This window comes from Dreissena polymorpha, chromosome 9, assembly GCF_020536995.1.
Source record: "Dreissena polymorpha isolate Duluth1 chromosome 9, UMN_Dpol_1.0, whole genome shotgun sequence".
NCBI classification, from domain to species: domain Eukaryota; kingdom Metazoa; phylum Mollusca; class Bivalvia; order Myida; family Dreissenidae; genus Dreissena; species Dreissena polymorpha.
The window spans coordinates 67,956,749-68,245,106 of NC_068363.1; the positions used below are offsets into that span (position 1 = coordinate 67,956,749).

Below are 288,358 nucleotides of genomic sequence, written 5' to 3' on the forward strand. Positions count from 1 at the left end.
TGGCACTAATTGACATATGTGATTAAATCTGCAAACTGTTAATTTGACGACGTCACGTAAAAAAAGGGAACAATCGTTGATGTACAGTTTAAATTCCGTGCTTGATTTAAAAAGTATTATTACCCAAACACTTATCAAGAAAACAACATATTGTATTACCTAGCATATCTCAATCAAATATCTCTGATAACCGAAAACAATAGAGAATGTTGGCAATGACATTCGGAAAGGACTGATTTTGGATTAAAAATGTAAAAATAATCGTTGGTACTTGAATTCGTGGTTCAGCGGAACAACAAAATCCACGAAAATTCGTACCACACGAAATTTAATGGTTTTACAGTATTCGCAGGCTGTTTAGGTTTTATGCTGTTTGCATATTGCCATTTTCACGTTGCTTCTCAGTGGGAAAGGGTTAAGAACTGTTGAAAAGGGCTACAACTTAACTAAGCAGATGACTTCAATCATACAAATGAGCACATACAAGTAAGCTGGTTCCCTCAGTGCTAAGGTGGTTAAGTAATCAACAATAGGGCCATGATGGCCGTTAAGCGCTTACCTGTGTTCAAGGAACATTTGTTGAAGACTTCACCAGGTGACCAGGATTTGACCTAACTAGGCCCAGATTCAAACTTCTGATTGAAACTCAGACACAATCAAGATAAACATTATTCTAGCCGGTTCCCCGCGTGTGTTGCAGGCAGGTGTCTATGGACATGCAGCACGAGACCCAGCGTAGACAGCAGGAGGAAGAAGCCTGGTACCGGCAACAGAAACTGCTCCTGGAGGCGGAGGACAAACGACGCAAGATGATCCACGATGAGGAGCAGAAACTCACAGACCAGAGGAAACGGTACGAGTTCTAGGCCCGTATTCACTCAAGTCTAAGAATAAAGAATATTCTTTAATTTGGAATATTCAAGAATTTCTGTTGGCAACCACTGCTTCCTCCTACCTCCTTCTATTATAGAAACTTTATTAATAACCTGTTTACAAGTGAAAGCCTGCATATATTCAAACACTGGACACATTTTTGTTTGTTTTGAAGCACATTCTTTATTCTTAAGTCTAGAAATGTATTGGGATATATGGGCCCTGTTTCTACAACTGAATTGATCAGATGAAAACCCATGAATGGAATGATAAACATATATCCAGTGCTCACCTTGTATTTTTAGCTCGGCTGTTTTCGGAGAAAACCCGAGCTATTGTCATAGTCCGCCGTAGGCGTCGTGCTAAAACCTTAACATTGGCTCTAAAATCAAAGTGCTTCAACCTACAACTTTGAACCTTCATATGTAGATGCACCTTGATGAGTTCTACATGCAACACCCATTTTTGGGTCACTAGGTCAAAGGTCAAGGTCACTGTGACCTCTAATATAAAACTTTAACATAGGCTCTAAAGTCAAAGTGATTCCACCTACAACTTTGAAACGTCATATGTAGATGCACCTTGATGAGTTCTACACGCCACACCCATTTTTGGGTCACTAGGTCAAAGGTCAAGGTCACTGTGACCTCTAATATAAAACTTTAACATAGGCTCTAAAATCAAAGTTCATATGTAGATGCACCTTGATGAGTTCTACACACCACACCCATTTTTGGGTCACTCGGTCAAAGGTCAAGGTCACTGTGACCTCTAAAAAAAATAAAAAAATAAAAATTCTGACAAGCTTTTGCAGCTTAGCGTGGCACCCGTTATGCGGTGCTCTTGTAAATCAAGTGATTGATGATATATAAAGTTGTGTTTTTTGTTCTTTTTTTAACTCAACATCTTTAAAACCTCGGTGTTGCGGCCCTCGTGTAAAGAAGGATTTGTAGAGCTCCTGAAAAATTAATAATCTGAGACCATTGAATCTGTAAGAATTAAAAACTGAAATATCAATTTAAAAAAATTAATAATTATATTTGATGCCAAAAGAAATTTAAATGTTTCTTAAACGTCTATTCAAATTTGCTAAAAAATTTGCCACCAGGCATAAGGGAAGTTTTCCTTTAAATGTTATATAGAAAACTTATTCTCTTCAGGTTGAATGCCCTGAACCGTGAGGTGAAGTTTAAGGAGCTACAGTTGCTGGACGCAGCTCGCAGGAAGTTCCTGCACTTCCAGAAGTCCCAGAGGGAGGCGGAGCTTAAACGCCTTGATGACGAGGTCCAGAGGAAGGTACGGCTATAGGGCTCTAATATATTTGAGCATCACTTTGGGAAAACGGGGAAAATGTCCCAAATTAGCCCAGGCTATGGTATTTTTTGTTTAAAGAAAATCACTCCTTAAAGAAAATCCAGTTAATCTGCAATGACATTTAACTGGGTTTTCCCAATGACACTCAAACCACAAACATTTAACTAGGTTTACCCAGAGCCAGGCACATCTGTTTGTAGTATGATCCACCATCATGTTATGGCAGGAAGACATTAGTGGTAGAATTTCAAAACTTTAATTGGAGTATACAGTATGGTGATGGGTATAGGACACTCAAATATGGATATACATACTGTTTAGTTTTGTTTTGCCTACATCTATGGGCTGATGCAATAGACCTTTGGAACCAGGGAGATATTAAAACGAGTTCGATTAAAAAGGTTTTACACTTGATAAACGTTACAATTTTATATTGAAAATTAAATACAAAGCCTAATACGTGTATAATGAATATGAAACCCTTTCTTTTGATTGCAGGCGTTAATGAGGGATCAAGAGACGGAGCAGGCCATTGAGGAGGCTGAGATACGCAACATGGAGCTCCAACTCAAGAAGAAGATGTTTGAACAGGTATCCACTATACGCAGTCATCACAATCAACATAACGGCACAGTATCATGAACATTGTTTTAACTCTACTAAGAAAATAGCATTTGCGTTTCCACTCAGCTGAGTATTGAAAATTCTAGTAAGCTCACAAGAATCTAAAGCTCAGAAATAAGAATATGCACATATTTTTCATCAAACTCCGGTTTAAGTGAGATTGTAAATTGGAAAATACTCTGTTAACACCAAATTTAGCATAATGGTCTAAATCATTTTAAAAATTAGATTCTTTTTTTAGCTCACCTGAGCACAACGCGCTCATGGTGAGCTTTTGTGATCGCCTTTTGTCCATCGTCCGTCGTGCGTCGTCAACATTTTGCCTTGTGAACACTCTAGAGGCCACATTTATTGTCCGATCTTCATGAAACTTGGTCAGAACATTTGTCCCATTGATACCTCGACTGAGTTCGAAACTGGGTCATGATGGGACAAAAACTAGGTCACTAGGTCAAAAAAAAGAAAAACCTTGTGAACATTGTTAAAGTCACATTTGTTGCCAAATCTTCATGTAACTTCGTCAAAATGTTTGTCTAAATGATATGTTGGTTGAGTTTTAAAATGGTTCTGGTCTATGAAAAACATGGCCGCCAGGGGGCGGGGCAGTATTCCTGATATGGCTATAGAGAAACCTTGTGAACACTCTAGAAGTCACAATTTTTGCCCAATCATGAAACTTGGTGGAAACATTGCTTTCATTAATATCGGGGACAAGTTCGAAAATGGTCCAGATCGGTGAAAAAACATGGCTGCCAGGGGGCTGGGCAGTTTTCTTTATATGTATATAGAGGAAACATGTGAACATTCTAGAAGTCACATTTTTGGTCCAATCTTCATGAAATTTAGTCAGAACATGTGTTTTCTGGATATGATGGTTGAGTTTTAAAATGGTTACGTTTGCTTGAAAAACATGGCTGCCAAGGGACGGGGCATTTTTCCTTATATGGCTATATATGGCTATAGTAATATCTTGTTAACACTCTAGAGGACAAATTTATTGTCCAATCTTTTTGAAACTTGGTCAGAAGATTCATCCCAATAATATCTTGGATGAGTTTGAAAATTATGCAGGTTGGTTGAAAAACATGGCTGCCAGGGGGCAGGGCATTTTTCCTTATATGGCTATAGTAAAACCTTGTTAACACTCTATTGTCCACATTTATTTTCCGATTTATGAAACTTGCTCAGAAGATTTTTCCCAATGATATCTTGGATGAGTTCAAAAATGGTAACCCTTGCTTTAAAAACATGGCTACCAAGGGGCAGGGCATTTTTCCTTATATGGCTATATATGGCTTTAGTAAAATCTTGCTAACACTCTGGAGCCCACATTTATTGTCCAATCTTCATGAAACTTGGTTAGAAGATTCATCCCAATAATATCTTGGAAGAGTTCGAAAATGATGCCGTTTGGTTGAAAAACATGGCCGCTAGGGGGCGGGGCATTTTTCCTTATATCGCTGTAGTAAAACCTTGTTAACACGCTAGAGGCCACATTTATTTTCCGATCTTCATGAAACTTGGTCAGAAGATTTGTCTCAATGATATCTTGAATGAGTTTGAAAATGGTAATCTTTGCTTGAAGAACATGGCTCTCAAGGGGCGGGGCATTTTTCATATATGGCTATATATGGCCATAGTAAAATCTTGTTAACACTCTAGAGGCCACATTTATTGTCCAATCTTCATGAAACTTGGTCAGAAGATTTATCCCAATAATATCTTGGAAGAGTTAAAAAATGATGCTCTTTGGTTGAAAAACATGGCCGCCAGGGGGCGGGGCATTTTTCCTAATATGGCTATAGTAAAACCTTGTTAACACTCTAGAGGCCACATTTATTGTCCAATCTTCATGAAATTTGGTCAGAAGATTGGTCTCAATGAAATCTTGGATGAGTTCGAAAATAATTTTGTTTGCTTGAAAAACATGGCTTCCAAGGGGCGGTCTTCATAAAACTTGGTCAGAAGATTTGTCCCAATAATATCTTGTTATCTCAGGTGAGCGACTTTGGGCCTTTCAGGCCCTCTTGTTTTAAGTTGAGACAGAATATTTACTTAATTATAGGCCCTGGGCTGAAAGAGTCTGTTATCTTATAAATAAAAAAAAAATGAAGAGGCAAGAACATTCAGTTGATAATAGTTTACCACATATGTTCACCAAAATCACCTCTTAAAAGGTCAAAGGTCAAACATAGGGCAGCTTTTGACAGACTTACAAGCGTTATGTACAACTCCACACATTACCATCAGGAATCAGTGATGCAGTGATCTCTATGTATGAGATGTGCTTACAAGAAAGAAATGCCAGTTACTGATAAATACTTCATACATTATTAAACTTAAAATCGCAGGAGTTGTTCCGTGAGTATGCGACGTCATCTCACCACCTTCGGACGGAGCAGGACATGCACCGCAAGCAGGCTGAGCTAGAGGACCGCATACAGCAGCGACTGAAGGACGCGGAACGAGAACGAGAGATGGAGGCCAGAAAGGTAGATGAAACCTTCCTGCTCAGAAGCAAAGTGAAAATGGCTCCATAACCAGCATAAAACCTGACCAGCCTGCAAATTACCTGCAGTCTGTTCAGGTCTAATGCTGTTTGCTGCATATCAATATGTAAATATTGGAGATGAGGCCTTGACAATTTAAATCTAGCAAGAAAGGTTTATAATTTAATCTGATTTTTTTAAGCACTTTTAAAGTGTCAGAATGCGTATCTGAGTCTTAAAGGGTTAAAACATCTCTTTGAAAATAGAGCGTTATGAAATGAGCCTTGCATGTGTAAAGTGTCTTCCCTGATTAGCCAGTTTAGTTCACACAGGCGAACTGCACATGCTAATCTGGAACGACTCTTTACTCACTTGCATTAAGCCCGGTTTTCCCAGAATGGGGCTCAAATAATATAAATATAAATACAAATGATTTCAAGTTTCTATTCATAGGAATTAAACCATGAAGGGGTCAGCACGAGTTGTTAAGTAGCTATTGTGTGGTTTATTTTCCAGTATGCACAAAAATGGTTTGGATTCCAGCGTCGTCTTGTTTATATGTTTATCAATAGGAATGAGATCTGTATTTAACTGTGTAACGTTTAGCACCTTGACTGTTTAGCTCACATGATTGCTCAGGTGAGCTTTTGTGACCGGTCTTTTTAAGTCGTCCGTCCATCTGTTAACATTTGTTCGTAAACACTCTAGAGGGCACATTTCCTTTCCGATCTTCATGAAACTTGGTCAGAAGCTTTGTCCCAATGATATCTCGGTCGAGTTCGAAACTGGGTCATGCCGGGTCAAAAACTAGGTCACTAGGTCAAACATAAGAAAAACCTTGTAAACACTGTAGAAGTCACATTTCATGCCCAATCTTCATGAAACTTTGTCAAAATGTTTGTCTTAATGATATGTTGGTTGAGTTCAACAGTGGTTCTGGTCCGTTGAAAAACATGGCCGCCAGTGGGCGGGGCAGTTTTCCTTATTTGGCTATAGAGAAACCTTGTAAATACACTAGAAGTCACAATTTTTGCCCAATCATCATGAAACTTGGTCAAAACATTGGTTTTATTAGCTCACCTGATTGCTCAGGTGAGCTTTTGTGAACGGTCTTTGTCCGTAGTCCGTCCATCCACATTTTTTCGTAAACACTCTAGAGGCCACATTAATTGTCTGATCTTCTTGAAACTTGGTCAGAAGACTTGTCCCAATGATATCTCGATCGAGTTCGAAACTGGGTCATGCTGGGTAAAAAACTAGGTCACTAGGTCAAAAAAAAGAAAACCGTTGTAAACACTGTAGAAGTCACATTTCATGCCCAATCTTCATGTAACTGTGCGAAAATGTTTGCCTTAATGATATGTTGGTTGAGTTCAAAAGTGGTTCTGATCCGTTGAAAAACATGGCCGCCAGTGGGCGTGGCAGTTTTCCTTATTATGCTGTAGAGAAACCTTGTAAACACTCTAGAAGTCACAATTTTTGCCCAATCATCATGAAAGTTTGTCAAAACATTGGTTTTATTGATATCTCAGACGAGTTTGAAAATGGTCCAGATCGGTGAAAAAAAATGGCTCCCAGTGGGTGGGGCATTTTTCTCTATATGTATATAGTGAAAACATGTGAACACTATAAGTCACATTTTTGGCCCAATTTTCATGAAAGTTGGTCAAAACATTTGTTTCGTTGATACAAGAGTTGGCTTTGAAAATGGTTCCAGTCAGTTGAATAACATGGCTGCCTGGGGGGGGGGGGGGGGGCAGTTTTCTTATATTTATATACCGTATTTTACCATGTATAGCGCGCTCCCATGTATAACGCGCATGCGATTTTTTAAAGCCAAAATGGAGAAAAAAAAGAATTCAAGATCAAAAACCTGAAAATTGGGCCGAAAATGGCCACCATTCTTATATTGCGCAATCATTTAATCTGAGTTTTTCGGGTGCTTAATGTTTTGTTTTAAAGTAGGGAGCGTTTATACGATCAGGAGCATGGGTTGCAAAGCACTATATTTTCGACAATTTTTAAGATTATTCTCTCGAGAACACCGTATATGTCCTTATTGTCGCGCACTGCGCGTGTTTTTTCAAGACCCCTGCGCGTTAAATTCGAACCACTATTACCTATTCCTCACATTTGAACAGCGTAACATTTGCATTACCTGCCGCTCACAACATTGTATGACATAGTCTTCTGCAGACCCGCAACATCGCAATGTCCAATTTTACGCAAATCGTCCGTGGATCCCATTTTATTTTTCATCGACTTAAATATTTCCCCATTAAGAGATGCTCCCCATTTAATCCAGTTTGACCCGGTATTTCGCGCCGTCACTGCGTCTAGTTGATCGGTATTTATAGTGAGACAAACAATACACCCGAACGCTCAATTCCATACAGTTGGTGTTATCGGCGTAAAGCCATTAGCCAAATATCATGTGTTTGTCTCTATTGAAAGAAACTAAAATGAGTCTATATCTCTATTGTTGGTTTGTAACCTACGTAGTATACTCGCACGGTAGCATATTAATGCAGAGATCGGAAAATCATTGATAAATGTATCCGTCGTTTCAATGCTTAGGGCCGAGAAATGTTGGCAAATCGGAACTCAACTAACGTATAACACTTGCTCAATTAACCGTTTAACTCCACCTCCGTTCTCTGCAAAAGGTTCAAAGGCGGAGCTTTGCACGTGCTATTATTTAATTGGACGATTGCCATTGAGGAACAAACACACGATTAGTTCGGCATGTTGATTGCTAGACAAAGGAAGCCAATTTTGTCGGCGAGAAACTTGTCTCTTTATTGCTTCAGACAGGAAGCGGCTTTCCTTTGATGACGTCAAACTGTCAATTCACATAGAGTGCAAATTTTCGGAATTGCTAACAGTAAAATTTGGATTAAATTATCAAAATAAAGCAAAAGCGAAGTTGAGAAATATGATTGAAATAATTAGCGTCAGTTCAAATAAGACGTTTTGCGTTGTAAATCAACGAGTTTTCATGACAACAAAATCTTAAACAAACAATACCGCGACGACGCGGGGATTGATATACCTCGATTTTTTTTAATGAACAATCAATGAAGAAGTGTGAAAACACCAACAATGACATTTTTTCATCTTTTAATTTTTGTAAAAACTGTTACTACCCCGTTCATGCCTACCCTTTCCCGCTTTTTGTTGTTTCGACAACGGCCCCTTCAGTCTATAACATTATAGGGTGTAGTTTTCTACAATAAAAAAAATGGTGGCAATTGTGAAGATTTACGATTACGAAATGGATTTTTTGCAATTTAGCAACCAGGAAAGCGTTGTGTCAATGTATTACGCGCACTGAATTTTTATTTTGAAATTTGAAGGTAAAAAACTGCGCGCTATGCATGGTAAAATACGGTAGTAGAAAAAGCTTGTTAACACTAGAACGCACATTATTTGCCCAATCATCATGAAACTTGGTGAAAAGATTGGTTTTATATATATCTCAGATGAGTTCGCAAATGGTCTTGATCGATAAAAGAACATGGCCGCCAGGGGGGGTGGGGCAGTTTTCCTTATGTGACTATTGCGAAACCTTGTGATCGAACACTACAAAGTGTATTGAAGTCACATTTTTTGCCTTATCATCGTGAAACTACATTGGTTTTAATGATTTCTCGGACAAGTTGGAAAATGGCTCAGATCGGTGAAACACATTTTTAAGCTCACCTTATTGCTCAGGTGAGGTTTAAGGATTGGTCTTTGTCCGCCATCGGTCTGTCCACATTTGGTTTGTAAACACTCTAGCATTCACACTTCTCAAGCATTCTTTATGAAAGTTTCTGAAAGATCTCAGTCAAGTTTGATAATGAGCAAAATCACATAATTAATGCCATAATTATTGCCCTTATATTGTCCAAATTTTCATTATATTATACAAACTCCTTGTAAACACTCTAGAGGTCACAATTTTGTTTCAGATTTTATGAATCTTGGTCAAAATATTCATTTTTGTAAGCAAAGTTTGATGTTTGGTAAGGGGGGTCAACTCAAAATATAGGTCACCAGGTCAAATCTTACAAAAACAAAAACACTCAGAGTTTTGGTTCAATAATGATGAAACTTGACCAGGATGTTTGTCTGGACAATATCTAGGTCAAGTTTGATGTTAGGTAAAGATTGAATGAACCAACTCCTCTCAGGTGAGCGAACTAGGGCCATCTTGGCCCTCTTGTTTTAGTATTGTTTTGCTGTTAGTTTAATAAACTGCAATTTTGTTCTTATGAGAAACATGAGTGAGTATCATTTTAGGATTACTGTTAACAGGTATGATGATTTGCGGCTGTTAGTTTACATGCTGGGTTTAACCCTTTCCCCACAAAATGATAGTGAAAATGGCTAAAGGCAACAAGCATAAAACCAGAACAGCCTGAGACTGAGAATAACTGGCAGGCTGTTCAGGTTTTATGCTGTTTGCTGCTCATCAGTATTTAAGGCTTGGAACTAAAGGCTTTCAAAATTGAATCTAGTATGACAGGTCTTAAATTTAGATTGGTTCTGTTTGAGAGTACAAACACGCAAAGTGCATATCTGATTGGAACATGTTAAAGCCTGAATGCATTAATTGTGAAACGTAACAATGTTTTGTTCCGATATTTGTACAGATTTTACATATTGTTACAATGTTTTGTGCCAATATTTATACAGATTTTACATAGTGTTACAATGTTTTGTGCCTGTGTTAATACAGATTTTACAGTGTTACAATGTTTTATGCCAATGTTTATACAGATTTTACATAGTGTTACAATGTGTTATGCCGATGTTTATACAGATTTTGCATAGTGTTACATTGTTTCGTGCCAGTGATAATACAGATTTTACATAGTGTTACAATGTTTTGTGCCAATGTTTTTTACAGATTTTGCACAGTGTTACAATGTTTTGTGCTGATGTTTATACAGATTTTGCATAGTGTTACAATGTGTTTTGTGATGTTTCGCAGACAATGGAGGAGAATCTAGCGCGTGCCTCTCAGAAGAACGTGGATGTGTGGGCGGGCAACGAGGTGGAGTACAGACACAGACTGGAGGACCTGCAGCGAGACGTCAGGAATGTCCAGGTATGTGTACACGACTTATGGCTATGGAGGAGTCAGGGCTCCCTCTTGCTCAAAATTTGCCATAGCCAAATTTACCGTTTTTTTTATGTCTGAATTATTGTGTATATTGTTAGTGTGATTATGAACAAAACCTTGTAGCCAAATAGAAATTATTTCAGCCGAATGTCCTTATTTGTAGCCATTGGCTAATTTGGCAAACGTCAGAGTTGGCTCTGGTATTCACAAAAATTCACTCAATTGAACATTTCATGAAATAGTTTATTCATTGTAGGAAGTGCAGATACGCAATGACATTGATTGGTTGGGTACCACAAAGTTGTTCATCTTTCAGCATCTAATTTAACATTTCAATCTTATCCATGATTTTATCTGGCAAAATGGAAGGTTAGGGTAAGCCCAAGAGGGTATTCACAACATTGCAGTTAACATTATCACATCAAGGTTTCCGTGACAAAAGCGATAACAGATTGCGTTACTGTACACAAGTATTTGTAAAACATGTTGGCTAAATTAAATACTAAGACCTATTAAATGTGAAACAAACTGTACACTATTTTACAGAATTCGAGTAAGTTTCATTTAATTTTACCTCGGAAGCATGCAATTTAGGGTTCGTTTACACATTTCTTTTGCCTTGTTTATGGTTACATTTCAAGAATTCATCACTTTAAATCAGATCATATAAATAACTTAAGTTGGCTACTAATGCAGTGTAGCGTGTGATGTATATGTTCCAGTTGGCCAGAATCAGTGCAGAAAACAGGTCTTTGGAACACGAGGTCCACGGACTGATGAAGAAGTGTCAAGAGCAACGGGTATGTGTGCTTGGTCTTCTTTAATCAGATCTACCTTAGCCGATCTATCAAGCTAAAACAAGTTTAGACTTGATTGGAATACCATGAGCAATTTATCTCGCTCTAAATTGATACCTAAACATGCTTGTATATGTAAATAGAATTAAACATCAAGTATAAACACAACTGTTTAGTATAAAAATCATATTTTGTTCAAGGACTCTTTAAGTACATGAGTTGACCTGGGTAGACCCGGCTTGATGCAAGTCCAAGTTCCTTTAGGTCAGCAAGCTTTGCACTGAGTTAAACTTGGCTTAACCCTTTGCATGCTGGGAAATTTGTCGTCTGCTAAAATGTCGTCTGTTGAATTTCTAAAATTAGCATTTTCTTCGAATTTTTTTTCAAAGAATACTATCAGAATAGCAAACAGTTTGGATCCAGATGAGACGCCACGTTCTGTGGCGTCTCATCTGGATCCAAACTGTTTGCAAAGGCCTTTAAAATTCAGCTCCAGCGCTTTAAGGCTTAATGCAGTCTCCCGGAGTAGCCTGTGCAGTCTGCATTTGGGGTGGCACTTAAGGCACATGTATTAAGCCCAATTTAAGCCCATTTTTTCCTGAACAAAGCTCAAATGATTGACCAAAACACAATGACTTCTAGTTCCTTTTTGTCATATTTAAATCATTCATGGGTCAGCATGAGTTTTTTTAGCACATGCATTACCGGTAAACCAGGTTTCCCAGATGGCAGCTCATGTATTCGAATTCATATGAGCCTTGTTCTGAGAAAACTGGGCATTATGCATGTGGGTAAAGTGTCAGCTCAGATTAATCAAGTACGACACTTCGCTTATATGGTATTTGGTGAAAAGTCAAGGTCAAGGTCATCCTTCATGGTCAAATGTCAAATGTATGGCGTCTGTCCGTCCGTACGAAAAAACTTTAACATTGGCCATAATTTTTTCAATATTGAAGATAGCAACTTGATATTTGGCATGCATGTGTATCTCATGGAGCTGAACATTTTGAGTGGTGGCAGTTTAAGGTCAAGGTCATCCTTCAAGGTCAAAGGTCAAAAATAATAATTTCATAGCGGTTTTCTCATGAAGCTGCACATTTTGAGTGGTGGAAGTTCAAGGTCAAGGTCATCCTTCAAGGTCAAAGGTCCAAAAAAAACAGTTTTTCAAAGCGGCTCAATAGGGGGCATTGTGTTTCGGAAGAACTCATCTCTTGTTCGTTAAAAGGAAGTCTCTTCTATAGAAAGTCCAGTTATGGCGGAAAGTGTCGTCCCTAATAAGCCTGTGCGGACTGCACATTCTAATCTGGGACGACACTTTACGCACATGCATTAAGCCCAGTTTGCTCAGAACGAGGCTCACATAACAAACTGCTATGGCCCCTAACAGTTGGATGAGAAGGATGGAGGGGAGGAGGAGCTAGCTGAGCAGCGCAGGGAGGCAACGGAGGCTCATGGGCGCAGACTGGACTTTGTGGCTGCCGAGGCTGAGCGAGGTCAGGCACACGGTCGTGATCTCACTGAGGACGCCATCGACTCCACATACAGTAGGGAAATAGAGAATGTTTTCCCTTGCTTTAGATTTTTAACCAGGTTTTCCGAAGGAAAATTAACCAGGTTTTCCGAAGGAAAAAACTGGTTATTAGATTGGCGAATGCGGGCGGGCTGGCTGGCTGGCTGGCGGGCTGGCTAGCGGGCTGGCGGAACAAGCTTGTCTGGGCCATAACTATGTCGTTCATTGTCAGATTTTAAAATCATTTGGCACATTTGTTCACCATCATTGGAAGGTGTGTCGCGCGAAATAATTACGTCGATATCTCCAAGGTCAAGGTCACACTTTGAGTTCAAAGGTCAAAAATGGCCATAAATGAGCTTGTCCTGACCATAACTATGTCATTCATTGTGAGATTTTAAAATCATTTGGCACATTTGTTCACCATCATGGGACGGTGTGTCGCACGAAAGAATCACGTCAATATCTCCAATGTCAAGGTCGCCACGACTAAAAATAGCTTTTTTTTAAAACAAACTTACAAAGGGGGTTAATTTTGTTTGTTCATTTCAAAAGTTCAGTTTGAGTTTTCTCCCTTTATCAGATTTTTTTTCACAATGAAAACCTGGTTTTGTGACAATTTTGTCCCTTGTTTCAAATGTTTTATTCACATATATTATTTCATTACCACTGTAATTTAATTTCCATTCCAAAATAGTTAGTAGTATCTTATAATAATATGTAAAAATCTACATTTTGGATGGGTCATGTTTTTGATACACATAAGATTGCCCATTGGTTCTGTATATCCTATGTTTTTGAAAGGTTTATTCTTACCTGTGTATTGTACATATACAAACAGTTGATAACATTTACATGCTTTGAAGTTATGTACATACTTATTCATAATGACATTAAACAACATATTAATAGATTTCAAGAAATTTTCCTTGAATGGTTTGCAGGATCAAGACTGGGCCAGTCCTATCTGGATGGGACAACAAGATCTGAGCTATTGAAGTCATTTGAGTCATTGTCTACCAATGACACTGACGCTATGGCAACCTCAAGTATGTGCCACATGATCAAAAGGGGTCCTATGGCATATGTGGCCGTGATAGCTCCTGACTAGACTGTGCATTTGTGGTCTCTTTAGCACAGGGTAGCTTTTGACCAGTCTGCAGGGATTGGCAGGCTGGTCGGGAGCTATGCTGCCTGCATATGGCATAAGACCCATTTTTGCATGATGTTGGTCCTACAAGCCTGCATGTGTATTCTTTATGTACTTGAATGTTAAACTCTAACCATCGGCACCTTAAATGTAATTTGTATACATATACATGGCATGCCACCATTTTAACCCTTTGCATGCTGGGAAATTTGTCGTCTGCTAAAATGTCGTCTGCTGAATTTGTAAAATAAGCATTTTCTTCATTTTTTTTCAAAGAATACTATCAGAATAGCAAACATTTTGGATCCAGATGAGACGCCACGTTCTGTGGCGTCTCATCTGGATCCAAACTGTTTGCAAAGGCCTTTAAAATTCAGCTCCAGCGCTTTAAGGGTTAACAAGTGACCTCGCAAAGTCAAATCTTAGAAGAACCTTCTGACTACTCTCAATTCCACATTTATTTCTCAATCTCCATGAAATTTGTTCATATTCTTTATCATGGAAATGTTTTATTTGCAATATCTTCAATGAGTTTAAAACTGTCTGAATCTGGGTCATATGCATCTAAAAACTAGGTTATCAGGTCAATTCTTGCAAAACCTTGTACCCCTCTAGAGGCCACATTTATAATAAACCTGGATGAAATGTTATCTCAATGTTTATCTACACTATAGCTATGCCAAATTTAAATCTGGGTCATGTTTGTCCAAAAACTAGGTCACCAGGTCAAATCTTCGAAAATGTTACCAAGTATAAATATTATAAATAAACTATGTCACTGTATCAAATCTTAAAAACATTCTACCTTTCTACCAATTTCTTGGGGCAACATTTATGACTGAGGCTTGATGAAACTTGCTCAGAATGGTTTTCATGATAACATCAAGTCTAAGTTTGCATCAGTGTAAGGTGCAACCAAGAACTACATCACCAGGTCAAATCTTAAAAAAACGTGTTACTTCACTTAAGTCCTTATTTATGATTTGTCTCGATGAAACATAGTCTGAATAAATTTTGACAATATTTAGGCCAGTTTTGATTTTAAGGCAAGTAGGATCAAAGCCTAGATCACCTGGTCAAGTTTTCAACTGTTCGTGTCCATAGACTCATGTGAGCCCTTATGGGCCATCATGACCCTCTTGTTCGTATTTCAGGATGAATAATTTTTTGTTGTTGCTACATTTGATCATATCATCTAAATTGATTTGAACATAGCAATATATCATGTTGTAAACAGGTGTGTAGATATTTTCATTTAATTTTAAGCTCGACTATTATATATGAAATATATATAGTGGAGCTATCCTACTCACCCTGGCGTTTCCGTTTCCGTTAGCGTGCAAATGTTAAAGTTTTTGTACTACCCCAATTATTTTCATTGTCCCTTGACATATTGCTTTCATGTTTTGCATACTTGTTAACCAACATGACCCCAACCTCTAAATAAGAGCAGACAACTCTATCAAGCATTTTGTCATAATAATGGACCCTTTTCCACTTAGAATATGCAGCAAATGTTAAAGTTTTTGTTCTACCCCATTTATTTTCATTGTCCCTTGACATATTGCTTTCATATTTTGCATACCTATTTACCAACATCAGCCCAACCTATAAACAAGAGCAGACAACTCTATCAAGCATTTTGTCATAATTATTGCCCCTTTAATACTTAGAATATGCATATTATTGATAAATCTATGTTAAAAATTGCGTACTACCCCAAATATTTCCTATATCCTTTGAAATATTGCTTTTATGTGTTGCATACTTGTTTACCAACATAACCCCAACCTATAAACAAGAGCAGACCACTGTATCAAGCATTTTTACATAATTATGGCCCTTTTACACTTAGATAATTGAACATTTTGCTTAAATTGCCATAACTTCTTTATTTATGATCACATTTTATTATTACTTTGACAAAACAACACTTACCTGAATACCACAATGGATTCCACCCAACAATACCCCACTCCCATACCCAGAATTATTTTTTAAACACCATGTAATAAATTATCCCACCCCACATTATACCCCAACCTCCCCTCATTTTTTTTTTTTAAACATCATCTAATAAATTACCACACCCCACATTATACCCCTACAACCCCACCAAAAAAAATAAAAAAATCCTTTTTTTATTTATATATATATATATATATATATATATATATATATTTATATTTATATATAATAAATAACCACACCCTACATTATACCCCCCCCCCCCCCCCCCCAATTTTTTTTATTTTTGAAAGATCGCCTAATAAATTATTGAATATGAACAATTTCCCCGTGATGGCTTACGTCATAATGTCAAGCACTCGAATAGTCGAGCGCGCTGTCCTCTGACAGCTGTTGTTATTTAAGTGGGAAAATTTTACTCACCTACCTTCCCTATATATTTTGGATTATACTGTTTGTGCATATGTTTTTGAAGAAGAACTTCATAAACAAACACTAATATACAAATATAAAATAGCACATTGATTGGGCATGTTTCAGTATCTCTAGAAACAAAGAGACGTGGATTTGACGAGCGCGAGATCAGTCTTCTGAATGAAGTGAGACGACTGAGGCAGAAACTGGCAACAGAAGGCCGTAACAGAAAACCCCCTCCTGCCGTTAGCTGTGATGCATAAACATTATGAATTAACATTTAGTTTCAGGGGCATTTAATTAAGAAAACAAAGAAAAAACAGTCAATACCCTGGTATACTTGAATGTTGTCTTCAGGACTTAACACGATAATAAAATCTTGTGTTTCTTGATATCTTTTTATTGAACTGTTGTTTTCTCAGAGGAAATAGCTTATTAACTTATTTAAGCATTGTAAACTCATAAAAAATATCCAACTGATTGTATTCATTTTTTAGGCTTACTTGAATACTAGTAGATAGGGGCACTGACAAATGAAGAGGGATTATATATGGTTTTATAAGGTAGTGGCAATGATAAAAAGTGAGCTTGAAAAAACATTTTGACACTGCCGATTATTGGAAGTTCAGTGGTAGACATTTTATCTGTGATATTTCCCAAAATTGTTTTATTTGTCCCAGAGTATGTATTTTGCTACAGTGTAATTACAGTTGTTTGCATCTATAGATAGATGTAGATATGTGAGTTGTGTAGTTATTGTGAAAGTTATGTAGCAATCATGAAAGTTGTGTAGTGATTGTTATACATGTAGTTATGTAGCTATCATGAAAGTATGTAGTGATTGTTATAGTTATGTAGCAATCATGAAAGTATGTAGTGATTGTTTAAGTGATGTAGCAATCGTGAAAGATGTATAGTGATTGTTAGTTATGTAGCAATCATGAAAGTTGTGTAGTGATTGTTAAAGTTATGTAGCAATCATGAAAGTATGTAGTGATTGTTATAGTTATGTAGCAATCGTGAGAAAGTTTTGTAGTGGTAATGAGCGGGACAGGTTTACTTGTTTGCGTTATTTGATAATTTGTATTATTTATTTATATATGATTATGATTACTTTATTTTGTAGACATAATGTAATAAAGGTATGAAAATAGCTGTTTTAATGAAATCTGTGTTATTGTTTTTAAACCTATTTATTTTAGATTCACATCAAAAGTCTCATGCTTTTTAGAACCAGTCATTGGTGTCTTTGGTTGAGATCTAAAATTTGCTAACACAGTGGGGATTAAACCCATGACCTTCCAGTGGCTAGTAGGACATCATATCCACTACGCCATGTCCACCTCATAGTCTGTATGTTGGGACCATTGGCTAGTAGGACATCATATCCACTACGCCATGTCCACCTCATAGTCTGTATGTTGGGACCATTGGCTAGTAGGACATCATATCCACTACGCCATGTCCACCTCATAGTCTGTATGTTGGGACCATTGGCTAGTAGGACATCATATCCACTACGCCATGTCCACCTCATAGTCTGTATGTTGGGACCAGTGGCTAGTAGGACATCATATCCACTACGCCATGTCCACCTCATAGTCTGTATGTTGGGACCAGTGGCTAGTAGGACATCATATCCACTACGCCATGTCCACCTCATAGTCTGTATGTTGGGACCAGTGGCTAGTAGGACATCATATCCACTACGCCATGTCCACCTCATAGTCTGTATGTTGGGACCAGTGGCTAGTAGGACATCATATCCACTACGCCATGTCCACCTCATAGTCTGTATGTTGGGATCAGTGGCTAGTAGGACATCATATCCACTACGCCATGTCCACCTCATAGTCTGTATGTTGGGACCAGTGGCTAGTAGGACATCATATCCACTACGCCATGTCCACCTCATAGTCTGTATTTGGGACCAGTGGCTAGTAGGACATCATATCCACTACGCCATGTCCACCTCATTGTCTGTATGTTGGGACCAGTGGCTGGTAGGACATCATATCCACTACGCCATGTCCACCTCATAGTCTGTATGTTGGGACCAGTGGCTGGTAGGACATCATATCTACTACGCCATGTCCACCTCATAGTCTGTATGTTGGGACCAGTGGCTAGTAGGACATCATATCCACTACGCCATGTCCACCTCATAGTCTGTATGTTGGGACCAGTGGCTGGTAGGACATCATATCCACTACGCCATGTCCACCTCATAGTCTGTATGTTGGGACCAGTGGCTGGTAGGACATCATATCTACTACGCCATGTCCACCTCATAGTCTGTATGTTGGGACCAGTGGCTAGTAGGAAATCATATACACTACGCCATGACCACCTCATAGTCTGTATGTTGGGACCAGTGGCTAGTAGGACATCATATCCACTATGCCATGTCCACCTCATAGTCTGTATGTTGGGACCAGTGGCTAGTAGGACATCATATCCACTACGCCATGTCCACCTCATAGTCTGTATGTTGGGACCAGTGGCTAGTAGGACATCATATCCACTACGCCATGTCCACCTCATTGTATGTTGGGACCAGTGGCTAGTAGGACATCATATCCACTACGCCATGTCCACCTCATAGTCTGTATGTTGGGACCAGTGGCTAGAAGGACATCATATCCACTACGCCATGTCCACCTCATAGTCTGTATGTCGGGACCAGTGGCTAGTAGGACATCATATTCACTACGCCATGTCCACCTCATAGTCTGTATGTTGGGACCAGTGGCTAGTAGGACATCATATCCACTATGCCCTGTCCACCTCATAGTCTGTATGTAGGGACCAGTGGCTAGTAGGACATCATATCCACTACGCCATGTCCACCTCATAGTCTGTATGTTAGGACCAGTGGCTGGTAGGACATCATATCCACTACGCCATGTCCACCTCATAGTCTGTATGTTGGGACCAGTGGCTAGTAGGACATCATATCTACTACGCCATGTCCACCTCATAGTCTGTATGTTGGGACCAGTGGCTAGTTGGACATCATATCCACTACGCCATGTCCACCTCATAGTCTGTATGTTGGGACCAGTGGCTAGTAGGACATCATATCCACTACGCCATGTCCACCTCATAGTCTGTATGTTGGGACCAGTGGCTAGTAGGACATCATATCCACTACGCCATGTCCACCTCATAGTCTGTATGTTGGGACCAGTGGCTAGTAGGACATCATATCCACTACGCCATGTCCACCTCATAGTCTGTATGTTGGGACCAGTGGTTAGTAGGACATCATATCCACTACGCCATGTCCACCTTATCGTCTGTATGTTGGGAGACAGAGTAATCACAATATGAGATAGACATGTTAATGCCATGACAAATTCTGTTATTCAAACTCTCTATCCATTAGACTGTCGGTGTGACATTGATATTTTGGCTACGTTTATTGATTTAGCAAAAGGACACACATTGCAGATGAACAATTTCACTTTGATGACTTATCAATAAAATATCATACAATACTGATTTTTAAAATGTGTAATTCCTTTTATTTGTAAAAATGTGTTTCCACTACAAATTCTACTTGATTATATAAAAACTGCAGTAGCATATACAAATATTAACTAAAATACCAAGACACAGATGTTCATATGTATTAGTAAAAGTTCATCACTGTAGCGGTAATATTTTTAGCTGGACAATTATATATGAAATATATATAGTGGAGCCATCCTACCAACCCCTGCGTCTGCATGCGTATTGGAATGTTAAAGTTTGCGTACCACCTCAAATATTTTCTATGTCCTTTGACATATTGCTTTCATATTTTGCATACTTCTTTACCAAAAATTACCCCAATCTATAAACAAGAGCAGACAACTGTAACAAGCATTATGTAAGAATTTTGCCCTTTTTCCACTTAGAATATGCATATTATTGATAAATCTATGTTAAAGTTTGCGTACCACCTCAAATATTTTCTATGTACCTTGTCATATTGCTTTTATATTTTGCATACGTCTTTACCAACATAACCCCAATCCATAAACAAGAGCAGACAACTTTATCAAGTATTTTGTAAGAATGATGTTCCCTTTTTATACTATATAAAATTGAAAAGTTTTGTGTTTAGGTTCACTTCATTCCTAAAGTATCAAAGCGTTTGCTTTCAGACTTGGAAAACTCGCTAACTATCGTAAGTGGACTGTACAGGGCAAGTTGCATAACTCTGGTTGGCATTTTAAGGGAATTATGGCCCTTTTTTGTCTTAGTAACTTTGAATATTTTGTTAAATTGTGTGTTTAGATACACTAAACTTCTAAGCTATGAGGGCTATTGCTTTCAAAATTCATATACTTTCTTACTATCATAAGGGTACTACTGTACCTGGCAAGTTGAATTTGACCTCGATATTTGAATGACCTTGACTCTCAAGGTCAAATTAATAAATTTTCCTTAAATTGCCATAACTTCTTTATTTATGATCAGATTGAATCATACCACAATGGACTCCACCCAAACCATCTTTTTGCCTTTTTTTCCCCTTTTTTTTCTTTTTTTAGAAAGATCATCTGATAAATGACCACACCCCGACATTACACTCCCTTCTCCACCCCCACAAAAGATTTGTTTTTTTGAAACATGGTAAAAAAACAACAATTATTTATTAGTCCCCTACGGTTTTCACCGGAGGGGACTTATGGTTTGCGCTCAGTCTGTCAGTCCGTCCGTCCGCCACACTTTTCTGGATCCTGCGATAACTTTAAAAGGTCCGTGTTTAGGTTTCCAAATCTGCGTTTAGGTTTTGAAAAATGCTCATTATTTCTATGTCCCTTGAGATATAACCTTCATATTTGGTATGCATGTGTTTATGGACAAGGCCTTTCCATACGCACACAAATTTTGACCCCTGTGACCTTGACCTTGAACTAAGGGTCCGCATTTAGGTCTCGAAATCTGCGTTTAGGTTTCGAAAAAAGATCTTAGCTTCTATCAAGCGTTTACAGGGAGCATAAGTCATCCTATGGTGACAGCTCTTGTTTTCTAATGCATTGGGCTATAACACTGGTAATGCAGTAAAAGATTAAACCAAGTATGGAAGTGTACAAGTTCCAATGATGGTTTATATGCCTCTAAAGTTTTAGCAGCAATACTTTGTAACATGTGGAATAAAGAAAGCAACCAAATTTTGCTAAATATTTAGTCTTTACTAAAGTTTATGCAACATTTTATTTAAAATATAGAGGTTTTACAGTTTACATGTTAGTTAAAATGCTAACAAGGTTTCACCTCTAAAGCAGCATGTGTTTGACAGTAGATGTCAAAGAACTGGGGTTTTTTTGCCAAAAGAGGCCATTACTCTATGTATGTCATAACCATTCAAACCTGACTAATTTGTTTTTGTCACAAGAGCAGGATTAATGTATAAACATGCATTACCAAAAAATCCAACAGAAAGACGGACAGGCATGGTGGTCCAACCCCCTATGAAAGTGTGTCTGTAAAAAAAATCGAAAAAAGAATTAATACTAAAATTAATTTACACAAGTTTTTTTAAACAATGCAACCATTTATTTAAGTTATCGGGAATTCTCCAAATGAGAACCAACCACTATTTTGAAAGACGCCATTTTTAGAGTGTGTTGTGTTGCAAGCTTTAATAAATTCACGGCCACATATGTGAAAATAATATTTTTTGTTTTTCCCACTTGCCTGAAGTTTGACAGCAGTCACAGTGATGTAATGTATTTGCATGCATGCATGCATTACTCTGGCCTGGATTTGAAGGCTGTAAAAACTGTTTGTCATTCATCATGGAATTTTGAAATAACTTTCCATCAATTTTTACTAGAAGCCAAAATTGCTCATGTTACTCCTGACTAATTAATTCAAAGGTCACGGTCACAATTTGAGGTCAAAGATACAATTTGACTATTATATGGCGTGTCCAGAATGCAACTTCATCATCCATCATGGATTTTTTTATTAACTACCGCAAATGTTCACCATATGCAGATGGCTTGTCAACTGTACAACGAGTCATCTTTGCTCCAAGTTCAAACTTTTAAGGTCAAATGCCCAGACTGTAACGTCTTAATTCATCACGCAATTTTAAAATAACTAACTTCGAATGTTCACCATGTGGGGATGTGGTGTAATTAGCTAGTTCTGTGTCCCAAGGCAAAGGTCAGTTTCATACTAGAGGTCAAACAGTACATACAAATTTGACTTATTATTTATGGGCTGGAAATTTTGACTAGCCTATTGCATCTTTCAGCATGGTATGTACACTATACTCATCCAAAAACGTTCCCATTAAGTTCAGAATACTACTTAAACTGGAGCTTTGTCACAGACCTGACGTATACCACATGCTGCATTGATACAGAATATTTTGCACGCTGTCTTCACAAAACGAGAGAAGCTAATTTATGGCGATTTTTAAGAATTGACTTTGCCATTATCATTTATGGCCATTTTGACCTTTGTATGCTTGAATTTTTTTGCATGACTGTGAACCAAATTAATGTACAGTCATTTTAAAATCTCACAATGAATGACAGAGTTATGGCCCGGACAAGCTCATTTATGGCCATTTTTGACCTTTGAACTTAAAGTGTGACCTTGGGGATATCAACGTAATTCTTTTGCATGACACACCGCTAATGATGGTGAACAAATGTGCCAAATGATTTTAAAATCTCACCATGAACAACATATTTATGGCCTGGACAAGCTCATTTATGCCAATTTTTGACCATTGAAATCAAAGTGTGACCTTGACCTTGGAGATATTGATGTAATTCTTTCGCGCGACACACCATCCAATGATGGTGAGCAAATGTGCCAAATGATTTTAAAATCTCACAATGAACGACGGTTATGGCCCGGACAAGCTCTTTTATGGCCATTTTTTACCTTTAAACTCAGTGTGACCTTGACCTTGTAGATATTGACGCAACTCTTTCGCACGACACACCCTCCAATGATGGTGAACAAATGTGCCAAATGATTTTAAAATCTCACAATGAACGACGTAGTTATGGCCCGGACAAGCTCATTTATGGCCATATTTGACCTTTAAACTCAAAGTGTGACCATGACCTTGGAGATATCGCCGTAATTCTTTGCGCGACACGCTGTCTAATGATGGGGAAAAAATGTACCAAGTCATTTTAAAATCTAATTATAAATGACATAGTTATGATCCAGACTAACTTATGGCTTAAAACGCAATAAGTGACCTTGGACCTAGTTTTTGACCTGGCATGACCCATATTCAAACTTGACCTAGACATCATCTAGATACAACTTGTGACCAAGTTTGGTGAATATCGGATGCAATTTTAGGACAGACCGACAGACAGACCGACAAAGTGACTCCTATATAGTCCCCATTACCAATGGTAATGGGAGTATAAAAAGTATTACGACAGAAAGGCTGGTATACCATTTTATTTTACGACTGCAACGATAAAACAACACATTACTCCATTTAACTAGTTTAATGACCCGATTCCAAAATATTTTGCCTCCCAATAAACATCACAAAATGTAATAGATTGCACAAAGTATTACTAACAGATCTCTTTAATATTATACGAGTAAAAAGTGGGATATAAAAGGCCGCAGCGAAAAAACAGCCGGTGGTAACCACGAGCCCAACGAAAAATCGGCTACTCACTCGTGGAAACCTGTTACTTTGAAAACATACCTACCGGAGGTGGATGAGCACACGATAAAATTACAAAACGTGAAGTAACACCGTTATAGTAGCAACACCGTGTACCCAAAATAAAAAATGCTATTGCTCATCAAGCGACCGAACTAGGAAGAACCATATACTTTGCTGGGCTAAACCTAGTTCTACCAATCGCTTGACCATTGTATCCACTTTTACATGATAATCGCCATGACACTTTTAATGACACACTATAACTTTTACTTGATCACTACACTTGTGATCGCACTTTTTTCGCACTTGCGAATTACATACTTAATCGGACATTGATCACTACACTTGTGATCACACTTTTGCGCACTTGCGATAACACTTACTTGATCACTACACTTGTGATCTTTTACATACTTAATCGGACATTGATCACTACACTTGTGATCACACTTTTTGCGCACTTGCGTTAACACTTACTTGATCACTACACTTGTGATCCAATACTTTTACTTGTACCTTTTACATACTTAATCGGACATTGATCACTACACTTGTGATCACACTTTTTCGCACTTGCGATAATATACTTAATCGGACATTGATCACTACACTTGTGATCACACTTTTTCGCACTTGCGATAATACTTTTACTTGATCACTACACTTGTGATCACTTTTATCGCCACACTTGCGATAATATTACTTGTACCTTTTTACAATCTTAATCGGACATTAAAATACAACTTATCGTTCAGGCAGCGATTTGACACCTAAACGTTTTTTACCCTACGGTATTGCTACTATTTTTTATTCTGTTCAAGCAGCTTAAACTTTAATAACTTGGAATTACCCGAAAGGACAAGGATGATAAACTACGCAAGTAGTCACAGAGTCCATTCAGATAAATGTAAACTTGGAATTACCCGAAAGGACAAGGATGATAAACTACGCAAGTAGTCACAGAGTCCATTCAGATAAATGTATAAATGCGCATGCCCATCCGACCCCCGGCAAACAGAATGTTCCGGCACTGCGACAGGAAGGCAAATGCAACAAGCAATATATGACAATGAAATTACAAGACATAATAAAACATAAAAAGGCTCATATGACAATAAAAAACAGACAGAATATAAAAAACGACGCCAAAGTGAATGTTCGGATATGGAAGTGGCATCAAAAACTCCTGTGCACTTATATTAAACACGAGACAGTTCATTGTTCACCGGCAGAATGCATGTGCTCTATATAAACGTGCGACAGTGCGTTTGTCCATTGTAGCATTCGATGAAGACAGTCCAAGCGCCGAGTCACGCTGTCCGCTGGAAAGCGCCCCAGTTGTACAAGACCAAGTTTGGCACCATCTCGATCGACTGTAAGGGGTGTGGCCTGGCCCCGGCACCAAAATGGGTGTGAATGTCTGCTATCAGATTTTAGGATCCCGCCATGAGCCGGTGTACATGTACTGGAAATAGAGAACTTGCCGGCAGAATCGTATAGCTCAAATGTATAGTCCATTTATGTGCAAGATATGGTTTTAAATCGACTCTGAGCATCTTAAAATGTGGATGTCGGACCAGTCGAGATATTAATCAGGGTGCGGTGGGTGGGGTTTGTTGACGATCCGAACAAAAGCACAGGCAGTTTGCAAAAGGCGGAATGACGTAATATCACGTGGTACGGAAATGCGTAATTTCATTGTTTTAACGAACTCTACCGAAGCATTCCGTACATAACGTTACATCCGTAATCGTATCTATAGAAACCAGCAAACAACATTCGTTTCCGCGAAAATAAATATTATTAATTTATATTCAGAAATTAATAAGTCTTATTTTACGACTGCAACGATAAAACAACACATTACTCCATTTAACTAGTTTAATGACCCGATTCCAAAATATTTTGCCTCCCAATAAACATCACAAAATGTAATAGATTGCACAAAGTATTACTAACAGATCTCTTTAATATTATACGAGTAAAAAGTGGGATATAAAAGGCCGCAGCGAAAAAACAGCCGGTGGTAACCACGAGCCCAACGAAAAATCGGCTACTCACTCGTGGAAACCTGTTACTTTGAAAATATACCTACCGGAGGTGGATGAGCACACGATAAAATTACAAAACGTGAAGTAACACCGTTATAGTAGCAACACCGTGTACCCAAAATAAAAAATGCTATTGCTCATCAAGCGACCGAACTAGGAAGAACCATATACTTTGCTGGGCTAAACCTAGTTCTACCAATCGCTTGACCATTGTATCCACTTTTACATGATAATCGCCATGACACTTTTAATGACACACTATAACTTTTACTTGATCACTACACTTGTGATCGCACTTTTTTCGCACTTGCGAATTACATACTTAATCGGACATTGATCACTACACTTGTGATCACACTTTTGCGCACTTGCGATAACACTTACTTGATCACTACACTTGTGATCTTTTACATACTTAATCGGACATTGATCACTACACTTGTGATCACACTTTTTGCGCACTTGCGTTAACACTTACTTGATCACTACACTTGTGATCCAATACTTTTACTTGTACCTTTTACATACTTAATCGGACATTGATCACTACACTTGTGATCACACTTTTTCGCACTTGCGATAATATACTTAATCGGACATTGATCACTACACTTGTGATCACACTTTTTCGCACTTGCGATAATACTTTTACTTGATCACTACACTTGTGATCACTTTTATCGCCACACTTGCGATAATATTACTTGTACCTTTTTACAATCTTAATCGGACATTAAAATACAACTTATCGTTCAGGCAGCGATTTGACACCTAAACGTTTTTTACCCTACGGTATTGCTACTATTTTTTATTCTGTTCAAGCAGCTTAAACTTTAATAACTTGGAATTACCCGAAAGGACAAGGATGATAAACTACGCAAGTAGTCACAGAGTCCATTCAGATAAATGTAAACTTGGAATTACCCGAAAGGACAAGGATGATAAACTACGCAAGTAGTCACAGAGTCCATTCAGATAAATGTATAAATGCGCATGCCCATCCGACCCCCGGCAAACAGAATTTTCCGCCACAATAAATTTCACAAATTTATCCCCCACAAATTCTGGATTAGCCCTTTAACAGAACTTTAAGATGACGTCGCGAATGCAATCCAAATACGATTCGAGGCTAACATCCGACAGATGCACACCATCGCTCCGAAAAAACCCTGGCGTCGCGGAATCGATCGGCCCCAACACTATTTCGTGCTTGGTAAACTTTTTCGCGCGCGGCCGACCCCAGCGATTGATGTGCGATCACACTTTTACTTATCACACTTTTACTTGAGCGCTACACTTGCGCTCATACCACTTTTTATACCAATGGTCACTTGACCAATACACACTTGTTAACTCGGACATTTAGTACCAATGGTCACTTGACAATTACACGCTTTACCAATGGTCACTTGACCATTACACACTTTTGAACTCGGACATTAAATACCAATGGTAACTTTACCATTACACAATTTTTAACTCGGACATTTAATAACACGGACATTTAATACCAATGGTCACTTGACCATTACACACTTTTTAACTCGGACATAACTCGGACATTAAATATATCTCGGACATTTAATACCAATAAGCGCACTATTTCGTGCTTGGTAAACTTTTCAGCGCGCAGCCGACCCCAGCGATTGATCTGCGATCACACCTTTACTTATCACACTTTTACTTGATCGCTACACTTGAAATCATACCACTTTTTATACCAATGGTCACTTGACCATTACACACTTTTTAACTCGGACATTTAGTACCAATGGTCACTTGACCATTACACACTTTACCAATGGTCACTTGATCATTACGCACTTTTTAACTCGGACATTAAATACCAGTGGTCACTTGACCATTACACAATTTTTAACTCGGACATTTAATACCACGGACATGTACTACCAATGGTCACTTGACCATTACACACTTTTTAACTCGGACATAACTCGGACATTTAATACATCTCGGACATTTTATACCAATAAGCGCTATACAAGTTTTTTCCCTGCTGCATTGCTACTATTTTTAAAGCCTAACTTTTAAATTAGGTTGATATACTACGCCTGAAATCCAGAGTCCATTCAAGCCAATGTGTGGATTCATAGTCGCTAAGGTTATGGACCGACTTTATGGGGTCGTACTGCGAGGTAGTCTGTAAACGACCGAACTGGACACAACGCATACTCCGGCTCGTATGGGATCCTAATTGTGACCGGAATACCGCGCTGATTTGTTTTATGTTTCCTGAGTGTGACCATTATGGCGTGTTTATCCCCCGTGACCCTAACGTGGGCTATTTGCAACTGATAACTGTATGTTGCTGTTGCTACCAATTCACTGACTCGGAACGGACCGAAATAGGCCAGAGTAAACATAGCATTGAATAGTGAGCGCTCGAAGTCATTATAACACACCTTTGCTAATTGCGAGATAATAACCGTCAAGACCTTGCGAGTGATTGGTGCCCGCGTATCAACCGTTTGTCGCGAGCGAGAACAGTCCTCAAGCATTTTCTTCACTACTAAAAAATGTTACTTATATCGTACTAGCCCATGTATTTATGAATATAACTCAATCCAGAAATGTAGCTCCTGATAGATTTAGGTGATAGACCCTTTTCAAAACAATAGGCTACAAAGAGAACAACATGTTGTTGATCCGCGGGCCAATTGTTGTTTAGACTATATGCAGATCGAAAATTGTTGAAGATAATATTTTTTAAATCCTCGCCCAGAGAAACAGTGCAACTACAATTGGAAATAATTCGAGAAAAGTTATGTCACTAGTTACGCCCTTTTGTCGCCATAAATTAGGCCAACGAGCGTTACACCAGTGACCTTTAAAATAAATCCCAAAAACCCAAACCAGACCCGCCAGCACTATCTGTAAACAATCAGTGTCAACATTGAATATCCAGTATCGGTCATGGAAAAACGACACGCCGTTGTAATCGCGCAAAAATGTCAACCACATTTCGAGGTCTTGCCTAACAGCACGTGTTTATACGTATGCGGTGGAATGCTTTTGTTATGTCACAGGTGGTGTTAATTAATCAAAACGGGCGGCCGACTGGGATTGCCCTGCACACGAAGTTAAGAGACCTTATTAACGATTGCTTGTTTTAGGTTATTTTTTATTTTTATTTTTTTTTTGTTTCTGCACGATGGTGTGAATTCATTCCCGTAACTCAACGATTTTTATTTAAGAATGCGGACTACTAGTTCCGCCGAATCTTATTCTAAGCCTAAGAACACGATTATTTCCGTGGGCCCTTCTGTTTTCTCCGTACTAACGGCACGTTTAGCTCGTGCATGCAATTGATAAACGAATCCATCACCTTGCGGTAACCTAGCTCAGATTTATCGCCACCCAGAAAATCGTCTAAATAGTGTATAAGCTTGCCCGATGACATTTTACTCCTAACGCAGAATTCAAGGAATGAGGAAAAACTGTTCAAATGTTTTGCAACTGACTGAAGCTCCGAATGGTAATGCTTTTTCCACATAAAACATACCATTAAACTGTATGCCCAGTATTTCGAAATCTTCTCGCCGAACTGGCAGTAGGCGAGATGCAATCTTAAGATCCATTTTGAAAAGTTTACAGTGTTGCCCTAAATCTTGAACCATGTGAACCGCCTCATCGAAATTTGTGTACTGAGCGGATGAGTATTTTTTATCAATGAAGTCATTAACCGAGTTACCCTCTGGAAAAGAAAGGTGATGAATCATCCTAAATTCACATGGTGTCTTTCTTGGCACCAAGCCAACTGGGGAAACCATGAAATTAGAAAAAGGTTGTTCGCTGAAAGGCCCAGCCAACCTCCCCGCCAAAATCTCCTTATTTATCTTATCTTGAATTATGTCAGCATTTGCGATTGCAAGCTTTAATTTTTTACTAAATCTACTGGCTCTGGGTCCGTTATAATGCATTGAAAACCCATTTGTAAAAAACATTTAAAAGGTCATTTCGATCTGTAGAATTATACGATGTTAAATATTCACGTAATATTTTGCTATTCACCGGCGATGGTGCGAGATTAAGTAGGTCATTACAGGGAAAGTTAATGCAAAATCTCCAGCACTTTATCGCGTCGCGTGCTATGGTAGAGTGACGCATAAATCAAGAAAGCGTCCGACCACCGTTCGATGTTATGAATTTTATCCCTACACTCCTTAGGGCGCTGTTCAAGAGTGCCCTCTGCCGAAAGTTGCAAAACACTACCGTTACAAAAAGCGGATAATTCGAAGGCACCTTTTAACAGCCAAATGGACATATTCGCCTCTAGAAATTTGTTGTTTCAATGCGGCTGGCACGTGCGCAGCCAAGTCATCGTTTGATAAGCGCGTTAATTCCTGACAACTATATCATGTTTTGACCCTGATTAATAGCCGAAGCAAGAGATTGAACTTTTATTGTATTTTCGATTACCGGGAAACTTAAGAGTTGATTCCCCGCTAACACCGCACCCCTCAACTGTACGTGTATTAATAGGAGGAACGATTTTAGATGCCCTTAGATCTATTATCTTCTCAAAATCAATAAAGCCTCTACCTGGGTCCGGTTGTAAGAGCCGGGTATCGTCCTCTCCAACCTCTTCCACATTTTCCGGTAATTTCCGCTTTGTTCCACGCGGCATTATTTCAGATGATTCGAGATTTAATTTAAATAAAGTTTGTTGACGATCCGAACAAAAGCACAGGCAGTTTGCAAAAGGCGGAATGACGTAATATCACGTGGTACGGAAATGCGTAATTTCATTGTTTTAACGAACTCTACCGAAGCATTCCGTACATAACGTTACATCCGTAATCGTATCTATAGAAACCAGCAAACAACATTCGTTTCCGCGAAAATAAATATTATTAATTTATATTCAGAAATTAATAAGTCTTATTTACTTTTTATATTAACACCAATTGTTTTGTAGTTAACTATTGTTATTTCATTTCGTCAATTAATTGGAACATACATGTACTACACAGCAGTACTACAAAACTAGGCCCATTTTCACCACACAATTCTTCCTCCTCAGTCTAAGAAAAAAGAATATTATTTAAATTGGAATATTTAAGAATTGATTTTAATTTGAGTAAGACTTTGCATTGACCACCTTTAAAAACTGAATTCTTCATTTGGAACACTTGTTCATGACAAATACACCAGTGGTAGCCCAAAAAAATGCAAACCCTGAGATTTGTCTTGGGTCTAAGTCTCCTCTATATTCTTGAGTCTTGAGTTGGTGAATACAGGCCCAGGCAAAATATTAATATACAAACCACTTAAAATAAATAAATACATTAGATCAAACATTCACATTACATTTATTAGAATTTTGTCTGGCATTCCGAGTGCAACAACAATAAACTGAGATTTACTTTTATGTGAAGAAATTAATAAATTTACTAAAAATTGAAAAATTAAAATTGTGTATAGATTTCTAAAAAAATACTGAAAATCAATAAAATATTATGCACAAGCAATAAGAAAGCATTAATTTTTATATAAATACCTGGTTTGTAACAGACTTGTGATATCATGATATATTGAAATCAGTGACCCAAGAGTGACATCACTTAAAGAAATTCAATATTAAATTAACCAGACAGTGCAAGTCTGTGTCAGTCATGAAAATTAATAGCTGAACTTGTCAGAATAAGAACATTTTTAAGTACATACAATTAAAGTCTGTTCCATGCACATAAAATTCGCTAACAACAATACATTATACATTACAACTCACCCAGTAAATAAACATATGGATAAGAACAAATCTATTTGCTAAGAGAAAGGTATTATAAATAATGCATAAATACCATGCTACATATTATTGTGCAAGTGTTATGCACGTGAGATCATGTGTACCGGTACACACATTCCTTTGTAAACAAGTTGAAATAATCAATAACAAAGATGGGAAAACTCACACGATAATGAAGCGCAAATAGTGTTTTAGCTATTTCCAGTCAATAACATTACTCAAGACTAAGATCATGTATGTACAATTTTTAAATAAAATTGCACTCATTCAAATTTCATATAATCATAATTATATGTTAAATTCTGAAATTTCAATTCATCTAGATAAAAATATGTTCCTACATAGATAATTGCAAATAAATATATAAATAATTTAATTAGCCTTGTTCTGAGAAAACTGGGCTTAATGCATGTGCGTTGCAGTCCGCACAGGTTAATCAGGGACAACACTTTCCGCCTAAACTTGATTTTCAGTAACGAGGGATTTCCTAGAAACTAAAAATACCATAAGATCAGAAAGTGTTGTCCCTGATTAGCCTGTGCGAACTGCACAGGCTAATCTAGGACAACACTTTACGGACATGCATTTAGCCCAGTTTTCTCAGAACACAACTTAAATGTTTAAAAACAGAATACAATTCATTGCTGCAAATTTTAATGTCTTTCTCTACTTTATATTAAAGTTTACAGTGAGATCAATTATTCATCAAAGAACATAGTTTTTATCATTAGACAAAAACATCTCTATGGCTTTCTGGCATTCAGTGGAGTGCCACCTCTCTGCCAGTAGGTTACACTCATGATCATTCGCAAGGTCCAATTTGGTCCTCACTCTGGAGCGCACCAGGAGCTTTGTGGTTTCCAGCACCTAAAACAAACACATGTGCATATAACACAGGACACAAATGCCTCCACTTTTTATTTCAGGTTACATGCAAGACGTTTGCTTGATGCAGACACACCATAAACTCATAGACAGCGGTAAAAACTAAATGCCTCAAAAATACATTAAAAAAGAGGACCATGATGGCCGTAAAGAACTCATGGGAAATAATGGTACATCAATTGATAGACGTTGACCTGGTGATCTTGTTAATGGCCTTACATGAACCAAACATCTAATTGATATTGTAAAGATAAACATTTTGACCAAGTTTCATCGAGATTGAGTCATAAACATGATTTCTTGAGTAGGCATAAACATATGGTTTTTAAAGTGGTAAAACAATTTTTCTAAGATTTGACATGGTGACCTAGTTTGTGTATGTACATGTATGTTACCAGAATCAAACCAGGCCTTGATATTGTCAAGATGAACATTCTGAAGAATTTTCATCAACATCTAGTCATACCTCTAGTTTTTAAACTATTATACTTGGTGACCAAGTTAGTTTGAAAGAACATGAGCCAGATTTAAACAAGACTATTGTCAAGCAATATGGTCACCTACTGGTGAAACTCCACCAGTGTCAGATTATTTTTTTATGTATTTGTTGCCATAGCAACCAGAATTTTCGACGTAGGAACAAAATGAAATGACGTGTATAATCTCCATATTGCCATCTAACCATGTTTCAAGTTTCATGAAAAAATATTAAGAACTTTTAAAGTTATAGCAGGATCCAGAAAAGTGTGACGGACAGACTGACTGACTGACCGAATGACACACAGAGCCCAAACCATAAGTCCCTTCCGGTTTCACAGGTAGGGGACAACAAGGCCAAAATATTGTCAAGAAAACCATTCTGATCATGTTTTATCAAGATTGAGTCATTATGTGGCCTCCAGAGTGGTAACAAGGGCTTTGATTCGGGGGCATACAAATATCATAAAAGCGGAAAGTGTCGTGCCTGATAGCCTCTGTGGACTGCACAACCTTATCTGGGACGACACTTTGAATCAAACCCCCTTTCCACAGAGCAAGATCAATTTGTAAATCATACAAACCAGCCTGTATACCTAAATGTGTATCTTGATTTCTTGCAGATAAAGTATCACGTTTTGTATACGCACCTTCCCTGAGAGCAGTGCCATGTGTTGAATTCTGGGTATGACCTCCTGCATCATGCTGGTAGGCCAATACACCTGGGACACCAGGCCTAGCTGGCAGGCCTCGATAGCTGTAATCTTCCGTCCTCCAATCAGTAGCTCATTGGCCTAGAGTAACAGAAGGAAAGTTAGCACAATGTATAGCTGTAATCTTCCGTCCACCAGTCAGTAGCTCATTGGCCTAGAGTAACAGAAGGGAAGTTAGCACAATGTATAGCTGTAATCTTCCTACCACCAATCAGTAGCTCATTGGCCTAGAGTAACAGAAGGGAAGTTAGCACAATGTATAGCTGTAATCTTCCGTCCACCAATCAGTAGCTCATTGGCCTAGAGTAACAGAAGGGAAGTTAGCACAATGTATAGCTGTAATCTTCCGTCCACCAATCAGTAGCTCATTGGCCTAGAGTAACAGAAGTGAAGTTAGCACAATGTATAGCTGTAATCTTCCGTCCACCAATCAGTAGCTCATTGGCCTAGAGTAACAGAAGGGAAGTTAGCACAATGTATAGCTGTAATCTTCCGTCCACCAATCAGTAGCTCATTGGCCTAGAGTAACAGAAGGGAAGTTAGCACAATGTATAGCTGTAATCTTCCGTCCACCAATCAGTAGCTCATTGGCCTAGAGTAACAGAAGTGAAGTTAGCACAATGTATAGCTGTAATCTTCCGTCCACCAATCAGTAGCTCATTGGCCTAGAGTAACAGAAGGGAAGTTAGCACAATGTATAGCTGTAATCTTCCGTCCACCAATCAGTAGCTCATTGGCCTAGAGTAACAGAAGGGAAGTTAGCACAATGTTTAGCTGTAATCTTCCGTCCACCAATCAGTAACTCATTGGCCTAGAGTAACAGAAGGGAAGTTAGCACAATGTATAGCTGTAATCTTCCTTCCACCAATCAGTAGCTCATTGGCCTAGAGTAACAGAAGGAAAGTTAGCACAATGTATAGCTGTAATCTTCCTTCCACCAATCAGTAGCTCATTGGCCTAGAGTAACAGAAGGGAAGTTAGCACAATGTATAGCTGTAATCTTCCTTCCACCAATCAGTAGCTCATTGGCCTAGAGTAACAGAAGAGAAGTTAGCACAATGTATAGCTGTAATCTTCCTTCCACCAATCAGTAGCTCATTGGCCTAGAGTAACAGAAGGGAAGTTAGCACAATGTATAGCTGTAATCTTCCGTCCATCAATCAGTAGCTCATTGGCCTAGAGCAAAAGAAGGGATTTTAGCACAATGTATAGCTGTAATATTCCGTCCACCAATCAGTAGCTCATTGGCCTAGAGTAACAGAAGGGAAGTAAGCACAATGTATAGCTGTAATCTTCCGTCCACCAATCAGTAGCTCATTGGCCTAGAGTAACAGAAGGGAAGTTAGCACAATGTATAGCTGTAATCTTCCGTCCACCAATCAGTAGCTCATTGGCCTAGAGTAACAGAAGGGAAGTTAGCACAATGTATAGCTATAATCTTCCGTCCACCAATCAGTAGCTCATTGGCCTAGAGTAACAGAAGGGAAGTTAGCACAATGTATAGCTGTAATCTTCCGTCCACCAATCAGTAGCTCATTGGCCTAGAGTAACAGAAGGGAAGTTAGCACAATGTACAGCTGTAATCTTCCGTCCACCAATCAGTAGCTCATTGGCCTAGAGTAACAGAAGGGAAGTTAGCACAATGTATAGCTGTAATCTTCCTTCCACCAATCAGTAGCTCATTGGCCTAGAGTAACAGAAGGGAAGTTAGCACAATGTATATCTGTAATCTTCCCTCCACCAATCAGTAGCTCATTGGCCTAGAGTAACAGAAGGGAAGTTAGAACAATGTATAGCTGCAATCTTCCCTCCACCAATCAGTAGCTCATTGGCCTAGAGTAACAGAAGGGATGTTAGCACAATGTATAGCTGTAATCTTCCTTCCTCCAATCAGTAGCTTATTGGCCTAGAGTAACAGAAGGGAAGTTAGCACAATGTATAGCTGTAATCTTCCTTCCATCAATCAGTAGCTCATTGGCCTAGAGTAACAGAAGAGAAGTTAGCACAATGTATAGCTGTAATCTTCCTTCCACCAATCAGTAGCTCATTGGCCTAGAGCAACAGAAGGGAAAAAGATTGCACAATGTATAGCTGCAATCTTCCTTCCACCAATCAGTAGCTCATTGGCCTAGAGTAACAGAAGGGAAGTTAGCACAATGTATAGCTGCAATCTTCCTTCCACCAATCAGTAGCTCATTGGCCTAGAGTAACAGAAGGGAAGTTAACACAATGTATATCTGTAATCTTCCGTCCACCAATCAGTAGCTCATTGGCCTAGAGTAACAGAAGGGAAGTTAGCACAATGTATAGCTGTAATCTTCCGTCCACCAATCATTAGCTCATTGGCCTAGAGTAACAGAAGGGAAGTTAGCACAATGTATAGCTGTAATCTTCCGTCCATCAATCAGTAGCTCATTGGCCTAGAGTAACAGAAGGGAAGTTAGCACAATGTATAGCTGTAATCTTCCGTCCACCAATCAGTAGCTCATTGGCCTAGAGTAACAGAAGGGAAGTTAGCACAATGTATAGCTGTAATCTTCCATCCACCAATCAGTAGCTCATTGGCCTAGAGTAACACAAGGCAAGTTAGCAAATTTGTTAGGACTGTGTGCTAGAAATTGTATGCTCATCCTTGGCTTTCAGTATATTTGTTACTGGAATAGTTTGGATTACTCTGAATTTGCATAAGTAGTTAAATAACATCACATTAAATGCGCATGTATGTTTTATTATTCCTTTTTAAACAAGACCTGTGTTTGTGAAACACAATGTCCCTTACTGCACTTTGATGTCAAACGGCAACTACATTCAATAAAAAAAAACATGACAATGCAAAAGTCAATTGATATTTGACAAAATTACAGGCCTTGGACAATATGTGAAAGCGTTTTGGATAAAAATCTTTAATTGTTCTTTTAAAGAAAATTTAATGGCCAATAACTTCGCCTAAAATCAATGGACCCAAACGAACACTTAAACTTCATCTGTAAGTCATGTAGGCAGTGATAAACCAAAAATCAGGTAAATATCTGAAAGGGTTTTGTTAAAAACTCTGGAAAAAGATAATTAAAGAGAACATGTATAAGTCCAAGGCCCATAACTTCGCCAAAAAACAAAGGTCCAGAACGACACTTACACTTCATCCTTAAGTCATGTAGACTCACATACCACAAATCAGGTAAATATCTGAAAGCGTTTCATAAATGACCCCTGGAAAATGCAAAATGTCGAAGTCCAAGCCCGTAACTTAGCCAAAAATCAATTGACAGGAGCAAAACTCACACTTCATCTGCAAGTCATGTAGGTAGACATACATACAAACAAGAGCAACGCATAGCGGGTGCCAAAATTAGGTAGATATCAAAAAGTGTTTCTGAAAAAAAAGTCTGGAAAACAGAATTCCTGACGGACAGTCAGACAGACGGACGGATGGACAGACAGACTGCTTTATCCTACAGCTAAATGATTTTATAGAACATAAAGAAAAGATAAGGTCTATCCCACTTTATCCCACAGCTTTTTTTAGAACATGTACATAGGGACTACTTTTCTTGGCCTTTCACCCCTGGTTAAATGTCAAATGCAGTTAAGACTTGTAGATGATATAACTTGAAAAAGAAAAAAAAATGGATCCAATGGGGGATAGAACTAGGGTCTTTCGCGTGGTAGCCTGACACTCTAACCAAGAGGCTAAAGTGCTCACACGATTGCGTAACTATTTGAATTCACAAGACCATATTTTACGACACAGCTGACAAAATCACTTGATTGCGTCATTCAGGTCATTGCGGACGCACTCGTTTAACGAGTTAACGAGTGTGTGTGTTTACGATGGATTATTATAATATTATGAATGTGAATAAAAGTGTTGGGAAATAAAACTGGAATGAAACTGGCGAGACTGCATTTTCAATTTCATAAAATGTCGAATGTACTTGATAATGCGATGTTTTGTTGAAAAATTGATGGATTAAATTTAAGACAAGAGGGCCTGAAAGGCCTGAAGTCGCTCACCTCAGATAACAAGATATTATTAAGACAAATCTTCTGACCAAGTTTCACGAAGATCAGAAAATAAATGTGGCCTCTAGAGTGTAAACAAGGTTTTACTATAGCCATATATGGAAAAATGCCCCGCCCCCTGGCAGCCATGTTTTTCAACCAACCGGCATCATTTTTTAACTCTTCCAAGATTATATCGGGATGAATCTTCTGACCAAGTTTCATGAAGATTGAACAGTTAACGTGGCCTCTAGAGTGTTAACAAGATTTTACTATAGCCATATAAGGAAAAATGCCCCGCCCCTTGGAAGCCATTTTTTTCAAGCAAACATAATTATTTTCGAACTCATCCAAAATATCATTGAGACCAATCTTCTGACCAAATTTCATAAAGATTGGACAATAAATGTGGCCTCCATAGCAGGGATCATATTTTTTTTCGGTTTTGTCGGTCCTAGACCGATTGGGGTCATGAAAGACCGATTGAAAATCCCAAACAGTCGGTCCTATTCTGTTTGCTAAAATTCTCATGTCATGAAATCGATTACACAGTGAACATGCTAACACCCCCTATTTACATTCTTATTTCGATTAGGTGTGATATACCATTCGCTGCAGTCTCTAAACGGCTCAGGACCAGTTAATTGCATGTCAGCCGACTAGTATGACCCCAAGCAGCGAAGATTCGCGCGGTTGTGTATTAGTCATGCGTGAATAACCGGTGTCAATATCAATCCATATTTTCAATGGCTTATACCCAGCACACCAATTAATCGGTCCGTAATGTCTACTCGTCCACGATAAAATCGTTGAGACAGTTACTTCAGAGATGGAAATCTTGATGTTATCCTCGTGGAAATTGTGCATTTCATGCATGAAACAGTAAACTTTCATATAAACAAAGAAGAAAATCGGATATTCTGCAATAATTGTGGGCGGACCTTATACACTGAAAGCACGCACTGTAACTAAACAAATCATGCCGATACATTTTCCACCAGCGTAATAATCTGGCAATAAATGAATGAAAGTCGCGGATCTGATCGACAGAACAGCCAAAAGTTATTTTATGGTCTAAACTTTACAGAAGAAAAATAATATACATTGTATAAAGCTTTAGTAAAAATCGTGTTAGAATCGAAATAATTTGTGTACTTTATTGTTAGTTGTTGAATAACCACGAGCGGAAGTTTAGATGCGTGGTATCAAACCACACAGATTAATAATATTGACAACGATGAAAAAAGTCAGATAAAACAGCACACGAAACACGGAGCGTATATTGACTCATCTAGAGTCCGTGCACGAAGCAACAATGAAATAGCAAATGATAAAACCAAATGAGAAAACTCGTATTTACCGTTTAAAAAAATGCCTAAGGGAATTTAACTTGTACTTTTCATATACCACCTTCATGAATGGCAAAATCAATTGTATATATTTTAAAATATTTGTCATGATTTCGGATATAAAGTTTCGGACACATTTTCCCCAGTTAAATCAAGACTGATTGATGTTGCCGGAAAATATGATCCCTGCTCTAGAGTGTTAACAAGGTTTTACTATAGCCATATAAGGAAAAATGCCCCGCCCCTGGTGGCCATTTTTTTAAGCAACCAAACCCATTTTTGAACTCATCCAAGAAATCATTGGGACAAATCTTCTGACCAAGTTTCATGATGATCGGAAAATAAATGTGACCTCTAGAGTGTTAACAAGGTTTGACTATAGCCATATTAGGAAAATAGCCCGCCCCGTGATGGCCATGTTTTTCAACCAACAGGCATCATTTTTAAACTTGTCCAATATATTATTGGGATGAATCTTCTGACCAAGTTTTATGAAGATCTGACTATAAATGTGGCCTCTAGAGTGTTAATAAGATTTTACTATAGCCTTATAAAGCCATATAAGGAAAAATGCCCCGCCCCTTGGCGGCCATGTTTTTCAAGCAAACGTAACCATTTTCAAACTCATCCAAGATGTCATTAAGACAAATCTTCTGACCATATTTCATCAAGATTTGACAATAAATGTGGCCTCTAGAGTGTTAACAAGGTTTTACTATATATAGCCATATAAGGAAAAATGCCCCGCCCCTGGCGGCCATGTATTTAAACCAACCGGCATCATTTTCGAACTCATCCAAGATATAATTGGGATGAATCTTCTGACTAAGTTTCATGAAGATTGGACAATAAATGTGGCCTCTAGAGTGTTAACAAGATTTTACTATAGCCAAATATAGCCATATAAGGAAAAATGCCCCGCCCCTTGGCAGCCATGTCTTTCAAGCAAAGGTTACCATTTTTGAACTCATCCAAGATATCAGTGGGACCAATCTTCTGAGCAAGTTTCATGAAGATTGGAAAATAAATGTGGCCTCTAGAGAGTTAACAAGGTTTTACTATAGCCATATAAGGAAAAATGCCCCGCCCCCTGGCGGCCATGTTTTTCAACCAACCGGCATCATTTTCGAACTCATCCAAGATATTATTGGGATGAATCTTCTGACCAAGTTTTATGAAGATCAGACTATAAATGTGGCCTCTAGAGTGTTAACAAGATTTTACTATAGCCGTATATAGCCATTTAAGGAAAAATGCCCTGCCCCTTGGCAGCCATGTTTTTCAAGCAAACATAACCATTTTCGAACTCATCGAAGATATCATTGACACCAATCTTCTGACCAAATTTCATGAAGATTGGACAATAAATGTGGCCTCTAGAGAGTTAATAAGGCAAATGTTGACGCTGCACAACGCACAACGGACAAAAAGCGATCACAAAAGCTCACCATGAGCACGTTGTGCTCAGGTGAGCTTAAAAGTGTCAGTGAATTGTTCTTTAACTTTTCGAAAGGAAATCAATGTTGAATTAAAAGGGTAATTTCTTTGATGATTACGTCGTTTCTTTGTCAGTTGATCGAAGAATGTCTATCCACAAAGAATAGCCTGCTAGCATCCAATGCTTTAAAATGGAAAAGATGGATGGCGATGAAGAAATGTGTCCAGAATTTTAACTGGTCATGGAAGCAAATTAAACTTTTCAAACATAAACATGGTTATTACACAACTTCGGTGAGTAGAACAATAACCAGTAGATGTTTTATTTTTTCTGTGCAGTAAGTAAAAAGTGTGTTAAAAAAAAGTTGTTAATAGACTCAAGTTAACAATATCTGCAAGGAATAAATGCTGAATCATGCTTCACGTTGGTGTCAACATATTTTGTAAATTTCAAAATGGCAGCCATTTTTGTTTTTGGTATTTTACAGTGGTGAAAAAAGAACTGTACTTTGAACGAAACCGTCTGTGTTCTACTTGAGTGTGTAACATTTGGTACACTTATTAAATTTTAATCGAGGCGTATAGCGATATTTTGTCTTGTAACTCTTCTTTGCGTGGAATTCTTAAGGACTCTTTCGAGTTCGGTAAACGGGAAAGATCAAAATTAATATTACTACGCATTGATAGATTCAGTTAATTTTGTACTTTTGCTTTTATTATATCAATTTAAGACTACTATTTTGATTGCATCAGGAATAAATTAAACAAAAAAATACTGTAGGATAAATAGAATACTTTGTAAGTGTGACCTACTTAAATTTATCCCACTCGTCTCAGAAAGGCTTACAAGGCTCAGCAAGCCTCGCCATGTAAACCTTTCTTCACGCGTCGGATAAATTTAAGTACACAATCACAATAACATAGTATTCACTATATATCACAACCTGCCAGGGGCAAAAAAAAGGCAATTTAATTTTATTCACCAAGCAGTCATTGAACTTAAGGTAGTACAACTGTAATCATTTCCCGCGTTCTTTTGTAAGATCGGTTTACGTTGGCTAATGTCGGTAAATATCGTAACTGAAGTCGTGACATGTCCGTTTTGTTCGGTTTATTATTTACAAAGTATAAAGCTTAAATAAAAACATGTCTTATATAATTCAATAATAGATTGTATCGATGATATGCATATAATATGTAATATTATTACAATATATTACGACGTCAAAAAAGATTTTTCTTTTACATTGTGTAAAAAAAATATCCGAAAGTAATATATTTTTGCGACAATATAAAAAACAACAATCGTGAATCATAACCAAAAAGACGGTTAACGATTCAAAAAGAAGTAGCAAAAAAGAAAAAGATCTGTACGTAGAGTGCAGTAACATTGATTGCCAGTTGGTAAACACTGCAGCATATGGTAAAACCCGCAAAGTCAAAGACAATGGGAAACAAGGGACAAAATTGTCACAAAACCAGGTTTTCATTGTGAAAAAAAATCTGATTAAGGGAGACAACTCAAACTGAACTTTTGAAATGAACAAACAAAATTAACCCCCTTTGTAAGTTTGTTTCAAAATAAATCTATTTTAAGTTGTGGTGACCTTGACATTGGAGATATTGACGTGATTCTTTCGTGCGACACACCGTCCCATGATGGTGAACAAATGTGCCAAATAATTGTAAAATCTCACATTGAATGACATAGTTATGGCCCAGACAAAATCATTTATTGCCAATTTTGACCTTTGAACTCAAAGTGTGACCTTGACCTTGGAGATATCGACGTAATTATTTCGCGCGACACACCGTCCAATGATGGTGAACAAATGTGCCAAATGATTTTAAAATATGACAATGAACGACATAGTTATGGCCCGGACAAGCTTGTTCCGCCCGCCCGCCCGCCCGCCAGCCAGCCAGCCAGCCAGCCAGCCCGCCCGCATTCGCCAATCTAATAACCAGTTTTTTCCTTCGGAAAACCTGGTTAAAAATGGACTTGGAAAAGTGGAATACCTGCTTTGTTGTCAACACAAAATAATCTCCCTTTAAAGCTTATTACTTACCTTGGATTTGTATTTTTGACTTTAGACCTTGAAGGATGACCTTGACCTTTTACCACGATGTGTTTGTCAGAAACACAATGCCGCCTACTGCGCCGCTTTGATTTATTTAACAAAAATATATAATTTGGCAGGTCAGATAATTATGTCCATTTAAAGCTTATTACTTCCCTTGGATTTGTTTTTTCGACCCCGTGACCTAGTTTTTGACCCAGCATGACCCATATTCAAACTTGACCTAGATATTGTCTAGATACAACTTCTGACCTAGTTTTGTAAAGATCGGATGAAAACTATTTGAATTAGAGAGCGGACATGAAAAATGTGACAGACTGACAGACTAACAGACAGACTTACTGACAGACTGACGGACAGTGCGAAAACTATATACCCCCTTTTCTTCGAAAGGGGGCATAAAAAAGTATGTGTATTAATCAGATGTCAATAACTCCCTTGAAAATCATGGATGCGCTATGACCTGACCATATGGGTATGTCCATCCTATACAGCATAATTATGATGTCATCAAATTTGAATGTTAATTTCCTTAGATATCTTTCAGAAACATGTAACTTCAGTGGAAAATGTTTTATTATTATTAATTGCACGGAAAGATAAATTAAAAAATCTTGTAGTGTCAGTGAAATGGCAATAACTCTCTGAACAATCATTGGTGTATAATTACTTGACAATGTCCACCTTATTGTGATGCTGCATATAAAGTATTATCAAATTTGGATCATTAATGTTCAAGATCTAGTCTTGAAACAGATTATTCAAAGAAGCATTAAATACCTGAAAAGTCATGGAATGACATGAAAATACGCGCATGTTTACCCTGTTGGGATACTGCATATAAAGTTTAATGGAATTTTGATCATTATTTCCTATGGTCAGACACAGAAACGTAAAATTCGTGCTCCAATTTTGGGGAGCATTAAAATGGGACTTAATAAATAAAGATATATGTTGAAAAGCTTGGCTATCCTGAGTAGTCATTCAATGGATGGAGACAGTTCTTCAAATGAGCCCATTAAAAATGAAGTGCAGGTCTCAGTGGTGTAATGGATATGGTGTACGCCAAGCGACCGGGAGGTCACAGGTTCGATCCCCACTGTGGAAGCATTCTTTAGATTTCCCCCTAAAGACACCGAGTACTGGTTCTAGGCCCAGGAAACGGACTCGTGAGCGTTCATATTAGCCTTAGGCATTCGATGCAGTCGGGCTAAAATAAATAGATTTAAACTAAATTAACCTACCATAGCTGCCCCAACTGTGTCGGGCAGTGTGTAAGAGGCACATCCCTCTGGCGTTTGGGACAGCTGTGCGTACGGCATGTAGAAGGAGGCCTTGTCGCTGGCGTACACGATATCACAGAGTGGCAGGATGGCAGACCCCAGGCCTATAGCTGGCCCTGTCACCACAGCAACTATCAGCTTGGGAAAGCTGATGAATTTCCTGATTAAATCCCTGCAGAAGAAAGGTTAAACCGTGAGTGACAATTGAACTTAACCCGTACAAAAAATTGAATAGGAAATGTTATGAATATCCTGATTAAATCCCTGAAGAATGTGTACAACTTCAAACTGGTTCCATTTTTGCATTTGAAATATTTTAGTCAATCTCATTATCTGTTGAAAGCTGTTCAAATGTATTCCTTCTGAAATAAACTAGCAAGGCAGACAATATTTTTTGCATTGGTTTGAAGTTACATGGTAAGTCAAGATAGATTTCAAAAAAGAATTATTCTTAAACATAACTCTAAAACTAGGGCTGTTTGTAAAACATGCATGTACCCCATATGGGCTGTCAGTTGTAGTGGCAGCCATTGTGTGAATACGTTTTTTGTCACTGTTACCTTGACCTTTGACCCAGTGACCTGAAAATCAATAGGGGTCATCTGCAAGTCATGATCAATGTTCCTATGAAGTTTCATGATCCTAGGCGTAAGCATTCTTGAGTTATCATCCGGAAACCATTTTACTATTTCGAGTCACTGTGACCTTGACCTTTGACCTAGTGACCTGAAAATCAATAGGGGTCATCTGCAAGTCATGATCAATGTTCCTATGAAGTTTCATGTTCCTAGGCGTAAGCATTCTTGAGTTATTATCCGGAAACCATTGTACTATTTCGAGTCACTGTGACCTTGACCTCTGACCTAGTAACCTGAAAATCTACAGGGGTCATCTGCAAGTCATGATCAATGTACCTATGAAGTTTCATGATCCTAGGCCTAAGCATTCTTGAGTTATCATCCGGAAACCATTTTACTATTTCGAGTTACTGTGACCTTGACCTTTGACCTAGTGACCTAAAAATCATTAGGGGTCATCTGCCAGTCATGATCAATGTACCTATGAAGTTTCATGATCCTAGGCCTAAGCGTTCTTGAGTTATCATTCGGAAACCATCTGGTGGACGGACCTTCGGACGGACCGACCAACATGTGCAAAACAATATACCACCTCATCTTCGAATGGTGGCATAATAATACAATTTTAAGTATCCCATATAAACATAAACATATAAGTTAACTACACACAAAAGGGTGTCTCTACCTGAGAGAGTCTGCCATCTCCTTGGCTGCAACCTTCCTGTCGCCCGTGGTGAGGTAGTGAAGGTCGATCCCTGAGCAGAACACGTTACCAAGGCCACTGAGCATGACCACAGTGCTGTCGTCATACTTGGCTGCACTCAGGGCGGCCATGATCTCCTGCATCACCTGCAGGCACCACAAATGTAATAGCAAACAAGAGATGTGTTTTTTAGAAACACAATGCCCCCTATTGTGCCGCTTTGAAGCCATATATTTGACCTTTGACCTTGAAGGATGACCTTGACCTTTCACCACTCAAAACGTGCACCTCCTTGAGATACACATGCATGCCAAATATCAAGTTGCTATCTTCAATAATGCAAAAGTTATTGCAAAACTTTAACCAAGTATAAAGTTTTGAGTCACACACAATGAATGAATGAATGAATGACAGACAGACAGGCCAAAAACAATATGCCCCCGATCTTTCGATCCCATTCCTATACAATTCCACATGCGGTGAGAAAAACGCTGTGCTCATATTGCTCAATCCACACATAGAAAATACTTCATTCTTTATAAAAATTTATTACAAGTTCTTATGAAAGTCCATAAAAAATTAATCTAATACTGCAAAATAATTTAGATTTGTTATTATTATTGACATGTGTTAGTGAGAGGGGATATAATAAAACGCCAAAGACAATAGAGTTAAATTACCAATGGGTTCAAGGCATTTCTCATTTTGGTGTGAGTGTGAAGCCATATCTGGGAGTACTTCTGGCACTTCTTGATGAGGATCTCCTTGAATTTGAAGGCACATTCACTGGTCCGGATACTGACTCGACGTTCGATGTCCTCGGCATCGCTAGCCTCCCTTAACCGGCCACCCTTGCCGTTTTTCTTTGGATGCAATTGTTGAGGGAGGTTCTCTAACAGCACCTGGAATTTATCACAGATTTCCATGAAATCAGAATCCTGCTTTATGAATCAAGCATTTTGCAATTATGTCACTTTTGACTCCTTCAAAATTATCTGCCTTGCATCCCGTTAATTCAAATGTTACCATGAAACTTATGTAGACCAATCAACAAATATTAAGAAACAAAATATCTAGCCTTCAGTATTTTTAGCATTGAAAATTTCATTTGACCGTTGAAAATAGCTTCTGTTTTTCATAAGGTATTTTAATCCCTGATTTATTGTTATTTCCTGGTTAGAGTCTTATAGTCTTATTCCTGGCTTTATTTTTTTCCTGTATAAGCCATTTTAATAAACAAGAGGGCCATCAGGCCCTAAGGCGCTCACCTCAAAGCCAAAGGAACTAGACTATTCTGAAAAAAATGCAAGCTTATTCATGAAGATTATTTTGGACCAAAATAGTGACTTTTAACATGTTTTTTTTATATTTGACCTTGTGACCTTGTTTTTCAGCTCATATGACCCAGCTTCAATCTCTGGCGAAATTTAATTGGGACTAATGTTCTGACCAAGTTTCATGAAGATTGGCCAATAAATGTGGCTTATATAGAGTCAACAAGTTTTCACTAAAGCCATATAAGGACAACTGCCCCCCCCCCCCCCCCCTGGCGGCCATGTTTTTCAACAAACCATAACCATTTTCAAACTCACTCAAGCTATTGTTAGAACAAATGTTCAGATCAAGTTTCATAAAGATTGGATAATAAATGTGACTTCTTGAGTGTTAACAAGGTTTTGTAGTAAATAGCCATTTAAGGAAAAATGCCACGTCCCCTTGCGGCCATGTTTTTTAACTGATCTCAACCATTTTTGAACTTAGCCCAGATATAATTATTTCAAATATTCTGACCAAGTTTCATGAGCATTGGACCACAAATGTGACTTCTAGAGTGTTAACAAGGTTTTACCATACAGTAAAGCCATATAAGGAAAACTGCCCCGCCCCATGGCGGCCATGTTTATGATTCAACTGGAACCATGTTCGAACTCGTCCAAGATATTATTGGGACACATGTTTTGACCAAGTTTCATGAAGATTGGACTAAAAATGTGACTTCTAGAGTGTTAACAAGGTTTTACTATAGCCATATAAGGAAAACTGCCACGCCCCCTGGCGGCCATGTTTTTCAACCAACCGGAACCATTTTCGAACTCGTCCAAGATATTATTGGCACACATGTTCTGACAAAGTTTTATGAAGATTGGACTAAAAATGTGACTTCTAGAGTGTTAACAAGGTTTTACTATAGCCATATAAGGAAAACTTCTACGCCCCCTGGCGGCCATGTTTTTCAACCAACCAGAACCATTTTCGAACTCATCCAAGATATTATTGGGACACATGTTCTGACAAAGTTTCATGAAGATCGGACAATAAATGTGACTTCTAGAGTGTTAACAAGGTTTGCTATATATAAAACTGCCACGCACCCTGGCGGCCATCTTTTTCAATCAACCGGAGCCATTTTTATTATTGGGACACATGTTCTGAGTAAGTTTCATGAAGATTGGACAATAAATGTGGCCTCTACAGTGTTAACAAGGTAAATGTTGACGACACACAACGCACTACGGACAAAAGGTGATCACAATAGCTCACCATGAGCATGTGCTCAGGTGAGCTAAAAAAAAAAACAAGGTCAAAAACAGGACAAAAAGTCCCACTTAAAAACTCAACACAAGTGTTTTGACCATTCCTTAAAACCATGGCTGCAGATGAATGTACAGTAAATTTACTTTGTAATAATTGAAAGTATCACATTACCTGCATCTCATCCTCTTTAAAAATGAAGTTTCTTTAACAAATTTTTGCTTAAAACTAGCCAATTTTGAAAATTTTATTTTTTAGTGAAATAAATTTGCAAAAAATTCATATGTGCAACCTATTGAAGATTTACAAAGGTCATTGTGAGCCCAGAGGCAGTTCCTACTTTGAAGAAATCAGTACCAGCACCATATACTTAAATGACAAAAATGTAAACTGAAGTTCTACTGACCTTGTATGACATGGAAGCTGGACTGATGGGCAGGCAGGCCTGCTGGTCATGAGTGGGCGTGACACCATCGTCCCCCGGCATTAACCACTGGGGTCGAGCAATTAAGGACTGGGACCCAGAGTCACCTGTGTGCTTCATCGTTGTATACACTGGCGTAGGGGAGATGGGTCGGCCTAATAAATGAGCAGCGCATGTTTTACAATATATTTAATGTTGCATATTGATTAGTTTTTGCACTTGTTATATAACATAAGATTATAGCATTATTTAGGCACCTACATGTACCGGTATGTAACATTTATTTACTTTCTGTTAACCTTACTAAATTTCAAAATTTAAAAAGCAAAATTATTAATGTGTCTATTATATCGTCGCTGTCGTTCTCAAACCTCGTAGCTCCAAACTTTTCAAAATATTTTGTTCGTCTTTTCCGAAAATATGAAGTCTGGTGCGTGTTTTGTGTTATATCTCGTAGCTCTACGCCAATCAGAGCCCTTGAAAAAGCCGCATGACGTGACGAAATGTTGTAGAATGATTGTTGGCTTTTTTCCTGGCGAAAAGTCGTAGCAACGCCATTTCACCTACCCGTAGGTTTCCACGTATAGCGCGCAGTGTTTTACCTCCAAAATTCAAATTAAAAAGCTGGTGCGCGCTATACATTGATACAACGCCATCCTGGCTGCTAGATTGGTAAAAAATATGTTGTGTAATCGTAAATAATCAAAATAGCCGCCATGTTTTTTTCCAGAAAACTACCACCCTATAATCGTACAGACTGAGGGGCCATTGTCGAAACAACTGGTAGATATGAATGCGGTAGAAGAAGTTTTGGTAAAAAATAAATATGTTTGAATAAACTTGCGGACATTTCTTTGTTTGTGTTTACACTTCTTAATTGATGAATTCCGATGGGGATTGTTGTCGACATTCCGGAGAGCAGGCAAGGGTAGGTGCGAACGAATTCTTTTTTGCATGTACGGTAGGTGTGAAAGGGGGTCATTTTTCACCTCGTAATTGGCAGATGTTATTGAGTAATATGTGCCACGACTTGTTAAGACGCTAATTGACATTTGAGACACTAATTGACACTTGAGAACGTGAAGATATGCAAATGCATTTTGTGTGTATAAATATTGAATGTTGAACAGTGGTGTACCTCAACAACTGTATCCCCGTCTCCCATGCCACATTCAAATTTACCGGTAATGCCCATGCTTTCCCCGAGGAAAAATCACACAATGTACACTATTCTTATTTTCTCACGTTTTCACGAAATGCACATGGACTGTTAATCTTTTGCTAGAAAATTACAAAATTGTAAAAAAAAGTATAAGGCTATGCAACCCATGCTCCTAATCATAATGACGCTTCCTATTTTGAATGCTTAATTAAGCTTTCCAATGCCCCTGATTATTGGATTGTGCAATAGTAAAATGGCGGCCATTTTCAGTCCGATTAGGTGGTTTTATTGTCTTTAAATATTTTTTTTCTCCATTTTTGCATTTAAAAAACAGCCTGCGCGCTATACACGGGTGCGCGCTATACGTGGAAACCTACGGTAAAGGTACGTCGTTTCGTTTGGACAAATTTGACAAAACCGTTATAAAAAAAATTATTTGCAACTACGAGGTTCCCTAAAAAAAAAAGGGGCCGTTTTTTCTCTCTCCTGAAAAGTTGGCATTTTGTAGCTATGAAGTTTGAGAACGACAGCGACAATATATGACTATATGCAGGGACCGAATTTAACCTATTAAGGCACTTGCATTTTTTAGCAAGTTGATTTTTTTTCACTTGCAAAATGAAAAACTTTCTCACAATTGGGGATTTTTATATTTATTTCATATTTCGTTGTTCAAAGTATGAGATTTTTTCTAATGAAAGAACAGGGAGTCAATATTTTCATATGTGCTAATGAAATGAAAATATGTCAATTGTCTCCCTTTTTGTGATGATATTATCCTTATTGGTATTGCGATATAGAATAGTCTCAAAGTGTTTTGTTCAGGGTTTGAATGGGAACATTATACATTACTAAAGGCATTCTTTAGAGAACAAGTTGATTGATAACACTTAATACCATGATTATAAGGGGAAACAATGTCCCCCTATATGATGTTTGACAATGAAGGATGACCTTGAACTTGTGAAGGATGACCTTGACCTTTCACCACTCAAAATGTGCAGCTCCATGAGATACACATGCATGCCAAATATCAAGTTGCTATCTTCAATATTGCAAAAGTATTCATAAAATAAGCGATTTGGGCCACATATATTTGACCTCTGACCTTGAAGGATGACCTTGACCTTGACCTTTCATCACTCAAAATGTGCAGCTCCATGAGATGCACATGCATGCCAAATATCAAGTTGCTATCTTCAATATTGCAAAAGTATTTATAAAATTAGCGATTTTGGCCACATATATTTGACCTCTGACCTTGAATGATGACCTTGACCTTTCACCACTCAAAATGTGCAGCTCTATAAGATACACATGCATGCCAAATATCAAGTTGCTATCTTCAATATTGCAAAAGTATTCATAAAATGAGCGATTTTGACCCATATATTTGACCTTTGACCTTGAAGGATGACCTTGACCTTGACCTTTCACCACTCAAAATGTGCAGCTCCATGAGATACATATGCATGCCAAATATCAAGTTCCTATCTTCAATATTGCAAAAGTTATTGCAAATGTTAAAGTTGGCGCAAACCAACCAACCAACCAACCAACAGACCAACGGACAGGGCAAAAACAATATGTCCCCCACTACTATAGTGGGGGACATAAAAACATGCCTATGAGGTTACTGGTAAAGTCTGTAAAATCAAACACATGACAAAATGCCAAGATAAGATCAGATGGATGACCAGTTCACACAATAGGTCACCAATACCTAATGTTGTTTCTGTAAGACAACTTCCATATAAATACTTCTTAACTAATTAGATTTACAGAAAAATTTCTTTTTACTGTTTACCTTTTGTTTCGGGACTAAATGGAGGCATTTTAGAGTCCAATAGGCGAATTTTCATCTTCTTTGGACTAGTTAACTTACTACGACCATTGCCACTAGAAAATCCCTGTGATTTTTCTTTCCTAACATTTGCACAATGATCTGAATTAAAATTTTGCTCAGTTTTTTTCTCATTTTCTGTCAAAGATTTGCTTTGATTTATATTTTGGCTACAATTTCCTGACTCTTCTGGAAGGTAATAAAGAATGTCACTATCGTCATCAGACGACTCGGCGGCAACTTCAAGTGCTTTTTTTGTTTTCTTTGGTAACCCTTGTTTTTGAGATTTAACAGTTTTCTTGGTGCTTGATGTTTGATGGTTTATTGCTATAGGTGATTCTTCACTGACGGAATTATTCATATACTTCTTGTGATCTTTCCCTGATAAAGGTGCTTTGCTGAAAGTCACACTTGATTTGTTCTTCAATTCCTTTGCAGGTTTTAGTTGTTCCGTTTTGTGTGCTAAGTCTGACAGTTTTAAGTCATCTTCACTAGAAAATGAAATTTCATCATCAACCTGTTGCCAGACCTTTTTCTTTTCAAGTTCATTGGTGACAGTGGTTTCAATCCCATTGTCAATACCTGCAGTTTTACTATGCTTGGCATTTTTATCAGCTTTAACAACGGCGCTAAATGCACTTTTTATTGCAGGTTTAGACTCAACTTTATTCCCTGAACTTAACCCAAAAGACTTTGTTTTTGGACTAGATTTTTGTACTAAAACTTCCAATTTTTTGCTTAAGATTGTCTCCAATTTTTCATTTTGAGTATCAGAACTATTACTTTTGGGTGAACTTAACTTCAGCTTCTTTGGTTCGCTCATGGTGTGTTGAACTTTTAAAGACCGTTTATGTAAACTGTTAGGTACTGAAGCCTGTTTCATGCTTTCTGGTGTAAGCCCCTCCGAGCTTGCAGTCCCAAGTACCGCTATAAACACATCTTCTAGGCTTAAACTTGCACCTCCAACCATTTGTTTGGGGGTTAATGACTTCAGCGTTGTTGGACTATTGTTTTTTATCAACACATTTTTGTTCGCTTTCACATTTTTCTTTGCTTTAACAAGTTTACTTTTTCGGATCAACTTCTTAGCTTTGTGTTCTGTGGCCAATCTTTTCTTCATTCTATTTTTCTCAAAGGTCTTAATTTTACTTGCACAACTGTGTAGGTTTTCATTTGGTTCCCAGGTATCCCATTCGGATGTGAAACCTCGCCATCGAACCAAATATTCTATTCCTCCAGATTCTGCATTTATCCTTCTTTCAAGTAACTTTTCTACCTGAAATTAATAAGATTGTATAGCTACAGCAACTTATACATACAAAAATAACAATAACAGCTATGTGTAAGAGAACACATTCTGCATGTCTATTACAGTCAATACAAGTTCCTTGAGTCCAATCATCAAAATAATATCAGGGTTCCAAGCTTTTTGTATGAACAAAATTCGATGATTTTTCCCCGACTTTTCCCTGATGGAAAATAAAAATTCCAGGATCATTATTTCGACCTATTTCTTGTTTTAGACACTCTCATCTTGAACTGGAATCACAGCTGCTCTATAAACATAGAAAGAAAAAGAGAAAGAAGTAGGTATTTACTAATAGTACATTTTACAATGATTTTTCCCTGATTTCAAGAACTTTTCCAAAATACCCTGACATTTCCCTGACTGGAAAAAGTGAAAGTCTTTTTCCAATTAAGTTTTCCCTGATTTCCAGGTTGGCTGGGAGCCCTGAATATACAAAACGATAATTTTATTTCATGTTACATTATCAAGACTTAAGTGTTTTTTTTAAATGTCAAAAGACTGACATTTTAATATCATAAAGATTTTAACATATGAGGCAATGGTTCTTAGTTTATATTATAGTATATGTTAAATTAGTAACACTGTCAATATGTCTGTCTGTGATTCTGTGTGAAAATTACCGTCTCAGCCATAAAATAGACATACCAGGTATATTGATGGATGTTTAAATAACAATGCGTAAAACCTCAACCATCATAAGACCCCAAGTTGCATGTAACATCTGTTTCCTACCTCAAAGGTCAAGGTCACTCTTAGAGGTCGAGGTCAAAGATCTTATTAAGGCCAAGAACAGCTATAAAATTCTGGTCTACTTAATATCTTTGCTATATATATTAATGGATTTTAAACAGCAAGCATTTATAACTTAAGAAAACATGTTGCCAAGTAACATTTGTCTCCGTTCATCAAAAGTCAAGGTGACACTTAATAGTTCAAATGTCAAATTTTGGCAATAACACAGCATCTCTGGGCTGAAACTTTGTCATTAATCAAGCATTTTTTTAATAACTTTCCAAAAATGACTATACCGAGGAGACTGAGTGGACACGTGTCTTTTTAAAATTAAATTGAGAACTGTATTGCAAACAGCAACAAAAACTAGCGAATTACAAAAATAAAATACTAAAATTCCTATACATGGAAAGAAGAAACAGAGCTGATAAGAGGCTGAACACTATACTTTGCACATACGAGTCGCGTTCTGAGAAAACTGGGCTTAATGCATGTGTGTATTGTTATCCCAGATTAGCCTGTGCAGTCCGCACAGGCTAATCAGGAACAACACTTTCCAACTAAATTGGATTTGTGCTAAGAAGAGACTTCATTTAAACGAAAAATGTCATGAAAGCGGAAAGTGTCGTCCCTGATTAGCCTGTACCACGACTCATATGCATACATTATAAGTTGTTAACAAAAGGGCCATGAGAGCCCCTAAGCACTCATCTGAGTTCACAGACATCAATTGAAGAAGACTAGTTTTTGACGTATATAACCCAGATTCAAATGCAGCTTAGATATTGCCACAAAGACACCCCAGGAAACCCGATACCTTGCGAGTCGTGTAATACCATAGGGGACTGTGGTGTGCATTTCGGCACGAACATAAATAGGGTAAGTAAATTGGAAAAATTAAATTTTTAAAAGTACCAATTTGAAACAACTGTGTATTAACATTGATAACAAAGGTATTGGCCGACATGTAGAAAAAAATCCTGACAAATTTTCTTAAAAAATGAGCGAAATGTGGCTCCCTGAAGTAGAAGATCGGGCAAAACGGACCATGTTCAGGCATTTAGGGGAGAAATAACTGCTTTAATTTGCAAGCCACTGCAATAATTAAAGGATTTATATAAACTTTCACATGTCTGCCAGTAACCTCTCAGCAGGGTTTCTCCAGGAAACTATTTATTGTGGAGAAATTTGCGTTTTTAATGACCATGTTGGGAAAACATGGATACCATCTGGTGAAGACCAGGAAACCTTATGTGTGCAGTGACTTTATAATTCTTTTTCAGCCATTTTGTTACAATTTCTTTGCTTTGTAGATGCATACAGTAAGTTTATGTGGGCACATATGCATTCAGATGTACTTTTAATGCCTTATATATTATCAATAGTGCCTTTTCAACAGTCTCGAAGTTTTATTTCTTTTTACCAACACTATTTTGGAAAATATAAAGAAAGACTTGACTGCTTTGTCGCATTTATTAATTGGTTAGGCACATTAAAATGATGTGTTAATAAGTGTATATGGGGTTTATAATTGTATAATATTTATGTGGCGTGTTCTGAGACTTTTGGTGCTTATTCGACAAGTGTCATAATGAGGAAAACTCATTTGAAATGACGTCGCTAAACTTGCTCTTAATTTTGTTTAGATTGCCATAAGTTTTCTGTGATTTTACTGTTAAGAGTATTTAAGTAACATAAAATTCGTCACAGACTGTCCTTGGAAAGAATTGTCTATCAAACAACTAGTTTAACGTTTTCTATTAGAGGTGGAAGTGACATTGACATTTGACCTTGTAATCTGACATTGGATTTGACCTGTAAAACTCATAGAGGTGCATCAATATATGAATGGCTGTAGGTGGAAGCACTTCCATTATACAGTCTATGATAAAGTTTTCTGTAAGAGATCATAGTGACCTTGACCTATGACCTAGTGACCTAAAAGACGGCGGGTGTATATATAAAGCTAATAAGGTTTCATCAACATATGAAGTTTGAAGGTTGTATGTTCATTTGTTCAAAATGTATTTCATGAAAATAAATCGGGCGCACAAACTGGACAAAAAATCGGGGACGGACGTAACATACTGGAACAAGGACGGTCGGGACAAACTGATTCCTATATAGCCCCCGAAACAGACTTTGTGGCGGTTTAATAATGTGTGACCTGTGGGGGGGGGGGGGGGGGGGGGGGGGGGGGGGGGGGGCAACACTAGCATTGTGATACAATGTAATTTTAGCACAAACTGGCAAACGAGTTAGTTATTAAGATAAAACTATCATCTTTACATGTCTAAAGTGGACATTGAATAACCACATTATATATTAGACAAAGGAATCAAGTTTCTGAAATGATGTTGGATGAGAGCCAAATAATATCATTGAATGTATTAAAAAGCATTAAAAGTACATTTGTATGCATATGTGCCCACATACGCTTACTACAGGCCACTACAAAGCAAAGAAATTGCATTAAAATGGCTGAAAATTAGGTTTTTTGTCACAAAAAAGAATTATGAAGTCACTGCACACATATGGTTTCCTGGTCTTCACCAGATGGTATCCATGTTTTCCCAACATGGTCATTAAAAACGCAAATTTCTCCACAATAAATAGTTTTCTGGAGAAACCCTGCTGAGAGGTTATTGCAGACATGTGAAAGTTTGTATAAATCCTTTAATTATTGCAGTGGCTTGCAAATTAAAGCAGTTTTTTCTCCCCTAAATGCCTGAACATGGTCCGTTTTGCCCGATCTTCTACTTCAGGGAGCCACATTTCGCTCATTTTTTAAGAAAATTTGTCAGGATTTTTTCTACATGTCGGCCAATACCTTTGTTATCAATGTTAATACACAGTTGTTTCAAATTGGACTTTTAAAAATTTAATTTTTCCAATTTACTTACCCTATTTATGTTCGTGCCGAATTGCACACCACAGTCCCCTATGGTATTACACGACTCGCAAGGTATCGGGTTTCCTGGGGTGAAGATACGTTTTGTCAAGATTGAGTCATACATTTGGCCTCTTGAGAGGTAACAAGGTTTCCTAAGGTTTTACCTGGTGACAGTTATTTGAAACATGTGACCCATATTCAGTTTAACAAGTAAAAAATTGATAGACGCACACTGCACTCATGCGCTAAGGTAAGCTAAAACAAGAAACAACATTGAAATTTTGACATATTCCCAAATACATTGGCAAACAAAAATGATGCATTACCAACTAACACAAAAATTATTGGTTGTTCACATTGGTACAGACACCGTTCATTTAACATGCTGGTTTATCAGGTAAACTTTGGATGATATGCATGCTTTTGTTCTAAACATGCAGCTTTGGGATCAATAAAATCTTAAGTTTACTTTGCACATACAAATTATTTGCCTCTTAAAAGTGTATTTATCATTATTCTGTCAAATACAAATTTAATACAGCATCTAGTTCTTGGAAACAAGTAAACACCAAATAAGAGATGTTGATTTTACAATATCTTTAAGGCTATTTCATCTTAAGTTGCTTAATTTACTGCAGTAAAATGCCAGCATAAATTACAGACCTCCAGAAAGATAATAATACAATATTCAGCGATTTTTTTCTCCCCTATTGGGAAAAGTACCTGTACCATAACAATTGGGAAAATTAGCACGAACAAAACTGAAATTGGGAAAATTCGCATCGTGAATTGGGAATAATAGTTTTCTTAATTGCTTGGTATCAAAAGCAAAAATCAACTCAAATATTGATTTACAACCATTTTGGCTTGAAATGTTCAGTGTAAGTGCTCATTTTTTTGGCGAACTTGCAGATAATGTACTTTAGGAACAAAAGTGACGTACTTAGCCTTCTTTTTTCGGAGATTTTTAGACAGCGATTGGGAATTTTGTAGTTTTTCTTCCATTGGGAAAGTATCTTTTACGGGTACTTTATAAAGAAGGGAAAAAATCGCTGATATTAAATCTGAAAACATACAAAGGTGTCAAGGAATGAAATATTATTTACCAGACCATAAACACAGTTTTAGACACCATAAAAAAGCTGACAAACATTGAACCCAGATTCTAGGTGAGTATAGGGCAGTTCTACTCAAACTTCAAACTTTGCCTTCATTAGAATTTGTTGAACAATTCGGTTTTGAGCAGCCTTAATTATGATGCCTTTAATCTTTGACAGTCTGTTCTTAAAATTTTATTATTTTAGAGCACTTTGCCATAGTTGTTGTGGATCACAGGACGATTGGTGCATATATCTTCAGGGTTTTTTTTTACTAAGAAAGTGACGCCGATATTCGGCGTCTTCCCCTACCAGAATTTTTCCCCTCAAAATACAATTTCCCCACCCAAAATATCATTTTTCACCAAAATATAATATTTTCTCTCAAAGAAATGTTTATTTTTCCTTTGGGCATTCGACAATTATCCAATTTGCACCATGAACAACGATCTCGCTCTCTCTCTCCAGACGAACACAAAAAATTTGGGAATCCCAGTTATTGTAAATATAGCTCTTAAATTACATCATGTAAACTGGGCAACTAATCGTAATAATCATGTGACTATTTTACTGGATACCGGTCTTGCGCGAGAAGGGTGTTTCGTTAATTAATTACCGGAAACCAGTCGAATTTTCATCCGGGCTATGTGCAAGCCAAGATATAAACGTGAAAACAGAAAAAAATGCCTCACAATTGGCGTTCTTACACAAACAAAATAAAACGTTTGGACGAAGATACTGAACGCATCGAGGCATTTTTTAAGAAAGAATCATCGAAAACCGTTAAAACCCAGCAGGATTCTGAGGTAATCAACATCGAACATTGTGAAAGTGAAAGTAGAAAATCGGCAGCTGCCGCTCCTTTCCCTTCCAATACTGTAGCAGATCAAGATCGTCAACCCATTCATCATGAAATTGAAATCACAAAATTGACATCCCCCCTGGCCCCAGTACAGAAATATAGTTGAAAACATTTCCCATTATTAGATCTACACCTGCAACTATGTAAAGAACTTTGACTTTAATACGTGTTAAATGTGTTTAAAAACAAAAAGAACAAGACATGCCTTTTTTGATGAGTTATAGACATTGAAATGAACAATTTATATTTTTTTCCCCTAATATGTCTCTTTCGCACTCTTTTTTTTCCCCTTTCACCCAGCGTCCAGCGTCTTCCCCTTTCTCTAAAAAAAACCCTGATCTTAGGAAAAACTAATGGTTATGTTCCATTTAACAGACTAGTGTCAGCTTTTTACTTTTAGAGATAACAACTATAATGAGCTGGTCACTGGGAAAACAGTGCGTAATGCAGGTGCATTAAGTATTGTGCGCATACTGCACAGGCTTATTTGGGACAATACTTTGCACACATGCATTAAGACCAGTTTTTCCAGAGAGTGGCTCCAAACATACCGGTAATAGCTTTTGTACATGACAAAAAATACACAAACAACAACAATAATACCTTGTGAAGCCCTCCTGAAAATAAAAATAACCTCCATTTACAATTATCAAAAAAACTACGTAAACAAGAGCTGTCACCATAGGATGACTTATGCCCCCTATAAACGCTGGATAGAAGTTATGAACTTTTTTCGAAACCTAAACACAGATTTCGAAACCTGAACACGGACCCTTAGTTCAAGGTCAAGGTCACAGGGGTCAAAATGTGTGTGCGTATGGAAAGGCCTTGTCCATATACACATGCATGCCAAATATGAAATTGCTATCTGAAGCGACATAAAAGTTATGAGCATTTTTTTAAACCTAAGCGCAATGTGACGGACAAACAGACGGACAGTCAGATCACTATAATTATGCCCTCCTTCGGGGGCATAAAAAACCTTGGCATCAGACTAAATTTTCAAAATAAATGTTCTCAAGTAGAGCACATGTTGTTTGTGTTCTTTTTTGTTTTACATTTTCAATGCATTGATAATGCAGGTTATTCAAGCACAATGTCAAAGAATGAAATGGGTATCTCAGACTAGGCATAGACTTTAAGCAAACTTGACAATGTCTATGAAAAGGATAAGAAATTGAAAGCTCCATATAGAGTATTGAGTGCATGAAATAAGAACTGTCTGCCTACTTTTCAAGTTAAAATTCATCACAGACAGACGTCAGTGTTTTTAAGTTCATAAGACAAATCCAAACACAGATATGTTTTTCCATGATGCTGTTATAAAGCCTCGTTATGGAATAAAAGGGAAACACTTTTTTGCATTAAATATATGCTTAATTTTAAAATTTGCATTGGTATTTTGAATAAAAAATCATTATATTGCAAACAAAATCATTACAGGTACCAAATATTTAAATACCCTCTTCAGAAGATTAAATATTCAAAAGTGCTGATTTTAATTTCAATCGAGTGTATTAATGCCTTATAGCTTTAAGCTTTTATAAGTACGGGGGCTGGAACAGAGTTGGGATAGTATAATAGTGTGTTTTAATAAAAAATGCCAAAAATCAAAACCAAATATAATAATAGTAACAAGGTTTTCAAAATAGTCTCTTTTCTAACAGCCATCAATCAGAGTGACAGTTTAGTAACATTGCCATAAATTATAAAATAATACAAGTCACCAACTTGTGCATGTAGACGTTGCTAAGCCTAATGCATAGATCTTTCAATAAACAATAACACATTTTACCAAAAAGCAATGAAAATACTACTTTGAAGAACTTTAAAACACTCAAAAATTGTTTTTTTTATATAATTAGTCAACACCGCCAACACCTTTTGTACCAGAACTGAGGCAATATTAGTAAAAAATTCATTCACATAGGTACAAACTTTTACAATATCATGACAAATTCCATTATCTAAAGTAACAGATAAAACAATATTTTGACTATCTATTTTAGTATTGTTGTAACCAAGAGATTTCAAAACACTGCCAGAGTTTCTTTAGTTCATATTTATTATCTTCTATTTCACATTTAGTTGAGAAATATTTAGACTTAGCAGACTTTATGTTTCTTTGTACTAAGTATTTGTTTGAATACAGTCTAACCAATCTGTGCTTGGTTGTAGACTGCTCCTCTACCAACATCATCAGCATTGATGCCGCCGTCTTAGAATGTTTAGGCCATTTTAATTCCATGAATATTCTGATAGCGGTGGGCCCACAGTGATGATCAGTCACTGCGTGTTGGTTGATGGCCTCCAGCTCTTCTCCTCTCGTCTCAGCCACAGCCAGCTTGATGCCCGTTCAGCTGCTTGGCTCAGTCTCTGAATAGCCACTTGTCTCTCCCTGCCAGTAGTTCCTACTGCTGTCATCAGCCTGTGCACGGACTGCGAACAGAACCCTCTAACGCCAACTTCCACGGGAAATAGCCAAGTACGCCAGCCTTGTTGCTTGCACAGATCCATGAGTTCTGTGTACTTTGCCTTCTTCCGCTCGTAAGCCTCTTCACATTTTGCTTCCCATGGTACTGTCAGCTCTATGGTGACGAGCTTCTTTCCTGTCTCTGACCACAGTACAATATCTCGTCGTAGGGTCGTCTGAACCACGTTTGGGAAAACAAGCCTTCTACCAAGTTCAACTTCCATCTTCCAGTCTCTCGTGCCATCAAGAATTGATGCTTTTGTTGGTTTCTGTATCTTCATGGTCTCACCCGATTTGACGAAAGCGATGTGCCCATGGCAGGGGTAATTACCACGTTCCTTCTTTCGTTCCTTCTCTAGCCAGTAAGCCAACTCTCTGAGGACCAAGCCATGCCTCCATCTATATCTTCCCTGTGTCAGTGCTGTAGTACAAGATGACAGGGCATGCTCTAGGGTGCCTACTCTGTCACACAGGCTGCATTTTGGATCTTCTGCGAGTCCCCATTGGCACAAGTTCGCTGGGGATAGGAGTAGGTCAAAGACAGACCTGAAAAGAAAGGAAAACCCAAAAGGCTCATACTTCCAGATGTCTCCCAAGGGCAACTTCCTGTCTGCGGTTTCCCATGTGGTACATGCTCCCCGCGCTCCCATTTCTACAGCCCTTGCTTTTCTGGCATTTTCTTCTGCTCTCCTGACCTCAGACTGGATCATCGCACGCCTCTCTTTCTGGTCTGATCGGCTCCACAGTACCACCTTTCTCGCACCAATTCCTTCACGTCCAACAGCAGTCACTCCGACAATATCTTTGTGCTTGAGCGCGTTCTCTGCCTGGCTCACAGACTCTGTCGCTGACCATTACCTGCTCGTTCGGGTTTGGATCTCTGCCTCCCGGATGAGCTCATCCGGAGAGTCCCTCAAGGTAGTGTTTTTCCCAGGCCATTTTAGCGTGGCGAAAAGCCACGCCGCCCTCCCGGATCGCCACGCTGCCCTTTTCAAAGGCAAATTTCGCCACGCGCCCTTCTTTTCAAAGCCAAATTTTGCCACGCGCCCTCATCGATAACATCTTTATTGCCTTATGATCTAACTTGGTCTGCAAAATCAGCGTCCTTGATTGTCTGTGACGCTCGGACTGTGCTTAATTTACTCGAGAGGCGTCAACGTCTAATCGCCTATATTATTTGAGCAGATTAAATATATAACAGTGCTCGATTTATAGGTAGACTGCTCCAAAGCTGTGAATAAGTCATGCATGAATAAACCCTGTGTCAGTATCAATCGATAATGCCAGAGGCTATGTTATACCAAGCGCACTTTTTGGTCGGCAATGTGTACTCCTCCACGATAAAATCTTTACTTCGGAGACTTTTGAAGAAAAACTCGATGTTTTTCTCGTGGCAATTGTGCATTGCATGCATTATTCAGTTATATCAAAACATATATGTTTACGCATAATAACATTTAAAAACACAAACAAATTTATTCTTTATCGCTTTCGTCTTTAAGATAATTAGATCTAATTATTGAACTAATTACTGAGACGTATACTAATTTAACACAAGGGACAAAATTGTCACAAAACCAGGTTTTCATTGTGAAAAAAAATCTGATAAAGGGAGAAAACTCAAACTGAACTTTTGAAATGAACAAACAAAATTAACCCCCTTTGTAAGTTTTTTTTTTTTAAATCTATTTTTAGTCATGGCGACCTTGACATTGGAGATATTGACGTGATTCTTTCGTGCGATACACCGTCCCATGATGGTGAACAAATGTGCTAAATGATTTTAAAATCTCACAATGAATGACATAGTTATGGCCAGGACAAGCTCATTTATGGCCATTTTTGACCTTTGAACTCAAAGTGTGACCTTGACCTTGGAGATATCGACGTAATTATTTCGCGCGACACAACGTCCAATGATGGTGAACAAATGTGCCAAATGATTTTAAAATCTGACAATGAACGACATAGTTATGGCCCGGACAAGCTTGTTCCGCCAGCCCGCCAGCCAGCCAGCCCGCCAGCCCGCCCGCATTCGCCAATCTAATAACCAGTTTTTTCCTTCGAAAAACCTGGTTAAAAATGCGAATCGCGTATACGATTTAACGTTGCTATGCGCACCTGTCGCTTACATCATTTGACATTTGAACAACATGGCTGACTATACAGAATTAAATTGCGACTCGGCAAAAATGGCAAATAACGTCGTAAACGATCGAATTAACAATGGAGATTATACATTAAGAAAAAATAAATAAAATGTCTGTGATAATCAACGATGCATAAAAATGTTTCAGATAGCAACAACATTATTTATTTATTTGTAATCTACTTGGTGGATGTATGTCACGGAAACAAGTGTTTGCATATTGTTAGCAATCAATTTACTCGCAATGTTATTTTAAACATCTGGCAAGATTATTGTTAGAAAATGGGATAAGACAAACATGGTTTCATTTATATGTTAGTGGATCTTTTTATAATCAGATTCATATGCATATATTGCTTTATTATGTTTGTCGTGCTGTACAGTTTATTGAAACAGCATAAAACTTAAATGTACATTGCAAGGTAAATACATTAATATAAATCATAGTAAGTAAATACATCAATTACCATTAAATGTGCTTGTTTATTAGTTATTTTTTCCACAACTGCTTCAGATGCGATTACATGTTGCCCCGTAATTCAGGTATTCAGGGAACGTTTTTGCCCTTTTTTGCCTAAACTGCGCGCTAAAATGCCCTTTTTGAAAGTAATGCGCCATGCCCCTTTGCCCTCCTGGGAAAAACACTACAAGGTCAATACAAGTCTTGCTTTTGCTGTCTTGAACTCTTCTACCAGTGAAGATAGCGGGAGCTGTAACTTGTTGCTCCTCCCGTGGAGTCCAATACTGGTAAAGCTGGGTGGAACTCCAAGCCACTTCCTGAGGTGTCGACTAGTGGTTCTCTCCAGGGCTTCCACTGTTGTGCTGGGTACCTCATTAAGCATCAACGGCAAGATTAGTCTTGGGAGCAGTGCGTGCTTGTAGAGCCAAGCTTTGAACTTGCTGGGTAGTCCGCAGCGGTCTATCTTCTTGAGACCCTCCTCTACCTGTTCCTCTAACTTCTCGACATTGTGGCGATCTTGTAGGCTTGAATCAAACCACTTGCCCAGGCATTTAATTGGACTTGTCACTATAGAAGGAATCTCTTCGTTCTGTACGTAGAGTTTGAACCACTCTGTTGCCTGTCCTTTCTTTATGACGAGAGATCTGGATTTTGTGTATTTCAATAAACAGCTGCGCCATGAGCGCATGATACGCCCGTCGTTCGCCAATGAAGTAGTAAGGTAATAAATAACCCTTTGAATCATTTTTTTACTTCAGTTTATTTGTATTTGAATACATGGTTTATTTTATAAGTACATGAGCATGGAGCGCCGTCTCCTTGACATTCATACCATATCTTTTTTTGAGTATATGTATGCATTTCTTTAGAGGATATGGAGTTGAAGTAAACCTGTTATAGATATTTTGACCAATAATAAAAGAGAAATGTAGATGGGTAAGTGGTAGTGTACAATCGGAATAGAAAAAAGCTCACCTTGTTCAATTTTTCAGGGATACTAAAAAAAAATTAAAAAAAATCCATCGAAGGATATTTGAGGTACAGTAGGACATTCAATGAAATCACGAAATTTTGACGAACAAAGTCCCATAACTCTGGAACGACAATTCAGAATTCCGTCAAAAACGAAAGGGGATCAGGGTTTATCAATATTAAGATTGTGTTGAAATTTGAAAAAAATCCATCGAAGGATATTTGAGCTACAGTAGGACATTCAATGAAATCACGAAATTTTGACGAACAAAGTCCCATAACTCTGGAACGACAATTCAGAATTCCGTCAAAAACGAAAGGGGATCAGGGTTTATCAATATTAAGATTGTGTTGAAATTTGAAAAAAATCCATCGAAGGATATTTGAGCTACAGTAGGACATTCAATGAAATCACGAAATTTTGACGAACAAAGTCCCATAACTCTGGAACGACAATTCAGAATTCCGTCAAAAACGAAAGGGGATCAGGGTTTATCAATATTAAGATTGTGTTAAAATTTGAAGAAAATCTGTCAAAGGATATTTGACGTAGCGTACGACATTAACAGACGGACGGACAGACGGACGCGGGGTATACCATAATACGTCCCGTCATAGACGGGCGTATAAAAATTGCTTATAGTCATCCCTGTTACCAAACTTTTTTAATTTATGTAGGTAAGAATCACGTGACTTAATTTCAGGGCTCAACACTTACAGTGGTCCGTTGACCCGGGGTCAGTAAAAAATAGGGAGGACCAGTGAAACTAGAAATTTGGTTGATCCGTCTGACCAGTTAAAAATCCTGGCCAGCTTATTGTGATATACTGGTGGAAAGCCGTTTTCATCAATAAAACAACTTTATATGTTCATAATAAACCGATAATTTCATCATTATTTTATGGGCCGACTGGAGACCGGGATAAAAATAGCAACATATTGGAAATTTCAATATTTCTAGATGCCGGGAGACAAAAACCTGTTGTCGCATAAAAAAATCGATTTGCAATCAGCAAATGTCACCCGAAAATGTCTCCTGACTTCGCTGTGATCGATACACTAATTAACATAAAATTCTAATAGTTCGGATCGAGAAATGAACAAAATGGTATTTATTATGTTGAAAAAGCAGCAATAATCAGCATTTTATCGATCTTAATACCATCAGAATATACTTTGTTTACAGTAAGAATTTATACTGGAGGGCACCGAATAATGTTTTGATATTGCGGGACAGTAAACGTGCGTATTTTCAAGATAACATGTTTTCGCGATGTGAAATTTCATTCCGGGGGTGGTTGAACCTACGCCTCAAAAACCAAAAACTAATGAAGAGAAGCTTGAAGTTCAGCAAAAATATGAAAGGGATATTGAGATAGTTTAGTAGATAGTATATAATAGTTTTATTTTTATAAATGCACAATACATTGTGGATAGTCCGGAAAGTAAGTTGAAATTTAGGCAAAATAACAGAGAAATTGTAAGACCACTTGAAATCTTGAAGGACCAGTTATTTCTGAAAGCTGGTGGTCCTTTGGGTCAGTAGGTACCATCCTCTAAGATTTCTGAATTTAGCCATGGCTCAGACTTAGATTTTAAACGAACTTCCTTTACAGGTGCAACAGTATCTAAAATACTTAAAAAGATCTGTTTAAATTAGTTCCAAGAAGAATTTACACTTGTCTTTATAAGAGCTGTTTATTTTGTTTCTATACGATTTTTGATTTAACTAACAGTAAAAAAAACATAATGAGTGGGATTCTTACATGTAATGTATATTTTGTATTTAGGTTTTTAATAATGAAACCAACAATTATATTATTAATTATTTTATATTCATTTTTTATTTAAATTGATTTTTTGCTGACGATTTGAAGACGAGTGCAATATTTATTGGGACTCCTATTTTTGCCTTTTGGACTCATACTTTTTTCAAGTAAGGAGTCCGTGGACTCCTGTTTTAAAATTTCATACGCATGCGCTCACACGCACTTCGTCACCGTTTTTTGTGTACAAGTAATTTGTTTATGCCGACTTGCACGTTGCGGCAAATACAACGAAAATGCTTTTGTCCATGATAACTAAGAGAACAAGATAAGGAAACGTGGATTGTGGAGGATAGAATATACATCAAATATAATAAACAAGCTATACAATATCAATGTGCTCATCAGGCATTGAAGAATCCACTCGACCGCTCGCATATGCGAGTGAAATTGACAGTCGGGCGAGTAAAGTTTGTTAAATACTCGACCGACCAGGCGAGTGCTGTTTTTCAAGTTGAGAAATATCAATTCAGTTCCAGAACTCCTGCCACATTGATGCAAATTGCGAACAATTTTTCTAACGAACAAAAAATAGGTTAAGTACACAAAGAAATTGCACTTTTGTTTTGACAATGAAAACATGACGTCACAGGAACAGTAAAAATAATTCTCGAAATCGGCTGTACTCTTTTGGTATCTGACAGTGTTCTTAGCTAATCGATTAAAAGTGAGAAAAAAAAAAAGTTAAATTGGTCATTCCGTGAAGAATAAAATTTCATTTTAATGTTATTTACAGGGCCCTCAATCTATCAAATCTGCCGCCGAATTTCGGCTGCAGTCCCCCACCTGAAAAGTATATTTTTTCCCCAAAAAACTGATTTTTTCCCCCTCAAAAAATCCCCAACAAGAAATGTGGTTGTCAGAAACACTATGTCCACTTCTGCGCCGCTTTGATTTTTTTTTTTACCTTTGACCTTAAAGGATGACCTTGACCTTTCACCACTCAAAATGTGCGGCTCCACGAGATACACATGCATGCCAAATATCAAGTTGGTATCTTCAGTATTGCAAAAGTATTCATAAAATGAGCGATTTTGGCCACAAATATTTGACCTCTGACTTTGAAGGATGACCTTGACCTTTCTCCACTCAAAATGTGCGGCTCCATGAGATACCCATTCATGCCAAATATCAAGTTGCTATCTCCAATATTGCAAAAGTATTCATAAAATGAGCAATTTTGGCCACATATGTTTGACCTCTGACCTTGAAGGATGACCTTGACCTTTCACCACTCAAAATGTGCAGCTCCATGAAATACACATGCATGCCAAATATCAAGTTGCTATCTTGAATATTGAAATACTGCAAAAGTGTACATTAAATGAGCGATTTTGACCCATATATTTGACCCTTGACCTTGAAGGATGACCTTGACCTTTCACCACTCAAAATGTGCAGCTCCATGAGCAGTGATTTTTTTTGCTTTAATTTGTTACAGCCTGTGCCTTTTGAATTGGGAAAATTAGCGCGATAAACCGTGAAATTGGGAAAAATAGCGCGATAAACCATAAAATTGGGAAAAATGAAGCATTATAAATAGGATTATAAGTAACAGAAGTGATATTGTTTTTAAGTGCATGTTAAGGGAGTTTTCTAGAAAAGGAGTCTGGTCAAATTGGGGTTTTTTTAATCAATAAAAGTGGCAAGTTTGGGAATGATTTATGAACAAAAATGACTAAATTCAAGTTATATATTTTGTAAGATGTTTAAAAAATAAAGTTGACACCTAGATTTAAGAAATCATAATTAAGTTATATGAGACTTCTTTCTAAAAAAAAAAAAAAAAAAATTTTTTTTTTTTTTTGGAAGTTGGGCTTTTTTGTGAAATTTTGGTCAGAATTTTGGGGAAAAACGTGTATTTTTGCGATTGGGAAGCAGCCGAAATTTGGCTGTAAATTTGAGCAAAAAAATCACTGATGAGATACACATGCATGCCAAATATCAAGTTGCTATCTTCAATATTGCAAACGTACTCATAAAATGAGCGATTTTGGCCACATATATTTGACCTCTGACCTTGAAGGATGACCTTGACCTTGACCTTTCACCACTCAAAATGTGCAGCTCCATGAGATACACATGCCTGCCAAATATCAAGTTGCTATATTGAATATTGAAATACTGCAAAAGAGTACTTTAAATGAGCGATTTTGACCCATATATTTGACCTTAGACCTTGAAGGATGACCTTGACCTTGACCCATCACCACTCAAAATGTGCAGCTCCATGAGATACATATGCATGCTAAATATCAAGTTGCTATCTTCAATATAGCAATCAGTGCTCCAGCTAGGATTTGAAAAGGGCAGGGGGGCTTTTTTGTCGAAAGGGCACTTTCGACGCGCAGTATTTTGTCAAAAGGGCACTTTCGACAACAGTATTTTGTGAAAAGGGCACGTTCGAGCGCGCGGGTGTTTCTGGAATGCTTCCTATTGCATGTTAATTTATATGTTATAAATAATTGTATTATTCCCATTATTATTAAACCATTCAAATATAATGTCTACAATGAGGATTAAACTAATTACAATGTATTAAGAGATTTATGAATTATCATATGTAAAAAAAAAAAAAAAAAAAAAAAAATTTTTTTTTTTTTTTTTTAGGGGGGGAGGGGGGGGGGGCAGGGCGGAGGTTCGGGGGGGGCAGGGCGGAGGTTCGGGAGGGCAGGGCGCGGCGCCCTTCGATTTAGGCCTAGCTGGAGCACTGTAGCAATAGTTATTGCAAATGTTAAAGTTGGCGCACACCAATAGTGCTGCAACAATATACCGGTATATGAGTATATATCGCAATACGCAATCCGCATATTGTATTGCGATACGATTTTCATCATACCGGTACGAAAATTTTACAAAAATTCATACACATTCCGTCCAGAAGAGCCATCCGAAATAACGATATCAAGGTAAACAAAGCAAAGCGGTGTAAATAAATTTTTACGTAAAAATAGCATTCTAAAATGTGTATTATACCGAGTAGCTTTGTTACATGGGAGCCAGAGCTCCAGATAAGGGCCGTACAGCCGTACATACGGCTTTTTCATGAAGGTTTACGCATTTATTTTTATAAACTGTACGTACAATTACGACTTGAATATTCCTTTTACGCATTTACGAAAAAAATCTGGCCGTACCAATACGTTCGCGTCAGCGTGGCGTGATTTGTTGGTCTCTAACCTAACGGCGCCTTTACGTTTATTTAAATTACCGAAAAGTTGTATACTGGGTTCGTTTTTTATCATACCACCGCATTGATATCTGCCTGATATAACGTTGCCTGATATATTTTTTTATATCATGGTCAACAGGAAGTTTTAATATCAGTCAATGTTTGGAGTTACATGGGATTTGCAATAAAGTCAACAATTTCTATCAACATTAATTAGGTTCAACAAAACAAACAATTTGATACCAAGAACGCATATATTTTATTCTAGTTTAAAGTCATAAATCAAAAAAACGTTTATGTTTTTAAAAAATAACCACAACCCGCACTACAAAGTTAAATGACGTCATCAATGGGACAATAAGTATTAAATATCGATATAGTCATTGCACTCGCAAGTGTTGCACAGAAAGTCAAGGCAAATGATAACTGTATGCTAATCCTCAACGTTTTAACAAACGAATTAACACGCTTATGTCAATATTAACAACATCATCAAAATGTCAATTTCAATACACATCTCCAAAATGGCGTCTCCAAACTATTCGGTGAAGTGTGTTCTTCGATAAATGTGTCGCTGCAGTCCATTCCTGATCTCCAATTCAAGACGTTTATAATTAAAGCCGGTGTACTCTTCTCATTCGTAGTGCAAACAACTTTTTTCTCTATACGATGTTTAAAATAAGCGACTATTCGTGTCGTCTTTTCGAACGCCGTTGCGACATTTATGTCAACGTGTAAAAGCCGGATCAGCAAAATCAGCGGGAATCCGTACATTTTAAATATAAAAAATGGATTGTTTTGCAGATTTTTAGAAACATGTATGATAAACAGAAAAACAGATTACTGTCCCATTGTTTTGTAATATATCAGGCTCGACACGAATAAAATAATGGCTCGGCAAGCCAGGCCGTTATATTATTCTAAGCCTTGCCTGATATATTACAAAAAGCTGGGACAGTAACCTGTTATTCTCTTTATTGTCTATTCTGTCGCGTGATTTCTGGTTACTTGTTAACCCGTCAAAAAATATGTCTGCTCGCAAGGAGGGCCGGCTAAACCGAAATAATTTAATAAAACACACTTTGTTGTCCTACAATGGCTACATACGGTCGTCTTACCATCCTGACATTCAATCTGTAAACCCAGGAAAGACATTCTCGCCCCGATATTAAACAATTTGATTGCATCGGTGGCTAAAAATGTGGCTTTGACAGTTAACTGCGAAAGCAATTATTCTTTTGAGATGAGACAGTGACATTTGTGTTCATTAACTTAGCTTACTAGTTGGCTTGTGTTTTCTTGTAAAGAAAAATTATTTAAATGAAGAACTAGTATTTAGTCATGAGCTTTAATGTGTAGTTGTATTTGCATCATAATAATGAATGAACAACCTAATAAAGTAACTGTTTAAGAAGCTAAGTATATTAATTATAATTGCTGCAAATGTTTCTATAAAGGCAGTTATACACCCTCAGGGGACAAAAATTCCACTCGTCCGCTCGTATTGACGAGTGAAATCTTGAAAGGACGAGTGAATTTCCCTTAAGCTCTCGTCCTGCAGGACGAGTGAAAAAAACTGATGTTCAAATATGTATTTTCTGACCAGTAAGACTCTTTTTCATTCAAAAAAATCATTTTTTTTAAGCATTTATATTCCGAAAGTAGAACGCAAATGAACCGGAAATTGTAATTGTAAATCATACAGCAGGTGTGCGTTGTTATGCGAGACTGTGTCTCGAGTAAATATTGGCTTTTTGGTGTTAACTTGCGCTTCCATGTTGACAGGGAACCATCCGACTGCTTTCACTACATAAGTATTGATTTTTAAAGGATTATTTTACCGGAAAGAACGGTTTTAAACCAGTCTGAATTTCGTCTGAAAAAATGTCTGACATACGAGCGTTCTTTAAAGGGGGCGGGGACGATGTTCAAACGTCCGAAACGTTAAGCACGCGAGCATTAGAAAAAAGGAAATTTCAGCAGTCGGCGTAGCATAAGACCAAACTTTCGCGAACTGTCCAAAATGTGTGGTTTGATAAATATTCATGGGGCCTTTGAAATCTTTATTTCACACATATTTGAAGGACGAGTGTATGTGTTTGCAGGACGAGTAAAAATTTTAATGCACTGGTCCTGCAGGACGAGTGCAGTTAAGAAATATTTTTGTCCCCTGACCCTTCAATATTCAAGAACACGGATAGTACAGTACTACCTGTATTTTTGGATATGGTAGTACAAGTACTAATTGATTTTCAGCGTTACTCCTTGTCTTTTTGTCAGTGGCAGTACTGTTACTAATTTCACAAATCCTTATCTGGAGCTCTGATGGGAGCATTCGTTCGATGCTTTTGAACAGATTATCGTTAAATTAATTGCGCACAACTGTGAATGTTTCGTTCGATTCTGAATTGAGCATTTTTAATTTGTAATCCGAATTTCGGAAACACACTTCCAAATTTTAATGCTTACGCGACAATAAAAAAATATTGTCAAATAAAAAGTGCTTTATCCTTTGTCTCAATAAAAAACGCGCAAAAATAATGCAGACATGTAGGTCACATGGAAAGTATGGCTGTATTTTGTGTTGTATAAAAATGGGAACATCACATCAGGCGAATTACGCGTGTTCAGTGAAAACAAAAACGTCCCAGTAGGACGTTATTTCATCACATCTTTAAATAGTAACAAATGCCATAATGTTTTTGATACTTAAAAAAATTTGCAAATGTTTGTGTTTCTTGTTATTCTTGAGCACATTTATAGTAAATATTTACCAGAATTTGTTTTAAAACTGAAGTATACGGGATTATCGGGTAATTGGCGAGTTATAATTCTGGTACAAGTTAGCAATATATTGCGATACGGGTTTTTGTACTAACAATATATTGCAATACGTTATTTGGCGTATTGTTGCAGCACTACAAACCAACCAACAGACCAACCAACAGACAGGGCAAAAACAATATGTCCCCCTGTATATACTGGTGGACAAAAAAATCACTGATTTGTAGTTGAAAATAGACTCCCAATATATAACGGTCCGTTATATTGCTTTGTCCAATATGAGCTTGTTTCCGGTTACCCAACCGACCCTGTTTTTTAACCGCCGACTCAAAAACAATTTTTGTTATCCGCATCCGAATTTAATGTCCGAAATTTACGCAACTGCGGAAAGCGTCTGAATCGTTCAGAACTGTTATTTTTGTTAATGTTTTGTTTCATTTACATTTATTCTAATCAATAAATGCTTTATTCAAAAGGCAGTCTTTAGTGCTTTATTCAAAATGCGGTCTTTAGTTTTCAAAGAATATTTATTTGTACAGTAATTAACAGATAAAGACAAAAGCTTTTTCTGTTACATGTACAAAATCCGCGTCCGAATTTTATGTCCGTAATTTACGCAACTGCGGAAAGCGTCTGAATCGTTCAGAACTGTTATTTTTGTTAATGTTTTGTTTCATTTACATTTATTCTAATCAATAAATGCTTTATTCAAAATGCAGTCTTTAGTTTTCAAAAAATAATTATTTGTACAATAATTTACAGATAAAGACAATCTGGATCAAACATCTTCTTGTTAAGAACTATATTTGAAAGTTAGTACTAAGTCATCATGCATTTCACACTGCTGATTCCGGAAAATAATGACATTCTCATCGAGTTAAATATTCAATTTAGTGTTGTGGTAAGAAAAAAAAAGCCTACCTACCGACCCACATTTTAATTAGATTACAGTGTACTGTTATATAGATTGAGTTAAGTTAAAGTCCACTCATCTGTCCTATAGATAGTCCCATATATAGAAATATATGTTTATAACAATTAAACACAGTTGTTGTTTTTTTAAATAAAAATTCCCCCATTTACAAAAAATTCCTCCTCCTAAGGGCTGCGTACCCCTTCCCCCAAAGTAGTGTGAGGGCGCTGCTGTAAATATCAATAAAAAAAATACTACATAACTGGTTAATTTATAATACTTCTTATATTTAATTAAAAATAAACAGAAACAATAATTATTAATTAACATAATAATCAAGCGTGTCTTTCAGTAAAAGTTTGTATGACATATTAAAACTCAGCATCGAAAAGGGTTCTATTTTAAAATATCTGCAAGGTGGTTGAGACAGGGAACAGAAAGAAAGTTCATCAAAACGAGAAGCGGAAAGTGTTAAGAAAAGGAAATGGGTGCAGAAGCGTAAGGAAAGCAAATTAAAATCCATCAGATTATGTAGTTAATTTGTTTGCAGTTTAGTGTCACTATGTTACGTAGGTTAAAAAGGTTCTGGTTAATCATAACTATAAAGATAGATATATATATATTTTTTAATGCAGGGCAATAGATTAAAGGGATTGGATTGTCAGGCCTAATCGCCCTGCAGGGAGAGTGGCTCTGGACAAATTCTTCAATGCCTGCTCATCTTGTGATTTTTTCTTAATTTCTTAGTATAAATATCAATGTGCTCATCTTGTGATTTTTTTTATATTTATTATTGAAAAATAAACTTAAATATAGTTCTGTAAGAGATAAACTTAAATATAGTTCTGTAAGAGAAGAAACACACTTATCATAAATGAAAACAAATAAAGGGAGATCACTCCAATTCGTGTTTTATTTGTGACTTTTTTATTGTATTGATAATAAAAGAAAGCGTTATGGCTGATTATATAATATAAAATCCCATTCCACATTGTATTTCATTATATACTGATAGGGCACTTATCTACTTATTTGAGGCTACATTTTATTATTGGCTCACCTCGTAGAAAAGTTCTTCGTTGCCCGCCATTACAGGAAATTGCCGAAGCAACCGGCCTCTGCAAGGTGGCGCTGAGTTAAGATGGCTGCGCCCATGGTTTTTCGGTTGTCAAAGAGGTAATTTGGGGCCATGGTTTATTACGTTTGTTTACTTTTATTAAGAAAATGCTGGAATTCATTTATGCTTTACATAATCACTATTAACTGTAATAAAATAAAATTTTATCATGCAAGTTTATAACATTTTAAATTTTGCCCCTCCCACTGTCAACTGAGGACACAACTGTGAACTGATGCCAGATGATAACAAGGTTCAAAGATCACATTCACATGTTAAAAGCTTCTTTTTGACAATGCATTGTGATTATGTATCAACTTCAAATATTGTTATAACAATGCAACACAATTGGTAACAGTCTGATGTAAGAGAATTTTGCTTAAATTGGTAAGAGTTTAGCCTATTTAACTAATATAAATATTCTATTGATAATATTGATAGCAATAAGTTGCAGTGCTAGTTTATATCACAGGGACCTTTTACAAAAACACTCTATGTATAGTATAAATATATACAAGGCAGGGTTTTACAGGACGCGATATTCTGCGTCAAATACGCATAAAATGCCAGTCAGGACCCGTTATATTTGTTAATTTGCGTCACATGGGACACACACTCATTTTGACATATTTGTTCTCGTAATATCAACAAGACACTCTGAAGGACAACTGCATAACATAATTTTCTAGAAGGATGTACCAGTTGTCTCGCTTGTTGATTTATCGACCAATCTAGTTATCGAGCACCTGCTGTTGCTAGGTGCAAAGTCCCGAATTGAGATTACATTCCTTAAATGTGAGCTATTTATGTCGCTATGAAAGAAAAGCTCACTGAGGTTACGATAGCTTATTATCTGGCAAGCAAGATTAAACTATAAAAATAAATACAATCTTTAATGTTATAGGTGTGGGTTAAATGTTATAGGCGTGACTTTGACACAGTCAGCATATTTAGCATACATTCACTGCTTGTAACTCAAGTAACATTGGGACCCCCATTTGTATTGACAGGACCCCTGAAAATTATTATTAACTAGAGTCCTAGGGACCCCTAAAATTTGACATGAATGTAAAACCCTGACAAGGGATACAAATATACATACATGCCATAATTTTTTAGGTCCAAAGCGGGACATTCCATAAAATACTGTGAAACCATTTATTTTCGACAGCACAAAATTTCGTCATTTTTATAAAAATGACGATTTCGACAGCACTTAAATTCGCCGATTTCTGATTTTGAATTTTAAAAAAAATGCGTCAGTCAATATCCGATTTGTGTGTAATACGTATTCGCGATCAATCGCAGTTGCGAAAATTCGTGGTACGAATGCGGGAACACACTTGAGGAGGTGGGGCCTGTTTGTCACATGCCAATTAACTAGTCTTTTGTTATATAGGGACAGTAATGGACCCTCTTAATGTATGCCATTCACACGTTCATTGTTATGATTAGCGGACAAGTGGGATCGAATAACCGTTAACGAGTGTTTGTAACAGCAAAGCCACTTACCAATTAGTCTTATTCTATTATTATAATTGCCATACTGATAACAATTGTATGGGTATGTGTTCTAGTTGGTATGATTTTTATTAAAATGCTGTCAATACCGTTTTAAAACTGTTTGTGTTATACGAAAGAGGTTCCAGTTTGTTAAGTGTTGTTTTTTTTCTCAAATAAAAAGCTTTTTTTATTCTGATATCAACATTAAAATTATGAACTCTATGTGTGTGTTTGTTCATAAAAAGTAAACTACCGGTATATAAATCAATAATGTCGATAATTTAAAAATAAATAAATTGATACATATAAAATAGTAATAAGTGTGGTTTAACGCAAACAATCAAACAACAAACAGCAATTAAAATATTCTTTATTAATTTGTGATAAATACGCATGTTGATCACACATCGTCATCTTTTCATTTGGTTTATTGTCTTTTATCGGCATTCGCTGCGTGATGGCTAATATGCAACACCCCTGAAAAACACGATGCACCTAATGGGTAATAAAGTTATAAACAATTAGCGCTAATTCATTACCATTCTACATAAACGAAGTCAACGGATTCGATACAGCTGTACTGCACACGCGTTTTAAAGTAGTGTAACGTGTCAGTTAAGTACCTTGTGTAATCTACATCCCTTTGTGTCAAAACCGGATTAATCTTGATTACGAACCAGCAGTGAATGTGTGCATGGATTATGTTGGAATTTGATGCCTCATGTCTACGGTAAAGTTTTAAAATATTGTTCAACTTAGTGTTTGTTTTTGTTCAAACATAGAGCATGATTGTTCGTTAGGATCTTAAAATCGCCGATCGGTCGACTGACGAAATTTATGAAAATTAATGCCTGACGATTAATAATGGTTTCACAGTATTGTCGGGACATTTGACCCAAAAGCGGGACACCTAAAACGCTTTATCATTCCACCTTTACTGTAGTCAGTATAGTAATAACAAATACTCTTGATACTTTTATTCAAGACATAAAACATCTGATATGAAGCATGGAATCTAAAACATAACAATAACAGTTTTATAAAATAAGACAATAGAAAACAACGAGCATAATATTCATCTTTTTAGAGTACAAAATCTAGAACATTACGACAACAATACTCATTATATTAATTTCAATGACAAACATTAACGCAGGGGAGGCTATCCAGTACACTGAAAGTACGGGTTACAGTAAACTATCTACCGAACAGTTACATCAGTTACACACGAAATGCGCGGCCGTACACATTTCAGAGGTAGGTTTTTGGTGGAAGCAAACCGTCTTTGTGTTCATTTTAACTCTCAACAACGCCTCAACCGTTTTTACACCAACAAAAACAAAAGGACAAAAGAAGTCTATGGATGCTTTACTCGAATTATTTTTCTCTAATGTTAATAATCATATTTTGTTTTCTTCTTATATACACAGATTAAACTGAATTGTGAATTGTCAGGCGCTGTATTGGGGTAGTGTCAAACTGTCATGAATAACAACACGTTGTTTTTATTACAATAACACAAGACAAGATGGGTACCACTTTTACTGTTTGTTGCGATGTTTTTTAAGCATGTATCCATGCGCAGTTTGTTACTTGTCATTTGTCGCGGCTTTATTGGAGTAGGGTCAAACTGTCATGCATAGCACCTCGTGGTTTTTAGCTTAATTGGAGTAGGGTCAAACTGTCATGCATAGCACCTTGTTGTTTTTATTACAATTACACCCAATTACACTAGACAAGATGGGTATCACTTATTGGACTGTTTGTTGCGATTTGGGTATATTGCACATTCGGATTATCCCGCTATTTATGAACTAAACATTGAATGTAAAAGACTCATTAATGACGTAGAGTTAATTTTACAAAACAACTGTTTTGTAAACCGTTTCAAACAAATACAAAAATAAACACATTTTCAACATTTATTTCATTTTAATACAACTATCGATAGCAATAAGCGACCACTATCTTGAAGACCACCATGGTGTGAATGCCTGATGAAATCAATAATTAGCCGATAAATCGCTGATAAGGTGTCATAAACAACACTGGTACACACGATAAGTAGAATCGGATTGTTAATTGGGGGCAATAAAGGGATTAGCGGGGGTAAGTGTTAGCGAAACAGAGCTTGAATAGCGAATTTTATTGGGAACCTATAGACCTTACATCGTTTTATACGAATGTCGGGACAAATTGTCTCATATCGGGACAAAGAGCCCAAAAGCGGGACTGTCCCGCCGAGATCGGGACGTATGGCATGTATGCAAATATATACAAGGGATACCACCGTCCCATTAGTTCAGTGGTTGGTTCAAGGACTTCTTATTACAAATATCGTACAGTGCCCTTGTATCGTGCAGGTCCTCTTATCAATAATTTAGTAAACATAAAGAACAAGGCTCCCTTTATAACCTTACATGCATGCGCTCCGAGAATATTGCTTAACTAACATCACTAAGCTTGAAAGTAATTACAAATACAACCAAAATGAGGAAAAACAGGTTTCATTGCATTTCAAAATCTTACTTCGACTAAAATAATCCAAATGTATACCTATTCCATAAATTGCATTGGTTGTCTACCTTACATTTCCACTTAAAATGTAAAGTAAAAGCAGAAGACTGCCCTAATGTAAACACAACTCTTTTATTTATTTGATTTAATTCATAATATAAACTCTTTCACATTCTGGCAATTCTCAGAAAATTTGGAACTGTGCGTGCACACTGCACACTGTGTCAGATAATTTGCACTTGTTTAGTGGGAATACCCTGTCACAATTGGAAGTTTATTTCAGGGAATCTTAAAAGTCACATATATGCCATTTTTATTTGAAGAAATGTTGAACGTTTGTGTTCATGAAATTCTTGAGCACTTTTATGTGCCCATGTTGCTTAAAAGAAGAATAACTGATAGAACAGAAAATTGTTACATTGTAAATAGAAGTTTTTTTGACAGAAAATTGTTACATTGTTAATAGAAGTTATAAAAAAATTAATTACTGTTTAAGTTTATATGAATGTGTTAAGTAAATGAAGTTTTTAAGTTGACCAAATAACTATTGCAATAGAGTATACTCCTTTAACGCTGTGACATCTCAATAATGGTCAGTGGTCACCATGACAGTAGTGAATGTTATTGCAGTAGCATATAGAACTATCAGCTTTTGGTGGTTAAACAGGATATTAATAAACAAATTTGACATGGTTTTAACATACAAACCATGGCATTTACCTGGTCCTGGGCTCTTGGAGATACATAGTTTCCATGCCTGCTAAGGGCGCAATTAAGAGCTTATTTGGTGGTTACTATAAAAGACAGGTGGGTCTTTATTCAGGGTACCTCAGTTCCCCTTACAGTGCAAGACCACATCAAATTTGAAATAAATAGCTAGCCTAGAACTTGCAGCTATATTAAAAAATTGTCCCCAGACATTTAAACATTGCTTATATTTAGTTCTGAAGGAGATGTCTCCCTTGATAAAACAAATTAAGAAATAGGCTGACAATATGGAAGTTAAGGTTGCTTAAAAGAGACATTATAATGTTCTTCAGTGGTTAAAATCTTCAATGTTGTTTAATTTATCATTAAACAAGTTTCACAGCTGAAGTAACTTAATTTTGTTAAGTTGAACATATATTAAATTCTTACTTTTTTACATAATAATTATACATGTATTTAACAATCATACATAGCCCGTGCAAGATGTACATACTGATTTTGTAAATTTAAAAACTAAATCATTTTACATCATTATTGTATGTTTGTTTAAGTAAATTGAACTTGGCTTATTTAATTGAAGTTTGCATAAGTAATTAACCAAAGCACTTAGAAGGAAACTTGGGTACTAATGGGTCGAGTAAGTTGTAGAAATAAGACCAACCTTCCTAATATTCAAGTTCTTTGTAATAGAACTTTGTGCGCTACAAAAACAGGGAAAGTAATTATTGGTTTGCCATTTGCCCTGGCAAAATAGATTTAAGTCCTGGCAAGTCAATTTAAAAAAAAAAATGGCAGCCCAGCTGGGAAAGTAACTTTATTTTAAAGCTGAAAACAATTTCACACAAGTTTTCCTATCTTAAACAATTTCACACAAGTTTTCTTATCTCTATTGAAAATAAGCTAAAGCGTATACATGTAGATTCAATTGTTAAAGATTTAGGTCAATTTAATCAATTAATGAAATTCCATGGCATTAACCTGGTCCTGGGCTCATAGCTGTCTGGCTGGGCAACTAACATACTACATATTGTTGCAAATCTGGTCCGTCAAATGTCAGACGATGCTTTCTAACACAGAAAAATATTGTTGAACTGTTGTGTAAGACTAGAGATACAAACTGCTACATAATAGTTATACATGCTATTATATTATTGTTAAGGTGTGATCCAATTGTAGTTGTTTTTTACTGAGCAAGACCTTAGTGCAGCATTGATTTAGAAGATACTGTTACTTATTATTGTATTCTGCTGATAATGGTCCCCTTATTGTGACAACAGCAGGAGACCTTTACAAAGGAATTTAATATACCAGCGTTGGTGTTTTGTTTTAAACTTATAATAATTGATTGCGTAATGTTTGAAGAGCTTTTCAAGGATGCTACATGTAAAACAAAGGAATTGTGATAAAAATTCAGTACAAATATTATTCAGATTCAGCTACACCCCAAAGCTTATTCAGAGGACCCTACACACCAGTTACTCAGCCATGGGAGCATATGATGCTGAGTTCAGCAAGGCAAAAGAACGCCTCGGTGCTTTAAAAGAGGATCCTGGAAATGATGTGAAACTCAAAATATATGCACTCTTTAAACAGGTATATTCTGTATAGTAACTATTGATAAATTTGTTTAACCCTTTATCACTTAGATACGTATTTTTACTCAATTGTTGTCCCTAAGAAAGTTAAATATAATTAAAGACCTTTCTTACTGTATTCAAGTTTTTAAGGCTTTATTTCCAACCCTTACATACTGATAAGCAGCAAACAGCATAAAACCTGAACAGACTGCGAGTTACATGCAGGCTGTTCTGGTTTTATGCTGTTTGCATATAGCCATTTTCACTTTGCTTCTGAGTGGGAAAAGGTTAATTAATTATTAATAATTCAATACATTCAAGACTCCTTATTTCCAGCATTTTCAAACATTGTATACTTGCAATGTTGTATAGATTTTGTTTAGATTTATTATGGTCTTAAGTTATTTAAATCATCCTATATTTTTTTGACAGTGATCACAAATTAATTAATGTCATAATGTTTTTCATATTGTATTTTAAGGCGACAATTGGTAAATGCAATGCACCAAAGCCAGGGATGTTGGACATGGTAGGCAAATACAAATGGAATGCATGGAATGACCTGGGTAATATGTCTCAGGTAAAAACTGTTTGTGCTTAGAGAAACGTGAACAATCACATTTTCACACTTTTGGAATTGTGTTGCTTTAATGGTATAAAAAGTTTACTCCTATAAAGAAGCACACGTGTAACCTTATGGGTAAACACCATTGTTTAATCATTCGTATGTGAAATTTATTTTACATATTTCTTTTGATTGCCATTACTAAAAACACACATACATGAGTTAATGACTTTCGATTTTTTTGATTTTTAACCAGGTTTTCCGAAGGAAAAAACTGGTTATTAGATTGGCGAATGCGGGCGGGCTGGCTGGCTGGCTGGCGGGCTGGCTGGCTGGCGGGCTGGCGGAATAAGCTTGTCCGGGCCATAACTATGTCGTTCATTGTCAGATTTTAAAATCATTTGGCACATTTGTTCACCATCATTGGACGGTGTGTCGCGCGAAATAATTACGTCGATATCTCCAAGGTCAAGGTCACACTTTGAGTTCAAAGGTCAAAAATGGCCATAAATGAGCTTGTCCGAGCCATAACTATGTCGTTCATCGTCAGATTTTAAAATCATTTGGCACATTTGTTCACCATCATTGGACGGTGTGTCGCGCGAAATAATTACGTCAATATCTCCAAGGTCAAGGTCACACTTTGAGTTCAAAGGTCAAAAATGGCCATAAATGAGCTTGTCCTGGCCATAACTATGTCATTCATTGTGAGATTTTAAAATCATTTGGCACATTTGTTCACCATCATGGGACGGTGTGTCCCACGAAAGAATCACGTCAATATCTCCAATGTCAAGGTCGCCACGACTAAAAATAGATTTAAAAAAAAAAAAAAACTTACAAAGGGGGTTAATTTTTTTTGTTCATTTCAAAAGTTCAGTTTGAGTTTTCTCCCTTTATCAGATTTTTTTTTTCACAATGAAAACCTGGTTTTGTGACAATTTTGTCCCTTGTTATGGTATTGTCATAGCCTGCTCGTCGTCCGATGTCAGCGTCGTGCTAAAACCTTAACATTTTGTTTAGGTTTTGAACATTGGCTCTAAAATCAAATTGATTCCACACCTTTAGTTGACTGTGATTATGGACAACATGACTGGATAAACAATATTTTTAAAGAGTGTTTAATATACTTTGCAGGATGAGGCACAGAAGCAATACATACAACTGGTAGACTCCCTGGCTGGGACTGAACCTCAGCCAAGCACCGACTCCCAGTCAAGGGCAGACAACAAGTACAAGACCCTTCTCGTCACTAATACAGCAGGGGTATTCAGCATAACGCTCAACAGACCAGCCAAGAAAAATGCCTTAAATATTCAGGTAACATACACATTTTTGGGGCCAAGTGCCAATATGGACCATAAAAATTACATTGAAATTAGAAAGTTAACAATTAACTTCTTCATCTGATATTAAACAATGTGTTTTCTTAAACATTTCCCTAATGGTTTAAATATTTGTATAGACATGAAGGTTTGTACATAATACTGAAGAGATCTTAAAAATCAATAAACCCTGCAATTATTTGCTGATTTCTAGGGTGTTCACAAGCTTTTTTTTTACTACATAAATATAAGAAAACTGCCCCCCCCCCCCTCGGCAGCCATGTTAATTAACTGACCGAAACCATTTTCGAACTCAACTCTCATATCAAGGAAACAAATGTTCTGAACAAATTTCATGAAAATTGCCCACTGGCGGCCATGTTTTTTCACCGATCTGGACCGTTTTCGAACTTGCACGAGATATTAATAAAACCAATGTTTTGACCAACTTTCATGATGATTGGACAAAAATTGTGACTTCCAGAGTGTTTACAAGGTTTCTCTATAGCCAAATAAGGAAAACTGTCCCCCTCCCCCCCCCCCCCCCCCCCCGCCCCCCCAGCAGCCACGTTATTCAACTGACCGGAACCATTTTCGAACTCAACTCTCATATCAAGGCAACAAATGTTCTGACCAAATTTCATGAAAATTGGGCCAAAAATGTGAATTCTAGAGTGTTCACATGTTTTACTATATACATATAGAGAAAAATGCCCCGTCATCTGGTGGCCATGATTTTTCACCGATCAGGACCATTTTCGAACTCGTCAGAGATATCAATAAAACCAATGTTTTGACCAACTTTCATGATAATTGGGCAAAAATTGTGACTTCTAGAGTGTTTACAAGGTTTCTCTATAGCCAAATAAGAAAAACTGCCCCCCCCTGGCAGCCATGTTTTTCAACTGACCGGAACCATTTTCGAACTCAACTCTCATATCAAGGCAACAAATGTTCTGACCAAATTTCATGAAAATTTGGCCAAAAATGTGACTTCTAGAGTGTTCACATGTTTTCACTATATACATATAGAGAAAAATGCCCCGCCCACTGGCGGCCATGTTTTTTCATCGATCTGGACCATTTTCGAACTCTGCCGAGATATCAATAAAACCAATGTTTTGACCAACTTTCATAATGATTGGGCAAAAATTGTGACTTCTAGAGTGTTTACAAGGTTTCTCTATAGCCAAATAAGGAAAACTGCCCCCCCCGGCAGCCATGTTATTCAACTGACCGGAACCATTTTTGAATTCAACACTCATATCAAGGAAACAAATGTTCTGACCAAATTTCATGAAAATTTTGCCAAAATGTGACTTCTAGAGTGTTCACATGTTTTCACGATATACATATAGAGAAAAATGCCCCGCCCACTGGCGGCCATGTTTTTTCATCGATCTGGGACCATTTTCGAACTCTGCCGAGCTATCAATAAAACCAATGTTTTGACCAACTTTCATGATGATTGGGCAAAAATTGTGACTTCTAGAGTGTTTACAAGGTTTCTCTATAGCCAAATAAGGAAAACTGCCCCCCCCCCCGGCAGCCATGTTATTCAACTGACCGGAACCATTTTTGAATTCAACACTCATATCAAGGAAACAAATGTTCTGACCAAATTTAATGAAAATTGGGCCAAAAATGTGACCTCTAGAGTGTTCACATGTTTTCACTATATACAAATAGGGAAAATGCCCCGCCCACTGGCGGCCATGTTTTTTCACCGATCTGGACCATTTTCGAACTCGTCCGAGATATCAATAAAACCAATGTTTTGACCAACTTTCATGATAATTGGGCAAAGATTGTAACTTCTATAGTGTTTACAAGGTGCTCTATAGCAAAATAAGGAAAACTGCCCCCCCCCCACCCCCCCCCCCCCCCCCCGCCCTGGCAGCCATGTTTTTCAACTGACCAGAACCATTTACGAACTCAACTCTCATATCAAGGCAACAAATGTTCTGACCAAATTTCATGAAAATTGGGCCAAAAATGTGACTTCTAGAGTGTTAACATGTTTTCACGATATACATATAGAGAAAAATGCCCCGCCCACTGGCGGTCATGTTTTTTCACCGATCTGGACCGTTTTCGAACTTGTCCAAGATATCAATAAAACCAATGTTTTGACCAACTTTCATGATGATTGGGCAAAAATTGTGACTTCTAGAGTGTTTACAAGGTTTCTCTATAGCCAAATAAGGAAAACTGCCCCCCCCCCCCTGGCAGCCATGTTATTCAACTGACAGGAACCATTTTCAAACTCAACTCTCATATCAAGGAAACAAATGTTCTGACCAAATTTCATGAAAATTTTGCCAAAAATGTGACTTCTAGAGTGTTCACATGTTTTCACTATATACATATAGAGAAAAATGCCCCACCCACTGGTGGCAATGTTTTTTCACCGATCTGGACCATTTTCGAACTTGTCCGAGATATCAATATAACCAATGTTTTGAACAACTTTCATGATGATTGGACAAAAATTGTGACTTTTAGAGTGTTTGCAAGGTTTCTCTATAGCCAAATTAGGAAAACTGCCCCGCCCACTGGTGGCCATGTTTTTCAACTGACCGGAACCACTTTTGAACTCAACCAACATATCATTAAGGCAAACATTTTGACAAAGTTACATGAAGATTGGGCATGAAATGTGACTTCTACAGTGTTTACAAGAGCTTTCTTTTTTTTTACCTAGTGACCTAGTTATTGACCCGGCACACCCCAGTTTCGAACTCGGCCGAGATTTTATTGGGGCAAAGCTTTTGACCAAGTTTCATGAAGATGGGACAAGAAATGTGGCCTCTAGAGTGTTTATGAGCAAATGTTTACGGGTGGACGGACGGACATACGACGGACAAAGACCGGTCAGAAAAGCTCACCTGAGCAATCAGGTGAGCTAAAAAATAAGCTACAAGTCAGCACTGGATTTTTAACTACTGTGAAAATCTGTATCCTAAAACAATGACCTTGCTCCAATCTGCAGAACCTAAATTTGTTTAATGAAATCACAATGCTAGTACAACAAAATGCTTGCATTATTTTATTCAAGTTGATCTACATATATATGTAAAAAAAATGTTGCAAGTACCAGTAAACAAATTTGATGTAAGAAATCTAAAATTTTACTTTAAAAAAAAAATAAAGAAAATGTTGGAACTTTCACTATTTGAAACTACAATTTAAAAAAACAACCTTTTTTTGTTCTCTCAGATGTATGAAGAACTCATAGCTGCCCTGAAGGAAGCTAGTGTGGACAATTCGGTTGTCATAGCAACTCTGACAGGTAATTATCAACTCAATTAGAAAAACTAATTTTCTGCATATTGACAAATCATGAGCAAGGAGTTTTTTTTTGCAGCGTAAAGTAGCATCCATGTTTTTAATACTTCAAGCATAGGTCTTTTAAGAACCATCTTGAAAATATTAATTTTTTATAAAAATTTAAACAAGAATTTTAGTAAATCATTGAATGAATGAAGCTATGGTTTAATTGTATTTCTATATGAATAAGTTGATGATTAATGATTTGTTTTTCCTATTAAAAACAGGGGAAAATAATGCATGCGTAAAATTGGGAATAGGTCTATGAATGGAATGAACTCCGTTAATTCAAGATTTTTTTTAATGAAATTGTATTCTTAAGGCTCTTCATTTCATTAAGTTCTTTTCTTCCAATTTGTTGGGACCCAGGTGCTGGCGACTACTTCTGCAGTGGCAATGACCTCAGTAACTTCATGAACATTGACTCCAAGAACATAGAAGCCATGGCTGTGAAAGCGGGAGATTTATTGGAGTAAACACTGCTTTTGGATACATTTATGCAAAATATATGTTTGTTTTATTGGTTTAAATTATATACTTATCAATACTCTTAGATTTATACCTACCCTGCTTGCATGTATATCATACTGTAACAGTTACTGTAGTTATAGTAAAAAACCTGATGAAAAACAAAATCATCATGGTCACTTTAATGATATTTTTTCACCCTTTTCAGGCGTTTTGTATCCGCATTTATAGACTTCCCGAAGCCTCTGATTGCCTTGATTAATGGCCCAGCAGTGGGGGTGTCAGTCACGGTACTGGGACTCTTTGATGCAGTGTATGCAAGTGATCGGGTATGTTATGTGGTATATAGGCTGACACTTTCTGCTTTTATTATACCCCCACAAACTAAGTTTAGGGGGGTATATGGGAGTGAACTTGTTTGTCGGTCGGTCGGTCTGTCTGTCGGTCAGTATTAAGTGTCCGCTCTCTAATTCAAGTAGTTTTCATCCGATCTTCACCAAACTTGGTCAGAAGTTGTATCTACATGATGTCTAGGCCAAGTTCGAACATGGGCCTTGCCGGGTCAAAAACTAGGTCACGGGGTCACTTAGTGCGTTTTAAACATTCAGCATGTTGTCTGCTCTCTAACTCAAGTAGTTTTCATCCGATCTTCACCAAACTTTGTCAGAAGTTGTATCTAGATGATCTTAAGGCCAAGATCGAACATGGGCCTTGCTGGGTCAAAAACTAGGTCACGGGGTCACTTAGTGCGTTTTTAGCTCATCTATTTTTTGAAAAAAAAAATGAGCTACAGTGATGTGCCACAAGTGAACGTCAAAAAACTGAATGGCTGACGTCAACAATAAATGTGCTTAATAAAACAAAGCGGTTTAAACATATTAAACATCAACCATTTACCTTAATATTTGGTTATATAGCCTTTCGATTTTATTACACTCTGTATTCTCCTTGGTAAACTGGAATACAAGTTTCTAATATATTCAACAGGAATGTTTATGAAAACCTTATTGTCGGTCCCGATATCAACTTTGCACTCGTCACTGAAGATCACCCTTTTCCAGTAATGGCCTACAGTCCTCCTTCTGTTTGTTCTGCACCAGTTTACGCGATTCTTCCGGTTGATTTCTCGAATTCGAATCTGTTTTACAACTACACGCCTGTGATATCCTTCACTATACAATTTCCTCTGTACGGTTCGTCTGGAAACTGTGTCGTTCCTATTGTGATTGAAATATCCAGTTATGTCCGATAAACTTCTTTTCCTGTTTTGTTTTACGATCCGCAACAATGCCCGACTTTCACGTTCATTTATTTTTGTCGGGGCTCCTTTTCTCGGTAAGTTTTCAACACTATTCCGTGCGCAAAATCTATTTATAATCCCAGCTATTGTAGTCCGTGGTATGCCTAATCTTCGGGAAATTTCTGTTTGTCGAAGACCTGATTGAAACAATGAAACAACAGCCGTTTTCGTGTCAGGGGTGAGTTATTTCCTTTCACCTACCATGACTGTTTATAACACGATTTCGGCTGCAGATTACGTCATATTCTAGATATAAATACGTCATGATGATGTCACGAAGCATAGAAAAATAATTGATTATAGGAAGGGATATAACCCTTACATTTTTATTTCATTTGAACGTTGTATATTTACTGCCCTTACCAATGCAGCCATTACTCAAAACGTTATGACGTTCACTTATGGCACAAGTCTGTATTGTCATCACCTTGGTGTCGGTGTCCGATTAAGTTTTGCGTTTAGGTACACTTTTCTCATAAAGTATCAATGCTATTGCATTCAAACTTGGTACACTTATTTACTATCATGAGGTGACTGGGAAGGCAAAGTCAGATAATTCTGGCTTGCATTTTGACAGAATTATGTGCCCTTTTTATACTTAGAAAATTGAAAATTTTGGTTAAGTTTTGTGTTTAGGTCCATTTTATTCCGTAAGTATCAAAGCTTCATACTTGCAACACTTACTAACTATCATAAGGGGACTGTGCAGGCAAAGTTATGTAACTCTGACTGGCATTTCGACAGAATTATGTGCCCTTTTTATACTTAGAAAATTGAAAATTTGGTTAAGTTTCGTGTTTAGGTCAATTTTTTTCCTAAAGTATCAAAGCAATTTCTTTCATACTTGCAACACTTACTAACTATCATAAGGGGACTGTGCAGGCAAAGTTATGTAACTCTGACTGGCATTTTGACGGAATTATGTGCCCTTTTTATACTTAGAAAATTGAAAAATTTGGTTAAGTTTTGTGTTTAGGTCCACTTTTTTCCTAAAGCATCAAAGCCATTGCTTTCATACTTGCAACACTTACTAACTATCGTAAGGGGACTGTGCAGGCAAAGTTGTGTAACTCTGACTGGCATTTTGACAGAATTATGTGCCCTTTTTATACTTAGAAAATTGAAAATTTGGTTAAGTTTTGTGTTTAGGTCCACTTTTTTCCTAAAGTATCAAAGCCATTGCTTTCATACTTGCAACACTTACTAACTATCATAAGGGGACTGTGCAGGCAAAGTTATGTAACTTTGACTGGCATTTTGACGGAATTATGGGCCCTTTATACTTGAAAATTTGGTAAAGTTTTGTGTTTTGGTCCACTTTACCCCTAAAGTATCATAGATATTGCTTTCATACTTGGAACACTCGCAAACTATCATTAGGGGACAGTAAAGGACAAGTTGCATAACTCTGGTTGTCATTTTTACCAAAATATGGCCCTTTTTTGACTTAGTTACTTTGAATATATGGTTACATTTTGTGTTAAGATTCACTTTACTTCTAAAGTATCGAGGCTATTGCTTTTAAACTTTAAATACTTTCATGCTATCATGAGGGTACTGTACCTGGCAAATGAATTTTACCTTGACCTTTGAATGACCTTGACTCTCAAGGTCAAATTATTAAATTTTGATAAAATTGCCATTACTTCTTTATTTATGATTTGATTCGATTGATACTTTGACAAAAAACTCTTACCTGACATTCCACAATGGACTCCGTCCAAACCATCCTCCTCCCCCCCCCCCCCTCAATCCCCCCAATGATTTTTTTTTTATTAAAGATCATCTAATAAATGACCACCACACCCTTACACTATACCCACCCCCACCCCAAAATAATAATTATTATGCTCCCTGTAGGGTAGCATATAGCAGTTGAGCTGTCCGTCAGTATGTCAGTCCGAAAAAAGCTTTAACATTGGCCATTACTTTTTCACTTTTTAAGATAGCAACTTGATATTTGGCATGCATGTGTATCTCATGAAGCTGCACATTTTGAGTGGTGAAAGGTCAAGGTCATCCTTCAAGGTCAAATATATGGTGTCTGTCTGTCCGAAAACTTATACATTGGCCATAACTTTTTCAATATTGAAGATAGCAACTTTATATTTGGCATGCATGTGTATCTCATGGAGCTTACATTTTGAGTGGTGAAAGGTGAAGGTCATCCTTCAAGGTCAAATGTCAAATATATGGCCTCTGTCTGTCCGAAAACTTTAACATTGGCCATAACTTTTTTAATATTGAAGATAGCAACTTGATATTTGGCATGCATGTGTATCTCATGAAGCTGCACATTTTGAGTGTGGAAGTTTAAGGTCAAGGTTATCCTTCAAGGTCATCCTTCAAGGTCAAAAAAAAATAAAAATAAAAGCAGCGTTCTCATGAAGCTGCACATTTTGAGTGGTGGAAGTTCAAGGTCATCCTTCAATGTCAAGGTCATCCTTCAAGGTCAAAGGTCAAAAAACAAATATAAAATTTCAAAGCGGCATTATCATGAAGCTGCACATTTTGAGTGGTGAAAGGTCAAGGTCATCTTTCAAGGTCAAGGTCATCCTTCAAGGTCAAAGGTAAAAAAAAATCAAAGCGGCGTTATCATGAAGCTGCACATTTTGAGTGGTGTAGGGTCAAGGTCACCCTTGAAGGTCAAGGTCATCCTTCAAGGTCAAAGGTCAAACAAGATATTTAAAAAATCAAAGTGGCATTATCATGAAGCTGCACATTCTGAGTGGTGGAAGTTCAAGGTCAAGGTCATCCTTCAAGGTCAAAAAAATAAATACAAAATTTCAAAGCGGCGTTCTCATGAAGCTTCGCATTTTGAGTGGTGGAAGTTCAAGGTCAAGGTCATCCTTCAAGGTCAAGGTCATCTTTCAAGGTCAAAGGTAAAAAAAAACACAAAAAAACAAAGTGGCGTCTTCATGAAGCTGCACATTTTGAGTGGTGGAAGGTCAAGGTAATTCTTCAAGGTCAAGGTCATCCCTCAAGGTCAAAGGTAAACAAATAATAATCTTTAAGCGGCGTTATCATGAAGCTGCACATTTTGAGTGGTATAAGTTCAAGGTCATCCTTAAAGCTCAAGGTCATCCTTCAAGGTCAAATGTCAAAAAATAATATTTCAAAGCGGCCTTCTCATAAAGCTGCACATTTTGAGTGGTGGAAGTTTAAGGTCAAGGTCATCCTTCAAGGTCAAAGAGAAAAAAATAAATAAAATAATTTCAAAGCGGCGCAATAGGGGGCATTGTGTTTCTGATAAACACATCTCTTGTTTTTTTTCTAACATGGTTAAAAAACACAAATATTTATTTTTATTATTTTATTCTTGAAATACCGTCCAACCATCCCACACAAGAACCTCCCCCCCCCTAATTTTTTTTATTTTTTTGCATTTTCAGAAGATAATGTAATAAATGACCACAACCCCACACTATACACCCCTCTCCACTCCACCACTCTATCCTTTGTGATTGAAATTGAGATAGGTCCCTACACCTTTAAAAAGAAAAATAGATGAGCGGTCTGAACCCGCAAGGCGGTGCTCTTGTTTAACATACAGATGGTGTCCTCTCTCTTATTCAAGTAGTTTTCATCAGATCTTCACCAAACTTGTTCAGAAGTTTTAGCTAGACGATCTGAAGGCCAAGTTCGAACATGGGCCATGCCAGATCAAAAACTAGGTCACAGGGTCACTTAGTACGTTTTACACATTGAGCATGGTGTCTGCTCTCTATTTCAAGAAGTTTAAACTTTCTGCTTTTATGGTATTTTTAGTTTCAAGGAAGTCCCTCCTTACCGAAAATCAAGTTTAGGCGGAAAGTGTCGTCCCTGATTAGACTGTGCAGACACCACCACCAGCATGGATTACTTTTGTCTGTGTGCAATCTTATACAAATTCTTGTTAATATGGATTCTAATGCAGATGTTGTTGAATTTTGAGTTGTCTTTTAATTTCAATACAATTATTTGTAATGCTTACTAACACTATGTAATCAACGGCTTTCAAAACACATTTTAACATGGATTATGGTGCCTGCAATAAAGAAAGAAACAAAGAAAGGAAGCAATTCCGAAAGGCTGAATTTTTATGTCCCCCACCACCATAGTGGGGGACATATTGTTTTTTCCCTGTCTGTTGGTTGGTTGGTTTGTTTGTTTGTGCAAACTTTATTACATGTATTTGCCATAACTTTTGCAATATTGAAAAAAGCAACTTGATATTTGGCATGCATGTGTATCTCATGGAGCTGCACATTTTGAGTGGTGAAAGGTCAAGGTCATCCTTCAATGTCAAATGTCAAATAAATATGGGGACATAGTGTTTCACAAACACATCCCTTGTTTTATTCACTTCTTAACTGCTGTCTTAAAACATTTATATTAGTCACTACAATGTACCTGGAAAAATGGGCCTTTGTGCAGGTGGGTAAAGTGTCGTCCCAGATCAGGAACTACACTTTCTAACTGGATTTTAGCTAAGAAGAGACTTCCTTTTAAACAACAGGAAAATTTGTTTAATTGATAGTCCCACCTTCTTTTCATTCATATAGATCTATATGTATACTTCTCTGAAGTTTCATGTTGACATCTAATATAGTTTCTGAGATATAGCCCTAAAAAGTTTGTGACAGATGGACGGACTGGTGGACAGACTGTAAGACAGATGGACAACACCAAAACTATATCCCTCCACCTTTTGCAAGGGATAATAAATTGACCTGGCATGACCCATATTTAAACTTGACCTAGACATCATCTAGATACAACTTCTGACCAAGTTTGGTGATGATTGGATGAAAACTACTTGAATTAGAGAGTGGACAACATTGTGATGTTTAAAACGCACTAAGTGACCCTGTGACCTTGTTTTTGACCCGGCATGACCCATATTCAAACTGGCCCTAGACATTATCAAGATACAACTTCTGACCAATTTTGGTGAAGATTGGATAAAAACTACTTGAATTAGAGAGCGGATAACATGGTGAGGTTTAAAACACACTAAGTGACCCCGTGACCTAGTTTTTGACCCGGCATGGCCCATGTTCGAACTTGACCTACACATCATCTAGTTACAACTTCTGACCACGTGTGGTGAAGATCGGATTTAAAATTCTCAGTTTTCTCAGAACACAACACAAATAACAATAAAAACCTTATTTCCATACATGCTAATCCTTTCTAGCTCAGGAGCAAATCGCAAACAGCTTTATACAACCAGCATAAAACCAATACAACCTGTTCAGCTTAATACAACCAGCATAAAACCAATACAACCTGTTCAGCTTTATACAACCAGCATAAAACCAATACAACCTGTTCAGCTTTATACAACCAGCATAAAACCAATACAACCTGTTCAGCTTTATACAACCAGCATAAAACCAATACAACCTGTTCAGCTTTATACAACCAGCATAAAACCAATACAACCTGTTCAGCTTTATACAACCAGCATAAAACCAATACAACCTGTTCAGCTTTATACAACCAGCATAAACCAATACAACCTGTTCAGGTTTCATGTTGTTAGCAGCTCATCAGTATCTTGAGTTGGAAATGAAGCCTGTAAAATTTTAATCTTGTAACAAAGGTCTTTTTTTTAATTTGATTTTCTAAGGGACTACAACTGTGTCAAACTGCTTATGTGAGTGGTAAATAACTGTGCAACCAGCACAAAACCAGAACAGACTGCAAGTAACTCAGAGTTACTTGCAGTCTGTTAAGATTTTATGCTGTTTGGTGCTTGTTAGCATTTTCTTAGGGCTTACAAACGTCTGGAAGTGCTTAACTCAGTGGTAACAGTTAAATTTTCTTGTTTCACAGGCAACGTTCCACACACCTTTCTCCCAGCTGGGCCAGTCCCCTGAGGGTTGCTCCTCATACACGTTCCCGCGGCTAATGGGCCCAGCTAAGGCCAATGAGATGCTTCTCTTTAATAAGAAGATCTCTGCTGCAGAGGCCTTTAGCAGGAACCTTGTCACCTCTGTGATACCTGACGATGTGTTTGCCAAGGAAACTCAAGCAAAGATTGACACAATTTCCAAGCTGCCCAGGGAGGTAATTTATAGCTTAAATATTTAAGAGCCTTTATTAGTGTTGGGTGTTACTTATTTTTAAAAGTGCTCACTATGATTTGGAATTCAAATACATTTCTGAGCCATGTATAAGAATCCAATACATTTCTGAGCCATGTATTAGAATAAGTCGGGAGCATTTCCACTTTAGTGGTTCCAGGAAAAAAAAGTCATGTATTTTACTTTACTAAGGGCCTAGTGGCTATATAGAGAGCTAGTCACTGGTGTGGCAGTTATGAACAAGTTAGCTAAAATGCAATAAAAAAATGAAAATCATAATTTTTGTTGAAAGCTTAATATTTTGTAATACAGACACAAAATATTAGCCTAAATCTTTATATTTTGTGCAACTCACACTTATGAAATGGCACAATTTTTAATAATTGTTGGGAATGTTTCCTTCTGAACCAATCCTTCTCAATACCTTCTCTAATGATCAAAAGAATGATAAACCTTAACACTTCAACTAAAGTAATTATTTTTAATAAAAGATGATAAATGTACAGAGGAGTATATAGTAAACTGATTTCCTCAGCTGCCCATTTGCAAAGTGAAAGAAAAAGTCTTGTAGCTGTAAACCATGAAGCAAAAGTAATTGTTTATTAGCGTACTCAATTAATTGGTTGGAGCAGCCAGCACAACCCGCTTTATTTAAGTGTGGTTCTTTTTTAATGCTTTTTCTGTCATTTATATTCTATTTTAATAAACTTATTATGTTGCCTCCTCATTTTAGAGTATGAGCTACTCAAAGGTGTTGATCAGAAACGCGGAGAAGGCCACACTCCACTCTGTGAACAAGGAAGAGTGCCGTGTTCTGATTGGTCGTTGGCAGTCCCAGGAATGCATGAACGCCATTATGAGCTTCTTCTCCAGTAAAACAGCCAAGTTATAGTCATTTGAAATGGTGATCAGTGTTTGACAAAAACTTAGGGAAAGATCTTGGACCAAAAATGGTAAAAGGTGTTACTATATTAGTCTAGAGGGAATTCAGTTCAGTTTGTTTACATGCTTAAACAAAATTTGAAGATTTGCCAAGTTGTAGTCATGGGAACGCTAATCAGTATTTGAAACAAGCTTGGCAAAAGATCTTGGACTGAAAATGTTGCTAGTTGTGCCAAATGGGTCTGGATAATAAGTCAGTGCTTTAACGTGTTAAATGAAAGTTGGAGTATTTGCTTAAATTATATTAAATATCAAAATACATGATGTGGGCTGTTTTGTGAAAAGGGGGTGTAATGAATGTGCGTAAAGTGTCGTCCCAGATTAGCCTGTGCATATCGCAGTTCCGCTTTTATGGCATTTTTTGTTTACATAAATTCTCTTCTTTGCAAAAATCCAGTTAAGGTGAAAAGTGTGTTCCTGATTAGCCTGTGTGGACTGCCCAGGCTAATCTTGGATGAAACTAAATGCACATGCATTATACACCCTTTTCACAGAGCACTCCTCACGTGTATGTTTCCCTAGAGGAGAGCTGGAGGGACCAAAAAAGGGCCAGCACATGATTTTCCCTTCATAACTTTATGTTAATTACATGTTTTGTTTGTTAATAATGTTGTGTTATTGTAAATTTAAGATAATTGACAAAAATAATGTATGTTTATCTAGTTTTATAAATGCAGATGCAATTATGTGCATGTTTCGTTTCATTTGACGTTTACATAATTTTACCTAAAATGAACAGAACTAATGCAAAGATGTGAATATTGACCAAATAAGTGGGGGCTATATTGATTTGCATCTAAGGAAAGTTTCATCCCTCGTAACAGCAAAACTTTTTGAGTACGTTGGACTTTTTCGCTGTTTCAACAGCTTTTTTGTCACATGGTCCGTTTGTCATCTCACACTTTTCCGGGGATAGCTGGTTAACCAGTATTAAGTGCTCACACTTATTCCAGTAACTGACAATTTCCAAGCCTGCATTAGAGGTTGTAGAGAATGACCATTGTCCACACAAGTTGGCCGTGACGGAGATCGAAACCGCGATTACTGATGTGTGCACAAATGAATGAGTAGCATATCATTGGAATAAAAATGCCGAGATAAAACAAAGGGACTTGCTTTTTGACATACTAATTTAGAACATTGTGTGTGCTCCATTCCTAAAGATCTGGTTACTAAGCAAGCGTTTGGAAAAAGTATGATATTAGTCAATATAAAAACGATATGGCTGTTTCGCATTTATTTTATATTTTGATCGTAGATAATGTTTGGTACATCCAATAAGATTTTTTATGTAATGAAATTCATCCAACTATACTTGGGTTATTGATGTACGGACTAACGTGACGCCCGCCGGCATGCAGACGAAAGGCCATGCTTTTCACAAGATCTGCAAACGCGTGGTCGGACGCCACGTTGTGATTCTCGTCGGGGTCCGTCTGGTGGTCGTACAGTTCCGTGCCGTGATTTCTTGTCCAATCCGGCCTGTGGAGCTGGTAAGAGAATTCGACCCACTTCGTGTACCGGTAACGATCGAAGCGAGAAAGAACGGTCGGTTCGCGTATTTGCCACCCGTTGCAAAATTCTGCAGAGCACTTACTGCAGCCTTTGCGATTTTGTCATCTACAAGCGGGTCGTTCAAGAGCTGGGAATCGTTCAGGTACATCCAACTAATTTCGCTAACTTCATATCTCGACGCTCGCGGCATAATGTACGGATCCGTCCACGAAAACGGGGCATCATCGTGACTGTCACCTACAGGGTGGAATATTTTCCCAATACTGGCGGTAAGCCTGCCGTGTTTTTTGAAGTACTGCGGTATAGTCGTGAAGTTCCCGCTCACCTTGCGCCAGTACGTTTCCAGGTCGTAAACGTGCGTCGTATCCGGTCGACGTGACGTCAGGAAGGACGTGCGGCTCGGACTACAAAGCGCCTGCTGTACGTACGCCTTTTTCAGGAGGAGGCTTTTCCGCACCAAAGCGTCGATGTTTACGCGAATGTATCTGAGGGTCATCACGTGACGGGAACTCAGTACCTTGGTAACATCCTTAATCCGCTCTCATATCATCGATCGTAATAAACAGCATGTTGTTCGGTCCGGTTTGCGGTGCGGCACCAAAGAAGTGAATAAGCATACACCTGAAACGACATTCATCTGTGCTTGGTCTTGTAGCAATAGTATTACAGAATAGGAACGACCTACATGTGCCTTATAATCAATAGATAATAACGCAACGGCTACTATTAAAGATAATAGTCCTTGCAAATTAACCGTGTACTACGGTGACATAAACGTGACATGTTGTACTTTCTAATAAATTAATAAGTCGTGGGGACGAGAAAAAAAACTTGAGAAAACAAGCGTAAGGCTCAATTGCTCGTTGTCGGCTACCCTTAATTTACATTTAAAGGGGCCTTTTCACGTTTTGGTAAATTGACAAAATTTAAAAAAATAGTTTAAGATTCGCAAATTTTCGATTTATTAATGACAGTTGGGAGTTCACTAATACTGAACATTTACCATGTTCTAAAATATCCAATATATGCATCTTTTGACGATTTAAAAACCTGAAAATTATAAAGCGTTGCAACGCGAAACGATTGAATAATTTGGAGAGTACTGTTGTTGTTGTTATATTTTGTGATACTACGAGGATTGCTGTTATAAAGTATAAAATACATCATCTGTATGAACACGGATGGCCGCGTGGTCTAAGCGGGAGACTTTTACTCCAGGGCTCCAGGAGTCAGTGGGTCAAGCTCAGGTGAGGTTTACTTTTTTCTCTTTAATTTTATTCTTGTTTTTTTTTACTGGAGCATTTTAGATCCAATGTTTAAATTAATCAATATAAAAGCATTTAATGACAAACTTCAATAAATGCCAAAATCTGTGAAAAGGCCCGCCTTTAAGCATATGTTCTGTACCCCGGGTAATTTTGAGTATACTTAAGAGCTAGTTGCAATAATCAAACTCCCAGCTATTGACCCTCTGAGCTGTACGTATGTACCTATAAAAGCTCAGAGCATTCAAGAAGAACTAACTTAAGAGCATCCGGGATACTTTTAAATCGTACCAAAGCCGTCAATTACCAATCGAGCCAAAGTAAGTCATGGGAACAACATAGGTAAATCGCGGGAAGCATTAAGTTATTCGTGGGAACGGGATTGCTTATTCGTTGGCACTACATAGGTTTCTTGTATGAACGACTTGATTACGTGTGGTAACGACATTATCAGCCAATCAAAAATGCACGTGTGTTTATTGCATGTTTTAACAAGGCTGATACAATGCATTAGGGGGCTAACTCAATTTCGGACGTTTTAATCGGACGGAGTCGCGTTTTTTAAACAAATATTTTCAAACTGTGTTAAATTCTGATTTTTTTATTTAGCCGTTGCAACGAAGTAGTTATCTCGTTCCCAAAAGTTACATAGTCGGTCCCGCAAGTTACTTAAGTCGTTCCCACGAGTTACTAAGTCGTTCCCACGAGTGACTAAGTCGTTCCCACGAGTAAGCTTGATCGTTAGTTACCACGACCAACGCATTCGTTCTCACGACTTACTACTCGTTCCAAAGAATTAGTTATCTCGTTCCCTCGACTAACTAAGTCGTTCGAACGAGTGAACAAATAATATAACATGTATTTACATAAATAAAAACAAGTTTATGTTAAATATGTGCTACCATAGTGAATGAGCGTTCCTGAAGCAACGTCACCATTGGGTCAGCGAGTGCTAAAATGTGTCAACAAACGATCTTTCAGATCTTTATGATTATATAAAGATCTTTTGCCTTTATATCAACAAGTTGTGCCAATATATATTGAAATAATATTCGTTATCATTATTACATAACGATATATGTCCATATGTGTATAATACATTCGTATCTGTATATTTTTACATTTTATCTATATTTAAGAAAATTATATATATTCACAAATAAACGCCGCTGAAAAAGACCGAGAGGTCGAAAGCTACGACAAATTTAATAAAAGCGTTTTATTTTTTATAAACGGCTAAAAGCGACTTTATTATATGCAACAACGTGATGGCATATCCCGAAACGGAATATATTGAATTTGCGCGACTAAAGAAAGTTATTGGGAAAATTTGTCGATATGAAAGCCACAGACAGTTCCTGCTGGATTGTATAAATTCAGATCTTATTCCTACGGGGTTCGACATAAAATGGAAAATAGATCTTGAAACCAACAGGTATGAGGCCGCCAGTGTATCGGACATTTTACACAAAACATCGCTTTCTCTGATGTCCGAAAGTGTCGCCGTTTGTGACCGTGTTTTAAAAGAAACTCAACTAGTGAAAATGGGTTATGAAAGTAAGCTTTCATCAATTATCAGTAAGCCGCAATTTGACAAGAAACTGTGTGAACTTACAGACTTATCATTGAAAATGAAAATTGATCTCCTAAGAAATAAAAAGAGAAAACTCAAACTACTTCGAACTCGGAAGATAAGTGCAGATGACCAGAGTGTTCTTTTGATTGAAAAAGATGGAAACTGCTTTTTCCGGTGTATTGCGGCAGAAATATTCGATGATCCCGAGAACATGAACTTGTAAGAACTTCTGTAACTTATCACATGCTGGACAATGAATCCACTTATAAGAACTATATTGATGGTGATTACGGTGTACACATAAGCTGCATGAAACAAAGCGATGGCAACACTCGCTCTTGGGCTACAGAGGCGGAAATATTAGCGGCTTCAACATTATATGACGTAGACATATACGTGAAACAATACAACAATTAATTTGACTTCCGCTAAAGATGATATGCTTATTCACAAATAAACGCCGCTGAAAAAGACCAAGAGGTTGAAAGCTACGGCAAATTTAATAAAAGCGTTTTATTTTTTATAAACGGCTAAAAGCGACTTTATTTTATATATATATATATATAATGGTTACAGGCATTCATGCACAGTTAGATGACGTTATATCACATTTGGTTTTGGTATTATAAGACGTGAAGGCGTTCCATTAAAGGGATCTTTTCACGCTTTGGTAAATTGACAAAATTGAAAAAAGTTGTTTCAGATTCGCAAATTTTCGTTTTAGTTATGATATTTGTGAGGAAACAGTAATACTGAACATTTACCATGGTCTAATATAGCCATTATATGCATCTTTTGACGATTTTAAAACCTAAAAATTATAAAGCGTTGCAACGCGAAACGATTGAATAATTTGGAGAGTTCTGTTTTTGTCGTTAATTTTTGTGAAACTACGAAGATTGATTATATAAGGTATAAAATACGTCAAGTACATGTACTTGGCGGAATAGCTCAGTAGGCTAAAGCGTTTTTACTTCAGGACTCTGGCAGGACTCCAGGGGTCACTGGTTCGAAACCTGGTCCGGGCAATGTTCTTTTCCTTTTTTTAATTTTATTATTGATTTTTTACTGGAGCTTTTACGATCCAATGCTTACATTTTTCGATATAAAGCATTTAATGAATAAGTTAAAAAATGCCAAAATCTGTGAAAAGGCCCCTTTAAATTGGTAACTTTGAACTGCGATACACTCTATGTACTATTGTAAATGGTGAATTCACGATTTTAGAGACAGATGTGGTATCAGTCCGATCTGTTCGAATTCATGTACATGGTGCATGGTTTCCTTGCGTGTTCGCTATAAAAGCCTAAACAAAGGACAAATATCGGTAAGCGCATTCTTGGTCAGATATAAGCTTACCTTAGCACGAAGAACTTATGGTGTGTTTTTGTTATCAGTAAACGTCCGGTGTCGTGAGTTCTACGGTAACCATCGTAAACTTTTATGGGACGCATCGATACATGTATCATTGCACGTAAACAAGATGTGGTTGTCGAACTGATAATGGCGTGGCTGTCAAGCTGATGATGGCGTGGTTGTAAAGTGACGATGGTGTGGTTGTCAAGCTGATATTTGCGTGGTTGTCAATCTGAAGACGGCGTGGTTGTTAAGCTGAATATGGCATGGTTGTCAAGCTGAAAATGACGTGGTTATCAAGCTGTTGATGGCGTGGTTGTCAAGCTGAAGATGGCGTGGTTGTCAAGCTGAGGATGGCGTGGTTGTTAAGTTGATGATGACGTGGTTGTCAAGCTGATGATGTATATTTGCCGTCATTACGTGTTTATTCAAGCATCACACTATCAGATAGACTTCATTCATTGTTATACAAGTATCTATACGGAACAGTTAGCAGTTGTTAACACCTAGCAAAAAGTTGATATCCAAATAGTTTCATTCGCGCATGACGGAATGTGATTATATGTGCGCAGCGGCGTGTAACTCATGCTTTCTTTTTCTTTGCACACGTGCTGAACTTACACAGTGACTTAGCACATGTACATGTACCTATTGTAGTTATCCCTGCTTACGTTTTTTTTCACTGTATGGTGCGTGTTTGTGACAATATTTTGATATTTATAATATAATGATATGTATAATATGTACAATGAATGAGAATGTGTGTGTGCGGCGTGCTTGCATTCTTGTCTGCGTGTGTATTGTGCTTGCGTACGTGTACGTAAAGATCGCTCGTTAGCGATACATGCGTCATCCGTATTGCATAAGATACCCTGTTTACATTCACACTCTATGCCCTGCTTTTAAGTGATAATTGGTTACCACGATGGGTCTTCCTACGAACAAATTTTATTTCAAAAGTGTGTGGCATTTACATTTTTGTTTCCGATTAACTGTGCGATTGTGTGTTGTGCCTGCGTGCCCACTTATGCGTAGACATCGTTAGTATGCGATAAATACGTTGCATAAGCTAACCTTCTTGTACTTATACTTTGTGTCCCTCTCACTGAACAAGTATTGTATAAGCAAACCTTTTTGTACTTATACTTTGTGCGTGCCCACTTATGCGCAGACATTGTTAGTATGCGATAAATATGTTACCCGTATTGCATAAGCTAACCTTTTTTACTTATACTTTGTGTCCCTCTCACTGAACAAGTATTGTATAAGCTAACCTTTGTGCACTTATACTTTGTGCGTGCCTACTTACGCGTATATATCGTTAGTATGCGACAAATAAATTACCCGTTTTGCATAAGCTAGCTTTTTGAACTGATACTTTGTGTTCTTCTCACTAAACATGTATTATATCAGCAATCTTTTTTGTACTAATACTGTGTGTCCTTCCTGTTGAACAATTAAGTATTGTATAAGCCATAAGCTAGCATTTTTGTACTTATACTTTGTGTCCTTCCTGTTTAAGTATTGCACATGCCAACATGTTTATATTTAATATACTTTGTGTACTAGTTATTGAACAAGTATTAATTGGCTCTCTTACAACGAAATTAACTGCCGTGTCCAATTTTTTTACCATATCTTCTTAAATTAAAAACATTAATTTCTTACTAAACATGTATTATATCAGCAATCCTTTTTGTACTTATACTTTGTATCCTTCCTATTGAACACGTATTGTATAAGCCATAAGCTAGCATTTTTGTACTTATACTATGTGCCTATCTCACGGAACAAGTATTGTATAAGCAACCCTCTTTGTACTAATACTTTGTATCCTTCCTATTGATCAAGTTTTGTATAAGCCATAAGCTAGCATGTTTGTTCTTATACTTTGTGTCTTTCTTACTGAACAAGTATTGTACAAGCAACCTCTTTGTACTAATACTTTGTGTCCTTCCTGATAATAAGTAACAGTTGCCCGCTTATGAAATACTCATTCCGTTATCCACAAATAACGCGTCCTAAATGTTTATAAATTGTTTAACGGTAAAAATGGATTTCTTCTCGCCAACTAATTTAAAATAAAATTTCACTGCCTAACATTAATAAATATGTTCTTTATGTACTCAATGAGCATCCTATTCAGTTAGGTTTCCAGAACATGCCCTTATGAAACAACATTACTCTGAAACAACTCAAATAATCAACTACTGCATGCGCTTGTGTTAAATACATGTATATACATGTATTGTACACTCCTAATGTTTTTTTTTCAAATATTATCAATCATCAGTTACTTCATTTACTTCCTTTCTTTTTTCTCTCGTATGGCGGCTTATTATCTCTTGTCTCTTTTCGATAACATCATACTCATGCTGGCTCATCTCCTTCCCTACATCATCCCCAGTGTAGTAACATGAAACTAAGAAAAGTCAAAGCCAGCTTGAGTATCCCGAAATTTAACTTCAGATTTTTAACACTTTTTATGATCGCCATTCACTGTCATCAAGATCACCGGTCTGCCTTCTCTATATATCTTGTTGCTACCCAACATGCCCATATCAAGTTTAAGACAAATTCCAGGCGATCCCGATTCCCACCAAGTGAAGCCCAACTGAAAAACACTATGTTTACCAAGCGGTTGATTTGTACATGCTTGCTTACGAACTCACTGGTTGTTCTTCTTATCATGATGCTATCAGGCGATGTCCATCCAAATCCAGGCCCGCTATCGACGTTTCGGACATCGTCAATCTCCTCCGTCACTTCCTCTGTCGATTCCGACATTGACCTAAAACACAATTTCTCATTGTCCATTTCAATGTTCAGAGCCTACTTCCCAAGCTGGATATCCTTTATACTGAATTGAACGATTTCGACATTCTTGCCTTCACTGAAACGTGGATTAATGATGATATTCCGAGTACAGATCTTCTGATTAACTCTTTCGAAGTTCCCGAACGCAAAGACCGTCAAGATAGACATGGGGGTGTAGCGGTTTATATCAAAGGAACCCTTTTTCATATGCGGCGAGATTACTTAGAAATAATTGGTGTTGAATGTATTTGGATTGAAATTACTGTCTCGAAACGGCCTCTGCTGTTTGGAGCCTTTTACAGACCCCCAAATACCACACCCCAACAACATTCCGCTCTCACAGACTCAATACATCTAGCTTTCGATACTGGTATCCAAGACATTATTATAACTGGCGATTTTAACCTGAATGTCAATGTCACGACATCAGCATCTAAGCTTAAGTCCATATGTGATCAGCTCTCACTTAAACAAGTAATTTCTGAAAACACGCATTTTACAGAATCTTCGGCAAGCTTAATTGATCTAATATTAACATCAAACCCAAACATCATTCTTTCTAGTGGTGTTGCTGACCCATTTCTAAGTCAAACAACAAGATATTATTGTCCTTTTTATGCTCTATTAAAACTTCATAAAAATCGACAACGTACTTACTCAAGACACGTCTGGCTCTTTGACAAGGGCGATTTTTCTAAACTGCGTCATTATATTTCCAATTTTGATTGGGACTCATTACAAAAAGAAAATATTGACATCTATGCAAAAAACATAAGTGACAACATAATTAAATTATCCAGTCAATGTATACCTAACAGAGATGTCCTCATTCGTAATAATGACCCACCCTGGCTAGACAATAATGTACGGCGTTATATTCGGAAAAGAAAACGCGCTTATCGTAAAGCAAAAAATACTAATACACCATTTTTGTGGCAAAAATTTAGAACAATTAGAAACAAAACGACAGAATTTATAAAATGCTCGAAAGGAAATTATTTTAACAAACTTACCGAAACATTAAAATCAAGCAGCAAAAGTTCCACAAATTGGTGGACCACATTGAAATTCTTTATTTAATCCTCGGGATACTCCGATATACCACCAATCCAATATGGCAACAAAATAATTGATGATGCATTCGATTAAGCAAATACTTTAAACAAGTTTTTTACATTCCAGTCAAATATTGACCACTGTCAAATACCAACATTACCGAGAGTCACAAACAGAACCCAATCAAGCCTCAGTCAACTTATTCTTGAACCATATGAAGTAGAACTAGTTCTAAAGGGATTGCCTCTAGGAAAAGCTTCTGGTCCTTATGGACTAAATAATCGATTGCTCATTGAATTGTCCTTAGAATTGTCTGGTCCTTTGAGAACGCTCTTCAACTATTCCCTTCGCACGGGATCCTTCCCGTCAATTTGGACAGACGCAAATGTTTGTCCAATTTTTAAATCCGGCGACCCGAGTCTTGTAAATAACTACCGTCCAATATCGTTACTAAATACAATTGGAAAAGCCTTCGAAAAAATAGTTTTCAAGCATACGTTCAATTACTTGCATGACTACAATATCCTAACGCCGTATCAATCGGGGTTTTTACCTGGCGATTGCACAACAAACCAATTAACGTATCTTTATAATATGTTTACCAAAGCTGTTGATTCGAGGAAAGAGGTCAGAGTAGTCTTTTGCGACATATCAAAAGCTTTTGATAGAGTGTGACATGACGGCCTAAATTTTAAATTAAACGAAATTGGAATATCTAACATTATGCTTACCGTTACTTGTTTTATATCGTATCTTTCCAACCGTAGACAACGAGTAGTCCTACCAGGTTCCTGTTCTCAGTGGAATGTCGTACCTGCCGGTGTCCTCCAGGGCTCTATACTAGGTCCCTTGTAATTTCTTATCTACATCAATGACATTGTTAATGACATGTGTGCAAACATTAGATTATTTGCTGATGATACCTCACTCTCAATCATTTTCGAAAATCCAACTCTTGCCGCAAACACTCTGAACGAGGATCTACAAAAAATATCCGTCTGGGCGTCTAAATGGCTTGTAAATTTCAATCCGAACAAAACAGAATCTTTGCTTATATCTAGAAGCACACATGACCATGCTCACCCTCCACTCATTATGAATAACACTCCAATTAAAGAGGTTTCTTTTCACAAACACTTAGGTGTAATTCTGACAGAAAATTTAAATTGGTCAACCCATATTAATTATATAAAAGAAAAGTGTCGAAAACGAATTAACGTAATGAGAAAACTTAAATTCAAACTTGATAGACAATCCCTTGAAACTATAAACATCTCGTTTAGTCGTCCAATTCTCGAATACGGTGACATCCTATTCGACAATTGCACACAGGCCGAAATATATGAGCTCGAAAAAATTCAACACGAAGCAGCAAGAATTGCTACTGGCACAACACAACTAGTATCTATTGAAATACTTCAATCAGAAATCGGTTGGGAATCTTTAGAATCTAGGCGAAATAAACACAAACTCATTATGTTTTACAAAATGAAAAATTCGCATGTTCCTGATTACCTTGCTGACCTTGTCCCGCTTACAGTAGGTCAGTCTGTCCCGTACTCTTTAAGAAATAGAAGCGACATTCAAAACGTCAACTTCCGAACATCATTCTATTAGAACACATTTCTACCTTCAACCATCGCCAGTTTCAATTCCTTGCCAAGTCATATTTAAAATGCACCATCTATTGCCGCATTTAAAAATATGTTGAATACAAAAACTGAACCTTCCAGTAGTCCAAAACATTTTTACCATGGGCCGCGAAATCTTCAAATTTTACATAAACGTCTTCGCAACAATTGTAGTTCTCTTGCTGCCCATCTTTTTAGATAAAAAACATTAATGACTCGTTTAAGTGCAATTCTTCTGACGAAATTGAAGACTGCAACCACTTTTTCTTTCATTGTGCTAAGTTGAGTGTAGAACGAGCTCAGCTTATAAATAGTGTATCGCACATCACTATATGTTTTTCTGTTTGGTGATCCTTCGCTTTCTGTCGATGAAAATTGTATCATATTTGACCATGTTCAGCGCTTCATAAAATCAACCATGAGATTCTAGCCGCCATCCATTTTCTTCTCTCTGCCACTCTTCTTCTCCATAAATTTCTACATGACCGTTTACAACCTCGAAATAAATACTATTTTTCTGTCCCCCCCCCCCCCCACTTCAATTTCTATTTCTTTTCCCCTGTAAAATTGCTTGTGTTTCTTTCCATAAATGTAAGTGGACTTGTATATACGTTGCAGTCTGTATTATGTTTTTTTGGACTTGAAAGTTGCATTTTGCATCTTGTATTGACAATTTACCACGACGTCATGACAAAATGTCATGCGTAAATATATTATTTATCGGCAGAGGGCTCCAGTAAGGTTCGCCTTTCAGCCCAATCCTCTGTCAATGTCATGTAACTTGTGAATATGTTACTATGTCGTAATAAATAAGTTTAAACCAAGCTGATGATGGCGTGGTTGCAAAGCTGATGATGGCGTTTTCCATGTTGCTGACTTTTTTTTCGCTGCAATTAACATTGTATGTTCAAAGAGTGAGATGGAATGTTAACTTTTCAACATACTTATCCGATTTAGTAACATAAACAATTGAAATATAAAACACGGACATATCTCATTGATTGTACAATTGGTTATTTTGGTTTAAAGGCCCAGTCTAATTATGATGCCGGTAGAGCCCCAGTGCGTGATCCGGGATCTACCAGGATGAACCGGTGCTCTACCGGGATGAACCGGGACTCCACCGGGGACGACCGGGATTAACCGCGGACAACCGGGGCTCCACCGGGAAAGTATTAAAATGTTTAATCCTCCGGGATGAACCGGGGGTCACCGGGAAGGACCGGCAACGACCCGCATGGCACCGGGAACAACCGGGACGGCATCGGGAACTACCTGGACGGCACCGTAGCTCCACCGGGGCCCATACAGACCCCGACAGAGTAACGGCAACGCCCCGGTTGTCGCCGGTGGTGCCCAAGTGGAGCCCCGGTGAATGCCGACAGAGTCCCGTTATAGCTACGTTACATCGGTAAATCGGCGCTCTGCCGGGAGGCCACCGGCATTCATCAGTGCTCCGCCGGGGGCATAACCGGCGACGACCGGGGTCAAACCGGGGCGTTGCCGTAGCTCTGCCGGCGTCTGATGCCGGTATAGCCCCGGTGAGTGCCGGCGGAGTTACAGTATACCGGGGCTCTGCCGGGACGCTGCCGACTTTCACCGGGGCTCCATCGGGGCATTACCGGCGACAACCGGGGCTTCACCGGGATAACCGTAGCTAGTCCGGGGTTGACCGGGACTCTGCCGGGTTGTTGACCGACTTCAACCGGGGCGGCACCGGGAAAAGTGTGACCGCGTTTAACAATTTCTTCGAATCATCCCGGTTCTCGCCGGTCGACCGGCGTTAGCAAACCGGGATGGACCGGGGCTCTATCGGCAATAGTGAGACTTGAGCTTAATTATTTTGTCAGAAATTCAGTCTTGAGTAGTACTAGTAGTTTAAAAATAGGACATTCGCAGCCATTTTGTTTTAAATGGGCTTTTGGGACCAATATAGTCTTATGTATAGAGATTATTGAGGTGAAATATCATATAATATGAGTCGGTTGGGGTTTCGGCATGTTTTGTGGATCAGTGACGCTCTTATTTTCGCTGGAAAAGCGGACCGATTCGCGTGACCATGTTTGGCGGGCTCTAATTTTTACGGGAGTTGTGAAGTTATTTTTATAAACTTCGCTATGTTTTTATTATTATCGTGCATATGGTAAAGGGACGATTGTTGTTTACGGACGAGACGTTATCATTCTTTAAAGACGATAGATTTGTAAACGTGATATACCCAGTACTGAAAAATTGCACCGTCAACTAAAGTCATTGATGAGGAATGCGTTATTGCTTATAACTGCTTATAACTTTCGACTGCATTCGAATGTTTAAACCTGCTTTTTTACCTGCTTGGTAAATCTCGCGGAAATATTCACAGTTGCATAATCTTAATACAAAGATCGTCGTAAAAGTTTTGCTGCGACAAGTTAATGTCTTTTTTCTACTATAAAATATGAAGTCCCAAAATGTTTTGTTTAAATCTTCTCTTTAAATCTGGTTGCATCTCGCTAAAAATTGCCCCACGAAAAACTCCTTAATGTATAGTTTGTTGCAAAAAAAGGAATTTCTCTTTTGACGAGGGTTGGCAAAATAATGTCATTTTGTTTGTGGTTCATTATGGAATATGGAATCCCCTCCCCTTTTTTCAATTCATCCAATTCAATTGCTTGGCGGATGTGCTGAAACGTTTTGGCAGTTGTATGACAGATGTGTTCGTGTCCAAACATGTGTTGTGTGGGCATTAGTGTGTGTGACACATTTGTAGTTCTTTTGTGTGCACAAGTGAAGACTGCAACCAATTACATATCTGGAATCGCGTACTTAAACGCTATGTAAGTGGGCCGTGCTCTGTGAACGGATGTTTAATGTATGTGCGTACAGTGTCGTCCCAGATTAGCCTGTTAAGTCAGCACAGGCTAATCAGGGACGACACTTTTCATCGAAACTGGATTTTTTTGAAAAAGAGACTTTCTTTAAACCGAATATGTCACAAAAGCGGAAAGTGTCGTCCCTGATTAGCCTGTGTGGACTCCACATGCTATTACCCCTAATCTGGGACGTAAGTTTACGCACATGCATTAAACTCCCTTGCGTTAGAGCACGGCTCCAGTAGATACTACGTCAGACGTTAACTTGCGCACGTTTTTTTTTTCTCCGTGAAATTCAATACCACCGTTACATTGTGACCAATCTTAACACTCTCAAATGACAAAAGGAATAGTTGTAATTTCATAATTTATTAAATTGCGACATAATTCAGACAAAGTCAGCAGCATTATCAACAGTTAATATAGTATAACATATTCTAATATATTGCTTGTAAATAATGGGTCCTTAATACGGATTAAACAAACAACTTGCGAGTATTTTAAGATGTTCGTCCGCAAAAAAAGTGAAAACGGTCGATTGCACTACCACATGAGTAAAGGAGCGTTTTCCTTATATGCAATAAAACAAAGACAATCCAGAATGATAAGCATATCTTCAAACTCCTCCTTCTTCCTTAATATTCGACCAATCAGAAGTCGCAGAGTACCGGGGTCATTCAAGCCGAGTCTCTCGACGGTTTCCGGGTCAGGGGTGGTAACGAGCAGACCGTACTTATTCACCATTTCCCGCGTAAACTCGCCGTGATGTCGGATGTTGTACGAGAACGAGGCTAGGTCGCTTAGCAAGGCCTTCAGCTTATGGTGTAGCGAAGCCCCTAGAGCTCCTTCCTTTTGGAGTGCCTGGTCTTCCCGTTCGATGAGTTCGTTCACATTGGCAACGCTGTACCCGTAAAACCTGTAATGAGTGTTGTTTTAAAAAGTTATAGAACAACTCGCTATCCATAATATAAAAGAAAAACAAGTGTTTTGCTTCCATGAATCTTGAACCACAACGATGAAATATTAATATACTTCCTATTGTTGGACGGTTAAGAATATGGAAGATAAAAACGGGCGTCAAATAAAGGTCTAAACCAAGATCAACACGTGACAAAATTTAGTTGTATGGATAAACGACTTGCTTTTAGATTATAACATACGAACACATTAAATTACCTTGACCTTCCTCGTGCCGTATGCCCACTTGTAACGTCACTAAATACGTGCTCAAGGATTCGTCTGTCCAACTGGAACGCTACCTCCCCTATCAGTCGAGCGTGGTGACGTGACGAACACAGTATTGAAATCGAGTTCCTGACGTCATAGGTAATATGGGGCAAGTAGCCCGTAAGTTGGTCAACAGGTCGATTGAAGACATACTTTGCTGAAACAAATGCAATATATATGTTAGTTACAAGTTGGCGCAATCTGTACAAATGGTGATAATAAAATGTTTAAGTATTTGGTATAATTTGTTTTTGCTAAGCACATTACGCAGAGCTTAAATATCCCAAAATATCAAGTGGTCAGTTATAACTTTTGTTGAGTATACATGCATTGTGCAGCGGCGTGGTTTCAATGAGACATGACGAGGTCCCTGCCTGGGCTAAATTGGCAGAACAACATTAAATGCTTCAATAATTATTTTACCGAATAAAAGTTGACGCACAATCACAGAGATGAAGTCAACGTGAGGCACTTTTCGGTCGCAGAATTATTTAAAATTAAATACAGTTCAATATATGTATTCGTGTTCACCCGCACAGAGAGGCATTGTGCTTATTCCGATTCAGAATTTTGAGACATGGAGGGTCCCAGCAATGTTAATAAACGCCTTATACATATTTGAATTCCCACCTGCAGTGTACTTAATTGCGGTTTACCCATTTATGCCAAGCGTCTAGAAAAAAGGCCTTGGCAAACAGCGAAGACACAGATGAGACGCCGCATGACGCGGCGTCTCATCAGGGTGTGCGCTGTTTGCTTAAATAATTTCTCTAAAAAATATTCTAAATATAGAAATAAGTAAACTAGACATCCCTAATTTTGGAAATATATTGATCCAATGAAGAAGGATCGGAGAGTCCACTAGGCATAAATGGGTTAATTGCGATTAATATCTGATCGCGTGTGAAAACGGGTGCTTAGAGTCCCACGGTCGTCTTTGGAAGGGGCGTCTCCTGTACCTTACACTTTCTCACGTAACGCAAATAACACGTCGATTGAGTACGATGGCCGTGTGGGAAAGAGCCCCAGTGCTTTCGGGAAAAAATGCACACGTAAGCAATGCCACAAGCTGTATAATTGGGAACGAATATATGGCATTTATCAGTTAACTGTGTTTAAATATTATATCAGATTTCTCGATATTTACCCTTTTGTAGTTTTCTGCAATGTATAATTTTACAAAAGGTGTACATACATGTGTACATGTATGATAAAAAAACACATATTTTTTAATGGAGAGATCGCGAAATGTTTGTTAAAAGTCACGGTTACATGGTATTTTCGGATATACAATGATTTAATGTACTGCAAAAACACTGAACTAGCTTAAATGAGTCATTGGGTGCGCCACTGTTTTTCTATCATTATATATGCACCGTTTGATTTCAATTAGCAGCAACAGTGCTAAGCATGTTACAAACGCCTCAATTTCATATGACAACGCGGCTACGCATCATGCCTACCTTTCTCCAAAGAACCATCGCCCTTCAGCCCTAATATGTGCACTAGTGAGTCGTCCGTATGGTCTGAAACATAGAAGCGTCGCATGTAACACGAGCAGGCATACCAGAGCATATTATGACAAGTGATACGTACATATGGAACGCCAAAACATAAGCGCAGCATAATGTCAACTAAAAAGGACCCTTTTACAGATTTTGGCATGTATTGAAGTGTATATATAAAATACTTTACATTGATAACTGTAAACATTGCATCTAAAAAGCTCCAGTAAAAAAAAAAACAAGAATAAAACATAAGAAAAAAAGTAACCCGCAACTGGGCTCGAACTAATGACCCCTGGAGTACAGGTCTAACGCTTAGACCACTCGGCCAACCGTACTCATAAAATGAGTGATATATGATAAATGAGTATGTTTTATACTCTATATACCGTTAAGCAATCCTCGAAGAGTCACAAAATATAACGACGGGAAAGATCTCTAAAAATTCTTCAATCGTTTCTCGTTTGAACGCTTTTTAAATTCAGTTTTTTTAATCGCCAACAGATGCAGATTGTGGAATTTTAGAGCATGGCAAATGTTTAGTATTACTGTTTCCTCACAACTACAACGAAAATCTGCGTTTCTTTTTTTGGGGGCAAATTTCCAAAACGTGACACTCATTAAAACCCAGCCAACGAACATGGCCGGCCGCTATTAACTGATAAATAGTCATTCTAATTGTTCGTCTTACGGAATGTATTCACAAATCAATTCGTTTAAATAAAAGTTGCTTGTAAAAAATATATTTAAATTATATATAAGGTGTTGCTCAATGGCAAATAAGTAAAATATCTGACGTTCTGTCAGGTACCTTGTCTTCCGGAAGACTTTTTCGAGGAAGCGTGCGTGAAAAGACAGTCCACGGACAAATTGTCAGAGGATGAGCTTTTCCCTGTTACCGCTTCAATGACACTGCCCGTGCCCAAATATTGTGGGTTCGAACCGGACTTGAAGGTCACATTGTCAGCCACATGTTTATTCACTGGTTGACTGGAAGTCTGCACATCCTTCCCGACGGTCATATGGGCTCCACCCGCTGCAGTGAACACATGGACATTCTAACGAAGGTCTCTTAAACACATAACGCACGATTAATATTTAAAAGTGTATGTGACATGCAAACTATTTCCTAGATTTCCAAATGAAAAAAAGGAGAAAAACGAAAACAACAAGACTCTAAAGTGTTGTTGTTGTTACTGTTTTACCAAATAAGACTAGTTTCGAGAGCGTTTCATTAAACACAACAATTGTTCGAACCAATTGAAAATTGAATATAAATGTGTTTATCATCGCACGTCAATATGTTAGGTAACAATGATCTAACATTTTCTTGCGATTGTTGACGAAACATATTTTAATAACATCAAAATATTTAGCAGAAACGATAGCTTAACATTTAGTCCCTTTGTTTTGTTTTGTACATGTCAGTCAACCAGCACGCAAAGATTTGACTGGTTTTTATGGAACCCATACACATGTATTTTCCAAAGAAAAACTGACATGTTTGGTTAGTTGGCATTATGTTAGGTTTACTTGTCATTATGTTGGTTTAGTTAACATTGTGTTGGGTTAAATTGACATTGGGTTTAACCAATAATATGTTGGGTTTACGTAGCATTATGTTGGGTAAAGTTAACAATATTTTGCGCAAAAGTAACATTTTGTTTGGTTAGGTGTACATTATATCGGGGCAAGTTAACATTATATTGGGTTCAGTTGACCTTATGTTAAAGATACATTATGCTGGGTTTATTAACAGTATGTTTTGTTAAGTTGACGTTATATTGGGTTCAGTTGACATAATGCTGGGTTAAAGTGACATTAAGCTGGGTCGAATTTGCTTTACGTGTGGTTAAGTTTTTTTCAGTCGCATTCTGAGAAAAAAGGGCATAATGCATGTGCGTGACGTGTCAGGGACGACACTTTCCGCTTAAATTGGATTTTTGCTAAGAAGAGACTTCATTTAAAAAAAATGTCAGCCCTGTTTTCTTAGAACGCGACTCAATTATTATGTTGAGTCCAGTATTACTTCTGTTTGGTCAAGTCGGTAAGGTTTAATCACGTCAATGCAACATATCAACTTAACCGAACATAATTTTACCGTAACCCAACAAACTGTAATGATGCCAAACATTCTTACACTGAAAACACACAGGTATCTCAATAGTGTCGACCATAATTTTTTAAGTAGCACTAATTCTTCTTGTTCTAGACTTACCTATTTTTTATTCCCGCTTTTATCTTTTATCTTTTATCGCAGACGATATATACCGGTAAACAATCAAATTTTGTTTAGAAATCTAATTAGCGGTTTGTTTATTTTCAATAGTGAGAACACACTACAAACTGTTGATCGTTTCTTATTTGGAAGATTATAACTTGTGAGTACAGTGGTTTGGGCGTAAAAATGTATTTTGATTGCAAAAAAACCGACCGACAATAATTGTTTGTGCCAACCTTAAACTTTTTTGCTACATTCACTGAAACTATAAAATAAAATTCGATCATAATCTCTTAGTTAACATTCACGAAAATTTACACATGTTTTACACTTAAATATTTTGGAAGATTTCTGCACGCCTTTATTTCTTCTTATTAAAATGGTAATTATTAAAAAGTAAAAGACACACGAAAGTTTTCCTGACCTATCTACCGTGCGTACTTTTTAACCCTTTTATGCCTAGCGTCTAGAAAAAAGGCCTTGGCAAACAGCGTAGACCCAGATGAGACGCCGCATGATGCGGCGTCTCATCAGGGTCTGCGCTGTTTGCTTAAAGAAATTTCTGTAAAAAATATTTTAAATATAGAAATACATGTTTGTAGATATATGTACTAGACGTCCCTAACTTTGGAAATAAATGTATCTAATTTAGAAGGACGGAATAGTCCACTAGGCATAAATGGGTAAATTTAACTGGAAAACAACGATTTTTATGCCTTACAGCTAACAGAGAGGTTACCGCTCGAGAGGTTTGTAGTTAAGTACGACTCACCACTATTACCGCGATTACCCGGGGAGGGTACCGGCGTCGATGCGGCCTGTGGCATTCCCAGCGCTTGATGGCTTGCCGGCGTCAACACGGGGACGCGTCTGTCTTCTGGAACGGGCTCATTCAACTCTCTAACCTGGGTAAATTGTTTCGACATTGGATCCGTTTGGGAGCCGCGTGCCACTATTTGGTGATTACGTGCCGTCGAGTGCACTATGTTGCTGAAATCCATCTCTGGGAAAGATTGTCCGTAGCTCGGAGAACCCGACTGCACATGTCTGTTAGTTCCGCCCCTAGACATCGCCGGTGTTTGGTGATTACGTGCCGTCGAGTGCGCTATGTTGCTGAAATCCATCTCTGGGAAAGATTGTCCGAAGCTCGGAGAATCCGACTGTGCATGTCTGATGGTTCCGCCCATAGACGTCGCAGGTGTTTGGGTAGACTTCTGTATTGGACCTAATTGGGTACCATGCACTCCACTGTCATGTTGATCGTAGATCGGCTGCTGTTTGTTGTTTTCGGGTCTCTCGTTTCTTGATGAAGGGACGACAGTTCTGCCACTGTGAGCTGCTGCCGCAGTGTATGATGCGCTGGATAGAACATTGGCCTGAGCCGGAGAAGTCTCATCCGCCCATCGTATGGTATTTATAGCAAAACTATTTTCTAACGAGTCCTTCGTCATAGACAAATCGTTTTCTGCCATTCGTTTGCTGCCATATCCTACAATTTGCCTTGGCTCAGGGTCGTTTCCTATGTAATCCGAAACGGAAAAGTCGTGTTCATTAGCAGCGTTATCACCTAGCACGCCATCGTTGTCAACGCTGTTGGTATAAGACGTGTTGACAACAGTAGATAGCGTTTCATCCGCTTGTTGTGATGGGGCATCATCGAAACGCCAATTGAGTCTTTGAGGTGTCGATTGTTCTACAGCATAGGTGTCGTTTGTTTTAAATCCATTCGACGTTTTACACCGACAGGATGGCTTAAGGATTTCCTTGCAGCTAGCACAGTAATGCGTAACATCAGCTGAACCCCAGGGTACAATAACGTTCCTACGTGAATCCTGTATTGTTTGGTTCCCACCATTGAACGCATGCTGTCGAGAATTGTCGGCTGACCGCGGTCGTTGTTCGGTGCGCGCGCTGACCCTGCTTTGGAGCGGACTGGGGTTCAGACCAAATTTCATAGGCGGTTTTGCAGCGGATATTTGCGTGCGTTGGCGTTTGGTGTTGGAGATTGGTTCTTGTCGTGAAGCTTCCCATTGTGGTACGGAGTCGCTTAAACGGTCGTTTAAATCGCTAATATTGACACTTTGAAACGCCTTCCCGTAGCTAGGAGAATTGGGCGTTGGACTCAAACAAGTGTCACAACTGTTTCCGACGGTTGGCGACCCATTTGCTACTGCGAACGACCTTCTGTCGGCGATGTCGCTGTATGTCATCTCACGGAATGATTGCCCATAGCTTGGCGATTCAGGAAAAACAGTGCGGCGATTTATTTTCACTACAACAGGGGAGTCTGAGACCGATTCACGGTTAGACGTGGGTGACTGCGCCAAATCGCTGTAGTTTATCTCTTGAAACGATTTTCCATAACTCCGAGAATCAGAACCGGGCGACTTATGTTCAATCGTAACGACCAGCGGTGAGTTGGGAATGGATACGACCCTAGACGTATTGGAAGGTTCCGTGTCTCTGTAACTCATCTCCCGAAACGACGCCCCGTAACTAGGGGATACAGCATCCGGTTGGGAGCCTGGTAATAGTGTTTGGTTACGTGCCGTTGAGTGCGCTATGTCGTTGTAATCTATCTCTGGGAAAGATTGTCCGAAGCTGCGAGAACCCGCCCGCACATGTCGGTTAGTTCCGCCCACAGACTGCGCAGGTGTCGCAATAGACTTCCGTTTTGGACCTAACGGAATCTGCCCTCTGTTGCGTTTATTGCTTCCTGTCGATTTAACCGACGTGTGAGGAGAACTTTGTATGCTCTTTGGCTCTCCTTTCCTAACGGTCGTTTGACTATTTGTAAGAAGTTTACCTGCAAGAATATTATTACAAACCTGTATTTATTTTACTAGAAAATGTCCAAATACTTAGGTTTTGGAAGAACTATTAGTTGTTTTAGTAGCAATAATTTACAAATAGATACCGTTCATTATCAAAATACAGGTAGTATTTCATTTTTATTGCATCTCAGGTTACATATATTATTTGCTTTAATTCTGCACGTATATGTTCGATAAAATAATTTAAATATGTTTTAAATGCACACGTTGATGAGTGTAAGCAAACAACGGATACGGATGTTTTACACAAATATTTGTCAATGCCAAAAATCGGACAAAACTATATTTAAAAAGAAGGTATTTGATGACATTCAAATTATGCAAATATATTTTTAATATCATTGAACTTAAAAAAAAATCTGAACTGCTCATGCACCGATACAATACCGATTAAAAGCCCATAAACACCCATAATCAATGAATAATTTGTACACTATTTCGAAAAATCAACAAATAACCATCAATGTAAATGAAATATTACTTAAAATAAATGTAAGCCTTAAACTTTTGGCTATTTCTATCAAGAACACCGATTGTTACATTTATTTGAAATGCAACTGCATGTGTTTATAGTCTGATTACTATACTAGACCCATATTCAATCGACTTTGACATAGCCTCCGATCACTTTTACGTAATATTTCACGAAATATTCGTTGATTTTGAGTATTTATGCTTTAAACGTACTTTTTTCAGTTTATCTTTGAGTGCAGCTATGGAAAACAAATAGACATATACCTGTTACAAAGTAACGCAATTTGTCATCCAGAATTGAAAGCGCCGCCCCAAGAACATTGGCCGCCTTGAGGCTGCTGTTTTCCTGCATTAGCTGTAAGCATCTCCTCAACGCATTGTTCTCATCTTGAATCGCAAGCACAGTCTCTTGTAATTCCGCGCTATTGGCGTCTAAAACTTCTTTCCAAAAAGCGTTAGTTTTTTCAGAGGCATTCGGGTCTTTCCGCTCGCTTTGGCGCAATCCGATCCGTATATTGATTTCATCGCTAAGCGGTTCACCGTTGATTTGTCGTCCGCTTGCACTTGAATCTTTTATGCCTCCATTCCCGTTAAAATCGTTATTGGGAAGAAAGGCGTCGACGTTTGGATTTCTCCTCGTCGACATTTGAAACGTTTATGTTGACACGTTATCACATGTTGTTCGTTATTAAACGCATAGCTGAGAGTGTTAACTTGAAGAGTTAACGGTAGTCTAGTAACATAACATAGCGACGACGTCGTTAAAACATATATATGACGTCACTTATTCCGATGACGCTCCTCCTCAGAAGTAGCGTCATAATATTGAGTCTCATTCAGTCGGATATTTCAACAAGCCAACTAACTTATTAAATATCATACATACATATATGAAGCAAAACTAACAGAGATTCAATATAAAAAAATTCTTTACCACAAAACATTCGTAAGCGTTTCCTGTGTTTTTTATGTTATTGTTATGTGGCAGTGAAAAGCGTCCTTTAAACGACACAGCATCATGGCATTGTGTGAAATAGAACGTACTTTGTAGCATATTAGAACGTTTAGACAATACTTAAACCAAACTTGTGATATCAGGTAACTGATATTTGAACTGCTTTAAGCCATTTGACAATAGTTTCTGACAACATCTAGTTAAGCCATCCTGCCGAGCATGACGACAAACACAACTCTCAACAAGCAAATTCATTGAGTTTATATCCACCGCAAATATACTTCTGGACACAAAAGTGCTATATTTGACACTCAAAAAAGCATTTTTTCAAGATACAAAGGGCCATAACTCCCTTATTATCCGATGGCGTACAATGCCATTTGGCGTGCATCATCCTCTTATCCATATATATACTCATACCAAGTTTCAATGAAATCCACCAAAGCACTTCCAAGATATGGCTCCGGACACAAAAGTGCCGGACGGACGGACAGCCGGACGGACAACGCCAAAACAATATCCCTCCGCCTTTGGTGGGGGATAATAAGCGAGATTCGTGCCTGGATGACACATAATTCTAGTCCTAGATCATTCCGACGCGACCCGGTCTATGCTTCCAAAGAACACCGTCCACTAGGGGTATACGAGTTTGGTAGGTAATCACATTACCGGACATTATTTATGTAATAAACGTCATGTAAAACAAGATGCGTTTGTGAAACACAATGTCCCCCTATATGACGTTTGACCTTGTAGGATGACCTTGACCTTGACCACTCAAAATGTGCAGCTCCATGAGATACACATGCATTTCAAATATAAAATTGCTAGCTTCAATATTGCAGAAGTGACATTACATGAGCAATTTTGACCCATATATTTGACCTCGAAGGATGACCTTGACCTTTCACCACTAAAAATGTGCAGCTTCATGAGCTACACATGCATGCCAAATATCAAGTTGTTATCTTCAATATTGCAAAAGTATTCATAAAATTAGCGATTTGGGCCACATATATTTGACCTCTGACCTTGAAGGATGACCTTGACCTTTCACCACTCAAAATGTGCAGCTTCATGAGATACACATGCATGCCAAATATCAAGTTGCTATCTTCAATATTGCAAAAGTACTCATAAAATGAGCGATTTTGGCCACATATATTTGACATCAGACCTTGAAGGATGACCTTGACCTTGACCTTTCACCACTCAAAATGTGCAGCTCCATGAGATACACATGCATGCCAAATATCAAGTTGCTATCTTGAATATTGAAATACTGCAGAAGTGTACATTAAATGAGCGATTTTGACCCATATATTTGACCTTTGACCTTGAAGGATGACCTTGACCTTTCACCACTCAAAATGTGCAGCTCGATGAGATACATATGCATGCCAAATATCAAGTTGCTATCTTCAATATTGCAAAAGTTATTGCAAATGTTAAAGTTGGCGCAAACCAACCAACCAACCAACAGACCAACCAACAGACCAACCAACAGACCAACAGACAGGGCAAAAACAATATGTCCCCCACTACTATAGTGGGGGACATAAAAAGTCGCGTATGTATAGCCAGACCAGTTGCTTTCCTTTGAATTACCCTCAAAGCCCATCAACATTTAGGCTGGAAATGAAAGCTGTGGTTCACACTCAAAAAGCAGCGGTGTTTCGAAAACAGTGACACATTTCTAATTCTAACATACTGCAGCATAAAGGACTACATCAACTTTGACCATAAAAAGTATAATTCGATTTTTATTTCATATATTCATAACTTAACAGTAAAATAAAACAAAATATGCTCATATATTCAGGCATAGCTGCATATCAATCCCCATACTGCACACACTTATGTCAATGTGTGAGTGGGTGTATTAGTTAACTGAAAATTGACCTTTTTTGGTTTACAAAATCAAAATACCAAAAAAACACAAATGCATGCATACCAAACATTTACTTATGCTACATATCAAATACCGCCTTCAAATCATTAGATGGCGAAATTTTGAAGACGTACAAAAATCCAGCAACTGTTTGTTACTCCAAAAAGACCAATAACGGTACACATATCATGTACACAATACGTTCAATACAAAGGCTTATTCATCAATACATGATTATCAAGAGTGGGTGCTGCATGAACAAATGGTCATAGGCATCTTAACTATTCTACAGAATTAATAAAGTTGTCAATAAAAACACTTGCAATTAATCTGAGAAAAGGATCTATTAAATAATAAATACTTGTATAAATAGGAGTACCTATAAACAACTAATTATATAATAATAATGTAATTAACATGTGATGATTTATAATCAAAACCTGGCACAATTTTCTTGAATGCAAGTCCTTAATTGAAATCTGCATCCTCAAAACCTCACAACTGACCCTATATGCTTTAATCCTTTGTCACTAGGATCATGTACATGTGTTCATTGTGCATTAACTTCCTAAAATCCAGCATCCATTAATCAAGATTCAAACTAACATATAATTTTTTTTTCATTATTTAAAACTAAAATCGACCGTTATAATACACATTTCTCAACAGCACTTCACACTGTAATATTTTAAGCTTTAAAGTAAGCATGTATAGTATTCAAACATTAAATCCACTGCTAGAAATTTTAAAAACATCCAAACACAACCAAAAACCATCCACAAAACCCACTAAAACCATCCGACCCTCTTCTGCACTTGTTCCTCTTTCTCGTACTGCTCTTCAGTTTCAGCAAACACGTCACGATCATAGCCCTCCGCGATGTCGCCCTCTGAAGCACGGGCAACAAGAGACTGGGGCTGTTGAGGAAGGTTACGCATGGCTGCCTTCAGGGGGAGCACGTGCAGTTTATCATCCTGTTCACTAACGATGCCAAACTTTTTTAGGAGCATTATTGCTTCTGCTGAGTCCACTTCCACCTGTGTGCCTGTTACTTTATATATGTACTGTTCAACACGCTCTTCTAGTTGGAGTCTTGAGAGTCCACCTGTAATGGAAGTCACAGAGGTATTTAAACAAAAAAACTTTATTACCAGTATCTATATATACAAGTACACAATGAATGTTTCAAACAATGTTACTCAACAAAATCTAAGTATCTAAATAGCACAATAATTGTCTTATGACAACACTTGAAATTAAAAAGAAATAAAATCTTAGACAATAGAAATACTCCACTAGATTGAGGCTCATTAACTTATAAGACACTTTAACTGAACCCTTTACCACTTAGATAGGTATTTAACCCTTTACCACTTAGATAGGTATTTAACCCTTTACCACTTAGATAGGTATTTAACCCTTTACCACTTGAATAGGTATTTAACCCTTTACCACTTAGATAGGTATTTAACCCTTTACCACTTAGATACATATTTAACCCTTTACCACTTAGATACATATTTAACCCTTTACCACTTAGATACGTATCTAACCCTTTACCACTTAGATATGTATTTAACCCTTTACCACTTAGATACGTATTTAACCCTTTACCACTTAGATACGTATTTAACCTTTTACCACTTAGATAGGTATTTAACCTTTTACCACTTAGATACGTATTTAACCCTTTACCACTTAGATACGTATTTAACCCTTTACCACTTAGATACGTATTTAACCTTTTACCACTTAGATATGTATTTTGACGCATTTGATGTCCTTTAGAAAGTTACATTTAATTAAATACCTTTCTTACTAAATTCATGTTATAAAGTCTTCATTTTCAACCCTTAGTTACTGATGAGCAGCAAACAACATAAAACCTGAACAGACTGCGAGTTACTCGCAGGCTGTTCTGTTTTTATGCTGGTTGCAAAGGCCATTTTCACTTTGCTTCTTATAGGGGAAAGGGTTAAAGCCTATTGAGGTACTTGACTAAAACCTTTTAAGTCAGTTTAGCTCAACTCTGTTGAGACACTATTCTTTTATATCTTTTAAGACTTTAAATCTTTTAAGGAACTGAACTTAACCTTATTGAGAAAATTTTAATTAAACCTTTTGAAAAACTTTTAAGACACTTTAGCCTTACCCTAATAAGATTTTAACATAAACCCATCGTGACACTTAACATTAGTATGAAGTGAAAATACAAGTAAACCCTTTTGTGAAATTTAAAGTAAGTTTAACCAAAAACCTTACTGTAACACTTTTTGAAGTGCTCTTGCAAAACTGTATACCCTCAAAAAATCACAATTAGTTTAAACACAGCAATTTAAGTTAATATATTTTGAGCTATCAATTACTCATTTTATAGAATCATATTGATGGCAGATCAATATTATGAAAAATGATTTCAATTCAAAAGTGATCTGACAACAATTATGCAATTCAAACGCACAATATATTTTCCTACACTGTCCTTTGGTTTAAGACTTCTCTTTGTGTTGCTATGCAATAGTGTTACAATTATAATTTTGTCTACATGGAGACTGTCTAATGTTAAAAAAAGAGCCTACTTTTTTCTGTGTTTAAAACTGAGAGTATGAGTGAGTACATAGCTTCATAACAACATACCCAGCTCATTGGGTGACATCTCTAGACTTCTCTGGTCCAGCATGGATGCAGGTCGGTTGGCCAGTAGGAAGGTGTAGACTAGCAGGGCCTGTTTAAATGTCTCGTCCTCCGCTCTATCCACCAACAGTGCCAACAAACCGCGGTTGTTAGCCACATTCTTAAAGTACAAGAGACGGGAAAGATCCGCCAGATACTGGTTCCTTTTGTTTTTGTATGAAGTCCAACGTTGAGCCGCCAACAGACCTGTTACTCCGGTCATCATAAGTGTCCAGTCAACATTCATCGAGGCTAATACAGTCACTACCTTAGCAATAACACCCAATGTGGCCAACGTGACCGAGGCTGTGAAGATTCTTTTGTCAAATTTACCTATTTTTAATTTACCATCTGGAAGAATCATTTCCAACGAATTCACAGGAATTTCTTTAAAAGACTTGAGGATTAGTTTTTGGTCTCTTTTAAACCTAATGGCCACTACTATGCGTTTGTAATACAGTTTTGGTTTCACTGTCTTGGGTCTCTGGAACAAGGCTCTATACCATGGAAGTGTCACTGGGATTTTTTCCCTGCCTAACGCCCAGAATTTAAGTACGTCATATTTTGTAGTATCTACGGCCACCTGAAAAAATAATGGTAAATAAACAAATATTATACTTATTACTTATTATTAGTAACTACAGCTAATTATACTTTGATTTGCAGTTTTTACTTTTTTTAAAGTAGAAAATTACAGGGTGTTGGTTGCAACTAAGTATTTGAAAAATTTCATTAATTTTTTTTAGTATTAATTTGAAATCTGCCACAGTAAAATTTTTACAAGTTATGTGAAGATATCTGTCAGTATAAAAACCTGAAAGAGCGGAATAATTGAAATTGTCACCATTAATTTATTTGTAATATTTAAACATAGCATAGCATATCAGATCATGTATGAAACAGTGCAAATAGGAAAAGGTAGTAAATTAGACGTCAGTACAGCTTGATTGGTCATTGTCTGCTCAGGAACTATTTTAAAGTCTTGGGGCTTACTACAAAGTAACAGGTGTATGGAAATTAAAGAAAAACAGAACCCCTAAGTATGGCTGGATGCCTTTAAGTGTTTATTCCGTATCTGGGCAGAGCAACAGATAAGGTTCATTTTATAGCTTTTACGATTTGTACTTGACAGAAAACGAATTGAAATTAAAAATCAATCGTACAGAAAACGATTATGAAAATGGAAAACGAATTGAATTTTCGTCGTTTTAGCTGTTCCGTTTTCCGCCGTTCCACGTTTAATTATAATTAGTGTATTGTTACCTTTAGTGCAGCCATAATTTTTTCAGTTAGTTCATATAGACACCTTTTGGGCCGGTGTCAATATAAAAAGTTACTTCCTCCGAAATAAGTTCCGGAAAAGGTTCTCTGTTAAACGCGGTCGGGTTAAGAAACTTTCATAAACAACCCAAACCGTCAGGAAAAGACATTGTCAACAGTATACTATCACATTTTATAGCGCAGGTGGTGACAGATTCTGAAATATTCGGCTCAAAACACCTCTGCGATTCCATGTCTCAAAAGCTTACAACATCGCGATTTTCACTGGCTTGTCATTGATAGAGAGGGTTTGGCAATGTCAGTATGATCTTAGACTGAAAGGCAGGAGTGTTGAAACTGGTTTAAACAAAACGACTCCATCATCCATTTGTCAATATACAATTAGTACTAACATTTACAAACAACCTTTGTCACCGTGAATTGATAATGACTTAATTGTCATAAGAATTGCTGAGAATTATTATTATCCAAAAATGAAGCGCTAATCTGATCCAGAAGGGTACGTTTTGATCAAATTGTAAAAAAACTAATTGACAAATAGTTTTGAGGGAAAAAACTAATTGTTACAAAAAGCTTGCAGTGAAAGCTAATTGACCCAAAATCTTATCTGTTGCCCTGTCTGGGGTACATTAACGTATACTTAAAGAGATCCCTTTGTACTTTTAAGTATCCAAGCCAACAAAAAAACACATTTATTCGTGAGTTAAATCAACAAATGGACCGTACTCTCTGAAAAGGGGGTTTAATGCATGTGCGAAAAGTTTCATCCCAGATAAGCCTGTGAAGTTCACACAGGCTTATCAGGGAAAACACTTTCCGCTTTTATGATATTTCTCCTTTCAAGAAAGTCTCTTGTTAGCAGAAATCTAGTTTGGCGGAAAATGTCGTCCCTGATAAGCCTGCACAGGTAAATCTGGGACGACACTTTACACACATGCATTAAACCCCCCTTTTGAGCTTGGCTCAAATGTATCATACCCGTATGCCGTCCCCCACTTCATGCTCCTGCATGGCACGCTCCACTATGGGCTGGGGCAGCTCGTGAAAGTTGGCCTTCTCCATTAGGTCTTCTAGCCTCTGCAGCAGCCAGAACTCGCTGTCTTGTCGCTCTCGTGGATTCCACTTCCGCGTCTCAATAGTGTCCTTGTCAGGATTGATTGGGTCAAACAGATTCTGAAAGAGTGCATTTGTAGAGGGATGGAAAAATTTATGAAGCTGAAAACATGATCCATATTTGTAACGCTCTGGGAACACGCGTGTTACTACATGATGTGCTTTAAGTGTTGTCCCAGATTAGCATGTGCAGACTGCACAGTCTAATCAGGGAAGACAATTTCCGCCTTGACTGGATTTGCGTTTAGACTAGTCTCTCTTTAAATGAAAAATACAATCAAAGCAAAAAGTTTTGTTCCTGATAAGCCTATGTGGACTGCTCAGGCTAATCTGGAAGGAAACTTCACACAAATGCATTAAGCCCAGTTTTCCCAGACCGTCTCATATATAGGTACACTTGGCTATCCCTTGCTCAATATGTTCCTGACAAAAGTTTCAATGTCATACATTCTTTCATGTAATCTTTTCCAGGTCAATAAAGAACAAGAGCTGTCTCCATAGGATGACATATGCCTCCAATAAACGCTTTGATAGAAGTTATTGAAATGCACTAAGTGACCCCATGACCTAGTTTTTGACTCGGCATGACCCATATTCGAACTTGACCTAGATATTGTCTAGGTACAACTTCTGACCAAGTTTGGTAAAGAGCGGATGAAAACTACTTGAATTAGAGAGAGAATACGAAAAGTGTGACAGACTGACCGACGGACAGTGCGAAAACTATATACCCCCTTTTCTTTGAAAGGGGGCATAAAAACAGTAGAGATCATCTAATGTGTAGCCACTGTGTAATTTTGAAAACAATCAAATTCGTTGAATTGATATCCCCCGCCAATATGCTTCTGGACAAAAAAGTGTCATATTTGACACTCAAAAAAGCATTTTTTTCAAGATACAAAGGGCTATAACTCCGTTATTAACAGATGGTGTACAATGCCATTTGGGGTGCATCATCCTCTTATTGATATACATGCCCATACCAAGTTTCAATGAAATCCGCCATAGCACTTCCAAGATATGGCTCCGGACACACAAAAAAAGCATTTTTTCAAGATACAAAGGACCGTAACTCCTTTATTAACAGATGGTGTACAATGCCATTTGGCGTGCATCATTCTCTTATCCATATATATACTCATACCAAGTTTCAATGAAATCCGCCAAAGCACTTCCAAGATATGGCTCCGGACGGACGGATGGAAAGACGGAAGGACGGACGGAAGGACAAAGCCAAAACAATATCCCTCCGCCTATGGCGGGTGATAATAAAAGAGGTTTACCTGATATGAATTTTGTACATGCAAAAAGTGTGCAACAAAAGTTATGTTCTTTTTAGTTTTAAAGAAAAAATCAGAAATTTCATTGAACAAAAATACTGCATAAAATAGTAGCATAAATTGTAATTATTTTGACAATACTTGTCAAGGTGACTTTCTTTAGACATATTTAACACAATACGAAAAATTTCGAACATATCAAGATTGAACAGCTGATCTCAAGGTTAGGACTAACTGAGTAATATGTGTATGAAATTTAGAGGCATATTCAAGTCTAGGGGGAAAGTGTCATCCCAGATTAGCCTGTCCAGTCCATAATACGCACACACATGAAGCTCAATTTTCTTAGATTGAGGCTCTTTAAATTAACCCATTTATGCGTAGTGGACTCTCCCATCCTTCTAAGTTGGATCAATTTATTTCCAAAATAAGGGATGTCTAGTATATTGATTTCTATTAGAATATTACTTATTGAAATTCCTTTAAGCAAACAGCGTAGACCCAGATGAGACGCCGCATCATGTGGCGTCTCATCTGGGTTTACGCTGTTTGCAATGTCCTTTTTTTAGGACGCTAGGCATGAATGGGTTAAAAGCGTAAAAAAATACCTTAAGTTCTTGCAGGACACCGTTATACTTGTTGACTATTGCAGAGTCCAAGCTCAGGGTGAAATCTTCATAGTACTTCTTCTCTTCAGCTGTCAGGAAGTCCTCTTTTTGCATGAGTTGCCGGATGACAGACTTTCGGGTAAGAGGGATGTACCGTTCCCTGCATTCCCCAAATGCTACTTTGTTAGTACAAGGTTCTCTACTTCTAAACTTTGACAATACACAGTTTTGCAAACTATACTAAGACATTAGCAACAAAATACAAGCCTTAACCAACAAGGCTTGATTCCTATACAATTCTGAAATCAGTAATAAATGCACTAGATTTAGCTCACTGTGTTCATATAACAATAAAATAAGCATCAACAATGTTTAAAAACCTAATATATTTATTGTAAATATATATTGGTTTAAAATTCAGTTTAAAACCTTATTTTGACTGGTGAAGTCAGAAACTTAGATTGGAAGTTTTGAGAATTGGAGGCCTGGTAGATGTAACAAAAGCATGTCTCAAATTCTCAATTCAATCAATATTGAACTTCTAGGGAAAAAAAAACATCACAACAACTAAAGAACTTGGAATATGTTCACAAACTGAAGTTAACTACTTAACCCTTCACCACTTAGATACATATTTTCACACATTAGTAGTCCCATAGAAAGTTCAATTTAATTAAAGACCTTTCTTATTAGATTCAAATTTTAAAGGCTTCATTTGCAACCCTTAGATACTGATGAGCAACTAACAGCATAAAACCTGAACAGACTGCGGATGCCTCGCAGGCTGTTCTAGTATTATGCTGTTTGCACATAGCCATTTTTACACTGCCTCTGAGTGGGAAAAGGTTAAGAACAACCAATGAAAATGCACAACAATTACAACCTGAAATCATCCTCTTCCTCTGGGGCCGCTTCAGGGACCTGCCCCTCTGTAAGGGCCTCAGTTTGTCTGGTCACACTAAGGCCCGGGGCCACAGAGAGTAAACGCCGATTGAAAGACTCTTTCAAGGACTTCGTGTGAGGCTCAAGTTTTGCAGCAATCACTGAGGTGGTTCTTTAACATTAAAACAGCATATAAATCATATTCTTATTCAAATAATGTAAAGAAATAATAAAATTTGGAATCAATATATTGTTGGTATTATTGGCGATATTAAAACACACACTTATAGTAGAAATTAAGCTTATTGTATAAAGACTTCTTAGCATTATTGTATGCGTCTATATGCATATACAGTTTGTAAAACACCATGCCCTCTGGACATGTAGTGTTTTTTTTCAGTTATGGGTTTAAACCTTAACCACTTAGATACTTATTTTGACATATTTTTCTTCCCTTAGAAAGTTAAATGTAATTGAAGACCTTTCTTACTAGATTCAAGATTTAAAGGCTTCATATCCAACCCTTAATTACTGATGAGCAGTAAACAGCATAAAACCTGAACAGACTGCGAGTTTCTTGCAGGCTGTTCTGGTTTTATGCTGTTTGCACATAGTCATTTTCACTTTGCTTCTGAGTGGGAAAGGATGTAATCTAAAAGGCATCACAATTAAGTAATCTTATTTTAACTTATTGAAATAAAATAATATTTACAATAGCATATTTTAACAATAGCGATATACCAACAAGTATATTAACAAGAGGGCCAAGATGCCCCTAGTTCACTCACCTGAGAGGAGTCTGTTCATTCAATCTTTACCAAACGCCAAACTTGACCTAGATATTGTCCAGACAAACATCCTGGTCAAGTTTCATCATTATTGAACCAAAACTCTGGCATATGGAGTGTTTTTGTTTTTGTAAGATTTGACCTGGTGACCTATATTTTGAGTTGACCCCCCCCTTACCAAACATCAAACTTTGCTTACAAAAATAAATATTATGACCAAGATTCATAAAATCTGAAACAAAATTGTGACCTCTAGAGTGTTTACAAGGATTTTGTATACTAGAGTGTTCACAAGCTTTTTTTACTATATAAATATAAGAAAACTGCCCCCCCCCCCAGCAGCCATGTTATTCAACTGACCGGAACCATTTTGGAACTCAACTCTCATATCAAGGAAATAAATGTTCTGACCAAATTTCATGAAAATTGGGCCAAAAATGTGACTTCTAGAGTGTTCACATGTTTTCACTATATACATATAGAGAAAAATGCCCCGCCCACTCGCGGCCATGTTTTTTCACCTATCTGGACCATTTTCAAACTCGTCTGAGATATCAACAAGGGACAAAATTGTCACAAAACCAGGTTTTCATTGTGAAAAAAAATCTGATAAAGGGAGACAACTCAAACTGAACTTTTGAAATGAACAAACAAAATTAACCCCCTTTGTAAGTTTGTTTTAAAATAAATCTATTTTTAGTCGTGGCGACCTTGACATTGGAGATATTGACGTGATTCTTTCGTGCGACACACCGTCCCATGATGGTGAACAAATGTGCCAAATGATTTTAAAATCTCATAATGAATGACATAGTTATAGCCCAGACAAGCTCATTTATGGCTATTTTTTACCTTTGAACTCAAAGTGTGACCTTGACCTTGGAGATATTGACGTAATTTTTTCACGCGACACACCGTCTAATGATGGTTAACAAATGTGCCATATGATTTTAAAATCTCACAATGAACGACAAAGTTATGGCCCGGACAAGCTTGTTCCGCCCGCCAGCCAGCCCGCCAGCCAGCCAGCCAGCCCGCTCGCATTCGCCAATCTAATAACCAGTTTTTTCCTTCGGAAAACCTGGTTAATAAAAGCAATGTTTTGACCAACTTTCATGATGATTGGGCAAAAATTGTGACTCCTAGAGTGTTTACAAGGATTGTATATAGCCAAATAAGGAAAACTGCCCCCCCCCCCGGCAGCCATGTTATTCAACTGACCAGAACCATTTTGGAACTCAACTCTCATATCAAGGAAACAAATGTTCTGACCAAATTTCATGCAAATTGGGCCAAAATGTGACTTCTAGAGTGTTCACATGTTTTCACTATATACATATAGAGAAAAATGCCCCGCCCACTGGCGGCCATGTTTTTTCACCGATCTGAACCATTTTCGCACTCTTCCGAGATATCAATAAAACCAATGTTTTTTAAATTGTGACTTCTAGAGTGTTTACAAGGTTTGTCTATAGCCAAATAAGGAAAACTGCCCCCCCCCCCTCCCCCCGGCAGCCATGTTTTTTAACTTACCGAAACAATTTTCGAACTCAACTCTCATATCAAGAAAACAAATGTTCTGACCAAATTTCATGAAAATTGGGCCAAAAATGTGACTTCTAGAGTGTTCACATGTTTTCACTATATACATATAGAGAAAAATGCCCCACCCACTGGCGGCCATGTTTTTTCACCGATCTGGACCATTTTCAAACTCGTCCGAGATATCAATACAACCAATGTTTTGACCAACTTTCATGATGATTGGGCAAAAATTGTGACTTCTAAAGTGTTTACAAGGTTTCTCTATAGCCAAATTAGGAAAACTCCCCCCCCCCCCCGGCAGCCATGTTTTTTAAGTGACCGGAACCATTTTCGAACGCAACTCTCATATCAAGGAAACAAATGTTCTGACCAAATTTCATGAAAATTGGGCCAAAAATGTGACTTCTAGAGTGTTCACATGTTTTCACTATATACATTTAGAGAAAAATGCCCCGCCCACTGGCGGCCATGTTTTTTCACCGATCTGGACCATTTTCAAACTTGTCCGAGATATCAATAAAACCAATGTTTTGACCAACTTTCATGATGATTGGGCAAAAATTGTGACTTCTAGAGTGTTTACAAGGTTTCTCTATAGCCAAATGAGGAAAACTGCCCCCCCCCCCCCCTGGCAGCCATGTTATTCAACTGACCGGAACCATTTTCAAACTCAACTCTCCTATCAAGGACACAAATGTTCTGACCAAATTTCATGAAAATTGGGCCAAAACCCCACCCAGACGTTTGCATACAGTGTAAAACAAATGCTCATTGCATTAACAAATCATAATAACAGCATTAACTTACGCGTGTACATTGAATAATAGAGAATAATATCTTTTAAATTGATTTAATTTCATATTGTTAAATTAAACAATGACTTTATCAACGCTGGTTTAATTGTTTACTCATGCATCTCATTCATTTAGTAAATAAAGCTTTCATGTTCCGTTGACGTCACGTCCGTAAAAGTCTAAAAAGCGGATTCCGTGTCATAAACCGATAGTACGGTGTAATTGTACCGTTCTAATTCAAAGAAATAGCGGTCATTTAATTTAGCGATAATTACTTTCAACAAGTCATAAACTCTGATATATTTTCTTTTGAAGATACCCCCACAATTATCCCCGGAAAAGAAACCTTCTCAACACCTTATAATTTGTTTACTCACAGCGGGCCGCTTTTATAATATCATAGACAATTACCGCTTTCAGACGCTTTAAACGCAAAATAGACGGACAAATAATGTGCTGTGTTTTTAATTTTCGCGACTCGAGACGACTGACGCGTGACCGTTGATTTCAGGTCAAACATGAATTTCGGAGTGGAATATAGTGGCCGTTGGCCGTAATGGTCAGGTGGCCGTTAAATTCAAGTGTAATATAGAGTGTTTTTCGTCGGGGGGATTCCAGACTGACCGTTGTCTGCAGGTGACCAGTAAATTCAGGTGGCCGTTAGGTCAGTTGCGACTGTATACATATAGAGAAAAATGCCCTGCCCACTGGTGGCCATGTTTTTTCACCGATCTGGACCATTTTTGAACTTGTCCATGATATCAATAAAACCAATGTTTTGACCAAATTTCATGATGAGTGGGCAAAAATTGTGACTTCTAGAGAGTTTACAAGGTTTCTCTATAGCCAAATAAGGAAAACTGCCCCCCCCCCCCCGGCAGCCATGTTTTTTAAGTGACCGGAACCATTTTCGAACTCAACTCTCATATCAAGGAAAAATGTTCTGACCAAATTTCATGAAAATTGGGCCAAAAATGTGACTTCTAGAGTGTTCACATGTTTTCACTATATACATATAGAGAAAAATGCCCCGCCCACTGGCGGCCATGTTTTTTCACCGATCTGGACCATTTTTGAACTCATCCATGATATCAATAAAACCAATGTTTTGACCAAATTTCATGATGAGTGGGCAAAAATTGTGACTTCTAGAGTGTTTACAAGGTTTCGCTAAAGCCAAATAAGGAAAACTGCCCCGCCCACTGGCAGCCATGTTTTTCAACGGACCAGAACCACTTTTGAACTCGACCACCATATCATTAAGGCAAATATTTTGACAAAGTTACATGAATATTGGGCATGAAATGGGACATCTACAGTGTTTACAGGGTTTTTCTTTTTTTTTACCTATTGACCTAGTTTTTGACCCAGCACAACCCAGTTTCGAACTCGGCCGAGATTTTATTGGGGCAAAGCTTTTGACTAAGTTTCATGAAGATCCGACATGAAATGTGGCCTCTAAATGTGGAAAACGTTTACGAGCAAATGTTTACGGACATACGACGGACAAAGACCGGTCAGAAAAGCTCACCTGAGCAATCAGATGAGCTAAAAATCATTATTGCATGGAATGCATAACACAATATATACAGATATAATGAATATGTAATTCTTTCTAAAACAAGGGCTGTTTGTAAAACATGCATGCCCCCCATATGGGCTGTCAGTTGTAGTGGCAGCCATTGTGTGAATACATTTTTTGTCACTGTGACCTTGACCTTTGACCTAGTGACCTAAAAATCAATAGGGGTCATCTGCCAGTCATGATCAATGTACCTATAAAGTTTCATGATCCTAGGCCTAATTATTCTTGAGTTATCATTAGGAAACCATTTTACTGTTTCAAGTCACTGTGACCTTGACCTTTGATCTAGTGACCTGAAAATTAATAGGGGTCATTTGCCAGTCATGATCAATGTACCTATGAAGTTTCATGATCCTAGGCGTAAGCATTCTTGAGTAATCATCCAGAAGCCATTTTAATGTTTCGAGTCACTGTGACCTTGACCTTTGACCTAGTGACCTGAAAATCAATAGGGGGTCATCTGCCAGTCATTATCAATGTTCCTATGAAGTTTCATGATCCTAGGCGTAAGCATTCTTGAGTTATCATCTGGAAACCATTTTACTGTTTGGAGTCACTGTGACCTTTGACCTAGTGACCTGATAATTAATAGGGGTCATCTGCCAGTCATGATCAATGTACCTATGATGTTTCATGATCCTAGGCCTAAGCATTCTTGAGTTATCATCCTGAAACCATTTTACCATTTCGAGTCACTGTGACCTTGACCTAGTAACCTGAAAATCAATAGGGGTCATCTGCCAGTCATGATCAATGTACCTATGAAGTTTCATGATCCTAGGCCTAAGCGTTCTTGAGTTATCATCCGGAAACCATCTGGTGGACGGACTGACCGACTGACGGACGGACCGACAGACCGACATGTGCAAAACAATATACCCCCTCTTCTTCAAAGGGGGGCATAATAAATATACAATAAAAATCATTTCACAGAGCAAAAAAAATAACTGATACATCTCATATACCAGGTAATGTATTTATGATAATATTTGGTTGTTCAGAACTCTGAACACCACACATTTTTGTTGACCATAGAACGTTTAATAAGGTTTTTCTCCTGCTGGGACAGCTGAAAGTAAACATATGTGAATTTTTTGTTGACAAATACTTCCCATCATTATTGTCAAGTCATGGCTCTGTTTGTCATAAGTATTTGATAAATTGATTTATAATATGGGACAAAGTCATTGAGAATATGTTGTTTACCTGTATACATCAAATTTATTAGTTTTGATTAAAGGTTCAAGTTAAAGACACCAATGAGTCACAGTGGTGTAGTGGATATGGAGTCCGACTAGCGATCGGGAGGTCATGAGTGTGATCCCCATTGTGGGAGCGTTCTTTAGATTTTCCAGATAGACACCATGTAATGGTTGTGGTCCTAGGAATAGGACTCGAGAGCGTTTCAAATAAGCCTTAGGCTTTCTATGCAATCAAGCTTAAATAAATAAGTTAAAACTAAAGACATCAAAATCAAATATAAATTTCAAAAAGTGTTCAGCAAATGGACATGCCGATTAAAAAGGAAGTTGTAACAGAACCCCTTGCACCAACTTACAGACTATCATACCTCTGTACATGAGGTCTGGCTGCATTGAGGAGATACCTGGACGAACGCTGCAGGGGCGGACCCAGTCGCTTAGCAACATACCTGGAGGTGTTCACTACCTGGGGTTTCACCTTCCGGTACACCGCCTTGTAGGTTGGGAGCACCTAGAATGGCCATAAAGATTTTTTTGTTTTATGTCTTGCCACAGTCTGGAGTATCGCTGCCAATCACCAGTGTCGCTGAATGGCAACAATTTTTTTAAAGTAGCAAATTTCTCTACTGAAAACATAATGTATTAAAAACAAGACCTGTCTCTATCGGAAGACATATGCCCCCGAAAAACGCTTTTTTCGAAACCTAAACACAGACTTCGAAACCTTAACGCGGACCCCAAGTTCAAGGTCAAGGGGTTCAAAATGTTTGTGCGTATGGAAAGGCCATGTCCATATACACATACATTCCAAATATGAAGGTTACATCTGAAGGGACATAGAAGTCATAAGCATTTTTTGAAACCTAAACGCAAAAGTGTGACGGACAGACAGAGTGACAGACAGACGGACGGACAGACGGACAAACAGTGTGACTGCAATATGCCACTCAACCGGGGCCATAAAATTCTGTTTTGGTACATTACAGGAGCAAATTAAGTCACATTGCGTAAAAACAGGCGCTAAGGGCATTGTTTGTTATCAGATGTACTGGTAGACAAGCATTGTCACGCTTAAAGGCTGGTCAAAATTACAGGATTTTTTAATGTTTGTAAAGAGTCTGAACATATGTACCGATTTATTTCAAGATCTGTAGGTTAATTAAGGTTAATTCTTATTGCTATTTTTATTAAGAGTAATTTTGACCCGAGTCGCAATCCCAGGGTGTATGAGGGTGGGGGTGGGAATAGGTGTTGGGAGAGAGGAGGTCTTAGTGAGGGTATCTACTAACTGAAGTCTGATAGCAGTATTTAAATTTTAATGTGTTATCTGCCTTTATAACTAATTAATTTCAAAGTGTAACAAGATGGCCTGAAAGGTCCAAAGTCGCTCACCTGAGATAACAAGATATTATTGGGACAAATCTTCTGACCGACTTTGATGAAGACCGCCCCTTGGGCAAACATAATTATTTTTGAACTCATCCAAGATATCATTGAGACCAATCTTCTGACCAAAATTTCATGAAGATTGGACAATACATGTGGCCTCTAGAGTGTTAACAAGGTTTTACTATAGCCATATAAGGAAAAATGCCCCGTCCCCTGGCGGCCATGTTTTTCAACCAAAGGGCATCATTTTTTAACTCCTCCAAGATATTATTGGGATAAATCTTCTGACCAAGTTTCATTAAGATTGGACAATAAATGTGTCCTCTAGAATGTTAACAAGATTTTACTCTAGCCATATAATGGCATATATAGCCATTTAAGGAAAAATGCCCGCCCCTTGACAGCCATGTTTTTCAAGCAAAGAAAACCATTTTCAAACTCATCCAAGATATCATTGGGTCAAATCTTCTGACCAAGTTTCATGAAGATCGGAAAATAATTGTGGCCTCTAGAGTGTTAACAAGGTTTTACTATAGCCATATAAGGAAAAATGCCCCGCTCCCTGGTGGCCATGTTTTTCAACCAACCGGCATCATTTTTGAACTCTTCCAAGATGTTCTTGGGATGAATCTTCTGACCAAGTTTCATGAAGATTGGACAATAAATGTGGCCTCTAGAGTGTTAACAAGATTTTACTATAGCCACATATAGCCATATAAAGAAAAATGCCCCGCCCCTTGGCAGCCATGTTTTTCAAGCAAAGGTTACCATTTTTGAACTCATCCAAGATATCATTAGAAAAAATCTTCTGAGCAAGTTTCATGAATATCGGAAAATATATGTGGACTCCAGAGTGTTAACAAGGTTTTACTATTATAGCCATATAAGGAAAAATGCCCTGCCCCCTGGCAGCCATGTTTTTCAACCAACCGGCATCATTTTCAAACTTGTCCAAGATATTATTGAGATGAATCTTCTGACCAAGTTTCATGAATATCAGACAATAAATGTGGCCTCTAGAGTGTTAACAAGATTTTACTATAGCCATATATAGCCATATTAGGAAAAATGCCCTGCCCCTTGGCAGCCATGTTTTTCAAGCCAACGTAACCGTTTTCAAACTCAACCGTCATATCCAGAAAACACATGTTCTGACCAAATTTCATGAAGATTGGACCAAACATGTGACTTCTAGAGATTTCACATGTTTTCACTATATGCATATAGAGAAAACTGCCCCGCCCCTGGGGGCCATGTGTTTTCACAGATCTGGACCATTTTCGAACTCGTCCGAGATATCAATGAAACCAATGTTTCCACCAAGTTTCATGATGACTGGGCAAAAATTGTGACTTCCAGAGTGTTCACAAGGTTTCTCTATAGCCATATAAGGAATACCGCCCCGCCCCCTGTCGGCCATGTTTTTCAATGGACCGGAACCATTCTTAACTTACCCAACATATCATTTAGACAAACATTTTGACAAAGTTACATGAAGATTTGGCATCAAATGTGACTTCTACAGTGTTCATAAGGTTTTCCTTTATTATGACCTAGTGACCTAGTTTTTGACCCAGCATGACACAGTTTCGAACTCAGTCGAGGTATCAATGGGACAAATGTTCTGACCAAGTTTCGTGAGGATCCGACAATAAATGTGGTTTCTAGAGTGTTCACAAGGCAAAATGTTGACGACGCACGACGGACAATGGACAAAAGGAGATCACAAAAGCTCACCATGAGCACGTTGTGCTCAGGTGAGCTAAAATTGCAGTAAATTATGACAAATTTAAAACTAGAGTTACAAAACTTGGATAATTGGGTCATTTCAATACAGGGAATACATGTTATAGAATTAAAATATATTTCCTACAGAGCATTTCTAAGAAACTAGTTTACCCAAAAAACGTCTAAGCATAAAATGAAACCCTACTCATGATGATTATCATGATGTTAAGTTTGAAGAGCTGTAAACAGTTTGTATCTTTATTATGTAAAATTTCAAAGTGCAAAAAAGGCTGTTTGTTATGATAATCTTCAAACTAGAGTTACCAAACCCATAAGGCCATTTCAATTTGATCGCTACATGTGTAATGTTAATTTAATTAAATCCCTCAGGCCATTCCCAAGAAACTTGCTTATCCAAAAACTGAAAACCAACTTGGAAGCCCAGCCCAATGCCAGGGCAAGTAGAACAGCTTGCCGTATCTTTAAAAAGTCAAGCTTAAAAAGACTAATGATAAAAGAGTTGAAGTTGTCTTAGTACTTAAAAGTGTGTTTAATGTCAGTTTATGTAGATTTCTCAAATTATCTGATGGCTGTTGCTCAATGACAGAGTTTACAGAGCTTTCTGTGTTTGCTCATAGGTAAAAAGTATAATCAAATATTTCCAGAGATAATTGTAAATGCTTTAGAGTCACAATGCAAACAAGAAATGGCCCGGCCGCGGCAGATGCGTATCCCAACGGCTTTTGACCCAGTGGTCAGATCTAAATTCCAAATAGTGCACTGTCGCACAAATGCTCATAGCTACCATGTGTTTAAGTTTCAAGGTTCTAGTTCTAATAGTGTAGGAGGAGATAGTGGCCAGGACAGACAGCGGAGATAACCACATAATCCCCCCTGATCATTAAAAAAAGCCAGACAAGGCTGGCAGATCTTGAATTGCCATTTTTACAACACATTTAAACACAAGAAAAATCTGAAAAGATACAGATTCAGCATCTATAAGACTATTTTGAGCAAAAAATTGTTTCATGTCATTATGAGTCCGAACCGTAATTACTTGACACTCATATTCTTCATCGTGATTTGATTCACCTTTTTTCTAATCATGGCCTGGACATTAAATTTTTATGCTACTGTAAACTGAGTGGCAGAACCATTTGTAATAGTTAATATTCTACACGGTTACTGCAGTATGGATATGCTATGTTATATAACTCAGTGGAATGTAGTAAAATGAAATTGATTGATTTGTTTGATAATTGATTGAGTTCAAACCAATTTATTTTATCTCAATTGCATGGAAACCTCAGGCTTATTTCAACGCTTTCGAGTTTGTTTCCTGGGTCTAGAACCAGTACTTGGTGTCTTTATGGGAGATCATAAGAAAGCTCCCACAGTTGGGATTGAACCCATGACCTCCTGGTCGCAATGCTGACACCATATACATTACATTATTGCGACCCTTGACAATTGATTTATTTTATTGATGATTGATTGACAAAGAGTTGAGTGTGATGTACATGTTTTGTCAAATTATTTTTTGACTGTACATTGTGGGTGTGTGAGACTGATCTGAGATGGCATGGTTATGAATCTTATAGCGATCCATTGGAGAAAGAACTCATAGATACGTTGAAGATACCAGTTTTGGCTTTTACATGCCGATAGATGGCTTTCTAGTCCATTGCCTGTGTAGTAATTGGTGTCTTTGAGGGTGATATAAAAACATACTCCCACAGTGGGAATTAAACCCATGACCTCCAGTCGCTAGGCAGACACCATATCCACTATGTCATTGTGCACTTAACTTCTTAAGTGACACAATTTCATGTCATGAGATGTAAACAGTCGTTAAACTGCTGGACTACTGACATCCTCAGTCGAGAGCCACCGATCACTGAATGTTTGGACCCATTAATCTCAATACATTCTCCTGGTGGTGGGTCGGCAGGGGTTGATCAATCCCCTACGTGTCAGTAGACAGCTGCCAGCTCCTCTCTTCTCTCCTTAGCCAAAGCCATATTGATGCTCTCTCCGCTGCATCCCCAAGTCTGTTGACCCCTCGCTTTCTGTCTCTTCCTTTCAGGCCAAATGCAGTGAAAAGTCTCCAGAGAGACTTTTACGGAAAGCCTCGGACGACGACCTCCACTGGGAATAGCCACGTGTGCCACCCCTTCTCCTTGCATTCCCTCTGCAGATCAGCATATTTTGCCGTTTTCCTCTCCATCGCCTCATCACAGCGCGACTCCCAAGGAACTGTTAGCCCAACCATCACCAGACACTTGTCCTTTGCCGACCAGATCACCATGTCGGGGCGATGTGTTGTCTGTACTACACTTGGGAAAACCAGCCTTCGTTTCAGGTCAACAACTATCTCCCATGACTGCGCACGATCTAGGATCGATGCTGCTTGAGTCTGCTGCTTCTTGATGGTTTCCCCTTCCTTTACAAACTGCATCTTCCCGGTCTCTTTCACAGTCCTCTTCTTTCGCCTCTCCCTTTTTACTATCTCTGCCAGATCTTGGAGGACCTTGTCGTGTCTCCACCTGTATCTTCCTTGTGTAAGGGTCAGATTTAATAATTATGCACTGGAGTCTTGACATTTCATTTTGACATGACTTGTTTAACATAATTATTTTATTGCATAAAACATGTAATGGAGCTACGATGCTAATATAAGTGCAATTATCCTGTGTGAAATATAGTGTTAAATGTCGATTTAGATTTTATTGCACACCTTTTGAGAGAGTTCACCGGCTCTCCGAACAAAGCTCGCCATTTTGATTGTTGACCTTCGTCGTGCTTCTTCTTCCACCGATTATACCGATTAGAGTGGTTGTTGAAATAACTTACTTAGAGCGTTATGTTTTCATTTATTTTAAATAAAATACCTTTATTAACGTATATTCGAAATATATTATATTATAATGAAGTATATGGTATTTTGACTGTTGCAAACTAAGCGATAATCAAGTTGTGCTTTTACGACACATACATAAACGCTTATGAAATTGTGTTCGCGTTGAGTAACCCAAACGTTCAGATAACTAAGATCATAATACTACTTTATGGCAGTTTTTACCCCATGTTTAAAAGTAACAATTGAGAGGTTTATTTAATTTCTTAGTGTCAGAGACACTTTGAGAATGTCACACAAGCTTACATCTAATTTGATATTGAATCATATCCATAAAACATTAATTTGTAAACGATTGCTAATAAATCAACGTTTATCACGCCAATTTAGTTCAGGAAATGAAGACAATTCTGATGGTAAACTTGATTTTGGGAGCAAATTAGATAAAAACTCAAACAAACCTGATCTGAAAAGCACTTCTAAAAGTGAAGAGAAACTTGATTATATTCCCAATCGAATTAAAAGGCGTTTAGAACAGAAAGGTCTCTCATTAGAAGATGTTGAAATTTCCAGAGGTCCAAAGCAAATAGAAGATCTCTTGGAATCGCAAGTAGCTCCTGAGAATGTTAAACAAGTTCCCATTGACTTTTTGTCTGATCTTGATGCACAAAGACGATTTAACCGAAATCAAGAAAAGCATTCATTTAGACCCCCAAATGTTTCTCCAGAAGATACATCTATTCTAATGTTCCCTGGACAGGGAAGTCAGTTTGTTGGAATGGGCAAGAAGTTGCTCAGATACCCTGGCGTGGAAGACATTTATAACAGAGCATCGGAAATATTGGGATATGATTTATTAAATTTGTGTTTGAACGGCCCTGCAGAAAAACTACAAGAGACCATCTATTGTCAACCAGCTGTTGTTGTGACATCTTTAGCAGCTATGGAAAAATTAAAAGAAGAGCACCCAAATGTATGTTGTCCTTTTCAGGCAATGAGTCAAATAGTTGTACATCCATTTAAAGGGAAGTTTTTCATAGATTAACTACATGACAATAATTTGATTAATGAATTGATGGTATGACCCATTGGTTTGAATCCTGTGCTTAGTGATTATTTCTCATTATGAATAAAAAATATTAATTTTTATACCTTATAAATCTTTCAAAGAAATTGAATGGCACACATCAAAATATTTTTTTTTTTAAAGTTTGTATGAAAGATCCTTAAATAATATTTATTGTGATTCTCATCGAGAGTGTTACTGTACTTGGCCTTGCTGTATCCAATTTATACAGCAATTTTTTTGCCCTATGTGGAAAAGTACTGATAGGGAAAAATATGGGCAAATAACTCTGTAATTGGGAAAATGTGTGTTGTGAAGTCTTCATATTGGGAAATTGTTGTATTTGATTTTGCTCCCAAATACTTTTCAAATTGATATCTTAGTGTTGTCAAGTTTTCAATATTATATTTACTTAGTTTCAAGCCAAAGAGCTGCATAGGAAAACTAACAGAATGTTGCATTTTATTTATAGAAATTAAAAAAAATTTCTTTGTGTGGAAACCTGGCTTCAATTGGGATTGTTTTGACAGCAATTGGGAAATCTGTAGTTTTTTCCTAATTGGGAAAGTGCAGTTTTCCGGAACTTTATTCAGATCTCTGATAATAATTAATTTAAACTTTTAATTTGACTGGTAATTATATGATAAAAATGCATGGTTTTCATTTAGTTTTGTTTGTACATTCATTGAAGACAATCTAAGGAGCTATTTTTGAACAGTTAAATTAGAAGTGCCACTTGTCTCTATAATATTATTATACTTACATATGATGAAAACAGATATTTTAAGTTGGCGAAAAAAAATTTTTTTGTAATTTTATTTTTCTTTCAGTCTTTAAACCATGTTGTAGCAGTTGCAGGATTTAGTGTGGGAGAAATAACTGCTTTAGCTGTCACTGAAACCGTAACATTTGAAGAAGGTATTTTGTTTGTTAGCGAGGCTGTTTTCAGAGAAAACCCGAGCTATTGTCATAGCCAGCTTGTCATCCGCTTGCTAAAACCATAATGTTGGCCATAACTTTTTAAATATTGAAGATAGCACCTTGATATTTGGCATGCATGTGTATCTCAGGCATGGCGAAATTAGAAAAAATCTGCCGGTCATCCGGACAGGCATTTCAGAAAATGTGCCGGTCCGGAGAAAATTTAGCCGGACCGTAAAGCAACAACAACTTAACTAGAAAATTCAAAAATGGCAGCGATCACATCTTGATCTCTTTATTCAACCGGCCGTTAAATTGATTTTAATCGCTTAGAGGTTACACTGGCAGCTAATTGGTGTTAATCAGTTGTGTAATGTCAATCATGTTGTGAAAAATTCGCGTGTCAGTTTTTATTACATGTATTCCCTATTAGAACGGTTCGGTGCGATAATTTCAATAACGTATGTGCAAGCCGAATAATTATCAAATTAAAGTTATTCGAAACGATTTAAACATTCTTACTTTAATATGATTGCAGTTTGGAGCGGCTGTTAAAATATACTGCGCACAGTACAAAACACGTTACCTGACATTTAATGATTAAGGCATTTCATTTTTCAGAACGTTTACTAGTAATTAATTAAATAAAAAAGACGATTTATTTACATGCTAACGCAGTGTAATTGTTAACAGAGATTCATTTTCATTTTGACCAGTATCAGAAAGTCCCCGGGAAGCACGTTTTTTTTACATGGCACTGCATATGATGCAATAAAAACATTTCTTTGTACATGTATCGTATTGCATTCAATCTAAATTTAAATTCGCTCGTCCAATGAAAGCTCTGCCCCATAATGCACTGTACTCTTTACACTTATGAAAAATGGCGTATGCATATGGTTGTGTTGATCACGATACCATATTTTATTGTCCTTATCCTACTCGAAAAATATGTAAAAGCTATCAAGATCTTTTTTGTTAGAACGCAGTTGGCGATTTTGCAAACGAGTTTAAAGTAGGTGTTGTGTAACAAGTTGGATTTGCTAATTGTACGTAACAAACCTACAGCAAACATCAAAACAACGAGCGATTTCATTTTCATGATGTAGTAAGCGATTTGCTCTTCGAATTTTCAACTTGAAAAAAAAAGATTTGTTTGCAATCATTTCACATTTTGCCGGTCACCAGGACCGACATTCTTGTTAAACCTGCCGGACCAAATTGAAATCTGCCGGTCAGGACCGGCGGACCGGCAATTTCGCCAAGCCTGGTATCTCATGGAGCTGCACATTTTGAGTGGTAAAATTTCAAGGTGAACATCATCCTTCAAGGTCTAGGGTCGATAAAACAAAGTCAAGGGAAGTAATAAGCTTTAAATGGACATTATAAGTTATCTGACCTGCCCACGTATATATTTTTGTTAAATAAATCAAAGCGGCGCAGTAGGCGGCATTGTGTTTCTGACAAACACATTGTGGTAAAAGGTCAAGGTCAAGGTCATCCTTTACGGTCTATGGTAAAAAATACAAATTTAAGGGAAGTAATAAGCTTTAAAAAGGGAGAAAATTATTCAATATTGAACATAGCCACTTTATATATTTGGTATGCATGTGTATCTCATGGAGCTGCACATTTCAAGTGGTCAATCACAGTCACGGTAGTGGCTTTTAATTATTTGCTACTAAAAATAGAGATTTGTTAGAGAAAATTATTTTCAAGGGAAGTAATTTATATAATTATAAATCTCATATTATATATTTCCATACCAAGAATTGAAGTTCTTTTCACAGTTACTGTACAGATTTATTATTTTGATTATGTCCATAGATTCATGATCAACTCTGGCTATGATCTCTTTTAAACCACAGGCCTTGGTTGTCAGTGATGCCTGACATGGTCATAATTGACTGTGAAACCCTCCCCCCATTTAAGCTTTAAAGGGAAATGATTTCTATACCTGCCAAATGATAAATAGCAATTTTATTTCAAAGTGCAATAGGGGGCATTGTGTTTCTGACGAACACATCTCTTTATATAATTATCATTTCTTACCTGTTCTGATTTGTGAATACATGTCCATACGTACATGATGAACACTGGCTATGATCTCTTTGATAAACCACAGGCCTTGGTTGTCAGTGATGTCTGACTTGGAAATTTTTGACTGTCTACAGACCTTTAAAGGGAGATGATGTCTATACCTGCCAAATGATAACTAGACATTTTATTTCAAAGTGGCGCAGTAGGTGGCATTGTGTTTTTGACAAACATATCTCTTGTTGTTGGGTCACTAGCCGGTCAAAGGTCAAGGTCACTGTGACCTCTAAAAAAAATATTCTGACAAGCTTTCACAGCCGAGCGTGGCACCTGTTATGCGCGGCTCTTGTTTTATAAGGCCACCACAAACTGATAAGAGTTTTGTCAGATTGCGACAGTCACACCTAAGGCTTAAAATCTTAAAATGAAGATTATTTTTATGTTTTAATTGTGCCCGCAAATACCATTTTGCCACATCAGATTGTTTTTACCATAGAGCTATTCTAAAATTAATTTTTAGTTAGCCTAAATTTTTAGCTCGACTATTATATATGAAATATATATAGGGGAGTTATTCTACTCACCCCGGCGTCGGCGTTAGCGTGAGCGTTAGTGTGAGCGTGCAAATGTTAAAGTTTGCATACTACCCCAAATATTTCCTATTTTGACAGAATTATTGCCCTTATATACTTAAAATATGCATATTATTGATAAATCTATGTTAAAATGTGCGTACCACCCCAAATATTTCCTATGTCCTTTGACATATTGCTTTTATATTTTGCATACTTCTTTACCAACGTGACCCCAATCTATAAACAAGAGCAGACAACTGTATTAAGCATTTTGACAAAATTATGGCCCCTTATATACTTAGATAATTGAACATTTTGCTTAAATTGCCAGAACTTCTTTATTTATGATCACATTTGATTCATAATGGGTACTTAGACAAAACAACACTTACCTGACATACCACAATGCACTCCACCCAAACCATCCCCCATGCCCCACCCCAGAATCTCCCCCCCCCCAAAAAAAAAATAAAATTGTTTTCCTTATTTTTAAAGATCATCTATTAAATGACCACACACCCACATTATACCTCCCCCCCCCCCTCTCCATGATGGCTTAGCGTTATACTGTCAAGCACTCAAATAGTCGAGCGCGCTGTTCTCTGACAGCTCTTGTTTAAAAACAGACTTTTCATGCCCCCAGTAAGGTGGCATATTTCTGGCGGATTGTCTGTCTGTCGGCTTGTCTGGAATTCCGTTTTCCGGAGGTTTTTAACGCAACTCTTTCAGATATTGAATTATTTAACCCTTTCCCACTTATAAGCAAAGTGAAAATGACTATAGGCAAACAGCATAAAACCAGAACAGCCTGCTAGTAACTGGCAGTCTGTTCAGGTTTTATGCTGTTTGCTGCTCATCAGTATTTAAGGGTTGGAAATGAAGCCTTAAAAACTTTAATTAAGTAATAAAGGTCTTAAATGTGACTTTGTATGGCAGGGCCCTCAATCCATTTTAGGGGTAGCGGGTCGCTACTCTCATGAGGGTGAATTTTCGCGGCGTTTCCCTTTTGGGGGGATTTTTTTACTTACTCTCTCTTTATAACATTTGTACATGTTTGCACTTTATTCATTTCTTTTTTCATAATTTAGTATGTTTGACAAGATTTAATTGAAATAGAATTGAGATATAATAATCATGAGACACATCTTTCTATAAAAAGGGAAAAAAAGTATACTTTTCAGGGGTTTTTTTGGCCCGATTTTATAGCCGAAATTCGGCTATGTTCCCAATCCCAAAAAGTATACTTTTTTCCCAAAATGTGGCAAAAAATTCCCAATTGCCAAAAAAAAAAAAAAATTTTTTTTTTTTTTTTTTTTTAGAAAGAAGTCTTATGTGTTTGTTATCTTTTAATTTGAATGATTATAAAGAGTTAAATCAAATTTAGTATTTCCCTAATCAGTGGACTTTTCGTGTGGAAAAAAAGGCTAATGAATTTATTTTCCCAATTTCATGAAAATGCCGTTAAAATTCCCAATTCCAAAGCCATGGGCTATCTTCCCAAAAAGTGGAGAAAAAACCCTGCTTTTGAGGTGGGGGACTGCGGCCGATTTTTTGTTGTTGATAGATTGAGGGCCCTGTATGGGACTACAAATGCATCAAAATACGTATCTAAGCCAAGGGGTAAAGGATTAAATATGAAAAAAAAATATGACTGCAAAATCAATCTTCTTCATTGGGAAAACAACACAGTGTTCATGCTAGAGTCCATAATATACAAGTTACTTTTAAGCCATACAGATCATAAAGCATCGAGCGGCTGCCATGCAGAAGGCCTCCGAAGCCGCAGCTGGAGGCTTGCTGACGGTGATCTGTGACCATAAGACGCAGCTGCGAGTTGCCATGGTAGCGGCAAAGGAGTACTGCAGGACAGAGCTGCAGATGGAGGACCCAGAGTGCAGTATAGCCAACTTCCTGTGTACCGATGTGAAAGTCGTTGGTGGAGATGAGGCTGTAAGGTTTCCTTTATGGTTATGACAATGTTTATGTGGCTTTACATTGCACTCCTACATCCTACCCTAAGAATGTCATTTTGTATGTGCATGAAAACCAATGAGGGGATAACATTTACCTGATGTAACTGATTGTAAATTATAGTATGACATTTCATTTTGGATTGAAACTGTAAATTGTAAATTCTAAAAAGAAACAAAGGGGAATGTATCATAAAAGTGATAAATCTATTGAAACAAAAACCTTTTTACTAGACATGGTACAATTACTTGTTATCTTTTTATTATGCTCTTGGTGGGGTGGCATATAGCAGTTGCACTGTCAGTTTGTCTGTCTGTCCATCTGTCTGTCCGTCCAGCATTCAGTTTTCTGGATGTTTTTTTACGCAATGCTTTATAATATTGAGCTGATTTTTTGTATGTGAGTCTACCTACAGATGAATTGTAAAATTTGTTCCGGTCCGTTGATTTTTGAAAAAGATACGGGGCTTGGACTTGTTTGCCAAGGGAAGTAATAAGCTTTTAAGGGAGATAATTTATATTGTTTTATTTGGCAGGTACAATTTCTAATTTTGATAAGGGATTGGGAAGTCATACAAATTTAAAAGGATTTAATCCCAGGAAGAGGATCTGTTTATAGAAAGTAAAAGGCATGGAGATTTCAGACAAAAGTGGAATGAGGGGGCATTTGTGCCTTATGGACACATGTTCTTAATTAATTTCTTCATGCTTCAGAGCTATTTCAAGGTCAACAAGTGGATACATGTATCTGGAAGTTTAGGCACATGGTTACCCATGCATTAGATGACCTTGAGGCAAGGTCTGAAATTTAGATGTTTGACTTCCAAAGCTTGTACAAAGACATTTTATTCAATCTTAATAAAATAAAAATTAAACAGAGCATAATTTATGCCCCCATTAAGGGTTGCATAAAGAAATCGCACTGTCAATCCCTCTGTCTGTTTGTGCATCCGTCCGTTTGGAATTCCATTTTCCAGATGGGTTTTTATGCAACGCTTTCAGATATTAAGCTGATTTTATTAGTGAGACGACATGCACGACCTACAGATTAATTGTGAAATTAACATAATTACTCTTAAGTTTGGGGACACGTAAAAATAAATATTTTTTGTTTCTGAAAATTTAGAGACAAACATTAAGACATCCAAAAATTATAATCATATTGAGATAAAAGCATTAAATCAATGTTCACAAAGTTTTATTATACCCCCACAAACAAAGTGGGTCGGTCCGTATTAAGTGTCTGCTCTCTAATTCAAGCTGTTTTCATACGATCTTCACCAAACTTGGTCAGATGTTGTATCTAGATGATGTCTAGATCAAGTTCAAATATGGGTCATGCCGGGTCAAAAATTAGGTCACAGGGTCACTTAGTGCATTTTAAATATTGAGCATGGTGTCCGCTCTCTAATCCTAGTAGTTTTCCTCAGAGCTTCACCAAACTTGGTCGGAAGTTGTATCTAGATAATGTCTAGGCCAAGTTCGAACATGGGTCATGGCAGGTAAAAAACAAGGTCACAGTGTCACTTAGTGCTTTTTAAACATTCAAAATGGTGTTCGCTCTCTAATTCAAGTAGTTTTCATCCGATCTTCACCAAACTTGGTCAGATGTTGTATCTAGATGATGTCTAAATCAAGTTCGAATTTGGGTCATGCCGGGTCAAAAATTAGGTCACAGGGTCACTTAGTGCATTTTAAATATTGAGCATGGTGTCCGCTCTCTAATCCAAGTAGTTTTCCTCAGAGCTTCACCAAACTTGGTCAGAAGTTGTATCTAGATAATGTCTAGGCCAAGTTTGAACATAGGTCATGGCAGGTAAAAAAAAAGGTCACAGTGTCACTTAGTGCGTTTTAAACATTCAGAATGGTGTTCGCGCTCTAATTCAAGTAGTTTTCATCCGATCTTCACCAAACTTGGTCAGATGTTGTATCTAGATGATGTCTTGGTCAAGTTCGAATATGGGTAATTCCGGGTCAAAAACTAGGTCGTGGGGTCACTTAGTGCGTTTTAAACATTCAGAATGGTGATCGCTCTCTAATTCAAGTAGTTTTCATCCGATCTTCACCAAACTTGGTCAGATGTTGTATCTAGATGATGTCTTGGTCAAGTTCGAATATGGGTAATTCCGGGTCAAAAACTAGGTCGTGGGGTCACTTAGTGCGTTTTAAACATTGAACATGCTTTCCGCTCTCTAACTCAAGTAGTTTTCATCAGAGCTTCCACAAACTTGGTCGGAAATTGTATCTAGATAATGTCTAGGCCAAGTTCGAACATGGGTCATAGCAGGTCAAAAACTAGGTCACGGGGTCACTTATGGCATTTTAAACATTGAGAATGGTGTTCGCTCTTTAATTCAAGTAGTTTTCATCAGATCTTCACCAAACTTGTAACTAGATGATGTCCAGGTCAAGTTTGAATATGGGTCCTGCCGGGTCAAAAACTAGGTCACGGGGTCATTAGTGCGTTTTTAACATTGAGCATGGTGTCCGCTGTTTTTTGCGAAGACAACATGCAAAATATTTTGTGTCAATGCGGCATGTGGGGGTATTCGTCACGTCTGTGACAAAGCTCTAGTTGTGATTTACTTTTCTTTTCTGCTTAAAAAAATTATAACAACTTCAAAGCTTTGCTAACTCTTGCCAGAAATTATATAGAACAAAAAAGGTAAAAACATAAAACTATTTGCTTCCTTAATAGGAATAAACCGTTTCAAATGCTGTTGGATGAATTCATTGTTTTCTACTGGTAGCATGGGGATTTTACCCATTTATGCAAATGTAATGGTCAATGGCCCTCAGGCAAGCATCTGCCAGGTTTTATGACCTTAATCCGGATGTAAAAAACATGATAAAAGTGTCACAAGATAAGCGAAAACAGGTCTGAAGTATGTTTAATAGCTCGATAAAATATACTGTCAGAAAGTTTACAGACATTAATTATTGATGAAAACGCTTGTCTGAAAATTAAGAGTCACGAAAAATAATTATATTTGCTTAAAAAAGGGTGATCAAAAACTTTAGTGTCCGAAAACTTGAGTAATTACGGTAGTTCTGGACCATTGTTTTTCAGCGAAGTTATGGGCCTTGGACTTACACATGTTCTTTTAATAATCTTTTTCCAGAGTTTTTAACAAAACCATTTCAGATATTTACCTGATTTTTGGTTTATGAATACCTACATGACTTACAGATGAAATGTTAGTTTTTGTTCCAGTTCATTGATTTTTAGCTTGGCTGTTTTGTCATAGCAAGCTCGTCGTCCGACGTCCGCAGTAGGCGTCGTGCTAAAACCTTAACATTGGCTCTAAAATCAAAGTGCTTCCACCTACAACTTTGAAACTTCATATGTAGATGCCCCTTGATGAGTTCTACATGCCACATCCATTTTTGGGTCACTAGGTCAAAGATCAAGGTCACTGTGACCTCTAATATAAAACTTTAACATAGGCTCTAAAATCAAAGTGCTGACAAGCTTTCGCAGCCGAGTGTTGGCACCCGTTATGCGGTGCTCTTGTTGACAAAGTAATTGACCTTGGATTTAGAAATGTTTTCTTTAATTTTTATTTTCTCTATAATAACAGTTTTCTGGAGTTTTTGTATGCAATACTTTAAGATAATGAGCTGATTTATATGCCCCCGTCTGTCCATCACACTTTGCATTTAGGTTTCGAAAAATGCTCATAACTTCTATGTCGCTTCAGATGTAAACTTCATATTTGGTATGCATGTGTACATGGACAAGGCCTTTCCATGCCCACACAAACTTTGACCCCTTTGACCTTGACCTTGAACTTAGGGTCCGCATTTAGGTTTCAAAATCTGCGTTTTGGTTTGGAAAAATGCTCATAACTTTTATGTCGCCTCAGATGTAACCTTCATATTTGGTATGCATGTGTACATGTATATGGACAAGGCCTTTCCATACCCACACAAATTTTGACACCTTTGACCTTGACCTTGAACTTATAGGGTCTGCGTTTAGGTTTCAAAATCTGCGTTTAGGTTTCGAAAAATGCTAATTACTTCTATCAAAGCGTTTTTCGGGGGCATATTTCGTCCTATGGAGACAACTCTTGTTAGGATGTGAGTTTACCTACATGACTATAAGATGAAGTAAGAGTTTCGTTTTGGTCCAATGATTTTTTGCCAAGTTTAAGGCCTTGTTTTCTCTGAATTAGCTGCTGTGCGGCTTCAAAGCTCGGTAGGTGGCATTGTGTTTCACAAACGCAACTCTTGATCTTTTACATTTCAGGCTTTGCAGTTCTTGGAGAAGTACGGTGCTGAGTGGGGCATAAAACGAACCAAGCGTCTAGCTGTATCAGGGGCCTTCCACACCAACATGATGAGGGTAACTGGGAAAGAGGGCTGGAAGTTCCGAGAAATGCTGCAGACTGTGAACTTTAAAGAACCAAAATATCCACTTCATTTGAACTTGGATGGAAAGAGGTAGGGTTTATAATGGATTCTGATGCTAGTCATTAAAGGGACTTTTTTGAAAATTTTGGCATGTATTGCAGTTTGTCATTAAATGCTTTATATTGATAAATATAAACACAGGATCTAAAAAGTAAAAGTAAAAAACAAGAATAAAATTAAAGAAAGAAAAAAGAATAACCCTCAACTGGGCTCAAACCACTGATCCCTGGGGTAAAAGTCTATCGCTTGGACTTCTTGGCCATCCGTGCTCATACAATGAAAGAAGTATTTTATACTTTATGTAAGCAATCCTCGAAGGATCACAAAATTTAACCACATCAACAGAACTCTCCAAATTTATTCAATCGTTTCGCGTTGCAACGCTTTATGATTTTTAGGTTTTTAAATCATCAAAAAGGTGCATATAATGGGTATTTTAGAGCATGGTAAATGTTTAGTATTACTGTTTCCTCAAAAATATTATAACGATAACAAAAATTTGCGAATCTAAAACTTTTTTTGAGAAAAGGCCCCTTTAAGTATGGCACTGCTATGTAAAATTTTGGCCATGCAAGTTTCGCCAGATTTTTGTTGGAACTAGCAGTTATCAGGGGGTTTTCTGCCTATTTTGGGAAAAGGAGTCTGACCAAATTGGGATTTTTTTATCGACAAAATTGTCCATTTTGGGAATTTTTGCTTGGATGAAACGGCTCATTTTGGGAGAACCTTGTGAATTTATCATGCTTAAATAAGTCAGTGGTTTAACAAATAATTTTTTTATTATTTGTTATTCTGTCTTTTTTATATAAACACATGCAATATTTGGCATGTTAAACATTTAAATATTCAAGTACTGCAATTTTGTTATTATGCCCCCCTTCGAGGAAGAGGGGGTATATTGCTTTGCTATGTCGGTATGTCGGTCTGTTTTCGAAGGGGGGTATATTGCTTTGCTATGTCGGTATGTCGGTCTGTCTGTCGGTCGGTCAGTCCACCAGGTGGTTGTCAGACAATAACTCAAGAACCACCACCACCACCACCACCACCACCACCACCGCCACCGCCACCAGCCACCGCCACCGAACCACCACCACACCACCACCACCACCACCACCACCACCACCACCACCACCACCACCACCACCACCGAACATATTCACACATACTACACCCACCACCACCGAACATATTCACACATACTACAACTTATAGCCCATGCATGTTTTACAAACAGCCCTTGTTCAGTTACACTCTGAGATAAGAACTGTACAGTCAAAAACTTAGAGCAGATATTTTTTGACCAAACAAACACTGGTTAGTCGCACAAGTTACAGCATGATTTTTCTCTGCTTTCTGTTTTTGAAAGCATCACACAGCTCCTCCAATAATTATACCCCCACAAATGAAGTTTAGGCGGGTATATAGGAGTGAGATTGTCTGTCGGTCTGTCGGTCGGTCCGTATTAAGTGTCCGCTCTCTATTTCAAGTAGTTTTCATCCAATCTTCACCAAACTTGGTCAGAAGTTGTAACTACATGATGTCTAGGCCAAGTTCGAACATGGGCCTTGTGGGGTCAAAAACTAGGTCACTAAGTGCGTTTTAAACATTCAGCATGTTGTCCGCTCTCTATTTCAAGTAGTTTTCATCCGATCTTCACCAAACTTGGTCAGAAGTTGTATCTAGATGATCTTAAGGTCAAGTTTGAACATGGGCCTTGCCGGGTCAAAAACTAGGTCACGGGGTCACTAAGTGCGTTTTAAACATTCAGCATGTTGTCTGCTCTCTTATTATGCCCCCCTTCGAAGAAGAGGGGGTATATTGCTTTGCTCATGTCGGTCTGTCTGGCGGTCCGTCCACCTGGTGGTTGTCAGATGATAACTCAAGAACGCTTGGGCCTAGGATCATGAAACTTCATAGGTACATTGATCATGACTTGCAGATGACCCCTATTGATATTAAGGTCACTAAGTCAAAGGTCAAGGTCACGGTGACCCGAATAGTAAAATGGTTTTTGGATGATAACTCAAGAATGCATACGCGGCCAACAGGCGAACTCTGAACAATATAACTGAAGCAACTGGTCTGTAATCCTAAATCTATAATTATCAGTCCACTGAAACATCATCCTTTGAGTAAAATAAAGTGGATCAGTAAAACTATTATCAGAATATGATTTTTTTTGTATATTTTGTATATTAAATATTGTGTTTATGTTTTATTTTGTTAATAAATATAAATATAAGCAGGACAGGGGAGGTAATACACTATTGTATCTTTCTTATATACAGGGGAAACAAATGCAATAAGTTATAATTTCATGTTTAATGAATAGAGGATATCACCCCCCCATTTTTTTTTAAACATCAATCTAATAAATTACCACACCCCACATTCAACCCCCCTCTAACCCCCACCCCCGCTCTCACCCCCACCCCACCCCCCTACCCCCCACCCAAATACCCCCCCCCACCCCCAACCCCCCATTTTTTTTAAACATCTAATAAATAAACCCACCCCACATTATAACCCCCCTCTCACTCCCCCCTATCCCCAACCCCCAATTTTTTTTAAACATCTAACAAATTACCACACCCCACATTATACCCCCACTCTCACTCCCCCTACCCCCCTACCCACCCCAACCCCCCCCCCCCATTTTTTTTAAACATCTAATAAATAACCCACCCCACATTATAACCCCCCTCTCACTCCCCCTACCCCCCCCAACCCCCATTTTTTTTAAACATCTAATAAATTAACCACACCCCACATTATAACCCGCCCTCTCACTCCCCCCCCTACCCCCCCCCCAACCCCCCACCCCACCCCTCCCATTTTTTTTAACATGTAATAAATAACACATCCCACATTATTACCCCCTCTCACCCCCATCCCCTACCCCCTACCCCCCCACCCCCACCACCCCCAAAGATTTTTTTTAAACATCTATAAATTACCACAGCCCCACATTATACCCCCCTCTCACCCCTATCCCCCCCACCCCCACCCCCCCCCCAATTTTTTTTAAAACATTTAATAAATTACCAGACCCCACATTATTACCCCTCCCTCTCACCCACCCCACCCCCTACCCCACCACCCACCCACCCCCATCCCCCCAATTTTTTTTTAACATCTAATAAATAACCACACCCCACATTATACCCCCCTCTCACCCCCACCCCATACCCCACCCCACCTACCCCCCTTTCCCCCAGCCACCCCCTCAATTTTTTTTTAAACATCTAATAATTACCACACCCCACATTATACCCCCCTCTCACTCCCCCTACCCCCCTACCCCCCCATCCCCCCATTTTTTTTTAAACATCTAATAAATAACCACACCCCACATTATTACCCCCTCTCACCCCCTCCACCCCCCCTCCACCCCCCAATTTTTTTAAAAACATCTTATAAATTACCACACACCCACATTATACCCCCTCTCACCCCCCACCCCCCTACCCCCCACCCCTTAACCCCCCCACCCCCCAACCCCAAATTTTTTATTTGTTTTTAAACATCCAATACATTACCACACCCCACATTATTAGCCCCTCTCACCCCCCTACCCCCCACCCCCAATTTTTTTTTAAAAACATAAATTACCACACCCCACATTATTACCCCCTCTCACCCCCCTACCCCCACCCCCCACCCCCCATTTTTTTTAAACATCTTATAAATTACTACATCCCACATTATACCCCCTCTCATCCCCACCCCCCTACCCATCCACCCCCCTAACTCCCCCACCCCCACCCCCAATTTTTTTTTAAACATCTAATAAATTACCCCACCCCACATTATTACCCCCCCTCTCACCCCCCCCAATTTTTTTCTAAACATATTATAAATTACCCCACCCCACATTATAACCCCTCTCTCACCCCCCTCCCCTCCAACCCCCCCCCCCCCCCAATTTTTTTTTTAAAACATCTAATAAATTACCACACACCACATTTTACCCCCCTCTCACTCCCCCTACCTCCTCCCTACCCCCACCCCCCCCCCCCATTTTTTTTAAACATCTTATAAATTATCACACCCCACATTATACCCCCCTCTCACCCCCACCCAACCCCCCGCCCCCCCAATTTTTTTTTTTGCTCACCTGAGCGATAGCTCGGGGTGAGCTATTGTGATCACTCACCGTCCGGCGTCCGTCCGTCTGTCTGTCTGTCTGTAAACAATTTGTAAACATCTTCTTCTACTAAACCATTGAGCCAATTTCAACTAAATTTCATGTGGAGCATCCCTAGGTCATGGGACAAAAGAATTGTTAAAAAATGATCACATAACCAAGATGGCCGCCATGACCATATATGGTAAAAACCTTAAAAAATCTTCTTGTCAGAAACCGCCCATCAGATTTTCAAAAAATTTCACAGGGATGACCTTTGAAGGCTCCCCTGAAAAAGTTGTTCAAAGAAATTTGATTCGTCAAAAAACATGGCCGCAGGAGCTCGTTGAACTTTGCATGTTTATTCGTTTTTGCCTATTTTGTGAAAACTTTCAAAAATCTTCCACATTTTTTGTCCGATCCTTTCCAAATTTGCACAGTGTCTTTATATCAATGAGGACACGAACCCTACAAAAAATGAGCATTATTGGTCCATGAAGTACAGAATTACCTCCCCTTGAATTGAGAAAATGGTGTTTATGCAATAAAGTCCAAATTTTTCATCCAATTCTTTCCAAACTTGTAAGGATTTAGCATGGTTCAAACAAGGGAAACAACTACGGTTAATGCATGTTCTTTTTATTACAGATTTGCCTCCCTTTAATTCATTCAAAATCTCATTTTACAGCAGAGATTCCAAATCTGACCTGTAAATGAGCCCCATATTTACTGCCAGTGCTAGGTTACCTTTTCCCATTTGATCATTCTTAAGTATTGGTCTTGTAATGCTGCTACTGCTTCTGCTACTGCTACTGCTACTACTACTACTACTACTACTACTACTACTACTACTACTACTACTACTACTACTACTACTACTACTACTACTACTACTACTACTTCTACTACTACTACTACTACTACTTCTACTACTACTACCACTTCCACTACTACTACTACTACTACTACTACTACTACTACTACTTCTACTACTACTACTAGTACTGCTACTACTAGTACTACTACCACCACCACCACCACCACCACCACCACCACCACCACCACCACCACCACCACCACCACCACCACCCACCACCACCACCACCACCACCACCACCACCACCACCACCACCACCACCACCACCACTACTTCTACTACTACTGCCACTACTACTACTACTTTACCACTACTACTACTACTACTACTACTACTACTACCACTACTACTACTACTACTACTACTACTACTACTACTACTACTACTACTACTACTACTTACTACTACTACTACTACTACTACTACTACTACTACTACTACTACTACTACTACTACTACTTACTACTACTACTACTACTACTACTTCTACTACTACTACTACTTACTACTACTACTACTACTACTACTAACTACTACTACAACTACTATTACTACTACTACTACTACTACTTCTACTACTACTACTACTACTACACACACCACCACCACCACCACCACCACCACCACCACCATTCACAGTGACAAAAAACGTATTCACACAATGGCTGCTACTACAACTTATAGCCCATATAGGGGGGCATGCATGTTTTACAAACAGCCCTTGTTTCTATGGGATTTTAACCACAACTGTTCATGTTTATCTCCAACACATATTTTTAGGTCACCTGTCATGAAGTGACACGGTGAGCTTATGTGATCGTGTGATGTCCGGCGTCCGTTGTGCGTGCCTGCGTGTGTCCGTGCGTCCGTCCGTCAACAATTTGTTTGTGTAGACAGTAGAGGTCACAGTTTGCATCCAATCTTGATGAAATTTGGTCAAAATGTTTATCTTGATGAAATCCGGTTTGGGATTGTATTTGGGTCATCTGGGGTCAAAAACAAGGTCACTAGGTCAAATAATAGAACAACCTTCTGTAGACAATAGAGGTCACAGTTTTCATCCAATCTTTATGAAATTTGGTCAGAATGTTTATCTTGATGAAATCTGGGTTGGGATTTTATTTGGGTCATCTGGGGTCAAAAACTAGGTCACTAGGTCAAATAATAGAAAAACCTTGTGTAGACATTAGAGATCACAGTTTTCATCCAACCTTTATGAAATTTGGTCAGAATTATTGATGAAATCTGGGTGGGATTGTATTTGGGTCATCTGGGGTAAAAATCTAGGTCAAATAAATAGAAAAACCTTGTGTTGACAATAGAGGTCACAGTTTTCATCCAATATTTATGAACTGTGGTCAGAATGTTTATCTTGATGAAATCTGGATTGGGATTGTATTTGGGTCATCTAGAGTCAGGAACTAGGTCACTAGGTCAAATCATAGAAAAACATTGTGTAGACAATAGAGGTCATAGTTTTCATCTGATCTTAATGAGTCAGGCGAGCGATTCAGGGCCATCATGGCCCTCTTTTTTTTTTAAGCATCTTATAAATTACCACACCCCACAATATATCCCCCCCCCTCACTCCCCCCTTGATCATGACTGGCAGATGACCCCTATTGATTTTCAGGTCACTAGGTCAAAGGTCAAGGTCACAGTGACAAAAAACGTATTCACACAATGGCTGCCACTATAACTGACAGCCCATATGGGGGGCATGCATGTTTTACAAACAGCCCTTGCTCAAGTTGTTTTCATCCGATCTTCACCAAACTTGGTCAGAAGTTGTATCTAGATGATGTCTAGACCAAGTTCGAACATGGGCCTTGCCGGGTCGAAAACTAGGTCACGGGGTCACTTAGTGTGTTTTAAACCTCACCATGTTGTCCACTCTCTAATTCAAGTAGTTTTTATCCAATCTTCACCAAAATTGGTCAGAAGTTGTATCTTGATAATGTCTAGAGCAAGTTTGAATATGGGTCATGCCGGGTCAAAAACTAGGTCACGGGGTCACTTAGGGCGTTTTAAACACCACAATGTTGTCTGCTCTCTAATTCAAGTAGTTTTCATCCGATCTTCACCAAACTTGGTCAGAAGTTGTATCTAGATGATCTTAAGGCCAAGTTCGAACATGGGCCTTGCCTGGTCAAAAATTAGGTCATGGGGTCACTTTGTGCGTTTTAAACATTCAGCATGTTGCCCGCTCTCTAATTTAAGTAGTTTTCATCAGATCTTCACCAAACTTGGTCAGAAGTTGTATCTAGATGATCTTAAGGCCAAGTTCAAACATGGGCCTTGCCGGGTCAAAACTAGGTCACAGGATCACTTTGTACGTTTTACACATTGAGCATGCTGTCCTGCTCTCTATTTCAAGTAGTTTAAATCCAATCTTCACCACACTTGGTCAGAAGTTGTAACTAGATGATGTGTAGGTCAAGTTCGAACATGGGCCATGCTGGGTCAAAAACTAGGTCACGGGGTCACTTAGTTAAACCTCACCATGTTGTCCGCTCTCTAATTCAAGTAGTTTTTATCCAATCTTCACCAAAATAGGTAGATAGATAGATAGATTTATTTCAACATAAAATGCATAGATTTACATGGCAGCATGTTATATACACACAATAAGTAATAAAAAACAACCTGCATGTATAAACAAAGCCATGTCAATCAACATTATACGTTAAGGATTGCACAATAAAGGGTTTGCAATTAAACCCTTATTTCCATTGTGGTCCTTTAGTTATAATATTGTATGACATAGGAGACAACGTTTTATATCACAGTATATAGTAATATCACAGTGAATAATAATGAAAGACATGTAACATATTTAAGTTACACTAACCTAAATGCATAGAATATATTCTGATAAGTTCTAGACTAGACAATTATTAAGAAGTTATCACAATTTAAGTGTTTAAAAATTAACATAAAATTATTTGCCAAGCTAAAGAATAATCATACAGCAACTAGATAAGACACAATAAATCTATCTATATTGACATTCAAGTTAAATCAACAGTAAGAAATCTTAAAGAGATGCACCTTAAAAATCTATCTGGCTTAAAAAATGCTCCCTAACACTGTGTTTAAAAGATGGAATGCTTTTGGCATCTCTGATATGCTGAGGAAGAGAGTTCCAGAGAGTACACCCATTGAAAGCAAATGACTTTTTGCCAGAACCCTTGACCCTTGGAATGGCAAACCTATTGCAATCATGCATGTTTAGATCAGTATTAGGAGAGTCTGACTGTGTTCTAACTCTGAACCTAGTATTCTTATTGTGAATATTACTGACTGGAGTAAAATTATCTTCCATATATAGCGGAGCCAACGTAGAGCTTATTTTAAAAACATGACAAAGTGTGATCTGGTTTACTCGACTTTCAATAGGCAACCAGTTAAGTCTAGTAAAATGTTCTTTACCAATGTGAGACCTAGGATGTAAATTTAATATGAACCTGATAAGTTTATTTTGGGTGACCTGTAACTTGTTTTTTAACATTTGAGTTAAACCAGTGTACCAAACAGAGCAACTGAAGTCAAAGTGGCACTGAATTAAAGACATGACTAGAAGCCTTCTAGTATCTGTGGATAAAAATTCCTTTTTCGATATAAAAACTTTAACCTTGCAGTTGGCCTTCTTGATGACTGACTCTGCCATAGAAGTAAAAGACAAATTTTGATCAATTGTAACCCCTAAATACTTGACTGATGATGTAGATGAAATGGGTGTTCCATCACATGAAATATTTAGAAAGGATTGTAACCTGAGTTTCTGCCGTGAACCAAACAGAATTGATTCGGTCTTACCTAGGTGCAATGACAGTTTGTTGTCAATTAACCATTCACTGACTTGCTTTAGATCATCACTAAGCATCTTCTCAACCGTTGATATACTTTTATCCGAAACTAAAATGGCAGAATCATCAGCATACAAGAGTAATTTATGTTTAACAACAGCTGACATATCATTTACGTAGATTAAAAATAACAAGGGACCAAGAATGGAGCCCTGTGGGACACCACAGGAAATGTTTTCTGACGACGAAAAGGTGCCAGACACATCAACAAGCTGTTTCCTGTCAGACAAATATGACTGTAACCACATTGTTATATCATCTCCCAGACCAGAAGCACGGAGTTTCATTAAAAGTATCGAGTGGTCCACGGTATCAAAAGCCTTCTGTAAGTCTAAAAGAACCATGCCTACAACATTACCTTTATCATTTTCACCTCTAATGAAGTCAGATAAGTGAATAAGACATGTGTCGGTGGAATAACCCCTCCTAAACCCAGACTGATATTTATACAATAAGTCTTGATCTTGGAAATACTTTTCAACTTGGTCATACACAACACGTTCAAGTATCTTTGAAATGATATTTAAAATAGAGACAGGTCTGTAATTACCAACACAGAATTAATTACAACAGAAGTTGTATCTTGATAATGTCTAGAGCAAGTTTGAATATGGGTCATGCCGGGTAAAAAACTAGGTCACGGGGTCACCTAGGGCATTTTAAACATCACAATGTTGTCCACTCTCTAATTCAAGTTGTTTTCATCCATCTTCACCAAACTTGGTCAGAAGTTGTATCTAGATGATGTCTAGGTCAAGTTTGAATATGGGTCATGCCGGGTCAAAAACTAGGTCACGGGGTATCTTAATGCATTTTAAACCTCATATGTTGTCCGCTCTCTAATTCAAGTAGTTTTCATCCAATCCTCACCAAACTTGGTCACAAGTTTTATCTAAATGATCTCTAGGACAACTTTGAACATGGGCCATTCCGGGCCTAAAACAAGGTCATGGGGTCACAAAGTGCGTTTTTAAACATTCAGCATGGTGTCTGCTCTGTAATTCAAGTAGTTAACATCTGATCTTCACCAAACTTGGTCAGAAGTTTTATGGAGATGATCTTAAGGCCAAGTTAGAACATGGGCCTTTCTGGGTCAAAAACTAGGTCAAGGGGTCACTAAGTGCGTTTTAAAAATTGAGCATGGTGTCCGCTGTTTTTTGTGTAGACGACATGCAAAATATTATGTGTCAATGCGGCATGTGGGGGTATTCGTCACGTCTGTGACAAAGCTCTAGTTTGTCATTCAGGTCTAGACCTTCAATGCAGGTAAGCATCAGATGACTAAGTTTGGTTTGTGTGAATTTGCTGCGTAATGGGGAGCACAGCAGGTTCATGGAATCCTCAGCAGTGCTTGTTGGTTAGATACACATCAGAAGGACGAGTTGGAACATTGATAATTTAATAATCATAAGTCATAAGACACTTCTTTCTAAAACAAAAAACAATTTTATTTTTTTTGGAAATTGGGATTTTTTTTATATATTTCGGGTTGGGATTGGGTCCATTTGCTTTGGGAATGCCTCTGTTTTCCGGAGAGGCAGACATTGCTGAAAATTTGCTGGTTTTACTACACCAATTTGTTACCAACAATTGCACAATTGTTGCTATTGATTATACTCGGTCTCAAGTCATTTATATTCCATAAACTTAACCTTACAGTAATTCAAAGGGGCAAAAACATGGTTAACTAGATTTAACGCTCTCATTATAAGCATGTTACAGCATTATCTATCATGCATGGATACGTGTACAGATGCACCTTTGACAATGCCAAATCCACGCAACCTCATTTGACCTCAATAATTCAAATGGATGATTATTATTAGCAACTACCGGGTATACTTATTATGCTCCCCGAAAATTTTCTGGGGGGGGGGGGGGGTATAGTTGCCAGTTTGAAGTTCCTTACTTCCTTTCGGCACTTTTTTGTTACAGTTTCTCATAGCGCCTTCAATATTTTACCAATCTCTTACATATTTGGCACGTAGGTACCTTGCGTGGACCTCTACCTTTTCATGCGGTTTGAAGTCACTGGGGTCAAGGTCAAGGTCACCGAGGCAAATAATAGATTTTGATGTCACAATTTTGTTACAGTTTCTCATAGCACCTTCAATAATTTTCCCATCACTTACATATTTGGCATGAAGGTACCTTTCATGGACCTCTAACGTTTGATGAGGTTTTAGGTCACTGGGGTGAAGGTCAAGGTCACAGAGGCTAATAATAGATTTTTCCGTCACAATTTTGCGCCTAGAATATTTTACCGATCTCTTACATATTTGGCATGTAGGTACCTTGCATGGACCTCTACCGTTTGATGAGGTTTGAGGTCACTGGGGTGAAGGTCAAGGTCACAGAGGCTAATAATAGATTTTTCCGTCACAATTTTGCTCCTAGAATATTTTACCGATCTCTTACATATTTGGCATGTAGGTACCTTGCATGGACCTCTACCTTTTGATGAGGTTTGAGGTCACTTGGGTCAAGGTCAAGGTCACCAAGGCTAATAATATATTTTTTTATGCCCCCGGATCGAAAGATCGGGGGTGTATTGTTTTTGGCCTGTCTGTCATTGTATGTATGTGTGTGTGTGTATGTCCCAAAACTTAAACCAAAACTAACCTTTGTCATAACTTTTGCAATATTCAAGATAGCAACTTGATATTTGGCATGCATGTGTATCTCATGGAGCTGCACATTTAAGTGGTGAAAGGTCAAGGTCAAGGTCACCCTTCAAGGTCAAAGGTCAAAAAAAACAAATTCAAAAACTTGAACCAAAACTTTAACCTTCTTCATAAGTTTTGCAATATTGAAGATAGCAACTTGATGTTTGGCATGCACGTGTATCTCATGGAGCTGCATTTTTGGGTGGTGAAAGGTCAAGGTCATCCTTCAAGGTCAAAGGTCAAATTTATGGCTTCAAAGCGGCGCAATAGGGGTCATTGTGTTTCTGACAAACACATTCTTGTTTGAGGTGGTTATTAACACAAAGATTGACAAAGCGCATCATTGGGGAGCATCCAGCATCATCAGGGAGCATCCATGAGTTTCACTGATTTTCTTGTTTATGATATATTATAATTTGTATTATGCCTGGATATTGTGCAAACGTTAACATTAAAAGAACTCCAATGTTCATTCCATTGAACCTGGATGGAAAGAGGTCCGGTTAAATTATTTTGTTGTTGCAGTGAGAGGCCTGAGAACATTAATATTGCTCTTGGACTGCTATCATGTTAGATAATTATTTTTATGCCCCCAGTAGGGTGGCATATAGCAGTTGAACTGTCCGTCAGTCAATCCGTCCGTCCGTCCGAAAACATTAATGGCCATAACTTTTTCAATATTGAAGATAGCAACTTGATATTTGGCATGCATGTGCATCTCATGGAGCTGCACATTTTGGGTTGTGAAAGGTTAAGGTCAAGGTCATCCTTCAAGGTCAAATGTCAAATATATGGTGTCTGTCCGTCCGTTCCAAAAATTTAACATTGGCCATAACTTTTTCAATATTGAAGATAGCAACTTTATATTTGGCATGCATGTGTATCTCATGGAGCTGAACATTTTGAGTGGTGAAAGGTGAAGGTCAAGGTCATCCTTTAAGGTCAAATGTCAAATATATGGCGTCTGTCCAACTTTCCAAAAACTTTAACATTGGCCATAACTTGTTCAATATTGATGATAGCAACTTGATATGTGGTATACATGTGCATCTCATGGAGCTGCACATTTTGAGTGGTAAAAGGTCAAGGTCATCCTGTATGGTCAAGGTCAAAGGTCAAATTTTGCAATATTGAAGATAGCAACTTGATATTTGGCATTCATGCATATCTCATGGAGCTGCAAATTTTGAGTGGTGAAAGGTCAAGGTAATCCTTCAAGGTCAAAGGTCAAATTTTGCAATATTGGAGATAGTAACTTGATATTTGGCATGAATGTGTATCATATGGAGCTGCACATTTTGAGAGGTGAAAGGTCATCCTTCAAGGTCAAGGTTAAATTTTGCAATATTGAGGATAGCAACTCCATATTTGGCATGCTTGCGTATCTCATGGAGCTGCACATTTTGAGTGGTGAAAGGTCAAGGTCATCCTTCAAGGTCAAAGGTCAAATATATGGCTTCAAAGCGGCGCAGTAGGGGGCATTGTGTTTCATGAACACTGCTCTTGTTTAATTCAATATCAATAAAAAGATACATTATTCAAACACTTGTATATGCATGCAGTTTACACATATAAAACATGTGATAAAATAGTTGTATAATTTTTATACCCCCATTACCATTGGTAATGGGGGCTTTATAGGAGTCACTTTGTCAGTCGGTCTGTCTGTCTGTCCCGAAAGCTTGCCCGGGCCATAACTATGTTGTTCATTGAAAGATTTTAAAATCATTTGGCACATTTGTTCACAATCAATGGACGGTGTGTCAGCGCGAAAGAATTACGTCAGTATCTCAAAGGTCAAGGTCACACTTTGAGTTCAAAGGTTAAAAATGGCCATAAATGAGCTTGTCCGGGCCATAACTTTGTCATTTATTATGAGATTTTAAAATTATTTGGCACATTTGTTGACCATAATTGGAGGGTGTGTCTCGCGAAAGAATTACCTCGATATCTCCAAGGTTAAGGTCACACTTCGAGTTCAAAGGTCACAAATGTCCATACATGAGCTTGTCCGGGCAATAACTATGTATTTCATTGTGAGATTTTAAAATCATTTGGCGCATTTGTTTACCATCATTCGACAGTGTGTCGCGTGAAAGAATTACGTCAATATCTCCAAGTTCAAGGTCACGCTTTGAATTCAAAGGTCAAAAATGGCTATAAATGAGATTGTCTGGGCCATAACTATGTTGTTAATTGTAAGATTTTAAAATCATTTGGCACATTTGTTCACCATCACTGGATAGTGTGTCACGAGAAAGAATTACGTCGATATCTCCATGGTCTAGGTCACACTTTGAGTCTTAAGGTAAAAAATGGCAATAAATGAGCTTGTCAGGGCCATAACTATGTCATTCATTGTGAGATTTTCAAATCATTTGGCACATTTGTTCATCATCATTGGACGGTGTGTCGCGCTCAAAAAGGCGTTAATATTTCCAAGGTCAAGGTCACACTTTGAGTTCAAAGGTTAAAAATGGCCATAAATGAGCTTGTCCGGGCCATAACTATGTTGTTCATTGTGAGATTTTAAAATCATTTGTTCATAATCATTGGACAGTGTGCCGCACGAAAGAATTATGTCAATATCTCCAAGCTCAAGGTCACACTTTGAGTTCAAAGGTCAAAAATGGCGATAAATGAGCTTGTCAGGGCCATAACTATGTCATTCATTGCGAGATTTTCAAATCATTTGGCACATTTGTTCATCATCATTGGACGGTGTGTCGCGCGAAAGAATGACGTCGATATAACCAAGGTCAAGGTCACACTTTGAGTTCAAACGGCCGTAAATGAGCTAGTCCGGGCCATAACTATGTCGTTCATTGTGAGATTTTAAAATCATTTGTTCATTATCATTGGACAGTGTGTCGCACGAAAGAATTATGTCGATATCTCCAAGCTCAAGGTCACACTTTGAGCTCAAAGGTCAAAACTTGCCATAAATGATAATGGCATAATAATTCTTAAAAATCAACATAAATTAGATTCTCTTGTTTTGTGAAGACAGCATGCATAATAATCTGTGTCAATGCGGCAAGTGGGGGTATACGTCACGTCTGTGACAAAGCTCTAGTTAGGGGTTATTTTGTGTTCAATATCAAATGTTTTGTCAATTGTGAAATAAAGGGGTTTTGTCAGTTTTCCATTTCAGTGACTAAAATTTAAATATTGCTTGTTTCTCTTATCATGGCAGTTGCTAATAAATTGTGGGTTCGTAGGTTAGATAACTACTTTATTGTCCCCTACTGATTTTACGGGAGGGGACTTAAGGTTTTTGCTCTGTGTGTCTGTCTGTCTGTGAGTCTGTCTGTTACACTTTTCTGGATCCTGCGATAACTTTAAAAGTTCTTCATATTTTTCATGAAACTTGAAACATGGATAGATGGCAATATGGACATTATGCACGTCATTTCATTTTGTTCCTACATCAAAAATATTGGTTTGTATGGCAACAAATAGCAAAATCTGACAATGGTGGAGCGGTAGGGGACACATTGCTTGGCAATAGTCTTGTTTTTCCAGATTTGTTTATAAATGTAAGTTACCTTCTTTTTTTTCTTTTTGTTAATGTGCTTCAGATTTTATTCAGATTATACAAAATTATGCATACTAAACACAACTTTTCAATACACTTACATACATAAAACTGCTTTCCTATGTTATCGAGATTATGCATCATCCAGATTACTGGTCTTTATAATACATTTAAGTATATATGTTCCTCTTATCGAATCATGTTTACAGAACTACATGGTGCGGTAATTTTATTTATTTATTCCGTTTTTAGTACTTTAATCATTACATAATACATGTATATGCACATACACTCATTTTACACAGGAAAAAGTACACACATATATATATATATATGGAATACTTGAAAATGAAAATAAAAAAGGTGGTCTGTTTTGAACAATGAAGGACACAAACGTATACAAGTAGAAAAGAATATGAAGTAGATATATTAACATATTTATCTTCTTTTTTCCCTGAAATTTAAGAAAACAGAATTAAATCACAAAATTATTCCATTTCTGAGTATGTTTTTCAGTTATACACTTCCAGCTTGCGATAATCTTTTCGATTTTTATTTTGTATTTAAAATATTCCAAAAATCTTTCAAAAATTGGTGGACATCGTTGATGTTTGCATTTAAGTATAAAATATTTTCCTAGTAATACAATAAAATTGACACAGTTTGAGCAGTTCCTATTGTTGATAAAAGTATTACAAAGTGAAATACATTCATAAGACATTTGAAATCAGTACAAATGCTAAGTTGGGATTCTATATATGTCTCAATGTTGTTTCAAAAAATATGAACATCAGGACAATTCCAAAACAAATGCATATTATAAGTTTCAACAGATATTGAACATTATAATCACAGAGACTAGATTCTACAATGCCATATTTAAACAGATTTTCGTTGTTGGGAACAATGTTCATCAGATATTTATACTGGAACGTTCTTAAGGAGGAATCGAATTGTGATTTGAATATAATTTGTAAATATTGATTCCCAATGGAACTGTTTATTAAAAAGCATTTCCCATTTGTGTTCTTGTTTGTTGTTTTTTTTAAGTTACCTTCTTGTATATTTGTCCTATTGCCAATTTATAGTATTGAGTTTCATAATAATTACTCAGGTTTTATCTTTTAATGCTGATGCTTGATTTTATTGCATCCTGTTTTAAATATGCGCCCATCTGTAGCCATTTCATGGCAACAGGTTTATCTTTTGCCCATGCTATAGTAAAGCTGGAATGTTTGTGTTGGTTCATCACTTTGTCATACACGAAGGGATTTTAAAATAAACTAGAGCAATAAATCATCATGTAAAGATGCTGTTTTGCGTTCATAAACTGTGCTGTTAACACAAAGTGCAAGTTCTCAGAGGACACTTGAATCAGGTGCATATAGCTTTATTAGGCTAGATTGCACTTTACAGGTACGCAGCTGTTTACCACTATCGACTAAGCGGGTGTTTGGGGGTATTTTAAGTTTTGAAGAAAAAGGGAAGGTAGAAAATGGGTGTCTCCTAATCGTTTTTAAGTGCTTGATATGATTTCAACATTAATTATCACACATGATCATCATACTAATCGTGTTGTTTCTGGAAGAGTCAAGGTCGAAACGGACACTAAATTTTAGTTTACACTAAATTCAATTTCAAGGGGTCCCATGATAGAATGGTCTACTTTTAAGACATTTTTCTATTCTTTCCAAAATTTAAAGATGTGCAAGCCTAGTATCAACTGAAAGAATAATATGTTCTTTATCAAAAATTGGAATAAACAAATATATATGTCATTGTTCTTCTAAGAAAAATTAATGTCCTGAACTGCTAGAAACCTAAAAAAAACAGTGTTTCGACAGTGATCTTTTGACAAAATCCAAGCACCCCAAAGGTTTATCTTTCAATTTACTGTAAATACTCTAAGTTTGCAGACACTAAAAAATAATTACTTTTTTGATGTCCAAACATAAATTTACAAACAATATTTTTACAAATTTAGAGGCAATATAAAAAGATTGCATTTATGATCTGATACTGGTTTTGGGGTATGTCTAATGTCCATTGTATTAACAAATAATATCTTGAGAAGAATTTCTTCACACTTCAAATGAACATTTTATAAGTTCTGTACCCATCAATAAACAAGATGTATTTGGCGGGGACTATGATTCAACTAATATGCTTGTTTATCTATTAACATCAGGGTATGAAAGGACTGCATAGTATAATGCTCTATCGGTTGGCATTTACACAGCTGGCTGACTGATTTGACTTATTCATACTTCCTTGGCTATTAAACGAGTTCGCGTTCTGAGAAAACTGGGCACAATGCATGTGCGTAAAGTGTCGTCCCAGATTAGCCTGTGCAGTTCACACTGGCTAATCAGGGACGACACTTTCCGCTTTTATGGTATTTTTAGTTTCAAGGAAGTCCCTTCTTACTAAAAATCAAGTTAAGGCGGAAAGTTTTGTCCCTGATTAGCCTGTGTGCACTGCACAGGCTAATCTGGGACGACACTTTACGCACATGCATTAAGCCCACTTTTCTCTTAACAGGACTCAAATATGTTCCCCCCTAGTAATAGCACTGTTGTTAGAGAATGTCAGTACAGGCTTAGATAACACTAATCTGTGTTGATAATGTGACAGTAGTTTCCTTATGTGTTCCTGTAAGGCAGCTATAATAAGATCATTATTTAAACATTAAAGCATGTAGGATGCTCTGATAAAATAAGCAGGTATTCAAGTGTTCTTTAAATTCAGGTAATAAATAATTTAGCAACTAATTTTTTCCACATTTATCTATTTTTGGTTTGTTTGCATTTTCACCACTTTTCCACTGTCTTTATCGCTGATATTTATATAATTGTAATGAAAATGACATTTATCGCTCTACTTCTTTTATAGAAGCTTTTAATCTTATTTACCAATTAATTCCTGGTTGCCTAATACCGGTTTTAAGTAGAACAAAAATTGCCCTGTTATCAATTACAGACACACGGCAATATTTCCTTGATAAGTAAGCCAAAGTGCTGCTGTAGTTTGTTTATATATTACAATAGAAAACTGACAAGTGATGCAGTGTTTTAAAAATATTCTTTTATAACCATAGAACACTGACTTTGCTTGAGTCTGGTTGCAAAGAGTTTGTCTTTCATTTACCAACAGGTGTCAATTTTCAGATTAAATTTATTTTGTTAAATCAAGTTTTTTTGCTTTTAAAAAGAAAACAAAATTCATTTTAGCAAAAGGAACTTGTTTAAAACTGTTGAATGTAAACATAACTTACCATATTTTAAAATACTAGAGACTTGATATTTTTTATGAATTTAAGGGTTTTCATTGATATGTACTTAAAGAGAATCATGAATACTGGCCAATATTCAAACAATGGTATAGGCTATAAGTGGTATAAGTGAAAGTTAAGTTGAGCAAATGTGACTTTTCTTGTCAAATTTACTTTGCATGTAATATATATTTGCCATGCTCTGTGAAAAGGGGGTTTAATGCATATGCGTCAAGTGTTGTCCCAGATTAGCCTGTGCAGTCCGCACAGGTTAATCAGGGAAAACACTTTCTGCTTTAATAATATTTTTCGTTTAAAGAAAGTATTCTTTGCAAAAATCAAGTTTAGGCCAAAAGTGGCATCCCTGATTAGCCTGTGCAGACTGCACAAGCTAATCTGGGATGACACATTACGCCCGTGCATTAAATCCCCCTTTCTACAAAATACTAGTTAACAGTTATGATTGTTTCATACTCTAATTTGAACCCCAGGCTGGATTTAAAGTTGTGTTTTCTTTGATTTATTTAAACATTAGAAACTTGACACAGGCTGCTTCATATATTAAGGCACAGTGATTTGTTTGCTCAAATTAAGCTTTTGTGAAAGCAAATGGAGAAAATTAATTAGCTTTTGTTAAGAAAAGGATACATATTCAGGTCAAAGAGACTAGAAGCCAAAACTCAGGTATAAGACCTATAAGCCTAATCACTAAATGGAAGGGGCTTATCAGTGCTTGCTGATTTAATTTATGTTATAATTTGAATCTGTATTATACAAATAGGGAATTAATGCATGCAAAGATTCATAGTTACCTCTGTATTTACTCACAGATTTTCAATTGAAATACTGTACACATGTTTCTGGTTATTAATTAGAGGTCATTGAAAAAGGGCAATGACTCTGAACCACATTTTAATAGAATTAAAATTATTTTGTACTAGATAAATCTGGTTGAAGTTGACCTTCAATATCTCTTCATTTGCTATAGATATTCAATGAAAATTTCACATTTATGTTTGTTATATTTGTAAAAAATATTAACTGTTCAACACCATTGACTGTGACCAGCCTTTAAGCCAGATTATGCCACATTTGGGCTGTGCTGTGTGAAAAGAGGGTTTAATGCATGTGCGTAGTGTTTTCCCAGATAACCCTGTGCAGTGCACTAAGGCTAATCGAGGACGACACTTACCGCTTTTATGATATTTTTTTTGTTTACAGAAAGTCTCTTCTTAGCAAAATCCAGTTTAGGCGGAAAGTGTCGTCCCTGATTAGCCTGTGCGGACTTTAAAAAATTTGCCTGACATATTCTTTATCTTCAGTATAGTCATATTATTATACCCCAATTACCAATGGTAATGAGGGCTATATATGAGTCACTTTGTTGGCCTGTCTTTCCCAAAACATTTCTTCCGATCTTCGCCAAACTTGGTCCGAAGTTGTATCTAGATGATGTCTAGGTCAAGTTTGAATATGGGTCATGCCGGGTCAAAAGCTAGGTCACAGGTCACTTAGATTCATTAGATTTAAAAATGAATTGGTACATTTATTCACCATCATGGGACTGTGTGTCATGCCAAAGAGGTACGTCGATATCTCCAAATTCAAGGTCACACTTTGAGTTCAAAAGTTAAAAAAGGCCATAAATAAGCTTCCGCCCTCATTGGATTTTTGCTAAAAAGAGACTTCATTTGAACGAAAAATGTCTTAAAAGCGGAAAGTGTCGTCCCTGATAAGCCTGTGCATACTGCACAGGCTAATCTGGGACAACACTTTACACACATGCATTATGCCCAGTTTTCTAAGAACACGACTCTTATGCAGACTGCAGACCAAACGGGAGGGCCAGGAGCCGACCCTGCATTGGCTGATGAACACGCTGGCCAAGCAGATCAAGACGCCGGTGAAGTGGGAGCAGATGTTGCACATCCTGTACACCAGACCACCGGAAGATCCCTTCCCAAACACGTACGAAGTGGGGCCTGGAACTCAGCTGGGCGTGCTTTTAAAGAAAACGAACCTCAAGGCGCATAACTCCTACAAAAATATTGAAGTGTGATGATTGCAGGATATTAATCAGCTGTGGCTAAATCTTAAAATTATGATATATTAATGTCTTTTGAGTAGTAATGAGAGTAAAATAAAACAATTATGACTGGTTTGCTGTTTTCTCTGAAATGATTCCCCATAAAGGGTAGAGTCTGTTCTTGTTAACACTCTCCCTTAAGCGATAAAGTATGTTGTTGTAGAACCAATAGCTTATTTCTACTGGTCCTAACTGTAATTATATAGTTAATGTCGGCGATTTTTGCTTAGTCCATAAAATATTTGGGTACTATGAACACAACATTTTGCTATCTCAGATGAAGACACGCCCTATAACACTCTTTCCTATCTTATTGAAAAAAATGCAATTTTGCTAACATCAGTTACGATACCCTTTTTCTTTGAGATTTGCCCCTTTGAGATAAAGTATGCAATGAAAGTCTTTTTTTTTTATTTATTTATAATTAAATACTTTTGCTTAAAATGCGTTTTATCGTGTTCTAATGGAATTTTACGTTTTTTTGAAACAAAAATATGTCATGTTATTAAAGGGATCTTTTCACGGTTTGGTAAATTGACAAAATTGAAAAAAGTTGTTTCATATTCGCAAATTTTCGGTTTAGTTATGATATTTGTGAGAAAACAGTATTACTGAACATTTGCCATGGTCTAATATAGCCATTATATGCATCTTTTGACCATTTAAAAACCTAAAAATTATAAAGCGTTGCAACGTGAAACGATTGAATAATTTGGAGAGTTCTTTTGTTGTCGTTTAAATTTGTGAAACTACGAAGATTGCTTATATAACGTATAAAATACGCATCTTATGTATGCTTGGCAGTATAGCTCAGTTGGCTAATGCGTTTTTACTTCAGGATTCCGGGGGTCACTGGTTCGAGCCCTGTTGCGGGCTACTTTTTTTCCTTTTTTAATTTTTATTTTTGATTTTTTACTGGAGCTTTTAAATGTTTACATTTTTCAATATAAAGATTTTAATGACAAACTTCAAAACATGCCAAAATCTGTGAAAAGATAAAATATTAATTGGTATGCATAGTTATTGATTATAAGCATTGCAAATTTACTTGTGCTGATTTTCGTTCAATTTTCTTTGATAGAAAATTATCCTTTCCATGGGTAAAAAATCCAATGGGAAAACGAAAAACACACAGGAAAATTAAGAAATCTCATGGGAAAGGCTATTTTGAACAAAAAAATGATTAACGCAATGGAAATATTGTACAAAACCATCAATAAATGGCCAAAGAGAGGAATTTTATCGCAAACTCTATCAAAAATATGAATATCTTAAAGGAAAAATCAGAGACGTCTCTGGAAATATTTATTAATTTTGAGATATTTTGGTTTCGCAAAGTATTTCCCTTGGCGGTTTAAAGGTCTATAATAATCAATGTTTCGTTCTTGTTATACACTTGATAATATTTGAATAAAATACTAAGGACTTGCATTATGGTAATGTGTAATCCAGATAGCTCAACAATACAGTTGTAAATGATTACAGTGAAACTAATATCTGCTATCTGCGTATATAGCGGACCCTCCTGATATTTTTCAGCTTTGCATACTTCAAATAAAATGGGTGTCAAAACATTCATAGTTTGTTGTTTATTTTTAAAGAGGTTATTATGTATAATTATATAAAAGGTTATTTACCTTAAATTATCAATTAATTAAAATTATTTAAAGATTCTTGAAAATCCCGGCCGAAAAATATCAAGAGGGTCCACTATATACGCTGTCTCGTCATAAAATTAACACCCTTTCTGTGTAATAAACAAGAGCTGAAATCGTTACTTTATTAAGCTTCAGTAATAATTAGCTTTATTGATATGTTTCGTGAACAAAATATTTCAATATATTCCATAAAAAATATAATAATCATGACAAAGGAAAATTAAATGGCCGTTATCAAAACAAAAACATAATTGCCAAGACCGTAGCATCAGTTCTCTGCGTTAGGACCGTGTGATACTTTTGTATGCCTTCGTTCCTTACTTTCATTTTTTAACCATTTTTTTTCTATCGTATTCAGAATTCTATTCTCCTAAGCAAGATGTTATTTTTAGCGAGGCTGTTTTCGGAGAAAACCCGAGCTATTGTCATAGCCAGCTTGTCGTCCGACGTAGGCGTCGTGCTAAAACCTTAACATTGGCCATAACTTTTTAAATATTGAAGATAGCACCTTGATATTTGACATGCATGTGTATCTAATGGAGCTGCACATTTTGAGAGGTAAAATTTCAAGGTGAACATCATCCTTCAAGGTCTAGGGTCGAAAAAACAAAGTCAAGGGAAGTAATAAGCTTTAAATGGACATAGTTGTCTGACCTGCCCACGTATATATTTTTGTTAAATAAATCAAAGCGGCGCAGTAGGCTGCATTGTTTTTCCAGGTTGGGCTGCAAAGACCGCGTGAATAGGCTAGTAGGACCTGTAAATAAACTCTGATACAAACAAACGGCGGCATTGTTTTTCTGACAAACACATTGTGGTAAAAGGTCAAGGTCACCTTTACGGTCTACGGTAAAAATACAAATTTAAGGGAAGTAATAAGCTTTAAAAAGGGAGAAAATTATTCAATATTGAACATAGCCACTGTATATATTTGGCATGCATGTGTATCTCATGGAGTTGCACATTTCGAGTGGTCAATCACAGTCACGGTAGTGGCTTTAAATTATTTGCTACTAAAAATGGAGATTTTATAGAGACAATTATTTTCAAGGGAAGTAATTTATATTATTATAAATCTCATATTATATATTTTCTTACCAAGAATTTAAGTTCTTTTCACAGTAACTGTACAGATTTATTATTTTGATTATTTATAACTCAAATGATTGATTTGTCAAAGTTTTTTTAAAATGATATAATTATAATTTCTTTGATGATCATCATTACATAACTGTGGACTTATGCCCATAGATACATGATCAACTCTGGCTATGAAAAAGAAAAAAAAAACTCTGGCTATGATCTCTTTAAATCCACAGACCTTGGTTGTCAGTGATGCCTGATATGGTCATAATTGACTGTGAGACCCTCCCCCCCCCCTGCCCAGTTGGATTGGACAAAATTCAAGGGAAGTTATAAGCTTTAAAGGGAGATGATTTCTATACCTGACAAATGATAAATAGCAATTTTATTTCGAAGCGCAATAGGGGGCATTGTGTTTCTGACGAACACATCTCTTTATATAATTATCATTTCTTACCTGTTCTAATTTGTGAAGAAATGTCCATACATACATGATGAACACTGGCTATGAACTTTTTGATAAACCACAGGCCTTGGTTGTTAGTGATGTCTGACTTGGTCATTTTTGACTGTCTACAGACCCCCCCCCCCCCCCCCGGTTTGATTGGACAAAATCCAAGGGAAGTAATAAAGCTTTAAAGGGAGATGATGTCTATACCTGCCAAATGATAAATATAAATTTTATTTCAAAGTGGCGCAGTAGGGGGCATTGTGTTTCTGACATTGTGTTGAGTCACTAGGTCAAGGTCACTGTGACCTCTAAAAAGAATTCTGACAAGATTTCGCAGCCCAGCGTGGCACCCGTTATGCGGTGCTCTTGTTAAAACTGAACTCCAAATTTAAACGCTATAAATCGGTATAAAGTACGAACATGTCAACCGTAAATCTAGGTTCTAAAACAGTTTGATATTTGCAAACGTTAAGTTATAACTTACCGGGCTGCCAAAATCAGAAGAAAAACATAATACTATATTTATATATCTAAAAACTTAGTATAGTAGAAAAAGACGTGAGTAAGAACATCAAAATGTATAACCTCGGCGCTTTGATGTACGCTAATTATAAAAGATCGATAGTTACGGTTACGCGACTCAGTTTCGACAAGATATTTGCCGATACGGTCCTCATCTAGAGTTCGTGCTGCGACGATGAAACCATAAGCAGGCATTTAACTTTGTCATGTCTTCTTTTTTTTATGAACCCGTCTCCTTTGAAGGACATACTATGGCACTCCCTCTTATATACATTGGTGGTTCTGTGGGCGGATTTCTGTTCTCCAAGTTGTAAGTTTTTCATCAAATCTTCACCAAGCTTTCCGGAAAAGTGTTTTCGACATAAACTGAAGGCCAAGTTCATTAACCAGCCAATTGACATGAGGCACTAATGGATTAATGTCATTTATCTACAAACATATTCTGACTAGCCGGTTCGTAATAAAAAATGCTACATTCGCTCTCTCAGAGACGTACGTCTCTGGCTCTCTTAACACATTCACTTTTTAACAAATCCTCATATGTGGAACACATTTTACTACGGTCGTGAACTTCTGCCAATGACCTTGTTAATTTGTAAGTGAGTTTTTAGCTCACCTGAGCGATAGCTCGGGGTGAGCTATTGTGATCACTCACCGTCCGGCGTCCGTCCGTCTGTCTGTCTGTCTGTCTGTAAACAATTTGTAAACATCTTCTTCTACTAAACCATTGAGCCAATTTCAACTAAATTTCATGTGGAGCATCCCTAGGTCATGGGACAAAAGAATTGTTAAAAAAAATTTGATCACATAACCAAGATGGCCACCATGACCATATATGGTAAAAACCTTAAAAAATCTTCTTGTCAGAAACCGCTCATCAGATTTTCAAAAAATTTCACAGGGATGACCTTTGAAGGCTCCCCTGAAAAAGTTGTTCAAAGAAATTTGATTCGTCAAAAAACATGGCCGCAGGAGCTCGTTGAACTTTGCATGTTTATTCGTTTTTGCCTATTTTGTGAAAACTTGCAAAAATCTTCCACATTTTTTGTCCGATCCTTTCCAAATTTGCACAGTGTCTTTATATCAATGAGGACACGAACCCTACAAAAAATGAGCATTATTGGTCCATGAAGTACAGAATTACCTCCCCTTGAATTGAGAAAATGGTGTTTATGCAATAAAGTCCAAATTTTTCATCCAATTCTTTCCAAACTTGTAAGGATTTAGCATGGTTTAAACAAGGGAAACAACCACGGTTTATGCATGTTCTTTTTATTACAGATTTGCCTCCCTTTAATTCATTCAAAATCTCATTTTACAGCAGAGATTCCAAATCTGACCTGTAAATGAGCCCCATATTTACTGCCAGTGCTAGGTTACCTTTTCCCATTTGATCATTCTTAAATATTGGTCTTGTAATGCTGCTACTGCTTCTGCTACTGCTACTGCTACTACTGCTACTACTACTACTACTACTACGACTACACTACTACTACGACGAGACGACGTACTCGACTACGACGACGACACGACGACGACGACGACGACTACACAACAACAATAACGAACCACAGACTACAGACGACACTACGACGACAGACGACGACACGCGACGACACACTACGACGGCTACGACTACGACACGACTCGTCTACGACGACTACGACTACGACTAGAACTACGACTACTACTAACTACTACTACACTACAACAACAACGATTACTACTACTACTACAACAACACTACTACTACTACTACTACTACTACTACTACTAATACCTACTACACAACCACCACCATTCACAGTGACAAAAAACGTATGCCACAATGGCTGCTACTACCACTTATAGCCCATATAGGGGGGCATGCATGTTTTACAAACAGCCCTTGTTTCTATGGGGATTGTTTAAACCACAACTGTTCATGTTTTATCTCCGACACATATTTTTAGGTCACCTGTCATGAAGTGACACGGTGAGCTTATGTGATCGTGTGATGTCCGTTGTGCGTGCCTGCGTGTGTCCGTGCGTTCGTCCGTCAACAATTTGTTTGTGTAGACAGTAGAGGTAACAGTTTGCATCCAATCTTAATGAAATTTGGTCAAAATGTTTATCTTGATGAAATCCGGTTTGGGATTGTATTTGGGTCATCTGGGGTCAAAAAGAAGGTCACTAGGTCAAATAATAAAACAACCTTCTGTAGACAATAGAGGTCACAGTTTTCATCCAATCTTTATGAAATTTGGTCAGAATGTTTATCTTGATGAAATCTGGGTTGGGATTTTATTTGGGTCATCTGGGGTCAAAAACTAGGTCACTAGGTCAAATAATAGAAAAACCTTGTGTAGACATTAGAGATCACAGTTTTCATCCAACTTTTATGAAATTTGGTCAGAATTCTTGATGAAATCTGGGTGGGATTGTATTTGGGTCATCTGGGGTAAAAATCTAGGTCAAATAAATAGAAAAACCTTGTGTTGACAATAGAGGTCACAGTTTTCATCCAATATTTATGAACTGTGGTCAGAATGTTTATCTTGATGAAATCTGGATTGGGATTGTATTTGGGTCATCTAGAGTCAGGAACTAGGTCACTAGGTCAAATCATAGAAAAACATTGTGTAGACAATAGAGGTCATAGTTTTCATCTGATCTTAATGAGTCAGGTGAGCGATTCAGGGCCATCATGGCCCTCTTGTTTTCCTACTTAGGTCACAAATAATCATGGTAATTACAAAGTCTGAAGTCTTGTTCACGTGACCGATAAGACCGGACCACACTAGTCTAGACATTTAAGATGGAAAAGCTATTATTGTACAGCTCCTAAGCCGAATGTTTGTCCATACCTATAATTAGCAGCGTGTTAATATATCCATTTGTGTTTTTGCGACGAAACTAGTTTGTTGAAAACTTGCTAGTAGCATTCATTAGTCCAAATCTTGTCATACTTTCTGCCCTAACGAGTCTAATGATTTTTTCGCCACAACAAAAAATGCGGATGGCGGGCTTAAACTACCGTTTCGTATAGTTTTTGGAATATCGTTACGGAAAGGCGTTTGCATGCCTATGCTTTATATCTTTTTTATACTGCGGTACATAGGTTAATGTGATTTAAAAATGTCATGGACTGTATCCTGCAAGTGATATAATGCATCTGTTAATTACGTAAAACTTGACAATATGATGTGCTATCGAACTGCAATTACCCCCCCCCCCCCCGCCCCCATTAACACCCGTTATACTACCTACCACTTTTGTTATGACGATAACATTTATATAAATATACATTTAAAAATGTTTTATAGCGTACAGAACACACGACTAACTTCCATGGAAAAAGAATAATTAGTCGATATATTGCACGTATGGAATGCGCTTTTATCTATAACCAATGGTTCAAACAAAGCAAATTACAAATGTAAACAACTTTTAACAAAATAAACGGCTGTAAAGAGTCGTACTCAGAGAGCGTTCTAGTTATATGATTAAAAATCCCAGAGTCTCTTTTTAATTAGTTACTTATGCAAATATCCATCTTAAACGACTAGAGCACACGATTTAATTGCATTGCTAATCCTCACTTCAGATCTATTGAAAGTAAAGTTCATGGTGGTTATTTATGTATACTAGTAATTTGTATTCCATAACCCGATTAATTGCACCAACGAATACTTTTTTTTTGCATTTTAATTATGTGCGCTATTGGTAATTATAAATGTATACAATTTATTCCAAAACTCGATTTATTGCACCAATTAAAACATTTTTGTCGCAATTAAATTATGAGCCCGAGTCTTAAGATTACGTAAGAAGCTAAGTTCTACGGGGCCCTGATACTTTTTTGTTCAAAGCGGAGATAGACATGATAGTGTCTGAATAAGGTGAGGCCTACATGTTTTGTGTCACAAACGGATCTAACATCACTTCGAAAATTCAGGCGGTAGTTTCGTTTTAGTGTTTGCATGCACGTGTTCACATATTTAGGAGTTGAATTGCTTTGATACACTGAAAGTTTGAAACTAAATAGTTTAAGTTTAGTGATAACACAATATAAATTTATGAAAGAAGGAAAAGAGGACATAAGCTTCACCATGGTTCAAAACAAAATAAGAATATGATAGCCTTAACCCTTTGCCTGCTGGGAAATTTGTCGTCTGCTAAAATGTCGTCTGCTGCATTTCTAAAGTTAGCATTTGTCTTCGATTAAAAAAAACTAACAGAATAGCAAACAGTTTGGATCCTGATGAAACGCCACATTTGCAAGGGCCTTCAAAATTCGGTTCTTACACTGAAAGAGTTAACCTCTCAGCCATCCACAATATAACATTTTCATGATCGCGTCTTGTACTTGCGTCTTGTCAGAACCTTTGCAAGAACTACAAAGTAAAGAAACGTTCAAAATAAACGAGTCATTATGTAATTATGTATGCTTTTGTATTGCTTCAAAATCGTATCGATTCTAAATGATAATTACGCTGAAACAAAAAGGAATGTTTAATATTTATCTACATTCGTGGTGCTATCCTAACGCTCGTGTTCCTTTCTGGAATGACAAAAACGTAATAAGGTCAAACAGTGAACATGTCCTTTTAATGTTATACTGATTCTGGTGAGTAATTTTAATCATTATTTTGGTTCTGTATGCCATTCTGGATACAAAACATACCGAATAAAGGTCGGAACCGTCTTTTTTAGAACATTATGACTCCGCTATCCCTATCTTAAGTCGTCAGCTAACCGAACTTTTGATTTAAGAGAACATTCCAGACTTGGCTATCCCTATTTAAGAGTACATTCTCGACTTGGCTATCCCTATTTAAGAGTACATTCCAGACTTGGCTATTCCTATTTGAAGTAGTCGTCCTACACAGTTCAGGGCCCGTATTCACCAAACAATTCTTAGACTTAAGTCTAAGAATAAAGAAAATTCTTTAAATTAGAATATTCAATAATTCCTTTACTTTTGAATCAAACTCTGCAGTAAACATCTTTATCTATATTATTCTTCATATAGAACATTTTGTTAATGACATAATCACCAGTGGAGGCCTGTATATATTCAAACACTGAACAATTTTTTTTAAGTTCTAAGTCTATTCTTTATTCTTAAGTCTAAGAATCGGGTGGTGAATACGGGCCCTGGTGTTTCTTATGCGATTGCGTAGGAAGGGAGTGATGGATATTCTTTTTAATCTTCGATACAGTTCTTGAAAGCTTGTTAACGCGTAAGCTTAACCCATTTATGCCTAGTGGACTCTTCCACCCTTCTAATTGGATCAATTTATTTCCAAAATTAGGGATGTCTAGTATATTTATTTCTATCTTCATAATATTTCTTACAAAAATTCCTTTAAGCAAACAGCGCAGACCATCCATTCGTTAGCAAACGAAAAATACTTGCCAATAACCTAATATTGCAGCTGTCATACCGAGGATTCAGGTAAATAAAGGTCGGTTAGTTACACGACATCTTTAGTCACTAACTTGAATACACGTGTATGTGTATATCTTTTGCGTTCAGAAAACTGTGGAATAATGTGAAGAATAAAAAATGTGAGTACATTTGCCACAGGAAAAGTTGTATAATACCCAATAGTACTGAATTTCACCCAACAACATGACCTTCCGATTCAATTACAAGGTTAATAGTTTGTCTCAGTGTAGAAGAAATAGAACTCAAACCAACCAATCTCTTAACCTCGAGTGTAACGATAAAGTATCTTTATAAATGCTTTCAGACAAACAGATAAAACAATAATTTGCAAACACCATTCTATTTGTAAACGGATGTCTGCTGTCGGGTTCAATGATAACCCTATACATGCGACCCAAATCGCCGAATCTCCAAGGGTCCCCTAAACATCGAGAACATCTGAAGGGCGCGTAGCCGAAACCGTGGCATAACGACTCACTCACTCACAAAGCAGCCCGGCGATGTCTATGTTGATACAACCATCTGTTGCGAGTAATTGGTGTCAATGAGCAACTAACAAGGAATTAGTTGACGATTTGTCTTTATGTTGAAATAAAAACTACATGGTTGCAGTATCCAATCATTCATTTTTGGATAAAAAAACATGCAACGATGCAGAATGGCGGAGAAATTGAGTTACGCAATTGGTGGACTGAAATCATTTGCTCTGCTACAATGTCTTCATAATTGCTTTAAAGTTCGATACATATAATTTAAATGAATGTTTTCATTGACTTAAAGTCTTTTATATGATGGTTTGCTCAGTCTTCTAGAAGTCACTGTCGTGATTGTTTGGTAGTAGGTTTTCTTTCAATTATAATAGCATTGATAGATTGACCTACCGGTATGCACGGGTAATCAAGTCTAAAGAGAAAACTTTTACAGGTTGTATCGTGGTAATAGTATTGTATAATGCAACACGTGTAATTTTAAAAGAATTCGCAGCACTGTAGAGAGACAATTTTAGTTGAACATTGATAGTCAAATGGCATATGCATGAAATTGCCAGTCTTTATTTCTACTTACTTATATATTTTTCGATTTAGCTGTATAACCCATTGTTCACTTTAACTTGCATTTATCAACATCGTACACAATATTCGAAAAATTTCACTCCATCTGAATATTTAATTGGCTGATTTGAGGTAAATCACACAGAACATTGGCGACGTCACTGCGTCCTTTTGGAGATGAACGAGTACACAATGCATGATGTAACACGGTAAAAAGTATGGAAATCCGGACTATTTTCAACATGCTCATACCACACACAGACACAAATTTTGGCCCAGTTACAAGTGCGCATTAAATTCCATCTCGAAGAATTTCAGGATCAGACCTTGGTCAGTAAATCGTCAGGGAAAGTACGAATATACTAGCGATAAACGCTAAGTAATGATTACACAGCATGCTTTCAAGACATAAAATAACACGAATACTAGGGAAAGAAATTACTAGTAACGAAAATATATCGGTAAATGCCGCTTATTTGAATTGAGAGAAAAAATACCGAAATATTATAGTGGTATGATAACAGGATACTCGTTTGATTTTCTAACCTTATATGTGTGAAGCATATTTTCTTTAGTAAACAAGCAAAGGGACAAGATTCGTCTATAACATAACAAAAAAAAAAAAAAAAAAATATATATATATATATATATATATATATATATATATATATATATATATATATATATATATATATATATATATATATATATATATATATATATGTGTGTGTGTGTGTGTGTGCGTGTGAATGCATTGCAAGATGTACCATACTAAATCCGTTAAACTTTTTAAAAAGCTTAAGCAATACATTTTTTAAGTCAATTAAATATTTATTTACTACGGATACAAGTAATAACACGTGATGCATATTGAGCTTATTTATTTTTTGTTAAGCTGCATACAATAACGTAAATGGTCTTTTTTTAATTCTTATGTTTGCTACTAACGCCGAGTATCTCTTTAAAGATATTTCTTATTTAAAATGAGTTACTAGATGAGCAACTTACCAGCAAACTATGTTACCTCGTGAGTCCAGATACGCCCGTGCACGCTACAGGTACCCATCGGCAGCTGGTGTGCCGAGGACTGCTATATAAGACACATTCCACGGCCGCCGGGGACAATTTCAGGCATAGACAATGAATAGGATGCTACTGGTAGCCCTCGTGGCCCTCGGGGCCGCGCAGGGGGCCTTTGGAGCAGCCACCACCGCCGCGCCCGGTGAGTGGGTTTTATATAATAAACTTGTGCTTTTTATAATATAACATTATATTTATACAACCTTGTTTTAATATGGAAACTTTGTTAATTTTGAAATTCTCTACCGAAAACAATTTCAAACTGTTAACAATTGCCAGCTAAGAATTGCGTGTTTACATGTGCACTTCTATTTACCGCTGTTCCTGATGGAGATTTAATGCTGTTTTATTTATTTTGTATTATCAGAAACATTTGCATATTTTGAAATTCCAATCCTAAAAAATATTAACGATCGAACATGAAATCATTCATGGGTCGTCCGCCCGTTACCTGTTAAGTCTCAATGGACTCATTATTATTTGTTCGTTTTCTATAATATATGAAATGAAATAAGTTAAATACTTGAAGTTAATCAAGCAGACGCGCATTTAAGTTCTAAGTTACTTAAATTTGGCGTCCTAGCATTATACATTCATATAGATCTTGGTTGAAAAAGGTCGATAGTTGTGATTGACCAATGTTAAAAAATAATATGCGTTGCATTGAGGTTCTTGCTCATATATATTCAACCGCATGCCCATACGGAGGTCATTGTTTTACAATAAAGGTTGATGCCGACATACAAAGCTAGCGACACTTCGATTCAAACACGTTTATCACTTTTTATTTGTTTTTGTTATACGCTTATCGGACCAAAATGTTAATTGACAAATAGTCCATAGATTTCATTTGGCGACTAAAACATTTGTTCGCGTATGTCATTAGCAATTTTGTATAAATAGCACACGATAAGTACCGAAAAACAAATTCGATTATTTTGAGCGTTTCATTTTCAGACTGTGGTTCGAACCCCGCCGACATCGTATTCCTGCTGGATTCATCCGGTTCGGTAGGGTCCGTCGACTTCAAAAAGCAGCTAGATTTCGTGTCCCGGTTCGCGCAGACGTTCGATATCGGTCCCCGCAACGTGCAGATCGGCGTCGTAACGTTCGCCACGACCCCCCACAATGAGTTCAATCTGAACACACACCCGGATAAGAACGGGCTCGTCGCAGCGATTCAACATATAAAGTAAGGGTTTTGTGGGTGTGTTTGTACATATTTATATAATATTAGCTCAAGTTGTTGATACATATTATTTACATTTATTTTGAATATACATTCGAAAGTTTAAATACATACACATCATTATGACACTTTGTACTTTCAATATACATATTTAAAGGTGCCTTTCCCCTTATTGTGGCATATATTGAAGGTTGTCATTAAATGCATACTATTGATCAATGTAAACATTGGATATAAAAAAATCAAAAATAACATTTAAAAAAGGAAAAAAACACACCCTCAACAGGGCTCGAACCACTGACCCACTGGAGTCCAAAGGTTAAAGCCTACCACTTAGGTCACTCGGCCATCCGTGCTCATACAATGTAGGGTGTATTTTATACTTTATATAAGCAATCCTTGTAGTTTCACAAAATATAACGACAACAACAGAACTCTCCAAATTATTCAATCGTTTCGCGTTGCGACGCTTTATAGTTTTCAGGTTTTCAAAAGATGCATATAATGGCTATTTTAGAGCATGGTAAAAGTTCAGTATTACTGTTTTTTCACAAATGTCAAAACGAAAACGAAAATTTGCGAATCTGAAACAACTTTTGTTACTTTTGTCAATTTACCAAAACGTGAAAAGCCATCTTTAAGTCATGAAAATGCGACGCTCAGACCAAAAACAAACGAACACCCTATTTATATCATTGCTATGAACATACATTTCATAATGAATTCATGTACCGTCATTGTAATAAACAAATCACTACATCTAGTAGGATGATCTCCGCACACATGTAAACATTTATTGTCCTTATCTATAGCAAATCATTAATTCGTTTGTTCAAAATGTTTTATTTGAGCTAAATAGCATGGAAAGCCGTAGACTTAAATTGAGGTGCTTTCCAGTCCGTTTTCTGGGTTAAACCAGTACTCAGTGTATTTTAGGCGTTATTCAGAACTGTTTAGCATACTATGAAAGGTAAACGGATAGATATCGTAAAAACACAACAACACACACCTGCTACTTTAAGATTGAACTTTCCGGATTGAAAATAACGTACAGCACGTGAAAAATTGATAAACTATCTTGCCTCTAGCTACATATCGGGTGGCACGCGTACGGATACGGCACTGAAATACGTGAAGGATAACAGCTTCACCAAGCCGGCGGGTGACCGCGACAACGTCGCCAACATTCTCATCGTCATGACGGACGGACAGTCGAACGTACCCGCTGAAACGGTGAAGGAGGCCGCCGCTCTGCACAGCGGACTGAACGCTAAGGTATGAGGAACCGTCACAGCGCATGTTATAACAGACCTTTTATACCTCTAACTCAACTAATCCACAGGTTCGCATTCAACGTTTTTACCAATAAGAACTGATTCACATGAATGCTGTCTGACACATTGACAAAAGATTTATGACTTAAGTTTTAATTATGATAACACAAAATCACGTGGACGTTAGGTCATAATCATTTGTACGTCAATATGAAAATAAAGTGAAAGTTCAATTTTCATAGAGTTCTAATAAGAACTTTTTTCGTTTCAACTACAATGTGTATCGATCAAGAAACACAGTGTATTGCATCAAAGTTAGATTTAGAAAATGGGATGTAGGCGAAAGACGCTGAAAAATTTATATCGTAGCTTATGCTGGTAAATATTGTGGGACATATTGCATATATTAATAAGCATTGGAGAGCATACACATTCGTTAAATATATCCAAACGTTAACTGTTTTTTTATATGTTATATGAACCAACATATACGAGTTTTAAAAGAAATGGATGTTTTATGTCTTGTTAATGCATAAAACGTTAATTTAATGATTTTCAAACCGAAAAATTATCGGAACGTATCGGTAATATTCTCTACATTGTTTAAAAATATCGCAAAGAGACACACATAACATTAAATATATACATGAATAAAATAGTATAAAAATCATTAAATGCTGTTGCGCCTTTTTTTACTGTGCTATGTTCGATGTACTTCATGTAAAAAAGAACAGGGTTACCAATAACTCTACGTTGAAACACTCTTGAAGTTGTTCGTAATGTTTTTAAGATAATAACAAGGCAAATTCCTGATTATTAGATGCTAGCCTTTGTCAAAATTTGTGTGGGGCTTGGTTTTAATATAATAATGTGTCCTTCCCTCACGTTAAGCAGGATACGTTTTTGATACCTGCACTCATCTCTGCTATGACGGTTTGATCAGCTGCGTTTGGCCAGTTTTGTAAACAGGGAAACATGTTACTTTTAGACCACCCTTGATTATATAATGAAGAGAAACACTCTATGGTGAGGTGCGCTGTAATAGTCGAGAGGTTACATGATAAAAGAACATGTGTGACTGGCGAAAACTAGCTCGAAGTAATCCAACAAATTTGTGATAACAATTACAAAATGTTGGTCGTTTAGTCTGATTGGCTAAAGGGCAGCCAATCAGATGTTAAGGTTTTACATGTAAGCCAGTCAAAACGTTTGAGTATCCGTTTGAAGCGCACCATGCACGTCATTTGATATTTATCTTGTTTGTTCTGACACTATCTTTTGATAAATATTTGAACACACCTGATTAAATATTGAGGACCAGAGATAAACCATCTTGAAGCAACGAGTCCGTATTTTGAACGACCAAACATCCTGATGGGATATAACTACCTAAGAACATAATCGGTATTTTGACACCTACGTCAGGTGTTACCGTACGATATCAGAATAAAATTGCTTCAGATTTTACAAAATAAGCACTTTTAACACGTGCATCTTGAAAATACACACCCAAGAATCATGTTTGTTATTTTCCATTTATTTATTGCATCACTTGCGATATATCTCAATACAATTTAACTTTTATCCTAATTGTGAACTCGAGAATGACTAATCTGATTTTTGTCGATAAGCCCATTTCATCATAAAAAATGCGAAATTTTGGGTAACTGTCCATGTCGTTATTGAATTGGCTGCTTGAAAATTCCCAAGTCAGCGCATACGTTTCAAGCACCCAGTCTGATCTGGTCAAGATTACAAACATGGGCTGTTAGTTAAGTTGTTTGAATTATTCAGTTGGTTAATTTGTTACATAGGCGGGATAGAAGAAATGAAACATTGAGTGTCTTGGCGGAGGTCCTCATACAAGACTTACTTAAATGTGACGATCCGTTTGCATGACGGCTATAAATTTAACATGGGCCAAGTCGGATTGTTATTTTCATATCACAAAGTCGCAAGGACTAGTAACTGAAGTTTTTTTGTTTCACATTACATGGATTATTATCGGATTATTATCGGATTATTATACGGATGTACACTTTTGTATTCATGTCTATTAATCGATGTAAATGTATTTCTACGCTTCACTCGATGGACAATTCTGCTCCTTGTTACTGTATACGGCTCAAACGCTTGCAGGCAGTCATATCATAATATATTCATTCCATGTCTACAGTGCATGCATTTTATGGCTATTTGTATAGTTGAGTAAGCGTAGCTTACATATTTTTTTACCGAGTTTTGTTTCGTAACCTGATATGCGTCTCACGATCAGGTGTTTGCCATCGGTATCGGCGCTGGCGTGAGCACGAATGAGCTCAATATCATTGCCACCGACCATCAGCACGTGTTCTCAGTGAGCAGCTTCGACGCCTTAAGCACCCTACAGGCCGAACTGAAGAAGACTGCATGCACAGGTACGCATGTTCAGGGCTCTGGTACTTAAAACGAACTTATTCGCATCATTAACTATTAGACTATTTAAACTTTAGAACCATACCGAACATCCACAGTAAATTAAAATAAATAATTGATTGAATAATATGAAATGAAAAGGGTGTTGGGATCGTTCGTAATCTGAACGGACTGGACTGTTAGGCATATTTGCGTAACCAATAATGTTAGTGTCTTTGAAGCATTATTTTTCTTAAAATTAAATGCCGCAGCTAATTCAAAATGGATCTTATTGGACATGTATTATAAGTACTGATGAAAGCCAAAGTACACAACATTAAGTTTATATTTGCTCAGTTGATGGTGGCTGGACAGCTTTTGGTTCCTATTCCCCGTGCACGAAGACCTGCGGAGGTGGCACCCAGTTCCATGAACGCTCGTGCACCAACCCACCCCCGGCTAACGGCGGAGCGCAGTGCGTCGGCCAAGCCAGAGAGACCCAGAATTGTAACACCCAGGCCTGCCCAACCATCCCGCCACCAACAACCACGACGGCACCTAAGACCACCCCTATACCAACAACGCTGGCTTCAGGTAAGAGATATTTCAGCTTTACAGCCAGAGTATCATACATGCCAACTTTGTTTACTATACTGATACAATCTCTTGGCTTTCGTTAGACGGACTTGGTTTCCATGGAACAAATCCTTTGACCTTAGGCATAAGAGGTCAAAGATACGGGGTAATTGATGCTAAAAGCAGGGGCAGATAATTGATTATGGATAATGGGGATGGAATATTTAACAATTGTCAACTCTTAAACACATTTGCAGTAAATTAATGATGATTTTGTTAATGAAGTCCGAAAATGTCTAGCTAATTATAGGGTTAGCTAAGGGCCGAGAAAACTGTGGTCAGAAAAGTCCCGTAACGGATCATGTCAAATACTTTGCCTCATGTTTTGCAACTATTAATAACATCTCAACATGTGTCGTGTTCTGAGAAAACTGGGCATAATGCATGTGCGTAAAGTGTCGTTCCAGATTAGCCTGTGCAGTCCGCACAGACTAATCAGGGACGACACTTTCCGGCTAAACTTGATTTTCGGTAAAGAGGGACTTCCTTGAAACTAAAAATACCATAAAAGCGGAAAGTGTCGTCCCTGATTAGCCTGTGCGGAGTGCACAGGCTAATCTGGGACGACACTTAACGCACATGAATAATGCCCAGTTTTCTCAGAACGCGGCTCTTATGTTAATTCAGCGCGGATAGTCTTTGTAAAGACATAATTATGTTCATTTCAATCAACACGTTACAGGTTGCAACGGCACCGAACCGGCCGATATCGTGTTCATTCTGGACGCCTCGGGCAGTGTCGGCGCCCCAAGCTTCAACAAGATGCTCCAGTTCGTGAACAAGATGATTGACGGCTTTCCAATAGGCGCCGCGGATACGCACATAGGCGTGGTCACATTCGACACGAAGGTCTACAATCAGTTTCATCTGAACAAGTTCACGGACAAGGCCGCAATTCAGGCCGCGGTCACCGCTATAACGTGAGTTTGTTAAGAGACCTCGCATTCCATTTTGAATGTCAATTTTGTAAATGGAAAATGTGCTTAACCATCAATTTACGAAGACATTGCAAATGTATGTATCGGTTCATAAGTGCATGCAACATTGTTTATTAATTAATTAAACAAACACTTTTAACGATGGCACAATTGTTCTCCTAGGTACACGGGGCAGACGACACACACAGACGAGGCGATCAAGTACGCACGCGAGACCTCGTTCTCGGCAGCCAATGGGATGCGAGGAAACGCAGCTAAGATCGCCATCATCGTTACAGATGGTACGTGACCATTTAAAACGAATTGCAGACTATATACGCGATAAGCGAAGCCGTTGTCTCGTGGAAAAACACTGTATCCATAACTAAGGGGTCGCAGACTCGATCCTCCACTCACCATATCTTTCATAAAACGTCTTAAGCATACACAATACGTCAAATCAAGATGCGCTGTTTTATATGCTTAAAACATACTTTAAGAGCCAAACAACGGTGCGTCTCACGTCTTTATGTCCCGTACCCTAACCAACAAGTCTTCTTAGGGCGAGTGTCATAGGAAATAACCGGCACATTTTCATTCAATAAAAGTAACTACACACACATGCGATCATTTTGGTAATACAAATACCATAATCTGCCTGTTTAACGCAAAGCTATGATAATGATAAGACGTTCCGAAATTAAACAGAATAAATGCAATGGTTTTGAGACACATCTCTTGTCTTCTGATTGCTTTGGCGTTGAAGATGTGAATTCACCGAGTGCAAAGTCTTTGAAATACACTGAACACACAGTCAATTTTATTATCTATCAACAGGTCAATCAAATAACCCCGCCGCCACGGCATCCGAGGCCGCTCTCCTCCGACAACAAGGTGTCACAGTGTTTGCCATCGGTGTTGGCACAGGGATAGGTACGGCCGAGCTGAATGCCATGGCAACCGACCCGGACGCCAGTCACGTATTCCAAGTGGACAACTTTAGTAATCTGGACACGATTAAAGGAACGCTGTCCAAGAAGACGTGCGAAGGTATTAAATACATAACGTAGGTATTTCATAAACTTGTATAGTTTATACACATATTATTGGTACATGTAAGTCATTTCGTAACAGCATAACCCGAAACGGGGCTTAGCTATTCTTCAAAACAGGTAACAAACAACATGTTTATATGCTTTGCTCGGAACCAGTCATAACGGGAATGGGTTACTTGCACGAACCAGTATACAAATATTTCTGCAAATATGCCTTAGTGTTGACCTGAATGATGTTTAAACATATTTGAATGCCATTGTTAGCAGAAAAATATCGACCTTGGGCTCAACAGGATACAATATTGTTTGTTGTTTTACCAATACAAATAATTACAACTATTTCACGATTAATAAAAAAGGCAAGTGCGTACAGTGTCTACCCAGATTAGTATATACAGTCCGCATAGGGACGACACTTTCCGCTCAAACTGGATTCTCGTTAAAAATTATCTTCTAAACAAAAAAATCCATAAAAGCGGAACTCCTACTTCCCTAACTGTGTCATTTTTCCCCCGTAGTCAAGGCGACCACCATGCCCCCGACCACCCCGGCACCCAAGCCCGATTGCGAGGCCCAGGCCGACATCATGTTCCTCTTGGACTCGTCTGGCTCCGTGGGCTCCGCCAACTTCCAGAAGATGAAGACGTTCGTGCACGATATGATGACCAGCTTTAATATTGGGCCCAATGCAGTTCAGGTTTGTACTAAACTAAGTTAACTAGCATGATAGCCAGCTTGAATATTGGGCCCAATGCAGTTCAGGTTGGTACTAAATTAAGTTAACTGATATGGTGACCAGCTTTTATATTGGGCCCAATGCAGTTCAGGTAACAAAAAATCAGGTTTGTACTAAATAAAGTTAACTGATATGATGACCAGCTTTAATATTGGGCCCAATGCAGTTCATGTTTGTACTAAATTAAGTTAACTGGTATGATGGCCAGCTTTAATATTGGGCCCAATGCAGTTCAGGTTGGTACTAAATTAAGTTAACTGATATGATGACAAGCTTTAATATTGGGCCTAATGCAGTTCAGGTTGGTACTAAATTAAGTTAACTGATGTGATGACCAGCTTAAATATTGGACCCAATGCAGTTCAGGTTTGTACTTAATTAAATAAACTGATATGATGAAAAGCTTAAATATTAGGCCCAATGCAGTTCAGGTTTGTACCAAATTTAGTTAACTGATATAATGACCAGCTTTAATATTGGGCCCAATTCAGTTCAGGTTTGTACTAAATAAAGTTAACTGTTATGATGACCAGCCTTAATATTGGGCTCAATTCAGTTTAGGTGTGTACTAAATTAAGTTAACTGATATGATGAACAGCTTTGAAATTGGTGCCAATGCAGTTCAGTATTGTACTAAATTAAGTTTACTGATATGATGACCAGCTTTAATATTTGATCCAATGCAGTTCAGGTTTGTACTAAATTAAGTTAACTGATATGATGACCAGCCTTAATATTTGGCCCAATTCAGTTAAGGTTTGTACCAAATAAAGTTAACTCAAATGATGACCAGCTTTGAAATTGGGCCCCAATCAGTGCAGGTTTGTACTAAATTAAGTTAACTGATATGAAGACCAGCTTTAATATTGGATCCAATTAAATTCAGGTTTGTACTAAATTAAGGTAACTGATATGATGACCAGCTTTAATATTGGACCCAATGCAGTTCAGGTTTCTACTAAATTAAGTTTACTGATATGATGGGCCAGCTTTAATATTGTGCCAATGCAGTTCAGGTTTGTACGGGTACATGAATAATACATTTAGTTTGCTGTCGGGCTAACGCAGTGATTGGTTAAGTGCTTTTCACTTCGGTGACCCGCGGTTTAATTCCCATTCCGGACGCATGTGCGTTTCATTTGTGGTCACTTTACTGGACATGTTGTTTTTACTCCGGTTATATGAAAGACTTCACAGAATTTTTATTTTTTTAGAGACTACTTATTCGAGATTAAGTCAATCATTATTACTAATGTTTCGTAAAAAAAATGCGATCTCATACTATCTTATGATAATATATGTATCTTAAGCTAAAAACGTGTTATATAGTTTATGAATCGCGTCATCCGTGTCAAAAAATGTTTTCATGGTCGGTCAATTAAATGACATAAATGTTTTCATCCTATTGCAGCAAATATGACTCATATTTTAACTTAAAGAAAGGTATTTACCATTAAAAAGTGAACAACTATTGAATGTATTATAAGAGAGGCGCAAGTTTTAATTTTTTCTTCATAAGCCGCACATCACGTCAATATTTTAACTTTTATTTCACACACAATTTTTTTTCGTACATGTGTACAGAATTAACTATGGGGTGATTAATGTTCACATAGATGTTTTACTAAACGGTTAAACAGAAAGAAAAAGACATGTTTCTGGCATTAAATTATTGAGATATTTAACTTAAAAATAAAAAGAAATAAAGTTCATTTCACTAAACACTGTTTCGTTTGTAAGAATTAAATCAACCATGTTTCAAAATTAAATCAACTGTCCTTATCTTTAAGAGTAATATCGACGACCATTGGCTGATTGACGCAAGACAATTAACCTTCGTAGCCGTTTGTTCTAATCTGATTGGTTGATCCGCTTGGCAGGTGGGAGTGGACACATTCCACTCGACCGTGAAGACCGAGTTCCACATGAACCAGTACAACGATCGCCCCGGCGTTCAGGCGGCCATCAACAAGATCCCGTACACCACCGGGGGAACCAACACCGCCGAGGCCATCAAGTACATGGCCACCGACAGCTTCACCGCCGCACATGGTGAGCATGATTTATACGAGACTAGTTCTGGAAAAACTGGGCTTTATGAATGTGCGTAAAGATTAGTCACTGATTGGCTTGTGCAGCCTACACAGGCTAATCTGGAATGACACTATCTAAACAGCTTTTGCGAAAAGAAGAGGCTTCCTTTAAACGAAACATACCATTAACGCGGAAAATGTCGTCCCTGATTAGCCTATGCAGACTGCACCGACAAATCTTGGACGACAATTTACGCACATGCATTATGCCAAGCTTTCCCAGAACGAGGCTCATATATAATAGTGTTGCATATTTGTGGTTGTCCTTAAGCCATCATTAATCATTTTTCAATCAAGGATTTAGTTGACCAATTATGGATTAACCAATAAGTGATAAACACATGGATGTATAATGCAATCCATCTAATGCAACCCTTGTTAAAAACAACACAATTCAATTCAACCCCAAGAAAATCCAACCGGATTTGACTCAATCCTTGGGCACCCATCCGAATTTAATGAAACCCAAGGGAAACCAAGCAAATCAAATGAACACGCGTGGGCAACAAACCGAATTTACTGCCAACCGAATGTAATACAAACCCTTTCACAACAAAACAAAATCAATACAAATTTTAGAGAAACAATCAAATTGAAATCAACTCTCAATAACTACCGAATTTAAAGAAACTATTGGACAACCAACCACATGTAATTCAACCGTTGAAAAACAAATCGAAAATTCATGCAAACCCTTGGACAATCAGTCAAACGACGGAACGATTTTCCGTCTACCGGTTAAAGAACAGAAAACGAAAATATATAGCCCTGCCTTTCTGTATGTCCAATGCTGTTTGAGAGATAATTAGAAGTATTGGATTATGATTATTTATCACCGAAATAGAATAAACCCAATCCTTGCTTGATAAAGTATCCTCTGGTCGATTCCTTTTAAGTTTTGAATCTAGACTGACGAATTCCATAACATGAATAATTTAAGCTAAACGATTGCAGAGAAAGTAAGTGAAGTGTAATTACTTTAGATAAAACGCAATTACACCTTTCAAACATGGACTAAAGGTGACTGAGCCGATTTGTTAAGATGGCTTTTCTACGATTGCACAATATATTTATCACTTGTTGTTGAAATATTTTGTACCGTGTGTGTTATTATATATCCAGATTATATTACAAACTACATTATGTATTTGTATTTTTGGACTCGCGAAGTTTTTTTACAGTGCCACATGTTATTTCTCCTTTATATTAGGTGACCGACCGAATGTTCCAAATATAGCCATAGTAGTGACGGACGGACAGTCGGCAAATCCTACCCTGACCGCTGCGGAGGCCAAGAAAGCTCGTGACGCCGGCATAACGCTACTCGCCATCGGTGTCGGCAGTGGCATCGGGCGCACCGAACTGAACAACATAGCAACAGATCCCGACAGCACGCACGTGTACATGGCCGACAATTTCGACGCGCTCACTTCTCTAAAAGCAATGCTTTCCTCGAAAGCATGCGAAGGTAACTTCATTGGCCTTTCAGTAAATAATGTTCAACACAGAATATTACTATTCTGAACTGGACAAAGTTGCTAAACATATTGGAACTTATCATCAAGACATGACTCCTTGTCTTTATTGTTAACACTTTCAGCGTTGTGTTGTGAAGGACAAATAATTAACGCAAATACCGGTATGTTTATTTATACAAAGTATTACAACTTTGTCACACACAGTTTCGAAGCCAGTAGTAAACGAAACAAAAGAATGCTCGGCGAAAGCTGACATCCTCTTCATTCTCGACTCGTCTGGCAGCATCGGAGCTCCTGACTACCAGAAAATGCTCACGTTCGTTCGTGGCGTCGTTTCCAAATTCGACATCGGTGCGGATAAGGTGCGCATAGGCACGGAAATCTTCAGTGATCGAACCTACATCCAGTTCAACCTGAATCAGCACATGACTCAGCAGTCTGTGGACAACGCCATCGCCAACATTCCGTATATAGCGGGTACAACAAATACCGGACAGGCATTGAAGGTGCGTATTACGTTACATTGCGAGCTTTGCAGGAGTCACTTCAATGTCATATATGTTGGTTCGTTTGACGTCACAGGAAAATCTCTGCGGTACAGAAAAACGTCAAAATCAGAGATGCCGTGCAGGTTCATATGACATTACAATAAATATACCAAAGCATGTGCGTATGGCGTCAGTATGTACGCATTTCAGATTAGTATAAAGTTACTATGCAATCTTCCAAAGTTCATGCTTTGTAGGTGCGTATGACGTCACTTGACGGCACGCGTTTTTCCTTTAAAGGATTTTTAACAATTGCAAGTTATTGTTTTTGATATTATATTAATATATATTCTTGCTGCAGATTGTAGAAACAATAAAACAGTTATTAACATGTTCACATATGTCTTCTTCAATACCGTCATCTCAAAATAAAAATACTTTATACATGTAGACTCAGGTCCTCGTTTTGTATGCATGAACTGTATAAATTTTGCTTACGTACAGGACGCATACACTAAAATGTTCACGGCGGCGAACGGCGACCGCGCGGACGCTCCTAACATCGCCATCGTTGTAACCGACGGTCGCTCCGGCGACAGAGTTCTCACGACTTCAGAGGCCCAAAAGCTCCGGAACCAAGGTGTTCAGGTAACGATGCGATGTTTTTACATTATCTTTTTTTGTGAAAGTGGATAATTATGCCACTTCCCCTGTCAAACATGGCGGAGTGAATTGGTTTGCTAATCTCGGTGGGTCGGTTTGGCTATTTTATTATATATTAAGTTTCATTTCCATAGACAAACTACCTTAGAGAAGCAGGAAACGTACTTAGAGTTTACAACTTATCAATTTGCGATACGCTTCAAGATTTAGATCCACAACTTAATAGGAAGAGTGCGTAAAATACAATAAACAACGTATGCATCACACAATGAGCCGTGGCCCTCGTCGTTCCGATGCATGGTCACGTCATATCTCGTATACGTTTACTTATTTAAATTAAACTAAAATTGGTGCATAACATTGGTCAGCGTTGCATGTACTTACAAAACAAGATTTTCATCAAGATGCGGATAACACCTATTTATCACATGTATATTAATGTGTAATCCAGGTGTTCGCTGTGGGTGTCGGTCCCAACGTTGACACCACTGAGCTGAACGCTGTGGCCACTGACCCGGATAACACGCACGTGCTCACCGTACAAGATTTCAGTCAGCTCCAGCAGATCTCCGCCTCCCTCAACAGCAAAGCATGTGCCGGTGCGTAGATAAAATACTGCTCAGTAAATATATCCGATGAACCATATACGTCACGGATCAAATTCAAATATGTTACACGTGCGAGATATATTCAATTACCACCACGAATAAATGTGTCATCGTCATCATCGTGCTATCACACGTGTTAAATGTTCGGTCGAAGTTTTCACTCGATTTGCATCAGTCAATCCTTACCATATACAATTTAACACATTCACTGTCATTACTTATCAGCTCAGTCTATTACCGGTGATAGCTTATGTATGTGAGCAAATCATTTCTGACAGTCTAATAACGTCTTCTATTACTGTTCTTTGGGAAAGATGTGAGTCGCGTTCTGAGAAATCTGGGCATAATGCATGTGCGTAAAGTGTCGTCCCAGATCAGCCTGTGCAGTCCGCACATGCTAATCAGGGACGACACTTTCCGCCTAAATCGGACATTGCTAAGAAGAGACTCTATTATACAAAAAATGTCATAAAAGCGGAAAGTGTCGTCCCTGATTAGCAGGTGCAGACTGAACTTTACGCACAAGCATTATGCACAGTTTTCTCATAATGCGACTCATATGTTGATTATTCTATGCTTCGGACGATTCTGGCAGTTTTACAGACGGTATAAACGAAAAAAGATTATTAAAAAAAAGCGTTGAGATAGCAAAAATCCAATAACACAAGGTTACAGTCCATGTTTTAAACAGTTCGTGCTCAATTTCTTCATCATCATTAGCGGCATCATCGTCCTCATAAACAACAACATAAATTACAGCATTGTCAACTCGCCGTTTTATTTCTCGCACCAGCCATTCCGCCCACGGGCATGTCCCTGACGCCAGTTCCTGGCACCACGATCTCCGCTGAAACGTGTCAGGACCAGAACCCGAACTGCCGCGCCTACGACATTCCCGCTGTGTGCATTGACTATGCAGGCTGGGCCAAGGACAACTGTCAGAGGAGTTGCGGAATGTGCCGTAAGTGGAAACATGTGGGGTAGAAGGTTTACAATGTATTTAAGACATATACATGTATATACACCGCGGTTGGAGGGATACCACGAAATCAAAATATGTACGCCTTCCATACCACTCGCCGTGGTGGAAGAAATAAAAAGGCAGCAGTGGCAGTGGTGGTATTGTTCAGTAAAGAAGTGCGGTGCTGAATAAGTCATCTTCGTTGATAAGTTTTAACCGTAGGAATTTGTCGGAACAACTTTTTTTCAGGAATGCATAAACCAATTAAGAAAACAGGCAATTATATGTTAACATGAAATATAATTATACTTATTAATGTTTGCTTTCACAGAGTTTTATTTTTAGAATATTGGTGTTGTTGTATTTGTACTTACAGTTGTATAGTCCATGGACTGGTCAAAGTCAACTATGTGAATACATTAAAGATTGTTGATATAGCACTTTGTTTGCTAACTTCTACATGTATGTTTATATGATTAAACTATTCTATTTGTTCTTCACTTTCCCCATCACTATATGCCCCTTTCCCACTCAGAAGCAACGTGAAAATGACAATGTGCAAACAGCATAAAACCAGGTCAGCCTGCGAGTAACTCGCATTCTGTTCAGGTTTTATGCTGTTTGCTGCTCGCGAGTATCTTAGGGTTGAAAATGAAGCCTTTAAAACTTCAATTGAAAAAAAAAGATCTTAAATTAAATTTAGCTTTCTAAGGGAATACAAATGCGTCAAAATCGGTATCTAAGTGGTAAAGGGATGTTTGGTCTGTTTGCAGCCTCTCAGCAGGCCACGCCTCCCCCTCCCTGCAGGGATGATCTACCCAACTGCAACCAATACGCGCCTTCAGCGTGCACCGAGTACAAACCCTGGGCAATTGATAACTGTAGGCAGTTCTGTGGCTTCTGCAGTAAGTATTGCGAACTCGTGAAAGATCAAACGCAGTGGGGACACCATAATCCCATATTTGCGCGTAGCCGCTTTAAATAACGCGTTTGTGCCTTGCGTCTAGAAAAAAGGCCTTGGCAAACATCAGGGTCTGATCTGTTTGCTGAAAGAATGTTTTTGTAACAAAAATATGCTAAATATAGAAATAAATATACTAGACATCCCTAATTTTGGAAATAAATTGATCCAATTTCGAAGGATGGGAGAGTCCGCTAGGCATAAATGGGTTAACGCGTTTGCGATTGATTGTAAGGCGTATATGCGGCCGTAGATTGTGAGGCGTAAAATCTGCCTTATAGGGTAGCCTTGCCAAGGCGCAAATTTCTAAAGTTTTATTATGAAAATATTACTTAAGTTGAATTTATGAGATACATTCTGCGGTTTTTTTTACGAAAATCTATATGCTAAGTTATAAATTTCAACTATGATTTGAAAACAAAATTCAGGTCAAAACCGCAACTGTTTGACCCGCAAACACATGCATTGGCATAATTTCAAGCAATTTCCTGTTCTAATTTTTGGCTTAAATACAGTTTATCAAACAGAAAATGGGTCTCCCTTTTGTACCATTTTAGAATTTGTGTATTTCTTTTTATCATACGTGATATAAGCTTGTTATCGTATTTATACATTTAGTTCTTAATTTTAGTTGAGAGTTCTTCATTTTATTTCAACAGAATATTTATATAATGAGAACTGATATAACCGATATAGTGCTATTGTAAAATTGTTAAATATGTATGGCTTCATATGACGGATACTGACTTAATTAACACTCGTTTTTTTTTGTACCTATGGGGATGATTATGCCATTTTCTAATAAATTATTTCCATTTGAGACTCTCGTTGACTGTTAGCGTATCAGTACATTTAAACCTTGGTATTTGATATTTCTATGTGCCGACCCTCAATAAAACAGTGTTGTTTTGCTTCATTGTTATAGGTCTTGGAAACCAACAGCAAACTCTTACCGGCTATTGTAAGTATTTTGTATGGATGCATGAATAGTAATAATGAATATCAAGATAACGTTCACATTTGTTACACCATTTAGTATGACTATAGTGATTATAGTGTTAATCTGAGGCTGTGATTCTCAACGCAGTTTTAGACCACTATCATCAAAGACTTCAAAACATCAATGTTTCCATCATTTTTATCATTGACTATTGTTTACTGACTGCAGCTAGGTTCTAACAGTTACATTTATTGTATTTTTTTCAAATATAACATTACTAAAATTTTGAACTCATTTGCTAAAAAAATCAAACACACAATGTTTACCCGGACGTCACGTGGTTTCACGTTTGCAGTTGGCTCGTGCTACTACAACGGAAAGCAGTACAAACAGGGCGAGAAATGGGACGACGGCTGCTCGTACGAATGCACGTGTGACGACGCCTCCAGTGGACGATACAGCTGCTACAACAAGTGAGTACGAGTGCCAATGCATGTTGTGCACGTTTTTATAAAGTCGCTTTGAAAAGACACATTTTCTGTTAAACCACGCAAGCTAAGGTTCAGCACTCCGAATCATTGTTTTATGGTCAATAGAATGCAATAAATCTCTAATTTATAGTGCGCCCGTTTTTTAATGAGCCTTTTGAGTGTTGGCTGACTCTTTTGAAAAAACATGTTGATTTCGTATCATAGAACATCAGTGTACAAGAAACTGTCAGTTTTTCATTTACAGTGCAATTTAGATACAGAGTAATGCGTCATTCTTGCAATAACCTTTATTTTTATGGACGCTGTTAATTACCACATGTTTGTAAAAATAGTATTTCAAATCTTAATCTGTTTCAAACAGTGAAATATATCAGTAAAAAATATCGATACTTTTCACTGTTTTACAGTGAAATGACGTCATTATACCAGCGAAAATCTCCAGTTAAACGTTTTAAGAATGTAAATAAACGATGAAAAAAAAGCATAAAATAAAAGAAAATTTGTTGGATTCGGTGCGTACATATAATTTGTATTCATGATCACTCGTGAAATAAAATCGATATTCCACCGAATCCAACAAATATCCTCTATTTATACGACTACGTTCCTCTCTGCCAGGTGCCCGCTTTACTTCAACCTGCCTCCCCAGTGTACGCTCGTGAACAAGGGCGGTTGCTGCCTCGAGCCCGTATGCGACTTCAAGGGCACGCAATTGACCACAAACGGACAGCAGCCTGGAACATACAACGGCGTCAGTAAGTGGAGGCCTTTGCCAGGGTCATGCAGGGCAATTGTCTGGTTGTTTAACCCATTTATGCCTAGTGGACTCTCATCCTTCTAAATTGGATCAATTTATTTCCAAAATTAGGGATGTCTAGTATATTTATTTCTATATTTAGAATACTTCTTACATCATGCGGCGTTTCATATGGGTCTACGCTGTTTGTCAAGGCCTTTTTTCTAGACGCTAGGCATAAATGGGTTAATGTTGTTGAAGTAGGGAATTAATTCTAAGCGACGATGATTTTGATAAGCAATCGTTCGATTTGTTTTAGTATTAAATACAAAAGGGCATTCCATTACATTCTCTCATTTGTAAAATATATCTCTAAACTATGTTTAATTAATGCTGACATTTTTTAGTTCTACAACCTCTAATCATGCCACTGGTTAAGATTCTTTAAAAAGTTAAACTTATTATAAGACCCCGCAAAACGCCTTTTTCAGAAATACAGTTCTACTAAATATCTTAAAACATAAATTTTGAGCACAGGTGTATAATATATTTTTGTTCAAGTGCGCGTCCAGAAGGCCTGCATTCGATTACATATATTTTTACTTATACAAATATTCCCCAATATATTTTATGCATGAAAATAACGCCTCGGTCTCGAATCAGCCCCATTATTGTATTGCATCTGCAGAGGTATGCATGTACAAGAACACACCCTACTATCAGGGCCAGTCGTGGCAAGACGGTTGCGACAAGAGCTGCTTCTGCCAGGACGGATCGGTCGGCCTGTACACTTGCCAGTCCATGTAAGGCCGTTATGAAGACTTTCAATTCAGAGAGAACCTTTTAAAGGGTAGTCTTCAAACAATACACAGTTATGTTGCATTAACCAATAACTTACTTAATTGAATCGTTAAATTTTCATCATTTGTAAACATGTTACCTTAATATTGTAAAAAAGTTGCCAACGATACGCATGCAGGATGATAGTATGCTCAGATTTTGTTTAACTTTAATCTTAAATGCCCTGTCACACATGAATTGTGAGTTTAGCTCAATTTAAATTGCATATTGCAGAATGGATGTGCTCGTGATTTTCGCATTCTTTCATGTAATTAATTAATGTAAGTGTTAAAATTGTCCTATTAAATCCGCTCTTCTCCAAGTGCAGTTCGGCAATATAGCATTCATCACCAATTAGTACAGCATGGATATTCATGATTCTTGCTAACACAGAGCATTGTTGTCAATAAACCCATTCATTTAGCAACACCAAAGTACCGGTAATCCGAGTTCTCGCCGGAACAAAGCAAATTATACATTTGTAATTATTGCAGAAAGAGAACATGTGTTAGCTCATGTTGAGAGCAACAAAATTGCCGCATTATCGTTCGTTATAAACCAACTAACCAATTAACAACTTTGTCCTTTCGATTCTTGGCTGTTTATTTATCATTCGGGCCAACGTTCCTACACTAACTCGTTCAATACACGGTGCGGCCAAATCCGTTGCTTACTGGCAGGTAAACAACGATAAATTTTATTATATTCCTTTAAATCTCTCAGCTGTGCCCATTACGACAATCTGCCGACAGAGTGCCGACTGGAGCGTCCCGCCGGCAAGTGTTGTGAGGAGCCCGTGTGCGACTTCAACAAACAGTTCGGCCAGTTCACCGGAGCCGGCACGCTATCCGGACATGGAGCAGGTAATGATAGGTGATGATTATTTGTTCATTAATTGACTAAGCAAAACATATGCGTGTTAAATCATTTAAGGGTTTTCTCCGGGGACCCCGTTGCCTTTCCGTCCCAACAACAAAATCCCTCTAAATTGTTTGCGCAAAATGCTTATAAATGAAGCTATTAATCTATATTCTTACCCTATTTCGCAAGTCTCATTTTTTTTAAATAAAATGAAGTATCGAGAAACACCACGTGTTTTACCTAATGCAGCATGGGGATTTTAATTCATAACCTTTGAAACAAACTCGCAAATATACCACTAATCACCCATGACATTTTTTGCATACGTTTCTGCCGCAGGCTCTGCCGGTCCAACCACGATTGGCCCCTGCGTGGACAAGGACGCCAACTGCGCGCGCTATCCGCCGGGCACCTGCCAGGACCCTAACTACGTCGGCTGGGCTCACGAACAGTGCCAGAAAACATGCGGCTTCTGTCCATGTATGTAGGCTTTTCGAAAAGTATCGTTAGTAATGTGTAAGTTTTTGTACGCTGTTTGTTATGCTTTTTATTTTATTTAAAAAAGATACCAATTTAAAAGGAAACACTAATTGTATTGTCTTATTCTACTGAGATAATCAGTGCTTGTGCGTTTTATTACGAGCTGGACTTCCAAACAATGAACTAAATCAACGTCTTTATAAGAAACAATGTCGTCTTGTTCAATTTGCCCTATTGAAATAACTTTTCCAAAACAACATGGATACATTTATTTTTAATAAATTTCTATGTACTGAGTTTTTTTGTTATGACAATCACAATTAATAAACTTTAGAATTGTTATGGTTAAGTTATTTAAATGCACTTGAATTATTGTTCTACAAACGCAAATAAGGCTCCAATGTTTTAACTTATATGTATATCATGATAATAAACGCTGTTCAAATTTATATTTTTTTCTTTGCTTTCAGCTGGTTCTCCAACCCCTGGTCCGAATGGTAAAACATGTTTATTTTTTCATTTGTTTATGTGGTATGAATATTTCACTAATGATCCATAACGACAGTTTATATTACTAATATAGGTCTCAGTGGTGTAATGGATAAGGTGTCCGCCTAGCGACCGGGAGATCACAGGTTCGATCCTCACTGTGGGAGCTTTCTTTAGATCTCCCCCAAAGACACCAAGTACTGGTTCTAGGCCCAGGAAACGGACTCGAGAGCGTTTATATAAGCCTTAGGCTTTCGATGCAATCGAGCTAAAATAAATAGGTTTAAACTAAACTATATTACTAATGATAAGTAATTTCTGCTTATAATTTTTTGTGCGCTTGCTGCACGGCATAATTATATATATTCCAGTCTTAAATACACAAATTGACATGACGGACCAAAGTTAAGCTGCGATTACTTGAGCATATTGTAGATATACACAATACTCACAACGCTGCTGTTATTCGATGGTGTAGTTTTTCGGCAAATGAAGTTGCACTCTATGTTTCTATTATAGCATATATATATATATATATGTTTTCACTTAAAATAATCAGGAGAAGGTTTTTGCGCAGCCTTTATGTACCACTGTATCTTCTACAGATATATCAAACATGCAATTAGGTTCACTAACCAAATGAATGCTATACTATAACCATTAAACAAGTGTAATTTTGCACCATTTGTTCTATTAAGGTATGATCTGGTGTGCGTTTATATGTGTTTTAACTGCTTTAGATATGCATTTTTTTAAATATGTTTTCGTGGTAATAATGTAAGGCCAGCGACGGAAAATGTACATTTTATTATAAAAGTGGAAGAATGTTTGAGGAACCACTCTTTTTATATACATATGAGTCGCGTTCTGAGAAAACTGGGCGTAATGCATGTGCGTAAAGTTTCGTCCCAGATTATCCTGTTTAGTCCGCACAGGCTAATCTTGAACGATTCTTTCCGCTTTCATGTCATTTCGTTTAAATGAAGTCTCTTCTTGGCAAAAGTCCAATTTAGGCGGAAAGTGTCGTCACTGATTAGCCTGTGCACAGTCTAATCTGGGACGACACTTAATGCACATGCATTTGCCAAATTTTCTCAGAACACGACACATATGATTCTTTCAATTTTATTTGATTGCTTCATCAAAAATATTCCGTTAAATTCGTTTACGACAAAAATAGCCATAACGTATCGCTACAACAAATATAAGTGGTGTTTCTGCAGTTTCGCTACATGAACAATAGCGAGATTTCTGCTATATCTCTGGGACAACAAGATATTTGCGTTGTTTATCACGCGTGTCTATATGTCAGATGTGTGCGTCTACAACGGTGTGTCCTACCGCCAGGGACAGAGATGGGACGACGGATGCGACCTTGAATGCGTCTGCGAAAACGCGGCCTATGGTTTCTACAGATGCCAGAAGAAGTAAGAGCCCAGAATTGACTAAGCGGATTAAATACAGTTTTACTTTGATGCTTAAAGTGATTGTAAAGTGATCGGTAATTATCTTGAACATTCTGTTCGTACTTTAGCCCAGCACGCCTTTTTGTAAACTTATAACAATATTATGATTACACAAATGTGTCAGGCCGTGTATTACATGTGCACATTTTCGCATACTTTTAAACACTACACACATATGTTTTTTTTCGACAAAACTCTCATTTGGTGTAATTGCCAGGTGCGCGGATATCGTGAACCTGCCCCTCGGTTGCCAGCAGGTGAAGGGTGTCGGCGATTGCTGCGCCAAGATCCAGTGTACCGGAACCACCGGCACATTCACTGGCTCCCAGACGGTCGGGGGAACCATCGGAGGATACCCCGTGCCGCAGCCCATTCCAGGGGGCGGAACTGGTATGACAGGAGCCCCCCAGACCGGAAATGCAATTACTGGAAAACTTAGTGAGTCGTTCGTTATTTGGTTTTATTGAAATATACATCACATGAAGTTTCTTAACGCGTTGATTTTGCGTCAGTAATGAATACTTTTACCATCTTAAACAATTTAGTACGTGAAAGTACAATTTATATGTGTACTTAAATTAATTTCACGTTCATCAGGCAGAAAATACAACGGGTACCTTTCATGAATAAAGCTTTATTTTAGTCAGTACGTTTAAGTTATCGATGTAAACATAAAAAAAAACAACAAAGCTAACAACAACAACAAAACGAACAGAAACAACCCCGAAACGCAGCGTTATATCTCGCTTTCAGATGGATGTCTGTACAAGGGTACGTACTATGCGGCCGGACGTCGCTGGGATGATGGCTGCGACTTCACCTGCACATGTGAGGACCCATCCCAGGGCCTGTACAAGTGCACACCAAAGTACGTACCTCGTATAATATGGCATTGTGACATTTTTAGCTCGACTGTTTTCGGAGAAAACCCGAGGTATTGTCATAGCCAGCTCGTCGTCATGCGTCCGCCGTCCGGCGTCCGTCGTGCTAAAACCTTTACTTTGGCTGTAAAAGCAAAGTGCTCCCACCTACAACTTTGAAACTTCATATGTAGATGCACATTGATGAGTTCTACACGCATCACCCATTTTTGGGTCCCTAGGTCAAAGGTCAAGATAAAAAAATCTGACAAGCTTTCATTTATTCAAAACTGCACCCGCCGCCGAGCGTTGGCATCCGTTATGCAGTATCATTGAAAGTCACGGAAGTTGGCGCATATACAATTTCATAAAAAGCATGTCCAGACTGACGCTTCTATACCATCAGCCGACTGGATCTGATGACGACGCACAAGAGGTCACGTTCAACTGATTTTTCTATAACCAATCAAATCATTTCCCTCATATGTGTCTGTACATTTTTGTTTAACTCGGATGATTAAACCCAAACGTTTTATTTGATTGGTTGAAAATCGGACACGGAATGGTCAACTGAACGTGATGTCAGATCCTCACAGCGACAAACAATTAGGTGGATGTTAAGATTTTATCTTTTTTGTTTAACCAATATACACATGCAAATCGATCATTTTTTGTATATCCGTTCCAAATACGTGCACAATTTTAAATCGGTCTACGCAACAATATTGCACACGCATTCTTGTTAAATCCTCTTTTAAACCGTTGAATTGATCGAATTAAGTTCCTCTTTAACCTTTTTTATCAATCTAATTCTACTAGCAATTTATTACATGTTTTCTATTAGTTTTATAAAATTGTATTGTTCATGCCCGAGTGCTTTCAGAATCAATTCCCTATTTTAGATGCCCATCGTTTGGTTCACTGCCCACTGGCTGCACGATGCAGGACAACCCGAACGATGTTTGCTGCCAGCAACCAGTATGCGCGCCGGGTACCACTGGCACGGGCGGACAGCCAGTTGTACTGGTCCCCACTTACGGAAAGGGTTTCACAGGATTCGGCCCTGTAGTAATGCCACAGGTTGGCTCGGGTACCAGCGGTATGAACCCTACGCTGCCCCCAGGCGTGACTGGATCCATGATTACCGGCTCAGGACGTAAATATCTTACATGTTTTGTATAAAATGATAATATCTGCATTGATGTATTTTCAATTTAATTTTAAAAATTTTATATGAGTAACGGGAACATTACCAGTTCTGAATTCGTCGAAAGTGATTGTTGGACCTCGTGTAATGTACTCACTGTATAACAAAAGGCATTTAATGCGTGGAACTTACGTGTTTTTGCGATCGCTCCACAGGCGGCTGTGTGTACAATGGTCGTGTTTACGGTCAGGGTTCCACCTGGGATCAGGGCTGCCAGTACAAGTGCGAGTGTGTGGACGCCAACGCCGGCCAGTACAGATGCAATGAGAGGTAAGCGTACGAGTCTCTCTCATATAAACGGGGGACTCTGGATCAGCTAGCGGACTTTTTATGAGTCGCGTTCTGAGAAAACTCGACATAATGCATGTGCGTAAAGTGTCGTCCCAGATTAGCCTGTGTAGTCCGAAAAGGCTAATCAGGGACGACACTTGCCGCTTTTATGACATTTTTCGACATTTTTAGCAAAAATCCAATTTAGGCGGAAAGTGTGGTTCCTGATTAGCCTGTGCGGACTGCACAGGCTAATATGGGACGACACTTAATGCACATGCAATATGACCAGTTTTCTCAGAACGCGACTCATATTTTCTACATATTTGATAAGATCTTTTTAAAACCTATATAGCTGGTTTGAAATAAGCCGGCCTACATAACCTGGTTGTTGAAGTATGTACATTGACATCGGTTTAAACTTTATCTTTTATTTGGAAATTCATATAAATTTATTATATGTATTATTATACTTTGTGGAATTTCCTTCAAATTACGCTTTGTAAATCTATTCGTGGGTATTCCATTATTTAAGTTTCTGTCACTGACTGCTTTTCTTTGTAAACAAAATGTGCATACTGGTATTTTTTCTAATCCACTAATTGACCTTTCACATAATTAATGTGAAAATTCTGTATTTTAAGCCCACTACCAACACTACCCTGTTATCATAGTCTTTTTGGAATGGGTTGCTTAGCCGAATAACAGTGCATTGAAAAGCCCACGTCGGACCTTATAAGATCCTAGTGCCCTGACCTTCCTAACATATGTAACGCCCATGTCTCGTGAAGTCAGGGACGACGTATATTTTGGGAGAGATTCACCGGTGTACATGATGTTGAAAATGACATTTACAGACCGTCTCTTAAAGAGACTAAATTAGTGTACGCAGCAATGATTTAAATCAAGTTAACTGCCATAGCTTTATTAGACAATTGACCCACATGTAGTATTTGCTACATCTCGAGTTTCAACCTCTCCTCTCGTTACATGGCGCACACTAACAATCCACCATGGTATATGCTGCAAACGGAGTCAGGTCGACCTTATGACCTTTATTTCACTTTCATTATTGGCTAAATCTCGAGTGTCAACGCCTCCTCTCATTGCCAGGTGCACGGTGTACACCAACATCCCGCCCCAGTGTACGCTGCAGCCGGATCCTGCCGACAGCTGCTGCAAGAAAATCAATTGCGACTTCAACATGGTGGTCACCACTTTTGCTCCTATTTTTGCCCAGACGACACCAGTTGCCGGCGGAGGTGAGCATTCTGTATTGGTTTTCTTTGAACCCTTCTCTATTTCACGATAAGCATTGATTAAGTGAAGAATACCTGGAAATGATATCCTTATCATTTCGCTCTAGCGGGTGCCAATATTTTGTATCTTTAACAACATGTGAATTCCTTCATTGTGAGGGCAAAACATACATGCAAACACTAGAAATCAATAAAATACACATTTAAACGAAACAGATGCAGAATTAAGGGGTTCTTTTCCTAGTATAGCTGCGAGTCGTTTGTCATATGAACTCGTCGCTTCGCTCGTAAAAAAATCATATATGGCCGCTCATGAAATTTTAATAATATGATACATTGAAATAATAAATAATCGTCTATAACTTAATCATTTACGCAAGATGCGCGCGTACCAAATGGCCATTTGTTGCTGCGTTTTGGTTGAGTCACTCGATATTTTGGACATCGCTTTATATGAAGTAATAAATGCCATTAATGTTTGGGCCTCTGTCTTCTGCAAACGGATGCGTTATTTCAACGCACGTTGGTACACATGCTTTTTAATTATAAACATGAATTTAATGATCACATTTGATCGGTCTAACCAGAAATAAATATATGCATTTTATTAGGAAAAATATCGCCTATGTGGTGATAGCCAGTGGCAGTCGAAACAACTGCCACTGAAATATTATGAGGGGATTTCCTAAAACCATTCGCGGTCGACACACCAATATAATTTTCAATGGGTGTGCCATGTGCTATTTTCAGCTTTCTGCAAGTACCAGGGCTACTACCATCGCCAGGGTGAAGTGTGGAACGACGGTTGTGGGCTCACGTGCCGTTGTGAAGATGCGGCCAACCATTACTACCAATGTACCGACAGGTAATAACGATTCTGCTCGGATCTAATCGCAGCGGCAAAAAGTATAGTCTGTAGTTATTGTTTCTTAAGGTAGGACCTTAAATAATGTACTAACCAATGCTTGCACTGCATGTTCCAGTCGTTCAAAAAGCAATAATCTCTGGCATGTTTTGTTATTTATATTAATAAAACATTTATACATTAAAAGTTTCGTCACTGTGGCGAAGGGTATATATTGTTCGCCTGGGGACCGGGAGGTTACGGGTTCTATCAATACTATGGGAATGCTTTTTTTTATTTATTCCAAAGACAGAGTACTGGTTAAACCCAGGAAACGGACTTGGGAGCGTCTCAATAAGCCGAAGTCTTTCGATGCATTCGATCTAAAATAAATTGTTTAAATTTAAATGAAAGTTTGGTCCGATATGATTTTAGCTTGAAACCAATCAATGCTTCGCCGTAGTACTGATGCTTGCTATAGAATCGAAACCACACAAAGTGTGATCTAAATTGAATTAAAAAACTTATTTGATATTTCAACTCACTGAGAAAGAATAAGTCTTAAGTTCCAAACTATACCGTAGCGCCACCATGACAACGTGGCAATTGCGCTTGTCGTTTGTTTGTTTAGATGTCCAAAATACGACAACGTGCCGGCAACGTGCTCCTTCGTTGCCGATCCGAAAGATCCCCAGTGCTGCCGTGTACCCCAGTGTCAAAACGCTGGCGGGACAGTTGGAACAAGCGGCTTTTCCGGCAGCTTCATCGGATATGGCCGGCCGCAGAACATCCTTCCATCCCAACTGAACAACACTGGCTACTCTAGTAAGTTTTCCGTTTATATAACTTTTATTATGTAGTTATTTGTTTTTTAATTGATTTATGTTTACAAGCAGAAACCATAACAGCTGATAACGTTTTGCGTATGATCACATTGTAACGTGAAATCATGCTGTGACATGTGATCACGCTATGGCATGTGATCACGTTATGTCGTAGGATCACGTTATGGCGTGTGGTCACATTGTGGCGTGTGATCACGTTGTGGCATTTAATCACGTTGTGGCTTATGGTCACGTTGTGACGTGTGATCATGGTATGGCATGTAATCACGTTGTGGCTTATGGTCACGTTGTGACGTGTGATCACGTTGTGACGTATGATCAGATTGTGACGTGTGATCACGTTGTGGTTTTTGATCACGTTGTGGCATGTGCTCACGTTTTGGCGTGTGATCACGTTGTGGCGTGTGATCACGTTTCGCGTTTTATCGCGTTGTGGCGTGTGATCATGTTGTGACGTGTGATGACGTTGTGACGTGTGATCACGTTTTGGCGTGGAATCACGTTTTGGCGTGTCATCACGTTTTGGCGTGTGATCACGTTGTGGCGTGTGGTCACGTTGTGGCGTATGAACACGTTGTGGCGTATGGTCACGTTGTGGCGTATGGTCACCTTGTGGCGTATGAACATGCTGTGGCGTATGAACACGTTGTGGCGTATGAACACGTTGTCGCGTGTGATCACGTTGTCGCGTGTGATCACGTTGTCGCGTGTGATCACGTTTTGGCGTGTGTTCACGTTGTGGCGTGTGGTCACGTTGTGGCGTATGAACACGTTGTGGCGTATGAACACGTTGTGGTGTGTGGTCCAATGTGGCGTATGAACAAGTTGTGGCGTGTGGTCACGGTTTTGCGCGTGATCACGGTGTGGCGTGTGGTCAAGTTGAGGCGTATGAACACGTTGTGGCGTGTGGTCACGTTGTGGCGTATGAACACGGTGTGGCATATGGTCACGTTGTGGTGTATGGACACGTTGTGGCGTGTGGTCACGTTGTGGCATGTAGTCACGTTGTGGCATGTGATCACGTTGTGGCGTTTGATCACGTTGCGGCGTTTGATCACGTATCCACGCTGAAGCATTTGATTGAGATCAACAACGGTTAATTGCACTGCATAGATTATGGCGTCATAAAAATATCATATCGTTACGTTACGTGTATGTCGTGTTTGCAGATAAATGCCTGTACAAGGGGCAAATCTACGACCAAGGCCAGACCTGGCAAGACGGCTGTGACTTCGAATGCGAGTGCGTGGATGCCTCGAGGGGAATGTACAGATGCTCGGAAAGGTTCGTTTACTCTTACGTTATTTTGTGTGTTCTTAACCCATTTATGCCTAGTTGACTCCCCCATCCTTCTTAATTGGATCAATTTATTTCCAAAATTAGGGATGTTTAGTATATTTATTGCTATATTTAAAATATTTCTTACAGAAATTTCTTTAAGCAAACACCGCAGACCCTGATGAGACGCCGCATCATGCGGCGTCTCATCTGGCTTTGCGCTGTTTGCCAAGGCCTTTGTTTCTAGATGCTAGGCATAAATGGGTTAAATTGACCACACTAGACATATCTTGTTAATTTGTTTACCATATGTGTACACTCGATGCATGTTATTAGGAAACCGTTACTATCTTCAACACTCGCTTCTTGTATACGCTTAGGCATTGTTGTTCATCAGCTGGGTGTCTGTCCTGTTTGTTTTTGAATGGTGGTCATTACATCGATATCACATCGTCTACGTTTCACCCGCAGATGTCGCCGCATCGCTGCCGTGCCGAATGGCTGCACGTTCATCCAGGATCCCGCAGATGCTTGCTGCCAGACGCTCAAGTGCGACCCAAGCGCCCAGTTTGGTACATGCCGCGACGCCCTCAGCAATTGCGCGTCCTATGGCACTTACATCTGCGGCGCACAATACAAGGACTGGGCCACGCAAAACTGCCCGCAATACTGCGGTTACTGTGGAAACAGTATGTGTTCTGATTTTAGTTTGTTTTCTGATTCCATTTTTTATGTAATAAATCAAAACTGATGATCATGGGCAGTGATTTGATATGTTATTATATTGACATGTATTTCATTTAAAATTAGGACCATTCAATGGAGTGTTGCATATCATGTGCATAATGTTTTCATGATAAAATCAAGTGCATGGTTGTGTCTCAAGTTATAAGATCATATGAATATGTAAATTTTATACGGGTTTTATGAAACGACTGAGTTGATACATAAACATGATGATTAATTGAAACTTCATATGCAAACAAGAGTCTCAAATGACCACAGCACGTTTCCCGTTACATTTCCTAATGCGCGTCATCGAATAAAAATGTATTTTGAAACTTGTAACAAACTGCACAGGCTACAGCATGACATACTGACACACGTCTCTCTATGTACTCGGCAGACACCAATCCTTTGGCGGTGACGGCCGCCCCCGATGGCACGTGCAAGGACAACATCCCCAACTGTGTTGAATACGACCGAAGCGTCTGCTCTGACGCTATGTATCAATCGTGGGCCCTCGCTAGCTGCCGAAAGACGTGCAACCTCTGCTCAAGTAGTTTTCCCGACTTTCTCCTCCTATATAAAAGCTCAATTCACGCTTCAATTATAAAATGAATTTAACGTTGATATTATAGATACCTGTATTCGGTTTTACACATATTTCGCGCTTTAAAAAGATTTTATTTGAAATGTCGGATCTATTGTGTGAGAGTTTGGTCGTATTTTACATTGAATATACAGTATTTATTTATATGCGATAAATATTAAGAACAATACTGTTTTTAAATTTAATTTTTCAGTAATATTGTCATTTTACGGATACATTTCCCCTTTAGGCACCGGAGCAGGCACCGGCACCGGAACTATGGGAGGTAAGAACACGTGAGATATGTGTGCGCGTTATATGTCACTGCATTTTAGACACGGAACTTGAAGTACGTTTGTTGTTCGTAACGCTTGACGCTGACATAAACATGCAATGGATTTGTAGCAATGCTTTTGCACCCGGATTAATGCGTGTTGCTTTTTAAATTGAAACACTTACTGCGCAAACAGCATCACAAAAATGAAACATCCATAATACATCAAGAAATTTCGCGATAGTGCTCTTAGTATTTTTTCAGCTTTCATGCTTATTATCAAAGCTTTGTCAACTCTGTATATTTATACTGTTTTCTTTAACGCTTAATTCCACGTGTTTTATAATGAACCACGTGTGTAAGTACATGCATTTGATGCATCATGATGCTATCTTGAACAATAATACTGTTTGAAACATAATATTGTTCAACGACAAAACGTGACTTAATGACATAATGACTATTAACTAGTAATTAGGTGTTTGTGAATTTTATTTTTGTGTATGTCTTTTCAAACTCTATAGTCTAAAGATTCCATCATGTTTCTTTTTTTTCATTTTGACTTGACAACAAAAAGCGCTTACACTTTTAACAAAAAGGGACGTTAAAGTTGTATGACGTACCCATTGATTCCACTGTTTCAGTTTTGGTCATTAAACGGCTATTATATATTATAAATTTCAAAATTGTATCATGTATGTTTACTTCATTCATACATTGCTTTGTGACACATTGAACCATTGCCGCATCGTTCTGGAAAAACTGGGCTTAATGCATGTGCGTAAAGGGTCGTCCCAGATGAACATGTGCAGTCTACATGTAATGTACATGTATTTTGCTTTCAAATAAGGGTTTCTTAACAAAATGCAGGACTGCACAGGCTAATCTGGGATCACACTTTACGCACATGCATTAAGCCCAGTTTTCCCAACCCACAGCTCATATTTACGTATCTGCTTCACAGTCACTGGAGCAGTCGTCATAGGTTTGAACCAATTTGCTTTGCATAACACATTGTTTGATAAACTGGCTAAAGTTTTTCTGAAAGCTCCACTCCCTGCATGCTTAAAAAAATGACTCGTTGTTATTATTGAAATTTCGGACGAAAATCACACGAACACGAAAGCGCCGAATTAATTTTGGTATGTAATTACGATTTGGTAATTATTAATTGCATAGTTTCTTAACATATGACAGCCGGTCATTCTTCTACAGTCATCGAGTAAATGCATACGAAACATACAATACAGTTCAAGTTTATGCGCACCAACATGAGTTTCAAACATAAATAAGTGCTTTTCTTGCTATTGAAATATATTTCAGGAAATAATCGGCATTTACTTTTATGAGAAAGGATTTCCTTACACAAACATTATTTAGTTTCAGTGGACTGGAGCTTTTACTATACCTGCCAGATTACTAACGATACTAACTATAAAGGTGTATACCATTTCGTGACGCAAATTTAAAATAATACATCTTTTACTCACAAGAACATCAACAAATAAGGCAACGTTTCTGAAATTAATACTAATAATACTTATTATTCAATTTAGTTGTCAAAATTGACACAATTTCTTTCAAAACACAGGAACGAGTAATTTTGCAATTGGATGTAAAAGATAATTGATCAGAAGAGTGAGGAATACCGTTCCTGCCATCGTGGTTACAAATTAAAATACAGAGGGCGACAATGCGATGATACGATGGTGATAGTACGATATGACTATCGCATTATCGCCATCGGACTATCGCGTTGTCGCATTGTCGCCATCGTACTATCGCATTGTCGCCATCGTACGATCGCATTGTCGCCATCGGACTATCGCGTTTTCGTACTGTCGTCATCGTATTCTCGCATTGTCGCCATCGTACTATCGCATTGTCGCCATTGTACTATCGAATTGTCGCCCTCTGGATTTTAATGTGTAACCACGATGGCCCTAACGGTATTCCGTTGAAGAGTAATTTATGTGTAAGTATATCTGGTATAGTTAGTATCGACTGCATCATACAGTGTGCACGCGTGCTAGTTATTTTCTGTTTAGGGCACAGCTTTCAGTCTCTTATTGTAGATATATAGAGAATACATGGTTGGTGCCGAGATGGAGAAAGTTTATCCGATGAGGCTTAGAAAAAGAAATTTTTTTTTTTCTTTTTCGGGCCGAACCGGATAAACTTTCTCCATCTCGGCACCAACCATGTATTCGATTTATCCTGCTTCATGCCGTTGACACATTTTATCAAAGACAAAATATTAATTTACATAACAATATAATTATTCTTGTCGGGCCTCCTACATTCCTGACGACCGAATAACTACCGATTGTGTCACGCTAAAAATAGTTCCACATTAAACTGTTCCTTTTAATAAGAGAAGAAATAAAAAACGAATTGAGAATGTGATATTTTTCTTGGTAAAAAATGAAATCAAAATGCATCAGCAAAACAAAAACTAAATTTTATTTACCTTAATGACAACTTTAATCCATTGCTTATAACAATAAATGTACAACGATATACACATTCATTGTCTGTTCTTCCATCTCTTTGTCGGAATCCATTTTCTGTTTTTCCATCTCTATTATCGCAATGTATTTTAAACCACACTCTTTTTTGATAGCGTTTGTATCGAATGCTAATTATTCTGACCCAAAACCCGATCAACGAAACCGTAATCCTGTCGTAGAGAATTATTTTATTCCTATCGAAGTTAACACTTATGAATGACAAACACACACTCCGAAAATCGTTTATGATTCGTTCGATGCTTTAAAATATTAAAAAATACTGTTAAAACCACCACGTCAAAATTGTTGTCCCTAAAATCCTGAGAGAAACTAGATAGTATGTTTTGTCAGAGAAATGACGTCACACTAGATACGTCTTAAATTGCGTAATCAAGTAAATGAACATGATAAATACGGAAGTCTGGTTCGGTAATATATTTTTAAGAAGATAAAAATGATGATATATAATATTACGATAACTTTCATGATGCGTCCCAATAAATTTCAAAGGTCAAATATTAGAACATGTTAATCGGCGCGTATGAATACATACTTACGGTTAGATCACGGTCACGTGATGTACTGCCGGATATCAACTAGTTTATCCGACCCTGCTTTATTTGGTCAATGTTTGCAACTGAGGCAGGATAAAGACCTATCAGCAGCTAGATTATGTTGTTTCTTCCATCTTTATATTGTATTATTTTGCTGTACACATTTATATATCTTGTATCAGTATTCAAATTGTTCTCCATGGATCATAATTTATTATTTAAAAACAAAATACGTTTAATAATCATATTCACGGTAAAAATGTTTGTATTATCTACTCGTTGTTTAATATCGCGAAAATTATGCGTTTGGTCCTAAATTTGTATTTTTTTAAATGTGTATTTAGCTCATCTGAGCACGAAGTTCTTATTGTTGACTTTTATGTTTGACGAAGGTCACTTATTTTCCTGAAATGTTTGTGGTGAACACTTTCAAAATCTGCTCCTCTATATCAACAAGGTCTACATGTTTGGTATTTTGCATGTTACATTGTATAGTGGTGCTCTAGCAAGTTTTCAATCATGTCCGTGTGTACAACATTGGCCTTAAATTTATATAAGAGAAAAAAAAAATTGCTAACTATAAATCATCTGCATTAAAGCCTATCTATTTTGTCTTAAGAGGCATTTAGTGATGTTGTAAACTGTTTTAAATGTATGTCCCCTGCGATCAAAACTGACCATGTCAAAAGGAATCCCATAGTGTAGTTGACTTGAATAGACATTTTATATTTGCTTGCTCGCTTTAGTTTGTTATAACTGTTTGCTCGAAAATAATTACCGTATCAAGTGTTTGGGTTAAACGCCCATGACTGTTAATCATATATATTATGTAACCCCACGTATACTGTGTTCCACATTTCAGGTACAGGAACTGGCTCTGGCGGAACGATCTTTTGCAAATATTACATATAATTTTAATTTGTTATTTTAACTTTCACTTTTAAATACTGCAAAGGCATCAAGTTTTGTGTTACAACCTCCATAGGTGCCAATCATATGTAATATGTAAACCAACCAATGCTCTATTCCACAATTCAGGTACTGGAACAGGAACTGGTGGGTCGATGACAGGTTCGAACACTATTTAATATGCAAAACATGAATTAATCCATATCCGATAATGTTTGTCCCATTGTTTATTGAATTAATGCATATCCGATATTTTAAATCATGTTGTATAAGGAATGTATACATATCCGATAATTTATATCTCATTGTATAATGAATTTATACCCATCCAATAATTTATATCCCGTTGTATAATGAATTAATACCTATCCGATAATGTATATCCCATTAAAAAATAAAGTAATAGCTTTCCGATAATTTAATCACATAGTATAATGAATTCATTCCTATCCGATAATTTATTTCCTATTGTATAAGTTCACTCAGACAATTTTTATTATAAAGCTACATTAGCCTGTTATACTATATATATAGTTCTAAAATAAAAGGTTATCAGGGACTCGTTTAGATGAACAATTCAATACAAATCATATTTTATAGTAACATTTAATGTGTATAAGGGTACATGCCATTAAGTATTTTTACCGTATTTTTAGATTATTAAAGCCATAGACACAAGCCGTTAGAATTGACTACCAAATATGATAATTAGATTTTATGTTCGACATGTTCATTTGATGTATAACTATAAGAACATGTGAAATATACATGTGTGCTCACGAGTGAGTTTTCAAGTCTTTGATCAATAACACATTCATATTTATTTTTTGAAATACCCTTTAGCTGGGTTACCCGCCTTTGACCCAGTTATATATTATACATAATAATAGCTATTAGCAAACACCCAGCTGTTCATTGAAGTTTGTTTTGATACTTGCCTTCAGTAAATGAGTGGCCTTTTAATTGTTTTATTATTACTTGCTTGGCTCAATATTTTTGAGTATTCAATGAGCATAATTATACCAATTTCAGGAGGTGGAACTGGCACAGGTTCAGGCGGAACTATTATGACAGGAGGTAAGAACACACACAGCCTACAACAAATAATACATGCAAAGTTTGACCTATTACTTATGAAAATTTCAGATATAAATTATACCACATGCTTTGCCCTGTAAAAATAGTTCTGACAACAAACAACCATCCATCCATCAATCCATCCTCCATCCATCAATCCATCCATCCATCCATCCATCCATCCATCCATCCATCCATCCATCCATCCATCCATCCATCCATCCATCCATCCATCCATCCATCTATCCGTCCGTCCGTCCGTCCGTCCGTCCGTCCGTCCATCCATCCATCCATCCATCCATCCATTCATCCATCCATCCATCCATCCATCCATCCATCCATCCATCCATCCATCCATCTATCCATCCATCCATCCATCCATCCGTGCGTCCAACCGTACGTAAATTCGTCCAGCAACGTAATTTGTACCCACGTACGCTGATATATTAACTAGGTTCTTCTGGCACGTGCCAAGACAAGCTGACAAACTGTCAGGAATACACACAGGCGGCCTGCACGGGACTTTACGTTGACTGGGCCCGAGAGAACTGTGCGAGATTCTGCAATCTCTGTGGTGAGTTAGCATTGCAGCATTAACAACTTATATGTGCGAAATGAAATATTTGTTTAACTATCCATATTAATAAACGCAATTTATCAGCTTTACAATTTTCATTTTCATATGGGCCATGCTCTTTGAAAAGGGCGTTAATTAATGTGCGTCCGCACAGGCTAATCTGGGACGTCACTTTCCGCCTTAACTTGCTTTTTGCACAGAAGAGAATTCTTTTAACGAAAAATATCATTAAAGCGAAAATTGTCGTCCAAGATTAGCCTAAGCGAACTGCACAGGCTAATCTGGGACGACACTCTATGCACATGCATTAAACCCCCATTTCACAGAGCTTGGCTTATATGCTTTTGTTTTAATATTGTGTATTGTCCCAACCTTTTAAAGGATCTGGATCGGGAACAAGCGGAAACATGACTGGATTCCAGACAGTGGCTCCCGGCTCAGGGGGATTCACAGGATTCAGTATGTTTCAAATTAGGTCAATGCACTTAAAATAATGTCAACACTTCTGTTAATTGTGTCGTAATGATCTTTAAAATTATGCGTTTTTCTTGAAGCTCTCATATTCTTATAATCGTTTCCTTAAGTACATGTTTGACTGTTACTTGCATTTGCGTAAAGGGAGGTTTTTTCCTTAAAAAGATGTATTCGTATTTAAATCAGTTAAATGCTATTTGTGTGTCTTACGCGGAAAATACGACGATCTTGAAATCAAATGGCGTCATTACTGTTTACTGTTTGATTTCCAGGCGGGGGCTGCGTCTACAAGGGCAACTACTACGGAGCCGGGGACAAGTGGATGGACGGATGCGACTATAACTGCACGTGCGAGAACGGCCAGACCGGCTTCTATAGATGCTCTGAAAGGTTGTTATGCCGTACAGACAATAATACAGAGATGTTTTATAATGCATGTTTAACGAGAGGCATACCGACTATACGTTTAACGAAACAAACAATGTTACTCGAGATGGTTGACTGTTTGTGGGCTTGTATACAGACAAACTGCAAGCCTGAAACCAGTAATGTTCTCTCTGTTAATATTATGTCTAACTTGCCACCTTTGTCACCTTAAATACCATCCTCCCTCATTGATAAATAATGAGAACCGAAATATTTACCGACGACAGAGTATATATGCACTAAAACTGAAGTATATTTTCTTCTTTCTTAGCGGTTATTTGTTATGAAGTTTAACAAATCAGTTGTTGAACATGTTCCCTGTTTGGCATTGCGCGATTGTGAATGCTCTAACGTCGCTGCTATTAACGTCAATAGTTATTGAACATTGATTTTGTTCAGATGTCCAACCTACCAGCTGCAAGCCGGATGTGTTTTGCGCACCCAACCCGGCGAATGTTGCGGAGTACCAGACTGCACCGGAGGTGGCACAGGTACCGGAACCGGCTCAGGCACCGGAACCGGATCAGGTGGATCCATGACGGGTAGGTGATGTTCCGAGTGAGAGAGTGACGGGTGTTATTTCGTTCAAAAGTTAAACATTCCGTGTTGTTTTATACTAGTTATTTGTATACAAGCGATGTTAATAAAATATTTTTAAGTTTGTTATTAGTAAATAAACACAAAGATCTGTCATAATATGACACGTTGTATTTAAAAGGTCGCCGAAACGCTTAAATATCTATATAAGGTGACTTGATTAAGAGCTATTCAGACGAATTTAGTATTTAAATAATTTCAGGTAAAACGTGCATTTACGGATTTTAATTGATCACAAACTACATGAAAATACAATATTTTGTTTAATTGCGCAATTTTATAATTTACGGTCGCTTAAAGATTAGGCATGGATTTTGTTTGGTCTTACACAGGTATTAATATGAACCATTTGTTGTTTTACAATAAAAATGGGCCGTGCTCTGTGAAAAGTTTTTTATGTATGTCCGGAAAGTGTCGTCCCAGATTAGCCTGTGCAAACCGCACACGCTAATCAGGGACGACCCACGTTCATTTGACCCCTTTATCCCAGAGCTCATATATACTTCCCCTGTACGAGATTGCGCCAAGCGGCGTATATACATGTATACAAGTTGTTTCATTGTTACTGGTATCATGTACATATGTACTCATAGCATTTGTAGCGACACGTGACATCTATTATAATGAGCCTCATTTGCATTCAGGGACAGGAACCGGAACTGGCGGCATTAACACAGGTGCTATACAATCCTTAACAATTTTTACCATTTAACATGTCAACTTCAACGAATTTCGATCTTTTATCGAGTAAAACGTTCGAGTAGTATACAAGGTACACGTAAACACGTGCTTTAAAAAATACATTTTTTTAGGAAAAGATGGGGCTAGTGACAAAAGTATCAAAAAATATTAATTTTAGACTGCGGTTTATCAGCCGTGTGTGAAGTGGTGCTGCAATCACTTGTTTCACTTATAAACGGTCGATCAAGTTTCCCGCCTGACCTTATAAAACCATGAACACTTCCTCTTTGTTGGTATTCAAATTATGTGTGTGTCTTACCTGTAATTTGCTGATTCTGAAGAAAACAGAGCATACTATTCCGTAATATTAACTCTTTCAGTGCTGGAACAGGATTTTGAAGGCCTTTGCAAACAGTTTGGATTCAGATGAGACGCTACAAAACTATTTGATAGTATTCTTTGAAAAAAAATCTAAGAAAATGCTAATTTTAGAAATTCAGCAGACAAAATTTTAGCAGACGACAAATTTCCCAGCATGCAAAGGGTTAAAGATGATTAGCTGCGTAAAATTAATACAATTCCTATTCCAATTAACTTGTTTTCAATCATCTGTGAATTTATATAAGCAAATTCTGTGAAAAATATTATTTTTGGCTTCGCACAGTTTATTGTGTTATTTGTAGAACCTTTTGAAAGGAAATCGGGTTTAAATACATAAATACGATATCATAGTTCCTGAAGGTACATTTCATACCATTTTAGTCACAGAGAGTTATCATAGGTTGGCGGCATTCAATAAATGTTATACATGTACCAGCTCGGTAATTGGTGCACGTGGTACGCAATTAACATGAGCTATGCTCTGTGTAAAGAGGGTTTAAATCAAGTGCGTAAAGTCTCGTTCCAGATTAGCCTGTGCAGTGCGCACAGGCTAATCAGGGGCGACACTTTCCGCTTAAACAAGATTTTTGCTAAGAAGAGACTTTTTTTTAAACGAAATAATCATAAAAGCGGAAAGTGTCATCTCTGATTAGGCTGTGCGGACTGCACAGGCTAATCCTGGACGACATTCTACGCAAATGCATTAAACCTCCTTTTCACAGAGCACGGCCCAAATGCATGCAATAATGGATCTTCATTTTCATCCAATCATATCAAGATTGGTAATAGCATGCACCCAATAAATAAAACCCTTAAGCACGAAGAGCAGTGACTCAACGCATGCTATGTATGATAAATTGTATTTAAAACAGTGCCTTCAAATATAAAGTTAGCATATACGTGCATTAGGTCAATCACTTTAAGTGAAGTTATACGATCGTATTATCGTGAAGAGGTTTTCAATACTGAGGCATAAAACAGAAGTCATTATCGTCTTGTATGTTTTACAAAAAAACAAAAACACCATTGTGTGTGTGTGTGTGTGTACGCATTTAAGATTATATATATATATATATATATATATATATATATATATATATATATATATATATATATATATATATGTATATCAAATGCAGTAAGTTAATATATTGTGGCGGCCGTTCGTTGCAGGCTCTCAGACCGGATGTGTCTACAACAACACGCTGTACCAACAGGGCCAGCAGTGGAAGGACGGCTGCCAGTACAAGTGCACGTGCACGGATGCCTCTAGAGGCCAATACTCGTGTGCTGCGCTGTAAGTAACAACAGCGGAGTCTCTATGTTCAACATTTTTCGTACACGTTTCAAAATCATAAGGAGTCGCGCTCTGATATATCGGGGTTTAATGCATGTGCGTAAAGTGACGTCATAATCGTGCCTGCACTGTCCGCACAGGCTAATCAGAGACGACACTATCTGACTAAACTGTATTTTTGTTAAGAATAGCCTTCTTTTCAATCAAAATAAAATAACAGCTGAACTTTCGTCTATGATAAGCATGTGCGGAATGCACTGGCTAATCTGGAATGACACTTTACGTACATGCATAAAACACCCTTTTTTCAGAGTTAAGGGGTGTTGCTGCTGTTTTGCTGAATTTTTTTCCATCTAATAGATTTTGTCCAAAATTTACATTTAAGATATATATACAAATACCATATGAAAAATGAAATAAAAACATAGGGTCACCGGCCTTGTTTAGATTTTATTCCCATTATATAAAATGTACTTTTTCAATAAAACTGAAAAATCTCTAAATGCGTAAAAATAATTAATAACCTATAAAATTGGCAACATGTAGATATTATATAAGCAAAGATACATCATATACCATTTAATTAAACCACACACTACCAATTAAATGAAGTACACAAGTTAAATTTTAAGAAATGTATTTAATATAATTTGTATGTCACCAAAAAAAAGTCATTGTTTACTATTGTAACCACATAAATGGAATGAATTTTTTTTCTGTCTTATAGAATTCTGCGAAACTGCGTAAATATGTTCATCTACGTATTGTCATCATAAAACACAAATAAAAAAAGGGGGTCACCGCACTTCTAACAGATTTTTTTTTTGTTTTAACTGTCCCTACCGTCAACGTCAAATTTCATAAAATACAGCAATAAGGCAAAACCCAAGTAACTGTACATAGATTGTTAGAAATATGCATAAACATTAGAAATTGTTTACAATCTTAACTTGGATAACGACAGCTAACCAAAAGACATTAATAAAAGACGATATTTAATCAAAAACATAATACCATACACTATCAAACTCGACCTTAATCATTAATAACTTACATGTACTTGTTCACAGATTTAAACATGTTTTGAAGTTTGTGATTAAATGCTTTATGATAAATGTAAACAGCATGACTAAAGAGCCCCAGTATAAAACAAGAATGGAATTAAAGAAAGTAAAAAAAGTAATAAAAAAAGTTGACCCCACCATCGGATCGAACCAATGACAATTATATTATGAACCAACTCAGTCATTTCTGATGATTGTGATAACAAAAATATTGTGTTGTGATAATAGCATCATCGGTGTTGCTATAAATATATCCTCGGATATATAAACTGCCGCAACACCCCTTAATCTTAAATAAATCTATAATATTATGTCTGCAAAAACGAATGCATATGCACGCTCAGACATAGACATTTGCAAAGAGAGAACAGTTACCAACATATCTTATTTACTTTCTCTTTACGTATTGCATGCGTATTACGAGTTCTGCAATTTTGGTTCTTAATTTCTTTTGTTGTTTACTTACTTTTCATTTGACATGTTATGTTTGTAAGTCTTAATTTATATTTTACTGAATACTAATTACCAATTATTAAATATTACAATGAATAGTGTATGTCAACTTTTTACTTTAACCCGTTTTTGCCTAGCGTCTAGAAAAAGGCCTTTGCAAACAGCGTAGACCCAGATGAGACGCCGCATGATGCGGCTTCTCATCAGGGTCTGCGCTGTTTGCTTAAAGGAATTTCTGTAAGATATATTCAAAATAAAGAAATAAATATACTAGACATCCCAAATTTTGTAAATAAATTTATCCAATTTTGAAGGATGGGAGAGTTCACTAGGCATAAATGGGTTAATTTGCCGCAACGTGTGGTTGTCGATGCAACCGAAGGAAAAAACTGGTTATTAGATTGGCGAATGCGGGCGGGCTGGCTGGCTGGCTGGCTGGCTGGCGGGCTGGCTGGCGGGCTGGCGGGCGGGCGGAACAAGCTTGTCCGGGCCATAACTATGTCGTTCATTGTCAGATTTTAAAATCATTTGGCACATTCGTTCACCATCATTGGACGGTGTGTCGCGCGAAATAATTACGTCGATATCTCCAAGGTCAAGGTCACACTTTGAGTTCAAAGGTCAAAAATGGCCATAAATGAGCTTGTCCGAGCCATAACTATGTTGTTCATTGTCAGATTTTAAAATCATTTGGCACATTTGTTCACCATCATTGGACGGTGTGTCGCGCGAAATAATTACGTCGATATCTCCAAGGTCAAGGTCACACTTTGAGTTCAAAGGTCAAAAATGGCCATAAATGTCCCTTGAGATATAACCTTCATATTTGGTATGCATGTGTATATGGACAACGCCTTTCCATACGCACACAAATTTTGACCGTCCGTCCGTCCGTCCGTCCGTGTGTCCGTCCGAAAACTTTAACGTTGCTCATAACTTTTGCAATATTGAAGATAGCAACTTGATATTTGCCATGCATGTGTATCTTATGAAGCTGCACATTTTTAGTGGTGAAAGGTCAAGGTCATCCTTCATGGTCAAAGGTCAAAAAAAAAAAATTCATGTGCATATCTCCAATGTCAAGGTCGCCACGACTAAAAATAGATTTATTTTAAAACAAACTTACAAAGGGGGTTAATTTTCTTTGTTCATTTCAAAAGTTCAGTTTGAGTTGTCTCCCTTTATCAGATTTTTTTTCACAATGAAAACCTGGTTTTGTGACAATTTTGTCCCTTGTTTTATTTTTGTATGATAACAAAATGGCGATTTTCTGCGTTTACCTTAATCCTTGGTTTGATATGGTATTGATACTTTCAATGATAAATAATATTCTATCTTTTTCATTAGAGACAAAACTTAAATTAGTTTGCGTTAATGATGTATATGTCTTGACTAAACGTCATCTTTTTGTCTTCCAGGTGTCTAACGTGGAACCTGCCGCCGACATGTCACCTCGACCAGCCGGCACCGGGCAAGTGTTGCCAGACCCCCAACTGTCCCGCTAACGTGGTCCTCACCTACCCGCCAGGTTATGTCCCGGAGTAGACGCTCTGTTCCATAGCTCTCTGACCTGATGACTTGTCGACGCATGCGCGAGCATTATCAAGCTCATTTCTTGTCAGCAGACGACTTTTTTTTTCAAAGTGCGGACGCCATTTTGTGTGAAGCATCTGATGGAGCATATTTTGTATCCAGGAACTCTCTTGTTTGTTTTGTTAAACATGTTTGTTTTGTATTAATTTGTCTAATCATATATGGCAATAGTGTGTGCCTTCATTCGAGTTAAGAGCTGATGATTTGTGTTGGTTTTGTTTTGTACTTTGTGTAATAAAATACTTTGCAAATAATTTATCCATCGTGTTTTAAACAGATACAAAACCATTTCTGAGAATTTGAAGCCTAAAGGGAATAATAAAATTACACAAAACAATAAAATGGAGGAATGAACGGGATATATACAAAACAGCGTATGTTAATGTCGAATGTCTGACGGGCATTTCCCGAACAAACAACACGAGTAGGTAAATTAAAACAAAGTAATGTTCAATATAAAAAAGAAATGACATTTAATTGGACATCCGATGAAGCCACAACGTAAGGAATTACTTTCACAAATAATGAAAAGGATACAGTTCTAAAAACATACTACCTAAATTACAGAATTTTAAAAACTGCTTAAAATCATGGCATCATCGTAAACTTACACTAATCGGAAAAAACACAGTATTGAAAACGTTTGCACTTCCTAAATTAATATATGTATTATTAGTTCTCCCAAATCCACCAAATGATGTTATTAACGATATAAAATCAGCAATATTTAATTTCATATGGGACGGTAAGCCTGATATAATAATAAGAACTCAGTTAATTCAATCTGTAGAAAATGGAGGTATCCAATTAACGAACATTGACTCGTTCTTGAATGCAATCAAATGCAGCTGGGTTAAAAGATACCTAGATAATACCAATACGAGTAAATGGAAATTATTCTACCAGAAAATCCTAAAAAAATATGGTGACTCCTTACTCTTTGAATGTAACATCAGCAATACTATCTTACATGAAATTGCAAACGAAAACATATTTATGTCTGATGTTCTATCAGCGTGGAGTGATGTCACTCATAACTTAGAAACCCAAACCAGCAGTAAAACAATTTTTATGGAACAATAAAGACATAACTTCAAACAATAAGACGTTTTTCTATAAAGACTGGTTTGAACGAAGCATTTAATATGTCGACCAATTATATGACTACAGAATTAAGGATTTCTACTCTTTTGATAATATATGCTACATATACGGAATACCTTCAAATAGTTATCTGAAGTACTACACACTAATCAAAAGCATACCCATACATATTAAATCTGAAATCAATACAGATAATACACCATGTACTCAAACAACATTTGTAGAAAACATACTTGGAAGAAAAAACAAATAAAATATTTTACACACTACAAATTAAAAACCCTGCAGAAAACTCCAAAATCCAAAATAAATGGCAAGTCCTTTTTGGAGAAAATGAACTGAATTGGAAACACATATTTACCATGCCATATAAAGCAACTATTGAAAGCACATTGAGAAATTTTCAATATAAATACATCCAAAGAATTATAGCTACAAATAAATATCTCTTTAAATGCAAATTATCTGACTCAAATCTGTGTGACTTCTGCAGTGAAAACATTGAAACTATAGAACATCTTTTTTGGGAGTGCAAACACATCCAGCCTATTTGGAATCAATTAATATCTTTTCTTGAACAACATCAACTAAACGTTAAACAAACACATTCCATCTAATTTGATAATTCCATCTCGGTCGGAATATGTAAGTCGTTTACATAACTCCTCACAGGTTCGCTCCCCCCTGCTGAGCCAAAAACTGCAATATATTTAGCTTGACACGGCAAACCAAAGGTTAAGTGTTTCCGGACGTGTGCCACCTCGCTATTTGCCCGACCAAAAACTTGCCCTTCCTAATTGTCACCAATACTAGTCGTCTCATTCTCATTTAGCTCATGATCATAAGCGATCGTTTCTATAGAACTGTTGCAAATTTACTTTCCGCTGACATTTTTGTGTTTGATAATAGATACCTTATGGGCAGTCCAAATAATGAATGATGGACTATGAGTTTGTTCGTAAACTTCATTAATTAGTTGATTCATTACACAACGTAAACAAGAGCTGTCACCATAGGATGACATATGCCCCCTATAAACGCTTTGATAGAAGTTATGAGCATTTTTCGAAACCTAAACGCAGATTTCGAAACCTAAACGCGGACCCTAAGTTCAAGGTCAAGGTCACAGGGGTCAAAATTTTTGTGCGTATGGAAAGGCCTTGTCTATATACACATGCATACCAAATATGAAGGTTATATCTCAAGGGACATAGAAGTTATGAGCATTTTTCGAAACCTAAACGCAGATTTCGAAACCTAAACGCGGACCCTAAGTTAAAGGTCAAGGTCGCAGGGGTCAAAATTGTTGTGCGTATGTAAAAGTCGTGTCCATATACACATGCATATCAAATATGAAGGTTATATCTCAAGGGACATAGAAGTTATGAGAATTTTTAGAAACCTTAACGCAGATTTTGAAACCTAAACGCAGACCCTTAGTTCAAGGTCAAGATCACAGGGGTCAACATTTGTGTGCGTATGGAAAGGCCTTGTCCATATGCACATGCATATTAAATATGAACGTTATATCTCAAGGAACATATAAGTTATGAGCATTTTTCGAAACCTAAACGTAGATTTTGAAACCTTAACGCGGACCCTAAGTTCAACGTCAAGGTCACAGGGGTCAAAATTTTGTGTGCGTATGGAAAGGCCTTGTCAATATACACATGCAAACCACATATGAAGGTTATTTCTCAAAGAACATAAAAGTTATGAGCATTTTTCGAAACCTAAACACAGATTTCGAAACCTAAACGCGGACCCTAAGTTCAACGTCAAGGTCACAGGGGTCAACATTTTTGTGCGTATGGAAAGGCCTCGTCTATATACACATGCATACCAAATATGAAGGTTACATCTCAAGGGACATAAAAATTATGAGCATTTTTCGAAACCTAAACGCAAAGTGTGGCGGAAAGACGGACAGACGGACGGACGGACGGACGGACAGTCCGATCACTATATGCCCTCCTTCGGGGGCATACAAAACTGTTGACACATGATGCGAGGATTAGCTTAATGTTGAAAGGGTCATTGGTAAGGATGGAAAGTATGCTCGCTGGCATATGCACCGTCTCACACTGGTATTTTGTGAGCACTTCCTCACCAATCATCTTGATTTCCGTCCCGCCAAAAATGTAAGTCACTGCAAGGTCCTGCAATTCCGCGCGCGGTGTGTTTAACGTCATGGTCATAGTCCCAACGAAAGTACAGCCTTCGTCCGTAGTATACTTGACTTCCTTTTCAGTCGCGAAGATCTTCGGTTTTATCGTTTTCTGGTGAGGCGCGGTAGTGTGATAGAGGTAGTGTGATAGATGGTTTCCAGTTTGTAGCCTTGCTGCATTTCTTTCTCGCGCTCCAGGAACGGTTTGAAGACGTTATTGCCGCGCTTCCCGTCCTTGGTGCGCTTGCTTTCGTCGTGGATTTTCGGATCGAATGGCGGCGTTACCTCCGCCCCGTATGTGTAACGCAAAGCTCTGGAATTAAATTTTGATGTAGATTACAATATACTGTCATTGTATACCGCTACATACATAAAGTTTGCTTTAATTAACCAACGGAAGACTATCAAATATGTCTTTTTAAATATGTAATATACGATATGTATTATCTAATCGAAAATAGATTGTTAACTAAGCGTCTAAAGATTGAGCATTTAAATGGAAGTAGGTACGTAACTAAAGAACCAGAAGAACGCGGACTGGATCTGTTACTAAGCAACAAAATTTCACGTATACATGTATACTTAAAATAAGAAAAGTTGACACTAAGTGGCCAGGAGCATACACAACGATTCTCCATTTATGTTATTACAAACAGTTGACGACCGTTTCGATTTATTGTGCCGACCCGTCCGGATTTATGCTTACCTATGGAAAGCCAATCCTGCCATAATTTTGTATGGTACTGTTCTCTTAGTAAATGCAGGCAAATCAGAACAACTCGGTGTATCAAAGGGCAATACATTATGTTTCTAGTTCCGACCGATTATGACATCGCATTTGCAGTGCAACCTACAAAACCGTCAAAGTAACTTATAGCCTTCTAAGTGTTACATATGAGTCGTGTTCTGAGAAAACTGGGCTTAATGCATGTGTGTAAAGTGTCATCCCAGATTAGCCTGTGCAGTCCGCACAGGCTAATCAGGGACGACACTTTCCGCCTAAATTAAATTTTTGCTAAGAAGAGACTTCATTTAAACGAAAAATCAAGCGGAAAGTGTCGTCCCTGATAAGCCTGTACGGACTGCACAGGCTAATCTGGGACGACACTTTACGCACATGCTTTAAACTCAATTTTCACAGAACACGACTCATTTATACGATGAACCCTAACCTAGATGTGATATTTTCTGGTTTGCGACCAAATTAGCACGGAAAGCCCTGCCTCTTCCGGTATCAGCACGCGGAGTCCGTCCCGGTCGTCATACCTGAAATTGACATGACGCCTTATCTATGATCGCTCCGCCCACTAGAATTGATCCACCAATCAGCGATCGATTAATCGGGCGCACTCGTTAGCAACGACCTGTCCGCCATTTTCTAGGCAAGCTACATGTTTAGGTTCACTTTTATTCCTACGAGTTTCTTTTGTTTTCCTCTTTAAAAAAACTATTAAAAATGGTTAAACGGTGTCGATGGGGACTATGTAACTCGGGCAATCGATATCCTGAAAGATTAGTTGTTGACATTTAATTTATATCGTTTCCAAAGCCGAAAAGAGAACTTGAGAAGTGTAAGAGATGTATAAATGCATGCGGTCGTCACCACGAACAACTGAATGTCAACACTATCAAAGACAATTATACTATATTTTTATCGGATATACTAGCAGATTTTAATAGTTTATGTTATCGATCTGATTGTCACATAATATTTCACGTTTTTTAAAAATAGTTTTATCAGTTACTAGGTCATTAATATACAGAAGCGAGGTTCATCTGCATTACTTAAAGAGAAATAAAACCCAGCATGAAGCCTAATTTGTGCTGTGTTTTATCACTCTGATAGTAATGCACTTTATTGCCATTATACATGTTATTAGAAGGTGACACGTGATATATTATATTAAAAACGGTATCTACACATGTGCAGACTTGTGATGTCACCAATGAACGCTTTTAATCCACCTTTGAGATCGAATGCCTAGTTCTAATTTTTTTCAACGAGTTTCGTTTGATTTGTTCGAAAAAAAAGCGGAAATGAAATAAGGCAAAAACGGTGTGAATAGGTTTTATGTAACTCTGACATTCGATATCCATACGTTAGATTAATTAAATATATACCATTTCAAACGCGGAAATGCGGTCTTGACAAGAGCAAGTGGAAGCTTCAATGTGTAGAATTACCGAGATCACCCTTATGGAGCATTTATTTATTTAAAAAACTGGAAATGTTATGTTAGAAATAACCACGCATTTTTAAGTATGAATTATATCACGTGTGCTTGTAGTATAATAGAGAAGATTGGTACCAACTTTGCGTAACTTAACGACATCCCCGTTATAAATCGAGTTTTGTGTGTGTCAGAAACAAGTGAAAACGATAATATGTTTCTATTTTACTAGAATCGAATCGATAAATGCCACATAATAAGATTTATTATTACTGATATAACCAATAAATGCCGAACTTTGGAGAAGTCGGTAGCAGCGCCATCGTCTGATACAGGTAGCTTTACTGAATTCCCCTTCATACAGCGCTACTTTATATATGACAATGACCAAACTTATTGTGTTGTCTTGCACTTTCAATTATAGTGATTGATAAATGTCCCATAAGCAATGTTTAATATTATTAATATCACTTTTATACGCAATAACATGTGGGATTGAGGTACCCACCCGGCGTCAGAAAGCGCGTAAAACTTCACCGAATTCCCAGTTATAAAGCGCTATTTCGTGTCAAATACACGGGTAGGGGGGAATGTTTCGGTTATAATTTTGTTAATAACACGGGTAAATACCGGTGAAGTGTTAATTTATTGCAAATACCACCATTACACGTAATAATGGGTTCGATTTCGGTAAGCGCGCATGCGTTTGAGAGCGTGTTTAATGTACCGATTTACCCGTTATAAATAGCTGATGTTCTCTTTAATCGTACATTTTTTGCATTTGCAGAATAACTAAATGGCATCAACCCCTTTACAAGTGTAATATGGTGTTAAACAAGTCCATAAAATCATCCGGAATATCGCGTAAATCTATATGCCTTCTAAAGGCAAAGAAGCCATTTTGGTGTAAGCTTGTCTAGGTTTTCTTCCCGCTGAGCCACGTGATTAAGTGGGCGGAGCGATCACTGATAAGGCGTCATGTCAATTGGCCCAAAACGAACATTTTAAGTATAGAATTCGAAAATTAAATATAATTTTACAGGTGAATTTTATTAGTAAAGCAACAACGACAAAAGTGCAACTACAAAAGCAAGAACTCTAATGGGTACTCATACAATTTAAAGATGTTTACACAAAGTGTTATAAAAACAGTAACATGCAGTAGAGTATATTCGTTTATTTTAGTGTAAGATCGCAGTATCATTTCATGTGTGATCATATACAACATACTTTCACGAAAGGCCGAGTCATGAGTGACGATTTTTTATGCTATCGTACAAACAATATAAAAATATTTTTTTTTAATGAGATTTGCATCATTTTTAGTACGTATACGTCATGAATATGATGTCAACTACACACATGACGTTTTCGTTGATTTTGTTTTAAGATACTTTCATTTTTTTTCTTTTAATAATTAACATGTGCAATTTAACACACACGAGGAAGAAACTAACATATTTTAAAACAAAAATAAACAAATAGTAAAAAACACATTTGACACCAAGACAGAGTGACATGATGAAACCTTATCACTTCACCAAAGCTAGATAAGATTACAGTGAAATTATCACTCATTTACCACATATTATGAAATAAAACTTAACTAAGTATATATGATAAAACTCGACCAACCCGATACCCGCTCTTTCTTTCTTATTTCTACAATTCAGAACGTCTAGCCGTTCTTTAATGAACGATCCGCAACAATACATTTGCAATATTTATTAATTGAGCCGTGTTATGGGAAAACTGGGCTTAATGCATGTAAGTAAAGTATCGTCACAGATTAGCATGTGCAGTCCGCACAGGCTTATCATGGACGACACTTGACGCCAAAACTGGATTTTCGTTTAGAAGAGACTTCTTTAAACGAAAAATCTCATAACAGCCGAGAGAGTCGTCCCTGATTAACGCGAGCAGACTGCACAGGCTAATCTGGGACGGCACTTTAAGCACATGCAAAAATCTAAACAAAAACGCTCAGTTGTTAGACTAGTGGTGAATACTAAATCATACACTTTCATGTATCGTTTTAAAATGAGTCTGGTTCGGGGAAAAGTCAGCACAGAATAATCAAGCACGACATTTTTCACACATGCTGTATGTTTTGTTTAAAAGATTTTCTTGGCGAAAGTCCAGTTTGGGCGGAAAGTGTGGTCTCTGTTCAGCACGCATTAAGCCCAGTTTGCTTATAACGCGACTCAGGTACAACGTGAATTTGTCGCTACCTTTGCTGGACGCCCTTCTGCATATACTTGGACTCTGAGAAGCCCCCAACCATGAGGATGAGCGAGATCTTCGATGTGTCCGACTTCCGGCTCCCCACCGTCTAGATGCACTCGTCCAGCGTGGGAACCAACTTGTCGGCAACATGGGTCACGTGGCAGTGACTAGTTCTGAGGTCTAAACGTTCTTATGTTGTGGCGTATGGAACCGTGGGTCTGATAATATGGGATAATTGTAATGTTCATACTTCGTTGTTTTCCGACTTTGAAGAATAGTAATAAGTGTCATGAGTCTCATTTTATGTTATTATGAGGATGATATTTTAAATTTATGAATTACAGCTTACGTTATAAGTTTGTTTGTAATACTTTTCTATACTTCACGTTTGTACAGAGTGTATTTTGGGGTCCATAGCCATTATCTATATTATAAAGATGTGTTATTGTCTTAATTACTATTAAAGTTATGAATGTGGGTTGTGTGATTTATTTATTCGCATAATCAGCAATACATTCTTTCTTTTTCAAAATTAATCTTATCATAAAAACATATACATAGTTCGGCTTTACAGAAAATTATGGTATGTAATATTGATTATTATTATTCCACAAGTTAAGGAAAGTAAATCATTCATACAATTTATGTCGATAGGTGATACAAGTAAAACCAAAAAAAAGCTAAAGAAACAGGAACATGTCGTAACAAAATTACACAATTATATATAGTGTGAACGAATTTTAAACAACAAGAAAGCAACAGAAGAATCAATTACATATTTTCGTTTTAACATTACACAATAGATAAATTTGAATACTTAACGGGTACGTTTAATAGACTTTGTTGACATATTTTTTTTTCAAAATAAATCAATGTGTTATATGACAGTCTTATGTCGTATTTTGACTTAAGATCTCTATAAAATGGACAAATACATAGAAAATGACATTCAGATTCAATCATACCAGTAGTACACACTTTACACTTTCGATCATTGACGTTAATATTATAAAATCTTCCTCTTTCTACTTCTAACATATGCGAACAAAGTCGGAATCTACTCAATGCAATTCTATGTTTTTCATAAGGTTTCAAAACAAAATTCTTTCTTGAATATGTTATAATATTTAAGCTTACTTTGAGACTGTATACATTCCAACCAAGCTTGAATGTAAACATCACGTACTCTTTGTTTTATCATACAAATGTACCGGTAATCGATTTCGTGATTTTGATGCAACCATAAATTACAGAAACCAAGTGAATCAAGTGTGGTTTTAAAAGCATTTGTTCAACACAACAACAACATTATATATAATAATAATTATGTCTAAAAGTTCAACTGAGATAGTATCGATGTACTCACATTATATGCCGCATTGTATTTTCAAATCATAAGAAACATTCTAGTATTAAATCGTGCGACAAAGTATAGTATTTTACCCATTTATGCCTAGTGGACTCTCCCATCCTTCTAAATTGGATCAATTTATTTCCAAAATTAGGGGTATCTAGAATATTAATTTCTATAATTAGAATACTTTTCACAGAAATTTCTTTAAGCAAACATTTTAAACAACATGCGAAGCAAATGATAACTTTTGACCCAGGGGTCAGATCAAAATTCCAAATAGTGCACCGTCGCACATATGCTAATAGCTACCATGTGTGTAAGTTTCAGTGTTCTTGTGCTAATAGTGTAGGAGGAGAAAGAGGCCGATGGGGGTTGGGGTGGAGCACACAATTTTGTTTTAGCATAACTTCTGCAATTATTCACCAATTGACTTCCAATGTATACTGAACATCTTTTATGACAACACGGTCTATCTCGACCATCCATGTCCACATTACCCACCCCAGGGCCATTAATAAAGGTAAAGGCAGCTTAGTTCCCGTCCTCTTTCAAATTTATCGAGAGGTCTACGGGTACTATTTCCCGTACCCCAATTTTTTTTCGTACCCAATTTTTTTTCCTTCCCAATATTTTTTTTTCGTAATTTTTTTTCGATCCCAAATTTGTGTTCGTACCCCAATTTCCCCGTACCCCCAAATTTTGTTTCGTACCCAAAATTTTTTGTACCCAATTTTTGTTCGTACCATAATTATTTTTTTTACCTATTTTTTTTTTCGTACCCAAATTTTTTTTCGTACACAATTTTTTTTTTCGTACCCAATTTCTTTTCGTACCCAAATATTTTTTGTACCGAATTTTTTTTTCCTACCCAACTTTTTTTGTACCCATTTTTGTTCGTACCCAATTTTTTTTCGTACCCTATTTTTTTCGTACCCTAATTTTTTTGGCATATTTTTTTCGTACCCACAATTTTCGTACCCAATTTGTTTTCGTACCCACCTACACAATTGTGGTGATGTAGATAAACTTAAATTGATGCTTTTATTTCCATGCTCTTCAAAAGCATCGTCACACCAGTACTGTCAATACTTTGATCATTGATTATCCTCACGCTCCAAATCTGAGCGGGGGAATTATGTGGTTATCTCCGCCGTCTATCCGACCGTCCGTCTGTCCTGGACACCTTGTGTGTAAGTTTCAAGGATGTAGTGCTAATAGTGTAGGAGGAGATAGTTGACAACTACGCCCACCCAAAATTTTGTTTTAACATAACTTCTTCATTTATTCACCAATTGACTTCATATTAATACTGAACATCTCTTATGACAACACGGTCTATCTCGACCATTCATGTCCACATTACCCACCCAGGGCCATTGATAAAGGTAAAGGCAGCTTGGTTCCCGTCTTCTTTCAAATTTATCGAGAGGTCCACGGGTACTACTTCCCCGTACCCGCAATTTTTTTTTCTTACCCAAAATTTATGTTCCTACCCACATTTTTTTCGTACCCACATTTTTTTTTCGTACCCAATTTTTTATCGTATCCAATTTTTTTTTCGTACCCAATTTTGTTTCATACCCACATTTTTTTGTAGCCAACATTTTTTTTCGTACCCACATTTTTTTTGTACCCACTTATTTTTTCGTATCCAAATTGTTTGTACCCAATTTTTTTTTCGTACCCATTTTTTTTTCGTACTTATATTTTTTCGTACCCAAATTTTTTTCGTACCAATTTTTGTTTAATACCCAATTTTTTTTCGTACCTAAATTCTTTTCGTACCCAAATATTATTTCGTTTACATTTTTTTCGTACTCAAATTTTTGGTCGCACCCAATTTTTTTTTCGTTCCCAATTTTTTTTTTACCCACATTTTTTTGTAACCCAAATTTTTTTTTGTACCCCAATTTTTTTTTGTACCCAAATTATTTTTTGCAAAAAATGTTCGTACCCAAAATGTTCGTACCCAAATTTGTTTTGGTACCCAAAATTTTCTTTTTACATAACTTCATTTATTCACCAATTGACTTCAAATTAATACTGAACATCTCTTATGGCAACACGATCTATCTCGTTGATTATGTGTTAGCAACAGCTGAAAGTTTTAGATTTATAAACAACTTTAAAATTATAGAGGATGACCCACTGTATTCTGATGAACATAATGCTTTATCTTGGGAAATTGACCTGACTCTGCCCCATGTGTCAAAATCAGACTCACAAAAAACACCAAATCACCCCCCCCCCCCCCCCCCTTGGCAACTTGACCAATCAGCCCAATTCTTTAGCAACATTGACATGCCACGGCTTGGTGAAATATATTCTAGCCTTAACTTTTATTCAAATCAATTAACTATTGAGTCGATGACATGTTCTGTTCTGTTCCTAATCGATTAATAGTCTATGCGTCCCGAAGCGAGTTCGAGCCATCCGAACAAAAGAACGTGTGAAAATTGTGACCGGGACTGTGAAAACAGTTCGAGCCATCCGATAATTCGAGCATCGCGAATTCGCGCCTTCTGACACAATTTTATATGGATATATAGCAAAAATAAATAAATAGGTGCTTTGACGAGAATTCGAGCGAACCGGAAATTCGAGCCAAGCGAGTTCGAGCCATCGGGTTTCGACTGTATACTGTGTATACTATAGTATATGGTAGGAAATCGAGACTCGACCCTGTGGTACAATGCACATGTTGTGAGCCACGTTTACTATACAATAACGTGATTTCAAGCAAAGCAAAACTTAACATAGGTGTAATAATTGTTTTTCTAATTACAATATTTATAAACATCATGAAAACCCTGCTGCTGTTTAATCTACGTTAAAACATATTGTAAAACATCATTACAGTCTCCAATAACCTCCATTTAATCCGTCTCCTCTTGAACACATGCGCCCATAATCACTCATCCATGCAAACGGATTAGCCTACACAAAGCGTGTCTATCCGAAACGAGGCAGTAAAACCAAGTTTTTGCACACATTTTTTATGTCATTGTGATAATTATTCTTGTTTAGTATAAGTTATCTTCAATACCTTTGTTTTCATGCTAAATTAGTGCAGGGTAACCTTACACGCTTAGGCATCAGCCAATCATTGTATAGGTAAAAGTCATGTGATCTGTTAATCCAATCAGAATGCTTCCTAATTCTTTTCCAGTAACATTTCGGCATGTGCAGTTGCACCGCCAAGCTTACGCTTTAAAGCCACCACCTCCCCTACCTCCGCCTGCAACTGCACTACACAGGCGCGTACCCACAACTTTTTTCGCTGTTCTTTAATATATTGTGTTTTGCTTTGTTGTTGTTTGCTATGTCTTGTTTATTTTATTAGCCATAAGTTCATCCTATTTCATTATTTGTTATTTTCTTCAATATGTGACTCATATTTGAGCCCGAATGCCGATTCAATGTACTCGTTATTGTGTAATTCACTTATATTCTGTACAAGCCCTGAAAATGCTGTACTAATACATGTTTTCTAAATGACTTCCCCCTACCCCACTAACTTAACTAACCGATTAACATTCATAAAATCAATAAATTATTGTTTAATATTGAGACTGGAACCTTATATATGTCTTATTTATTAAATGTATTTGATAATATTTCCCCATGTTGTATCTATGTATACCTGGTAGTAATAAAGATCTGTTCTGTTCTATATAAGATCCAGAATTATTGAGAAATTTATTTGGCGTTTGAAATACAGTGTTTTTAAATCGTGTAAATTATACGTATTTCTTCACGAGTGTTAATTTATTGTGTGTTGACATTGTGTGAGTGTTGTGGTATGGCCTCCTATCCTTGTGTAGTATGCGGTCATCAAGGCGGCCCCGCCAGCACGCAGTAGAGTGCGACTGGTGCAACCGATGGCAACATCGCAAATGTGGCACAGGTAAGTAAACTATTTATGGAAGAGGACGAAGAACGTTTTATTCAAATCCGATACAACACATATCTACAATGCGTTAGGTCAAATGGCCCATGAGCATTGTTATTATCGTATAACATAGTCAGTCAATGTCTTCAAAAATGTAACATACACAATATATATAATGTTTAATACAACGTTATTCTTAATTACTATGTAAAACAATAAAATAAATAAAATACAATATACGAGCGCATATGGATTAGTGACTGCTTAAAGACAAATATTCAATATATTTAACATATATAATTAAGTACATAATTTATTATATGAGGATCTGTTTGTAGCTTGTTTAGTACATTATTATGACGAGGCTAGTCCTCTTAGACGTTTCGGTGAAGTAACGTATGTGTGGCGTCCATGCAGAGACGCAGAGGCCATCGACAACGAAAAGCCTGCACTAGAGATAAGAGTAAGTGATATTATTTTTATAATCTGACGAGGCTTTTGAGCATGTTTTGACTTGATATTTAGTTTAAACCTGTTTATGTTAGCTCACTTGCACCGAAGGCCGATTGAGTCACTCTCGAGTCCGTTTCCTGTGATAAACCAGTACTTAGTGTCTATGGCGACCGCGATTTTATAGTTCTTAAGATTTAATACTAGTAATATAAGAATATCATCGTTGGTTCAAAAATAATCACTTAGACCTGAAGAACGAAATTTTGGTAGTGCATGTCGTGTTCACACGGCACAATTTCTACATAGGCCACAGTTCCCCAGGTTAACGACGACGACGACACCACAACGCGATCTGCAAAGGTCCTGAAGTCCCTGGTGTCCCTCTGGGACAAGTATGAGTCGAAAGAATGCACCACCTCCGAGTTCCTGGCCAAGGTCGGTCAAGTGTACGGCGTTGTGCTGGCGTAATGTACATATATATTTTATTATGTGGTTTAAATTATGTTGTATTTTGTCACGTTGACTGTATATTGTCTGTAATCTTTCTTGTAAATGTATATTTTGTAATAAAGAAAATAAAAAAGTTCATACATGTTTTGTGTCGTACTCCATTTTGATTTAATAGAAAATAGATTTCACATGTTTAACAATATTATTATGTAATTGAAATTAATTGAAATTATGTATATTTTGTAATAAATTATGTATATTTTGTAATAAAGATGTTTAACAATATTATTATGTAATTGAAATTAATTGAAATTATGTCTATTTTGTAATAAAGAAAATAAAAAAACTTCATACATGTTTAATGTCGTACTCCATTTTGATTTAATAAAAAAAGAATTCACATAATTAACAATATTATTATGTAATTATGTTGTATTTTGTTAGTGTGGCTGTATATTGTCTGTAAATGTTTGCTTGTAAATGTATATTTTGTTATATAAATTGTGTGACTGTGCTTGTACATTGACTGTATATATCGTAAATGTATATTTAAACATAAACAACAAATAAAGAAAATAAAAAACGTCATACCTGTGTTATGTCTTATTTTGATACATGTGTATTTCTTCGTAAACACAATTTGAAACCTAAAATAACAATAATTGCTTTAAGGCCTTTTTTGGTTCATTTTTTGGCCTTATTGGTACGCTTTGGGGCCTTTTTGGTAAGGCCTTTATGGTATTCGGCCCTTTGGTATGCGGCCTTTTTGGTTTTCGGCCTTTCTGGACCTAAACCAGTTCGATAAACAGCCAATCTACATGAGGGTTGGTGCCATTTATCTACAAACATATTCGGACTTTGCCGGTTCCTCTCTTAATTCGTGCACTTTTCAGAGAATCTTCACCAAAAGTTCTGGAAAGAATTTTGGACATAAAATTGGGGACCAAGTTCGATACCCAGCAAATGTGCACCACGCACTGCAGAGTTATTTTCCCTTATGTTTCCAGGGAAATCGAAATTCGCCGTATCCGCCCCCTTACTTTACCGTAGTTCATTGAATCTTCGCAAAACTTTGAAAACATGTTTGTGAAGGCAAGTTCAATGAACAACCAAATACCTCGCGGCACTTCAAATTTATTGCTATTTGTACAAAAATGCAAAAGTTGCGGTTTCAGCTCTCTTAACACATTCACTGTTCAACAAATCTTCATCAACATATTCTTTATGGGGAGCACCGTTTTACTACGGGCGTGAACTTCTGCCAATGACCTTGCTAATTTTTAAGTTAGGTTTTTTATACAAAGTTCACAAATAATGACAAAATATGAAGTCCTGTTCACGTGACCGACAAGACACACGAGTCTAGACATGTAAGCTATTATTATACAGTCTCCTAAGCCGAATGTTTGCCCTAAGCAATAATTAGTAGCGGGTTAATATATCCATTTGTGTGTTTGCGTCGAAACTAGTTCTGGTAGCATTCATTAATCCAAATCGCGTCATACTTTCTGCCCTAACAACATCCAATGATGTTTTTTTCGCCACTACAAGAAAATGCGGATGGCGGGATTAAGCTACCGTTGTGTAGTTTTTTGGGAATGCATATCGCTACGAAAAGGCATTTGGATGATTATGCAATAAATTATTTAATACTGTGATACATAAATTAATGTGATTAAAAAATGTCATGGACTGTATCCTACAAGTGATATAATTTCTTCACAAGCAATTTTGCTGCTGCTATTTGATTGAAACTTGACAAAATGATGTTTTGTTATCGAACTAGAAATGCCCCCTAATTAAAACCGATATACTACCACTTTTGTTATAAATATGTTATATATTCGTTCTGTGCGCTATAAAACATGTTATACATGTACATGTATGTCCGTGTATATATTACGTGTACAAAGAATACTTAAAAGACATATTGCACCTATGAAACGCGATTTTATCTATAACCAGCATTGGTTCGAAAAAAGCAGATTAAACATATTTTAGCAAAATAAATGGTTGTAAGGAATCCGCCTACACAATCGTACGATTGCGAGATCGAGTCGTACTCAGAGAGCGTTCTAGTTTTTTGTTTAACCACCAGAGTCTCTTTTTAATAAGTTACTTATACAAATATCCATTTTAAACGACTAGAGCACACGATTCAATTGCATTGCTTTATCTTTACTAAAGATCTATTTAAATTTCATGGTGGTTATTAATGTATAACTTGTTTTCCATAACTCGATTTATTGCACCCACGAATACATTTTCCGCATTTAAATTATGTGTGCTATTGATAATTATTTATGTATAAAATATATTCTATTACTTTATTTATTGCACCAATAAACACATTTTTGTCGCAATTAAATTATGAGCCCGAGTCTTAAGATTACGTAAGAAGCTAAGTTTTACGGGGCCCTGATACTTATTTGTTCACAGCGAAAATAGTCCTGACAGTGTCTGAATAAGGTGAGGCCTAAATGTTTTGTGTCACAAATGGATCTAACATCACTTCGAAAATTCAGGCGGCAGTTTTATTTTGATAGTGGATGCATGGACTTGTTCACATATTTTGGCATTTGGATGACTTTTAATTGATATACTTATAGTTTGGAACTAAATTTTTAAGAACAGTAATAACAAAATAATTTATGAAAGAAGAAAAAGAGGACACAAGCTCCACCATGGTCTAAAACAACGTTAAGAATGTGATAGCCTTTACCTCTCGGCAATCCACAATGTAACATTTTCATGATTGCGTCGTGTAATGACGTCTCGTCAGAACCTTTGCAAGAACTAAAAAAAAAGAAACGTTCAAAATAAAACAGTAATTATGCTTTTGTATTGCTTCATAATCTTATCGATTCTAAATGATTATTACGCTGAAACAAAAAGGAATATTTAATATTTATCTACTTCCGTGGTGTAATCCTCTCGCTTGTGTTCTTTTCTAAAATATTACAAAAACATCATTTGGTAAAGCAGTGAACCTGTCCTTTTAATATTATACTGATTCTGGCGAGTAATTTTAATGATTATTCTGGTTCTGTATGCGTTTCTGTTTGCAAAAGATACCGAATAAAGGTCGGAACCATCTTTTTAGAACATTCTATACTCCGCTATCCATATCTTAAGTCGTCAGCTCACCGAAAATTTGATTTGAGAGAACAATCCAGACTTGGCTATCCCTATTTGAAGTAGTCGTCCTGCACAGTAAAAGGTCTTTCTTATGCGATAGCTTAGAAAGTACATACTTTGAGTGATGGATAATCTTTTAAATCTTCGATACAGTTCTTGAAAGCTTGCTAACGCGTAAGCTTAAGATATTGTCGATGGTAGATGTATTTAACAATGAAACAAGATATTCCTCAATGAAAGCATAAACAGAGACATTCATTTGTAAGCAATCCAAAAATACACGCCAATAACCTAATATTGCAGCTGTCATACAAATTACTCAGGAAAATAATGGTCGGTTAGTTACACTACATCTTTAGTCACTAACTTAAAATACAGGTGTATGTGTCTGTCTTTTGCGTTCAGAAAACTGGTGAATACGGTGAAAAATTAAAAAAACTGCGAGTACATTTGCCTCAGAAAAAAGTTGTATAATACATAATAGTACGGAATTTCACCCGACAACATGACCTTCCGAGTCAATTACAAAGTAAATTTTTCGTCTCAGCGCAGAAGAAATAAAACTCACACCAACCAACCTCTTAACCTCGAGTGTAACGATTAAGTATCTTTATAAATGCTTTCAGACAAACAGATAAAACAATAATTTGCAAAAAACATTCTGTTTGTAAACGGATGTCTGCTGTCGGGTTCAAAGATAACCCTTTACATGCGACCCAAATCGCCGAATCTCCAAGGGTCCCCTGAACATCGAGAACATCTGAAGGGTGCGTAGCCGTGGCATAACGACTCACATAGCAGCTCGGCGATGTCTATGTTGATACAACAGCCTGTTGCGAGTAATTGGTGTCAATAAGCAACTAACAATGATTAAGTTGACGATTAATCTTTATGTTGAAAAGAAAACTACATGGTTGCAGTATCCAATCATTCATTTTTGGATTAAAAACAAGATGTGTTTGTGAAACACTATGTCCCCGTATATGACGTTTGACCTTGAAGGATGACCTTGACCTTGACCCTTCACCACTCAAAATGTGCAGCTCCATAAGATACACATGCATGTCAAATATAAAATTGCTAGCTTCAATATAGCAGAAGTGACATTACATGAGCAATTTTGACCAATATATTTGACCTTGAAGGATGACCTTGACCTTTCACCACTCAAAATGTGCAGCACCATGAGATACACATGCATGCCAAATATCAAGTTGCTATCTTCAATATTGCAAAAGTACTCATCAAATGAGCGATTTTGGCCACATATATTTGACCTCTGACCTTGAAGGATGACCTTGACCTTGACCTTTCACCACTCAAAATGTGCAGCTCCATGAGATACATATGCATGCCAAATATCAAGTTGCTATCTTGAATATTGAAATATTGCAAAAGCGTACATTAAATGAGCGATTTTGACCCATATATTTTACCTTTGACCTTGAAGAATGATCTTGACCTTGACCTTTTACCACTCAAAATGTGCGGCTCTATGAGATACATATGCATGCCAAATATCAAGTTGCTATCTTCAATATTGCAAAAGTTATTGCAAATGTTGAAGTTGGCGCAAACCAACAGACCAACCAACAGACAGGGCAAAAACAATATGTCCCCCACTACTATAGTGGGGGACATAAAAACACCTTACGCAACCATGTAGAATGGCGGAGAAATTGAGTTTCGCAATTGGTCGGTTAAAATCGTTGGCTCTGTCAAAATGTCTTCATAGCTGCTTTTATACTTTCGATACTTATGATGTAAATAAACGTTTTCATTGACTAAAAGTCTTTTACATGAGGGTTTGCTCAGTCTGCTAGAAGTCAAAGTCGTGATTGGTTGGTAGTAGATTTTACTTCAATTACAATAACATTGATAAATTGACCTACCGATATGCACGGGTAATTAAGTCTACGAGAAAACTTTCACAGGTGGTATCGTATTAATAGCAATATATAATTAAACACGTGCACTTCTAAAAGAATTCGCAGCCAATTTTAGTTTAAACACATTGATCGTCAAATGGCATATGCATGAAATTGCCAGTCTTTTTTTCTACTTACTTTAATATTTTTCGATGTAGCTGTCTAACCCAGTTGTTCACATTAAATTGCATTTATCAACATCGTACAAAATATTGGGGAAATTTCCCACCATCTGAATATTTAATTGGCTGATTTGAGAGAAATCCCCCAGAACATTGGCGACATCACTGCGTCCTTTTGGAGATGAACGAGTACACAATGAATGATGAAGCTGTTAAAAGAAGGGAAACCCGGACTATTTTCAGCATGCTCATACCACACACAGACACAAATTTTGGCCCAGTTACAAGTACGCATTACATTCAATCTCGCAGAATTTCAGGGTCAGACCTTGGTCAGTTAATCGTCAGGGAAAGTACGAATAGACTAGCGATAAACGCTAAGTGATAATTACACAGCATTGCTTTCAAGACATTATATAACACGAATTTTAGGGTAAGCAATGAACGAAAATATAATGGTAAATGCCATTTATTTGAATTGAGAGAAAAAAAATACCGAAATAGTATAGTGGTATGATAACAGGATACTCGTTTAATTTTCTAACCACACATGTGTGAAGCTCATTTTCTTTCGTAAATAAGCACAGGGACAAGATTCGTCTATAACATAACCCAATCTATATGTGAAAACATTACGAGATGAACCATAATAAATCCGTTAAACTTTTTAAAAAGCTTAAGCAATACATTTTTTAGGTCAATTAAATATTTATTTACTACGGATACAAGTATAAACACATGATGCATATTGAGCTCATTTATGTATATTTTTTATTTATTACACAGAATAACATAAAATTGTCTATTTTAAAGTCTTATGTTTGCTACTAACGCCGAATATCTCTTTAAAGATATTTCTTGTTTACAATGAGTTACTAGATGAGTAACTGACCAGCAAACTATGTTACCGCGTGAGATACGCCCGTGCACGCTACCCCGATTCTACAGGTACCCATCGGTAGCTGGTGTGCCGAGGACTGCTATATAAGACACATTCCACGGCCATTCCGGGGACAATTTTAGGCTTAGACAATGAATAGGATGCTACTGGTAGCCCTCGTTGCCCTCGGGGCCGCACAGGGGGCCTTGGGAGCAGCCACCACCGCCGCGCCCGGTGAGTGGATTTTATAATATTATATTATATTTATAGAATCGTATGAAAATATGGTAACTTTTTTAATTTTGAAATTCTATAACGAAAACAATTTAAAACTGATAACATTTGCAGGCTTAGAATTGCATGTTTATATGTACACTTTCTATTTAACGCGGTGCCTGATGAAGATTTAATGCTGTTTTATTTATTTTGTATTATGATTACGTTGATTGTACGAACAATTTATAACACAAACATTTGCATCTTTTGTTTAAATATGCAAAAATATCATAAAAAATATTAAAGATTGAACATAGCCTGTCTCTGAAATCGTCCATGAGTCGTCCGCCCGTCTACCTCTCTAGTCTCAATAGACTCATTATTATTTGTTTGTCTCTTTAAAATACATGCAATGAAATAAGATAAATACTCGAAGTAAAGTTCTAAGTTTCTTACAATTAGCGTCCGATCATTTTACATTCATACTAGATCTTGTTGGACACGGTCGATAGTTGTGATTGACCAATGTTAAAAAAATAATATGCTTAGCATTGATGTGCTTGCATATAAATATGCGACGACATGCACATGCGGAGGTACATTGTTTACAATAAAGGTTGATGCTGACATATCAAAGCTAGCCACACTTAAAAATAAACACGTTCATCACTTTGTGTTTGTTTTTGTTATATGTTTATCGGACCAAAATGGTAGTTGACAAAACGTTCATAGATTATCATTTAGCGATTAGAACATTTGTTCGCGTATGTCATTAGCCATTTTGTATAAAAACACACGATCAGTAACGAAAAACAAATTCGATCATTTTGAGCGTTTGATTTTCAGACTGTGGTTCAAACCCCGCCGACATCGTATTCCTGCTGGATTCATCCGGTTCGGTAGGGTCCGTCGACTTTAAAAAGCAGCTGGATTTCGTGTCCCGGTTCGTGCAGACGTTTGATATCGGCCCCCGCAACGTGCAGATCGGCGTCGTGACGTTCGCCACGACCCCCCACAATGAGTTCAATCTGAACACACACCCGGATAAGAACGGGCTCGTCGCAGCGATTCAGCATATAAAGTAAGGGTTGTGTGCGTGTGTTTGTACATATTTTTGTAATATTAGCTTAAGTTGTTGATAAATATTATATACATTAATTTGAATATACATTCGGAAATTAAAATACATACACGTCATTATGACACTTTGTACTTTAAATATACATATTTAAGTCATGAAAATGCGACGCTCAGACCAAAAAACAAACGAACACCATATTTATATCATTGTTATGAACATACATTTCATAATAAATTCATGTACCGTCATTGTAATAAACAAATCGGCACCTCTGGGATAATCACCGCACACATGTAAACATTTTAGTCCTTATCTATAGCAAGTTATTAATTCGTTTATTGAAGTTGTTTATTTGAGCTCTCTAGCATCGAAAGCCTTAGACTTATTGAGGTGCTTTCGAGTCCGTTTTCTGGGTTGAACACGTACTTAGTGTATTTAAGGCGATATTCAGAACTGTTTAGCATAATATGGAAGTAAAATGGATAGATATCGTAACAACACAACAACACACACCTGATACTTTAACATTGAACTTTCCGGATTGAAAATAACGTACATCACGTGACAAATTGTTAAACTATCTTGCCTCCAGTTACATATCGGGTGGCACGCGTACGGATACGGCCCTAAAATACGTGAAGGATAACAGCTTCACCAAGCCGGCGGGTGACCGCGACAACGTCGCCAACATTCTCATCGTCATGACGGACGGACAGTCGAACGCACCCGCCGAAACGGTGAAGCAGGCCGCCGCACTGCATAGCGGACTAAACGCTAAGGTATGAGGAACCGTCAAAACGCACGTTATAACAGACCTCTTATACCTTTAACTCAACAAATCCACAGGTATGCATACAACGTTTTTACCGTTAAGAATTTGTTTCACATGAATACTGTCTGACACATTGACAAAAGATTTATGACTTTAGTTATAATTAAGATAACACAAAATCTCGTGGATGTTAGGTCATATCCATTTGTACCTCAACATGTAAATTTAGTGAAAGTTCAATTTTCATTATGTTCTAATAAGAACTTTTTTCTTTGCAACTACAATATGTATCGATCAAGAAACAATGGGATGTAGGCGAAAGACGTTGATATAGTTATATAGTAGCTGATACTGGTAAATATTGTGGGACATATTGCATATATTAATAAGCATTGGAGAGCATGCACTACTGTTAAATGTATAAAAAGCGTAAACTGTTTTTTTTTAATGTTAAATGAACAAACATATACGCGTTTTAAAAGGAATGGGTGTTTTATGTCTTTGTAATGTATAAAAACGTTAATTAAATTATTTTCAAACTGAAAGTATATCTGAACGTATCGGTGATATTCTCTACATTGTTTAAAAAGAACGCAAAGAGAAACACACAACATTAAATAAATACATGAATAAAATAGTAAAAAAATCGTTAAGTGCTGATGCGCGTTATTTACTGTGCTATGTTCGATGTACTTCAAGTAAAAAAGAACAGGGTTACCGATAACTTTACGTTTAAACACTCTTGATGTTGTTCGAAATTGTTTTGAAGATACTAGTAAGGTCAATTCCTGATTATTAGATGCTAGCCTTTTCACAATGTGTGTGGGGACTGGTTATACATTAAATTATGTGTCCATTCTTTCCTCACCTTAAACAGGATATGTTTTCGATACATGCACCCATTTGTGCTATGACGGTTTGATCAGCTGCGTTGGCCAGTCTCGTTAAAATGGAAACATGTTACTTTTACACCACCCATGATTATATAACGAATGAGAAACACTCTAGAGTGACGGTGCGCTGTAATAGTCAAGATGTTATATGATAGAAGAACATGTGTGACTGGCGAAAAGTAGCTCGAAGAAATTAAACATATTTGCGATAAAAATTGCAAAATGGTGAAGGGCAGCCAATCAGATGTTAAGGTTTAACATGTAAGCCAGTCAAAACGTTTGACTATCCGTTTGAAGCGCACCATGCACGTCATTTGTTATTTATCTTGTTTGTTCTGACACTATCCTTGATAAATATTTGAACACACCTGATTATATATTGAGGACCAGAGATAAACCATCTTCAAGCAAGGGGCCAGTATTTTGAACGACCAAACATCATGATAGGATATAGCTACCTAAGGATATGACCGCCATTTTGACGCCTACATGTGTCAGTTGTTACCCTACGATATCAGAATAAACTTGATTCAGATTTGACAAAATAAGCACTTTTAGCACGTGTCTCTGGAAAATACACCCACACAAAAACCTGTTTGATATTTTCCATTTATTAATTCAATACAAGTTAACTGTTATCCGAATGGTCATACCGATCATAAGCAATCTGATATTTTGTCGATAAGCCCATGCGTTATAAAAATTGCAAAATGTGTGTTAACTGTACATGTCATTATTAAATTGGCTGCCTGAATGTCCCAAAGTCAGCGCTAACGTTGCAAGTACCTAGTCTGATCTGGTGGTACCATTACAGACATGGGCTGTGTGTTAAGTTGTTTGAATTAGTCAGTGGGTTGATTTATTACAAATAGCAGGTCAATATCTTAAAGCGTTTTGTAAATAGGTATTGGAAATGAAATCCCGGACGGATAGACGGACGGAACGGTCCGACTTCTATATGCCACTTTAACGGGGGCATCAAAACCGGCTTAATATCTGAAAGAGTTGCGTAAAAAAAGTACAAGACCCATAACTTCGCAAAAAATCAATGGACCAGAACGAATGTCATACTTCATCTGTACGTCATACAGGTAGACTCACATACCAAAGTCAGCTCAATATCTGAAATCGTTGCGTATAAAATCTCCGGAAAACGGTTATAATATTTAGAACATTTCTAAGTCCAATCAAATGTCGGAGTTGTAGACGATTGTGATTATTCATCTGTGTTGATGATGGTGAAAGTTAAAATGTGTAGTAGATGATAAACATTTTATTAGGAATTTACTTCAAAACTTTAGAGGAGGTTTAAGTCAAAGAGAAAATACTATTATGGTTATATGTCAGTCATACTTTATGATACATTTCTTAATAAATGTTTTATTGTCAAAGTTTTTTTTCCTTCTTCACCACCAACCCGCCTCCGGCCAACGGTGGAGGGCAGTGCGTCGGCCAAGCCAGAGAGACCCAGAATTGTAACACCCAGGTCTGCCCATACATTTCTGAATTCTAAAGCGTTTAACATCGGTGTGAATTTTACACCAATGTTTAAAGTTTTATACTTTAGAAAGGTGCTGATTTGCTTGTTATATTCCATAAATTTATATCACAAAATAAGTTTTTGTAAGCATTAAAATTCATATTGAAAAATACAGAATTAGAAAATTAAAATTCGGGCGAGGAGACCCCTCCCTCACCCTCCCCGGTTGGGCCCCACCAGTCAAAAATTCCTGCGTACGTTCCTGTTTCATGGATTATTATCGGATAATTATATGGATACTACACGTTTGTGTACATGCCTGTAATTCGATGTAAATGTATTTCTACGCTTCACTCGATGGACAATTTTGCTCCTTTCTACCGTATACGGCCCAAACGCTTGCAGGCAGTCATATCATAATATATTCATTCCATGTCTACAGTGCATGCATTTTATGGCTATTTGTATAGTTGAGTAAGCGTAGCTTACACATATTTTTACCGAAGTTTGTTTCGTAACCGGATATGCATCTCGCACGCAGGTGTTTGCCATCGGTATCGGCGCTGGCGTGAGCACGACGGAGCTCAATATCATTGCCACTGACAAGCAGCACGTGTTCTCGGTGAGCAGCTTCGACGCCTTAAGCACCCTACAGGCTGAACTGAAGAAGACTGCATGCACAGGTACGCATGTTCAGGGTTCTGGTACTAAAAAGGAGCTTATTCGAAGCATAAACTATGAGCTAACATTGGGATCATACCGATCTCCTACAGTCATTTTAAATAAATAATTTAATTAAATAGTATTACCGGTAAATGAAAAGGGTGTTGGGATCGTTCGTTATCTGAACAGGCTGGACCGTTAGGCATATTTGCGTAGCCCATATGGAACGAAGCATTCATTTTCTTAAAATTTAATGTCGCGACATGTATAACCATGACTGATGAAAGCCAGTGTACACAACAGTTAGTTTATATATGATCAGTTGATGGTGGCTGGACAGCATTTGGTTCCTATTCCCCGTGCACGAAGACCTGCGGAGGTGGCACTTCAGTTCCATGAACGCTCGTGCACCAACCCGCCTCCGGCCAACGGTGGAGCGCAGTGCGTCGGCCAAGCCAGAGAAACCCAGAATTGTAACACTCAGGTCTGCCCAACCATCCCGCCACCAACAACCACGACGGCACCTAAGACCACCCATATACCGACAACGCTGGCTTCAGGTGAGACATTGTTTAGCTTTACAACCAGAGTGGCCGAAATGCCAACTTTACATTATATGCTGACACAATATTTTGGCTTTCGTGGGGCGGATTTTGTTTACATGGAACATTCCTACAGCGCATTGTTAACCCATTGTTTTAGCAGTAACCTTAGGCATAAGAGGTCAAAGATACGGGGTAATTGATGCTTATAGCAGGGGCAGATAATTGATTATGGATTACGGGGTGGAATATTTAACATCGGTCAGTTCTTAAAAAATGCGCAAATAAATTAATGATGATTGTGTTAATGAAGTCGAAAATGTCTTGCTAATTTAAGGTTTAGCTAAGGGCCGAGAAAACTGTGAAAACTGTCAGAAAAGTCACGTATCGGATTAGGTCAAATACTTTGCCTCATTTTTTTTATTACTACAATAAATGACATCTCAATATTTATTCCAACGCGGATAGTCCGTTTCAAGACATATTTTCATTTCAATAAACATGATACAGGTTGCAACGGCACCGAACCGGCCGATATCGTGTTCATTCTGGACGCCTCGGGCAGTGTCGGCGCCCCAAGCTTCAACAAGATGCTCCAGTTCGTGAACAAGATGATTGACGGCTTTCCAATAGGCGCCGCGGATACGCACATAGGCGTGGTCACATTCGACACGAAGGTCTACAACCAGTTTCATCTGAACAAGTTCACGGACAAGGCCGCAATTCAGGCCGCGGTCAGCGCTATAACGTGAGTTTGTTAAGAGACCTTGCATTCCAGTTTGAATGTCAATGTTGTAAATGGAAAATTTGCTTAATCATCAATTTACGAAGGCAACTCCATTGCAAATGCATGTATCGGTTTATTATTTCGTGAAACAAATGTATTTATTAAAATAAAAAAATGTATTAATAAAAATAAAATGAAAGTTATTGATACATTAAAATAAATAAAATACAGTAATTGTTTTGCTGCCCATGCATCATCGGCACATTGCAATTTTATGTATCGGTTCGTAATTATACGAAACTTATTTTTGTTCGATGCTAATGACAATTACGTATTTTTTTTCGCTGCCAGGTACACGGGGATGACGACACACACAGACGAGGCGATCAAGTACGCACGCGAGACCTCGTTCTCGTCAGCCAATGGGATGCGAGGAAACGCAGCTAAGATCGCCATCATCGTTACAGATGGTAAGTGACCATTTAAAAATAATTGCAACTACACTCACACATGCGGATAATTTTGCTAATAAAAATACCATACTCTGCTTGTTTAAGACGATGATAAGAAGTTCCGAAATGACACAGAATAATCGCAAGGGTTATGAGACACATCTCGTATCTTCTGATTGCTTTAAAGCTGAAGGAGTGCATTCAACAACTGCAAAATCTTTGGAATACGCTGAACGCATAGTCAATTGTATTCGATAACTTCTATCAACAGGTCAATCAAATAACCCCGCCGCCACGGCCTCCGAGGCCGCTCTCCTCCGACAACAAGGCATCACAGTGTTCGCCATCGGTGTCGGCACAGGGATAGGTACGGCCGAACTGAATGCCATGGCAACCGACCCGGACGCAAGTCACGTATTCCAAGTGGACAACTTCAATAATCTGGACACGATTAAAGGAACGCTGTCCAAGAAGACATGCGAAGGTATAAAAAACATATCTAAGGTATTTCATAAACTTGTATAGTTTATACACATATTATTGGTACATGTTAGTCATTTCGTTACAGCATTACCCGAAACGGGGCTTAGTTATCCTGTAAAACATGTAACCAGCAATATGCTTTGCTCGGAACCAGCCATAACGGGAATGGGTTACTTCCAGTCACACGAACCAGTATTACCAATATTTCTGCAAATATGCCTTTTTGTAGGCTTTAATGGCTAGGACTGGCTATACTCACCTTAATGATGTTTAAACATATTTGAATGACATTGTGAGCAGAAAAAATATCGACCTTGCGCTCCACCACGATACAATCTTGTTTGTTTTTTTACCAACACAGATAATTTCAACTATTTCCCGGTTAATAAACAAGGCATGTGCGTACAGTGTCGACCAATATTAGTCTATGCAGTCCGCATAGGGAAGACACTTTCCGCTCAAACTGAATTCTTGTTAAGAAAGTCTTCCTTTAAGCAAAAAAATCCATAAAAGCGTAACTCCCAGACCCCTAAGTGTGTCATTTTTTTTCCCCGTAGTCAAGGCTACCACCATGCCCCCGACCACTCCGCCACCCAAACCTGACTGCGAGGCCCAGGCCGATATCACGTTCCTCTTGGACTCGTCTGGCTCCGTTGGCTCCGCCAACTTTCAGAAGATGAAGACGTTCGTGCACGATATGATGACCAGCTTTAATATTGGGCCCAATGCAGTTCAGGTTTGTACTAAATGAAGTTAACAAATGATGACCAGCTTTAATATTGGGCCCAATGCAGTTCAGGTTTGTACTAAATTAAGTTGACTCATATGATGACCAGCTTTAATATTGGGCCCAATGCAGTCCAGGTTTGTACTAAATGAAGTTCACTCATATAATAACCAGCTTTAATATTGGGCCCAATGCAGTTCAGGTTTGTAGTAAACTAAAATAACTCATATGATGACCAACTTTAATATTGGGCCCAATGCAGTTCAGGTTTGTACTAAATTAAGTAAACTGATATGATGACCAGCTTTAATATTGGGCCTAATGCAGTTCAGGTTTGTTCAAAATTAAGTTAACTCATATGATGACCAGCTTGAATATTGGTCCCAATGCAGTTCAGGTTTGTCCAGCTTTAATATTGGGCCCAATGCAGTTCTAGGTTTGTACTAAATTAAATTAACTCATATGATGACCAGCTTTAATATTGGGCCCAATGCATTCAGGTTTGTACTAAATGAAGTTAACTCATATAATAACCAGCTTTAATATTGGGCCCAATGCAGTTCAGGTCTGCACTAAATGAAGTTAACCCATATGATGACCAGCTTTTACATTTGGCCCAATGCAGTTCAGGTTTGTACTAAATTAAGTTAACTTATATGATGACAAGCTTTAATATTGGGCTCAATGCAGTTCAGGTTTGTCCAGCTTTAATATTGGGCCCAATGCAGTCCAGGTTTGTCCAGCTTTAATATTGGGCCCAATGCCGTCCAGGTTTGTACTAAATGAATTTAAAAGAAATGATTACAAGCTTTGATATTGGGCTCAATTCAGTTCAGGTTTATCAAGCTTTAATATTGGGCCCAATGTAGTCCAGGTTTGTCCAGCTTTAATATTGGGCCCAATGCAGGCCAGGTTTGTCTAGCTTTACATTGGGCCCAATGCAGTCAAGGTTTGTACTAAATTAAGTTAACTGATATGATGACAAACTTTAATATTGGGCTCAATTCAGTTCAGGTTTGTACTTTATGAAGTTAAAAGATATGATGACAAGCTTTAATATTGTGCCAATTCAGTTCAGTTTTGTACGGGTACATGAGTAATACATTTAGTTTGCTGTCCGGCTAACGCAGTGATTGGTAAACGTGCTTTTCACTTCGGCGACCCACGGTTTAATTCCCATTCCGGACGCATGTGCGTTTCATTTGTGGTCACTTAACTGGACATGTTGTGTTTACTCCGGTTATATGAAAGACTTCTCAGAATTTTTATTTTTTTAGAGACCACTTATTCGAGATGACGTAAATCATAAGTATGAATGTTTCGTGAAAAAATGCGATCTCATACTATCTCATGATAATATATGTATCTTAAGCTCAACAAATGTTATATAGTTTATTAATTGCATCATACGTATAAAAAATGTATTCATGGTAGGTCAATTAAATGACAGAAATGTTTTTCATCCTATTGCAGCAATTATGACTCATATTTTAACTAAAAGAAAGGTATTTACCATTAAAGAGTGAACACCTATTGAATGTATTATAAAGAGGCGCAAATGTAAATATTTCTTCATAGCCGCACATCACGTCCATATTTTAACTTTTATTTCACAAAAACAATAAATTGACGTACATGTGAATAGCATTAACAATGGGGGATTAAAGCTCACATAGCTGTTTTAATAAACGGCTAAAAGAAAGAAAAAGACATGTCGTCAAGATGTTTTCTAGGCATTAACTTATTGAGATATTTAACTTTAAAAAAAATACCCAAATAAAGTTCATTTCACTAAACACTGTTTTGTTTGTAAGAATTAAGTTAACCATGTTGCAAAATTAAATTGACTGTCCTTATCTTTAAGAGTAATATCGACGGCCATTGATTGATTGACTCAAGACAATTAACCTTCGTAGCCGTTTGTCCTAATCTGATTGGTTGATCCGCTTGGCAGGTGGGAGTGGACACGTTCCACACGACCGTGAAGACCGAGTTCCACTTGATCCAGTACAACGATCGCCCCGGCGTTCAGGCGGCCATCAACAAGATCCCGTACACCACCGGGGGGACCAACACCGCCGAGGCCATCAAGTACATGGCCACCGACAGCTTCACCGCCGCACATGGTATGATTTATATCAGACTCGTTCTGGAAAAACTGGGCTTTATACGAGGTTCATATATAATAGTGTTGAATATATGTGGTTGTCCTTAAGCCATCATTAATCACTTTTCAATCAAGGATTTAGATGACCAATTATGGATTTACCAATAAGTGATAAACACATGGTTGTATAATTCAATCCATCTAATGCATCCCTTGTAAAAACAACCAAATTCAATGCAATCCCAAGAATACCAAACCGGATTTGATGCAATCCTTGGGCACCCATCCGAATTAAATGTAACCCAAGGAAAACCAAGCAAATCAAATGCAAACGCGTAGGCAACAAACCAAATTTACTGCCAACCTAATGTAATACAAACCCTTTCACAACAAAACAAAATTAATACAAATTTTAGCGAAACAATCAAATTGAATTCAACTCTCAACAAACTACCGAATTTGAAGAAACCATTGGACAACCAGTCAAATTTAATTCAACCGTTTGAAAAACTAATCGAAATTTCATGCAAACCATTAGAAATCAGTCGAACGACGGAACGATTTTCCGTCTACCGGTTAAAGAGCAGAAAACGAAAATATATAGCCTTGCCTCTCTGTATGTCCAATGTTGTTTGAGAGATAATTGGAAGTATTGGATTATGATCTAATTTATCACCGAAATAGTATAAACCCAATCCTTGCTTGATAAAGTATCATTTGATCGATTGCTTTTTAGTTTTGAATCTAGACTGACGAACTCCATTAATTATAAATAATTTAAGCTTAAACGATTACAGAGAAAGTAAGTAAAGTGTAAGTATTTTAGATAAAACGCACTCACACCTTTCAAACTGGACTTAAGATGACTGAGCCATTTTATAAAGATGGCATTGCTACGATTGCAGAATACATTTTTCGCTTGTTGTTGAACTATTTTGTTACGTGTGTGTTATTATATATCCAGATTATATTACAAACTACATTATGTATTTGTATTTTTGGATACGCGAAGTTTTTTTTACAGCACCACATGTTATTTCTCCTTCATATATAGGTGACCGACCGAATGTTCCAAATATAGCCATAGTAGTGACGGACGGACAGTCGGCAAATCCTACCCTGACCGCTGCGGAGGCCAACAAAGCTCGTGACGCCGGCATAACGCTACTCGCCATCGGTGTAGGCAGCGGCATCGGGCGCACTGAACTGAACGCCATAGCTACAGATCCCGACAGCACTCACGTGTACATGGCCGACAATTTCGACGCGCTCAGTTCTCTAAAAGCAATGCTTTCCTCGAAAGCATGCGAAGGTAACTTCATTGGCCTTTCAGTAAATAATGTTCAACACAGAAAATTACTATTCTGAACTGGACAAAGTTGCTAAACACGTTTGAACTTATCCTCAAGACATGACTCACTGTCTTAACTGTTAACAATTTCAGCGTTGTGTTGTGAAGGACAAATAATTTACGCAAATACCGGTATGTTTATTTATACAAAGTATTACAATTTTGACACACACAGTTTCGAAGCCAGTAGTGAACACAACAAAAGAATGCTCGGCGAAAGCTGACATCCTCTTCATTCTCGACTCGTCTGGAAGCATCGGAGCTCCTGACTACCAGAAAATGCTCACGTTCGTTCGTGGTGTCGTTTCCAAATTCGACATCGGTGCGGATAAGGTGCGCATAGGCACGGAAATCTTCAGTGATCGAACCTACATCCATTTCAACCTGAATCAGCACATGGCTCAGCAGTCTGTGGACTCCGCCATCGCCAACATTCCGTATATAGCGGGTACAACAAATACCGGACAGGCATTAAAGGTGCGTATCACGTGACATTGCGAGCTATGCAGGTGTCCATGACTTCAATGTCATATATGTTGATTCGTTTGACCTCACAGAAAATCTATGCGGTACAGAAAAACGTCAAAATCAGAGATGCAATGCAGGTTCATATGACGTTACAATAAATATACCAAAGCATGCGCGTATTACGTCTCTATGTTAGCATTTCAGATGCGTATAACGTTACTATGCAATCTGTCAGAATTCTTGCTTTGTAGGTACGTATGACGTCACTTGACGACAAGCGTTTTTCCTTTAAAGAATTTTTAACAATTGCAAGTTATTGTTTTAAATATCATATTAATATCTGTTCTTGCTGCAGGTTGTAAAGCAATAAAACAGTTATTACCATGTTCACATATGTCTTCTTCAATACCGTCATCTCAAAATAAAAATACGATATATTTGAAGATTCAGTTCCTCGTTTTTTTATGCATGAACTGTATGCATTTTGCTTACGTACAGGATGCTTACACTAAAATGTTCACCGCGGCGAACGGCGACCGCGCGGACGCTCCCAAAATCGCCATCGTTGTTACCGACGGTCGCTCCGGCGACAGAGTTCTCACGACTGCAGAGGCCCAGAAGCTCCGGAACCAAGGTGTTCAGGTAACGATGCGATGTTTTTACATTGTCCTTTTTGTGTGAATGGATAATTATAACACTTCCCCTTTCAAACATGGCGGAGTGGATTGGTTTGCTAATCTCGGTGGGTCGGTATGGCTATTTTATTATATATTTTTATGAATGCCGATGTATATATTGATCAGTTTATAGTTGTCAATACTTGATTAAGTTAACTGATTGTGGGCTAATATATCATTGAAAGACCATTTCTCATGGCTGAATATAAATCCAGTAATATAAGTTTCATTCCTTAGACAAACTATCTTAGACGAGCTGAAATGGTACTCAGAGTTTACAACTTATAAATTGACGATACGCTTCAAGATTTAGATCCACTACTCAAAAGGAAGAGTGCGTAAAATATAATTAACAATGTGTGCATGATTTTACAAGAAATGTCTATCACACAATGAGTCGTGGCCCTAGTCGATATATTTCGTATACATAATTATACTTATTTAAATTAAACTAACATTGGTGCTTAACATGGTTCAGCATTGCTTGTACCTACGAACAAGATCAAGATGCGGATGACACCTATATATCACATGCATAATGTGTTATCCAGGTGTTCGCTGTGGGTGTCGGTCCCAACGTTGACACCACTGAGCTGAACGCTGTGGCCACTGACCCGGATAACACGCACGTGCTCACCGTACAAGATTTCAGTCAGCTCCAGCAGATCTCCGCCTCCCTAAACAGCAAAGCATGTGCCGGTGCGTAGATAAAATACTGCTCAATAAATATATCTGATGAACAATATACGTAAATGTATCAAATTCAAATATGTAACACGTGCGAGATATTTTCGATTATCATACCACCTCATTGATATCTGCCTGATATAACGTTGCCTGATATACTACAGTATTTTTTTTAAATCATAGTCAACAGGAAGTTCTTATATCAGTCATATGTGGAGGATGGTCATATTACTCGGAATCAACTATAAAGTAACCATTTTTAGTAAAATCGAATCAGAATCAACAAAACAAACAATGTGATACCAAGATGTAATATATTTTAAACACAAAACGCAACACAAACAGCAAAAAACAAATTGTTTTTCAAATATTAAGCGCGCGTGCTCATGACGTCATTATTAACACGTCAAACGACAAAAGTCATATTCTTTCCCGCTAAAACTACAGTTTTTTAGCGCTGTTTCATTATTTCTATACAATCGGCGACGTAGAGTTAGGATAAACAAAAAGGCAGGTTACTGCCTGAATTTTTTGTAATATATCAGGCTCGGCACGAATAAAATAACGGCTCGGCAAGCCTCGCCGTTATATTTTTCTAAGCCTTGCCTGATATATTACAAAAAGATCAGGCAGTAACCTATTATTCTCTATTTACCACCATGAATAAATGTGTCATCATCATCATCATGCTCTCACGTCACACGTGTTAAATGTTCGGTCAAAATGTTCACTCGTTTTGCATTAGTCAATCCCTAATTTATACAGTTCAACAAATTTACTATCATGACTTACTAGCTCAGTTTATTAATAGCTAATGCATGTGGACAAGTCATTTTTGACCGTTTAATATCGTCTTCTTTTACTGTTCTTTGGGAAACATATGTTGATTATTCAATGCTTATGACGATTCAGAAAGTTTTAAAGACGACATTAACGAGAAAAAAATATTGTTTAAGAAAAGCGTTGCGATAGCAAAAAACCCATAAAACAAAGGTAGCTCTACATTCCTTGTTCTAAACAGTACTTCGTGCTCAACTTCTTCATCATCATTATCTTCATCATCGTCCTCATCAATAACAAATTACAACGGTGTCAACCCGCCGTTTTATTTCTCGCACCAGCCATTCCGCCCACGGGCATGTCCCTAACCCCAGTTCCCGGCACCACGATCTCCCCGGATGCGTGTCAGGACAAGAACCCGAACTGCCGCGCCTATAACATTCCCGCTGTGTGCATTGACTATGCAGGCTGGACCAAGGACAACTGCCAGAGGAGTTGCGGAATGTGCCGTAAGTGGAACATTGTGTGGTAGAAGGGTTACAATCAATTAAAGACACACATATATATACACCGCGGTAGAAGGGTTACAACGAATTCAAAATATTTACGCCTTCCATACTTCTCGCCGTGGTAGAAAAACGAAAAAGGTAGCAGTGACAGTGGTGGTATTGGTAGGTTATTGGTAGGTTACAGCTGCGGTTAGTGTTGTGAGTTGTTCAGTAAAGTAATGCGATTCTGAAGTCCTCTTTGTTGATAAGTTGTGACGGAAGAGGAAAGTGTTGGTACAACTTTTTTTAAGGAATGCATAAACCAATAAACAAAAAAGGCAATTATATGTTAACATTAAATATAATAATACTAATTTTTATTGGCTTTCAGAGAATTTTATTTTCAATATTTTTGGTGTGATTGTATTTGTACTTACAGTTACATAGTCCCTGGCCTGGTCAAAGTCAACTATGTTAAAACATGAAAGATTGTTTATATAGCACTTTATTTGCTTACTTTTACATGTATGTTTATTTGATAAAACTTGTATAATTGTTCTTCACTTTGCCCATCACGATATGTACTTGGTCTCTTTACAGCCTCTCAGCAGGCCACGCCTCCCCCTCCCTGCAGGGATGATCTTCCCAACTGCAACCAATACGAGCCTTCAACGTGCTCAAACCCAACGTTCAAACCCTGGGCAATGAACAACTGTAGGCAGTTCTGTGGCTTCTGCAGTAAGTATTGCGAACACTTGAAAGATCAAACGCAGTTGGGACAGTATAATCCCATAATTTGCGCGCAGCCGCTTAAACGCGCTTGCGATTGATTGCGAGGCGTATAATCTGCCTTACAGGGTAGCCTTGCCGTTCTCCATCACAGGGGCAAATTTCTAAAGTTCCATGATGAAAATATTACTTAAGTTGAATTTATGCGATCCATTCTTCGTTTTTTTACGAAAATCGATATGCTATGTTATGAATTTCAACTATGATTTAAAAACAAAATTCAGGCCAACACTTCAACTGTTCAACCCGCAAACAAACAAATGCATTGAAATAATTTCAAGTAATTTCCTGTTCAATTTTTTGCTTAAATACTGTTTATAAAAAAATAAATGGGTATCCATGTCGTACCATTAAAGTATGTTTGTACTTCATTTTACCTTACGTGATATAAGCTTGGTATCGTATTTATACATTTAGTTCTTAATTTTAGTTTAGAGTTCGTCGTTTTATTTTAACAGAATATTTATATAATGAGAGCTGATATAACCGATATAGTGTTATTATAAAATTGTTAAATATGCATGGCTTTATATGACGGATATTGACTCCACACACGTTGTTACTTGTATGTACCCATGTGGATGTATATGCCATTTTCTAATAAATTGTTTCCATTTTAGACCTTGTTGAATGTAAGCGTACCAGTACATTTAAATTCTGCTATTTGCGAATGGTGAATTAATTCTATGTCCCGACCCTCAATATAACATTTTTTTTTGCTTATTTGTTACAGGTCTTGGAAACCAACAGCAAACTCTTACCGGCTATTGTAAGTATTTTGTATGGATGCATGCATAGTAATAATGAATATCAAGATAACGTTCACATTTGTTACACCATTTAGTATGACTATAGTGATTATAATGTTAATCTGAGGCTGTGATTCTCAAAGCAGTTTTAGTCTACTATCATCAAATACTTCAAAACATCAATGTTTCCATCATGTTTATCATTAACTATTGTTTACTGACTGCAGCTAGGTTCTAACAGTTACCTTTATTTTACTTTTTCAAATATAACATTACTAACATTTTGAACTAATTTGCTAAAAAAATCTAATACGCAATTTTTACCCGGACGTGGTTTCACGTTTGCAGTTGGCTCGTGCTACTACAACGGAAAGCAGTATAAACAGGGCGAGAAATGGGACGACGGCTGCTCGTACGAATGCACGTGTGACGACGCCTCCAGTGGACGATACAGCTGCTACAACAAGTGAGTTCGAGTGCCAATGCATGTTGTGCACGTTTTTATAAAGTCGCTTTGAAAAGACACTTTTTCTGTTAAACCATGCAAGCTAAGGTTCAGCACCCCGAATCATTGTTGGGTGGTCAATAAAAAGCAATAAATCGATCGTTAAGTCTAATTTATAGGGCGCCCGTTTTTCAATGAGCTTTTTGAGTGTTGGTTGACTTTTTAAAAAAAAGCATGTTGATTTCGTATCGTAGAACATCATTGTAAAATAAACTGTCTGTTATTTATTTACAGTGCAATTTAAATGCAAAGTAAGGCGTCATTTTTGCAATAACCTATATTTTATGAACTCTGTTAATTACCACGTTTGTTTAAATTGTATTTCAAACCTTCATCGTTTAAAAGCATTTTTTTTTAAATTTCATATTTGTATTTCCATTTTACAAGCCCGTAAAACTCGCTTTTCGACTTCATGGTGTGATAATAAATTGTGTTGATAGAGATGAGCATTTACACGATGTATCTCCGGATTCTTCATACAGTCTTTTAGCCATATTGTCACTTCCTTACAAATGAGGCTTACCTGTCAAACGCCAGTATCTCTGTTTAATTAATTCCAGTAATTTAAATCATTTGAGTAGGTCTCTGTTATGAGTTCTTTATGTCAGTTACGTACTGACCAGTTATTAACCTAATGTTTCTAAACAACAGTGGTCAGTTTTAAATAATTGTTGTACGATCTGCGATCATAGAGGACACTGTTTTATACGACTGCGTTCCTCTCTGCCAGGTGCCCGCTCTACTTCAACCTGCCTCCGCAGTGTACGCTCGTGAACAAGGGTAGTTGCTGCCTGGAGCCAGTATGCGACTTCAAGGGCACGCAACTTACCACAAACGGACAGCAGCCTGGAACATACAATGGCGTCAGTAAGTGGAGATCTTTGCCATGGTCATGTAGCGCAATTGTCTGGTTGTTTAACCCAGTTATGCCTAGTGGACTCTCCCATCCTTCTAAATTGGATCAATTTATTTCCAAAATTAGGTATGTCTAGTATATTTATTTAAATTTTTAGAATATTTCTTACAGAAATTCCTTTAAGCAAACAGCACAGACCCTGATGAGACGCCGCACCATAAATGGGTTAATGTTGTTGTAGTAAGGAATTAATTCAAAGCGACGTTGATTTTGATTATCAATCGTTAGATTTGTTCAAGTATTAAAGACGAATGGACATTCCATTACATTCTCATATATGTAATATATATCTCTAAACTATGTTTAGTTAATGCTGAGAATTCTGTTAGTGTTAGTTTGGCCTTCAATCATGCAACTGGTTTAGAGTCTTATAAAAGTTAAACTTATTATAAGACCCCGCAGATCGCCTTTTTACCGAAATACATTTCTGCTAAATATCTTAAAAAATAATTATTGAGCACAAATGTAAGATATATTTTTGTTCAAGTGCGCGTCCAGCAGGGCTGCATTCGATTACATATATTTTTACTTATACAAATATTTCCTTATATATTTAATGCATAAACAAATTAAGTCTCGGTCTCGAATCAGCACCATTATTGTATTCCATTTGCAGAGGTGTGCATGTACAAGAACACACCCTACTATCAGGGCCAGTCGTGGCAAGACGGTTGTGACAAGAGCTGCTTTTGCCAGGACGGATCGGTCGGCCTGTACACTTGCCAGTCCATGTAAGACCGTTTTGAACTCTTACAATTCAGACTGAACCTTTTTAAGGGTAGTCTTCTTACAATATACAATTGCGTTGTATTAGCCAATTACTTATGTAATTGAATCGTCACATTTTCATCATTTGCAATCATGTAATCTTATAGTGAAAAAAGATTCCAACGATACGTACAAAGGATGATAGTATGTTCAGATTGTTTTTCAAATCTCACATGTCCTGTAACACATGAATAGTGAGTTAAGTTCAATTTAGATTGCATATAGAAAAAGGGTGAGCTCGGGCTTTATATGTTCTTCTTTGTAATTAATTCATATAAGTTGTACAGTTAACGTCTTAAATCTGCTCTCATCCATGTGCAGTTCCACCATTAGGCATACATAACCATTAAACACGACATCGTTATCCATGATACTAGTACTTGCAAACATATAGAATTGTTGTAAGTTAACCAATTCATTCAGCAACACAACAATAATCACGATTTTGGCAAGAATTTTTTTACCTATTCATGCCTAGCGTCTAGAAAAAAGGCCTTGGCAAACAGCATAGACCCAAATGCGGCGTCTCATCAGGGTCTGCGCTGTTTGCTTAAAGGAATTTCTGTAAGAAATATTTTAAATATAGAAATAAATATACTAGACATCCCTAATTATGGAAATAAATTGATCCAATTAAGAAGGATGGGAGAGTCCACTAGGCATAAATTGGTTAAGACAGAGGACGTGTGTCAGCTCATGTTAAAATCAAACTAATGTCACCTTTATCGTTCGATATAAACCATTTAACAAATACATAAATGTGTCCTTCTGATTCGTAGCGGTTTATTAACCATTCGGGCAAATGCACCTGTAGTAACTCTTTCAATACACAGAACGACAAAACAGTTGTTTATTGGCATGTAAACAACGATAAATCTAATTATATTGCTTTAAATCTCTCAGCTGTGCCCATTACGACACTCTGCCGACGGAGTGTCGACTGGAGCGTCCCGCCGGCAAGTGTTGTGAGGAGCCCTCGTGCGACTTCAACAAACAGTACGGCCAGTTCACCGGAGCCGGCACGCTATCCGGTCATGGAGCAGGTAAGGATAATTTTTTCATTAATTAACTAAACAAAACAGATGCGTGTTAAATCATTTAGGGGTTTTCTCCGGGAACACCGTTGCCTCCTCCGTCCTAAGAAAAAAATCCCTCTAAATTGTATGCGCAAAAAAGCTTATAAATGTAGCTGTTATTTAATATTACTACCCTATTTCGCAAGTCTCATTTAAAATAAAATAAAAATGAAGTATCGGGAACACCATGTGTTTTTACCTAATGCAGCATAAGGATTTAACAAAATTCATAAGCTTTGTAACAAACTCGTAAGCATGCCACTTATATCCATGACATTTTCGCATACGTTTCCGCTGCAGGCTCCGGCGGTCCAACCACGGTTGGTCCCTGTGTGGACAAGGACGCCAACTGCGCGCACTATCCGCCGGGCACCTGCCAGGACCCTAACTACGTCGGCTGGGCTCACGAACAGTGCCAGAAAACATGCGGCTACTGTCCGTGTATGTAGGCTTTTCTTAAAATATCGATATTAATGGGTAAGTTAATTTGATATTTATTTTATAAAGAACAAAAAACAACAACACACAAAACACAAAAGATAATGTGTCGAAAAATATATCGATCAGATTGGAACACACACTAATTCCAAACTGAAACTCTAATTGTATTGTCTTACTTTACTGAATTAATCAGTGCTTGTGCGTTTTATTACGAGATGGACTTCCAAACTATGAACTAAATCACGTATTTATGAGAAAAAATGTTGCCTCGTTCCATTTCCCCGGTTTAAATAGCTTTACAAAACAACGTGGATACATTAATTTCTGTATAATGAGTTTTATTTTGTAATGACAATCACAATTAATAAACGTTAGAATTCTTATGGTTACGTTATTTAAATGCACTTGAATTATTGTTCTACAAACGCAAATAAGGCTCCAATGTTTTGACTTATATTTATATCATGGTAACATACGGTGTTCAATTTTATTTTCTTCGCTTGCAGCTGGGTCTCCAACCCCTGGTCCCAATGGTAAAACATGTTTATTTTTTCACTTGTTTATGTGGTACGAATATTTCATTTATGATCCATAACGACAGTAATGTTGATATTGCTATTGATAAGTAAGTTTAGATATTTCTGCTTATATTTTTTTGTCCGCTTGCTGCACGGCATAATTATATAGATTCCAGGCTTAAATACACAAATTGGCATTACGAACCAAAGCACAGCTGCGATTACTTGAGCATATAGGAGATATAAACAATCATCATAACGCTGCTGTTATTCGATAAGTAAGGTGCGAGGTGGAACAAACTTGCCATGCAACATTGCGGTTTTATAATGTTTGTCGTTTGTTTTCAGAGGCAAGAAACATGTCATTCGACTGGGTCTGTTTTTAGCTCTAACTATTCGATAAATAGACTAGCTTAAACAGACCCATCTAATACATTTTTTTCACGCGTTTGGCAACGTCGGCGTAATGTTCTGGTTAAAGTTTGCGTGAAACAAGTCTATAGCACTGTCACTATTGTGACTTCAATTAAAACTCCACACCTGCCATTGGGAAAATCATGATAGGTCACTGACCAGGGTACACAAAGCTGACCTGCATTTGAGCATTTTGTACTTGTTTGAATTGAGTGCGTTAAATCTCTTCTTGATATATTATATTAGAAATTGAGATCGGGTCATTATGAATGGTCATCGACCAAGGGCCATAACTCTGACATGCAATTCACATAATTATGGTATGTTTTGAATTAAATTAATCAGGAACAGGTTTGTGCGCAACCTGTATGTATCACTGTATCTTCTACAGATATATCATACATGCATTCAGGTTCACTAACCAAACGAATGCTATACTGTTACCATTAAAAAAGTGTAATTTTGCACCATTTGTTCTATTTAGATATAATCTGGTTTGCGTTTATATGTGCTTTAACTGCTTTAGATATGTATTTTTTTTTAAATATGTCTTCGTGGTCATTATGTAAGGTCAGCGACGAAAAATATACATTTTATTATAAAAGTAGAAGAATATTTGAGGAACCACTCTTGTTTTATATACATATGATAGGTTCTTACAATTTTATTTGATTGATTCATCAAAAATGTTCCGTTAAATTCGTGTACGACAAAAATAACCATAACGTATCGCTACAACAAATATATGAGGTGTTTCTGCTGTTTCGCTAAATGAACAATAGCGAGATTTCTGCTATATCTCTAGAACAAAATGATATTTGCGTTGTTAATCACGCGCGCCTTTTTGTCAGATGTTTGCGTCTACAATGGTGTGTCCTACCACCAGGGACAGAGGTGGGACGACGGATGCGACCTTGAATGCGTCTGCGAAAACGCGGCCTATGGCTTCTACAGATGTCAGAAGAAGTATGAGCCAAGAATTGACTAAACGGATTAAATACATTTTTACTTTGATGCTTTTTAAAGCGATTGGTAATTATCTTGAACATTCTGCTCGTACTTTAGCCCAGCACGACTTTTTGTAAACTTAAAACAATACCATGATTACACAAATTTGTCAGGCCGTGTATTTTATGTGCACATTTTCCCATACTTTTAAACACTACGCACATATGTATTTTTTTCGACAAAACTCCCATTTGGTGTTAATGCCAGGTGCGCGGATATCGTGAACCTGCCCCTCGGTTGCCAGCAGGTGAAGGCGGTCGGCGATTGCTGCGCCAAGATCCAGTGTACCGGAACCACCGGTACATTCACTGGCTCCCAGACGGTAGGGGGAACCATCGGAGGATACCCCGTGCCGCAGCCTATGCCAGGGAGCGGAACTGGAATGACCGGAGCCCCCCAGACCGGAAATGCAATTACTGGAAAACTAAGTGAGTCGTTAGTTATTTGGTTTTATTGAAATATACATTACATGAAATACTTAACGCGTTGATTTTGCGTCATTAATGAATAATTTTACCATTTTTAGCAATTAAGTACGTGTAAGTACACTTTATATGTGTACTTAAATTAATTTCACGTTCATCATGCAGAAAATACAACGGGTACCTTTCACGAATAAATCTTTATTTTAATCATTACGTTTAAATTATCGATGTAAACAACAAAAAAACAACAACAACACCAACAACAACAACAACTGAAACGAACAGAAACAACCTCGAAACGCAGCGTTATATCTCGCTTTTAGATGGATGTCTGTACAAGGGTACGTACTATGCGGTCGGACGTCGCTGGGACGATGGCTGCGACTTCACCTGCACATGTGAGGACCCATCCCAGGGCCTGTACAAGTGCACACCAAAGTACGTGCCTCGTATAATATGGCATGGTGACATTTTTAGCTCGGCTGTTTTCGGAAAACCCGAGGTATTGTCATAGCCAGCTCGTCGTCCGGCGTCCGCCGTGCTAAAACATTTAAATTGGCTGTAAAATCAAAGTGCTTCCACCTACAACTTTCAAACTTCATATGTAGATGCACATTGATGAGTTCTAGACGCAACACCCATTTTTGGGTCACTAGGTCAAAGGTCAAGGTAAAAAAAATCTGTCAAGCTTTCATTTATTCAAAACTGCACCCGCAGCCGAGCGTTGGCACCCGTTATGCAGTGCTCTTGTTTATAAGAATCCCCCATCATAATTCGGTGAACGCGCATATAGTGGACTGTCCCATCCTTCTAAATTGGATCAATTTATTTCTAAAATTACGGATTTCTAGTATATTTATTTCTATATTTAAAATATTTCTTACAGAAATTCCTTTAAGCAAACAGCAAAGACCCTGATGAGACGCCGCATCATGTGGCGTCTCATCTAGGTCTACGCTGTTTGCCAATGCCTTTTTTCTAGATGCTAGGCATAAATGGGTATATGCAAATTCCCATCATGAAAACTCGTTTTGATTTTGTTAAGTTTTAAGGGCAGTGGTAAGGCCACAGTGGCTAATAAGACAAAATGCATGTACTGTAAATATCCATATCCAAGACTAAGCAGTCTTCAATGTATTCCATAAGTATTTAACATGATATTGCACTGACTGTAGTAAATGCGTTCATGTATTAAAGCAATTCATAACGATTTAAATTCTAATCAACATTATACCAACTAAAACTAATTTAAGCCAGTATCATTGAAAGTCACGGAAGTTGGCGCATATACAATCTCATAAAAATCATTGTCAGACTGACGCTTCTATACCATCAGCTGACTGGATCTTATAACGACGCACAAGAGGTCACGTTCAACTGATTTTTTTCAATAACCAATCAAATCTTTTCCCTCATAAGTGTTTTTTTTGGTTTACTCGGATAATTATACCCAAACGCCTTTTCATTACGAAATATTTGATTGGTTAAAAAACGGATACGGAATGGTCAACTGAACGTGATGTCAGATCCTCACAGCGACAAATAATTAAGTGGCTGCTAAGATTTTATTTTTAACATCTTGTTTGTTTAACCAATATACACATGCAAATCGGTCATTTGTTTGTATATCCGTTCCAACTACGTGCATAATTTCAATCGGTCTACGCAACAATATTGCACACGCATTCTTTGTTAAATCCTCTTTTAAACCGATGAAAAGATCAAATTAAGATTCTCTTTAGCCTACTTTATCAATCTAATTGTGGACAATAACGCAACAACATGTTAATTAAGACAATTACATGTTTTTGATTATTTTTTTTTATAAAATCGTATTGTACATTTCCGAGTGCTTTCAGAATCAATTCCCTATTTTAGATGCCCATCGTTTGGTTCACTGCCCACTGGCTGCACGATGCAGGACAACCCGAACGATGTTTGCTGCCAACAACCAGTATGCGCACCGGGTACCACTGGCACGGGCGGACAGCCAGTTGTACTGGTCCCCACTTACGGAAAGGGTTTCACGGGATTCGGCCCTGTAGTAATGCCACAGGTTGGCTCGGGTGCCAGCGGTATGAACCCTACGCTGCCCCCAGGCGTGACTGGATCCATGATTACCGGCTCAGGACGTAAATATCTTACACGTTTTGTATAAAATGATAACATTTGCATTGATGTATTTTCAATTGATTCTAAATTTGTTATAAGAGCAACGGGAACATTACCAGATCTGAATTCGTCGAAAGTGATTGTTGGACCTTGTGTAATGTACTCACTGTATAACAAATGGCATTTAAAAGCGTGGAACTTACGTGTTTTTGCGATCGCTCCACAGGCGGCTGTGTGTACAATGGTCGTGTTTACGGTCAGGGTTCCACCTGGGATCAGGGCTGCCAGTACAAGTGCGAGTGTGCGGACGCCAACGCCGGCCAGTACATTTGCATTGAGAGGTAAACGTACGAGTCTCTCGTACAAAAAGGAGGACTCTGAATCAGCGTGCGAATGTTATATGAGTCGCGTTCTGAGAAAACTGGGCATAATGCATGTGCGTAAAGTGTCGGCCCAGATTAGCCTGTGCAGTCCGCACAGACTAATCAGAGACGACACTTTCCGCTTTTATGACATTTTTTCGTTTAAATGAAGTCTCCTTTTAGCAAAAATCCAATTTAGGCGGAAAGTGTCGTCCCTGATAAGCCTGTACGGACTGCACAGGCTAATATGGGACGACACTTTACGCACATGCAATATGACCAGTTTTCTCAGAACGCGACTCATATTTTCGACATATTTCATAAGATCCTAATACAACCTATATGGCTGGTTTGAAACAAGCCGGCCTACATAACTTGGTTGTTAAAATACGTACAATGACATCGGTTTAAACTTTATATTTTATTTATGATTCATATGAATTCATTATGTGTATTATTATACTTTGTGAAATTTTCTCCAAATTACGATTTGTAAATCTATTCGTGGGTATTCCATTATTTAAATTTCTGTCACTGACTGCTTTTCTTTGTAAACAAAATGTGAATACTGGTATTCTTTTTGCTACTTGACCTTTTATAATTAATGTGAAAATTCTGTCTTTAGGCCCACTGTCAACACAACCCTGTTAACAGAGACGGCACATTTTGACATGAGATACTTAGCCGATTAAAGTACACTGAATGATGGTTCACGTCGGACCTTATAGGATCCGTAATCGCCTGGTGCCCCGTAATTCGTTACATACAAAACGTTCATGTCTCATGAAGTCAGGGACGACGTATATTTTGGGATAGATACCCCGGTGTACATGATGTTGAAAATGACATTTACAGACCGTCTCTTAAAGAGACTGAATTAGTGTACGCAGCAATGATTTAAATCAAGTTAACTGCCATACCTTTATTAGACAATTGGCCCACATGTAGTATTTACTACATCTCGAGTTTCAACCTCTCCTCTCGTTACATGGTGCACACTATCAATCCACCATGGTATATTCTGCAAACGGAGTCATATCGACCATATGCTTGTGTAATTCATTTCACTCTCATCATTGGCTTAATCTCGAGTGTCCACGCCTCCTCCAGGTGCACGGTGTACACCAACATCCCGCCCCAGTGTACGCTGCAGCCGGATCCTGCCGACAGCTGCTGCAAGAGAATCAGTTGCGACTTCAACATGGTGGTCACCACTTTTGCTCCTTTCTTTGCCCAGACGACACCAGCTTCCGGCGGAGGTGAGCATCAGTTTTATTGGTTTTCACTGAACCCATATTTATTTTATTATTAGCATTCATTTAGTGAAGAATACCTGGAAATGATATCCTGATCATTTCGCTCTAGCGGAATTATATATTTTTTAACAGCATGTGAAGTCATTGATTGTGAGAGCAAACGATACATGCAAACAATATAAATCAATAAAATACACATTTAAACGAAACAGATGCAGAATTAAGGGGCTCTTTTCCGAGTATAGCTGCGAGTCGTTTGTAATATGATCTCGTCACTTTGCTCGTAAAAAAAAATTGTATATGGCCGCTCATGAAATTTTAATTGCATGTTACATTGAAATAAATAATAATCGTCTTTAACTTTATCATTTACGCAAGATATTACGCACCAAGTGGCCTTTCGTTGCTGCGTTTTTGGTTGAGTCACTCGATTTTTTGGACATCGCATTTTTATAAAGTAATAAATGTCATTAATGTTTGGGCGTCTGTCTTCTGCAAACGGATTCGTTATTTCAACGCACTTTGATACATATGCTTTTTAATTCTAAACATTAATTTAATGATCACATTTGATTGGTCTAACCAAAAATAAATACATGCATTTTATTAGGAAAAATATCGCCCATGTTGTGATAGCCGGTGGCAGTAAAAAATACTGCCACTGTGAAATATTATGAGGAGATTTCCTAAAACCATTCGCGGTCGACATGCCAATATAATTTTCAATGGGTGTGCCATGTGCTATTTTCAGCTTTCTGCAAGTACCAGGGCTACTACCATCGCCAGGGTGAAGTGTGGAACGACGGTTGTGGGCTCACGTGCCGTTGTGAAGATGCGGCCAACCATTACTACCAATGTACCGACAGGTAAGAACGATCCTGCTGGGATCTAATCGCAGCGGCAAATGATGGTCTGTACATATTGTTTCTTAAGGTAGGACCATAAATAACGTACTAACCAATTCTTGTACTGCATGTTCCAGTCGTTCAAAAAGCAATCATCTCTGACATGTTTTGTTATTTATATTAATAAAACATTTATACAATAAAAGTTTCGTCACTGTGGCGAAGGATATATGTAGTTCGCCTGGGGACCGGGAGGTTACGGGTTCGATCAATACTATGGGAATGCTTTTTTATATTTACTCCAAAGACAGAGTACTGGTTATACCCAGGAAACGGACTTGGGGGCGTCTCAACAAGCCGAAGGCTTTCGATGCATTGGATCTAAAATAAATTGTTTAAATTTAAATGAAAGTTTGGTCCGATATGATTTTAGCTTGAAACCGATCAATGCTTCGCCGTAGTACTGATGCTTGCTATAGAATCGAAACCACACAAAGTGTGATCTAAATTGAACTAAAATACTAATATGATATTTCGACTCACTGAGAAAGAATAAGTCTTAAGTTCCAAACTATACCGTAGCGCCACATTGAAAACATTGCTATTGCATTTGTCGTTTGTTTGTTTAGATGTCCAAAATACGACAACGTGCCGGCAACGTGTTCCTTCGTTGCCGATCCGAAAGACCCCCAGTGTTGCCGTGTACCCCAGTGTCAGAATGCTGGCGGGACAGTTGGAACAAGCGGCTTTTCCGGCAGCTTCATCGGATATGGCCGGCCGCAGAACATCCTTCCATCCCAACTGAACAACACTGGCTACTCTAGTAAGTTTTCCGTTAATATAACTTTCATTTCGTAGTTATTTGGTTTTTAATAGATGTATTTTTACAAGCAGAAACCACAACAGCTGATCACGTTTTGGCGTATGATCACATTGTAACGTGAAATCATGCTGTGACATATGATCACGCTATGGCATGTGATCACGTTATGTCGTTAGATCACGTTATGGCGTGTGTTCGCATTGTGGCGTGTGATCACGTTGTGGCATTTAATCACGTTGTGGCATGTGATCAGGTTGTGGCATGTGATCACGTTGTGGCATGTGATCACGTTGTGACGTGTGATCACGTTATGGTATGTGATCAGGTTGTGGCATGTGATCACGTTGTGACGTGTGATCACGTTGTGACGTGTGATCACGTTGTGGCGCGTGATCACGTTATGGCATGTGATCAGGTTGTGGCATGTGATCACGTTGTGGCGCGTGATCACGTTGTGGCATGCGATCACGTTGTGGCATGTGATCACGTTGTGGCATGTGATTTTTGTGACGTGTGATCACGTTGTGGCATGTGAACAGGTTGTGACGTGTGATCACGTTGTGGCATGTGATCACGTTGTGACGTGTAATCACGTTGTGGCGTGTGATCAGTTTGTGGCGTGTGATTACGTTGTGGCGTATGAACACGTTATGGCATGTGATCACGTTGTGGCATGTGATCACGTTGTGGCATGTGATCACGTTTCCACGTTGAAGCATTTGTTTTAGATAAACGTCGATAAATGGCACTGCATAGATAATGACGTTATAAAAAATGTCATATCGTTACTCATCATTGTGATCTTCCAATCCCTAACGTGTATGTCGTGTTTGCAGATAAATGCCTGTACAAGGGGCAAATCTACGACCAGGGACAGACCTGGCAAGACGGCTGTGACTTCGAATGCGAATGCGTGGATGCCTCCAGGGGAATGTACAGATGCTCGGAAAGGTTCGTTTGCTCTTACGTGATTTTGTGTGTGCTTAACTTATTTAAGTGAACTCTCCCATCCTTATAAATTGGATCAATTTATTTCCAAAATTTGGGATGTCTAGTATATTTATTGCTATATTTAAAATATTTCTTACAGAAATTCCTTTAAGCAAACAGAGCAGACCCATGCGGCGTCTCATCTGGGTCTACGCTGTTTGCCAATGCCTTTTTTCTAGATGCTAGGCATAAATGGGTTAAAATGACCACACTTAGACATATCTTGTTAAATTGTTTAGCATATGTTTACACTCGATGCATGTTAGTATGAAACCATTACTATCTTAAACACTCGCTTCTTTTATATGCTAGGCAAAGTTGCTCATCAGCTGGGTGCATATCCTGTTTGTTTTTGAATGGTGGTCATTACATTGATATCACATCGCCCACGTTTCACCCGCAGATGTCGCCGCATCGCTGCCGTGCCGAATGGCTGCACGTTCCAATCTGAACGCATCGGACAGTGGGCTACACCACACCGTCTCTCTGATGTACGAAGGCGGCCGTCATATTGGATTTGGAACTACTTTTGAAAACAATATGGCGGCCCGACGGTTTCAAACCTGACGTAAAGAAGAAACATTAAAATGTGTTGTTTGTAGCTCGTCTGTTTCAAAATTACATTCTTTAAATAATATTAAGTGTAAATCTGTGAATTCCCACAACACAATTACACTTGTTTAAATGTAAAGTTTCCGATATTGACATTGAGTACTCCTATAGATACACTGGTTAACTTATTTGTGTTTGGATCTGACTTTACTTGTCTTTGTAGCCTTTGCTAGACTGTGTGTGTCTTTGCAGTGTTTAGTGAGACCCACTCTAATCTAAATTTGTAAACAGGATAGTTATACATGTCAATGTATCAAGTCAAAAAATGTAATAATTTATACTAGTGTTAGTCTATTGCAAGATTTAGTTCACTGATATATTAATTAAATGTGTTATTACTATTAATCACTTCAAGTGGCATAATAATCAATCAGTTGTGTATTGCGCATCAGATCCAAGAAAGAATCGACGCTTGCTGAAGAACTTTTTATTTCAAGATGGTGAGCATAATTAATTGTAGATTTCACCAAGCGCTTATTATATCTAGTTCTGCGGGTTTTCAATGTACATTACATCAATAGCTTTTGCTGCCATTTTGTTTATCGGATGCAATTTAGTTCAAACACCCATATGCCAAACGATTGACTGCCCAGAATGTTTACCCAATTCTTGATTATGGACATTTTAGGAGCAAATTATCGCGTTATATAATTGTGTTGTTACCAGTGCAGCAAGCGCCGCTTGTTTTCAACAACGAAATGTTAAGTCATTGAAACTTTTAAAGTGTTTTCTGTGGAGTTCAGTAACAATTTTTATATGTGAATATCTGTAACATTATATATATATTGTTAAGTATTTTTTTATTAAGCTAAGCTTTTCAGTACATTATACTTTCTTGAAGAAATTTTGATGAAGTAATCCCAGAACTTTCCAAGCATATGTTCTGTGTACATCTTTTTTTCTTTATCTGTTTCTTTTACATTGAAAATACTAGTTGGAAACTGTGTAGAGCTACATGTATGATTGTCCCAATTTTGTACATGATCTGATGAACATTACCATTCCAAAACTCTATTTTACTGTCTGTTCATGTCAATCTACCATCTAGTCAATTAATATTTCTGTGTTTTTTGTTTAAACTATTTGGGATTATTTTGATGCATGCTACATCAATTAAAAAGTGTTATTTTTTACCGTACAAGTAATCAAACGTTTATCTTGTAAAATGTTGCAACTCGGCCCTGTTTGTATATAAAGTTCATTGAACATTATATAGATCTTAATAGTTTGTGCAGCCCAAAATGTCATATTTAGTTATTCTCATTATTTGCTACTTAATTGCTAGCATAAGAAACATACCATTGTAGTTATTTGAATATTTGTTTCGATTTAGTTGTTGCAGTTTCTTACCGCCTCACTGTCACATGTACCAACGCATGTACTCACAGATGTAAATAAGCAAACACATTTTCAACAAATTGTTGGGCTATTTGTCCAGATTTTTATGGGGATCAATTATCTATTGAAATAAAAATGGCATTTAATTGTTTCTATAACAAAAAAAGTGGTTTTAGATAATCTTTTTCTGATTTCAGGTTCAGTGCTGGTGGAAAAACATGAGTTCCTGATCCAGAGCAGCTTTAAAGGCTAGCCCTTATGATACATGTCATTATCAATGTAATAGATGCCTTAAAAAATTGATGGAGAATAATTGTTTTAAAAAAACTTAAAACGTTTATTTACACATTTTGTGTCAAGACTTAATTAAACAATTAATATAGTTTACAGAAATTATTGTTACCAATATTATTGCTGTTAATTGGAACATCCTTATAGTGTAAGCAAACACACCTTTCTATATGGAGAGGAAATCCAGGTTCAAATCCTGGTGGGGATCCCATATTAGCAGCAACTTAGATTATGTTCATATTGATTATACAAACAATACTTTTTGTTGTAAAAGTGTGTTGTATTTAATATGCAAATAAAATTTTCGTTGTTTTTTGATAATTTTCTCTATCTCACACACACTTACGCAGTAATTTTGTTTTACTTCATGTCATGTATCATTCGTATTAGGGCACCATTATTAGTTTCACAAGATATCAGATGTCAAAAACAAAGGCCCATAATTATGTCCTGGCAATTTATCATAATTATAAAACTTTTACTTTGAAAAGAAAATGTTTTTTCTTTGTTTCTACTACAGAATCTAATAAAAACGTTATTTATCGTACTTTATTACAAAATCAGGATATACGCCGAATATCTTTTTAGCTCCACTGGCCAAAGGCCAGCAGGGCTTATGTCATGGTCCAGTGTTCGTCATGCTTGCGTCTGTCCGCGCGTTAACTTTTCCTTTAAACATCTTTTATCTTTAACATGAAGTACAAAAAAAAGTACCAAATTTTAATTGTTTTTGTCCATAGTCTTAATCTAAAAATCCAGATTGAGAAAGAAATAGCCCTCAGTAATGACACATTACAAATCTTTGAACAAAAATGGAAGCGGATAAAATTTTCATAATGTTTGTCCACTTATATACATTTCACTCTAATGTTAGTTTATCTTTCTAAAATATTTGTGTATATTTTTTTTCAATCTTATAAGATCATTGTGAATATACAACAAAACACACAAGTCCAGTATGCTTTCTTCCCACTTTATACAACTCATCATTTTTCATAACTGTTCCTCTGTTTTTCTTTTCTTTTCTCTTTAAAAAAAAAACACCTATCACAAACAACCAAAGAAAAAACATATTACCCAGTTTTTTGTGTTTTTTTTTTCGTAATCTTAAGGAAACCAAAAAAAGTATATATATTAACATATCTTGTATAACATGTCTGAACTTTATTGCTTTGTACAATCACTTTGTTGTATGATCATATACATGTATACATTGTATGTACTATATTGAATAAAAAAAAATGTAAAAAAATGTAAAAATAAAATAATTATAAAACTTTTACTTTGAAAAGAAAAGGGTTCTTCTTTGTTTCTACTACAGAATCAAATAAAAATGTTATTTTTCGTACTATATAATAAAATCAGGATATACGCCGAATATCTTTTAGGCTCCACTGGTCAAAGACAAGTGGGGCTTATGTCATGGTCCTGTGTTCGTCGTGCGTGCGTCCGTCCGCGTGTTATCTTTTCCTTTAAATATCTTCTTCTCCTAAAATGCTGGTCCAATTCTGATCAAATTTCTCAGGAATGTTCCTGGGGTGAACCTCTTTCAAATTTGTTCAAATTATGCCCCTGGGGTCAAATTTGACCCTGCCCCAGGGGTCACAAAATTGAAAATTTGCTTATATAAGGCCTATTTTGTGAAAACTTTCAAAATCTTATCGTCCATAACCATTGGGCCTAGGGCTATCAAATTTGGTATGTAGAGACATTGAATAGTCTTCTACCAAATTTGTTCAAATTATGCCCCTGGGGTCAAATTTGACTCTGCCCCGGGGGGTCACAAAATTGAACATATGCTTATATAAGCCTATTTTGTGAAAACTTCAAAAATTCTTGTCCATAACCATTGGGCTTAGGGCTACCAAATTTGGTATGTAGTGACATCTAAAATAAACCTCTACCAAATTTGTTCAAACAATGCCTCTGGGGTCAACTTGGACCCTGCCCCGAGGGGTCACAAAATTGAATAAACGCTTATAAAGCGCCTATTTTGTGAAATCTTTAAAAATCTTCTTGTCGAAAACCATTCGGACTATGGCTACCAAATTTGGTATGCAGTAGCATCTTATAGTCCTCTACCAAGTTTGGTCAAATAATGCCCTTTGGGGCAAATTTTACCCTGACCCGCGGGTCACAAAATTGAACATTATATACGCTTATATCTTGCTTATTTTGTGAAAATAAAATATTCTTGTCCGTAACTCTAGGACCTAGGGCTACCACATTTTGTATGTAGTGAGATATAGTAGTCCTCTACAAAGTTTGCTAAAATTATGCCCCTGGGGTTAAATTTGACCCAGCCCAGGGGGTCACAAAAGTGTACATGTGCTCAAATAGGGCCTATATTTAAGTATTTGCACATGCTGAGAATGTTTGTTTCAGCCTTTTTTCAGCAGAGGAGCGATACAGGGCCATCATAGCCCTCTTGTTTAATAATTAAGACGATAAATGGTTTAAAGCTGACGTCCTTGCTTCTGGAAAGCAGAATTGTTTAGGCATAAATGACTACTCTTTTTTGTTAGAATCAACATTAATGCATTATTACTTTAGCAAAGTTGAACTCTTTAAAAACTCGATGACTGGGGGACTAAATTTTTCATGTTTGTTGTTTACAATTTTCTGAATATATAAATGTTAATGGTGTACAAATGCCATCTCTCTTTACAGGGAGATGGTGTTTTTTCATAAATATCCAGGTTATTTTGTATAAATAAGACCACATAACAAATTTATATAGTATAACATGAATTCTGAGCTATACATCTATGATGATGACATTATGTGTTTCGCTGTAAAAAAAATACAGAGAAAATAGACTACAGCTGCATGTCACAATAGTTGTTAAAGGGCATTTTGACAGTATTGCCCCGAACTTTTGCCCATTTTGAAGGATAATCTTATAAAAACTGATTCTTGGTTTAGCATGCATAGGGGATGGAGGAGCATTTATTGAAGCCTTTTAAAAAAGTTGGGTCAATATTGTGGAAAATTGAGTTTTAAAATGTATACACGATGCCTTAAATAAGTCAAATTCCAACAAATTCTTTGGTTTTTCATTTAAAAACAAGAGATGTGTTTGTCAGAAACACAATACCCCCTACTGCGCCGCTTTGAAGCCATTTATTTGACCTTGAAGGATGACCTTGACCTCACCACTCAAAATGTGCAGCTACATGAGATGCACATGCATGCCAAATATCAAATTGCTATCTTCAATATTGCAAAAGTTAGGGCAATGTTAAAATTTTCAGACGGAAGGACAGACAGACAGACTGACGGACAGTTCAAAAACTATATGCCACCCTACCGGGGGCATATAAAACTGTGTTCTTAATTTGTTTATAGGTGTTATTGGTGTCTCCACAGTATTGGAATAACCAATTTACACTTAAGGCTAAAACAGGGCTGATCCATTATATTCACCACCAGGTTCATTTAAATGCTTATTGGGTCAAACATGCGGCGTGGGGATACGCGTCTGCCTCTGCCGCGCCACTTCTAGTTACAATTGTTGCCTGCACAGTTGACCATATTTAGTGTTTTGGTTGCCCAGCTAAAGAGTATTGGCCTGGCCAGAATAACAACATCTGGAATAAAGTTGCCTAGGCTAAAATATAAAAAATATCTGCCAGAAGTACTGTATGGTTGCCATCATCAAATGCACAGAAAGAATTGTTTTTCAAATTCAATCAAACTCTCCACTTATTCCATCCTGCGAAACCCTTTAGGTGTCTCAATACTGGTATTAGTTAACCCCACTGAGGGTCATATGACTTTTGTCTGTATACAGTTTGTGACTGCCTGGCTTGTCACTATAATGTTTTTTTTTTTTTTGGGGGGGGGGGGGGATCTAGGTTGATTTTACTATTTCTTATATTACACCGAAGAGTTTTCCCTGTACCACTGTACAGTGTTGTTCGATTGTTTATGGTATAGAACCTAAACATATGGATTAAATCTCAAAGTTTGTCGCCCTGCAGAACATCCGCAATGTTGTACCGGTAATTAATGCAATTTAAGAAATACCGGTTCTTTAAGATTGAATAATGGTGTTGTTTACACTTCAAGAAACAACTAATTGGCTTTCTAAACATTTAATTAACATTTGATATTTTGTATGTAATGACAACTAATGTTTAACAATAACAGAAACAAATATTCTATTATATTACTCCTCAGAGATATTGGTCCTTCTATATCTATATTATCAGTTAATTAAGTGCAAATTTAATGGTGTGTAACCCGAACTATATTTTCGGTGTAAAATCTTCCGCCTAGAGGCGTTAGACATATCCTTCCACCAAATACACCCGAGAGACGATCGCCGATATGGCGGAATTGTCCGAGGTGTCCCGATTGTGCACGTTCATCCAGGATCCCGCAGATGCTTGCTGCCAGACGCTCAAGTGCGACCCAAGCGCCCAGTTTGGTACATGCCGCGACGCCCTCAGCAATTGCGCGTCCTATGGCACTTACATCTGCGGCGCACAATACAAGGACTGGGCCACGCAAAACTGCCCGCAATACTGCGGTTACTGTGGAAACAGTGGGTGTTCTGATTTTAGTTTGTTTTCTGGTTCCATTTATATTTAATAAATCAAAACTGTTGACCATGGGCAGTGATTTGATATGTTATTATATCGACATGTATTACATTTTAAGGATCATTCAAATTTATGTTGTGTTACATATCACGTGCATAATGTTTTCATTATAAAATCAAGTGCATGGTTGTGTCTCAAGTTATAAGAGATCATATGTATATGTAAATCTTATACGGGTTTTATGAAACGACTGAGTTGATACATAAACATGATGATTAATTGAAACTTCATATGCAAACAAGAGTCTCACATGACCACAGCACGTTTTCCGTTACATTTCCTAATGCACGTCATCGAATAAAAATGTATTTTGAAACTTGTAACAAACTGCACAGGCTTCATCATGACATACTGACACACGTCTCTCTATGTACTCGGCAGACACCAATCCTCTGGCGGTGACGGCCGCCCCCGATGGCACGTGCAAGGACAACATCCCCAACTGTGTTGAATACGACCGAAGCGTCTGCTCTGACGCTATGTATCAATCGTGGGCCCTCGCTAACTGCCGAAAGACGTGCAACCTCTGCTCAAGTAGTTTTCCCGACTTTCTCCTCCTATATAAAACCTCAATTCACGCTTCAATTCTAAAATGAATTAACGTTGATATTAAAGATACCTGTATTTGGTTTTACACATATTTCGCGCTTTAAAAAGATTTTATTTGAAATGTCGGATCTATTGTGTGAGAGTTTGGTCATATTTTACATTGAATAGACAGTATTTATTTATATGCGATAAATATTTAGAACAATACTGTTTTTCAATTTATTTTTTCAGTAATATTGTCATTTTACGGATACATTTTCCCTTTAGGCACCGGAGCAGGCACCAACACCGGAACTATGGGAGGTAAAAACACGTGAGATGTGTGTGCGCGTTATATGTGACTGCATTTTAGACATGAAACTTGAAGTACGTTTGTTGTTCTTAACGCTTGACGCTGACATAAACATGCAATGGCTTTGTAACAATGCTTTTGCACCCGGATTAATGCTTGTTGCTTTTTAAATTGAAACATTAACTGTGCAAACAGCATCACAAAAATGAAACCTCCATAATACATCAAGAAATTTCGCGATAGTGCTCTTAGTATTTTTTCATCTTTCATGCTTATTATCAAAGCTTTGCCAACTCTGTATATTTATACTGTTTTCTTTAACGCTTGATTCCACGTGTTTTATAATGAACCACGTGTGTAAGTGCGTGCATTTGATGCATCATGATGCTATCTTGAACAATAATACTGTTTGAAACATAATACCGTTCAACGACAAAACGTGACTTAATGACATAATGACTATTTACTAGTAATTAGGTGTTTGTGAATTTTATTTTTGTGTGTGTCTTTTCAAACTGTATAGTATAAAGATTCCATCATGTTTCTTTTTTTTCATTTTGACTTGACAACAAAAAGCATTTACACTTTTAACAAAAAGGGACGTTAAAGTTGTATAACGTAACCATTGATTCCACTGTTTCAGTTTTTGTCATTAAACGGCTATTGTATATTATAAATTTCAAAATTGTATCATGTATGTTTACTTCATTCATACATTGCTTTGTGAAACGTTGAACCATTGTCGCATGGTTCTGGAAAAACTGGGCTTAATGCATGTGCGTAAAGGGTCGTCCCAGATGAACATGTGCAGTTTACATGTATGGTACATGTATTTTGCTTTAAAAAAAGGTTTTCTAAACACAATGCAGGACTGCACAGGCTAATCTGGGACCACACTTTACGCACATGCATTAATCCCAGTTTTTCCAACCCACAGCTCATGCTTACGTATCTGCTTCACAGTCACTGGAGCAGTCGTCACAGGTTTGAACAAATTTGCTTTGCATAACCCATCGTTTTATAAACTGGCTCAAATTTCTCTGAAAGCTCCACTTCCTGCATACTTAAAAAATGACACTTAGCGGAAATCTGTTTTTATTGAAATTTCGGACGAAAATCACACGAACACGAAAGCGCCTAATTCAATTTGGTATGTAATAACGATTTGGTAATTATTAATTGCGTAGTTTATTAACATATTACAGTCGGTCATTCTTCTACAGTCATCGAGTAAATGGATACCAAACATACAGAACAGTTCAAGTTTATGCGCACCAACATGAATTTCGAACATAAATAAGTGCTTTTCTTGCAATTGAAATATATTTCAGGAAATAATCGGCACTTACTTTCATGAGAAATGATTTCCTTACACAAACATTAATTAGTTTCAGTGGACTGGAGCTTTTACTATACCTGCCAGATTACTAACGATACTAACTATAAAGGTGTATAACATTTCGTGACGCAAGTTTAAAATAATACATCTTTTACTCACAAGAATATCAACAAATTAAGGCAACGTTTCTGAAATTAATACTAATAATACTTATTATTCAATTTAGTTGTCAAAATTAACACAATTTCTTTCAAAACACAGGAACGAGTAATTTTTCAATTGAATGTTAAAGATAATTGATCAGAAGAGTGCTGATAACCGTTCCTGCCATCGTGGTTACATATTAAAATCAAGAGGGCGACAATGCGATGATACGATGGTGATAGTACGATATGACTATCGCATTATCGCCATTGGACTATCGCGTTGTCACATTGTCGCCATCGTACTATCGCAGTGTCGCCATCGTACGATCGCATTGTCGCCATCGTACTATCGCGTTGTCGTGCTGTCGTCATCGTATTCACGCATTGTCGCCATCGTACTATCGCATTGTCGCCATCGTACTATCGAATTGTCGCCCTCTGGATTTTAATGTGTAACCACGATGGCCCTAACGGTATTCCGTAGAAGAGTAATTTATGTGTAAGTATATCTGGTATAGTTAGTATCGACTGCATCATACAGTGTGCACGCGTGCTAGTTATTTTCTGTTTAGGGCACAGCTTTCAGTCTCTTATTGTAGATATAGACCTATCAGCAGCTAAATTATGTTGTTTCTTCCATCTTCATATTGTATTATTTTGCTGCACAAATGTATATATCTTGTTTCAGTATTCAAACTGTTCTCCTTGGATCATTATTTATTATTTAAAAACAAAATACGTTTAATAATCATGACAAAGTAACAAAGTTTGTATTTTCTACTCGTTGTTTAATAACGCGAAAATTATGCGCTTGCCCCTAAATTTGTATTTTTTTTTCAATGTGTATTTAGCTCATCTGAGCACGAAGTTCTTATTGTTAACTTTTATGTTTGACGGAGGTCACTTATTTTCCTGAAATGTGTGTGGTGAACACTTTCAAAATCTTCTCCTCTATATCAACAAGGTCTACATGTTTGGTATTTTGCATGTTACATTGTATAGTGGTGCTCTAGCAAGTTTTCAATCATGTCCGTGTGTACAACATTGGCCTTAAATTTATATAAGAGAAAAAAAAATTAATTTGCTAACTATAAATCATCTGCATTAAAGCCTATCTATTTTGTCTTTAGAGGCATTTAGTGATGTTGTAAACTGTTTTCAATTTATGTCCGCTGCGATCAAAACTGACCATGTCTAAAGAAATCCCTTAGTGTTGTTGACTTGAATAGATCTTTTATATTCGCTTGCTCGCTTTAGTTTGTTATAACTGTTTGCTCGAAAACAATTACCGTATCAAGTGTTTGGGTTAAACGCCCATGACTGTTTATCGTATATATTATGTAACCCCGCGTATACTGTGTTCCACATTCAGGTACAGGAACTGGCTCTGGCGGAACGATCTTTTGCAAATATTACATACAATTTTAATGTGTTATTTTAACTTTCATTTTAAAATACTGCAAAGGCATCAAGTTTTGTGTTACAACCTCCATAGATGTCAATCATATGTAATATGTTAACCCGCCAATGCTCTATTCCACAATTCAGGTACTGGAACAGGAAGTGGTGGATCGATGACAGGTTCGAACACTATTTAATATGCAAAACATGAATTAATCCATATGTGATAATGTTTGGCCATTGTTTATTGAATTAATGCATATCCGATATTTTAAATCATGTTGTATAAGGAATGTATACATATCCAATAATTTATATCCCGTTGTATAATGAATTAATATCTATCTGATAATGTATATCTCATTAAAAAATAAAGTAATAGCTTTCCGATAATTTAATCACATAGTATAATGAATTCATTCCTATCCGATAATTTATTTCCTATTGTATAAGTTCACTCAGACAATTTTTATTATAAAGCTACATTAGCCTGTTATACTATATATAGTTCTAAAAGAAACGTTATCATGCATTCGTTTAGATGAACAATTCAATACAAATCATATTTGATAGTAACATTTAGTGGGTATAAGGCTACATGCCATTAAGTCTTATTTACCGTATTTTTAAGATTATTAAAGCCATAGACACATGCCATTAGAAATGACTACCAAATATGAAAATTAGATTTTATGTTGGACATGTTCATTTGATGTATAACTATAAGAACATGTGAAATATACATTTATGCTCACGAGTGAGTTTTCAAGTCTTAGATCTATAACACATTCATATGTATTTTTGAAATACCCTTTAGATGGGTTACCCGCCTTTGACCCAGTTATATATTATACATAATATTAGCTATTAGCAAACACCCAGCTGTTCATTGAAGTTTGGTTTGATACTTGCCTTCAGTAAATGAGTGGCCTTTTAATTGTTTTATTATTACTTGCTTGGCTCAATATTTTTGAGTATTCAATGAACATAATTATACCAATTTCAGGAGGTGGAACTGGCACAGGTTCAGGCGGAACTATTATGACAGGAGGTAAGAACACACACAGCATACAACAAATAATACATGCAAAGTTTGACCAATTACTTATGAACATTTCAGATATAAATTATACCACGTGCTTGCGCTGTAAAATAAAGTTCTGACAATAACCAAACTGATACAAACAGTTAGCGTTTCACATGAATTTATTGCAATTAATCCAGTCGAGTGTTGTGAATAATTCATGAACATAATTTTGATCGATGTCCATTGAAAGTATGTTACACATGTGTCAGCAATTATTTGCGAAGACATCCTTCCATCCATCAATCCATCCATCCATCCATCCATCCATCCATCCATCCATCCATCCATCCATCCATCCATCCATCCATCCATCCATCCATCCATCCATCCATCCATCCATCCATCCATCCATCCATCCATCCATCCATCCATCCATCCATCCATCCATCCATCCATCCATCCATCCATCCATCCATCCATCCATCCATCCATCCATCCATCCATCCATCCATCCATCCATCCATCCATCCATCCATCCATCCATCCATCCATCCATCCATCCATCCATCCGTCCGTCCGTCCGTCCGTCCGTCCGTCCGTCCATCCGTGCGTCCAACCGTACGTAAATTCGTCCAGCAATGTATTTTGTACCCACGTACGCTGATATATTAACTAGGTTCTGGCACGTGCCAAGACAAGCTGACTAACTGCCAGGAATACACACAGGCGGCCTGCACGGGACTTTACGTGGACTGGGCCCGAGAGAACTGTGCCAGATTCTGCAATCTCTGTGGTGAGTTTTTTTTATTAGCATTAACAACTACTATCTGCAAAACGAAAGATTTGAGCCGCGCTCTGTGAAAAAGGGTTTGAATGCATGTGCGTAAAGTGTCGTCCAAGATTAGCCTGTGCAGTCAGGGACAACACTTTCCGCCTAAACTAGATTTTTGCTAATAAAATACTTTCTTGAATCGAAAAATATCATAAAAGCGGAAAGTGTCGTCCCTGATAAGCCTGTGCGTATTGCACAGGCTAATCTTGGACGACACTGTACACACATGCATTAAACCCTTTATCACAGAGCACGGCCGATTTGTTTAACTATCCTTATTCGTAAACGCTTTTAATCAGCATAACAACTTTTTGCAAACAAGTTTCATTTTCATATGCTTTTGCTTTGACAAGTCAAGAGTTAACCAAAAGGAGAAAATGCATACTTAACAAAACAAAACATTTTAACAATTTAAGATCGTTTATTGTCCCACACTTATAAAGGATCTGGATCGGGAACAAGCGGAAACATGACTGGATTCCAGACAGTGGCTCCCGGCTCAGGGGGATTCACCGGATTCAGTAAGTTTCAAATTAGGTCAATGCACTTAAAATAATGTCAATACTACTGTTAGTTGCCTCGAAATGATCTTTTAAATGATGCGTAATTCTTGAAGGCGTTTGAAGACCTCATATTCTTATAATCATTTCCTTAAGTACATGTTTGACTGTAACTTTTATATGCGTGCAGGGAGGTGTTTCCTTAAAAAGATGTACTCTAATTTTATATCAGTTAAATGGTATATGTGTGTCTTTGAAATACGCGAAAAGTAATACGATCTTGAAATCAAATGGCGTCATTTTCGTCTGGTTTCCAGGCGGGGGATGCATCTACAAGGGCAACTACTACGGAGCCGGGGACACGTGGACGGACGGATGCGACTATAACTGCTCGTGCGAGAACGGCCAGACCGGCTTCTACAGATGCACTGCAAGGTAGTTTTGCCGTACAGACACACATTGAGATGTTTTTATAATGCATGGTTAACAAGAGGCATACCGACTATAATTTTAACGAAATACACTATGTTACTCGAGATGGTTGACTGTATGTAGGCCTGTATTCAGACTAACTGCAAGCCTAGAACCATTAATGTTCTCTGTGTTAATGTTATGTCTAACTTGCCACCTTTACCACCTTAAATACCATCCAACTTCATTGACAAAAAATGGTTACCGAAATATTTATCGACGACAGAGTATATATGCGCTAAAACTGAAGAATATTTTCTTCTTTCTTAATGGTTATTTATTCTGAAGTTTAACAATTGCTTTAATGAACATGTGCCCTGTTGTTCATTCGTGCAGGATGGTCAATGCTCTTCCGTCGCGACTATTAACGTCAATAGTTATCGAAAATTGATTTTGTTCAGATGTCCGACCTACCAGCTGCCCTCCGGATGTGTATTGCGTACCATACGCGGCGAATGCTGCGGAGTACCAGACTGCACCGGAGGTGGCACAGGCACCGGAATCGGATCAGGCACAGGAACCGGAAGTGGAACAGGTGGATCCATGACGGGTAGGTGATGTTCCGAGTGAGAGAGTTACGGGTGTTATTTCGTTTAAAAGTAACACATGCCGTGTTGTTTTTTATTAGTTATTTGTATACAAACGACGTTAATAAAATATTTTTAAGTTTTTGATTAGTAAATAAACGCATAATATATGTTATCGGATGACGCGGTGTACTTAAAAGGTCGCCGAAACGTTCAAATATATGTATATATATATATATATATAAGCTGACTTGATTAAGAGCCATTCAGACAAAATTTAGGTTTTAAATTATTTCAGTTAAAAACGTGCATTTTAAGGATTTTTAATTTATTGCAATATGTTAATCACGAAAACTACAAGATTTTGTTTACCAGTAATAAGGCTATTTTATAATTTGCGGTCGCTTACAGATTAGGTATGGACTTTGTTTGGTCTTACAAAGGTATTAATATGAACCATTTGTTGTTTTACAATAAAAATGGGCCGTGCTCTGTGAAAAGGGGCTTTAATGCATGTGCGTAAAGTGTCGTTCCAGATTAGCCTGTGCATTCCGCACAGGCTAATCAGGGACGACACTTTCCGCCTTAACTTAATTTTTGCTAAGAAGAGACTTTCTTGAACGAAAAATATCATAAAAGCTGAAAGTGTCGTCTCTGATTAGCTTGTGCGGACTGCAGGCTAATCCGGGGCGACACTTTACGATCATGCATTTAACCCCCTTTTCACATAGCACGACTCATAAATATTTTTTCCCTGTACGAGATTGCGCTGAGCGGCGTATATACATGTTTCATTGTTACTTGTATCATGTACATATATTACTCATAGCATTTGTAGCGACACGTTACATGTATTATAATGAGCCTCGTTTGCATTGAGGGACAGGAACCGGAACTGGCGGCATTAACACAGATTGTATAGAATCCTTAACAATTTTTACCATTTTACACATCGGCTTTAACAAATTTCGATCTTTTATCGAGTAAAATGTTCGAGCAGTATACAAGGTACACATCAACACGTGCTTTAAGAAATACATTTTGAGAAAAAATGGTGCTAAAGAAAAAAGTAACAAAATAATATAAATTTTAAACTGAGGTTTTACAGCCGTGCGTAAAGTGGTGCTGCAATCTCTTGTTTCACATATACACGGTCGATCAAGTTTCCCGCCTGACCTTATAGAACCATGAACACGTCCTGTTCGTTGGTATTCAAATTATGTGTGTGTTTTACCTGTTATTTGCTGATTCTGAAGAAAACAGAGCATACTATTCCGTAATATTAAAGATGATTAGCTGCATACGATTACTAGTAATACAATTCCTATTCCAGTTAACTTGTTTTCAATAATCTGTGAATTTATAAAAATTCTGTAAAAATGATTATTTCGGCTTCGCACAGTTTATTGTGTTATTTGTAGAACGTTTTGAAAGGAAATCGGGTTTTAATGCATACATACGATATCATAGTTCTTGAAGGTACATTTGATACCATTGTAGTCACAGAGAGTTTTCATAGGTTAGCGGCACATAATAAATGTTATACATGTACCAACTCGGTAATTGGTGCATGTGGTACGCAATTAACATGAGCTG

General features: G+C 37.5%; 9 protein-coding genes and 1 long non-coding RNA gene across 17 annotated transcripts in view; 5 read left to right on the forward strand and 5 right to left on the reverse strand.

Annotated features, from left to right (window-relative positions):
• The window catches only part of LOC127845666 (TBC1 domain family member 31-like), a 50,819-nt gene extending 33,402 nt beyond the window's left edge, over positions 1-17,417 (forward strand). Inside the window, exons 16-24 of the mRNA XM_052376711.1 lie at positions 701-853; positions 2,034-2,169; positions 2,686-2,778; positions 5,163-5,303; positions 10,279-10,395; positions 11,133-11,210; positions 12,595-12,751; positions 13,662-13,766; positions 16,376-17,417. Coding sequence (XP_052232671.1) covers positions 701-853; positions 2,034-2,169; positions 2,686-2,778; positions 5,163-5,303; positions 10,279-10,395; positions 11,133-11,210; positions 12,595-12,751; positions 13,662-13,766; positions 16,376-16,512 — 1,117 coding nt within the window. The 3' untranslated portion in view covers positions 16,513-17,417. The remainder of the gene's footprint in view (positions 1-700; positions 854-2,033; positions 2,170-2,685; positions 2,779-5,162; positions 5,304-10,278; positions 10,396-11,132; positions 11,211-12,594; positions 12,752-13,661; positions 13,767-16,375) is intronic.
• Positions 17,418-30,862: 13,445 nt separating this feature from the next.
• On the reverse strand, positions 30,863-74,127 carry LOC127845669 (chromodomain Y-like protein). Of its 2 annotated transcripts, XM_052376718.1 has the most exons (8): positions 73,896-74,116; positions 51,158-52,469; positions 48,171-48,343; positions 45,913-46,134; positions 45,215-45,378; positions 43,913-44,123; positions 33,737-33,880; positions 30,863-32,591 (listed from the first exon to the last, which is right to left on the reverse strand). In XM_052376718.1, the coding sequence occupies exons 1-8, from the start codon at positions 73,923-73,925 to the stop codon at positions 32,430-32,432; spliced, it is 2,418 nt and encodes an 805-aa protein (XP_052232678.1). In that variant the 5' UTR covers positions 73,926-74,116; the 3' UTR covers positions 30,863-32,429. The 2 variants fall into 2 exon arrangements, with proteins under 2 accessions (XP_052232678.1, XP_052232679.1); XM_052376719.1 differs by lacking the exons at positions 30,863-32,591; positions 33,737-33,880 and adding an exon at positions 35,683-35,778 and having other exon boundaries at positions 73,896-74,127.
• LOC127845679 (enoyl-CoA delta isomerase 2-like) lies at positions 73,846-94,944 on the forward strand. 3 transcript variants are annotated; one of them, XM_052376749.1, is made up of 9 exons: positions 73,846-74,011; positions 80,111-80,273; positions 80,739-80,837; positions 81,960-82,142; positions 85,367-85,439; positions 85,847-85,949; positions 86,154-86,274; positions 93,066-93,299; positions 94,050-94,944. In XM_052376749.1, exons 1-9 carry the CDS (start codon positions 73,977-73,979, stop codon positions 94,206-94,208), a joined length of 1,170 nt encoding a protein of 389 aa, XP_052232709.1. In that variant the 5' UTR covers positions 73,846-73,976; the 3' UTR covers positions 94,209-94,944. The 3 variants fall into 3 exon arrangements, with proteins under 3 accessions (XP_052232709.1, XP_052232710.1, XP_052232711.1); XM_052376750.1 differs by lacking the exon at positions 73,846-74,011 and adding an exon at positions 74,176-74,339; XM_052376751.1 differs by lacking the exon at positions 73,846-74,011 and adding an exon at positions 74,296-74,316.
• Positions 94,945-95,480: 536 nt separating this feature from the next.
• On the reverse strand, positions 95,481-100,364 carry LOC127845687 (iduronate 2-sulfatase-like). Its single transcript, XM_052376771.1, has 2 exons — positions 99,974-100,364; positions 95,481-96,394 (listed from the first exon to the last, which is right to left on the reverse strand). Exon 2 carries the CDS (start codon positions 96,267-96,269, stop codon positions 95,637-95,639), a length of 633 nt encoding a protein of 210 aa, XP_052232731.1. The 5' UTR covers positions 96,270-96,394; positions 99,974-100,364; the 3' UTR covers positions 95,481-95,636.
• An 8,315-nt stretch (positions 100,365-108,679) lies between these two features.
• LOC127845665 (uncharacterized) lies at positions 108,680-117,362 on the reverse strand. 3 transcript variants are annotated; one of them, XM_052376710.1, is made up of 6 exons: positions 116,852-117,362; positions 114,061-116,085; positions 111,870-112,094; positions 111,017-111,079; positions 109,503-109,710; positions 108,680-109,242 (listed from the first exon to the last, which is right to left on the reverse strand). In XM_052376710.1, exons 1-6 carry the CDS (start codon positions 117,231-117,233, stop codon positions 108,870-108,872), a joined length of 3,276 nt encoding a protein of 1,091 aa, XP_052232670.1. In that variant the 5' UTR covers positions 117,234-117,362; the 3' UTR covers positions 108,680-108,869. The 3 variants fall into 3 exon arrangements, with proteins under 3 accessions (XP_052232670.1, XP_052232668.1, XP_052232669.1); XM_052376708.1 differs by having other exon boundaries at positions 114,001-116,085; XM_052376709.1 differs by having other exon boundaries at positions 114,052-116,085; positions 116,852-117,361.
• A 1,930-nt stretch (positions 117,363-119,292) lies between these two features.
• On the reverse strand, positions 119,293-139,214 carry LOC127845672 (transmembrane protein 143-like). Of its 2 annotated transcripts, none has more exons than XM_052376725.1 (7): positions 139,039-139,214; positions 133,553-133,695; positions 127,272-127,442; positions 126,389-126,548; positions 124,366-124,560; positions 122,071-122,689; positions 119,293-120,538 (listed from the first exon to the last, which is right to left on the reverse strand). In XM_052376725.1, the coding sequence occupies exons 1-7, from the start codon at positions 139,078-139,080 to the stop codon at positions 120,222-120,224; spliced, it is 1,647 nt and encodes a 548-aa protein (XP_052232685.1). In that variant the 5' UTR covers positions 139,081-139,214; the 3' UTR covers positions 119,293-120,221. The 2 variants fall into 2 exon arrangements, with proteins under 2 accessions (XP_052232685.1, XP_052232684.1); XM_052376724.1 differs by having other exon boundaries at positions 133,541-133,695.
• Positions 139,215-139,278: 64 nt separating this feature from the next.
• Positions 139,279-170,651, forward strand: LOC127845674 (probable malonyl-CoA-acyl carrier protein transacylase, mitochondrial). The gene is made up of 5 exons (XM_052376726.1): positions 139,279-140,131; positions 141,055-141,142; positions 145,487-145,707; positions 149,980-150,173; positions 170,315-170,651. Exons 1-5 carry the CDS (start codon positions 139,448-139,450, stop codon positions 170,547-170,549), a joined length of 1,422 nt encoding a protein of 473 aa, XP_052232686.1. The 5' UTR covers positions 139,279-139,447; the 3' UTR covers positions 170,550-170,651.
• Positions 170,652-181,832: 11,181 nt separating this feature from the next.
• On the forward strand, positions 181,833-224,608 carry LOC127844331 (uncharacterized). 2 transcript variants are annotated; one of them, XM_052374438.1, is made up of 44 exons: positions 181,833-181,998; positions 182,814-183,048; positions 184,134-184,320; positions 186,595-186,736; positions 187,071-187,307; positions 188,032-188,269; positions 188,450-188,568; positions 189,104-189,316; positions 189,840-190,018; positions 191,938-192,109; positions 193,361-193,618; positions 193,833-194,134; positions 194,621-194,764; positions 195,231-195,378; positions 196,181-196,348; positions 197,122-197,253; positions 198,235-198,270; positions 198,605-198,722; positions 199,359-199,495; positions 200,165-200,279; positions 201,040-201,179; positions 201,517-201,657; positions 202,128-202,154; positions 203,459-203,573; positions 203,830-204,050; positions 204,366-204,480; positions 205,375-205,628; positions 205,835-205,949; positions 207,063-207,211; positions 207,959-208,073; positions 208,684-208,877; positions 210,067-210,181; positions 210,647-210,864; positions 211,302-211,454; positions 211,738-211,773; positions 215,864-215,896; positions 216,767-216,811; positions 217,266-217,385; positions 217,770-217,847; positions 218,135-218,252; positions 218,688-218,830; positions 219,530-219,562; positions 221,121-221,244; positions 224,180-224,608. In XM_052374438.1, the coding sequence occupies exons 1-44, from the start codon at positions 181,917-181,919 to the stop codon at positions 224,304-224,306; spliced, it is 6,291 nt and encodes a 2,096-aa protein (XP_052230398.1). In that variant the 5' UTR covers positions 181,833-181,916; the 3' UTR covers positions 224,307-224,608. The 2 variants fall into 2 exon arrangements, with proteins under 2 accessions (XP_052230398.1, XP_052230399.1); XM_052374439.1 differs by lacking the exon at positions 219,530-219,562.
• LOC127844344 (uncharacterized) overlaps positions 224,116-288,358 on the reverse strand; it is a 66,781-nt gene continuing 2,538 nt past the window's right edge. Inside the window, exon 2 of the long non-coding RNA XR_008032678.1 lies at positions 224,116-224,331. This is a non-coding gene — a long non-coding RNA (uncharacterized LOC127844344). The remainder of the gene's footprint in view (positions 224,332-288,358) is intronic.
• LOC127844332 (uncharacterized) overlaps positions 244,310-288,358 on the forward strand; it is a 46,595-nt gene continuing 2,546 nt past the window's right edge. Inside the window, 43 exon segments of the mRNA XM_052374440.1 lie at positions 244,310-244,473; positions 245,302-245,536; positions 246,129-246,315; positions 249,223-249,364; positions 249,667-249,731; positions 249,733-249,904; positions 250,397-250,634; positions 250,965-251,083; positions 251,337-251,549; positions 252,106-252,284; positions 254,230-254,401; positions 255,437-255,694; positions 255,909-256,210; positions 256,700-256,843; positions 257,430-257,577; positions 258,687-258,854; positions 259,434-259,571; positions 260,356-260,391; positions 260,720-260,837; positions 261,607-261,743; positions 262,409-262,523; positions 263,464-263,603; positions 263,937-264,077; positions 264,584-264,610; positions 265,861-265,975; positions 266,225-266,445; positions 266,766-266,880; positions 268,321-268,574; positions 268,781-268,895; positions 270,027-270,175; positions 270,924-271,038; positions 271,647-271,840; positions 272,677-272,791; positions 273,234-273,264; positions 279,434-279,620; positions 280,060-280,212; positions 280,495-280,530; positions 283,553-283,585; positions 284,412-284,456; positions 285,109-285,225; positions 285,708-285,785; positions 286,082-286,199; positions 286,637-286,785. Of these exon segments, the coding sequence (XP_052230400.1) occupies positions 244,392-244,473; positions 245,302-245,536; positions 246,129-246,315; positions 249,223-249,364; positions 249,667-249,731; positions 249,733-249,904; positions 250,397-250,634; positions 250,965-251,083; positions 251,337-251,549; positions 252,106-252,284; positions 254,230-254,401; positions 255,437-255,694; positions 255,909-256,210; positions 256,700-256,843; positions 257,430-257,577; positions 258,687-258,854; positions 259,434-259,571; positions 260,356-260,391; positions 260,720-260,837; positions 261,607-261,743; positions 262,409-262,523; positions 263,464-263,603; positions 263,937-264,077; positions 264,584-264,610; positions 265,861-265,975; positions 266,225-266,445; positions 266,766-266,880; positions 268,321-268,574; positions 268,781-268,895; positions 270,027-270,175; positions 270,924-271,038; positions 271,647-271,840; positions 272,677-272,791; positions 273,234-273,264; positions 279,434-279,620; positions 280,060-280,212; positions 280,495-280,530; positions 283,553-283,585; positions 284,412-284,456; positions 285,109-285,225; positions 285,708-285,785; positions 286,082-286,199; positions 286,637-286,785 (6,016 nt within the window). The 5' untranslated portion in view covers positions 244,310-244,391.

Coding starts and splice junctions, on each gene's coding strand:
- LOC127845669 (XM_052376718.1), bottom strand. CDS start 73,925: ATGGCGGGCAACGAAGAACTTTTCTACGAG. Junction 48,344..51,157: donor ATTTAGTCCCGAAACAAAAG/GTAAACAGTAAA, acceptor CTCATTTATTAG/GCCGACCCATCTCCCCTACG. Junction 32,592..33,736: donor TGGCACTGCTCTCAGGGAAG/GTGCGTATACAA, acceptor TGTTTGTTTTAG/GTGCTGGAAACCACAAAGCT.
- LOC127845679 (XM_052376749.1), top strand. CDS start 73,977: ATGGCTGCGCCCATGGTTTTTCGGTTGTCAAAGAG. Junction 85,950..86,153: donor AAAGCGGGAGATTTATTGGA/GTAAACACTGCT, acceptor CACCCTTTTCAG/GCGTTTTGTATCCGCATTTA. Junction 93,300..94,049: donor TTTCCAAGCTGCCCAGGGAG/GTAATTTATAGC, acceptor TCCTCATTTTAG/AGTATGAGCTACTCAAAGGT.
- LOC127845687 (XM_052376771.1), bottom strand. CDS start 96,269: ATGACCCTCAGATACATTCGCGTAAACATCGACGCTTTGGTGCGGAAA.
- LOC127845665 (XM_052376708.1), bottom strand. CDS start 117,233: ATGTCGACGAGGAGAAATCCAAACGTCGACGCCTTTCTTCCCAATAAC. Junction 112,095..114,000: donor CGGTAACCTCTCTGTTAGCT/GTAAGGCATAAA, acceptor TGTTCACTGCAG/CGGGTGGAGCCCATATGACC. Junction 109,243..109,502: donor ACGGCACGAGGAAGGTCAAG/GTAATTTAATGT, acceptor CACTCATTACAG/GTTTTACGGGTACAGCGTTG.
- LOC127845672 (XM_052376724.1), bottom strand. CDS start 139,080: ATGGCGAGCTTTGTTCGGAGAGCCGGTGAACTCTCTCAAAAG. Junction 133,696..139,038: donor CCGGTGAACTCTCTCAAAAG/GTGTGCAATAAA, acceptor TGGCCATTCTAG/GTGCTCCCAACCTACAAGGC. Junction 126,549..127,271: donor GAGGAAGAGGATGATTTCAG/GTTGTAATTGTT, acceptor TGGGGAATGCAG/GGAACGGTACATCCCTCTTA.
- LOC127845674 (XM_052376726.1), top strand. CDS start 139,448: ATGTCACACAAGCTTACATCTAATTTGATATTGAATCATATCCATAAA. Junction 140,132..141,054: donor TAAAAGAAGAGCACCCAAAT/GTATGTTGTCCT, acceptor TTTTTCTTTCAG/TCTTTAAACCATGTTGTAGC. Junction 141,143..145,486: donor AACCGTAACATTTGAAGAAG/GTATTTTGTTTG, acceptor GTTACTTTTAAG/CCATACAGATCATAAAGCAT.
- LOC127844331 (XM_052374438.1), top strand. CDS start 181,917: ATGAATAGGATGCTACTGGTAGCCCTCGTGGCCCTCGGGGCCGCGCAG. Junction 189,317..189,839: donor GTCCAAGAAGACGTGCGAAG/GTATTAAATACA, acceptor TTTCCCCCGTAG/TCAAGGCGACCACCATGCCC. Junction 201,180..201,516: donor GCTATCCGGACATGGAGCAG/GTAATGATAGGT, acceptor TTTCTGCCGCAG/GCTCTGCCGGTCCAACCACG.